The sequence below is a fragment of the Haemorhous mexicanus genome, chromosome 2 (assembly GCF_027477595.1).
Source record: "Haemorhous mexicanus isolate bHaeMex1 chromosome 2, bHaeMex1.pri, whole genome shotgun sequence".
Taxonomy (NCBI): domain Eukaryota; kingdom Metazoa; phylum Chordata; class Aves; order Passeriformes; family Fringillidae; genus Haemorhous; species Haemorhous mexicanus.
The window spans coordinates 49,583,076-49,871,433 of NC_082342.1; the positions used below are offsets into that span (position 1 = coordinate 49,583,076).

The 288,358-nt window shown below is 37.6% G+C and overlaps 2 protein-coding genes across 11 annotated transcripts; one reads left to right on the plus strand and one right to left on the minus strand.

Moving 5' to 3' along the window:
• Positions 1 to 93,746: 93,746 nt before the first annotated feature.
• SGCG (sarcoglycan gamma) lies at positions 93,747 to 199,827 on the plus strand. 10 transcript variants are annotated; one of them, XM_059838748.1, is made up of 11 exons: positions 93,747 to 93,944; positions 94,448 to 94,540; positions 124,501 to 124,592; positions 126,358 to 126,541; positions 145,692 to 145,889; positions 158,230 to 158,331; positions 161,922 to 162,009; positions 171,999 to 172,118; positions 177,426 to 177,498; positions 194,622 to 194,745; positions 196,266 to 199,827. In XM_059838748.1, the coding sequence occupies exons 5-11, from the start codon at positions 145,695 to 145,697 to the stop codon at positions 196,437 to 196,439; spliced, it is 876 nt and encodes a 291-aa protein (XP_059694731.1). In that variant the 5' UTR covers positions 93,747 to 93,944; positions 94,448 to 94,540; positions 124,501 to 124,592; positions 126,358 to 126,541; positions 145,692 to 145,694; the 3' UTR covers positions 196,440 to 199,827. The 10 variants fall into 10 exon arrangements, with proteins under 10 accessions (XP_059694731.1, XP_059694730.1, XP_059694728.1 ...); XM_059838747.1 differs by having other exon boundaries at positions 126,413 to 126,541; XM_059838745.1 differs by lacking the exon at positions 94,448 to 94,540 and adding an exon at positions 139,048 to 139,245 and having other exon boundaries at positions 126,413 to 126,541.
• A 2,196-nt stretch (positions 199,828 to 202,023) lies between these two features.
• SACS (sacsin molecular chaperone) lies at positions 202,024 to 234,827 on the minus strand. Its single transcript, XM_059838738.1, has 9 exons — positions 234,774 to 234,827; positions 234,419 to 234,569; positions 231,675 to 231,762; positions 228,588 to 228,673; positions 226,106 to 226,217; positions 224,860 to 225,006; positions 222,109 to 223,591; positions 219,081 to 219,172; positions 202,024 to 215,157 (listed from the first exon to the last, which is right to left on the minus strand). Coding segments are annotated over exons 1-9 (13,722 nt in total). The 5' UTR covers positions 234,776 to 234,827; the 3' UTR covers positions 202,024 to 203,596.
• Between the last annotated feature and the right edge of the window lie 53,531 nt (positions 234,828 to 288,358).

Here is a 288,358-nt window from a genome sequence, read left to right on the forward strand (position 1 = left end):
GTTGATTGATCAGAAATGTTTATAGTAGAGTCCAGCAGGATCTGTTATTGCACTAGTCACAGGACACAGCAGGCAATGCACTCGAGCAGTAAATACAACCCCAAAACCCTGCTGGGGAAATGAGCCTTTACCTGGAATGGCTCAGATTGTCCATTCTCAGTAGTGCAGTATTAGTTTTTATCATCTCTTTAGCTGTTTTTCCAGCAAAGTTTTTAGTCATTTAAAAAAATCAACACATATATATATATATATGTGCATAACATTTTGTTTTGTTTTAAATTTTTTATGCTGAAATTTATCTAGAAGTTTTCGCCCACATCTAAAGAATTCTGATCATAGTTGAAGAATTCTATAAGCTTGATTTAGAGTATAGTTATTTAGGCTATTGACTGAAATGATGTCCTTTGGTATTGCATTATGTGTCCTCGGATTACCTGTTTATAAACATAGTAAACAGGTAATCCGAGACACCAGAGACCAGAAAAGAAGTCACCAGTGGTTAGAACATGGGAAGTGCCACACCAATTTTTAGAAAGGGTAAAAAGGAGGCCTCTGGGAGCTAGCAACCAGTCAGCCTCACCACCATGCCCAGTAAGACCATGGAAGAAATCCCCTTGGAAGATAGGCGGAAAGACATTGAAGACGGGAAGGTAACTAGACAGCCAACAGGGCTTTGCTAAGGGCAAATTGTTCCCAAACAAACTTATGGCCTCCTGTGACAGAGTGACTGCATCAGTGGACAGAGAAGAGCTGTGGATGTTACCTACCTGGACTTCTGTAAGGCCTTTGATACAGTCCCTCCCAGCATTCTTGCCAATAAATTGGAGATATAAGGGTTTGGTGGATGGACTGTTAGATGGATAACAAATTGGCTGGATGGCCACATCCAAAGATTTACAGTCGATGGTTCAACATCCAAGTGGAAACCACTAACAAGTGGTGCCCTTTAAAAGTGCCCACTGTGACAAATATCATTAAAAATGTTCATCAGTGACATAGTAGGATGGAGTGCCCCTTCAGAAAGGCTGCACATGACACCAAGCAAAGAGGTGCAGGTGATTCACATGATGAAAGGGAGCCTGTTCCAACAGCATTTCCCACGGAGTCACTGCTTCCTTCAGGCACTCACCTGTGCTGGTGTGGAGTCCTTCAGAGACTGCAGGTGGATAACTGGTCCACCATGGCTCTCCATGGGCTGTAAGGGGACATCCTACCTCACCATGGTCTTCACCATGTGCTGCAGAGGAATCTTTGCTCTGGCACCCAAAGCACATCCTCCTCTTTCTTTGCTGGCCTTGGTGTTAAGGCTGATTGCTGATTGTGATTGCTAAATGATTCAGTGCTGAAGCAGGGCAGCTTCTCTCACACATTCTCTCTCCTCTCCGTGTACATTCTCCCTCACCCCTGTCCTCTTCTTAAATCTGTGATTCCAGTGGTGTTACCAGCATCACTTAATGACTTGGCCTTGGCCAGGGGCTTGGTTTGTCCTGGAGCCACCTGGTGTTAGCTCTGTCTGACACAGGGGAAGCTCCTGGCAGCTTCTTTGGTCCCCTGCAACCAAAACCATGTCATGCAAACTGAATAAGCTACTGTCCAAACATCTTCAAATATCAAAGTGTGCTATGCTGAACTCATTGGAATATGACACATTTTTACAAGCTTAAAATAAATATGCAACATCCACAGAAAGAAATGCTTTTTTTTTTAGAAAAAATATATTTTTAAGCATTAGAAGATATTTTCAGTGTAAAAGTCTCATATCCTGGCTGAAAGCAAGAGCTTGGGCTGACGCATAAGTTAGGGAGAAATAATTTCTCAACAACACTGCTACTGAATTTCTTCCTTAGGTTTTCCTGGGAACATGAAGACAAAATTTCACTGTATGTATTCCAGGGAGATGTGTACCTATTGCCCACTCAAGTCCCTGTACTTTTGCAGGGGATTGATGCCATATGACCTGATTTACAGGACTAGTGGACAAGAACTACTGCTGCCAATAAGCTTGATCATGTGAAGGTTACCTCATTTCACAGCTTTATCTTGGAAACAATTTAAGAAAGAAGCAAAACTGGTGAGCTAGAGCAAGGGGCAGTGGAGGAAAGAGAGCTCTGTTCATCCTCTCAGTGGTGAGTTCAGGCTGCAGGCTGTACTTGCTGGGGTCTCCAGACTAGAAAGCAATCTGATTATTTCAGTGCTAAAGGCAAAAGAGGGAGTCAGCTCACTTCATGGCTGAAGAACTCCACAGATCCAGCCCCCAGTCCAAAAAATTGTGTCTCTGCCAGTGCCACAAAGTGAGGAAGCTTGCTAATAGCAAAAGGTTTGAGAGACTTCTAAAGGTGATCTTTGTCTGCAAATACTTAGGTGAATATCCATAGGTCCCTTGAATGGCCATAGGGCCTGCAAAACCTGTATCCAAATGTGTATCACCTTCAGTGGGCACTGAAACTAATATCACAAGCCCCTCTACAGAATCTTCAGGCCCCTTCCTGTGGGTCCATAGTGTTTAAGGGATCTACTGGCCCATAAATCCAGTTAATCTTTCTGGGTCCTCTGGGATAGGTTTTGACAGGTGGGAGCAGGAGGACAGGTTCAGCGAGTTCCCTCTTACTTGAGTGAATTCTCAAAAGGGGGGCATGGGGCACCTTCCAACCTGCTTGCCACCCCGTGCAGCCCAAGAGCAGAGTTTAGCCACACTTGGTGGCCTCCTGCCTTCTCATGGTCTCACGTGGGCCAGGTTGTCCTCAGGTGGGTTGCTTCCACAGCTGCCTGACATGACAAATATGCACAGTTTGAGGAAGTGGCATTTAGTGCCTCTTCTCAGTGCACACCGTAAGTGCATGGTAAGGGTCATCCCACCAGGGAGAATGTTCTCAGCCTTGGTGAGCTGAGTTCTCCTCTGTGCCCACAGTGCCACTCACTGCTTGTTTTGGAGTCAGAAGACTTTTCCCAGTACTGGGTGGAGAGGTGTCTGTTGCCTTCCCTCCAACCCCTTGGACCTGGAGCAGGTGTTTGATGGGATGAATCTTGGCTAACTCTTGTATAATGTTTCTGACCTCTGCCCTCTTCCAAGAAATCCCTTCAGGCTCCTGTCCCTGATGCAGAAATCCCAGTAGGGCTCAGCCAGACCATGCCTAAACCTTTGCAGGGCATTAGACCTCTTCTTAGGCCCTTCTACTGCTATCAGGTTCCTCCAGGCTTCATCCAAGCTTCTAACCACATTTTTCTTCTACCTTTCTTCTCTCTGCTCTCCATGTGGGGCTCAGAAATACTGATTTGTGTCCGTTTGGATCTCCTCAAGCTCATTCCACTAGTCTTTTATCAGTAAGTATCTTCAGTGTGAAATAATCCTTTCACAATTTCCTCGTTTTTAATCTGCTCTTTCAATCTATTTCTTTTTTTACTGGTTCATTCTAAGAACCATTTTGATTCATCATTTTATGCTATGTTCTAGGTCTGCTCCTCAGCTCCCAAAATCAAGGACAGCCTTTTGCTTCAACCTATCATCTCTATGAGGAAATCAAGAATGGCAATGTCTAGCTTAGAGAGAAGAAATCTCTGGCAGGTCTATAGAGGACAAAGCTTGCATTAGAAACCTTTGTAGCTTTTGTCAATCAGTGCTCCAGAGTACTGCAGACAATTATTTCCTCTACCTGGTTGTGTTTCACACCCACTTACAAAAGCATTCTGCATAAATTTGTCTGCTCTCTTTGTGAATCTATTTAATTTTGGGCTGGCCACTGTTCTTTGACAACAATCTTTGTAAGTTAGCAACATGTTCTACAAAAACACTTTTGGTTTCAGCCTCATATCGCTGCGGTTCACTGAGTTCCTCTGCTGGGACATCACCTATTCACCCTTTCCATAACATAAAAGATTTTATAGACTTCCAAGCTACAATGGACTCTCTGCTCTCCTACAGAAACCATTCCATATATTTTTATTGTACTGGGCTCAATCCAACACTTTCTCTCTTATCACTTATGGATCTTAGGATGCATGAAATCTGAGTAAATGTAGCACATACTATGCAGGACCAGAAAGAACCTCCCTCCTATGGGAACCAGACGTTTCATGAATCTTCATTTGCCCAGAAAGGGTGTCCTTCTTCACTCCTTCTTACATTTCAGCAGTGCCCGTCTGCTGTCATTAATTTGGGTTCTATTTTTCCCTCTCGTTTTTTTTTTTTTTCCCCAGTTAGAGATTTTCTTTAATTTTCTAATTCCCTTTGTACATTTTCTGAGTAACACATGGAAGATAAAATTTAAAAAAATTTTTTTCTGTTCAGTGGCTTAGGGAAGGAGTTATGCATAAATGGCCTGGCAACCCTAGTAATTATTATGAGACCATCTGCTGGTAAGCACATGTATGGAATCATCCTAGACAACTGGCCAGTAGTAAAGAGATATGGATAGTCTTTCCAAGTAGTGGACAGGCTGACACCAAATTGATAACAAAGGGGAGGGGGGAGTGGACATTTTAACTACTTGACAAGAGATGTGATTCCTCACCATCTTGCGTTTCATTAGAATAATTCATTATTTGATTACCTGTTGGAAGCTCTGAGCAAAGCTTATCATATTTATTACCAGACTTTACTTTTCCAGGTTAGGATTGCTTTAGCCTAAAATGATTATTTATTATAGCAATAATGTTATTGCCCAGGTCTGAGGGAACTGTTCAGTTTCTTCAGACAAGAGGCCCAGAGTTTAAAATTTCCACTCTAAGGTTAGTATCATGTTCCAGAAATCATACAAAGGAGAACACTTCACAAATCAATTTTTACATAGATGACAAAATAAGCTGTGTGACAATTTTTAAAAGGCATCCTTTAGTCTATGAACTCTTCTAAAACAGAAAGTAATTTTTTTCAGAAATTAAAACTACAAGTATGTTAGTGAAAGAGCAAAATGCTTGAATTCTCATACCAGTTTTCCATTAGCATTCGATGTCCTATAGAAGTGCTTAATGGCCTCTTGAACACTGTACTAATTTGAGTCCATTAGTGTAATAGGCAGGGATTAAGAGCAGAAACAAAGAGATCATTAACCATGAAAGTTAAACACATCTGTTCATATTCCATCATTAAAATGACAAATATTTAATCAAAAAGAAACACAGATCTTTGTATAGGAAGATTCAGTATAAAATCAACTCAACATAGTGTTCTGCCAAACTTGCACGTTGCTCCGAGGAGGAATTTTATATCACCTTCCATCTTAGATGCCAAGCAAAAGTCCTAGTACAGTTTCACCTAGTGGGTGCCACAAAGGAGCCACAGAAGTCTGCAAAGCTTTGGAAATGAAACCACGAGTTCAGAAGAGTCTGTTCAGCCAATGCATCTTATTGCTGTGTTGACTGAGTAAGAAAAAACTGATGTCCTGTTTACAGTCCCTGAAGCCACAAGCTGCTGGTTTGCAATATAAGACATTGATGTGCTCATGATGTGGAGGAGCCTATTGCACTGACCTAACCTCTGGGATCAGCAGCTCCTAAACTGATTCTTTCAGCCGGGGAGAAACAGCCCATCCCAGGCTCTGTGAACCACCAAAACTTTCACAGCAATGAAACACCAAAAAATGCTCTTAATTTTGCTATTCCTCAAGGATTGTGTACTCCATGCTCATCCTTTCACCTTGGAACTATATGTAAAAGGATGAGGTTGTAGAAAACAATAAATGTAGGCTTCTGTAGAAAACTGAAGGTTTGTGCAATCAATGCTACCAAATGGGAAAAAAATAATACAATGCCTTATCAGGTCATCTCTAAAGCTAGTGCATAGTTCTTTTTTGTTTCAGCATGTGTCACAGCAACTTTTACTGCGAGTCCAAGCAACATCTTAGCATCACTTCCCAGAACCAGTTCTTCTATGGTTTAGTTTCTCAGTCATTAGTTAGTCAGTCCCATGTCTTAACTGTTTCCTTTCCCCTTCAGTCTTCCCCAGAAAACTATTTATAAAACTTTTTTAACACTCTTCCTCCATATTTCCTGTTATCTAGCAGGAATCTGTATTTAATACAATAAATCACTTATTAATTAATTACTGATCAACTAATATATAGACAATTACTAAATCCTAGAAATTTATATTTCTATTTATTTTCCCTGTAAACTTTGGAGCTGAATTCCATAAATCTCCAACTTCTTGGTAGCTTTAGTGAATTTAATCTTTTATTGTAAATAGAGAAGACCAGCAGGTTGGAAGGGCTGCATTAATTAAGAATACATTGTCAAGGCTGTAAAAATCACGGGTTAAGCAAACACTTAACATAAATTTTAATCCATGACCACATTAGCAGGACACCAGCCTTGTGACACAGACTTAAAAAAAGATTCTGAAAGTCTGCAACTCTCTTGTATTTCATTTCTTTACCTTTACATGCCAGCAATATTAGGGGACTCTATTATTATAGAATGGGAGAGTCATATTCATTAAAATTAGTCTGAACACTAAATTTATTCACTCTAATTTAAATTCTGAAGGACTTTTCCCATTGCATCAAATGCTTTGCAAATATTTAAGAGTGCAATAGAATAAAACCTGTTTACTCTTCTTGGCTTAAAGCAATCACTTAATTCCTATCATGTGACTAGCTGTACCTTTCAAGCCTGAGCACATGAAACACAGCTCGTCATGTAGCTGGGCAACAAAGTTCAAAGCTGGAAACCTTCTGGCATTGTCCTCTTGGGTGAAGTGTCATCCACTGCATGGGAATTCATCTGTCCATAGTGGAGAGTAATCCTCACTTTTAAAGTGATGCCTCTCCCTTCATGAAGTAGATATCAGAATAAGCGCCCTTTTGTCTTCACTGAATGTATAAGGAGCTCACAGTCTCTGGCTGAGGTGTGGGAATCTTTCCATTAGATGTCAGAAGCTTCATTTCCAGCTGAGTGGTGACAGTTGTCCTCACCACCCTTCCTTGGGCAGCATCCCTTTGGAAAGAGGTAATTACCTGACATTGGTATGCCAGTTGATTAAAGCTGCTAGGACAGAAGGACCATCCGTGTTAAACAACCTTGTCATTCTGTTAGCTGATGGAATGAGTGATGAGGATTACCAAAATGCTATTAAAAAAGTTGATGTACTTCCATTTTAAAACACATTGTGACTAAGGATTGTGTTAGATAAACAATGAAAATTTCAACCTTAACAAAGCTCACAAGGAATAGCAGTCCCTTGTTCACTTTTGTCACCACTCTTCTGGCTATCTCTGGTCACCCTTGCTCCCAGATAAACTTTCTACATGGAATATCTTGTTTCTGGAAACAAAAAGCAGCTGAAATCTTATTAGATTATGTTTACATGAATTTTCCAGTCCAGTAATGCATATCCAAGTACCTTGGATAATTCAGATAAGTGTCTGTACTAAAATCTAAATTAAAACAAAGTTAAAATTGCTTTGAAGAATTATCTATTATTAGACAGTTATATAGCCAAAGGAAATAACATAGAAAGCCATAATAAATGCAAATATCCACTGTTCTTTTTATTGTATTTGTGTTCCTTTTAGCCAGATAACTCTGGAGTAGTCTGATGTGCAACATCTGTATTATTTTCTATCATCTCTCCTTAAAGAATATCAATAACACAAAAAGGCTAACAGCTGAAACTGCAGAAGGGGAACTCCTTTTGAGAACAGGTTTACAGGCTTTTTTTCTTCTTCTTTAAAGTATAAGTCCACCAGGCCCTCTCTCAACATTGAGGAAGGTTTGATTTATGATTTTAAAAGACCTGTCCCTTTAGAAACAAAACTATACACTGATACAGAGGCTAGGACCCAAAAGAATCTTGTGGTACAATCCCAGTTACCATAAAAACATAGAATCATAGAAAGGGCTAATTTGGAAAGGGCCTTTAAGTTAATCTAGATCCAACTTCTTGGCCATGGCCAGGGACACCTTCCACTAGACCAGGTTGCTCAGCGTCCCATCCAGCCTGGTCTTGAACACTTCCAGAGATGGGGCATGACAGCTTCTCTGGGCAACCTGTCCCAGAGTCTCACCACCCTCAATGAAGGATTTCTTTGTTATAGCTAAACCTGCCTTCCTTCAGTTTAAAGACATTCGCTCTTGTCCTATCTCTCCATAACCTTACAAAACTCTTCAGCTCATTCGTAGGCCCCCTTCAGGTACTGGCAGGTTGCTCTAAGGTCACCTTGAAGCCTTCTCTCCCGACTGAATAGCTCTGGCTCTCTCAGACTGTCTTCATAAGAAGGGTGCTCCAGCCCTCTGATCCTCTGGACCTAACCCAACAGGTCCACGTTCTTTCTTTGCTGAGGGCCCCAGAACAGAACACCACCCAGACATCTCTCAAAAGAGCCTCTCCCAAGCTCCTCAGATGATAACTTGAAAGTAACTCCGCTGCTGATCTCCAATCCTTTCCACCCTGACCATATTTATGACCAGTTACTTTTTACACCAGTCCTGTTCTTTAACCTCAGGGGACACTTCTTTTCTACACGTATTTTCCAATGTATTTAAAGACCACATTCCAGTTTGCCTTGCCACTAAATCCATGCTCTTTCTCTCTCCTGGCTTCCTAAAGTTTTCCACTCCACCTTTTGTCACAGTATATCTTTACTGTACTAATTCAAATGTGAATTGAACTTTTGGGAAGGAACTGGGAATTTATCTAGGAGTCTCCAGATGGTGATTTGCAATTAGTATACCTTTTAGTCTTTGGCTTCCTCAGTCACTTCTAAATAAGGACCTAATTGTTAATTTTCTTGTTATTAATCCTCAGATACTTGTCCTTAAAACTATTTTTTCTTTGATCCCTCTTCTGGCATTCCTGCAAATACAGCAGGAGTCTATTCATTTGACATCTCAATCTTCCTTTTGTGTTTATGATACTCCAATTTTATTCATGAACTACTTGGTTTTAAGTCAAGGTCAATAAAAAATTTGTCCAAAAATTAATCCTTGAGAAAGTCCAATAGCAGCTGCCCTTCAATCTGGAGTCTGATTTTTGACACTGTCATCTACTGTCTCCCTTTAGTCATGGTGATACATTTATATTTTTATTATAAACAGGGTACTTCCTTATAATCTAGATATTGAAATACAAAAAATATGGAACTTCCCAGTGTTTCTTCTCAAGAAAAGTGATTGTCTTTTCAAAGAGAGTTTCTCGGTCTGGTCTCATCTATATTTGGTGGGTAATGCTCCCTTCTAGGGAGCTCAAATCTGGTGGTATGATTATGGTGGAAACTTTGTCTTTTAGGAAAGTCAGAAAAACTTGTGCATGTGGGTAGAGGTACACCTACCATAATGATGAAGGGAATGGTACTTCTGTAGGTGTTTTCCTCATTGAATTCCAGCTGAATGCATTCAGTGTTGACTCTATTTATCTGCAGGGTGTGTTGAGCACTACCACGTCTGAAGATTTTTAAAAGTGTTTCCTTTCTTACTTCAATTGACACAAGAAAATCAAGGCAAGTTACGGAAAATTAAAATGTTGGTGATGTGTATGAAGACTTCAGCAATCAAACTGAAATGTTGTGGCATCTGTAATAATTCTGCTGCAGAAAAAAATCAGTATTTGGGTTAAAATTTAAGTCCTTTTAGTCATGTTGTCTTCAACCCTTCTCAGACGGTGATTTGTTACTAAGGAGACATCCTTCAGAAAACAGTGTTTTCTTTTGCTGTAGAAATGGCATCTTCCCAGACTATTTGTTAAATCTTTGGCCTTCATTTGTCTAACTCAAGGATACAGAGAATGCCTCCTTGGAAATCATTATTCTTTATCCATTTATCATCATGCAAATACTTTACAGAATAAAACAAAATGGACAATTTAAATGCAGTCTGCTTAAATAGGACATTGTGTTTCTCTCCAAATGAACATTACATTGCAATAACATGAGCAATAAAACTGTAATTTCTAACTAATTCCTAAATGTCAACTGTCCTTTGGAAAACTAATGAGAAATTTAATTTTTCAAGGCCAACTTAGACAAAACTTGAGGGAAAAAAATGTCTCTGTGGGCTGTAAGTTATGAATTTTATTTAAATCAATTATTTTATATACTAAAATACATTAAAATTTTTAGGCAGATGGCAAAACACCTGAGTTTTACTCAGAGTTTGAAATAGACTTTTTTGTCTGCTTCTGAAACTACTTAAAGGATCCAAAATTCAAGAAATGAACTTAACCTTTTACAACATTCATTTCAGTTATCTTGCTCATTTACCTTTCGACTCTCTTTTCTGTCTTCCTCGCATCCCTAGATTTTTCCCCAGCACTCCCACACTCAAGAACAGAGGGCTCCATGGTTTTGCAATGGCAGCATGAATGAGATAATTCATAATATCACATGGTAATGTCTGCCTGCAGCTGGAATTCATTAGTGTCACTGGGACTCCTGTAATATATTTTTTTCTTATAATCAGTTAATTCTCTAAAAGACTAGCAAATACTATAAAGTAGGATATGCAGACCTGAACTAGAACTCAGGCATGCCTGACATGTGAGTTTTGCCCTTTATATCAGTTTGACTATAACCAATTCTTATTATAGTAAGAACATGCAGGTTTTATTCTAATATCTTATATCTTTGCTGAGGTCCTCCAGCTTCTAATGAATATGCTCAGGTACTTGAAATTCTGTGGTGATAATACAGAGTGCACCTTTTCCACTCAAGTACCCTTTTCCCTGTGACAAGATGTGAAAAAATCCTCTTGACCTATACAAAGAAAATTGAGCCACTAAATGTTAAATGGAAGTATATTGAAAGTTCATGAGGAAATAAGCATTCTTCAGCTGTTAGAAATTACTACTTTGAAATTTCTATGAAGTTTATAATGCATGAGACGGTTAAAAATAAGATAAATGATTGGCATATGCATTTATTACTTTTTCCTATTTCAGCCTTCTCCCTAAGCCCATGCAAATTTAGTATGGCTCTGTTTTTTTGTACAAGCCATAAAAGAACACAGACATTATGTAAATAGTTTCAGTGGAGAAATGAAGTGGAAAAACTCATTTTGCCATAAAAAGAATAAGTGGTATTACTTATCATTCCATGGGGCTTAAAACTACTGAGCTTTAGAAATGTCTGGTATTTTCCCTAGGCTTTTAGGTAAAATAAGGAGCAATGAATTTTAGCCAGTCCCTTCCTGGTCACAGCATCTCACCCTAAAGGAAGAGAAAACAGATGGTGAAAGTTGGCTCCAACTCCTGGTACACAAGAGTTGGCTCCAACATGTAACACACCTGTAATACATAATGAAGACAAAGAAAATAATCCTCTTCAGCAGAACTTGTCTAGGTTTTCACCATAGCAATTGGAATGAAAATTAGAATAGAATAGAATAGAATAGAATAGAATAGAATAGAATAGAATAGAATAGAATAGAATAGAATAGACCCACAGCAATCATCCAGTTCAACTGTCTGACTGCTCTAGGGCTGAAGAAAAATTAAAGCATGTTGCTAAGTGCATTGTCCAAATGCTTCTTAAATATTGTCAGGGTTGGGATATCCACTACCTCTTTAGGAAGCCTGTTGCTGTCTTTGACCCTCTCTCCTGGTAAAGAAATGCTTGCTAATGTTCAATCTGAACCTATCCTGGTGCAGCTTTGAGCTATTCCCACACATCCTGTCACTGGACATTAGGGAGAAGAGCTCAGAACTTCTCTCTCCCTACCCCCATCTCAGGAAGCTGTAATTGAGAATAAAAATCTGATTCCAGTACTATTTTAAGTTTATGTGTGCCAAGTGCTGAATTTTTAGAGAATTTTTCATACAAATTTGTACTGATTTGAAATAAGGTCACTATTTCAATTCAGGAATTTAGGACCTCTTTTCTTTTTTGCCTCTGGAATGTCAACATTCACAGGAATTATCAATAAACAATTAAGAATTTGCACACATTTAGATTTTTTCACAGTCTGGTAGGGTCCTCATAAGTAGTCTGGGGTGATTTTCATTGACAATATTGGATGTTGGACTAAATCTGAGTGAAAATACTGGTGGAATTTATTACTGACAGTACAAGTATTGAAAAACACAGCTGGTACCATGTGATAGAACTGTTCTATTCCCATCAAAACTACAGGAAAGTTAAAGAATCCTAGCTAGGATGCAAAGCTGGCTTGAGGTTCTGGCAGAGGTACCAGCACCAGTTATAACATCAGTGCCTCTTGGCCACTTCTGACTTCAGCTCAAAGAGGTTTGTGTCCACTGGGGATTTCTATTCTGTGAATATGTGGCCAATTGTACCCTTGATAAAAATTTCTTGTTATAACACTGACACTTAATTGGATTTGTATGCAACATTGGAAGGGAAATACCCATGTAAAAAATGTAATCTGAAAGATGTCTTCATGCAGAAGGTTGTTCCAACAGTTTTAACAAAATCTAGGATTGCAGTTACTATGATTCAATAATTTAGTCTCTACTCGTTTTACTCATTGTACTGATATTTTTTAACATTTCTCAATTATTGTTAAAAACAGTAGGAAAATTCATTCCACACAGGCAAAAAAATAATTCATACAGCAGGGTGATTATTTTTATTGTGTTTCCACTTCTAAGGTGCGATGATGTTTCATATTATTTTCCATGTACAGCTAATTTTAAAACCCAGTACTTACAAATATTCCAGAAACCAGTGTTAAAGTTGCATCAATCAAAAATCAGACATCAACAAAGCTAAGGAAAACCAAATGGAGTATGGAAGGGGTTATGAGAGGTAAAAAAGATGGAAGGAAATAAAATTAGAGCACAAGCCTTTTCTGCCATTTTAGCTTGCAATAAAGAATTGCTAAGATAATTAGAAGCTCTGCCTGAAATCACTTCTACTCTGAATTATACAAATCAAATCAATTCTTCAATTGAAAACTGAGGAAAATAAAGAATAACATAAGAAAAGTCACCTGACTTTTCACTGATAACGTCCCCAAAAGCACTTAAATTTTATTTCTTTTCAATATCTATTCTTGCTCACACAAACATAACCACTTTCTGTCAGAGGACTGATTTTTTAGTGACAGAACTAAAGACCAACATGGCCAGTTGCTGTTAGAAAGAAGAAGTGCCTATTTTAATTTAAAATCAAGGGAACTTGCAAAATAGTTAACATATAATAAAAATTAATGTTAGAAAGACCTGCTCCACTAACCTTTCAGAGTCTCTTTAATTACACTGAAAATTTTCATATGCTCCATGCAAAGGACAGGGAATTTGGGTATAAGTTCTCCTGACCTGTATTTGCCCTTGGTTTGCTTATCAGAAAGGAGTCAAGAAGGAGGGACTCATAATAAGGAGCATTGTCAGGGTATGAATTGCTAAAAAAAACACAAGCTGTTCTGTTTCTCAAAAGGGATTGAAAATTTTCTGAGTTATCCAAGAAATTAGGAAATAATAATAAAAATTTTACCATCACTTGTAAGACAATTTAGACAATTCAGTGGTTGAAAATAGGATTTAGCAATACAAAAATCTATGAAGGGGAAAGTACATGTTTGTACTGGTTTCTCTTGTTTATCTATCACCCAAAGATCCTTTGCCTCTTAGAAAGAATAAAAATAGAGCTGATAAAATACAGCATAGCTTGAATCATTATGCCTCACAGTTGTGACCCATCAGGAAAAGAATGTTCTAGGGATTTTTGAGTCTCCTGGGAGTATTCATGGTATCAAATCAACAAATCACTTTTAGTAACCCAGCCCTATTTTATACCTACATGGAAATGATACTTACCCAAACTAGATTTGAATGGGAAGGTTCCAGATTCCCTCATACCACCTTGGCAGTGTAAAAGGGTTCAAAGCTGGTTTAACGTGCTCTGTGTCCATGTGAAAACCCCTAAGGAATAGCAGTGATAGGTGAAATATCTCCAGTGCAAATCAGACTTTGTGCTGGGATGCTGCACTCTCTGTCCCATTCCCTAAGGAGTTAAGCATTTCCTCAGAGCACTGGGAGTTGAACATACCCAATATTTTACAGGATCACACTTCACCTTGGGTGAATTCCAGCGGGTTCACATCAATTTTGCAGACAATTCAATAATGCAGGATTCAGTGATGCCCAGAGATAATCAGGTATGCGAAAATTAAAATACTCAGAGCTAACTTCCAATTCTATTCCTTGGGGATGGTGTCTAATATATGTTAAATCCAATCAGTGCCTTTTAGCTTTCTTCCCTGTCACAGGGTTTCAGTTTACTAATTATAAATGTTCAGCTGCAATTCCTTTACATCACTTTCTCACAGGGTAGAATTCAGCATCCTCTGAGAATCAAAAAAGATTACACCACCATTTGTCAAGGTCACAGCAAGAAAGGTTTTTCATTAATTTTAGATTGGCAAAGAATAAGAAATACTGTAATTGCTGCATTTAAACCATTCATTGCACCGACTCTCTTTCTACTTCACAGCCAGCCAATTAGGGACTTTATTTAAAATGTATGAATTGCAAAACTGTCATTAAAGCTATAATCTGAAGAGCTTATTTGCTTTCTTTGGTGAAAGTATTACAGAAGTGCAATCATTTTCAGGACAGTGATTCAATCATTCAGCATTTGGTAAATAAAAATGGCTCTCAATAGATTTGACCACAGGTGGAGCCTCCATGAAAATGAGTGCTTTGAAGGTCCATTTCTACAAGGCTCTGGCTGGCTACTGTGCCAACACTGACCATCTGCCTCCTCAGCTTGACCTGGAGAACTCCCCAGAATGTTATACATTTTTGGAAGCAAAAAAAACCCAAAACCACAATCAAATGCTATTTGTTTGTGAAAAGTGCATCTCCAAGGAATGTTGCTGCTTAGTGCAGCAAAACTGTGACTCACTTTCAACCAAGCCAGAGCCAGAGCAGTGAGAAGACCACTGGGCTTCCCCAAAGATGGTTTCAGGCTGTCTCTAGTATCATGTATGATTTCTTCAATTAATGTCCTTCTCACAGCAAAGAGCTACACTTCACATCTTTCAGACATCTATTGAAAATTAGAGGCATTGTTTTATTTGTTGCATTCCTTTCCTTTCTGTGAACCTTGTCTCAAAAACTAAGTGTTGGAGTCTGGGTGGCGTGATGCTGCCTTCAGTAGCGTTTTTTCATGGTTGTTCGTCAGTAAATGCATCTCTCAGATGGGAATGCTGCTGTGGACTGTAAGAGAACAAGAAGTTATCTTCCTGAGGACTGTGGGACTTTGCACTGGAAACAAAATTTTCTGTCCTGATTTTGTCAAGAAAGATTTGCTTTCTCGTGCGATAATATGCTGATCCTCAAGCTTTCCTTAGGATACATAAAGTCATCCATCATTTTATTTCCTCATTGAAAATATTTTTGTTTATGTCTTGGGTTTTTTTTTTGAGAACAAACCCCCACCTTGTTCTACTTGTACTGCTAGGCATATATTAATCACACCACATGGACACCTGCTCTCATAACATAGTAAATGTGGTTTTCCTGAATCCCAAAACCAGGTGTGTAAATGAGAAGCTTTCTTACCACCTCATCTTTCTCCTCTTCTCTGGTCATTAGGACTACAGAATGAGATATTCAAAACACAAAAGACTACATGGGAAAGATAAGCTGTTCCTTTCTCCCTCCACCTGTTTCATTTGAGTTTTATTTTCCAATGTAAGCATGTAGAAAAGACAGATACTCAAAAATCTTGTGTGAAAAAAAGAAGTTCTCACAAATGCATCAATTGAAATTTTTTATTGCAATTCACTATTGTGCCTCTTTGGTTATTGGGTATAGAAAAAGGTTCATTGCCAGAACATTGTGGCCTTTTTGGATTAGCATCTGATACTGCATACAAAGCAACTATGTAAATCATATTTCTGATTTCCCAGGTCCATGTTCATCAGTCCATATCCAAATTCCACATTGAGCAGAAGTTCAGATGTAACAGAATGTATCACTGGCTGCATTGCCTCTGGTGTCACTTCTCAGGGATTTAAACTGGATAGTCAGAGGGACCTGTGCAATCCAGCAACAGCCAGCAACAGACTGGCATGGACAGAAGGGAACTCATGCCCAAACAACCTGATAACCTTCTCTCATGAATTGCCTGGCTTGATGAATGTGGGGAGAGCAGTGGATACTGACTGTCAGGACTTGAGAGTTTACTGAAAACAGGCCAGTAAAGACTATAGACCAGATAATGAACACTGATTAGGCTAATTATGAATGCTGATGACTGCTGTAAGATCCTCACAGAGAGGCTGATAAAGAGGTTGTGACCCTTGGCACAAAGTTTGTTTGGAGGTCAGTAACTAGCAGTGCGCCCCAGGGCTCATTACTGGGTCCAGTCCCGTTTAACATCTTCAAGATGACAGGACAAGATGACCTTCAAAGGTCCTTTGCAATTTTTACCATTCTGTGAACAGCATAGGATCCCAGTGCAACCCAGGATCCAGCAGGAAAAGGGAATCCTACTGTACTTTAAAGGACATGGAACAAAATTACCAATATAGAACTTTAATATAAGTAGAATTCCATTAAACTCTTCATTCACTACTGTGTGGTCTGTCAAGAATTGCATATGCTCCTCAGAAGGCATGCTGAAGAAAAATTTAAACTCTCTTAGACTAAAAATCAAAATTCAGAACCATAAAATATAAAAATATTGCCCAAATTTGTTTATTTTAATCTCATAGCTTTAGGCTGTGATGGAAGGACAGACTCGCGGTTTTGAACATTTGAGCTAACAAGACTGATACAGGAAGTCTTTTTCTGACAAGCTTCAGCACGCCTAACAAAATCACCCCTCAGTGTCCCCTGTCTGCACTGTTATACAATTAAACTGATAATCAGTATTATAATTGTCAGATATTGGGAAACAAATGATCCCTAAGTCAGTTAATGGAGTGCATAGCATGAAAATTAAGACAATTTTAATAACTTTTGCCTTTCAGAGCCTTGGTGACTACAACTTTGCTAAAAGAAGGTGAAAGTACAGGGTGGTTGTCCTAGGTGTGACCTTGGGGAAGACTGTCCTACTGTTTACCACCAAGATCCTGACAACCCTGTCATAAGCAAGAGAAGACTGAATCATAGAGGCAGCAGCACTGAGAAAAGAAGCTGTGATTCCTCTCTCTGAGGAGGCAAGAGAAACCAAAGGTGGTCATGGATGGAAAGCTCACACTGCTGTCCGGGGGCAGAGGGGTTTCATGCCCCCAGTTCTGAAGACAACAGAAGGGAAAATAAGTACTTGCAAGGAAGATAGGAAATTTTATCCATTGCCCAAGATTAGGCTAATTATGGATGCTGATGACCATAGCACTGACTGCCAGGGACATCTATTTCTAAAGTAAGAGCAAAGAAATGTGTCTCAGAGAGAGACTATGTTCCTTCTCAACCCAGGAATTCCTATTTTCGATGACTGCTTTTGACGATGAAATCTCACCCATGCTACTCAAATTGCAACCCATTTTGAGTAGCTTTTAGAAACACCACTTGTCTCATTTTGGTTTTCCTAAACATAGTTACTCACTTGATTAGGCTATTCTTGCAAGAGCAGTAGTGGCAAAGTAAAAGATACATACATGCAAGTTTTCTTCCAGGATGTGACTGACATCAGCAAAGTCAGGGTCAGATGGAAGGGGATTGCCAATAACACAGAGGGTGTAGCCTCTCTCTGGAACATTGTGCAAATCCAACTAGCTAAAATAATTTTCCCCTTTTTCAAACAGGAATCAACTGGATTTACAAATAGTATTTTAGGTATGAACAATAAGGTAGAAAAACAGAGCAATTTCAATAGGTAATTTTAAAGATAATGAATAGAATAGAATAGAATAGAATAGAATAGAATAGAATAGAATAGAATAGAATAGAATAATTTTACTTGGAAGGGACCTTCAGGGATTTTCTAGACCACTTCAAATCTGACCAAAAGTTAAAACATGTTGTTAAGTGCATTGCCCAAATGCATTTTAAACATTGAGTCTTGGAGCATCCATCACCTTTCTAGGACTCTCTCAGCGTCTGGCCATCCTCTCAGTAAATAAGTACTCCCTAATGTCCAGGTTGTACCTACTCTGGTGCAGGTTTAAACTATTCCCACATGTTCTGCCACGGAGTCCCAGGAGGAGAGCTCAGCGCTTCCCTTTCCACTTCCCCTCCTCAGGAAGCTGAACAACGAAGTTGCCTCTCAGCCTCATTTACTCCAAATAAGACAAGCTCAAAGTCACAGGACAGTCCTTCCAGCCTTGTTGCCCTCCTCTGGATGCGTTCAAAGGCCTTCTTCAACTGCAGGGCCCAGAAATGCACAGAGTTTCTTGAGGTGACACCACACCAACACTGAATACTGCAGAACAATCCCCTCCTTTGCCCAGGTGGTGATGCACCTCAGGATAGGATTTGGCCTCTGGGCTGCCAGGGCTTGCTTCTGACTCACACTGAGTGACTCCCCACCAGCACCTCCAGATTCCTCTGTGCAGGTCTGCTCTCTAGCCATTTCTCTTGAAGTGTATGCTTGTGCCTGGTGCTACTCTGCCCTAGGAGCAGAATCCAACACTTGGACTTGTTAAATTCCATTCCAGTAATCACTGCCCAAGGCACAGCTGTAAGAATTGCATGGTAGTGCTCTGTGCTCACAGACAAATGTCACTACCTGCCATGTAGGACGGCTCATTTCTCCTTGCTTTGGTCCTGCTTTGCCTTTTTTTGGTACATTCTGCTCTCCTAGCTCCTGGGTTGACTGTTCCTGTGATTTCAGCGCTTGGCAAGCATGCTTATGTCACTGAGGGCTTGTGTGGGGCTTGCATAAAGATTCTGAAACTGCTTCATCTTTTTTGAAGATGGCAGATGACCCCTGCTTTAGTTTCAGGCTATAGTTCTTGTACCTAAGTGCTGGTGGCTGTGATCACCTATGGCAGATTCATTTAAGCAAACGTCGCTGATGTGAATTTCCTTGTGCTGCTGCAATAAGAAACCTTTCTACACTTCTTTTATGTTTCCTTTAACAGAAATGTCTCTCAGGTAACAAAGCTGAACATGTTTTATGTCTAGCAGGATTCCCTTTCATTTGTTCCCCATTCTCCTACAATTTTTTCTGGGCAGCCCAGCCATCCATGAACAGAGTGGAAATGTTTCACTCTTGCTTTAGGCCAAGGCAAGTACACTTAACATAAAGATCTGAAAAGCAGTAAAAAAATTTAGCAGCCCGGTAAGGAATCAAGACTTCAGCTATTTCTGAGTAACACCATTTTCTTAGATGCCTGAATGACACAGGTTCCTTTGGTTTTTCAGCTAACAAAGACACTGTGGGTCAATGCTGTGAGCCAAATAATTGTGCTTTAGTGGATAAAGGTATCTATTCATTGCACCTGCAAAAGAAATAGGCAGAAAGAAGCAACTGGTTTGGCCTTTGGTCAAATTAAAGTACCAAATAGAAGCTTTTGGTTTCTATCTTCTATATTTTAAAAATAAATTTGACAAAGAAAAGACACTAAAATATGGAATCTCAGTGAGGTGTATTTCTGCTCTAAGCTACTTTCTTGTAAATGATGAGTAATCATTAACACTGCTTGAGTAAATGGCATCATTTACATCAGAATCAGATCTCAGTTATTTCAATACATTCCCAGTAATATATCTTTGAAGTTCAAATAAGTCCAGTGAACTGAATAATATTCTGTTCAACTTCTATAATAATGCACACACTGCTTCTGCTTGCTATCAAAACCTGAAGGATACAAGTATTTGACTTTAGAGGTTGTTGTTATGAAAAATTGTGTAATGAATTTCTGAGTCTTCCAGGTGGAACACCTTATCTTCTCTACTGCTTATTTTAAAGGTTTGCTAAATATGGCAGATGGCTCTGAGAGTAGCTAACAAATTCTTATGCTACCAACAAGTATTAGGGATTATTGCCTTGTATTATAAAATATTTCTATGAAACTTTTCTTACCTTCTCTACAAGGAGCTATTAAGAAATAAAATATCTAATTAGTTAAGAAGATTTTAGTTTTGAGAGGTGCCTCCACTGACTTGGTCTTTGACATTGGTTGCATTTTTTTAGAATTAAAAATATGTATTTAAATATTATATCTAGTACACATTATATATATACACCAAAAAAACCTTCAATTTTTCAATATATATTCACTTCTCATGCTCAATACACCAAAAATATACCTCTCAGTTTGCTTTCACACACTGTTTGTTGCTCAGGTAGAAAAGGGAGAGACAACAGTATGGATGAAAGTATTCTTTAAATCCATATGCATTACTCTTATCTTCAGGTAGGTTATTAGTATGACTACAGATTTTGAAATAACCTCTTTTTCCTTATGAACATATGGCATTTCATTCCTTCTAAAAATCTCTGAGATACTCAGCTGAGTAGTCTTAAATACTCTTAAGGCAGGCTCTTTGACATGGTGTTGCAAATTTTTAGGACATGAACATTTGGCTACCACTTCCCCATAGGCTCATTTTGAAAGATTTTTCATGTGGGAGTCTTAAAAGATGTTTTATGTTTGCTTGGATTCTGTACAACCTTAAAACCCAAGATTTATAAATGTATGTGATACAGAAATGTGTTTATGATGTCAACACACTCATAAAAATCCTTTCTGCTTTTATTTTTTCTGTGAGAAAAAAAAGGAAAAAAGTGTACTTAAAATACCTCTTTCCTTTCTTTATAAGAGAACAATTTAAAAAAGGCTCAGATGTTTCAGTCTGAACAGGATGAGCACGTACTCCTAAAAATGTGGATCATGCTTATCTCACCAATGATGGTACCATTTCCTCCAACCTGTATGTAATTTATGATCATTGCTGCTCGTGCCCAGGAGCAATATGCTATTTAAAACCATAGTGTGTGATTCCATGACAACTGGCAGGTGTCTTACAAAGCCTTTCTTTGTTCAAAATGTGCAGGTGAGTTATTATACTTTAAAATAGGAGAAACAGAGCTCTGGTGAATTTTACTCAGTGCATATGCAACCTGCAAATAAAATCAAATATTATTTTTATACCAATCTATAGGCTTCAAATTGCAACAGCTGCAATGGAAAGTCAAATAAAATACACTGCCCCACATGCTGCTGTATAAATATAACAAGCTCAAATTTTTAGCCAAACTGCTTTCTTATTTTAGATGTTGCTGACTACAGCAGAATCATGAGTCTGTGTACTGTCCTTTTCTCTTTGCTAACAAGTCAGGGAAATGTTTTTTGAAAAACAAAAGAAAACTAACTTGCAGGCTCTTTTCGCTCCTTTTCCATTTAGTTAGTTCATTTGCTTTAAATTGTCTCATTTGATTAATAGTGAAGAATCGCTTGGTATTATTGGAGATTTGAATGCATATGGTATCTAATTTTCCAATTAGCAGGAAGAACTCAGAGGCTGTCTTGTGTGTGTCTAACTCCTGGGATAGCTGGTACAAATCGATGTCCCTGCTGCCTTTGCCCTCTCAGGAACACAAAAACCAGGGGCAATATCTCCAATTAGCATCTATTTCAGCTTCTGAAGCACAGCATTTGTTTCCACCCGAACAGCTGAAAATGTAGCCCACACCGAGATTGGATTCTACATATGCAGAAATCCTAATTTCTGTAGGTCTAAAAAAGAATCTGCGATCTTTTACAACCTGGAGTATCAGATCTGAATATAGCACCATCATCCTTGGCTGTAAGAATTTAAAGCTTGATCTAGTGTTTCCTGAAGCCAATGGGAAGACTCTTATTGTCTTTGGCTTCCTTTGGATCACCCTAGAAACTCACAGTCTGATTCTGCAAGCCACAAAATTTAAAGCACTCCAGCAGCACCTTTTGCTCCCTTTGAAGGCTGGTCAAGCTTGGGGAGTAAGAGAGAAATGACAAATTGGCCAGATAATTAAAAAAAAAAAAAAGTAGAAACAACTTCTTTTAATGTCTCAGTTTAAATTTTGCAGCAAAAAAGAAAGTTTATTTTTGCCATTGAAATGTTGATGTATTTTTTAGAAAGACTTCACCTGTCTGGAGTTGAAAAGACACCATGATTTTAAGTGAGCAGTTCAAAAGTTTCTCAGCAAAAATCAGAAGAATGGAAGAGCTTGATCTCTTCAGTATATTGATAAGGGCTGTCATAAATGGGAGCAGTTTCTTAGCTCCTGCTTGTGCCTGATAAGGATAGTCTCATCACCTGCTAGCAATAACCTGAGTTTTCATAAGCTGTATTAGCACTGATTCTGTGTTTGTTCACTGTGTGACTCCACAAGGATGCCACTACCTTGGAAAATACATGTTGACATTGGGAACATTTCTGTACTTGTGTTTTCAGATCTTTCTGTCAGTGTCTTACCTACATCCTGCTGAGAAGGGTTCAGCCATCTGGTACAAAATAGCTTAAGTCATTACTGGATACCAGTGTCTCTGTGCAGGAAAGCACACAGGTTAATCATGGGCAGAGACCCCCCTGCTTGGAATGAGAAATCCATAGCAGCTCCTCTTATATGAGCAGAGAAAGCCATCAGAGGTCAGGCCTTCAGCTTATCTATCATGAAACATGCAGGGGTGTTTTGCCTCCTTGCAACAGCAGGAAGCCTTAGATTTAACTCAGGTTGAGAAGGGAGGGCCTCAGCTTCAGTACCACTTCGTAAGCACTGTGCTTCTTTCCTTTTTTTTAGGGAAATTTTGCACAATCCTATTCTAGCTCTGCCTGTCCTCCCAAATAACTTATCTCCCCCAAAGCCACTGGCCAGTGGCACCCAAACAACAGGAAGTTTTCTGGTTTCTAATGCAATCTGCTTCTTACTAGTGCCAAGCAAAAAAATAAAAAAGGCACCTGAGGCAGCCTGTTAAGGACCTGCACTGATGAATTTGGAGGTTTAACCTTGATTAGACATCAGAGGATCCACGTAGCGTGAGCCATTATTAACATTGTCAAGAAGTGAAAAGCTTCATTCATAGATCTTGCCTGCTTAGACATCAAAGTGAACCAACCTCAAAAGAAATCTGTGGGGAACCAGGCATCCTTAGTTCTCATATTGATCACACTACTTGTTCTGAAAGTTTCACCCAAGCTCTGGCAGTGCTTGACCTTGCAGAGGGAACATCATGTACAAACAGTGCAAAAGCCTGTGCCTGCTTTTTGTTCTTAAAGTTAGCACCAGGTGAATAATTGATAACAAATCATATATTCTGTAAATAATCTAGTTTTCTGCAAATAACATCCCTAAACAAATACATTGGAGAAAATTATATTATTTTTTCTAATATGAGTCACAAAATCTCGGATTAATAATTTCTGTGTCTTGCAAAATGTTTCGTGTCTGCTGTTCATATATCAGAATAAAAGCTTTTTAGCTGGACACAAGGTATAAATTTGTTCATTATAGAAAACAAATATATGGATCCAACCAAAATAAATTTTTAAATTCAAATGAATCTTCCAGGCAGTTTCTAGGCAATATATTCCCAGACCTTATCACAGTCTAAAAAAAGAGAGTGCCTTGATGATACCACCTTTCTCTTCAAGGTACACTCTGTCTCAGAAAGCATCTGTCAGACAAGGCATTTATTTTGTTTGTGGAATTCCTATGGCTACCACTGGGGATTCTTGCAAAGGGAGGGACAGCAAATCATGCAAGGAAACTATCCATTGCAGTCCTTTAACTATATCAGATAATTTGAAAATTATATTATACATTCATAAAGGTTGAGATAGGGTCTTCCATCAACTATTTTTAGGGTTTCAAAGAACAAACTCTAGCTGGAAGAAGGACAAAAAGCCGCTCAGGGAAATATCGTGTGAAATGTGGACTTCTATTTTTTAAAAGTCTACCCAAAGTTTTGATCCTAAATGCAAAGCTGAGAACTACTGATAGCATGGGAAAAATAAATAGAAAATATATTGAAAATATTTTTTGTATTCAGAAGTCTTTTATACAGGTTAAATTTTAAAAATGATCATGAGGAAATCTTTACATTGTTTTAAAATACTGACGTAAAGAAATAAAATTACCTGCAAGAAAAATTATTTTCTTTTAAACTAGGCAAAAGAAAGTAAGTAGGGGAAATGACAAAGAGGCCTGCAGATGAGGGGAAATGGCTATGTAAAGAAGTAATCCAGAGTGTGGGAGGAGACACATTTGGGACCCCAGGTGACCAAAGGGATATTCCATACCATACACAGTCATGCTCTGCATATAAAGCTGGGGGAAGAAGGAGGAAGGAGAAGGAGTGGAATAGTAGGTGTTTGTCTCCCCAAGTCCCCATTATGCATGGTGGAGCCCCACTCTCCCTGGCATGGCTGAATACAATTGCCTGGCCATGGGAAGGGGTGAACAAAATCCACGTTTTGCTTTGCTCGCATGAGTGGCTTTTGGTTTCCCTATTCCAGTGTCTTTATCTCAGCTTCTGAGTTTTCTCCCTTTTACCCTTTCTATTCTCTCCCCCTCCCACCGTGGCTGGGTAAGTGAATGGCTGTCTGGGTCTTGATTGCCAGCTGGGGTGAAACCACAACACCATTTCATTCTGTCTAATCTGAAACGCTTGAAGAAGAGATCAGGACTTGTATGATAAAAGACAATCTAGTAATGGGATTTTATTCAGTAAATGCATATAGTTTTCTAAAACTTACGAAAGTGGGAAGTGAAGAACCAAGGTGAGCCCACCCAGCTCCCTCAGGCAGGGTGAAAAGAGCCATTGCAGCTCTCCCCAGCCCCATGGGGCACCCACACCCATGGGGAGCCACTGGAGACCCCAGACCCGGGGGGCTGGAGCCACAGTAGAGCATGGTGGGACACCAAACTACAGACAGCTTCTCCACCTCAGGAGGCAAGACAGCTGCTCCAGCCAGGAGTCTTTTGACCAGCAGATTTGTGCTTAGATGCTGGTCAGGCAGTGACTCATTTCTTTCAGAGGACACTGACCTTTCTCACACAGAGCACTGGGCATGTGCATCCTGCCCCAGAACAGGAACAGTGCGTTGTGCATTTGGCTTTAAGTCACAAAAAATAGAGGTGGAAAGTTTATAGAAGCACAGGGCTGTGACATTATCCATTTGTGCTTTTATTGGGCACCTAACTTGGTATTTACAAGATGGTAATTATATTATTTTAATGTTGATGGCTAATGTTTACAAGAATGCAGCTATTTGATTAATATAAAGTGAGATATTAAATAGCCCGTTTACTGTAACTTAAATACCTAATTAAATAGCAAGAGAATATTCTTTGGATATTATGGTTTAACAAATATGTGAGCATTATATATTAATACTTTAAAATACACTATTTATGTTGTACCTCATTAGTTAAACAGTCCCTCTGTTAATATGGTTTAACAAATATGTGAGCATTATATATTAATACTTTAAAGTACACTATTGACGTTGTACCTCATTAGTTAAACCATCCCTCTGTTAGTAGCACTTTAGAAGTACTTACACTGTCAACAGTCCTGATTCCTAATTTATATTACCTCAGCGCTGGTTCATTTTACCTTGTTTACAGATCCCCAGACATTTACTCAAAAACCCAACACAATATAACATTCAGTTCCCAGCTGTCTAACTTTGTGGAAATAAAATGCAAAATCATTCATTTTATGGGCTTTTGAAGTTACAGTCCAAGATACAAAAGCTGACCTTGAAGTTATCTGAAATTTTCCAATGAGAATAAATATGGAATTCCAGAATCTAATTGAAATCTAATAAAATCACTTCCTTGGGATAGACATTTTTCTAAAACAAGTTCTTCTTTCCTAGTCAAGGTGCTGTAGTTAATAATATTTCTTCATTAAAACCCTTTAAAAATATATTTTACTCTTTGTTCTCTAATATTACTGGAAAAAAAGGAAGAAATGCTTGATGCTTTTATTTTTATATAGGATGCCTTGGCATGAGTTAGGCAATTGCAACATTCATATACTCCATACATCATGCTTGTATCTTTGGAATAAATGAGAGCCTCAGATATGATATGTCCTTACCTCCCTACATCATCACACTTTTAAGTAATACTTGAGGTCTCAAAAAAAAAAAAAATCTCTTTCTTAATACCTTGACTAATATGTGTTAATAAACCTTTAGCATTTTTTGCTAAAGATGTTGTGAAAAGAGAAGGTAGTAGTTACAAATGTGAAATATAAGGCATTTAAGTATTTCAATAGTATTTTTTACTTTCCTATTAACTATAAGTTGATTTTATGAGTTGGGATTTCCTTTTGTGCCCTGTTACAGATTTCCAAGATGATGATTCCTGCTCAGATTATTTTCATATGAGGACACAATTTTGCAGATAATCTTTCTCAGTAGAAGAAGAAAAGCAAATAAGCTTTGCTGGTGGTTTCATACAAGTCCACTTTGTATGAGACTTCTTGACCTTCTCTGATTGACCTTTTTTTTAAGAACTATGGCACTAGGCCTTTACATCTTCTCATGTCCACCATACTTTTACTCCTGACATTCAGTTTATGATCAGAATATTTACTCCTGAGAATCAGTTACTGATAATATAACAATGACAAGTATTTGTATCTGTCAAAGTGTTCAGCCCATGTGCTGAAAATGGTACCATAGTTCTTTTGCTTTAATAAATATTCAATATTAAAATTCCCAAAGATGTTATTGAAAGCATTATCACTCTAAGGCATTTCTATCTTGTTTGCATTTGAACAAATCCTACCTTTCCAGATCTTTTCAGGTTTAGTAAGTTCTAATACCACCAGGGAAAATTTCACATCCAACTTCTTTCTCAGATTTTCCTTTTTTCTTAATGTTACACTGAAGCATTTCCCTCTTGTCACTTGTGGTCTAAACTTCTTAGTATCAAGATTTCCTTCTGTTTTATCTTGTCTGTCTCAACAGCCAGGCTATGCAAACATTGCTGATATTCCTGCTTATTTCAGTGCTGTTAAATTATCAGTATAGCACTGCCTACAAGCCAGAGGTTGCAGAACTTTCCACCTGCCACTAATGCTGTGCTTACCAAACACTGTATTTCATACAACATGATGTTGTTACCTCAACACCAGGTAATTGGCCTGATATTCCTCTTTTATCTTCGTTCTTTGTGGGAACCAATCATCCAGTTAATTGCAATTTCAGTCTTGTCATGAATTTTCACTCTTCTTTCCCTGGAGGATGTACCTGCTGTAGAGAGAAGTGCAAGTTCTGTCATCTCTTCCACCAGAAAAAAAAACCCAAAGCAACAAACCCAATAAAAACCAACCCTGATAATTTAATCTATTCATGAGCAAATATACCCTGTCTGGTGAGTGACTAAGTTAATGATATAGTATATTTGCACTGATAAAAGTTTCCCGGTGTCTTAGGTCACAAAAACTTACGACATCAACAACTCACCAACTCCCCCTGGGAAAGCCATGAGAAAAGAGGGGGGTTGATTGAGCCTGAGAGTTTTTGTCACAATCATAAAGACCAATAAACCATGCAATAAATCAGAAATCCTTGGGTAGAGTGGGAGATTCCCACACCAATTCCATAAGCTAATTGTATTGACAGATGACAGCACCTGAATCCCACACTTATCAGCTATCAGAAGGGTGGCCATGTGTCACCTCCACTCCGCAGAGGCAAGGTTTTTTCTTTCTCTACCCTCTCCTATAATCTTGAGTTTATACTTGAGATTTGGCCTTAGTATCCATGTTTACCCAATACTATACTAAAAATAAAGCTTAATTGGGATAATTCATTTACTCAGTGCCTGCTCATTTTTCTTGTCTAAGAAATAAACCAGCCACTTACCAAGTCCAAGTCTACCCAGCTGCTCAAAGTTACTCCCAATCAGAGGAGAACCTTCACATTAAGCAGTACAGCCATATGTTCAATGTGCATTAGTCCTTGTTTGCCTGCTTAAGCCCAACAGGGTAAGCTCCAGAGGAGTCTGCTGCCCTAGGCACACTGCCCAGCCAACCTTGCCAGCTCATGGAAACAGTACCTGTGCGATTGTGTTGCCCCTGGAAACTGGCTGCCCAAAGCAGCCCCCGTTCCCTCCCTGTGGAGAATGCTTGCTCCCAGATCAAATGTAATTTGGAAGTATTGTGAAAGTCTCTGGGTGAAAAAAAAAATGCATCTTCTCAGGGCTCATTAACTATTTTGCAAATGGGAAATACAACAAAAAAAGACCAGCAAGCAATCACTGTATAACTCGTTTGTCCCAATGAATGTTTCCAGATAAAATTATTTCTTACCAGATTCTCAAAATGTCAATGCAGATGCACACCAACACTAATTATATGACAAGCTGTGGAAAGGATTAGTCCTACAAAACATTTCATGCTGGGAAACTAAAGGACCACAAAGAACAGTAATTTTTATCTAACCACAGAAATTTATGTGGGCTAATGAGCCTCGTATCAAAAAAACAAAACAAATCAAAATTAACTTCTATGTGAAGTTATAGAAGAACTTTCTGCGCAGCCCACAATATTTTTAATTAGTTTTTGCTTTTCTTCTGTTACATAAACTGTTCTGTTTCATCATCCTGATGTTACCATTTAAATTACATTTCTTATTCATTTAAAGTACTTTCAGTGCTACAATTGTGCTACTTACCAGACTTCTGTGTCCAACATAATTAGATGCTGTTGTCCTACAAATTATTTCTAAATATGTTTGAAGCGCTCCAATTATGCTCAGTGTGCTGCATTGCAAGGGAAACCATTGCTGCTTTAGTGTCTAGGGTACTGTCCATGGATAAAATCACCTGCACTGAAGGTGTTTAACAGCAGATTCAAGAAAGTGACTGCACAATAAACTCTCCTAAACTAAAACAGAGAAAATGTACTTTTTTTGAAAAATTCGAAGTTATTATTTACCAAGATAAAGAATTCAAACAAATGTGTAGTGACTACCTGACTGACTGGCTAAATAACTCTGGCCATCTTCTTATGTGTGTTTTGTTCTAGACATTTTCAGGAGAAATGCCAAATTAGACCACTGCTCCATTAAAGTTTATAAAGGTGGTGTCACATCTCTCTGCCTCTCCTCTATTTGCACTGGAAAAGAGAAATATCATGTTAATATCAAGCTGCTTAAAAATTGGTTGTGCATTTCCCATCATTGGAAGTGTTCAAGGTCGGGCTGCACAGACATTTGAGCAACCTGTTCTAGTTGAAGATGCTCCTGCCTGTGGCAGGGGAGTGAACTAGATGACCATAGAATTGCAGAGTGGCTTGGGCTGGAAGGGACCTTAAAGATCATCTTGTTCCAATCTCCCTGCCATGAGCAGGGACACCTCCCACTAGACCAGGTTGCTCAGAGCTTCATCCAACCTGGCCTTGAATATTGTAGGGATAGATCAACCACAGCTCCTCAGGGCAACTTGTTCCAGGCCCTCACTGCCATCATAGTAAAGAATTTCTTCCTAATATCTAATCTACACCTGCATTCTTTCAGTTTGAAGCCATTCCCCTTTGTTCTACCACTACAAGCTCTCTCTGTAAATAGTCTCTCTTCAGCTTTCTTGAGGGCTCCCTTCAGGTACCAGAAGGATCCAATCCTAAACCCATTCTCTGTTTGTATCAAATTCAAGCCTCGCCAGTTTTTCCCCATTTAGAAAAATATTGCCCATAAATCAGTCAGCATCTCAGGTCCCATCTCCTCATATATCTCCCAAACTTCTCTGACTATTCTACAAGTGAACAGTTCCATTTTTATCCCATCTCTCATGCTGGTTGTCATGAATGGACAATAACAAAATTTCAGATACTTCAGATGTCCTCACTTAGTGACAAAGTAGTTGATACCATCTATTTTAATTCTTTTTACTCTCTCTGGGTGGGATTCTCATTTCTGTGTCCAAAGAGTAGCTGTCTGGATTCAAACTAAACATCCTTTTAATAGCCAGCCAAAAGAAAGAGGTACTTTCAGGGTGGCCTGTATCTGACCTATTATAAAGGCCTTTTTGAGGAAGAAGTGTTCCGTGCCACAGAACTGTCTGTTTCTTGCTCAGGTAAATTGTACTTTTTGCATCTAATCAAGTCCTTACTGCCGCCAGTGACCTTGTTTTTCTAATGCTTCTAACATTTATCTCCAAAGTAACAAGACTAGAAGTCCTGGAACAGATTGCTCAAATTTGTTCAAAGTAAATCTATGCAAAAGATCTTCAAAACTAGACCCAGGACTATCAGGTTGAGCTTTCCACCCTGCGAGGTTTTGAAAATTTTATCTCTAATGAAATAGAACAAAAAGTTGAAATGTTGACATTTTACCTGACTCAACTATATTAAAAGAAAAGTAAAGCTCAGCTACAAAAAAGTTGTTCTTAATATATCTGAAAAATTCTTTCTCGCTTTCCCTCTACTTAAAAAAAATCCTTCAAATCTTCAGGAAAGTATTATATAAAATTTGGAAATGTATTGAAATTTTTATTTTAAAAGCTGAAAGGGCTTTCAACCATGCCAGTGTGACATCAGAAGGCTTCAAAGCCCACTCCGCTCTCCTACTGAGTTTTGCTTTTGACAGATAATTATTTTCTGACCTCAGAGTCTCGCCTGAAAATTCCTGATGGATTGCAGGTAAAGCAAATTTAAATTGAAAAAAAAAGTCTTAACATAGATCAAGGTAGGTAAGGCCCACATTTCATATTAGTCCTAGCATGTCTGTATTTATTTCATACTCATTTTTACTTAATGCAGTAAAACTGAGCAACTCAGCTTGGTTAGCAGTTATCACAGATGTTTCCTGATTGAGGTGTTATGAGCTTGGTTCAAAGCCAAAGCTCACTTCAAAGGCATGCTGGAGTAAAGCCATCTGTCTTTCCAAGGCCAGCACCTGTTCCAGACAGCTTTCTAAACTTCACAAGATTGCCTAAATAAATGTGGCCCTCAGAGGCCCCTGATGGCACAGGAACAGTGGGCAGGACAAACATTGTCTTTGTGGTGTCCTGGTGGCTGGATGTCCACAGACACCACACATCTTGGAAGTGTCATGGAGCATCTAGGAAAAACCTACCTAGTAGGTAACGTGATCTTGTTGCTGCAGCATTCAGCAGTGTTGGGACCTAATCTGATTTTATTCTGCACTGTCTAAAATGAGTTTAGAAATATTAAAGTAATTACTTCCCATTTCAGTTTGGCAAGAGTTGAATTTTTGATAACTTCAACAGGACTCACCTGGCCATCTGTATCTTCCCCAGCTTTCATTCTGAGAAATGGCTGGCTCTGAGCACAGACCCTGCTAAATCTAATTCATACTGGACTACAAAAGATCAAACAGGAGGCACTAGCAGGCCAACAACTTCAGTTATTCTAGAAACTACAGCTCTTAAATTATTATGGAAAGACTTCACTACCAGAAAATTAGGTCATCTGCTTCCTACCATATCAGCTTTTTTTTCACTGCTTTTAAGTGCAAGAGTATATTTTCAGTGATTCAAAAAGACCAATGTGGCCAATTTGAGTAAATGTCTTTGTTCAATCTGTGCTATAACTTTTCATTATTGAACTAATTTCCTGGTCCCATCAACTACAGGGTGGCCTTGAGCTTCTAGAGATGCCTTTCTTGCAGTGCCACTATTTCGAACTAAAAATTCCTTCCTGAATCAAAGTATCTTTTGGTTGAAGTTTCTCATGTTTTCATTTGGCTCAAATAACATGTTTGGAAATATTAGTCAATTCCATTTGTCTGCTTGAAATGGAGAATTAAAAAAAAAAAAATCTCATATTTTAAGAACTTTCAGATGCTGTATTTATATGTGGATAATTGAAAGCTAGCATCTGTAGAAGCACATATACAATTCTCTGTAACTGTGGACTTAAGCTTGTTACATTTGATTACAGTTTGTTACTAAAAAGAAGAATAAAAGTATAAATTCCAAAATTGTAAAGGCTTTGGTGTACATATGCAACTACATATGTACATATGTACATATGAAAAATAAGTATTCTGTGTTCTTTATGGTGCAGTAGAAGAAGCTATTGATTGCCTTCTGGTATTGTCATTCAAGAGTAAACAACTCTATCACTTCTAGATTCAGAAGAGGTTCACCTGAGAACTCCTTGCTGACATTTAGATCAAAGCAAAGCCACAATTGCTGGTAAAAGCTGGGACCTACCTGCAGGATGCTGTGTCACGATAAACTGGAAGAGTTCCTCCCCTAGCCCAGGGATTTGGCAGCCCAGCACAGGGCTGAAAGCTGTGGGTGTGCTGGGGGTAACTGCTCTGTGCACCCCAAACTGCTCTAGGTGTGATAGTCTTCTGGTCAGGGTCACTACAATGGGGCAGGACAAAGCCTTGTTTTGTCACTTACCTGCAGTTTCCGCAGATGCTTCTCTATTTCAAAGGGCAGAGAAATGACAGAAGAAATTCACTCTCCTTTAAGATGATATGTAACGCAGTTGGGATGAATCACACTAAGGAGATATCTCCTGCAAACAGGACGGAGACAACCAGTTTATATTAACATCCCGTGTCTAGACAGGGAGAGATAGGCATGATGAATGTCATGTCACGTGTCAAACACTTGAACTTAAATTAGAGTAAAGCTGTGGAAAAACCTGTAGAAATTTTGATTTAATGATGGCATGGCAGTGCTGCAATAATGCTGTTTGCTCTTCCCAAAACCTTACAGGTTTTGAGTGATTGTCAAACACTACCAATTGCATGCTAACTGTGACTTCATACATCCTTACAGCTGTTTAAACAGGTCTCTGTGTGTTAAAACAGAGAAAAGACAGGCTAAAAAGAAAGATCCAGCATGAGCTCCAGTATGAGAGTAGAGAAAAAAAAGAGGGCAAATTGCCCAGCACAATTTGGAGGTACTTTGTCCCTAATGCAGGTGACACCATAGGTAGGAAATTTACCTCTTCTATAATGCAAAATAAATAGTTCACACATCCAGGCATAATGGCTGGAAAGTTATAGCTCTTCATCCATTTAGGATTCATTTAGATAGTTTCTTATTTTCTTTTTTTTTTTTTTTTTTTTTTTCCTTGAAGAGGCTGCAGAAGAGGCAGGGATTGGAACAAAGTGAGAAATCAGTATTTAATGTTTCAGTCAAGCCATATTCATGCATACTCTGTATGTATGTACACACAAAAATCCTCAATCCCTTTGCCAATAAGAGCTAATTGTATTAAACATCCAAAGGCTTTCCAGGCTTTTTGATAAAATGAATGTATCTCTTCTTTTAACAGAATGGCTTCTAATTAGCAATATCAAAGGGAAGAAAACACTGGAAGCACTAAAATATCCTTACTTAAATTATTTCACCCTTTTTCAAAGGATATGAATGAGACTTTTCAGTGGACATTTATTGCTTTAGGGGGAAAAAAAGAAACACTTGTCAAATGTATATTTTAAAAGCAATATGTTTAAGAAAAAGATATAATTTGACTTATTAATAGGAATGTTTGTCGGTTATTAGCAACAATAAAGTACACTCCAGGTTAAAAAGAAAGTCCTATATTAGGTGTTTCATTGAATTACTGCAATATTCTGGAAAAAGCATGTCTTTAGAAGGACTTCAGTTGTGAATCATTTTATTATGAAAAGACAGGAAATAAAAATATATAGATAATGAAGCATTTAACATTTTCATTTTCATAGTTTGATCAATTGTTCCTACTAGAGAAATAAGAATATTTAATTTATTCACACTATACATTTATTCTATACTAGCTTCTGAATTTGTAAATGAAGTGGTAAAGATCCTGCTATTTTAGCATTCTTGTATCACATTGGAAGTGAAATCTCGTATTTAGGAAGCTCCATCTTCTCCAGGATTGAGATTCGCTTGCAAAAAAAATAGAGGACATTTCTTCCAAATAAATCATAAGAAGAAGAGAAAGAAGAGAAGATCTTCTAAAGGATGTCGTAAAACAGGCTTTGACAGTCAGCTGATAAACAGAGCTGAAGACAAGTGAAAACTAGGACAAAAGATAAAATGTACAAGGGGTTCACAGGAATACTGATGTGAAACAATATATTGAGAAGTCACTAAAACTGGAAGGAAACAGCATATGATGACAAAAACCATTAGAAAACCCCTTAGGCATACAAAACACTTTCTGAAAAAGGAAATTAAATTTGCAAGTTATTGATGGTAAAGCCTAAAACTACTCAGGAGCTATCTCTGATTTTATATACAAAACCAACTGCTAAGGGTTATTTATAATCTTTAACAGAGTATATGCTACTTTTGTAACTTTTTATGAAGAAAATTCTGTATATCATTACTCTAAGAAATGAGAAGAAAATTCTAGAAATAACAAAGTTGCTAAAGCAATGTGAAACTTTGAAAAGAGTAACAAAAAAGAAGCTTTCCTGAATAAGACTAAGTATTCCTCTAGCCCAGTTTCTTGTCCCTGGCAATGACTAATGGTGAATGCCTAGGAAAGAGCAAAAAAGAGGACAAGTAAATAGTGATATCTCCTGTATATATTCTTCTCACATCCAAAAATAATGGATTAAAGGTTTCCTGAGCCAAAGCTTTGATGTATTTTATTGCTGTTTTTATTTAATAGTCCTGTGTAACTTTTTCTTCTGTGCATTTGTCTCACTTTTTTTTTTTTACTCAGTGTAAGCCTCTGCAAGTTGTGTTCCACTCTTTCTTGCACTAAAGGAATTTCACAGCTCTACCACTGCTGTGCGAACACTTCTCTCTTGCAATAATCACCTTCTGGTTTCACTTCACTTTTCTTCAAAAATGTAGCAAATTTTTTTTTCTCCTATTTTTTCATCTTTGCCACTCGTTATTTGAAAGAACCTAACTGTATTTTAACTTGGCCAAACCTTTTACAAGGGTAGAGTCTTAGTTGGTGTTGTTCCCTCTGTAGATGCTTCTCTATAACTTTGATCATCCTTGTTTCCTCCTCTATGCTTTCACTAACAGCAATTATTAACTTGAATCAAAGATGTCTTCAATATTGCTGAGCAATGAGCTAACCAAAGAAACCTTGAGGGAGGATTCAGAACAAAGCCTGGCAAAACTCCAGAAACCTGTTTGTTTTCCAAGTGCATTTTAAAGTATTCTAAGTAAAATTTAGTCCATAAATGGGTTTAATGGTATTATTATACCACAGTGAAAAGCAATTCTTATGAGAACCCACTGTTTTGGACCCCTCATGCTGCTGGAAAAAGCCTGACACACTACTTGAAAAGGTTCTTCAATCTCTCTGTTCAAAGACAAGGTAACATAATTTAGAATAAAAGATTTTAGTATAATCAATCATACCAGGTATACCAAGCCATCTCATCTGGTCCTATTGTGGTTTGATTGCAGAAGAAAGGTTCCTGTAAACCAAATGGTTAGTCTGGAATTTCTCTAACCTGACCTAAATCATATTCTCAGAGTGCAGAAACCATGACTGAATCAAAATCATGAGGGACAGAAAACGTAAGATCACATTGAATGATTATTAGAAACTTGCAGAATAACAGACCAAACAGAAATAATATTTTGTTTAATACATGGAGAAGCTATTTTAAAAAGAGAGTTTTCTCAAGGACATTTTTTGCATTTATAGTCTCTTCAAAATTATTCCAGATAAAGCAAAGGATGCCATTGGGCTACTTAAAGGAAGACTGACACTGACTGAATAGAGAAGAGGATTTAAATACTATCTGACATTATCAAATCAACCACTTTAAAGCAATAGTGAATTGAAAGTACTTTAATCCATCTCTTAAATTTACAAGAAGAGAAAGTTTATGTAAAACTTGCAATACGAATTTTATTTTTTAAAAATAGAGTCTTCAAATGTATCAACACTTTATTAGGCAAAAGTTATCTTTTCAATGTCAGTAAGAAATAGAGAGAAGAGGTATTATTCCAAGTGGTTTACCTCAAGCTATAATCCCAGTACTTAAAAATGAGACCAGGACATTGAATAGCATGAGTTTGTGAGCAGTTCCAGGAGAAATATTGGGAGCAAAACAATTAATTCTCTTGTTGTAGAGAGGAGTCATTTTGCTAACATTAGACATTTTTTGCTATTCCCTATCTTTGTCTGAGTTTTTGAGGTCAGTCTCAGTAGTCCAGCTTCTCTTGGCACGGCCAAAATAAGGAAAAGATAACTCTTTTCTTGCCATCAACTGATGCAGGACACCCAGGCATTCCCCTTCAGTCTCACCCTTTATGATCAGGCAATTTTGCAATTAATGCAGCTGTACCTGTAGAACTGAGTCTGTGCCTGGCCACAGCACTTTCTCCTGGGGTGACAGAGGCCCAACAGTGTTTGCTGGGGCCACGGGGAAACGCTGGCCTTCCAGTTTACATCTGCTTCTTTTCAGTGTGTCACTGTCACCCAGCTTGGGGCTTGGGGTTTGACGGCGCCAGGTCTGTACCTGGCTGCTCTTGGTGGCCTGCCCCACACCAAGGTCATCATTTCACTGCCTGCTTGGTTCTTCAGAAGCCTCTTTTTGTATAACGCCAAAGCAACTAGTTCAACAGGAAGAGAAACAAGCCATAGAAATAATGCAGGCATTTCTCACCTGTTATGAGGCAAAATAATACAGTCTATTCATATAATTTAATCACTACTCTTCTTGAGGTTGAGGTCAACAATTTGCTGGGGCAGATAAGCACATCATCAATGAAAGGAGATGCACCCATCTGTGTCAGCAAAGAATTTTGCTCTCAGTCTAGGAAGACAAAAGTGGATCCAGCAAATAACTGATAAGAAATGAAGAAAAAAGCTATCTATTACCAGAACAACCCAGAAATTAGTATAGAGAAGTTACATTATACTGCGCCCTCTATTCAGCCTGAGCCTTTATTATGCTGGGGCTCTCAATTACTATCCACTTCAATAGGAATCTTGTAGCACATTCACAGCTCACAAAATCAGGATTGTGATAATGTGACTGGTATGCAAATTGGTAATATGTGACTATATTAAATATAAATTAAACCGTAAGGGGTTTAATCTTTGATTTGGAAGTGCAATGAGTGGGAGCACCTATTAATAGAGGTATTATTCTTATCAGATACATACGTGTATGCAAATGTCTTCTTTTTTTTTCTTGCCTCGAGCCAATATAAGATTAAAAAAATTCTATTAACCATTTTGTTTCCCAGAAGAGAGCTGGAGGAACTCAATCTTCTCATCATCAAGTTTCCAAAGTGTTTCAGTAGGATTAAATGCTGGACAATGGGTAATGCTTGTCTTGGAGTGATGTTGCTATTCCCCACATGCCTTGTGAGGCTGTAATGCCCAGCCTTTTCAGTCAACGTTATTGCAACATTTCCAGACAAGAAGAAAACCTATGAATAATACTTTGGAATTAGGATAGATTTCAGAAAGATTTTTTATGGTTAATGTAATTCAGAATACAAAGTGTTCAGAAAATTAAAGTCTACTGGTCTTGTGAGCTTCAGTGGACCTGACATTTCAAGCTCTGAGATGAAGAAGAACTTTCTTGCTAGTTTTCAGTTTATTGAGCATAATGTGCTTTATTCCCTGGTATAGCCATGTGGGTAGGCACTAAAGTGGGCTTGCTAGAACAAATTCTGATAGAATGGAGATGACATTCATTCAGATTCCAGTGAGATCAGGATGGAAAGTCCTGAACCAGCTGAACATCTGAGAGTGTTCTTGTCTTTAAGGCTTACAAACATGGACATAGGTGACTCTTTCTGGTCATGTGAGTGCCCTGGATTTGGAATTCTCTAAGAAAATCCTGAAGAAGGACTCGTCTCAAGGCCAGACCACCTTTCTATTCTTTCTTAGACACCTGGTCTACTGATGTAAGTATCAATGCTGTACTAAGACCACACCACTTAATGAGTCTTACACATTTAACTGCAGTCACCCTCAGTTTTACATCTCTCTGCTGCACAAAAACGGTCACCTTTGTCTGTTCATTTATCTTGGTGTAAATGTGAACTTTATAGTATTACAGTTGTGAATATGGAAATAAATACACACATCACCCAGAGCCTTGAATTTTCTAGACCTTCAGCCACCAGCCAGAAAGGCTGCTCCTTAGGTTTACAGTGAAATTATAGAGTAATACCAGGCTGTTCTACTGAGAAAGGGAAATATTGGAAAATACTTAAAACCAGCCATTTCTCTGAGTCATCTTAAATATGCTACTGGTTTGCCATAAATATATTCAGTATTTAATTTCTACTGTATATTGCATCAGTGTTTTAACTGTAAAGCAAGTCTTTGAGGAATGATGTTTATATTACCTCTGTATCCATATGTGCAAGAAGAATTATCTTGACCCTAAGTTCCTTCAGCATTCCTACAGGCAAAAAGCAGAGTTACAATCACTACAAAATTATTTACAAGGTAGTATCCATTTTTGTTCTGGTATCTTTCAAAAGTCACTAACAACCAAATACCCTCACTTAGTATTGAGAGAAAATTAGCAAGGCCATAGAGCAAGGAAGTAGCAGCAGCAGGTGTACTTCTCTCTCTCCTTAATTCCTGTCCTTTGGCTTTTAAAGCCAACATGCCTGAATCACTTCCACTGCCTTTCCAAGCCAGGTCTGCCTACAGCCCCTGGCATCAGAGCCTAGGGTGGCATTTGATCCTGTTTGTACTCAAGCCACTACACTGTGCACTCACAGACTTTCACAGCACCTCCCACCACTGAAGACACACAACTGCACAGAAACACAGCCCAGACCTGGCACTAGCAAAAAATGCACCAAAGTGCTCTTTCTTTAAAGAAAAAAAAACATATAGCTACTGCCCTGGTAACATGGCTGTGCTGAAATAAAAGGGAAATGCAAGACAAAAGAAGTTTAATGTGATGCCCCCAAAAAAGCACCTGTATCCTCCAAAGTGACACAAAAAAACCCCAGAGATGTTGCCAGAGGAAGCAGTTCCACCCACCTGGGAATGATTTTTCAATATTGAGAAGAGATGGAGACAAAGAAGTCAAAAGAGGAAATAAAGAAATATGCAGAGGGACTTTCTGAAAATCATTTAAAAGGGGAAAAAAAAAACTTTAGGAATTGACTTAGCTTTATCTTAAGGAAATGTGGAGGCTGTAAATACATTGACTGGAAAAATACTCTGAATAAATCTACTTTTTCTGCTATTCTGGCTTGCTGAAAGTGACAAATTGCTTGATATAACCCTTATTCAATTTAATACACCTTGAAGAGCCTAATAATGTCATTTAAGCAGAGGAGAAGCTTTGAAACCTTTTCTGCAATTAGAGGGGGAGGATGCCCCTATTATGCTTAGAGATGAGCTGGACAAGTTTATTTCCCTTTATGATTAAGAAAAATACATGGATATGTTGCTGCATTGAGAGACCTAAAGTCTGCTGTATATCACAATGGCGTATTTATGAGTAACACAATAAGATGCTCTCATTTGCTCACAAGGAGAATGACATATTCAAGCCAACAGCAATCCCAAACCTCAGAAGACTCACACACTGCTTCAGCTTCCAGTTTGGTGAAAATAAATAATTTTAATCTAAAAAGTGCAACAAAAATTTAAGTAAGTGAACAATAAATACATAATATTTGGACTAATTATTCTTTTTCTCTGCCAAGATTCTCAGTTATGATAGAACTCAATGAAGCTTTTAAAATAAAACTATACTAAATACTTACTACCATAAATTTCCCTGAAAAAACTAAAAAATAAAGAGGAGTAAAGTCCATAGTGAAAATAAAAGGGCCAGATAATATCTTTGATTCCAACCCTTTACACAATACTGTCAGTGTATAAGGCTTGCCACCTGTGGAGTCCTTGTTCCCACATGATCTGGGATGCACAATCCACACAATCTGCTCTAGAGGATTTCTTCAAACATCCCTTTCTTTAAACACCTCCATCCCCTGAGCTATATGCCCTATTCTCTCACTCTCATGAGAAGCAGCAGAGAATTTAATTCAATGTTTCTTTGCCCCGTAACTCCTGATGAGAATAGGACTGATGACCCAATCAGGATTTTCCCTGCTTTCCCCTACTATCAACAATTCAATAAGTTACACTCAGAAGGAAGGTTGGAATGGGCAAAGTTCCCATCCTACAGCCCAGCCCAGCCAAGCCTTGGCTGTCTGGCCTGCTGGGGCTTGCTGATGTGCAGCTCACAGGGCTCTGTCACCCCTGTGCTCCTGTCCTCAGACAAGTACAGCCCATACCTTGGGTCATTTACTGTGGTTTCAGCTCCCATATCACAATTTAAATTCCCTTATATACCATACATCCTCAAAGTGATAGATTTTACAATGGAAATGGCACTTGTAGACATCCTAACAGAATGCTTTATTTTTCGCTATGATTGCTTTGGAGGACACCAGTGGATATGGGAAATGGAATGAAACACGGCTCTCAAAAAAGCAGTGAACTTCTGAAATCTGTTACCTTCCCTTTGGAAATAAATTTCTTTGGAAAACTTGTCAATGCCACTGCTTTTTAAAACTCATTTTCCACTTCTGTATCCTTGAAACACTTTAAAAATGTTTACTTGATTAAAAACTGACCACTCAAGCTTGTCAAATGCTTTTCCTGCATGCAAAGACAAAGGAATGCATTGAGCTAGTAAATTATAATAATCCCATAATCCTAAGAGCATGTTTACAGAGTTTTCATATTGCTAATTGCCAAGGGAGTTGGCATTTAATTACTTTCCACAATCTTCACACAATATTTCTCTTTTGTCCTAGCTTTTTAGAATACGCAGTTACTCTTTTTCTCAAATTACCTGAACGACCCTAAATAACAAAAGAATTTTTTTGGTCCATTGTGGTGAAAGGTTTTATTTATCTGTCATATCTGAAATTTAAATACAGTTTTAATTTCTTTTACATGTTGAGATTTCATACAAGTTTGCTCTTTGACAATCTTGTTATTTATTTTGTATTTGTTTTGTTTTCCTTCAAATTTATGCAAGATTAATAAATATATCTCTCACAGTATCGGCAGCTTTCCAGATAATTTTATTAATTTTCATTCTTACACTCCATTTAAGCAGAAAGTTCACCTTTTCTTTCCTCCTCCTTGGACCCTTTCCCAAATTTATAGCCAATCAAAACTCACATTAAAGCTAAGAAAGAATTGCTGGAATATGATTTTAAAGATAAAGTCAAAACTCTTCAAAGTCATAAATAAGCTGCCTGCACCGATATTGCTTCTCTGTTTACACATTTATTTCAAAAATAATGCTATGAAATATCTTTTCACATAAAATATGACAAATAGGAGAAACTGTTTAAATGGCTGAAAGGGAAAATGAAGCCACAACACTACATGAAAAGGTGTTTCCTGCACCATTTTGGAACATTTTCTTCTGAAAAGCTGGAATTTAAAATAAGCAAAGTAACTTTGCTGATGAAGAAGTAGAGCATTTTATTTTCCTAATTAATGCTTGTGATATTTAATGAAAACACACAAACAAACAAATAAAAACACCAAACCACCTTTCAGTGTAGGGTCATACCAAGGAAAAAAATCTGATTTGGAACTAATTCCTTACAATCCTGTGCTCTGTGTAAAGATTTTTATGATTTTACAAATTGTTCAACAGATCTCAGCAAAATATCAGTTTGAAGTACACAAGTAATAATTGTGTACAATTATACAAAGAGTAACTAAAACTCCTAATGATACAAACAGTACTTACTCAATATTTTCAGATTAAAAAAAAAAAAGAATCAGATACTTTAAAAATCTTAGCTTTTTTTTTTTTTTTTTTATAATGTTTATAATTTTGGCACCCACCTAAGAAATTCTTTAAAGACAAGAATTTCAGGCTAAAGAATTTTTACTTCAACTCCTAACACAAGATATTTTTTATCTTATTTTTGTTGTCTGTTAATTTGTTTGTTCCTTTGGAGGGGGTTGTTCTTTTGTTATTTTTTTGTTGTTTTGTTTGGTCACAGAGTTGCAAATTCTGTGGTCTGCACAGCTCAACTGGCCACATGTTGCCTAAAGCAGTAGGGAAGCTGCAAGGAAAGCCAGCAGCGTCTCCAATTCAGAATACTTTTGGTTTGATCTGAAATGGATAGGGCAATCTTTGATTAAAAACCTTCATGGCAGCAGTTAGTAAGATTCAATCACCAGGGAATATACACTATTCTCTTCAGAGAGTCTCCAAAAACTGTAGAAGTTAAATGAAAATGAGATATTACCTTTTTGTTCCGTAACTTAACCCTCAATTAATTTCAATAATCTTTAATGCATTCATGGTTTTGGGGGGTGAATGTTAACAATTAGCTATCTAATCTAATTGTGGGGTGTACATGTATAAACAGTTAACCCCAATTTTTGAACAGATCTTCTTTAAAGTATTTTTTCCAAATGACACTGAATAAAAATTGATAATCAAAATAGTATCCCTTCTTGCTATGATGTCATTTGAAAAAAAATATTTGTGCAACTGCCTCATCACTGAACACTGCAATGAACAATTCTCAGGCAAATTAGAATTAAAATTCCTTTTAAACTTTTCTCCCCTTCTTTAGTAACAGCCTTCTCAGCGTGTTGAGCTTCAGCTGGCCAGTTCCTCACTCCCGTGCAGTCCCTGTCACCTTTCCCTTGGAGCCAAGCAGAGCCATCGTGTACAATGGCAGTACTGTGGCACTGATGTGACTTGGTCTCCAGACATCAGGGATGAGGGCCACCTTTATGAGCTGATAAGTTTTGAGTGATACATACCATTTTCAAGAAGAGGAGGTGAGGGTTCAAGGGCTTCTTCTCCTGTGCATCTCTCCAGGGATGAGATGCTGCTGGGGCAGCCCCCGCGCTCACTGCATCGCTCCTCACTGCAAGGATGCAAGAGAGATGAAGCCATCATCTTCCAGTATTTCCTTAGAAGTCTGATTTATTGATCTGTAATGATTTCCTGCTTCACAGGAACAGGGAGCTGACAGCTATAACAGCTGTTGTTGTAGCAGATCACCAGAGATTTACAGAGTTCCTCATTTCCAAGGAGTGTTGGTGCAGTGTGGAGGTCACGGGCCTGGCAGAGAGCCGGCGCACAATGTTATACAACTTTCACTGCTGTAAAACTTCAAATCTAAACAAATAAATGTGTCCAATGCAATTTAGTTCTCTTTTATGTCCTGGGCAGGACTGCAGTTTCCATGGTTACCAAGGGGCAGCCTAGTAGAGAAACAATCCACATCTTCTTTCAACAGAAATTTTTGGGACTATCCTTTTGAAAAGTTGTACAGAATAAATCAGTTGTAACACATATCCACGTCTCTTGGATATGCTGCTTATTTAGAAATTTATGCAAAAATCAATTGCACAATTTTAAAACATATTAGACAGGACAACTTTGAATATTCCTTATTCAAAACCATCATGTCTTATAATGTGCATAGTCTTTATTTACATCATTTACTGTGTCATTCATAGAGCTTTTAAAAAATTACTGCTGGTTATTTCACATTATTTTTACACTATTTAAATAAATCAAAACTATACTTCTAGAAATATTTCTGTCCACCAGAACCTGTCTTCATCTGGACAACAAATGTAATTACAAGTGCCTCCCACTCCCTTTTTTCTTGGTTTTTTATTAGTGGGCAAATGCCATAAGTGGTGTAACATACCTAAGTACTTTGAGTCCTAAGACTTTGGGCTCACTATCCCATGTCTGTTTAACAATCATGTTGAATCACAATCTTACTATACCAATACCAAAAATAATGGTAATAGTGATGATCCAGGATGTTCATTTTACCAACACCAGGTACTGACATTAAATGTTGGCCTCAAAGATTACCAACAGCATTCAAATATATAAATTCAAAGTGGCAACATTTTCGTTGTTGTATCTGATCTCTCCAGATTGTTTGGAAACCTCAGACTGGGTTTTGGTTGCATGTAGGTCCCAGTTTTGACTTCCCAACATATATTTTCATTTTCATATGTATTACTTTCTTTTTCTCTCAGATGCCCATTTGAAAAAACCTTCGCCATCCTTGGAGAGCCCAGAGTGCTTCCCAATGTTCAGAGGGTTGCTGAGGGGTTTTCCACCAGGGTGGAAAACCTCAGATTCTACCTCAGCCCCATCCTAGTTCTTGCAAATCAGAGCAGGAGTAGTGCCCCCCATCAAATGAGAGCTGGTCTCACTAGATTAAGCAGTTTGTAGCAAGGCATCCCAGACCCCTGGGCCAACCAATTAAATTTCACAGAGTCTTTGGCACCTTCTTTAACTCTCCCTAGTGGAGAGGTGCTGGGCCCTGCCCTCTGCAACACCATGTGCCACATTCAGATGTGCAGCTTGGGGAAACTATTAGCTGGGTCAGGTGTGGGGAACTGGAAAAGGAATTAATATTTGCAGGAACCTAAACTTTCCATATGCAGCTGTCTGGAGCCCTTAAAAAGCCTCATGCACAGATTGACGTGTCTTACAGTGACCACGTGTGGCTTTACTCTGCTGAGCCAGGACCTAACAGAGCACTGCAGACCCTGCCTCAGCAACCACCTGGCCAGAAACAGCATGGTGAGCTCTTCCAGCAGCTCCTGTGAGTCTTTCCTCACAGTTGTTTCTGAATTCTCTTTTTTTTTTTTTTTTTTTTTACTTTATTCGCTTAAAGAAAGCCTTAAAAATAAAGGCAGAACTTGAGGAACTGCTCTGATAGAGCTGTGTAGCATGAGGCCATCACCAGATTGCTGCAGGCTTAATGCAGCTGCACAAAAAGTCTTCATCCATTTTCTTGCTGTATTGTGTTACAAATTAACATATCATTTGATGCCCTCTACTTCCTCTGCTTTTCATGTTTCTCTCATATTAACTATCACAGACAATTTTCCAGCAGATCTGTTAGCTCACATTTCTCTAATAAGAATTCTAGATTTTCATTTACTGAATATATTAGTACTTCTGTATTCTCATGTCATTTTTGCTTTCTTCTCTAAAAGTAAGAAAAGCCCTGAGATTGGTATCATCTTCACATTTAATTAATGAGATTTCTTTTCCCTGAATAAAGTTCCCTGGCTTATGTGCAGTTCATGCAGGCTGTATTCACATTGAGCAGACATTATTCATAATGTACAAAGTGAACATATACTATTTTAATAATAGTACTAATAATTATTACACTGTTTGCTGCCTACACAAACATGGGTATACAGAATATATTCAGTATTCCCAATTCCTTAATACTGCCCAAAATATGTCTTCTTCTTTGCTTCTGAGAATTATTAGCTTTGGCTGTTTAATCTTCATTATAGTTGTCACTATTAGCTCAGCCAAGAACCCTTTCACTCAAAAGCTCTGATAGCTACTTTCAAACCGTGAATCCAATTAGGTGGAGAATATGAAGTTTGATTTTAAGGAAATCAAACTACTATTAAGTATTTATTTGGAAGGATCTTATTCCCACTGTTTACTTCATGGAAGTAAAACATTGATTTTAAAACTATAATGAACACCTAATAACGCAGTGAAAAATAAAACCAACCAATTTGATCACAGATTTAAATGCCAAAATTTCTATTATATCATTACGAGTGCTCAGGTAGGAGAAATTGCTCTGAATATTTTTTCAGCCACTTTGAGATATCACCAATTCCTTCTTCCTGCCAGGAAAGCAGCTGAATAAACTGCCAGGTAAACTCTCCAACCAAAGGGTATTTCCAGCATGCCTGGCAATGTAAGACATACTGCTTCCTATTTTCATCAGGATGTTCACTTCTTTTTCATTCTCGTGAAAACCCAGAATGTACACAGCACTGAGATCTGCAGAAAATCAGTTACTTTCTGATCAGGGAAGAAAGCTACTCTTCTTCCTTTTTTTCTGGAGTTTGTCATTTTTCAAATCAAGACTAATTTCAAGAGATAATGAACTCATTAAAAGTTTTTAAAAGGGCCCTAACTGGGTGTCTTTTGTTGTTGTCCAAGGCACCTCCAAAATTATATAAGGGTTCAGAGGTTTTGTGTCACCTTTTTGGACATGATCCCCACACAAAATTTTGAAGTAGAGGACACTTGACTGTACTTTGTTTATGAGTGGGGTCAGCTGCAGGGGGATCCTAGGGATGCTGGACCCTCTGGAGAGCAGCTGTGCCTGTGGACAGCCTCAACTCCCTCATTTCTCCCATGAACTAGGAGCTGGCTCAGCTCAGCCTTCCACAAGGGAAATGTCCATAGGGATCCAAGACATCTGCAAGGCTTGAAATTAGTTGCACATGTCACTTTCCAAGCAGTTATTTGAGGACATAAATGTAAGAGTTTAGCTGTGGTACAACTCTCAGTCTGTGATCACAGAACAAAAGGTAAATTGAACCTTCAAGTTATACAGGACAGCATCTATTTTTTACTGACAACAATTAATATTTAATATAACTGGTGGGAATATAATTAAAGGCCAAGCTAAGACTCCTCTGGTATATTAGCTTATCAATTCATTTATGTATTTTGATCTGTGTAAGGATTTCAGGGTAAAATGTTTCTCTGCTGATAGGCACAGCACTAAAAAGAGACACTTTTTGGGATCCTCCCTTCAGCAAATGAAACCAACTCTTTTGAAGTTAACTATGTTCACAGCTTTTCATTAGCAATTTATTACAATTAAAAAGCCAAGAGCAGAGAGTCTCTCAAAGATTTCTCAAAATGCCCTGTAAAATCTGAGATGGGACAAACTCCTGCAATTCCACTTGGTTTAAATATCTAGAGCAGTGGGAGCACACTTTCCAAGTATTTTAACTCTGAAAAATTTTGTGAGATTTACCCAATATCCTTCTGAATTAAAAACCAATATTTTATGCTGCTGAGTTTTAGAGGAAACCTGGAGAAAGGAAACCTAGGGGTGATCTTACCAATGTGTACTGATACCTGTTGGGAGGGAATTAAGATAAGGGAGCTGGAATCTGCTCAGTAGTGCCCAGTGTCATTTCCCTCTGTATTCAAAACCCAACAAAGCGCAGTCCTGGCACCTTAATTTAGCTGACTCTGCTTGAGCAGGTGGGGAGAGGTTAGACAATCTCAGGAGGTCCCTTCCAACCTCTATCATTTTGTGAATTTTTGAAAACAATCTTTGGAATAAGCATCTTCTCCTTATTCTGTTCTAAACACTGTGCAGGTTTTGAAGTGAACCCTAAAACCATAAAAGAAAAACATGGGAGCTTTAAGTAATTTAGGGAATTTCATTATCAGATTTTAAAACTTCTTTTTTGGCAGCTTATGATAACATCTTTATATCTAAAAATATTCTGTATTAGAGAGAACACTTTATTAGCCCAATACCAATTTCAATATCTGCATCTGACTATCAAATATATCTTTGCTTTAATGCTTCTTTGATTTATGTCTTTTAATGATGAGTTTATTTGATCTGCAAGCTCACATTTCATTATACTCATAATGAAACTGTGAATTATAATTTTTTAAAATGATTCCACTGTTTTACAGGAAGATGGATTCCACAACTATTTCTCATTTTATGACTAAAAGCTACTTATTCAATGAGAATTTTCTTTTGTAGCTCCTAGTCATTAACAAAATGTGTATTTACGTTTTCTCTAAGGTTTCATTTTTAAACCTCTAACTGTACAAAAGAGAAAATTTCTTTAATCTTCAGCCTTAAAAGCTTTGTATACCTGTCCATTTCCCAGTTGTCCTCTTTACTTGTCCAGCTGATGCTGATGGATGTGCTGTCCTGGGTCAGGCTGTTGTTTCTGTTGCAATGATCTCTCTCTGTCTTTTCTACTGACAGTTGTAAAGTGCTTCCATATTATAACTTACTATACTGCTAATGCAATTACTAATGTAACTTTAATGTTCCAAGATTTTGATTTATGACTCCACATTGCATTATCCTTGCCTCTCCTCATGACTGATATTTTTTGATCCTAAGATAACAGATGTTCATAGATAAATATATTTATTTGATTGCTTTAGTAAGTATAATTTTTACCAGCATATTCAATGGTAATAGGATAAGCATGTACCAGAACTGGCCTTAGCCTGGCTGAAGTGTTATTAATCAGGTCCACATAAAATAACTGTTTTTAAAGACCAGTCATCTGAAGCTGCCCATAGCCTTGAATCAGTCCCTCAAGGATAAGTTCTTGAATTGTTGCTCCTTGGGGTCATATATTAGTGATGCTGATTTGATCTTTTTCAACTCAGGTCCCAAGTGTCATCTATCTGTAGAAGAAACTGTTATTTATGGGTTCATGAATACCTTTAAATGCCTTTGATCTTTTCCTCTCAGTATTGTTTTCAGAACTTTCGAGATTAGCTTAAAATTAATCTGGTAGCTATAATGCCACAAAAATGCAGAGACTCAGATGATCTCTGAAGAGCAATGTTTGGGTGCAGTGGCAGATAGCACTTGTTTTGAAGGGCCTTGCCCCGAGGCTGCTCTGTATCTTGAGTGCTAAGAGGATGTGTCTAAATGAAATCAATCTTTGACACTTGAACTTGGGTCTTGTGCTCCTTTATGGCAGAAGTACTCTGCAGCACTCAGATCTCCCTCTGTTTTACTTTCTGACTCTGCAGTACTCTACAATAGCTCATTGCAAAGCCCAGCAACCCGGTGGGAGAATTTTATTTATCCACAGGAGGAGCCTGGGTAGCACATCCCACTGTGGAGCACGCAGGAGGCTGAGTACCCCAGTAGTGATCACACTTCGCCTGCCAAGAGCACTCTGTCCTCATTAGTACAGAGGCTTTCAAGTGTTTCCAAAAGCTTCTGTGATTTGAGACAGAGATGTCCTGACATTGATGGTATTTTCCAGATTTGAATGCTACTTGCTGATACCACATAAGAAAAAAATTGGTCAGTGCTTCTTTTAATGAATCACGTAGATCAAATTCTCACTGTACTCATCTAATGGGAGATGTCCAGAGTTTGTTTAAAGCTGGTTGCTGTAGTGGATAAAAATAAACAGAGAAAAAATCTCTGCTGGTGAACTTGATACAATTTGCATTAGGTTTTGAATTCATTATTTTCCAGGAATGCCTACAAGCAAACTGGCAGTCTGTCTATAGTTGACTGATTGATTGATTGATTGATAACAACAGCATGAATGATAATAGTCCAATGGCAGTTGCAGATTGTATTTTTTTATTATTTAGAAACATTATGTACATATTCACATTTCATATTTTTAAATGAGAAGCAGGTCTAGCAGAAATTTATTGTGGTAAAGAGGAGTTGAACTGTTAACACTGGAGTTTCAAATGCACACAGAAACACACACCCTTCCCCTTCGAATTGGCTTTGTCTGTGATTAGAAGTAAAATTTACATGCAGTTCTGTGATACTTGCTCCATGCGTGCAGAGAGCCTGAAATAACTACCTAGAGATATGTCCAGGTAGACAGAGACTAAGACTCAGCTGAGCTCAACTCAATGTTCAAGGTAGTGTGAACACTTGGAGTAAATGAGTTGTGTTGACTTCAATGGACAGGCCCACAGCTAAAGCACCGTGCTGTACTTTGTAACCCTGAAGTTTCAAATTGCTTTATCTTTCACTGCACAATCGTATCATTTTTCATCATATTTCTGTGCTTTCCTTTCATGAGAATTATTACATTATCAAGCAGAGCAGAAAAATGAGACATAGGAGCTACAGTTTCCTGCAAAAGAAGTGCCAGATATAATAGTTTTCTCTTTATCACATTCCCTTTCTTAGGCAGCCTGCCAGCAATTGTCTTTGAATGAACAAAGCCCTGGAAAGGTTTCAGAACCTGAATACATCTTTTCCAAGCAAGTTTGTTCATTTAAACTCTTTCTGAACATTATCTATTGCATCAACAATAATGCACTTTCAGATATTCTTCTGAGCATCTCATTAGGCTAATAACTAGATGCTTGGTAAATTATCTAATTTTCCCCATATTCATAAGGCTACTAGTCCTTTGAGCATGATGCAAGACTTATATCACAGCTCCCCAGTGAAAAAAGTAATTTAACACAGACTTCTTCTTCTCATTGGCTGTTTTAATCTGCTTGGTTAAGGGAAATTATTGCATCCACACACAACAGGCTGCTTTTGTACACTAGAATATTTTTAGGAGGTGAGGTTCTCATTGCTAGCTCTCTGCATGGACTTGTTCTTACTTATTAGATGTAGCAATGAATAAACTATCTCTATTTCCTTAATAGGATCAGTTTTTCATTTATCTATTTAATGGGAGGAAACAAAGGCCCTAGTAACACAGGAAAGCATCCTGTTAGAGATTTGGTTACCTGGCTGCAGCAAAGCACAGAATGCACTGGGCAGGATGTTTTCTGGATCGGTTACACTACAGATGACTAGCAAAATATTCCCAAACAGCATCAAAATCCTTGGTTTCCCCACTTTTTGCTTTTCTCTGAGGCATCTGAGTCTGTTCTTTGTCCACACAAAGCAGTTCTGAATGCAGCAACACATTTGCTATGAGTTGAAAGCACCCCAGACCTTCAGCATCTGGAGCACTGGTGTGAATGACAACGGGAATGCGTGGCTCTCCACACCAGGCGCAAAGCTTTCCTGGTAAAACAGCTGTATCGATCCTTCCCTCGGTTGTGGAGCTAAAGAGATCGCTGAAGTTCCTGTGCTGACAGGCAGCCCAAGAGGGAGAGGATTGTGAGGGGGGAAAAAAGGTCTTTTTTTATGTTTTTTTCCAGATGATCGAGCAGCTTTAGCTGAATCTGATAAAGCTGCATACATTCACAGCTGTTTAGGAACACTCCACTGTGGAGTCTGAAAGATCCCTTAGATGAGGCTGGTCTGAAACTTATATAGATTTTCCAGCCTGGATTATCAGATTCTTCTAAATTTTGGTTGGTCTGTAGAAGACAATGTCACTTCCAAACTGTGTCTTGAATTGTGAAAATTTTTCTATGCAGAAGAATTCTTAAGAATATGTAAAGCAAAATTCAGGAATTATTGGAAACAAGTCTTTACATAATAGCTTACACTGAATCATCTATTTCAAAACTGTGGTGTGTTTTAATTTATAGCAATTGCTAGAGATCATTTGCAGCAACAAGAAAATACTTATTTCTTGTTTTGGAACATAAGAGATGTTACTTAAAACACTTGTTCTGAGAAAATATTTCTTGGTGAGTTGGATTTAAACAAGAACACTGAGAAAAGAAATGCTCAGTATTAGTAAGGAATTTCTTATCAGGCAGATTTTCAGAACCAGTAGGCACAACCAGTTCCTTTGTGAATGCTTTTTATGTGTCAAGGTTTTGGTAGTGAGTGGTTATAGGGGCGACTTTTGTGAGAAGCTGCCAGAAGCTTCCCCCATATCCTACAGAGAAAATGCCAGCTGGCTCTGAGACAGAACTGTCACAGATCAAGGCCAAAGCCATCAGTGATGGTGGTAGCACCTCTGGGATAACAGACGTAAGAAACAGGGGAGAAGTAGCAGCAGAAGCTGGAGAGGAGCGTGAGAATATGTGAGAGAAACAGCCCTGCAGACATCAAGATCATGAATAAAGAGGGGCAGGAGGTGCTCCAGGCACCAGAGCTGAGATTCCCCTGCAGCCCTTGGTGCAGAACCATGGTGAGGCAGCTGCCACTGCAGCCCATGGAAGACCATGGTGGAGAAGAGATCCCTCTGCAGCCCATGGAGGATCCCATGCTGGAGAAGAGATCCCCCTGCAGCCCATGGAGGATCCCATGCTGGAACAAGTGGATGTTTGAAGAAGCTCTGTCCCCACGGAAAGCCCACAATGGAGCAGGCTCCTGGCAGATCTTGTTAGCCTGTGGAAGGATCCACACTGGAGCAGCCTGTTCCTGAAGAACCCACATTGGAGCAGTCAGTGAAGATCTGCCTCCTGTGGGAAGGACTCAAGTGGGAGAAGTTCATGGAGTTCACAGTCTCCTATGGGAGGGACCCCAGGCTGGAGCAGAGGAGTGTGAGTAGTTCTTCCCTGAGGAGGAAGGAGCAGCAGAGACAGCATGTGATGAACTGACTGCAGCCACCATTCCCTACACCCCCATTTCCCCTGCACCACTGCTGGGAGGAGGTAGAGAAGTCAGGAGTGAAGTCTGTGAATAAGGAAGGGGTGATGGAAAGATATCATAACATTTGGTTTTGTTTCTCATTATCTTACTCTGACTTGATTGGCAATAAATCAAATTGATTTCCCCAGTTCTGTCCATCATGGTAATTGGTGAGTGATCTCTTCCTGCCCTTATCTCAACCCATGAGATTTTTCTTTTATTTTCCCTCTCCTATCCATTGAGGAGGGCAATGACAGAGTGGCTTTGGTCAGCACCAGACACCCAGCCAGGATCATCCAGTGCAGTGATTTAAACAAAACGGATGTTTTATAGCCAGCATTGTGAAAGATCTTTAACTGAATTTGGGGCCCTAACACCCTACTTTTTTAATTTCAGAGATATATTGGTTTCTTGCATATTTGCATTTGAAAGTACTGTTTTTAATTAGTCAGGGAAACAAAAAATTAGATCACATAGGAAAAAGTAATATTAATATTTAAACCCTTTAAGCGGAAACTTTATTCCATGTATATTATACTTGAGCCAAGTTTTTTTTACAAGGAAAAAGCTTTTTCTGTCAACATTTATTTTAATCTAAGCTATTTCATTATTATAAACCATATTAAGTTCTTTTTATTTTTGTGTTGTTCTTCTGCTTTTGAGAAATCCTTTTATTTTCTCTACATCACCCCTGGTTTTGGAACCTTAGGCTGATACTTACCTTCAAAGTATGCTGATGCTGCCACTGAGTGACATAATACTTGAGTATGTTGTAATTATTTTCTCTTAACATGTTTACAAGCTTCACTACCAATTTTTTATCCTCTTAGTTGATGTTTCTTAGCACAAAGAAGACTCAAGTGTCATGAAATATTTCCAGAAATTCAGGCTAAAAAGAACAAGACTTCAGGTATTCTGGTCTGAATAGCAAAAAGTATAATTTTCTTCACATATCGACTTCATATGGAGCAAAACAATATACCTGGGCAGCGAGAGATGAGGCATCAATAGGAAGCAATTTCACTACAAGAAGCACAGATAAAAGACAGTTGCTTTTTTAAGCATTATAATGTACACAGGGTAACCGAAATTCATCTTTACCAAAGTAGGTCAGGATTAAGAAGAGCACAGGACTATGTTTTTAATCCTAAATACTTACTAGTATTTTTAAAGAGTATTTTAGAGTGCATCCTAAAAGTGCATTGGACATGTTCAACTGGCCAGCAGAATAACGTGCCTGTGATCACCTCAGAAGAAAACACTATCCAGTAATCCACCTGAAAGAATTGTTTGCTTTTGTGTAGTATTTACCTGAAAACTAGATCCATTAATGTGGAGGTCATTCAATGTTATTACATTTCTCTTCAGTGGTTGGTAGTTACGAGGCCATTTCTAGTAATTTCTTGCAGGTAGAGGCTGCCTCTATTAAGCAGGACTGCTAGTCAGCAAGATGCTGGGCTGTGCTCTCAGGAAAAGCAATGTCTCAATGTGTGACCTTGGAGGGTTACTCAATTGCCACCCATTCGTCATCAATCAGTCCCCTGGAAAATGGATTGAATAACAGTCTCATGGAAAATCACATTTTGTAAGCACTGAATTTTCATGGACAAAATTACAGTATTTTTAGGAAGTAGAAAAATATGTAATTTCAATTTTGTTGATTGTCCCTGTGTACAATCAGTATTTTATTTTTGTACATATATAAATACATATGCGATGGCTCCTCCATGAAGAGAGGAATTCAGCTCTAAGACCCAGGGTATGTCTATGCAAGTGCCTAATTTTGCTAGAGGGGTGGATTAATAGACCAAAAGAGGCAGTACTGAGCCCCCTAATCCCACACAACCCATGGATCATGGATATTACCTGGTTAGATATAGTCTGGTCTCCTGGAAAGAACATGGCTATGAAACATGCAGCTTGAAGCTATTTGAAGAGCTGTTTGAAGAGTTTGAAACTTCTTGGTTTCATATGCCTGTGTGCATTTGTGGCTGCAGTGCATGTGATGTGCCCTGGATGGGAGATTCCCACTGAGTTTCCACCAAAAGACATCCAGTTCCCACTCCCAGAACTTCTTTGTGAGTTCTGAGCGGCAAGAAATGAGGATATTCAGGACTTCCCTACAAGCTCACACTGTAGTTCCAACCTGAAGCCCTAATGGAGATGAAGCCACATCATCTGAGTGGGATGAAGGCCACTGGAAGTATCTCCCTTAGGTTTGAAAATAAAAGAGACACACTTTTTTGAGTTATTACTCTGTGTGACAATATTATGTTTTGCATAACTGTAAATCTTGAAAGTGTGAAAGATGCCATAATCAAGAAATATGCCAGCACTACCAGTGAGTCAAAGGTGAAAGGGAAGAATCAATCTGACCACCGAAAAAGATTTCACAGACTGAACTATTTTTGCTAAAATGCTTTCCAATTTCTTGCATACAGACAGCTATAGAGGAGGAATGCTGGGCTCCAAGGGCAGGGAATGGATTCTGGTAAGAAAACATTTCACAGTTAACTCCTAGAGCCCTCTTTCTTTCTTGTGATAGCAGAAAAGCACATACATGGACCCTTCCACCCCTCCTCTGGTCCTCCATCCTTCCTTCCACCACTTCTCAGCAAACACATGAAGGAGCCTAAGGCTGACTCTCTGCTGAGACAGATACTGAGACGTTCAATTACCACCACAGCTATTCCTCACCCATGGCTAAAAACATGAGACAGTATTTAGGACTCCATTTCTTTTGAATAGAGACTGAAAGGTTTGTTAAAAGGAATCAATTATTTCCTGCTTTTTAAGATTGATTTTAAAAGTAAAATTTATGTTTACCGCTGTTACGGTCCCCACATAAGACTGCCAGGACAGTCATGATAACAAACAGTATGATAAAATCTTGATGAAAATAGAGTTGCCAAAGGAAAAGGAGATTGGAGTTGAAGTTTCAGGGGCAGTTTTCTTCATGTGTTTACCGAGCAGGATTGATTGCATACCTTATTTTTTTTCCCCAAGTCTACTATGCTTAAGGAAAATTACATATATTTGCATTGTAAATTACTATTCAGTGAGGTGAGACAGTATAGCATTTTCCAGTGCAAAATACCAGAAGGAATTAAATACTTACTCTGTTGTTGGTTTTCTGTCTTTTCATGGTTATTTCACTAAAAAAAGAAGTGATAGTCACATTCTTAAAGAGTGAAATAATTAGTCTAGAATTTTAGATCACAAAAGAAAGAATGAGATCAAGGTAAACTGGTACCAAACTTTTTGTTCCTGTGCAGACATAAGAAAGGGAGGGACGCTACTTGAATTTAATGGTGATCATGAGGCTACTTGTAGGTGTCAGAATTTAAATTTTCAACCAGGATAAATCATCAGATCTTACTTATGTCAGAGGCATTAGAGATAATCTCAAATTTGTCACTCTGAGTGTTTGAGTATCTTCTTTACAGAGCTTTTTCTTGTGCTTAAAAATAGAGGTAATAATTACCATTATGTACTGTTTTGTTGGCAAAAGAAGATCAGTTACCTCTGAGGAGATTTTTTATTCAATCCTGAAGTACCCCACTGGACTTGGACCATCTTTCTGTACTGTCAGTAGCCAAATGTGATTCAGTGACTGGACAGTAATACTCACCCAGGTTTGTTGAGCATCCCAGCTCGGAAGCCACTGAGGCACACAACATCACACCCCACACGCCTGAGGCAAACGATCAAGCCACCAGAAATAACTTTCCATTTAAAGCTGCTTTGCTATCAAGTTTCCCTGTCAAGGTATGTTGTGTCATTTGGAACTGCTGAGTCTAGAATTGTGCTTATTTGAGTGGATGACAAGTTATCAAACTTACCCTGTCTATCAGACATTAGTGGCTTGGCATGCCTGGGCATTTGAAGGTCAGATGAGCCACCCAGAGCTGACCTCTCCAATACAGAAGATACACAGGGCAGTGCTGTATTTTTCTTGCCATCCCCCCTTCTCTGCAATAGTTGCTACAGACTACTAGACTCAGCATAACACTAGAATTAGTTTTAAGAGAGAGTTTTGGGTTTGTACTTTGGTTATATTCAAGCAAATGAGAGTTTTCCTCATCTTAATCTGAGGAAGTGAACCAATGAGAGTGGCTGTGCAGAGCAGCACCATAGTGACCTTCTTGACAAAGGAAGTATGGCCTCAGAGGTTGTTCTGGTGCTGCTGGGCAATTGCTGAATATTTGCATGGATCTGGGAATGTGGCTTCCTTACAGTGAAGAAGGTAAATTTTAATAAGAGGATATGTCCAGTTGCCCTATACTTATGGAATAGTCCCTTGCAGCCCTCTGCCAAAGCTTCATCTGTGTGTGGGTAAAATGGAGTAGGAACACAGCCACGGCCTTGACTGACATCTGGGACTTTGGGGAGGGTGAAGAGGAGCACTCAGGTGGGACCCCCACACCTTATTTGTGGCAGCAGGATGAGATCCCTGACTCCAGGCTTGGGGCAGAAGCACAGTGCCTAGCTCTCCCACTTGCTGTGAAAAGCAGAAGCTCCAAACAGCCCTGGTCTGCACCTTCAGGTGCAGCTGGAGGCAGAAGGACATCAGTGAGGGATGAGGGACTGATTGTGCCAGGCTCACTCAGCCATGTGTGGAACATGCCAGTGCCACCATAGAGTGTGATGCAGACCTCTCAGGGGAGGGTTTGTTGAAAGGAATCAGAGTTGCCATGGCACAAGCATTACAGGACGGGCAAAGCAGAGACACCCACTCCTGTCATGTGTCACAGAAGCAGGCTGTACTTTCACCAAGCAGACTGAGGGTGTCAGAAGTGTACACAGAGAACACATCCAATGGCTTGTGAACGACAGGACATCTCCCAAAGGCAGCAGAGGGCAGTTTTCCCATATCTTGTATTTACATAATGCCAAAAAAACCCAGAACTACACATGAAACTTATATCTCTGCTTATGCATAAATGATTAGCTTTTAATAAAATAACAATTTCAGTCCTGAATTTGAGTCCCAGACAAGATGGAAGTTGTTGAACCAATGTCTTCTTTTCTGTGTCACTCTTATTCTATGCCAATGGAATGAAGGATCAGTAACACAAACTGCAGAGATTTGCTCCTGCCATAAGGGCAATACTTTAGCATCTCCCACATGTGTGTTGGTACTGGCAAAATAGTAATCTGTGCTCTTCCTCCCAGTGTATGCAGAGACAGTAACTCTTCCCTTAATGTATACAGTCTTGGTAGTTAATCATTTTGTCTTTATATAACCTAGAGAGTATGTCAGGTTCTCACTTTCTAATTTCTATACAGATATTGCATTTTAGGAAAAGTCTATTTAGTGTTTATCCAGCTGTCAGAACCATCAAGTTATATATACTCAATGAGAAATACTGAGAAGCTTCTTAAAAATAATTTTAAACATTCAGTTTACTACCAGTGTTTAAAAAAAAGAAGTAAAAAAATATTGCCAGTATTAAAAGAGACAGGACATTTGCAGCTGGTTCCCCAGGAATAATCCAGAATGTGGAATCATGAAGCAGTATCTCATTTTACAAGATGCCTCAAAATAGTTTGATGGAATAGTCTTATAATTGTTAGTACAAACCCCCAAAAGATTAAGTAGACAGCTTTGATATTTTCATTTCTTGATCCTAAAATATGACAATTTTTACTACTTTGTAATAAAAAAAAAAAAAGAATTTTAGATAAACCAGCATGTGAAAAGGTTACAAGCTGATACATTGCAAATTTTCTATTAAACAAAACAAAAGTGTGAAAATGGTAAACAGGGAACATGTGCAGTGAACTTACACTGATCATAACTACATATGGAAAGCTGCTTCTGAAAAGAATTGACTTTTCTACACTTGAAAATGCAGAAGGTATAAATTAGTAGTTCTTCATTGTATACAAAATGAGCCAACTACAAAAGATTTGTATTATGTGACTGACACTTTTTATACCCTTGAAAAGAATTTCAAAAATATCTAAATGACTTACATGAAGTCACTGGTAATTAACCTTCATCATTTCTTGCATGCTTTTGAAAATACTTAAGGATTCAGGCTAGAATTTTTATGAGCTTAGAACTCATTCCTGGAGCTAGATTTTCTGAAGAGGTCAACATTCAACTCCCACTGAAATGCTAGAATAAACAACCATATATCAGGAGTTCAAGAGGACAGCAAGTCAGGCTCTGCTAGAGCTTTCAAAGGTTATTTAAAACAGTGGCAAATATTTCTCAAACATTTTAATTAAAATAAAGCAAGGAAAAAGAAATTTGTTGAGAAGGTCAAGATTAAAGATAATCTTGAAAGGTCCGCAAAACTAAATGAACACTTGCTTCACTTGTCAACACAATTAATTATGTTGAATTTGGGGGCAAAGAGGGACCATAACGGAATGGAAATTATCTCAATCTAAGTGGAAACAAAACTCCAAGATACTAGTGAATTTTGTCCAAAGCTTTTTTAGAGCTGCCATATCAACTTGCAGATTCTGCAGTCAGATTTTTCTAACATTGTATTGCTCACCTTGTTTAACAAATGTTTACTATGTTCTAAAAAAAAAAAGAAAACCCAGAAAATTCATTGTTCACCTGATTTGTTTTGTTGCACTTGAAGAACACTAACTTTTTGCCTTTACTGCAGATCTTAACATTGTTATAGAGAATCATTCTGAGGAAGGGTACAGATGGCATGGCCCAAGTGGAGCAACTGTTCTTCACCTCCTTCTGAAACATCTCCCATGCTACTAACCAAAATTAGAAGTACTGATAGAGTTAGCCATGTAGCACAGTGTTTTATATCCATTGTCTGGAGAGCTGGAGAGCAATGTCCTAGATGTCTGGAGGTCAGTAAAGGTACTACCCATACTTAAGAGAGAATTGCTCTCTAAACATGCCCCTCTCTGTCTCCTTTTATTGGCTCTGGGCAACAGACTTCCTCAGAAACTGAAGTGAGGTGCCTGAGCTGAAGGTGATTAATACAGACCTGTGTCCATGGCACTCAGTTCATTCCCTGCGATCCTTATCACAGTATCACAGCATCAACTAGGTTGGAAAAGATTGCTGAGGTCATTGAGTCCAACATGTGGGTGAACACTGCCCTGTCAACCAGGCACTGAGTGCTATGTCCACCCTCCCTTAACCACCTCCAGGGACAATGACTTCCTCACCTCCCTGGGAAGTCATTCCAGTGTCTAATGACCCTTTGTGTGAAGAAATTCTTTCTGATGTCAAACCTAAACCTCCCCTGGAGCAGAGTGAGACTGTGACCTCTCCTCCTGTCACTTGTTACCTGGCAGAAGAGGCCAACCCCCACATGGCTACACCCTCCTTTCAGGCACTTGGAGAGAGCAGTGAGGTCCTCCCTGAGCCTCCTTTTTTCCAGGATAAACAGTTTGGAAAAGCTCTCTCAAGAGGAACTTATGCTATTAGTTAGAAGGTAATGAATGAAAATTATCATGAGGGGAGGTAAAAATAGTTCTATTTTATTTGTGAAACAACAAAATACAACACTGGGAAGCATTAGCTTCCTAGTACAGGTAGTGAAGCATCATTCCTGTTGTAGAAAGTGCTCATGACACTTCGTCTTTACTACGACACAAAACTTATCACCAATGCTCAAGAAGAGTGGCTTTGACTTGAAAAAGGTAAAGAATAGCATCATCCAGAGCACGAAAGCCTTTGCTTGCTTGGTTTGATGAAATACAGGCTAACAAAACTTATAGCTTCTAATAATATATATTGGGTTAAATGCTAAGAGGAAATAAAACTGTTTATGAACAAGAACCACTGGGAGATAAAAAAACTGAACACAAGTATCTTTTAACTCTGACCCTACAGAAATAAACCTACCCACTGACCTATCTGGAATAACTTTCCAGAAATGGTAACATGAACAAAATATTTTTTCATGTTTAGAATTGAATTAAAGGTCTTAATGAAGAGAATTTGTGCATCGTGTTTGCCTGCAAGGGCAGAGAACTCTCTACAATGACTAAGGAGATTACACCTTCGGTGCTAAGATCTTCTGAATGTCAGTGAACATGGCAATGAGGGTTGCTGGTTGCTGAAATATCTAGAAAATCTATTGCAGCTGAGTTGCTGAGCTGATTTTAAAAATCAGCCTGTGATTTAAAAATGAAAGCCTGTATGTCCTTTGATACTGAACTAAGATCAGACAAAAATGACAGTAAAAAGCATAAAACCTCCTGTGCACAAAGCTCAGGATTTCTGTCTGGATTTGCCATTCTAAGGACTGCCTCTCATTCAAACTTGGGAACAGAAACAGTTTATCATGCCATTGCTGTAATGTCACTATCAGATGGCTAACCTGTGATCTGCTTTTGCAGAAGTGCATATCAGGAGAAAACTTCTGATTTTTAGGTCTCTGGGAAATGAATCATATCATCTAGGGATAACAAAAAATCTCCATCATTATGGGCAGCCCCTCTCTGCTTCCCATACCTATTTTCCTCCAAAAAATCAATGCGTCCTTCATGGCATATGGCTACCATGTGAAGAAATCAGATTAATTTGAATTATTAGATGATAAAATATTTTCCATGTTCAGAATAAAAATTGGTGTTATGGTCTCTCTCTGATGGCATTTTCTGGTTTTGCTTTTTTTATTCAAAAGCCAGGACAATGTAGGGAAGGTAGGATTTAAGGGAGTTGGAAAGCTGGGGATACATCTTGGAGAATAAGTCTGTGCTAGAAGTAGAGGAGAGGTGCAGTCAAAATATTTAGGATACATAAGAAACCAGGAAAAACTGGGAATGAGTCATAGTGTTAATCACACAGAAATCTGCATGCTTTAATCCTCTTTGTAGTGTTCTACATTTTAGACCATAAACTCTTCAGGGCAGGACTTTGTCTTTCTAGTGCTGCAGACAGATTTTTTCAATCAGAGTATTTGAATGTATACAAAATGGAGAAAAATAGCAGGAAACTTCATACTTGCCAAATAAATAGCACAGACAACAGCTCTTTAATTTTGACTTCATGACGTATGAGATCTCTCAACACTATTAGGGGATATACACTAATAACATGTTTTTTCTAACATAACATTGTGTTCTAGGAGTTTGACAACAAATTTTATTCCAAAATTGATTTCATCTAGTAACTACAGCATCAGACAATTGAGAGCCTTTTTGCATGAGTGAACAATTTAAACAGAGTAAACAAAATAATGTCCTGAGATTTCTTTGAAATAAAAGAAAATAAATATCTGTGACTTGTAAATTTGATAACTTTATTGCTAAAGTTTTGGCATTGAAGACTTTGTATCTATATTATGTTGCTATTTCATATTAGCATCAAAACAAAAGCTCCTGTACTTATCTGGCCTTATGAGAAAACTTTGTGCTCTGCATATTGATGTTTTTCTGTATGAAATCCTGCCTAGGTCTGGTAGCTGAAGTGCTAAGCTAATCTCCCTTTTTCTGCAGAGATAATAACACTCTAATAGAAACTCCTGACAAGTGACTTGTATTATTTAGCAATTAGCAACTGCCACTGTAATAGAATTGAAACATCAGCAAGGACAAAATGTGAAAAATGGTGCTTTTTTTCTCCCTGGAACCATTGTTCTGCTGGAGTGTTGTGCTCCTGTGAAGTAAAACCTTTGCAAGGTTGATTTAGTGAAGACATTTTGAAATATACAAATGCATTAATTTTATCTTTTCCCATCAGTAGCTTCAGATAGTCCAGGAACATGACTGAATTTCCCCAAAATCTGTGCTGATTAGGAAATACAACAAAGAAGAACATAAATATAACTTTGAGGCATAGAAAGCACTGTTTAGTTGTAAATTGTCTTTGTTTTGCTCAGCATGGAAATTCAGCAGTTTTCTGCCTTTTGCCGGAATGCTATTTTAAATTAACCAGTACAAATGAATGGAGGCACAAGCACAGCACAAGAACAAAATTCAAATAATTAATTTCTCTCACAAGTTCATCTTGTTTTTTTGTTTGAGCATTTTGTTTGTGCTGAAAGAAACATGACAGACCAGCTGGGACTTCACAAGAAGAACAGAGACATCATGGAGAAGGCTTCTACTTCAGCCAGTCACACAAAGAGAAGCTGCTGCCTCCCAGCAGCTTTGTGCTGCTTTGGGACTGGGTGTGAAGCATCAGATGCAAATGGCACAGAGCAGTACCACTGCACCAGAGTGCACCAAGCCCAGCATGAACACTAGGTCAGCTCAACATAATGTGATAGAAGCCTTTCATCTCTTCTTTTTAAATTGTCCAGTTAAATACATACACCTTTTCTCAAACAACACTGCAGAATTTGGTCTCTATTCCTTATGTCAGCAGGTGGATCAGAACAAATGGGATCTTTTTCCCTATGGTAACTTAAATAATGACAGGTCAGTTCAACACTTCCCTTCAAAAAGATTTAGCCTTCTGATCAAGTAAAGAAAAAGTCCTGTTAGACTCTCAATGTGCTCTTATCCTGACCCATCTGATCTACATAGGTTTTTGCAAACTCCGCCACTATTTATGTATCTATTTATCTTAGACCTTACTTTAAATATTTCATAGTACCAGCAGATAAGCCTTTTGCTGACCAATGTGTTTTAAACTAGCTGCAGACTTTTGCAAGTTGAACACCTTGCTTTCTCCTATCTGGAAGGAGCTCCATGTAGAAAGCCACAAAATCATCTCCTTGTTCTCCAACAAATCCTCCCTTCAGTGCAATGTTTACACATTGAAAGTGCCAGACACAAGTTAGACTGCCAATGCATTTGATGCCTGCTAAGGTCTATGATGAAGCAAGAAAGCCTCAATGTTTCTGTACTATCCTTTTAATTGCACTCATCTGCTGCATTTCCTTCTATTCTCAGAGAAATCTGGGGGTGGAGAGGAGATTTTTATTTTAATTTGTGTTTGTAGAGAGCCTAATATATGCAGGTGTCTGCTTAGGGATACAGATACTAAGTGGTATAGAAATAGAAGTAATTTATGAGATTAAAAAGAATACTTGATATCAAACCATTTTTTTATCATTAATGAACAATTCTTATCCATAATTGCTGGTTTCACAAGCTAAAAAGGGAGCTCTGCTGGGAGGAACATAGATCCTCTGCTCTCTACTACATAATCTAAAGGAATTATCTTCAGAGGCACAGGTTTTCTGGTGCTTTCTGTACTGCCTTGGTTGGCAGAAAACACAGTGGTAACTGCTAAAATGAAGCAGGGCTCGAGTCACAGTGTCTCAAAGGATAGGGCTCATATATATATATATATATATATATACACACATAAATAACCCCAAGAAGAGGCATTCTATCAGGTTTCACTAGCACCAGCTGAAATGAGCCTCTCAAAATAAAGCTTGTAAAAAGGAAAGATGATGACAGGACCTACATGCACTGAGACATTGCTGCTTATGGGAGTACTTATAAAGAAAACTTCCAAACAAATAGACACTGGGGAAAACAAATTAAGGCTCTTCTCCTTTTCTTATCCAAGCAGAGACATTAAGAAAGGAACCCCTGTGTTCTAGTTTATGAGAAAGATCTTCCTAGTTACCAATAATTTAGTGCTGCCAGAGTAATGGCAAAAATGGAGATAAATGATGTGATATAAACTGACATGATATTAAAAACAGTCAATTACAAGTAGGCAAAAAATAAAGGACTAAAGAGATCTTAAAACAAGTAAATGTAATAGTTTGCAAAGAGATATAAAAGAGAAATAAATTTAACAGGTTTATTATGTTGGCTTTTTGATTTTAAAATCAGTTAAAATGCTTCTATAATATAACACATTTTTCTATCACTTCCCAATAATTTTAATATCAGTAATTTTTCCCAATGGTTGAAATTATGTGATGGTAAGGACACTAAAATTTTTCTTTACTAATAAGAGATAAAAAGATAATTGAAAATGCAACAAGAAAAGAAAATATGTTACATACAATGGTATATTTGGAATTTAAATTGCTCAGAATTAACTATGCCATAGACTACTCACTCATAAATAGAAAATAAATTTGCTAAGTACAAATCTTCTGTCTTGTGGATAACCAAGGGGGAAATCTTAATAGTTTCTTGAAATATTATATATTTATATGATTTCTATATTAGAAAACTATCAAATTTACAATGGACCTGCATCTAGATGATTTGAAGTGACCAAGAAGGAGACAAAACTGTATTGTATATAGAAGTTCTTGGGGAAAATACAGAGAATCTCTTAATTAGAAAATGCCTCATCTATCCCAATGAACATAGATTATTTTGATGACTAAGTTGTTTCAAAGGAGAAGGCTGTTAATTCTCTTATAACAACTATAAAAAGGGAAGGATTTAGAAGGACTGTGCTGTCACAGCAATAGCCATCAGATCAGAAAGTCTCAGATGTCCAGGTTTGTGGTAAGCAGGCTGGAATTTAATGTAGGTGGGACAGAATGAATGACATTCACATTGCTCAACTTTAAATTACTAACCCATACACACTTACTTCTGAATTATTTGCTTTCAGATCATTTAGAGTCATGAGGAAGAACTAAGGGCATTTAAATCACCCCAGATCAGCCAGGTCCATGTTTTGTCTTTGACAATGAAGAAGAACGTCTGTGGCCAGCTCAGCTAGAGCCATCTGCATTTTATCACAGGAATCTGTCCTGCTCTGTGTCTCTTTTACTTTGTTTTAAATCCATTTAAAACTCTGAGTCACATCCAAAATTTTGAGTCACATCCTTTGGCAAGTAAACTTTCTTCAGTTTTGAGAATTCAGGGTAGTGCTCCGTAGTTCCTAGGAACCCATGCAGATGCTGATGTTAAGATTGCTAGGTCTACAACCAAGAAGAGGAGCCCAAAGTTTTTGTCAGGTCAGATGGATTTCTGAATTTCTGTATCAACTGTAAGGGGTCCACTCAAGGCCTAGAGAGGATCTGGAGAAGGCAACTCCCTGTTAGGAGAAAAGCTCTGTTCCCCTATACAGCAGGAAAAGATGGCATAGATATCTCCCGGTGTATGAGTTTCCTTGCTAACAAAATTCCTGCCTTCCTCCTATATCTCCAGTGAGTCAAAGAGAGCCACTGGGTTGAATTAACAGCTTAGCTGCTGGTACAGATAGCAACTGCATAACTTTCAAGCAGAGATGTGAAAACAAGCAACAAGCACCAAACCATAACATTAAGTCAGTATTCCTTGCTAAGAATTCTGAGGCTGCCCCCCATGCAATGAGACTAAATCCAGCCATTTGTCTCTATATCCCATTTTAATATTCCATTATTATATTTGTATTTGCTTTTTTATTGTGTACATTAGTGTCCTATAGGTAGCATGACACATTGTTATCCTCTGAGAAGTTGTTTATATGAAGGTTTATGTTGCTTTTTGTTATTTTTGGACAGAAATACTAAAGTAGCGCAAGACACTTAACAGTCCAGTGACATAAAGAAGTTGATTTGTCACTGATCCAATTTCCAGGAGCAGACAGCAGCCTCCTCACAGCTCTTGAGCAACCAGGCTAATCATCAAAGCAAAGGAATGCAGAGATCACCCAACAGACCATTCCCCCACCCTATGCTGTCCATGCAAAACTTAATATCAGGGAAAAAAAAACCCACAAAGAATCATCCTTTAGAAGAAGCATCCTGTCTAGCAAATAGATCACAACACATAAAACTATTCTCTGCCACAGAGGAAACAGCAAGCTCGGCAGAGTCCCTCTGCTCCTGACTGTAATGTATCGTTCGCAGCTGAAGAGGCATTTTCACAGAATAGACCAGGAAATTAACATATTGCCTAGGGCTACTCATGTTTAACACTTCACTATCTTATTTCCCTACTGTAAATTAAGGATGGCAAACATACACTGCAGCAGGTTATCATGTGAACACGCTGTCATATGTTTATAAAAATTTTTAACTGTAGAAAGATCCTAATTATCTGTTTCAAATTCCAGTCAGTGTCACAGAAAGAGCACCGAGTCACAGGGCAGAGGACTCTGACACTCAGGTCACTTTCCTCCTCTCAAGAAAACTTACACTCTCTGGCACAGGTTCTTCATCTCAGTAAGACCAGAAAGAAACCAAACAATACAGGAGCAGCAGAGAAAAATCTCCCCTTGTAGAGGTAGAAATAATTCTGTGATTGCTAGTCTTTTTTTTTTTAAATCTTTTCCACATCAGTGTGAGAATATTATTTAGCAGAGATGAGCAATCCATGTTGAGTATAATCAGACCAACTTTCTCAGGTGGTTCTTCTTTTTTGGTCAACTTCTCTGATTCATTTTAGCCCCTCTTTACTTATCTTTGACAATTGCATTGATACTTTCTCCTTTGATTTTCCATTAAAAAGGCAATCTGCTTCCCTTTTGGACCCCATTGTAAGAATATAGAAGACATGAAAAACTTTGTGGTGTGATAGTAAAATAAGATGTTGTTCATTCACTTCAACATCAGAGTCTTTGAAAATAGCAATGATATCAAAGCACTGTAGTGTGGAATTATAATTGAGAACAATTGATGACAATTCCAAACTTTCTTTCTTCTTTCTAGAGGAAGGAGATTTATATAGAGGCATTGATATCTTAAAATAGTTCATTGTAAGAAGTTTCATTCATAGAAGAATGATTGTGATGATAAGATAGATAAAGTATCTATTTTTTGGCCATTAAAACATATATGCATTTTAAAATTTTATTTCTGATACCTGTAAATTTTTCTTTACTTGCCAATTTGTCTGCTTGTAATGCGAAATAATTTTCAGGTCTTCAGCTTTTCTTAATCTTTATGTGAAAGAAGAGGTATTATAATTGAGGTTTTGTGGTGGTTGCTGTTGCCAGTTAAACTGCTTGATAAACTAATTTAGAGACCCATCCTGCAATTAATAATGTGTGAACAGACTGGTGCACCCTTACAGAGCTCCACAGATGTCTGCAGGACTTCTTGATGCTTTATCATTCTACAGCATGCTGTTAGATCAAGACCTTGAAAGGTTAAGCTGGAGACCAACCCATGTTATTTTGATAATGTGGACTACTTTAAAAATTGTGTTGAAAACCTGAAAAATGCTGAGTTTGGATCAGTTGCTACATTTAATTGTCATTTGGAAGGGATAACATCAGTTTTGATTTCTTGGGGTTTTGGTTTGGTTTGGTTTGGTTTGGTTTGGTTTGGTTTGGTTTGGTTTGGTTTGGTTTGGTTTGGTGGAGGAGTTGTATGAATAACACCTTGAATATGAAAAAGACTAAACTAAGAATATAGAATGCTAAATGTTCATACATCCACAGGAACTTCCAAAAATGGAAAGGCTGCTACTAGAGCATTACAGTACTGCAAGAGGCAAGGCTAACAGATCCTTGAATGTTACCAAGATTCCCTGGGTTTTGAAGTGGTGGGAAAAGCTACATATGAAAAAAGGAACAGAATGTATTGTTTCACTGAAGTTATTAGTCATTACTGCATTTGAAATCAGCAGCAAACTATTTTTTTTGCTAGCAAAATCGACATATCTTTGATTTGTCTATGCTAAAGATCTGGAAACTTGATTCTTGTAAAGAGCTGTTAAAACTTTTGGTTTACTTCTGTTTAATTAAGACAGTAAGTTTGGATTCATGTCTGTTGCAAAAGTTAGAACAGAAGATGACAGATTTCTTTAGCAAAGGAAGAAAATTTAAAATCTATGATTAAAGAAATGTGAAGAAAATGGAGATGAGGCTAGCACTTTCTATTAGTATATCTTTTATAATTAATTAGTCCTATTTTGTTTACAAATATTTGGTATTTCTCACAGTATTTTCCTTGTCCAACTGGCATTCTTCTCTTTATTACTGAGCAACCCACCAGATCTTTAAAAAAAACACTTTCTCACTTCATGAAACTCTCATCTGCTAACTGTAAATATAAATTCACATTATATGTAGCTATAATATTAAAAGCTGGCATTATTCTCTGGAGACTGTTTTCCCATATCTTTAACTTTAGAACACATTTCCAATATCTGTAGTCCTACAGAAAGTCAAAATTACCTGAAGGGCAGAAAAAAATAACATTTTACCCTCATTTGGGTTTTGTTCATCACACATGACCAAAGCCTCAAATACTGACTGCAGACTTGCTTCCTATGTTATCAAACCTGAAGATAATTAACAAGTCTGAATAGGTGTTTTTAGGGATGGATCTCTGCTACTTGAATTTTGGAGATTGAGGCTGGTGATGTCTCTGAAAGGGATCTGTTTCCAATGAGAAATTATCAGTTTGAAGCAGGACTTCAGGTACAGCTTCAGAGCTATATGATGTGGGTTGGGCAGTCAGATCAGTGCAAAACATTGTCTCATTTGCCTTTGGAATCTGTGGGGGAAACTCCAAACTTTATTAAAAAATATTCAGATTGTATACTATCTATTTAGCTTACTAAATCAGACAATTTAAAACATTTGAAAATTCTCTATTAAACTATTATTAAATTTCTTATTATTTACACATCTCTTAATAAGTTGCTCTGCTTTCAGTATGTGGTATTATCACTATCAGAATGTTCTGTCTGAATGATGAACTTGGCCACACTGCTTTGTTTTGCAATGGTACAGAATTAGCATTATTTTCACAACTGGTTCTGTTCTGGTTCTGACTCAGGTTATTTCAAACGACATCAAGAAATTTAAGTCACAACTTCTCACAAAAAGAATTATCACTTTCTCCTTGAGAACAAGGACATGCAGTGTTTGATTTCTCCTGTCTTTATTCACACTCTATTTCTTAAGGAGAAGCAAAAGCTATTTATTCTTGTAACCCCTATGTAAGCAGCATGATGATTCAAGTGTGGCTTCAGCTCGAGAAAACCAAGGAGAAAGAGGGGTGACAGGCCAGGTCCAGGGAAATGTGCTGTTCTCTTGTATTTGTATTCTACTGATCCATCAGCAGACAACAATACCACATCTCTTTGTGTGGACTTGAGAAAGTACAGCTGGCATCAATAAATGCTGTACTTCTAACAGCAAACAGAGCAGGAGATAAGCATAGGTGAGAAAACACATTTCATCTGCAGAGGCAGAGCCAGAAACCCCTGGGAGATGCTACATGGAACACAATTTAAATTTTGAGGGATTCAAATAACTTCATATCACTTTCTCATGCTAAACCTGCAGTATCTGTTCTGTCCTATTCTGAGCAAGATTCCTGTGCTCGCTCTTGGTCCATAGGAAGATAAAGGCAGTACAAGGGCAAATCCTTATATTCTAGCCATGACAGCTGCCTTCCTACTCTACAGAAAGAGGCAGGACAACTATTTTTGGGTAGAATTGAGGGGCTAAAGAACTGGTCTCAGAATTCCCTGCACCTAAGCACAACAACATCTTGGAACGTAACTCTCTAGCTATGATTAATATAAACCTCACAGATGAAATGATAAAGAATCAGTAAGAACTGCAGTGAGAATAATTTAGCTATTTGAAAGCTTTGAAACAGTTTCACTTCATCTTTGAAGTCTAAGGAAGCAAGACTGTGTGAAGTCCTGCTTTTTAATTTAGTTTTCCTTTTGTTCAATGAGTCATCTTTTCACAAGCCTTTACCATCATTCTGTAGCAAAAATAGTGTATCAGACATCAACGCATGAGGTCAAAGATGAGCTTTGATGACATTTGAAATTTGAAAGCAGTCTTCAGTAATTACAGTTTCCATTTGGATTAGCAGTTTATTATATAATGCTTCATATTTCAGAAAAAACCCTACACTTTATGATTATTTAATTTATCGTATTTAGTGACAGCATATTTCAGAGAACTTTTAGCAAATTTTTCAAGCACATTTGTAACTTTCAAGTTTAAATCCCACAGAATATTTATAGCTCTTATGCTACTAAATTAGAGATACTTAGTTTGAATTCCTCATGTTTATTCCAATAGAAATTGAAAAACCCAGCTGGTTTTAGGTTTACCACAGATTTATTCACGTATAGGGTATTTTGGTAATTTATTGTTGGGCTAGATAACCTTTCTAAATGCAAAGGTGTTTTCTGTTGAAGGCCAGCTAAGACCTATGCACCATGTTAAAAAACTCAAATTAGCATTGCTTTGGTAAAAGTATGACTTTCACCCAGAAATATTTTAACATTTATTAGTTAGGATTTAAAATTAATGCAAGCAGCGTACAAAAGTAGGTCTAATCAAAAAGGAAAAAAATCCCAATTATAATCTATTATTTCTCTACAGTCACCTACATTAGGCGGTCTACAGACATACAGCATGAAACCAAAAGGCCAGTTCTGTCAGAAATGTGCTGGTAATTTGATAAATCAGACCATAAAAGGGAGTCAAAGCAACTTCACAGGGATTATGCTAGAGGCAGCTTTTTTGGGGGGTGAACCTTTCATTAGCTAAAACAAAAATCAACACTTAAGCTTCTTAATAGACTCCTCTAAATAAGTTTTCTAGGTAGACCTGTCAAGGATGATAGTCTGGAATAAGACTGGACTGGCCTCAGTTCAGTGGGTCTCTCCCACCTCCTAACTCAGCAATGTGCTAACAAAAATTCTTCCAGTTTTTTCTGTCAGGTCCTCAGAGTATCCCTGTTGGCAACACAGCCTCCCACTGCAGTTTTTTATGGTGATCCTGTGAAATACTGCTCCTTTGCTGCTAGAGACTACAGCTCAGGCACTCAAACCACCTTTTCTGACACGCTCAGAGGAAAATGCACTATTTTTACATCTGTTCAGTTACACAATGATATCACAATTACCTTTTCTGCCCCTTAGACCATTGTACCTAAAGCCTCCAAGCAACAGACCTATTAGAATGAACCCGTTTCTTTTTGATGTGTAGCTAGCACATATATGTAGACATTATGTAGAATTTGCTCTTAAAGTTGGACTCAAAATGGAACCAAAGCTGCATAATTGAGTTGATTTTCTCTTCAGAGAGTATTTTCAGACAAAGGTCTTCTTTTTCATTTAAAATTATACAGACTACAGTGAAATCATTATGTACAATTTCAGTGCACTGCACTAAGAAAAATAGTCTTTTTCAGGAAAGAAGAAAAGCCACGACATTGTTTTGATGATTTTAAATATTGCAGACAAAGCCTTTGTATAAATCTACAGTCAGATAGTTGGAAAATGATTGAATAAAATAATAAAAAACCACAAAAACTAAGTGGAGTATTGTAAGAAAGTTACTGATTAACATGTTTACAGGATTATCTTGTTCTTTGGAAACATTTGGGGCCTGAAGAACCTGACCAGCACATGTAGACAAGGTCAACAAGAAAGAAGCAGTATTTTTTCTGGTTCAGTTCTTTGTACAGACTTGGGAACTGCTCCTCTGAGAGAAAGAGAATTGCTTACCAACAGTGCCAAAGAGATCTGGATGACCACCCTATCTGACCTCCTGGCAGTAGAACCATGATTCTGGTGGGCAGAACCATGATTCATCAACAAAGGCAGAAATCATCCCCTGATTTCCCACCTCACCTCTGCTCCCACGACACTCAGGAACTACAACAGCCTCTATTTCTATGTGCTTCTTTTCCATTGCCAAATTAGCACTTTGTACTCAAATATTTACATAATGTTATGATTACACAATCATTTCTGAAGGAAAAAAGGATTTTTTTTCTTACCAACTTTTCTGGTTTGGACTCTATCCACAGAAAATCTTATTATAAACGAAAAAGCTGTGACTGCTTTCCTTGTGGAATGTTGGCCATTTAATGGCAGTGAACTAATTTTTAAGCAAGATCTACCTTACCCTTTTAATCTGTTAGATAAAAGGGTCATATCTAAAGTCATAGAGTCAGTTTCTACACTTTCTTACAACTGATGATAAACTACACAGTTGTATTGGGTTTGCATGGCCAAGCTTTAATAGTGGGGGTGGGCTTCAAGGGTGGCTTCTGTGAGAAGCTGCCAGAAGCTTCCCCCATGTCCAGAAGAGCCAATCCCTGTTAGTTCCAAAGACACATCCATTGCTGGTCAAGGCTGGGCTGATTAGAAATCATGGTAATGCCTCTGAGATAACATATTTAGGAGGAAGAAGAAGAATAAAAGTTACTGCACAGATGTAATTGTGGCCAGAGAAGAGCAGGGTGAGAACACATGAGAGGAACAGCCCGGCAGACACCGAGGGCAGTGCAGAAGGAGGGGCAGGAGGTGCTCCAGGCACTGGAGCTGAGATTCCCCTGCAGCCCTTGGTACAGACTGTGGTAAGGCAGCTGTGCCCCTGCATCCCTGGAGATCCACAGGGACGTAGAGATCCACCTGGAGCCCATCATGTTGGGGCAGGTGATGCCTGAGAGGAGGCAGTGACCCCATGGGAGGCCCCTGGGGAGAGGAGCCCACGCTGGAGCAGTCCTTGAAGGGCTGCACCCCGGGGAAGAGTGACCCACGCTGCAGCAGTTTGAGGGGGACTGTTGCTCATGAGATGGACTCACATTGGACAAGTTCATGGAGAACTGTCTCCTGTGGGAGGGACCCCATGGTGCAGCAGGGGAACAACTCCTCTCCCTGAGCAATGGCCAAAACAACAAGTGATGAACTGGCAATAACCCCATTCACTGAGCCATTGGGGGAAGAGGTAGGGCTCAGGAAGGAGGGAGGGTTCAGAGGAAGGCTTTATTTTTCATCTCATTATACTGCTTTGCTTTTGTTGGCAATAAACTAAATTAATATCTCTAATTCAAGCCTGTTTTGCCCATGACAGAATTTGGTGAGTGACCTCTCCTGATCCTTAGCTCATGAACCCTTTGTTATATTTTCTCCCCACTGTCCAGCTGTGGACAGGAGCATTAGAAAGGCTTTGGGGGTCAGCCATGGTCAAGCCACTACAGCAGTTTATAATTTCCTGTTACATATCCCTAGGACACTTAATAAATTGCTTGTGTTTGGACTTCTTCCAAAGTTTAGAAATCCCTTCCTCCAAAATGGACATTCTAGATGTTTTTAAAATATTCATTTAACTTTTCACTCTATTTGCCTCTTCCCAGAACTACACCTTTTGTTCCCTTTCAAAATCAAGATGAAGTACAACCTAAGTTTCATAGAAAGTTTTTCAGGTTTCCCAAGGATACCAATAAGAGAATTCTTAGCAATAAGATTAAATTTGAATTATCCAAGAAACTTCTGTATTACAATACTTGAATAGCCTATTTAATCCTACTTAGAAGCACATAAATAAAATAAAAACTTATTTGCAAATAGTTTTCCTGAAAAATATAGTATTTTATATCTGGGTTTATATACACACACATGTTATCTAAAAAGGCCATGAATTTTTGAAGGGTTTTTTCCTGAACTCTGAGTTTTAAATGGAAAACTGTACACTCTATAAGCATTTATTTTGAAGTGTGAGGCACTTTCTTTTTTTTCCTGCTAAAAAAACACTTAAATTTGAAGCATTGGTTAAAAAAAATCAAAAGAACCATATTCCAAATAGTCAAGGTATGAATGCAAAGTTTAGGAAGATATTGTAAGGTAGTTTATCTTTTTCTACCCTCTTTAAATCTCACCTCTTGCAAGAATAATATGGAACTTCATTTTTCACCCAAGGTGGTTTTCCATGTCTTTACCAATCAGAAGGTTGAAAACCTGGTCATCACACTAATTTCTAACACTGATTTCAGACAAAAGGGCACTGGGCCATTAATATCATCCTATTTGGAAACAGAAGTTTTCCATGACAAATACATACATTCCTAGGTTGTGTACCAATCAAGTGTGAGTCCATCTGTCAAAAGCATAGGCCAAGGCCAAACAGCCACAGGTAGATCAGAAACTACATGGAAAACATCATTATAATAATAAAAGAAATGGTTTTCCAAGTTCATACATTCTTACATTCTACTTTAATTACTTTTCTCCTTTAACTAGATAAAAACTGATGAAGAAAAAAGTGTTTCTTTGATTGGAGACTAAACAAAATTCATCAGAAACCCTTATTCTGAATTTCAGATTTGAACAAATTATATTTCATCTTCTCTTATACTGGAAAAATATGAAAATATTTTCTTTTCTCTTCCTTAGCCTGCACCACTGGTCTCATCCAGAACTGTGTTTCTTAGCCCTCCTGGGAGGTACCTGTGGGGTGGACAGGAGGACAACTGGAGAATGCACTCCAGCTCTGGTGTGGGCAAAACTGACCATGTAGGCACTCATGGAGTATTACATATATTTAGAAATCTGCTGCTTTTTGTATTTGCTTTGCATTTATGACACTTCAGCAGTAGTCAAGCTCCATCACCAGGTTGTAAATTACTTTATTACAATATTAACAAAGGCACTAGCATGTGGCAAATCCAGAGGTTTGTTTTCATTGTATGCTGTAATCAAATGAGAACTGCTTGCATACAGTTAACAAAGCAGACAAGAAAATTCTGAGACCTTGAACAACTATGTTAGGTGATTTTTATAATGCAGGTAGCAAACAATTTAAAACTCTTTGACTACAGTAAGGACTTAGGGATGGTTATTATTTCAATGTCTCAAATTGTAAAGATTTAACATCTTATTCTAGAGCAAGATAATGGCAGTGAAAACACTGAAAGGCAAAAAGGTATTTTTATCAATTACTTCTTCTCCTCTGAGTATGTAATCCTCATTTGAAAGAAACTCATAAGTAGAAAATAAATCCTTCAAAACAATTTTCATAGCTACTCTCACTAGAATAATTTAGACTAAATACCTCATTATATTAATGCAAATTAGTTTTTACTATACAATGGATACCTTTAAATAAATCCTTGTCATTTAAATAAATTCAGGAACTATCAGAACACTTCAGGAATGTACGAGTACCCTACACACAGGAAAGGAAAAATGAGCTTCATAAATCATTGGAACTGAGCAAAAATATATACACAAGTGTAGTTTACATTTTGAATGTAGGTTGTGTGCAGGTATCAATCCAGATAACATGGAAGTGGCTGTGGAGCTTCTGAGATTTTCCTCAGCTCATGCTTTAACATGGATGTTTACTAATAATTGCAAGTATAATTTTTAACTTCTATTTGACCATTAAAATATTCAAGGTCTGGTGTCACCTTAAATATATGTACAGTCCTGTTCTGAAGAGCTTTCTGTAGAAGAGGTCTTGTTTGTCACACATGCATTTTACCCCTAAATGAAATGCATTTGAAATGTTGATTCTTTGTTCCAAGGGATTCTCATTTGTCTTCTGTTAAGGGCTGATATCCATAAGAAACAAAATAACCTTCTATATCTTCCTTGAACCCCTCAGGAATTTTCTTCTTGTAGTGCACATGGGGATTATAGGAATAGCTTAAAGCCACTGCAATTATAATTTTTAATTCCAACACCATATCTATTCCCCTAGTTTATTACTTTTTTCAGTATTCCTGCTATATGATATAATCTCAAGTCTTTAATGAATTAGCCAAACTACAGTGTAAGTACTAAGTATACTAAGTATACTATTTTCTCTCTTCAAGAACAGTCATCTTCTAATACAGTTAACATTCTTCCAATACTTTACAAATAATTACAAGCATAATTGAACTTGAGGAGCCATATAATACAGTCCTTTAAAAACAGAAAAGTAGGCAAAGGAGCTATTTTATTATTGTTTCAGAGAGAGGATTCCTCCTGAGAAGAGGAAAATAGACAATTAAAAGACCACAGTCCTGGACTTCAGAAGAGCAGATTTTAATCTGTTCAGGAATTTGCTTGGAAGGATCCCCATGTGAGGCCATCCTGGAGACATGAGGGGTCCTGAAGAGATGATTGAATTTCAGGAATCACCTCTTCCATGCTCAGATGCAGTCCATCCACATGCACAAAACCTCACACAACTGTGGCAGAAGCAACTTGATCTCTTTGAAGAAGTCCCTGCTCACACCAGGGGCATTGGGCTAAAAGACCTTGAAAGGTTCCTTCCAACCCAAACTATTCTATGGTTCTATGGTTCTAAACTTCTTTGATTGTGAAGCCACTTGTGATCTTTGAATGGTGCTTACAGGAGGATCATGTAAGAAAGGAAAAGTCATTCCTGTCTTTGAGAGCGGCCTCAAATCCCTAGAAAAGTAGGGATAGAATCAAATACTCCTGGAAGCCAGTTACTGACATATAAGAGGCAAGATCATGACTGGGAGTAATCAGCAAGGATTTGTGAAGGAAAAACCTGGCTAACCAATGTAAGAGCATTCTATCATAAAATTCTATCATAAAACATACTGAATATATTTTACCTTGGTTTTAGCAAGCATTTTGTTGCTGTATGCTATCACATCCTCATGGATCATGAAGTAGAGGATAGGAAAGTAGACCATGAGGTGGACTGAAACCTGGCTCAACTGCCACTCTAAAAGCCTTGTGATCAGTGACAGAAAATTTATCTGGGTGCCAGCCACTTACAGAGTACCCCAGGGGTCAGTACTGAGCCAATGTTGTTTAACAATTTCATTATTGAGGTGGAGAACAGGACAGAGTGCACACTCAGGAATAAAACTGGGAGAAAATGTCGATAGTCCAGATGGCTGTGCTGTTCAGAGGGACATCAGCAGGCAGGAGAAATGGGCCATTGATGCTTCCTTCCATCAAAGCAGATCAGTGTCCTGGCTGCCACTAGGGAGAATGCTGCCAGCAATGTGACCACTGGTGAGGCCACCTCTGGAGTGCTGTGTCCACCTCTGAGTTCTCCATCAGAGGGAAGGCATGACCATACCGGAGTGAGACCCTTGATTCACCATGACGACAGTTGAAGGGATTTTTAGATTGAAGGATCTAACACACAAGTGACTGAGAAAGGGTGCTTAACTTCTAGAAGAGGGTGTTCATTGAGAATCTTACCCATGTTTATAAGGACTTGATGGAGAGTAGTAAAAAAGGCAGAGCCAGATTCTACTCAGTGACAGGACAAGAATCAATGGGTATAAATTAAATTCAGCAAAGTCCACTTGCATTTATGAAGAAGCTTTCTAATTATGAAAGTGGTCAAGTACTGCACAGGTTGTCCAGAAAGGTTTTGGAGTTTACATTCTTGTAGATACTAAAAACCTGACTGGAGATGGTCTTGCTCTTGCTGACCCCTGTTGGACTAGATGTTTTCCAGAGGTTCCTTCAACCTCAGCTGTTCTGTGACTTGGTTTACAAACACTGAGCCTCCTTTCAAAATCAATCATAAGTGTAAAAGAAAGCCAAACTACGTGGTCTATCTGAATATTTCACAGACTAAAACAAAGGGGAGTGAGTATTCCCCTTTGCGAAAAGGAATGAAGTTCATCTGAAGTAAACTTGCAGACAAAAGTTCACAATCTGTTCTTTTCTTCTTAGCCTTGTTCTGCCATTAAAAGGCAACAAAGCTGCCTGTTCGGATTTAAAATGTGGTGTTCCTTTTGAAGGCTATTCAAGAGCAGCAGCTGGTAAGGATGGTTTAAGGCTCAGTGAACATCACGCAATATATACCACAGCTGTGAACCCGGGAAAATTATTGATCCAGTAGCCTCTTCTAATTGTTAATGGAGGTATGGATATCCTAACTGACATGACACTAAAACTAACAGCTTCAGGCACCTGTAGAAACCTCAGAGATTTCCACTTTAACTGTACACTCAAAAATTTTATTGCAAGCATGGGAGCAAATCAAATCTGTCATAAAAGTACTTAAAACCAGAAAGTGGCACTTGATTAACATACATATTATTATTTGTGGGACTTGCAGGTGCCTTTGAGAACCTGGAGAGTGCTCTTCTTCAAGAATACTTTGCATTTTTCCATAATACTTTACAATCATAGACAATGGGGACATTTATGGATTAAAGAAAAATCAATTAGAAACTCAGTGCTTGGTTCTCCAGCTTTTCTCCCAAGGTCTTCATGCTACAATGGTTACTATGAGGATTAAAGATCAAGATTTCAAACTAATTTGGTTTGGGTTTCTTTTTGATAGGTGATTGATGGAAAACACTAAAATCTGGAGAGTTAATATATTGAGTCAACATTGTAAAGTACCCACGTTAATTGGAATACTAAGCCACGATTTTCTCAAAAGTGATTTAAGGCCAGATTTGCAAAGACATTTAGATAAAGACAGAGGCAGCCATAAGAGATTCATACATCAAATAATAAAATAGTAATAAATCCTAATATACCACCCATAAATATTTTAGGTAATTATACAACTATTAAAATATGCTCCTCAGACATTTTGAAACAGAGATTTGGTATGATATCCAGACACATGCAAGGGGTTCAAGAGACTGCTGTTGTTAACTCCAACAGCAGTCTCCAGGACTATGATTTTAAATCACTAAGTCCCCTTGTAAAAATGGGACAGGCTTCAAAGTTACTTACATGCTTTTGAAAAGGCCACCCTTTAAGAAAATGAGTTAACATTTACCCGGCCTGGTCACAATAGCCTGAAGAACATTAGATTTCAGAATCACAAGGATAGTAGGATCTTATATGAAAAATCTATTTAGATTTAAAAATTAATGATTGCATGTGGGGCTCAATCTGAACTCGATTATACAGTTTAAAAGCAATGCTAAAAAAATTAAAACATTAAGTCTGCAAAATTAACTATGCAGAGATTAGAAAATGTTAGATTTAAGATTTTGCTGTGTAACTTTACATTTGCTTTCAGGTGCTTGGGTGCCTTATTTAACTGTGTGGTCATAAAATACTTTTCTCTGAGGATCTACTTCATTCAGGGAATGACAGTGCCCACAAAACTAATCAAAGTACTGTACTTAATGAGTCTATAACATGATTGCATGCAAATTTATATGCAAATGGCCAGTTGTGAATCTAAGTGGCTACTTGTATATGTCATTATCTGATTTGCATGCATAATCATTGTAATTAGACACAGATTTAAAATGTGAAACCATGGAGTGTGCTGCTGAAAAATATGACTTAATTCATATATTAGTCATGTCTATTAATCAATCATTTACTTACAACATGTTTACATTAATCAGCTGCTCTTTGCATAACTTACATTGCCTCCTCGCCTACAAGATTTATCCTGCTCCTTTTACCTAATCACTGGGTCTGTCATTCAGCAGGCAGACACTACAGGCACCTCTGCCAAATAGCAACCTGCCTCTCTTATGGCTGCAGTCTGTGATCTATGGAATCCTTACTCAATTACCCCATATGAGCTGAGAACAATCTTAAACTAGGACAGATCTATGCATCAGAATTAGGTAATATTCCCCTTTCCAAGCAGTATGAGGTTCTATTCCTCCCATTAACATCTAAGGAAATTTTCAAGAACTCTGTATCAGTTCTGAATTTGCACCCCTAACTGGCCCTTTCCCAGTGCAGTCCAAGATTGAAACCACAAATTCTATAGGCCAGAAGCAGAAGAGTGCAAGGAAAGCATGAAGACATGTTACTCTTTATCAAGCAAACATGTTGCATTCAATTTGGATGACCTGCTAACCTCTTCTTATATTTTCCATTCCCTACATACTAAATTCTCAATATAGGCTAATCTATCTTCACTTTTATGTGACGTATTAATGGGAGGACTGGATGACCTCTATATTCTGCAGAGAACAGGCTGCTACTCTTTCGTGATCCATATGGCAGTCTGTTCTGCTATATTATGCCTGTATAAACCATTACCTGTATAAACACCCACGGATGAAGGAGAAGTTATCAGCAAGACATACCATGCACGTGATGTTCCTTAAGTCCAAGGAAGCGGATGAAGTCTGTCACATGGAGATCTTTGCCATAAGATAATTATTGCACATACATTCATCAGAGAAAAACTGAAATTGAATAAAGATGTCAGTGGCAATTGGCACAATTTAAGATCTCTAAAGGCACCGTGAAGCAGAAGAATGTTCAGTGTTCCATTAGGAGTCTTACAAAAGAAAAGCTGTGCATTAAAAGGGTTCCCTGAGGCCATGAAGCTCAGTAATCAGTCAGGTACTAATTTTCATAATAAATTAAAGTTAATTTTTAAATTAATCTAGGCTCATATCAACAGCCAGGTGGCAGCATGCTTCTTTGATGACCTTTGGTGAAACACATCAGTGATACCACCGGACTGAAACTAACACTAAGAGAAAGATAAGGTGCTCTGGGAAAACAGGAGGCAACTGCACTGAACACCACTGCTCCACAGTTCTCGTAATTAAGCTGAGCCAACTCCAAAAAGAAACTATGGAGATGAGAGAGTTACTACGTGACCATTTGACTGTGACTGCGCTTTTAGTGCACCTGTTTAATTACATTGTTACAGTTAATGGCATGCAGCATCTGTCAGCATAATCCTCATGACAAACCTTCTTCTGGATAACTGTATGAAGCTGAAAAAGAGTACTCTCCCTGTTGTTTTTAACCATTACTCAGAATGCCCAAATTAATGACAATGCATATGTGGAAAAAATTCATCTGACTGAGAGCTTTCCTGTTCAATCATGGGAAAATAAAATTAGTGGGGTTGCAATGGGTCCCTTGTGCTAATACTGTTAGTACCACTAACATGATAATGCTAGCAATCCTAACTCCCAAAAACTTTGTCTTGGTGGGACAAAGTGGACATGACAGAACAGCACAAAATAGTGTAATTTGGTTTACATTTTTATGACATCTATGTAGGCCTTACAACATCAATGTCTCACTGGCAGCAGTGCTGCAAGTAAGCAGGATTGTCATGGATTGAGGATTTGTCATGGATGTCTTGTGGAAACATATTTTAACATGCATGCAAACTTTTGCCTGCGTAAAAAGGTCTTGCTTTTTCATATATTACCAGTATAAATATTTTCTAAGAAAGCTTGACATGTTGCTTAGAATTCACATTTCCTTGTTTTATTCCCATTTATTAATCTATCTTTACTAAAAAACTTTATGTAATCCAGGTCCTCTCTCTAATCAATGGAGAGAGATATTAATTTACAAAGCAGCAACTAATTCTGCCAGTTCAAGAAAAATGAACTATTTTGTATTATTCCACTTGTGCTGAGTCATAGCAAAATTTCAAACTGAAACCACAGCAAAGCCTGCTATTTCTGATTGATGGCTGTTTGCTACTCACCCTGAAATTACTGACTACATTACGCACATCCACAGATTCTCTTGTATGCTGTTTTCTCCCCTTTTATAGTTATTTCCTTTCATCTAAGTCATAAAGGAAACATAAACATTGTCTTTCTTCTCCACTCAAATTAATTTCCATTCCCATTATTCTATCAGCAACCCGATAAAAACACTCCTTTACCTTGTGAAAAGATCTATGCAAAACAGGAAGAAATAATAAATCTATTCAAAATTTAAAGATAAACTGAAATATGCACATGGAAACCTCCAGGGCTGATTCATAAGGAACTGATGGAAGGCCTGCCTAGCTCTTAACATCTATTACGTGAAGCTAAATTAATTTTTTTATTCTTTACAAAGATATTCACAAATCCTGTAATGCAGAGAAACATCATGAACATACAGGTGAGCTGGGAGGCAGACAGATCAAGAATAGCTATGTGTGTGCGTGATACAGGGCTGCTGCCACCATTGAAAGGAGATAGGAAGTAAGGTGCAAGCATTGAAAGCAAGGTGTCTTTGCCTGTCTGAACACTAAGTGTTTTCCTCTAACCACTTTTTCTGTAATCATCTTTATTTGGATAAAGGCTTTTAAAATTTTTTTGCTAAACATTTCTTGAAAATGAGCACTTCTTTCCTCTCCCAAAGATTAGAAATTTCCCAAGGAATTTTGAAAACCAAGTTCTAAAATTCTACTGAATCCTGTCTTCTATATCTTCCAAAAACAGCCTCCCCAAAAATTATTAATAAATCTAGCTGATTTATTTTGCATAGATGTTTTATTAAGTTTATTATGTTTTTTATAGATGGTTTTTATCTTGTGAACACCTTGAGGTACCACTTGTATGCTTTACTTCTCCACCAAACCAGGCTCCCTAGACAGACCCTTCTTACAAGAAAGTTTGCATCTTCTATTTAATTATGCTCCTAAAATATTGATCATAAAGCAAAATTAAAGGTTCTTTTTCACTCTTTTAGAACATCTTTAAGTATGGCCTGATTTTTGAATACCCTAATGTTATTGAACACATCACCAGCTGAATGTTTTGCACTGAATGTTTTATAATTGTATGAATGTTTCCTCATGACAGTAAGAACTGTATTCATAATTATGCAGACTGAGGTGTGGCAGATTCAACTCCTTGCTGAAATGAAGAAATAAACCTGTAGATGTTATCCACAGGCAATCAAGTTACAGTCAATCAACTAATGAACACTTTTCTTGTGAGCCTATTAAGTGCATCCCTGCATGAATGAGTATGAATAATACTGTATCTGAAGCAGATGACAGTTGAAGCAAGAGGAAAAAGTGAAGACAATTTCCCAAAAAGGGTATTTTCAGCTTCACAGTGCATGCTTTTAAAATAAACCAAGTGTGGTAGACAAACCTTGGTGAATTAAAACACAAGGTTCTTTACTTTTCCACAAATCATGCAACAATGATAAGAATTTCACTTGGAGACTTTAAGTTATGCCAGCTGAAGAATTTTTATTTTAAATGAAGAATCACTGAAGTGCTTGATGGACTTACATGAAAGGAAAGGTTTTCCTTTCTGGTTTAAGGTTCTATGTCTAAAGTCTATGGCTCACATTCTGAGCAGTGTCACCTTCAATAAGAGGAAAATATCCATGCCAGTTTACGCCAAGTGATGATCTACTTCCTGCTCCTCCTCCCAAAATGGTATTGGATATTCAGAAACACTCACTCTATTTGCTTCTCCAAATAAAAGCATTGCACAGCAATTTTTATGCAATTGTAATGGTTTTAAATATCTCAATGTATATATTAAAAAAAATTGGTGGAGGTCAGACAAGGAATGAATTAGGTTACATCCCTTTACCTCATTGAAATACAATAAATTTATCTATTACTGTAGTGCTTAAAGAGTCAGCTTACCTTCCTTTAATAGTTAATATAAGTAACTAGATCCTAGAACTCAATGTTCAGTTTGCTAAAATTAGGTTGTTCTGTCACCAGGCTTTGATAAGACTGTCAGAATGTAATTTTTTACTATACTTGCCGTTGTTCACATCGGTCTTGGAGGTTTGCACTCTCACCCCACATACAGACCCCGATGAGAGCTGCATAAAACTTTAATGCTCAATTAATAAGTTGTTGCTAGTTGTAAACCACATTCTCAGATCAGGGAAGGGTCAAGAAGAGAGGCCTGCTTGCAGGACAAGCAAGAGACAAACTAAGTTAGGCAGCACAAACTACAAGTAGGTAAGAGAAACTGAGCTCAGCCTTTCAGAAAGAATTAGGTGCCTCTAAGTAAGCTGAAGGAGACTGGATGGGAAACAATTTCAGATCAGCTCCTCTCTGATTTAAGTCACATATTTTATCCTCGTTCTACCACTAAAGAAAACACCTTATCCATAGTTAAATTACAGGTTAGGATTGAGAGCCATTCATTCTTTGACTAAAAATGCCAGAATTTTTATGTTCTCCTGCCATATGAGATACAGAACTTTTCAATAACACTGTGTTGATAACAGCCAGAGAAACTACCAAAATTTGAGCTACCCTTGGGAAATGGAAAACAGGAAGGTTCAATCAAAAATGAAATCCCAATAATGAGCTTAATACAAGATCCCGACCTAGAGAGTGAACCCCATGCAGATAGTACTTGTTTTACTTGTATTCCTATTCTGCAATTATTCCCCTGCAAATTACGACATTTTGTGTGAAACCTCACATGCTCATTAGCACAGAAGCTGATAGGGAACACCACCAAACTTCAGGCAGTTGTGTGCATGCTGGAAGCACGCTGTGTACAGACTTCAGCTGGGCCTTTCGCTGCAAACTCAGACAGTGGTGGAGGAAAAAGGATTCTGTTAACACCACTTTTCCCCAAGTGTTTAAAGATAGCACTAAGGGCCTTCTTATATATGTAGCTTTTGCCTTTGTGGTTTTTACTCTGGAAATGCAGGTTCAGTAATGGCTGCATTCTCTTGTTCAGCATGGTGGCTGTTTTTCTCACATCACTGAAGGCTGGATGTGGAGTGCTTGAAGTGAGCAAGCTTAATGTCCCTTCTGCCAACAATTTTAAAATCCTCTATATTGTGGTTATTATACACTACATGCAAGTATGTATTGCTGCAAGCAAGTGGTTAGTTTTCATTGTCTCTTACTATGTTTTTATTGTTCATAATTGTCTTGCTAATTCATGATGCTGCCTAATTGTTTCAGTATAACTGGAATTATTATGTAAAATGCTCCAACATGCATGAAATTTCAATATTATAAAAATCTCACATAAAAAGCAAAACTCAGATGTTAATTCAAAACTCAATGTAGATTTCAGACATTTGCATTGTTTTTACTCCCTGAGCATATGGCCAAAACTTATTTTGATATACTCTGTTTGTCATACAAATTTTAAAAATTGAAAAACAGCTATGATTAATAAAAACAATTTTGAGTGAAATTACGATGCCTGCTGAATGTCTTCTTGGGCATGTAGGCAATGACAAATCAATTTCTAGTATACTTTGTGACAGCTGAAAGTAGCTGTGCAACCCTTAAGCTGAAGCAGTTTAATTAAACCTTGGCATTTTAACAGAATAAAAGAAAATTAGCTCTCCTATTTCATTTCCCTATAGTGTAAACAGAGTGTATGACAGGCATCTGTGTGATATATAATTAATCCCACCAGTCAAAAAATTCTTTCAAGGATAGTTATGAAGACTTCAGCTCATGTATACAATAACGTTTATATCCCAAAGTTGCTCATTAGGTATTCCTCAAATTACTTAATGAGATGATTTATTGTTGTACACACTGTGAAAGAGAAAATTATGCTTATATATAAAAGTAGATGCATTATACATTCATATTTGTAACTACAAAGAAAGATAACTAGAAGCAACTGCACCTAACAAAGCTAGAGAAAGGTCTGCAAAGTAAATTTCATGAGCTACAAAAGTTGTGTATAAACTAGAAGTACTTTTCATTACTTTTTAATAAAATATATAATTAAATATTTATTCATTGGTTTGAAATAAGCATCAATGAAGTATGAAAAAAGCATAGCATCTTTACTAATAACATTGAATGACATCAAAGTATATTATTGAACAGCAATTTATGTTTAAATTGATTTTAATAAGCATGCAATTCATAATCAAGCCAATTTTCAATTAAGTGATAATTGAACAGTGACAGCAGGGTGACATGCTGCTGCACAGTGGAGCAGAAGCAGCAGAAAGGGTACAAAAGTTTCCACCTATATCCTGAAGGGAAGAAAGAAAGAAGTACATAAATTCTCAGCTAGCCAGAAAAGGTTTACAGCAATTTCAGATTCTAACTGGCTGGTGTTCTAACTGGCCTCCAGCTGCTGCCCCAGAAGTACAGTTGTCTCCTACAAATCCCATCTCACACCGTTTTCATCCCATGGCTGCCTTGGATATGCCAGAGCACAGCATGCCCAGTTGGTTGTGTAAGCAGGTGAGTCAAGGCCCTGGTCTCCTCTGACAATAATGGGAGAGAAAACCTTTACTTTACAGTTAGATATAGGTGGGCAGTTGTGTGAAGGTTTCTAAATCTCAAACTGAATCCTATCCTCAGAGGAGGAGGCGAAAAACACACAATGGGGATAAGCATATATCCACATGCAAGTGTCTAACATCATTTGAGTTGTCTTACGTTGTCCAAGAAACCCATCTGGGACAAAGGACAAAGAGGGAAGGTGCACACTGCAGGGTGCCAAGTAGGATACCCCTAGGGCATATCAAAGAGCACTGTACCTTACAGATGACCACTTGACATATTTTATAACATTTACATTGCTGTAAGACAAACCTGTGGCTTGGTGGTGCACCTAATCTTACAGGGTTCCTGATTTGATGTAAAGCCCTCTATTCACAAGCAGTCCTGCACCTACACATACTCAGAGCAACCTGGCTTCCACAGCTCAGTGCCACGATCCCACCTGACCTGGAGTGACACAGATCAAACAGCACAAAGGACCCAGCATGCAAGCTCTGCACAAAGAACTACAAGTGCTTCTATTAGACACACACAGCAAAAGTGGTGGCTCTGTTTCTCCCAGTAGCCTATAGAAATAAAAGGACTTCTTTCTCCCTCATCACTTAGGAATATATCCACTAATGCAAGTCAAGTTGAACTCACCAGTAGATACCATAAAGAGGGAGACATACTTTTCTTGGAGGTGAACTGGGCTGGGAGGAGAGGAAACAGACACTGAGTGGAACACAGAAAATTCTGAGCAGATATTAAGGGGATAAAATTACCTTGAGGGTTATCCAAATTTTGAACAGAGTCTGTCTACAGACTCCGAGATGTTTAAGGCTCAGTTTGACATGACCCACACCAACCTGACCTAATTAGACCTGCTTTGAGCAAGGAATTAATGAAGATGACATTCAGAACTCCTGTTAGAACAGAACTACTCTATGAAGTAATAATTAATTAATTTAATTACTTCATTAAAAAATAATGAATGAAGTAATTACTCTGTGAAGTAATTTTAAGAATATGGCTTCAGATATACACATACTTCATTGGCCCTAGAATGCATCAGATTTCAGTTAATCTTCATAGCTAAAAGAGACTACATCTTGGTCTGAAATACAGGAACTTGCTTTAGGTTCCACAAGGCACACACCTTGCAATCAAAGATAGGATTCTCATAATAAAATCCAAAATTACACAGAGGTTAAGCAGAGAGCTAAGAAACACTGCCCACAGAAGGATATCTATCCTTTCATTCCTTCACTCTTCATAACTTCTAAAGAATTAAACCACCATGCTCACAAACTCAGCAGTGCTGATCCTAGAAATAAGAAGTTAGTCAGGTGTGGTATTGTTCACAAGGGTCCCAGGATGAGGGAAGAGATGAGAAAGTTGACTCCATGTATCAGCAAGCCTGATTTATAATTTTATGATAGATAATATATTAAAACTATGCTAAAAAGAATAGAGGAAAGGATTTCATTAGAAGGCTAAGCTAAGAATAGAAAAGGAATGAATAACAAAGGTTTGTCTCTGACCGAGACAGTCTGCACAGATAATCTGTGATTGGCCCTTAACTAGAAACAACCAGATGAGACCAATCACAGATTCCCCCTGGTGCATTCCACAGCAGCAGATAAGAATTGTTTACAGTTTGTTCCTGAGGCCTCTCAGCTTCTCAGGAGGGAAAAATCCTAAGGAAAGGATTTTTCATAAAACATGTTTGTGACAAGTCAGGAACTACATTTATGCCTATAATAACACTGAGGATTGAAAAATTGAACCAGAATTGGGAGTAGAGGGAGGTTATAAGAGATTTAAAAACACTTTTCCTACATTATGTCTGTATAAGCAACTCTCACCTCTATTACATTTATCCTAAATGAATTTATATTTTGCAAAAAAAATTTATATTCTGCACTAGTTACACAGAATCAGGATCTATTAGGTCATCCTTTTCAAAGCATGACTGTATTTTGTTTGAGAAAAAAAATTATGTTTAATACTAAAATAAAGCCTGAGATTTTTTTTTTTCTTTTTTTTAACTCAGAAATTACACTAAAGAATTCTATGATTTCATAGTGACTTTCTTCAATGCTATTTCATCTCAATTACTGTTCCTGAAAATTCTTGTATTTTCATGGAACTGGGCTTCAATTTTGCAAAGGTAGCCACAACTCTAAAGTAGCTATTTTATTCTGGTTGCTATTTGCTGTAATTCCCTCCTTTTCAGTGGAAAATTATCTGTGCCTCTTCATCATGTTTCAGAATTGCAGAAACACAGGACTGAGGGCTCTCAGAAAATCCTATATTCCTTTAGAAGTCCCACATGATCTGCCACACTGGAATCTAACTTCAGAATCCTTCTTAACTTCTGTAAGAAGATAGATTAGAAATTTTTCTATAAGCAGATAGGGGACAATTTGGGGTGCACTCTGTCACTAACATCTCATAGAAGAATAGAGTTCCAAATATCATTATAGCCTCAAGACTGAAGGGTGAAAGTTGCTTTAAACGAGAGCAAGCAATTCTGAAAGACTCTAAATTTTTGGGGGATTTCAAAACAGTCCAAATTTTTCTTTTTTGAGTTGGGACAGAAGCAATGGCACAGCAAATAAACAAAAAGGGAACATTACTATTCCACATGTGAGATTGTGGAATGAGACCTGAGCACTGATTCTCATGGACTGTTCTAAATGATTTTATCTCTAGGTACTATTAAAGGACTTCCCTATGCATTACTGTACACAAAGTAATGCTCCATACTGTAAATATTTAGCCACATATATAACTGAATATACCCAGTACATCAGCTGAAGAGAGTAGTACACATTCCTAACAGCCTACAAATAGGATAGAATTCATGGCCTGTTCATGATAGTACTATTATGTATTCATTTGTCTCTATATGGATAGTTGTAATTAGCAATATTTTATTTCTTTATTGTTATTTACTTTCCTTGTGCTCCCTGTTGGGACATGTGTTATCCATATTCTTAAAAGCAAAAAGTGAAACAAAGATACACATACTAACATAAACTAAACTTAAAATTTTATGATAGATACAAGATGTGACGGCTGAGGTAATTCCAGCACAACTACTGCACAGTAAAAGAATGATGTAAAATAACATTTCAGTGTAGTAACACAGCTGAAGCACCAGATTTATTACTACCATTACTTGATATGCTTAAAAGAAGTACAGTGAGCATGAATTCATCTAGATGAGACAAGAACTAGTGGCTCAACAAAATTTTTCCTCTTTAGGGCTGTATGGCATTCTTGCTAAAGTCTGAATTACAGCACAAAAGAAATTTCAAAAGTCCTGATTGCTACTACAAAGCCTCCAAGGAATTCACATTTCCATAGTGTCATGAAAGGACATTATTCAGCTGACAGTAAAGATTCGAAAATAAAATTGTTATGCCACATGCATGTTGATAGCAATTTAGCAAGAGATATAGTATAATTTAGATAGAAGAAGTAAAACCAGAACCAAAGCAAAGCAGAAAACCCTTGTTAACAATATTCTAAACCCTTCTTTTCAGGAGGATATTAAAGGGCTTGTTTATAACCACTGCTAGAATATCTACAGCAGAGATCCATCTTTATATGATGACAGAAAGAGATTCTAATAATACCAAGAAATAGCCCTATTTAAAAAAAAAAAGAAAAAAAGAAAAAGACAAGTCTTAGTTGTCATATTTGACCAGTTAAAATATAATACACTATTTTACCATGCATCATTGTGAGACAATTATGCTTATGAAACAAAGCTTCATGCTTATGAACCACCTTTACCATGACACTACCAAAACACTTATCCAGGTACATTGTATTACTGACTGATTTGGTTTAAGCTGGTAGAACTAAAAATAAATTTTAAAAAAATTGTTAAAAGATTTACTTAGGGACAATGCATGGCCTACAAGACATTTTGTGATAAAATGGGTCCTAATAAAAGGTTATTTTTAATGAGTAATACCTTATTTAGAACTGCAATATGGCATTTAAAATCTAATTAGTTTATCCCTTTCTCCACAGACAGAGGGGAAAAAAAGAGATAAACTAGCAACTGAGAAGAAAATAATACAATATAAATTGGTACAGAACTGGTAGAAATGAGTACTGTGTTCATTCTGCTAAGAGTGCATTCATATCGGTCATCTCTAAAGGGTACAAAAAGACAAGCGAAATGTGTAGTCTGAATTAATTATAGTAAAACTGCATTGAAAATGTGTAGTCTGAATTAATTACAGTGAAATTGCATTGAAGCAAGAAATCTTTGGAAGTGTACATTCAAATATAAGAGGAAAAAAATCTTAACAGGGGTGAAGGGGGAAAAAAAGAGGCACAGAAGGAATGCAAAAAATTGCCTGTCAAGAACAACCAAGGAATATCCTGTCTGTGTTTCCTCTTGGTTGGATCTAGAAGGTTCACATTGAAATGAGTCTTGGACTGAACCAATACCTACACTCTGGGGCCCCTCAATGGAGAAGGTGCCAGAAAAGGCTTCAGATCCCAGTTTACAAATGAATCCTGGTATTATTGCCTAAGTGGCTGTTGAGTTATTAGGGGTAGCCAGAAATCTTCAAAACCAGTCTTCAGAATGCTCAGGATGCTTTTTATTGGCTATATAAAGGGCACAAACAACTCTGAGACACAATCATGGATTCCAGATGCAGTATAAGGAATAAAATGGGCAACAGAAAAGCTGAAGAAGAACATTTATGAATTTCTCAGGAGCTCAGGGTTATAAGAGGCACAGAGTACTTCACAACTGAAGGTTGCCCATGGGCTCCAGTCCTCTAGACCTTATATCTAGGCTGGGCTCTTTTCATGGACACTGAGTCTGAATGTGAAGAAATGCCTTGTCACTCTATCCTTGGATTTCGAGGGAATCTGTTCCTGATACCTGACCATGGAACTCAGAAAAAGCCCTGGATTTCTTGAAGGGGCTAATATGCTGACAAGGGCTTGCTTTATGTTTTGTATAGGTGTTCACAGAAAAAACAGGTCATACAACACATATCCACAGAAAAGCTGTTGGATCCTTTAGCCCTGAGATAGACCACCTTCCATTTTTCAGACTTGAATTTACACAGTTGGATGGTGTCCAGGGAGATGGCCTCATAAAACAACCTAAGATTTTTCTTCTCAGAAGGAAGCTGATCACTCAGGCATAATCCCTGAAAAGATAAACAATTCTAGGGGTATTTTTTGTTTTGTTACTAGGGTTTATTTTTGGGGGGAGGGGGGTGTCATTGCTTTTTTTAAAGTGCTCAAAAAACAGTATCCGACTTGTAGCATGAAGCCACAGAGATTTCCCAGAGACAAATGGGCTGTTTCATAGTCCAGTATACAATTTTTGAAGGATAGGGCTGTGCTGGCAGGTTAACATTTACATGGCACATGTGAGAAGTCACAACGTAACCCAAAGGCTGCGTCTTTGGAGAACAATGGCTAAGCTGCTATGAGCCAGCTGAGTACAGATGGATCCATGCTGTCAGTATGAGCTATTCCCAACTCCAACCTTGAGTTTCTTTATCAGGAAAGCTATTTAGCTTCTGTCACAGCTGAGTAGGAATCCAAAAATAGACATAAGCCACATGGCCATGAAGGGTGGATGAGGGTGGGGACAGGTGAGGGAGGAGAAGGTGAACTCAACTGTCTACATGATGGTATAGGTGCCACAGACCTGAACTTATCAACATGCTAGCCAGTTCGCTACAAACCCAAATATCTTTACATTTATATCTCACCCACTGCTTATTCCACTGTACAAGCAATCTGTCTTCAAAAAGAAAACAATCACTCAAAATAAATGTGTTTTCTTCAGGGAGTTAATTGCTGGTATCCATAATACAATATTTCATTTTCTATGGAACAGATTCTTATGCACAAGTTATTAATACCATTGAATCTAGGTGATCAACATATCCAATTCTAATTCTGTCCCAGTGATTAAAGAATCACTGTTAGAATGTTACCCATACCAATAATTTTTAAACAATACTTTGGATTTACAAATCCATGTACATTATGGATTATGTTAACAAGTATAGAATTTCTTAAGAAGTACATACTTTTACAAAAATGACTGAATTTTCCACTGATTTTGATTAAATTTGCTTGTGTATCCAGGACAACAATTTGCAGTACATTATCTCAAATTCAGACACACAACAGTTCAAGGAATTATGAGAGATTTGTTACACACAATACAAACTGGTAGCAAACAACTACCAGTGGCCTTACACAAAAGATTTCCTGATTAGCTACAGATTTTCAGACTGACTACCCAAAAAAAAAAAAAAAAAAAAAACCAAAACAAAAACAGGGATGAAAAAGCTCAGAAATAACTTGAAAATGCTGATCTCATATATACAAGATTTTTACTAGTCCTGAGCAACAGCTCTACAGGTAACTTCCAGAGAACTTTCAACTCCTATGAAAAACCAACTAAACATTTTTTTTAACCATTGTTATTTTCTCCAATACTACAAGAGCACCTGGAAGTCCAGACTGGCACACCATTTTTATGCAAGAGATTGCTACAAAAGTATCATTTGCTAGATCTCTGGTAACAACTCCCATAAAAATTTCTACATACACAAAACACGTAAAATTAATTTTAGACATTAGTACAGTGGTTGGATTGATGAGCCACGAGAAGAAGGAAGATTCTGCACAATAAAGGGCTAGAAGAAAAATGAAGAGAGAAAAAGGGAAAGATATAGATTACATAGTCATACCCCAAAGCAGGCTAGGATACTTTTTTTTTTTTTTTAATCAATCTATACCCTGACTAGCCTGTGCTTACAATATTCAGTTTTTTGTAAATCACTCATACAACACAAGCCTTGTGCTGGACACAAATTTACTACAGTTCACTACAGTTGTCTCGCAATAGCTCAGATTCAAGGTGTTAAAATAGACGAGAATAAAAGTCTGACTTTAAAAAAAAAAACCAAAAAACTACTTCAAAGTGTTGTAGGTCAAGAAGTTGGAGGAGGTCAATGAAGGAAGGCATTATTCCAACAATAAATTACCCTCTGAATGAAGAGATTAATTTGATATTCAACATTTCTTCCTCTCATTTCTAAAGTAAATACTTCAATGACACATTTCAGTGTACACCCAGTAATTTCTACTCCAGTTTCACGTATCCCAGTTTGTATCCCATATCTCAAGTAATTTTCCACATGAGAGGCAGTAGACATTCCAGACACTAAAAGCAATGAATCTGCATGCCCACAGATTCTTCAGACTGGGTTGGATAAAAGCTAAAGCTCAATTCAGTTCTCCAAGGACTAGGATGATATCAAGTCTGTAGGGAATACTGCTTTTACTGCCGGTCCTGGCTGGTCAGGGTCCACTTTGCTACACTGGTTGTAAAGGTGAGTTTAGTTTGGAGAGCCTGAATCCAACTCTCTACTACCCATGTGGAATGGCATGATTTGCCAGAAAACGGTGAGATATACTGCACAATTCTTATGGAAGAAGTTTCTGGACAGGGTGATTTCTATCCCATATAGAAGCAATACTCCCAGTCCTTTCAACCACAAACTTTGTGCATTCTGCTCAGACGCACTAGCTGTTTCAGGCTGGGAATTGTTCTTTTGATCTCAGAGTTCCTTCCTACCCAGCAATTCCTGCAGTGCTTATTTCCTACTTTTCCAATGCTTTCACTTGAGAATATTTCCCCTAATTAAAATCCCTTCTAAGTTAAAACCACTTCCTCAGTAACTCATTTTTCTAACTTCTAGGATAAGGTTGCTAAACTTCTTCTCTGTACTCATCATCTAAGTTTCACATGTATTTCCTCCCAAGCCCAGTAAAATTTTGGCTTCCTCCGAATCCTTATCTCCTTAGTCTCTTCGCCTTCTCAAAACCTGCCTTTGACGACTTACAGAACACGTTTACTTCTTAGCTGCCCGACAATCCTTTCCTACTCCTTTCTACCCTTCAGTTATCCCATTGGTATTCACTCCTCCCTGCCTTTCTGAACACCCTCCCTGCAAAATTTATCAGGAAAAACTGCATTTATCATTCATCTTCCCTATCTGCATGCCACGCTTCTTCTTTGTCTCATTCAGTTTAGTTTCCCTCTTTTCCTCCCCAAACACTTTTTCTTCTCTTGAACTGCGGAGACCGTATTTCTCACGATCTCCCGTAGCATTCCCTCCGGCTCCCTCCACACATCCCGAAGCCTCCCTAGCCCGTCCGTCCCACCCTGAGGCCGGCCCGAACTCCATCCCCAGCAGCGGGCGAGTGCGGCGGTGCCAACCCAGCCCAGCCCAGCCACCGACCCTGGAGCCGGCTGGCTCCGATAGAGCGCAGAGCAGCTCTGGGGTCGGGGCGCCCTCCAGAGGCACCACCGAGGCCTGCCCTGCCCGCCAGAGCCGGGGACACCCTGCAGGGACGCGGTGCACTGAGGGCCAGCGCAGCCTTGGTGCTTCCCGCAGCCGGGGAGCGCGGCCCGCCCGCGGCAGCTCTATGTCCGCTCGGCGGTCGGGGCGGAGAGAGGGAGGGCACAGCTCGTCTCCCGCCCCCTGTTCGCCTTCTCCTTCTCCTTCTCCTCCTCCTCTTGACGCCCGCCCTCTGTTCCTCCTTCCCTCCCTGCAGCGCCGGCGAGACCGCGAGAGCGGCGCCCGCCCCGCCAGGGCGAGGGAAGGAGGCGCAGCCGCGGGCAGGAAGCTGGATGAGGACGTGTGCGCGGGCAAGGCAGCCCCTCGGGCATGAAGGGGACCGCGGGGACGCTGCCCTGCCCTGCAGCCGAGCGGGGACATCAGGTAAGCGCCCTACACTCCTGCCCGGCCCGAGCCCAGCCGAGCCATTTCCAGTGCCGGGAGAGAGCAAGCGTCCCCTGGAAAGTTGTCCTGCCGCCGCCGGCCGGGGGGCGGAGGGCAGGGAGGCAGCCCGCGGTGTAGGGTGGCACATGGGGGTGTCCGGCAGGACCCGCTGGGTGCTCCGGTACCCCGGCGCGGTGCCCGAGGCTGTGCCGCCCCGCCGGGGCGAGGCGCGCAGCGCTGCGAGTGCGGCCCCGGCGTCCCGCGGCGCCGGCGGCTCGGCGCTGGTGTCAGCGGCCGTGCCGCGCCCCGCGGAAAGTTTCCAGCGGCGTGAGGGCAGAGAGAAGCGGGAGAGGATCGCCGCGGGAGGGGAACGTGGCAAGGGAGAAGTAGCCTGTCTGTGTTGCCGCGGGCAGTGGGTGCTGCAGCTTTCCCCGGGTGGCAGGGGCGGTGCTGTCCGCACTTCGCTCAACTTGTTTCGTTGTTTTCACTCTGGTTTGTTGCAGAGGAGTAGGCTCAAGTATCCCTGCAGATCGACATCTTTGATGGCTACATCTTACTCTTCTGTGAAATTTACCTACCTGCTTTTGTCAGTTTAGGTATGTTCAGGAAAAACAAACTGCAGAGTCTTAGCAGAAAGGGACGCACAGCAGTACGCCTGAGACTTCAGTAGGTTTGTTATGTTGTGTGACGTAAGAGTAAATGCGACTGCTTCTCTTTTTGATTCACATTTCATTGGGGTTTTTTAACTGAACATTTGTGGATTAAGCAGAAACTTTGAGTAAAATGTGTGAACCATCATAAAGCTGTTGGAGATCAAATCCCAGTTTAAATGTTTTGCAATTATTTTCTTCCCCCTTTACTCATAATTCATATGAAGGACAGACTCAAGTAGTTTGCTTAGTTCTTCTGAAGTAACTTTAGGAATCAAAAGTGAGCAGAGTTCCACACAGAGGTTCTAGGTACCTTTGCTGCAAAGCAAAAAATCCAACATTGAACCACTTTAAGGAAAAATAACTAATCAAAAAATCTGTACCTTGGGAAGCCTCCTTTCCTCCCAGCCTGAACAAAGATGTGTGCATTGCAAACTGCACTGGAAGTGGAAGGATTCAGGCCATTTCAAATGAGGCAGTTTTCCCTTACAAAGGATGTTCTGCACTAACTTGGTTAATCAGAGACAGTCTCCCTTAACTATCAGATGCGGTTCTGTTTCACTTACACGTTTTCAGATATTTCAACAATACTTGTTGCAAAATCTATAAGAAAAACTTAAGTGCAATGAACCTCATTTCATTAGATCAAATAAATATGAGTAGCTTTTTCGTTTGGAGGTTTATTTTCTTGGTTTTGAGGGTTTTGTTGGTTGTTTGGTTTTTAATACAGCAAATTTGAAACCACATTTAGGGGAGCATTCAAAAGTAGCCTAGATTTCACAACATACATCTGTTGCTGCAGGTAATGCCTGATGGTTGAACATTAATAAGGCACAATACTTAAGGTGATTTTCGGGTTAGGACTTTTCTTAATAGGCACATGGATATATCTCTTAAGAAGGTCTGTCACAGTTAACGACCCAGTGCAGCTCTAAGACTTCGTTTCATGTGCTCAGGCTTTTATTAATGGACTTTTATATTGCATTAAGCTGAGAGAGGGCTGAGGAAATAGAAAAATAGACATGTATAAAATTTGAAATGCTTCCCACTTTTCTGCATTTTGTTCACTGGTTGTGTTTTTTGATTTTTTTTTTTTTCTTATTCATTGTCAGCTTCAAATACAACAACTCTGGGCTTTCATGCAAGCGGCAGGTTTTATTAAACATATGATACAATTTTCTATTGTAGAATGTTCTGTAGTTCTTACTTCCTTGGAAAGATAAGATAGGACTAGGGAATTATCATTTTTCTTGACAGCATGACAGTTTAAACTTAGTTTGCATTGGAGTGAGCATGTCTAGTGTATTAAGGGAGATGTCATTCTGAACTGTCTGACAAACTTTTCAACGTTTCTTTTTTTGTATGGAGGTGAATATATTGCTTGTAAAATCACTGCTAGGATGTAACTAAGATGTAAGGATGAATTGATATAGTGATCTGGGTCAAACTTAGGATTTTTAGTATAGTTTTAATATTTAGAAGCCTATGGATTTAGTGCTCAGGTCTGTAACCAGATATTTGAATTAATTTTATTCACATCAGTATCTTAGTTAAATTCACACAGAAGTACTGGTACTTAAGCTATGCAGAGGTAGAATATGCATAGAATATACTGAAGCAAAATGCTTTGATTGCTAATAAGATATCTGTTCTGATAACATGTCCAAATTGTACATAGGAATTGCTGTCAAAAGCTGAGCTCATGTTAGAAGTCAGAAGCTTAAATGTGGCTGGATGTCCAATAAATGACCCTCATTTCATTGCTTTTACTTAAGCAATAAAAATGACCAGGTGATGCAAGAGGAGGGCATATAAAGTGCCATTAAGGTATGGAAGTGTGGGAAGTTAGGTAAAGAGGGAAAAAAAAGAGGAGGAATTCAGGAATTGACGGGTTGGGGTTTTATTTGCTGTGATGGTTTCTTGTTTGTTGGGGGGGGTTGGTTGGTTGGTTTTTTAATATGAACATTTGCTCTAAAAAACAAAGTTACCTCTTTTGAAGGTAATACATACCTTGAGATGTGTTTTAAGAATACACACCTTGAGGTGTGTATCCTTAATACTTGAGGATTTTGGGTAAAGTTGTACATGAAGAAACAGGAGAGGTATTTGCTTTTATCTGAAAACTGTGGTTGCATATAAAGCTTATTTTCTTATAGTTCTGTTTGCAGATCTTGTACTGCTATATTTAAAGGCATCTCTTGAGCCATAATAGAAAACTTTTTACTTGGTTGTTAAACCCATCTGGTGTGCTTGGAGTAGATAATACCATTGTAAAACTAGTTAAATGTGTTTAGTGTTTTTACAGAAGCAAGAAACTGATAAAAAGTGGAATGTACTAGCTGAAGAAAATTGTGTCTTAGTTACAAGTTGAATTCCCAAGTGCTGAGAAGTACATATGATAAACCTGTAAAAAGACAGGGCTAGATTTAGGGAAAGGATTCCTTCTGGTCCATACAAACAAAGTAATATTCCTGCAGAATGTGCTTCTACTTTGCATGCACATTCTGGGTGTTGGTTTTCTCTCAGCTAAAAGACTCCTGATTCTTTAATTTTTGCTTTCTTTGTCACCTTTTTTAGTCCTCTGGTAGATAATATTTTCTGCTGAATTCCTCTAATTTCTTCCTTTATTCTATAGGTAGAGAATGTTCTGTATGGAAGTTACAGCTGTAGCCTTACCAACAAGTAAACTGCAAAGATTAGCTTCAGTTCAAGGTAGCATGTTGTCTTTTATGCAAGAATATGGTATTTCTGATGATTTTTACTCATGGTAACTGTAACCATAAAAATACCAGAGTAGCTATACACTCTGTGTCCTCACCCAGTATTTTCTCACTTAGTTATTTTTAGTTAACTATATACATTCTTTAGTTGCATCTTATTTTTCTCCTAGATCATGTTTGCAGTTTAACATCATTATTCTGAATTTTAGTCCTGTATACCAAGATTTCTAGTCCTGGCTTCTAGATCTCCTTGGCCTAATGTCATGCTTAGGTGTAAAAACTATACTCTGTTGCTTCTCCTATTAATAAAGTGATTAATATCTATCAAGAAAGACTGGGGGAACCTTCTCTTAATGTGGTAATGTAACCTGCTTCTTAATTACCCAGTATAATGGGTTTCAGTTTTTAGGTGTTATAATAGTGTATAAATATGGGTATTATTGTCTTTTAGAAACTATTATGAAGTCCAAAGCAGGAGTAGTATGTATTTGTTTAAGAAAGGTTTTGTTGCAAAACATCACAGCTTTAAAGGAAAGAAAATGCCTTTTAATTTAGAAATTCTTTTTAGTACAATAGTTTTAGTGAGCAACCAAATACCTTTTCCTGAATGTCAGGTCAGAATACTCCTGGGCAGTGTCCCTTGCAATTGTATCATGTATCCTATTTGTAATTAAAATGCTGTACACAAACCTCATGAAAATTAACAAGGTAACATAAGTGCTAGTTTTACTTTTTAGTTTTTGACAATTATATGTAGTAAGTAACTTTAGTCACCAAAAAATGGAGAATAACATGTCAAATTATTGAGTTGTTTGATTAACTACTATACTTTAGATAATTTCTAAAGGCATTCAAGTTTCACATTTGTACATATTTATGAAAACATTAGAGGAAAACTAAAATAGTGTTATGAAAACTGATTTTCTTTTAGAGGCATATGGCATTGAAAACCTTAACAGTCTTTCATGAAATTGCCATAATATGAAATTTGTTGTAATATTTTCCTGTTTTCTACAAATATGTAGAGTCTTAGGTTTAACAGAGTGATTCTGCACATCTTGTTATTTTTTATCCACTTCACTGAATTGACTCACTGTGATGTTCCAAATTAATATATTTGTCAATATAGCTGTCAAGTCACATTATGTGTATCAACCTCTGAAATCGAAGAATTACTTTTGGAAACTTCTATATATGTGAGTCATACAAAAGTACCTAAATAAATTCCTTGCTTGTGGTTGTGCATTAAGCATTCTATACTTCTGAAAATGTATTTATTATAAATAATTCTGAAAACTTCATAATGTTATGTCTGTATAAAACTGGAGAGATAACTTCTATTTGTTTTCTGAGAGTAGCACTCTGGAATTTGGATTTTGTGTATTGAACACCCTTGCTGTTACCAAAGATACTGTAAAAACATGTTTTTCTATGTTGCAGAAAAAGTAGATTGCTTTTCGAGTTTTGAGGAAAAAGTTCCAAGATTCAAGAAATTGCACAATGTACACCAAAAACCCTGTTCATTAATCTAAAAATGACATAATAACATATATATATTGATTCTAAACCATCAGTTTATTTGATTTCAGAAACAAGGAAATTTTGTCCATAACTATATGTCAGTTTCTGCAAATTATTTATTTGCTAATGAGGAATTGTAAACTAATGTGCAACATTATTTGAGAAAAATGTTGTATGTGAAAAATTATAACATGATACTGGTTCCCTGACTTGATTTTCTTGGAAGCAGCACTTCATCAGGGTATGAAGATTTTTGCTCAGAAATTTGAAGACAGAAATATTTTTTACATATAGCGGTGCATATGCACATAAATAAAAAGGACTCAGACTTTTCCTCATGCTGACTTCAAAATTTGGAAGGACTTAAACAACCAAGGAAGGAGAAACAAAATGGAAAGATCTGGCTGATTAAATAAATTTCACTGGAATCTCTTCATCCATTCTCAAAAACAAACTTCCCCAGATAATTTGAGAAAAAAAATTGTAACCTGTCTTAAAAAGACTGGAGTAGCAGGCATTGTGAAAGTCCAGAGACATCCTGCCTCCTCCTTGTTATCGAAGCCAAAACTGGGTTCTGAAGCCTTCTACTATTTAGGAAGAAGGTTCAGTTTTTAGTGAACCATTTACTGTGTCTTGGCAATGGTCAGAGTTACTTTTATGTCTGAAGTGCAAGGTCAAAGTACTTCTCTCAAGACATTTAGTTGTTGGATGAGTTATGTTCTTCATAGATCTAGAAGGAAGTCAAGAGGTCTTCTCTGGATCTTTTAAGGAATGTGATGAGCTACCAAGCCTTTAGGCCATGGGATCTTCTTCTTCCCTTAGTTCACTCACTGGCTAATGCGAGATCCCCCAGAAGTAATAGAATTATAGAATGGCTTGGGTTGGAAGGGACATTGAAGATCATCCAGTTCCAAACCCCCTGTCATGTGCAGGAGCGCCTCTTACTATACCAGATTGTAAAAAGCCCCATCCAAGTGGGCGCTAGAATGTCCCAAAGAGAGTTAGTGATCATACAGGAATCTCTATTATTGGAGGTAATCATACTCATAGTTAGGGATTGGGATCTGCATAGAGGAATGTGCAGATATATGCAGGAATCTGAGTTCCAGCAACTAATGTGGAAATGGCTATGACTGTGCTGCCAATATAATTACTAGATGCAGCAAGCACAGTGCTGTGGAAAGATGTGTGCACTCTATCTACTTATTGTTATTGACATAGTTTTAGTGAGTGACACCAGGACAGAGCCTTCAGAGAGCCTTTTACTGTTGTCTAATTAAATCATCTTGTCGATTATAGTGTTTTAATTCCAGAATGTTTAATACTTGCTTCTTGTTCAGTCTATGTAGAGAAAGTAACAGTATGGCCTGAATCACGTATTATGCCTTTGAACTTAAGCCATGTTAAGTTGTGATACTACTTGGTCTAAATAACACTTTAAAAGGGGAAAAAAAATAGTTGTGCTTTGAGGGATAAGTGCACTCACTCATCATGTCTTTTTCAAGGGTGGAATTATCATGAAATTTCAGTCAAGTTTTGCAACAATTGACCCAAGGTATCACTAAGGACTTTCTCTGTTCCAAAAGATTATTTCAGGTTAAGCATTGCAGACGTGCTGCAATTCTTGATGCACCTGAACATAGCTCTGAAAGCTACAGCAATATTACAGTGTTGCACAGGTCTTTATTGATTCTATTGCAAGGGAATACATTAAGAAATTGCAAATGCAGCTAAAAGTACTGCATTTTAAGGAGTACGGTTGGTTTCATGTTACATTTGAGCATTGCTTATTTAGGATACACTAGACTTGAGGAGACTGAAACTTTGAATTCTGACTTCTCAGTGGAAAGGCAAAGTCAACTTTACTTAGATCAGCAGAGAAAATTTGTGCCTGTCCTCCAACCAAATTAACAGGGCTTCAAGAAAACTTTATATGGGAAAAGGTATTTTTTATCTTCTTTAATAATATCCTTTTGTTTGCATATGCTGTCTTCTTAACAGCACATTTGACTGATAGCTTGGAGCAATATAGCAGTCTCATCAGGCCTGCCTTTTTAGGGGAACTCATTATTCTACTTCTGAAGTGTGTGCAGTAACCCATCAACATGGGTTATTGGGTTCTTAATACTGTATAATTAGGATATATGTATGATTCTGCTCTCTGTCCAGCTTGTATCTTGCCTTTCTAATCCTATTTAGAGATTTGCCAAGAATAGGAATTGCTTGTATTTTTTTTAAACAATAGCATTTGAGCAATAAAGGAAGTAAGGAAGATTGTAAGGAAATTTTCACTGTCATTGCTTTTGTTATTCCCATAGGTGAAGGTTAATCTTAAATCTGAAACAAATGAAATATCTGTGTTAAAAGGAAGCATCCCTCCATTTTTTAGTATGGTGCTGTGTATCTCTTTTATCTACTAGTTACTACTAGTAATGATTGGCAAACTCTTCTCAGTTTTGGGAGTGTTTTGTGGTCATCTCTCTAAGACACATCTTAATATTTTTTATTGGGATTTTTATTGTCATACAATGTCTCATACACTACACATACTGAATTTCTTGGAATATTTTGAAATTATGTGTTAATTATGGCAATTTTTGTCAGGAGCTGTATTCAGATATTTTGGGGGCTTTTTTGTTTGTTGTTTTTGTTGTTTTTTTGTTGTTTTTTGGGGGTTTTGGGGTTTTTTTTGTTTGTTTTTTTGGTTTTGGTTTTTTGTTTGGTTGGTTGGTTTTTTGGTGTTTAAATGATAGGTTAACTTGCAGCCAGTTGAATCAGTAACCCAAACGAAGCATCCATTGTTATTTTTTGCTCAGCTGAGTCCAAAAATATGCTAATAACAAATACATTCAGTCCTCCATTCCAACAAAAAATGCAAGTGGGCCTAAGCATGCCAGTGAATTCTTTTCTCAAGCAAGGTTGATTGTATGGTTGGCACCTATGTCTGCACATACGTCTTTGAGCATGGCAGACCTTTATCTGTGATGACTGATTGAAGACATTACACTGGCAGATAATAAATTCTGGACATTCATGCTGATTCATGTATTTTCTTTAGTCCTGTCATCAAACTGGCGAGCAAGTGCAGAAAATTTTGCCATTTTTCCAGCAGATATTTGCTGCATCCACTCTTGGCTGACAGGCTTACCTCAAGGACCATGCCTATCCAGAAATCAGCCCCTCATGCAAATATCCGTAAGTTGAGGCCATCTGTAAAATCTGCTTCTCATCTATGTATCATTAGGGTTTATTGATTGTACTGTCATTTTCAGGTATAATCTCTGATCAGGGTCAGTCTCTTTCCCATGACTACTGCAACTGTCAGCCCACTGTGCAAATGATGAGCATGGACTCAAGGAGTCTTTTTGCTGAGTGTGCAGAAAATCGTAATTAATTGCAGAAATGACTAGACTAAAATAATTTTTATGGCTGCATGTAAAATCCTGTATTTATTTTAATTGCAGCTCCATAAGGTTTTGGAAAATTTAGTTGAGCTATGGGAATACACTTTTGGTTGAGTTCACTACACACTTACCTAACATCTCTGTCTACAATTCACTTATTTTTCCAGGTAATTTTTTCCTTATTCATGTGGCAAAATATTGTTAAGAAGTTAGTATAGATTTACTAGTTAGCACAAGATTACTTCTTGGCACTTGAATTTATCTTGGCAGGTTGAACTACAATGTGATTTTTTTCATTTCTTACTAATGAGTTGTGGCAGTATTCTGCAAATACAATGCCTTCGTGAAAGTGGTAAGTTAAATAAAACCATCCCAATCATACTTTTTCTACTTTATTGGAAATTGTGAAAAAAGAAGAAAATGCATTCCTGACAATATGTAGCTTGACTGAAGTTGGTTGTAGTAGCAAACTGTCTCTGCAATCAGCTGCAACAGGCATCATCTAGAAGTAGCCCATTGCTGATACAAATCTCCTGATAGTTGACTTTGGAAAAGTCTGGAAAATTAATTCCTTCTTTCTGCTCATCCTTTTGAATAGCTTATTATTGCAGACATTATTCTAAAGGAGATGCTGGCATGTCTTTTCTTCTTATTAGTTTTAGATGTAAAATCATTTGGTATCAAGTACACGAATTACACTTTTTCACAATCTAGGTCTTTGATGGGGAAAAAAAATCATGAGATAAAATTGTCATCATCCAGGCCTTTGTCACAACAAAACCAATTGGTACTGCATGAGGAATAGGGACAACTGGTAATATCTTCAATTGTCGTAATAGACTGTGGAAACAGAGTGATTTGAATGGGAAGAAAATATTATCTCTTTTTTTTTCCCCTGTAAAACAGCCTTTCACTAGATCATTATTCTTTAGGATCACGTGACAGAAATAAATGAGAATCTTTAACTGAAACTGTATGTCATTGATAGCATGAAAATAAATATAAAGATGTCTGAAAGGTACTCAAAGCAAGTTCATTTATCTATTTATAATGGGTATTAAAATCATGACAATTTTCTGGTAACAGTTCTGGGAAATGGTATACTCTTACAGTATGTGAAGTAAGTCTCCTGCAACATGGAAGGAGGTCTTTATATCACAGAAGAGAATCATAAAATTGTTTGAGTTGGAAGGGATCTTAAAGATCATCCAGTTCCAACCCCCTGCCACAGGCAGGGACACCTTCCACTACATTATGCTTCTCAAAACACCATCCAGCCTGGCTTTGGACACCAGTACATCCCAAAAGAGTCAGATCATACAGTAGCCAATTGGAGATGATCATATTTGTAGGTAGGGATTACCATCTGCATAGGAGAATGTGCAGATATATGCAGTAATCTGAGTTCCAGTAACTAATGGGGAAATGGCTGTGACTGTGCTGCCAATATGATTGTTAGATGCAGCAAGCACAGTGCTCTGGGTGATGTGTGCAATGTCTTTACTTATTTTTCCTGAAAGTTTTAGTGAATGACACCAGGGCACTAAAACACATGACTTTATTTGAAGAGAAACCTTCAAAGGGTTTATGAAATCACAAGAACTAATTAAACAACTGGTACAAATTCTCTATTACTAAGCATATGTATTTGCCAATATACTTCAAACTTTCATCTGATATGTTCTCTATTCTGATAATTTATATTCAAGAACTTCCTTGGGCTGAGAAATACATGCATTGTTGTGAAAAGTTTAGTAAGTGGCTCTAAAACTAGATTTTGAATTGTTAGTAGAGCAGCTAAAAATTGAAAAGTTTAACTTTGTTTTTCCTGCATTGTTTAGTATTTCATTATAAGTAATGTTTAAAAATAATCTATGAGGATCAGATGTTTAATTGAGTTATTATGGTTCTGTATGAAAATTGCATTTACGGTACTTATGAATATTACAAAGTTCTCAGATGCTAATCCAACAGAAAATCTTGAAATGCTTTTGTGTCCAGGGAATAGCAGGATTCCATTTCCTGTAGGTGGACACAAGTGAGTTTACTGCTACAAACTTAACAAAATAATAACTTTTGTTTCACAATAGTTGAGTCATACAATACACACTGTTTGGTTGAGAAATTAAATAGTTTTGGTGATACTTCAGGTTAATGCTTAAGTGCTGACTCTGACTTGTTATAAGCAAGACAGTTTTCATTGCTTTCCAGTTTTGAGGTAGCTCTATTGAGTTTTGGTAAGCAGTGTTGAAATTTCAGCAGTTGTGTCTACTCAGTATAAAATCATGTAAATGAACTAGCTTCTATTCCAAACTCCTTCAGTTCTTAAGGAGAGTGGAAAAGTTCTCTAAGCTTACAACAATTGTTAGTAGCAAGTACTTTCCATCTATCCTATGAAATAGTGGACATCAGGCTGTTTTTTGATGGAACACACCTATTGCTCTCTGTTCTATGCTTTACTGCTGCAGATCTTTTTTGTTGTCTCCACCCTTTCTCAGTCCCTTTTACTTTGTTTGCTTCTCTCGTCGTATTTCTTGATTTCTTTTTTTGCATGTCGTCCCTATGTTTTCATGTCTCTTACCTCCTATAAAGCCATATTATCTCTTCTCCTTAGTATAGATGACTCTTCCTTTCTTCCTGAGCATAAGCCAACTGAATTTTGAAACTCCAGTGGAAAGCTGTCTGGCCTCATTGCATAGCAAAATTCCATAGTGAGCTCCGGGAACTGGAAGGAAAAGAAAAGAGGAAGTGTTGATTAATCTAGTGAAAGATTTGTCTATAAGCAGTTCCAGGAGATTGTGACAGATTAGTTTTAAGTAAAATACAGGGGAAACATTATTTATATGTTTTCTTCAGCTTCCTGAGGAGTCACTAGTGTTGTTAGTGTGCGTCGTATTTCTCATCACATTTGTCAGAAGAAACTATGTTTGTTTTCATGAGTTTGATAGTTCTAGTTTTATGTGTTCTCCATCATTATTATTGAATGATTGTCTCTCCTTCTAAGAAATCTTTAGATTTTTACCATTACGAGAAGTGTCTGAACAGACAAAGAGAACATTTTACTCACTTGTGCTTCTTCACAGAATTAAATAAATATAATTAAAGCGATGGTACTGGTGACTTACTGTTCTTGAATAGCTCAATTTTGTCTCTGGAAGTAACAACACCATTTTGTGCCATTAGGAATGCCTCAGGATATTTGCCTTACATTTTAAAAGCAAATTTAATACATATTTTATGTAGCTGGAGTAATGTGTTAGTGAGAAGTGGTACTCCACTAATTTGTCTAATTTTGTAATAAAATCATAATGTTCTAACCTCTGTAAATAACAGACTAAATAGGGCCCAACTTTCCAAGTGAGTAAATCCCGTAGCTTACTTAGTGACAGGTGACACATCCCATGCCAGATAACCTTTTGTTCAGTGGCAGAAGGTATAGCCTTACTTAGAGGTGTCACACTATACTGCAATCATGTAAGAATCCAATTATCTTTTTTTTTAACTGTTCCTACTTTTATTTTTTTTTATGACCAGCCATGCTGAAATTTTAATGAGAATTCTCAGGCTTACCTTAGCAGATAGATAGCAGAATGAACATTTTTATAACTGGAATAAAAGTTTTATCACAAGGCCTCCCTATTGTCTCGTTTCCCTTTTGTAAGATAAGTAAACATTACCTAAGAAGAAACTTCATGGAACACCCCTAATTTTGTTATGTGTATACATAAAAATCCCTACACATACACTTTTTTCAGTATTACATCTCCATATTTACTTCTCAGCTAGACTTACTGTTACGTTCTGATTATGTAATTTTTCCTGGCTACATAAATCACTTTTTCACATTTTCATTAAGCCTGAGTTCATAGTAACATTGAGGTCATCATGTTTTTGTAAGACAACCATGGGAGCACCTTATCAAAACTCCTTGTTGCTAAAGCAGCTTGACCTTGCATTTAATTTACTAATCAAAAGCAATCCTAGCAGGCAGTTCAAACAAAAATACCATATCTTTGTTTTCCTTTGTAAGTAACAAACAAGGTCACAGTAACTGGACAAGGGGAGAGCATTTACCAAACTTCTTGGGCCTGAATTTTCCCCTTACAATGCTGAAAATAAAATCTTAAAAGTAATTTTTAAAAACTCTTTTTTCCCCAAGCTGGAAATATTCGGCGTACTCTGTATTCACTGTAGACTTTCTGTGTGCTATTCCAGGTAGTTTGGAGTGAGCTGCTGCTCTCAGAAACAAGTGATTAGCCCTAGTCCTGAACTCTTCCTAAAGTTCTTTGTGGGCCAGCAGGGAAAGGCTGTGGATCATTCTGTTATGGCTGTCCAGTGCCAGTCAATATTTTTTTTGAAGATTTATGGATTCTGCTTTGGCATGAGATTGCTTTTGCCACTGTGACAGGAAGTAGGCTGTTTGGTCTTTTGGAAATCAGCTCACTGGAAATGTGCTACCATCAGAAGGGCTTCTCTTGTTCCTTGGTTTTTGTCTGAAGGATCCTGAAAAATAAAGTACCAGTAGTGGATTGGCCTGCTATTGCTGTTAAAGTTAGTTAATCCAATACCCTGGCACTGAAAATTCTCTGTAAAAGGGGGTAGCTGCAAGAAGGCTAAATCTGAAGTGAATTGTCATTGTGTGCTGCTAATGCACTCTACAAGAAATTGTAAAAGCAGATATTTAACACATGTTGCAAAGGCAGAAAGACAAATTTTGTTTTGGAGTTCATTGAAAGTCAATCTTACTATAAATGCTATGGATTTTGAAAGTATTGGATGTTTGGAACATTGCTGTTCTTAAATGTATCCCACCTGTTTAAAGCACGAGTACAGGAAACATACATAGGTAATAATGGAGATCATAAATATTAGCAGATGTCAAGGACAGGTTAAATGCTAAATCCAAAGAGAGCAATTTGTGATCTTTGCAAATACCTCACACGCCCAAGCTGTCATACTGAAAAATTATAGGTCACAACCAAATGAATGTAAGTTTCTTCATACTGATGTATTTTGACAGATTGCGTTCAGGATTTTGTGTTAAGAATTTTCATTGTATATATGGGCTGTGTTTCTTAAAGTTCTTGAAAAGAATTGCAATTTACCTGCTTCAGGCTGAGTACAAACAAGCTAAATATAATCTAATTATTTTTAGATTATAAAAGGAAAGGCTGTTTGTAACACTGAGCATTTTTTATACAAACTTAAAAAATGCACAAGACCAAATATAGTCTCATAAAGAGGGTTTACCTTTTCACAACAACTAGCAAGGATACTTCTTATTGGAAATATTTTGGAAGGCATTTGCATGTACTAAATATGACCTACTATGCAATAGGTCTTTAAAATAATTTATGATTTGGTGTATAGTGAACATACAGTTAATGTAAAATAGTGCAGCGGCTATAAATTTTACAAGTCTAAAGTTCTGTCTCTGGAGCAGAAGCAAAGCAGTTGCTTTACACAGGAGAGTCCTGAATTTTATTTAATGTAACTTGGAAAAAGCTGTAGATGACCTAGCCACATTTTTGATTATAGACTGAAAAAAGGGACACAAACAGGAATTTGGGAAGTGGGAAACCAAATTCAGAAAGTTACTATTTATGGAAGCATACTACTTTACCTTACAAGAGAATGCCTTAACAGCCAGACTGTAGATTAATATTGGATAGGTTCTGTCTCAAGCCAGTCTGTTTCATGTTGAACCATTGTGAAGCAAAGAATAATAGATTTAGATTTAAGAGAGAATAATAACAGGGGACATTGTAGAATAATCAGAAAAAGACTTCAGAGAAAAATGTGTGTACTGGCTACATCTGTTCCTTGAGATGATTAGTGGGTACTGGCTCATGTCCATTCTTCCCAAGCCTGAGACTCTTCAGAAAGATAAGTTGCATCCCTGCTGTATATAAGCAGGAGTGTCACTGGTGTAAGCAGCTACTTTAGAAGGCTTGGGATTTTCACAGCAAAGGCTTCCTTCTTCTTGAGCTGCTTTATCTCTTGCATGTGTAGTGCTATTTATACAAGCCATTGGTTTGTGGTAATTGCCTGTGTGTGGTGTTGCTGTAACTTCACCATTGGTGAAGCTGTGATCCCAGAGTGCTTATATAGCGTTATCCTGGTTTATGGAATACAACTTCATGAGCTAACATGAAATGTTGTAATCTGTGATCTTATTATACTATGAAGTTTGAAAGAAACTACTGTCTTGTGAAGGATGATTCTTTGTGTGTTTGCTTTCATCAAGTGATAGTCCTCACTATACAGAATGTTGGTTGAGAAAATTGAACTCAGTTGTCTTGAACCGAGATCAGGATTGGGACTCGAATTTTGCTGTCTAGAGCCTGGGATATCTGACATCTGCTCTTCTGTTTTCTGGGCACTTGTCCTTAGTGAGTAGGAGAATGATACTTTTCTTTAAAGTGAGCCAATCCCCTGCTTATACCTGAGGAATGACTTCAGCCTAAGTGAGTAAAATCTGAGTCTTTTCATGGTCAGTTGTAGAAAATATAACTGCCTATCATCCATATTGAGAACAATTCCAGGTTTATAGGGGATATGTTCAAGGGAAGTTCCCATTTGTCTTGGGGTAGTTGATGGGGTCTGTTTATGTGACTTTGTCTACAACTGGCAATTGCCTCACACGAGTGCCTACAGAGATTTGTGGATAACCAGAGAAGATTTGTGGATTCCTTGACTTGTTCTAACAGCTAAATGTACATTGTGTAGGTCAGACTTGTTCTAATGACGTGTATAGCATCCTTAACCTCTCCCAAGATGCCATCTTTATCAGTCTCAGAATACTGGTCAACATTTTGATGGTGCCACTCAAGCCCTGCTACCCCCTGCAAGTGGCAACTATTCTTTGATAATGGAAGCCAGTACAGAGACAACAGCTCAGTCTTGAGCTCTTGCAAGTAGAAATGAATTACGCCTTTGCTCCCCTTGACATAAAAAAGAAGACTTGAGAGGTGCTTGAGGTGCTGATATCTCCAATGCTGTATTTATGATAAATTTTGGAAATACCTCAGCTCCATCTTGCCCAAAAATCTGTCTTTGACAGTAGCTCACAGTAAATGCCTAGGAAAGAGTATAAGAACAGGAAATATCATCTTTTAGTGATATTTCCCAAAATATTCTCCTACCTTCTTTGAGTATTTCAAGATTTATATGAGCCTGTTGTTATGCCGTTGTATCTGAGTTTTAGACAGATTTCCAGGAATGTATCTACCTTACCTTTTCAATCTGGCAAAGTTCATAGCATGTGGGCTGTCTAGAGGCATCATTTCATTTGATCTGTTTACATTTTGCCTTGAAATAATTCTGTACTGTAAAATGTTTTCAGTAGTTTCATATTCTAGGAAGTCCCTATGAAAACATGGAAGGAAGTCATGCCCAGTCCTTTTCTCCCTCCTTGCTCTGGACCTGGAGTTCAGTCAAAGAATCCTTCTTAGGCCCAGTAAATTTCCTACCCTTCCTTGAAAGTCAAAGTGTAATTCAGTCTGAAGTCATTGGCCAACTATCTTCCTGTTAGATGGACTAGCACATGGACATTAGACACTGGCCAGCCAGGTCTGAAATGTGATCAGAGTCAGTGGAGGCAATAATATCAAACATTTTGGTAGCTTGACTCTCTTTCCCAGGCTTGACATCTCGAAGCTCACATGGTGAAAGAAAAATGCTGCAGTTTTCTGTGTGGATATTTAGGCTGGAATCATTCCATCTCAGATCACACATGTAAATAAGATAACTACATACTGGCTGGTGGTAAATGACAATCTGTATTCCTGATAGTGATGGCAGGAGCCATGTTTCAGTGGTTCCGAGGAAAGGGTTTGGGATTGGGTTTTTGTTTTCATTAGGTTTTTTTGTTGCTTTTTTTCTGAAACTCTGCATGTGAAGGAGGAAAAGAGATGGAAAGAGCTGATTTCTCTCTTCTGCCTGAGAGGTACTGGTCTAACAGGTTTCTGTGCTTTTGTAGTTTACCTTGAGTAAATCAGAAAGTTGTGTTGCTGTAGATGGTGGATCTAGAAGGTACCTAAAGGAAATTGAAAGAGCTCCTCTATATGCATGTATTCACTAGTCTTTTTTTGACCTCTCCTAAATAATTTCTTCTTATAGAAGATGTGGGTTTAGGAGGAATTGAGAATACATTGAAAATCACTGCTGCTTTTTCCCCCCTCTTTTTTTATTGTGCCTAGATCAATGTGCTTAGGTTGCCAAAACAGATTTCAGAATTCCTTGCACTGGTTCATTAAATAGGTAACTTAATCTTACCTCATTTAAGTAGAATGTTTCTTTACATTATAATTCTAATTGCATGTTTTTTTTAATTTATGGAATTTTGTTTGTAATGACAGTCTCTTCTGCCTTACTGTAAGATGCAAGCTGCTTTTTCTTAAAAACTTTTTTTCTTTGTAATTTAGTGTGCATCTATCCCATGTAAACCTGAACGTTTAAGCTATTAATGTGCTCTTATTTGACTTAAAAATATCTTACTATTTTCTAGCACTTTAAAAGTAATCTTTCTATCAAAAATTGACAGTTTTCAACCTTCATTTTGATACTGCTACCCCTTTGATAGTTGTACTTTAATTTTCAGGAAATTGAATCCTAACTAAAAGCTTCTTTCCATTCTGTCAGTCTTCAGCATTGTCGCTTGTAATTTTGGTTCTTTGATGCATCTGAAAGCTTTAGATGCAGCTTTTTGACATTGATTTTGTTGTTCTTGTATCCTGAAAAAAATTAAAAGTTAAAAAAATTAGATGAATTTTTAAGCTTCTGAAGTATGTGTCATGAAGGCAAAGCAGCTATGAAAAGAACCAGGTAAAGCAAATTACTTTGACTTGGGATGCGGCTAGATGTTTTTGCTTTCAAATTTTAGATCAGCCTTTTGAACAATTCCAGTTTTAAATTTCATTCTAGCTGTATGACATCATGTGTCCCTGCACATGGAGAATAACATCAGTAAAAATTCTCTTGTTGATTCCTCAGATTTTCTCAGGAAACTTTCAAGATATTCCCTCACCAGAAATTTAAGAAGCTAAGCAGCTGTGGCACAAGTAGTAGGGTTATGGAAGGATAAACAGATGCCTGAAACTTGGGAAACGGGGAATAAAAACGCATGCTGAATTTTTGCAGCAGAGAAACATTGTCTTTGTAGATATGCAACAGTTTGTGCTGAGACCTGTCCACGTAACGCAGATCTTGCACAATGCACATCGCATGTCTTTTCCATGATAGCACATATCAAAAGGGCTGTGTTGGGGTTTGGAGCCGTGATGTTTGAAAAGAAGTCAGAAAGAAGATCACTTGAAAAGCTTCAGAAGAACCTTCTGAGTGATGAGACAGAAGACTGGCAAATCCAGGTGATAGAAATGTAAGGTATGCTGGAATAGACTAGAACAGAATCCTTGAGTCGGACAGGACCTTCCGTCGGTCATCTATTCCAACTGTCAGCTTGTCCTTTTGAAAGACAGAAAATCCCTCAGTATGTTTCCTTGCTGCATCAAAATACTATTAAAGTTAATCTGGGGAGAGGCACCCCTTGGTGTTCTTCGTTGGCCTTAAGCTTCTGAAGCTAGCACTGTATTGTTACATGTTCAACATATAAAAAAGGATGTTCTTTCTTTACTTTTGCATGTGTAAGCCTTACAGAAAGTGTCCCTTACTCTTCATTCTCACAGTGGGAAGTGGGTTCTGTTGTTTCAGTATAGCAATTTGTCCTCATATATGTGATGATGTGTTTGGAACCAGTTCTGACATCAGCATATGGTACCAGCCCGTGGTGGGATCTAGATGATCTTTAAGGTCTTTCCAACCCAAACCAACCCATTGTAGGATTTTACTGGTACTTAGTGACTTCAGACCTGTGTTCTTTACCATCTCGCCACAGGCATCTTACTGTAAATCCATTTATCAAGCACAGCACCATTTTCAAAACCTACAGTTGTGTTTTCAATTCACCATTGTTTAATTGGAGGTTGGGTAGTGCCATGCCATCAGCTGTTGTTACAATACTTGTGTGAGCCCATCAAAGAAAGTGGGGTAGAAAAAGCAAGTTTTTCTGTGTATTCTCTGCATCTCAAGGAACTGATTGAAGTGGTACAAAAATGGCAGTGGGGATGTTCTGTCTTGTGCAATGTTAGTGGGGCAGGGATTAGTGCATTCCTCCCATGGACACTGCAAGGGGGAACTTCATTTTCTTGTGACTAGGATAAATTTGCTCTTTGTTAAAATGCACATGGGGATTATCCGAGGAAGGAACACTATTACTGGTCAAGATAATTTCCCCCCTTGGTTTTGAAAGCTGCATTCATGAGAAGGGGCTTCAAAACGCAGCTAACCAATAATATCAGAATAAAAGGAGGATTGGAGATATAACAGCCCTTTCAGTTGAGGAGCTGTGGGAGGTGTTGGATGGCATTAACAAAACCATCAGAGGCTTTGTTTCTCTTCCTAGCTATGTGTGGTGTTTATGAATGCTGATAGGAGAATTCCCATATGTAATGCTGAATTAGAGTTTCACAGACAGGAGCTTGATGAAAAGAGAGTTTATTTTTGTGGCTTGAATTAAGTCCTGTGGTAAAAAGCTGTACAGTCATCCACTTTAGTGACAGGTGCAGGGTAGATAGTGAATATTTTGGTTTAATGCTACACTTTTTCAATTTTTTTTTGTAAATTAGTTGAAGCAGCTGGAAAGTAAATATGATATGAGAAATTTTTATCTCAAATGGAGTTCAATAGCTGTTCATAAAATCAAATTCTGACATGGAAAGTATTTATAGACAGTGGAAGATAATTTCTTATTTACAATTTGGGAAATTTCAATTTTTTTTTAAAAAAAAAGCTTTTATAGGAAGTTAAATACCTTTCCAAAGGAACTGTTTGTTTTCTGGTTGTTAAAAAAATAATGTCATTTTGTAACTATGTATGGTCCTGCTGTTTCTTTAATTGTTCTTGTATTGGGACTTAGGTTCTAGCCCCATGCTGAGTGGCTATTAAGACAGTAAGAGAACTCTGGCAGGGAGATTGATGTGGTACACCAGGATGCCATTTTTTTCTCCTGTAAGCTTGTCTGTAGATACTTTTTTCTGCTTTATAGGCTGACTGCAGTTTCTTTGTCCAGGCGCATTCACAGTTTTCTCTGTTTGGGCCCTCTTTAAGTCTCTTGGTGTGAGATTCTATGATTGTCTCACAGCCATAAAATCCTTTTCTGCTTTCACCTTGATTTCATACTGCTAATAGAGAAAATGGGAAATAGCTGCTGAATTCTCTGCATTGTTATAGTTTGAGTCAATTACAAAAAATTTAGTTTCTGAAAACATTTCAAGGCATCTAAATTGTAAAACTTTCTTTTGGAAATTATTCTAGAGTACATTTTTAGTGCCTCCATAAACATCCTGCTTTATAAAATCAATAGCCTTCTTTTAAATATTATTTACGTTATTAGGTGAGATTTTCATGTATTTTATTCAAAAAAGGCTATTGTTCCTGATCATTTGCCCGGATTAACACAAATGCACCAGGCAGAATTTCATTCTCAAAATTATACTTTACATTTTCATTATTAGAGTTATTCTTGATAAGAAGTATCTCAACACTTCTGTAGAAATCAGGATTTTCTGATGACTGCAAGCATTGTTCCTTAAATTCTGTCTTTCCTCTTAAGACTGAATCTTTGTTTCACAGTGCCTAAAAAGAAGCAAGATAACAAAAGCATCCATCTTAAAGAAAAGTTACAGATGCCTCCAAAGGCACATCACTGGGTTTAGCTGAGGTGGACTCAACTCCCCAAAAAAGTCACACTCTTCATACTAAGGAAAGTGTTAATTTGTGGAGTTGTATGTTCTCTCACAAAGATGCTATTTATGGATTTTTCCTAAAGCAGGTGAAACCAAGAACTGTAATGAATTGCATGGGATTGGCTTAGGAATTGAGGAGTGAGAGTTGTTAGTGCTTGACATTTTTACAGATGCTGCATTGCAATCTACAGGAAATTGGGAAGCATCCTTCAGAGATAGCCAGTTATAAGTAGTGCTGCTTCTGCACCAGGCACATTAAATATGTATCTCAAAGTTTGAAATTGTTGGTGATTCTGAGAAAGTGATACAGAACCTTCTCTGCATTGTTAATTATAATTACTCTTTCAGTAGGAAAAAAAAAAAAATAAACCAAAGCTCATTTATGCTTAGTTACCTTTTGGGAATGAAAAATAAGTATAAGGTCATTTTAGTTCAGAAGAACTTGACACACTATTAGTTACCATGTGTCCATCTATTTGTCTTGTTATTTTTTACCTTATCTTGCTAATCAGGGCCTTTGCCGTCCGCTGGATCTGATCCCTGGGCCTACACAGAACAAGTAGTTGATTTTATATGGCATTTCCAGTAAAATATTTGAAAAAAAAGTATTTTAAGGTAGTTATATTTTTCACAGAGGAGTATAAGTAAGCATGTAAATTTTACTGTTTACTAAGCATGGAAGTTGGACTATGAATCTCTTTTCTTGTCATATTTAATTTTGAAGTTTCTGAATATGCCATTTAAAAATTTATGTAGCCCAAAATATTTTCTGTTATTTATGTTGTTTTTTTTTTAAATTATAAATGAGTGTATAACACTCATATAAATATGAATTAGGTTGATGTACTTTCTCCATTTTTTAACCATACTACCATTAACAAATGCAAATTACCTGATGATCTGTACTGCTATAAGAAGATTTTAAATGGAGTTATTTGACAATGTATAGACCATGTACAAATCATTGTTTCAAATGTTGATTGCTTGAAAACAAAGCAAGTGACCTAAGGTATAGACTTACTATAAGAATATGCTGCATGTAGAAATAATGGTATAAAACAAAGCCCAGTCTATTCTTTTGCAGTGAAAGACAAGTGAAGACTTCACTTGCAGTGAAGACAAGATCCTTGCAATGTATGAGGATATAAAATGCTACTTGAGCAAAGAGATACAATTTAATGTAGAAGAATCTCTTTGTCTTTTGACCTGTTCTGTAGAGGTTATATTGTATGATTCAAAGAGTATACTAATTTCCTGTGTCACTTCGTGGAAGTTGCTGCTGGAAAATGTTCAGTGTGTACAGTTTTGTTGCTCACAGAGGTAGTCTTTTACATCTTAAAGGCTGTTCTCTCCTTAACCTGTAACGTGCACATGAAGCATCAAGAGAAGAAGTGGTATCTTTCTATTGCAGATTTTTTACTTAACCAGCAGCCTCAAAATGCTCCTTCATTGTTCAGGTCTGTCTTCTGTGGGATTTCCTCTGTTAGTTTCTCTCAGAGTAAAGGTCAAACTTTCCTCCAGTACTTTACCAGCTGCTCATCCTGGTCTCTCAATGCATGGCCTTTACATGAAGCATTGTTACAATCTGCTCCAAGGATTAAACAACTTCCCTAGCAACAGTGCAAACACATTTTCATTCAACTCCTTCCAGTTCCTGAATGTGTAACCTGAATGTGAGTCACTGTCTTCACTTTTTCTCAGTCTCTTGGGTATCCATATCATTACAGGAAGATTATTCCTATGTGCTGTTGGATGCTAAATATCACAAATGCAACACTCAGTGTCTGTCTTCTCTGACTTTCCAGTCTTCAGCTAACAACATGCCCAGGAAAGCTGTCATGAAAATCACTATGGCTGGAGGCAACTTCTCTTCTAGCCTCAGGTGTCAAAGTGCCAATTCCTCCTTGATTCAGTCTTAAAAATGTAAGGAGAACACAAATATCCAAAAATATTGCTTCTCTTCCTATGCCATTCTCAGGAGAAAATCTGAATTTAGTCTTGACCAGACCTTTTTTCTCCAAACAATTTCAGTAGCAAACAAAACTGCTATCCTGTCCATTTGCTCAGTCCTGTGGCAAGCAGTAGAGAATTGTGGGGAAGTTTTGAGAGATACCTGAAAGTATTTTCACGTGCACCTTGAATGTATTAGGCTTTATATCTGTTTTTAAAATGCATCTTCATTGATTTTTTTATTCTTTTGGGAATATTATATTGAAGACAGACAAGGAGCAGTAAATTGTATAAGAAATAAGAACTGCTAGGTATTGACAGTAAAGCAAGATGCCCTTGACTTAAGGACAAGCTTAAAATCTAAGCACGTCAAGCAAAGTTAATGAGGAAAGAGAAGTACATCAAGTGTCTACACATTGTAGAGAAGTAGAAATTCCTTGGGAATATAAAAATGAAGTGCTCTGGTATTGATGGTTTTGCCAAGCTCAGAATCAGATTCTAAGCTTCCTATGAGGCAAGTAAAATAGTTAATTATAAAGTCTAACAATGGCAATTAAAGAGAAAGAGCCCCAAATATATGTACACATTCTGAAAATCTCTAAGGCTTCGCACTGACTACTAGTATATTTCTGGCTATCCTCTAAGACCTCTACCTGTCAATATTCTAGGAAATATCAAGGATACTTCCTTAGAAAGTGCTAGAAAAAGAAGAGATGATTCTAAGACATGGTTAAACTGAGTATGCTGCTAGTTATACTGTGCATGAAGGGGTCCATTCAGTTTTGTACAACAGCTGACTAGAACGATGTACTTTTAGACTGGTCTTGGTGCTTATCTGCTGGATTAATACGCCATAACAGAGTAGGTGTGACAGCCCACCCTCAAGGGGAATTGTCAGTCATCACAGTAGGTTGGAGATGATCAGACACCTTTATCTTAGGAAATGGACAGTGAATTTCTGGAAGTTGTTTTCTGCTGGAGGGGCTGATCTGTGCCTTGGCTTTGTGCTCATTTTCTAACAGTCGATGGATTGGGTATTTGACTGCACAGCTGAAAATGAAGCAGCCTGTTTGTGTAGTTATCCAGACAGTAAATGAGATGATCATACCAACTAGGATGCAGCTGTTGTCACTTCAGCTGATGCAAAGCCAGTGAAGTGTGAGAAGTAAAGATGTGACATTAAATGTTTTGAGTAAATAACAGGGGAAAAGACTTTTAACCATACATTCTGATTATGGTTAAAATGAATGTATTCCCTACTAGTCAATTACATTGACTAGTAATTGTGAAACTGTTATGTATCACAGGTTCACTAGAGGAGAAACTTGGGCATTTGGTAATAATGTTTCTAACTAAAATCAAACAAACTGCAGAACTAGAGCAGCCGAGTAGAACCTATTTCATTTTCTTGTCTATTTCCATACTAGTTTTTTCTCTATCATTTATTATTTTTCAAAACAGCCTGTTAGAATGGAATGCCATATTGTAATAAACATTGCTCCAGATAGCACTACTATATTTCTTATTTAAACTGATGCATCACTTTATTTTGTAAGTATATTGAAACTCTGCTCAATAAGTTGGGATGTCATATTCTTAAAGACTGCCAAAATTTATCAGTTTAAATCTGTCAATTTTAAGTCAACACTTCCACTATGGTTACTCTGCTTGCTGTGGTTGCCTGCAGCTCAGCCTCAAGGATAACCCTTCAAAATACTAGATAATTACACTATTCCCATAGTTAATTTAAGCATTTCAATCAAACAGGAAATAGCTTATAGTCTATTCCCTTGTTGATTATAGTTTCTTCATATTAAAAGGGCGCCACTTAACATTTGCTTGCTTATGCCAGATGGCAAGATCCTAATTAAATTCACTTCTCATGTGCCTAATTTTTCTGTTCACATTTTGGCAAAGCTAAAATCTCAGTAGGGCAAACAGATAGTTGGGTATACTAACGACATTATTATTGTTATTTTTATGGTATTTTTTATGAATGGTAGCTCAAAGAGATCAAGACCTGCGACTTAACCTTTGGTACTAAGGCTCTGCTTCAATACAAGTTCACAATGTCAAACCAGATTCTTAAAAATTATTTTGGCTTCCCTTCTACTTTTGCTCTTTAAGGGCTGTTCAATTTCTTTTTCCACAGAAAGCAGGAGTAGAAATTGCTATTTTGTTATGGTGGTTGATAAGAAGAATTGATTGTCCATTTTCTGCTTCCTTTGCATAGGGTTTCTTTTTGTCTTCTTAGAAACATTAGAAGAGGTAAAAACTCCTGAGCTAAGTGCTGAGCTTCCTTTGTCCGCCTGATGAAGACAATCATCTTGATCCAGAAAAGTGACTCTGAATTAAGTACTTTGGTCTTGCATTCTTAAATATGGCTCAGTACAGATTCTTCATGGAGTGATCTGGGGAAATCAGTTACGTTTCAATTTTTAATGTGTAGTGGGTTCACTCTGGCTGGATGCCCTGCACCCACCAAAGCTGCTCTATCTCTTCTCTTCCCATCTGGACTGGGGAGGAGAAAATATAATGAAGGTTTAATGGGTTGAGATAAGGACCAGGAAAGATCACTCACCAAATACCGTCATGGGGAAAACAGACTTGATTTGGGGATATTACTGAATTTATTACCAATAAAATCAGAGCAGGTTAATGAGAAAAAAATCCAAATTTTAAAAACACCTTCCCCTACCTCTCCCTCCTTCTCATCTCTACCTCCTCCTTCCTAGCAGTACAGGGAGATAGGAATGGAGGTTACAGTTAGTTCATCACATGTTGTTCCTGCCACTGCTTAGGGAGAACGGTCTCCCTTGTTCCAGTGCGGGGTCCCTCCCATCACAGGCGACAGTTCTCCATGCACTTCTCCAACGTGAGTCCATCCCAGGGGCAACAGTTCTTCACAAACTGTTGCAGTGTGGGTCACCCTTCCAAGGGGTGCAGTCCTTTCGGCCCAGCCTGCTCCAACACGGATCTCCCACAGGGTCACAAGTCCTACGAGGAAACCTGCTCCAGCATGGACGCTTCTCTCCACGGGTCTGCAGGTGCCTGCCAGGAGCCTGTTCCAACATGGGCTTCCCATGGGGTTACACAGCCTCCTCTCAGGCATCCATCCACCTGTTCCAGTGTGGTCTCCTCCATGGACTCCAGGTGGATCTCTGCATCCCTGTGTTGCAGGGGTACAGCTGCCTCACCACAGTCTGCACCAAGGGCTGCAGGGGAATCTCAGCTCCAGTGCCTGGAGCACCTCCTGCCCTCCTTCTGCACTGACCTTGGTGTCCACCGGGCTGTTCCTCTCCCATATATTCACTACACTACTCTTTGGTCACAGTTACATCTGCCCAATAACTGGTTTTTCCTTCATAAATATGTTATGCCAGAGGCATTACTGTTATTCCTGATTGGGCCAGCCTTGGCCAGCAGCGCATCTCTTTTGGAGCTGGCTGGCATTGGCTCTGTCGAACATGGGAGGAGGTTCTGTAAAGCTATGTAAAGCTGTTCATGCAAACCCAGTGCGTAACTGTGTTTTGTTAACCAACCATTGCCCAGGCCTTCCAGGTGTGAACTGTTTTGCTGGGTTGACTCTGTACCTCCCCGGTACATGTGTTAACTATTTCTTGGGAATTTAAAAGTGAGAGACTCAGTTTCGCAGTCAAAAATAGAAATGCTATAAAATACTGTATACTTCTAGTTTCCAGAATAATAGCCCTAATATATCTGGAGCTTAGGCTGTTTTACTCTGTAGCACGGAAAATGCTTTTTATTGTGCCTTTTCTCACCCTCCACCCCATTTCTGGCATTTTAGAATGCTAGGGCTTTTTTTCCCTGGCATTCTTTTAGTGAGTCATAGGGTGTAGCATGATTTTGATTGCAAAATTAATAGTAATCTACTTCAGAACAGCTTTACAATGGGAACTTGTAAAGGAAAAATCATTAATCATTCAGCATTTTATAGCATAGTTTTAAAGGAAAAGTAAAATGCTTTGGGAACATTGCTTTTTCTTGGCTACCAAAAAAAACCACAGGAGATAATCAGTATTGGATAAAAGCTTTTCCCACATTGACTGCAAGACATTGATTCCTTGGGGTTTTTTTTGCAATTACTTTTGATATTTTGTGAGCTGAACTTGTGCGACAAAAGAACTTAAAGACGTTCTCTTCAGGCCTCATAACAAATTGTTAAGAATGTGTTCATTTATTTATACTAAACAGCCAGTCTTACTTAGTCTCTTTCTTTGAGCATACATGCTGGTCTGTAGTATGATCATCCTAAAATAACTTTTCCCTCTTGTTTAACAAGGAAGAAGTGCTGTTTTAATACTGTATTTTTACAGTATTAAATAGATTTCAATCTTTTTATCATTTTTACTGAAGACTGAAGTTTTAAGAAAATTAAACTAATGCAGATTCCTTCCATAATTTAATAGTCAATTGCTCCAAATATAAAATTAGAATCCACTAAATTCTGAGCATTGGGTCTGTCAGGGCACAAGTTCTGGGACAATGGTTCCTGTTATAAGGTTCTGGCTAGAGCCAGAATTTCTGTGTAATTTCCATGGTTTCACTTGTCTTCTTCTAAATCTTTTGAAACTGGAGTCATTTTTCTTGTGTGCCTAAGCTGTCTTTTTTTTCTTTCTGGGAAGATGCATAGTGGTACTGAATGAGAATACTATTGTAACTAATAAGTAGACACTGAATAACTGTATTTAAACAGAGTTTTATGTCCTTTATGTGCTTTTGTTTCAAATGCAAATTAGATAAAAGCTTGCTTTCTCAGACTTAAATATATGCTATGTTACTGAAATATAACATTTAATAATAGAATGGCAGACTTTTATATCTCTTGATTACCAGTACTTCTGCTCTTTCTGTCAGTGAGTAGGGAAGGAAGCAAGAAAAATTCAAGAAGATAAAATAAATAGGAAGAAAGAAAAAGAGAATGTTAAAATCATTATATTCTTTAGGTTTTGTATCTGTACAAGCCATTATGTGATATGAGAATATGGGTACAGAGGCAGGGCTTCAAAGACCTAACAAACTCGTTCTACCATGGAGGGACAGTCACTCCATTTTCTGTTTCATACAGCCAGCTGTACTGAGTGATAGCCATGTGTTTCACTTGAATGCCTCAGAATTCAGATATCCCAAGGCAGACTAGACCATCCTGCTCTGGACATTTAGAGCATTTGGGGTTTTGGTTTTGTTTTTAGTAAAGACCAGATAATGTAAGAGGATGTTATGTTATGACCAGATATAATGTATATAATGTTATGACCAGAGAACATGAAATGTGGTTCTCTGTTGCTTGTCAGTGCTGCTGACGTCTGTTGTAGAAGTGATTTGACATACTGTATGGAATAGAATTGTAAATACACTATTCTGTCTGTCACAGAGTGCTTGCTGATGGAGCTGTGAGTAGGTGCGCAATGAATCATATCCTAAAATAAAAATCCCAGTGCACAAAATAGCACACCTATTAAAAAGTGCTTTGATCCACCCTCCTGTCCAGAATATTTGTGAGTTTCATATGAACCAAAGTATATGTTTCTGTATGCTTTGGTAAGTATACCAAAGAAAAAGCATTTCTGGTTTCTTTCTTGAGAAAAAGCTAACAATTAACTTCCTCAAGCTAACAGTATTTGCACTTTATGCTTAGGAGAATGCTTGAATTATACCAACAATGCAACGGGACAAAATCATTACAAATCTGCTTCGACATTTAGTGTTTGGTGGGGTTTTTCCTCCTGGATATACTTAGTTAGGCAACTTTTTCTGCTTTTAAGGTTGTGCTATAGCAAGGTCACTTAATTGTGTCTTCCAGTCTGCATAAGGTGTAGACTCCAAATTAATCTTTTCAGCTGGCTCTTTGGAAGGGTCTACAAATGTGAGCTTTCTTGTTTGCTCTTAAAAGATAAATTTATCCCTACTTACCTATACTCCAGGGCAGCTGGCAGGCTCATCTTTGCACAGAGTACAATGGTGAGCACAGAGTACACATGCAGCTCTTCACTTGTTGCTTCACTATGTAATCTCTTTAAAGGTTCGTGCAGAATTATACTCACAGAAATGAAATCTTTTTTAATCAGAGTGTGTGAAGATGCAATCCAAGTGAAAGATACCATTTAACACATCCTTCCCCCCACAAAAAAACCTTAACTAGCCCTCTGACAGTTTGAAACAGTTCTGTTTAAATCAATTTTGTGTATACGTGAATTTGAAAAGAAATTGAGTAGAGCCGGTGAACAATGAACAAAAAAGATTTTTCTTCTGAACCTACTGAGTGTACTGGGGAGGAAAGGTGACAGAACACATTAAAAAATGGGTTTGAAAAAAGACGTGTGGCAGCAAGGAACAGAAACCTAACAGCTGAAGCAGCGATTGAAACACTTTTGGGGTGATCAGACAACAGACCCACAGCCAGTTGGTGCTCACAGATGAAAAAAGTCCCTAGAAACCAGACCTGCCGTGCACTGACACACAGGGCAGTTGGATACTTAAAAGTTCTTTGATTTTCATATTGTCTTGCATACTTCTTTTCAGATTTTTCTCTTTTAGTTTATTGTTCATTCTCTAATGAAACATAGATATTCCAAGTTTCAAAGCTGTTTTGAACCTCCTTGTAAATATCATGTAATGGAATGGGCTAGGCAGATCTCCCTTAAAGCCTTATATCTTTGGTCATACGTTTATATTTTAGAAGGTTCCTACTGGAGTATTCTCCACTTTGTAACTCTTTAAAACAATTGCATTTTGTAGATTTAACTGATGTAAGAGTAGCTTTCAAGTGTTTCTCTCTCTTTATATGGGAAAGATATAAGGATCTTTTGGCTCACTCTTTTGCTCAGTTTTAGAAGATTACATCCCATTTTAAATATTCACCATAGCCCTGTCCTTAGGAGGAGGCAAGGTCTCAATCTGTCAGTAAATGAACAGCTGTCTTATCCCTTAAACATTTAAAAAGCACATTAAACATAGCCAATTCAAAATGCCTTGGAGGGAAACACTAGAAATTCTATCCAACACTTCTTGCTTGGTATCTTGCTTGGTACCATTGCAGTGGAGTTTCTAACATAGTGGGAAGTCAGGAGAACAGGAAGACATAGTTTTTGAAAAGGTCCTTTTTCTGTGGCATCATTATTCAAGCTCATGAGTAACTAAAATGCCCAAGAACGAGAATAGAGAATACTTGGGCATTTCTCCTCTGTTATTGGTAGTCCAGAGATTTCTGGTAAATAATTACTTATTAATATTTTCTGGGCATTATTACAGTTATCCCCCACTTTAGCTGTTTTGGAATTTGGTTAATTTTTGGTTTTGCATTCGTACTTTTTTTCCCAAGGTTTCTGCCATTTTATCTTTAAATTTGCTTTTGCTATACTACTTGACCTTTCTGAACCTTTACCAAGGTATCTTTTATGATTTCATATCTCAAAACTCCTGTTTCGTAAAATCTTTTAGGTTGAAAAAGATCTCAGCTATCATCTGGAGTTACACATTGGTACAACCTAATTTTAGTTATTTTTAGTGTTTTCCACATAATCACAGTATTTCAGATAAATTCCATTTCCTACACAGGCTAGAATAGTCTTGTTTCCTGAATACCCTTTGCTTACCAAATCCTTATCACCCTTAAATACCCTTTGCTTTCTACTGCTTATCACGGTCTTTAAACATCTCACAGACTTGAAAAATATCTGACAGGACCAAATGTCTTCTATGTCCTTTCTAGTTGGATGAATTACTTAAACTGATTCCTGATAGTGTCTTCTCCACCACCGTGTTGTTTTGTACTTTGAGAAATAAGCAGATGTTCTCGAAATCTTACAGTCATACATCAAATGTTTGTTAGGGGGGAAAAAAAAAAAAGAGAGAGGGAAAAAGTCGGTTAAAGTAACAGAATATTGAAACCATCATTTCTGTTGGATTTTTCTCCTGAGATGAGTTTGCAAGTGTTTCTAGTTAGTCAGGTGCTGGTATGGGTGGACTCTGACAATGTGGAAGATAAATATGTTAGTTCCCTTTCCAGGACTAAGTCATCAGCCATTGACTTTCAAAATCCAATTGAAAAGGAAGTTTTCAGTTTTGGAGTGAAGAATCATTCTTCAGCATTCTTGAACTATATAGAAAATTAGGGGGGAGGGGGAGAAAGATTTAGATTTTGTACAAATGCAATGTAACCCCATAACTGAATTTGTTGTTCATTATACTAATGGATTGGAATCTTATAGTTGAAAAAAAAAGTTATATATTAATTTGCCCATAGATTTTTGACTAATGTTTATTTTGCATTTACTGTAAACTCTGCTATCATGAACATTTGCAGTCCAAACAGCTCTTGGGTGTGCAGAGTTTCATTTGTTTGTGTCACAGTTTTAAGCTGAGTGAATTTTGGCCTATCATGCTTGTAAGATGTTGTCAGGAGGGCAGCTCATGAATATATCTTATTTTTTCTCCATACTCAAGCAAAATTTTGATTTCTCTTTCTCTTCTGTGCATTTAAATAGGAGGACAGCTGCCTTCAGATGGTACAGAACTCACTGACAGTTGCTCTTGCTTCAGTCCTACTTCATGAGAACTTCAGAAGTTACTAACTGAGGTATTTATTTGTTCTTTTCATTTTTTCAAGTTTTAACTTTGCAGAAATTAGTTATGTGGAAGAGCAGGACAAAGGAGACATCTAGACTAGTGAAGAGAAATCATATATGGAAAATAGCACAAAGTTCTGTCATAAAGAGAGCTACTGGGTGATAGGATCTAATCTTTCAATAGCTAGGCACTATGTTAGTCAATCTTTTTTATATGTTTAGAAATCAAATAATTGCAAATTACAAAAGAAAACATGCTATAAATGCAGTTAAAAGCATTGGGGTTTTGAGGGTCATGTACCCAGTTTTATCTGATCCTCTGATTTTGTCCAAGAATGTGCAAAAGATTTTGCAGAAAATCCCAAGACATGAATACCCAATTACCTAAAGAATGACTAAATAATGAACCTTTCAAAACTCTCCCATCATTTATAGGCTTCTTCCTCTACTACTTAAAAGGAATTTCAATTAAAGAAAAGCTTTGGTATTAACACAACGTACAAATGCTTTCCTCACACTTTCTTTCATACAGCCCTGAGATTAAATACAAATTCTGTTTTAAAACTATTGATGAATATTTTTATTGGAAATATTTGTCATTTTTGGCAGATACCAGTGAATTAATTTCTTTGCAGAGAAAAGAACACCATTTGTATATGTAAACAGAGTCTGATAACGGATTTATGGCCACAGACCTAATGAAAGGAAAAAAGTTTCTTGTAAGCCTGTGGTCAGCTGGATTTGTGTCTGTCCTAAATTTATGATCTGCAGCTGTTAAATGTGTGATAGCTTTGTCTTCTAAAGCGTGATGACAGTGTGAGCACAAGGCTGAGAAAAAGGAAACGTAGTGCTTTGAGAAATGAGACTGTCCGAACGTGGGTGATGATTGCAATGCTTCATGTAGCACAAGCCTTTTACTCTGTAAATCTTACATATGTATATTTTAATGCTTTCTAAATTGTGGAAAGCTACTGGCACAGATTCTAACATATCTGAGGTTGAACAAGAAGTCTGCTGGTCAATGTTTGTTTAGGTAGTGTAATGTAAGCAGTGCCAGACCAGAATTCTTTTTCTGCACTTGAGAGCTCAAAGCTTTAATGAGACTTGGGGGAAAAAAAAAAAAAAAAAAAAAAAAAAAAAAAAAAAAAAAAAAAAAGGATGTCTTAGAACTCCTATAATGTCGGAAATCTGAAAATATGTAATATAAGCATCTTTTTTTTATATAGCTCCTAGTATTTATGTGTGTGTCTATGCATATATATGCATCTGTGTTTTAGATACCAAGATAGGCTTAACTTCTTGGAAAGATTGGTAATTGTTAGTATGGTTCTTGTATAAAATTTATAAGTGCTATTATAGGTATATTACAATGCCTGTATTTCCTTTTTTATATGCCAGACAGTATATATTATAGCTAGAATGATGTTAACATTAAAATGAGAAGTTTTCAGAAAATGAACTCTTAAAATTCAGTTGGGATATTACATACAGTTTCATGAAAGAAAGCAGAAGTCTTTTTTGTTTCTAATTTTGCATTGAGTGCTGTTAGCAGCCAGCTCTGATAATGGTTTTTACATGCAGGTTCTATGGAGTGCTTACATTCTCAGATTTTAATAAAGAAGTTGGCGTTACATGACAGGCTGAGTGATTTCAGTGCACATTATGGATTGGTTATGTCTTACCATAAGTTCATTTCTGGAGTCAGTACACAACTGTTTTAGCAGGAGAATTAACCGCTTATGTCACAGATTATAATTAGCTGTGTCTGTGTGCCAGAGCAACAGGATGGAATGCAAAACGTAGCCAAACATGTGAACGAATTTTCTTCCAGTGATATTTGGCCAGACCTAAAATATCTTCCACTCCAGATCTGAAAGTAGTGGAAAAGTTAGACAATTCTCTCTTGGAAAGAGACCGCTTGTAGTTTTTTCACAAGTCCACATTGTTTCAAATCTCTAAGGTAAGTAACAATTTTTAAAATTTATTTTTATATCTGTTTTAAAACATTGGCATGTTAACAAATGAATTCTTTTTGTTTATCCTTTACTTGTTACATGGCTGTATTGAGTTTCTTCTCTAAGTTTCTGTGCAGTATTTCAGACTGGTTTTGTCCTTATTTAAGGACCATTTGATGCTTATATGATTTATTTTAGGGCCTAAATTATGTGTTCATTTTTAACTACAATTGCTATTTTCTATTCAGATAGTTTATTTATACTTGTTTTTACAATTAAAAGTTACATAGTTTAAACCTGCACTTTTTCAATATTAAGAAGCTAAATTAGAAATTTTAAGTTTAGTAACTTAAATCTTTTATGGTATCATGTTACTGTAAAAGTGCAGGACTGTACTTACATAAATATCTGATTTGCAGTAGTAAGCCTCTGACGCTTGTAGCTGTAGATTTCTCTCAGTTTATTTATCACATATCAAAAGTTAAATTTAGTCAAGAATGGATCCATGGTTCTGCTGAACACTTCTTTTTGGCTTGATCGTATAATAAAAATTCCTCCCACCTGAGGAATTGTTACCAAATTATTTCTAACTTCTGTGAAGCATACTTAAATTAATATAGGGCATATAATTATCTGTGTACTGAACTCGTTTTGCAAGTTTGTAATTTCTTTGAATTCAAATACATTTTCTTGTGGATAATTTCTCTTACTGAAAGAAAATTACCAACTAGTTATCAGTGGATTACTCACTCATTATCAAATGATTTACTGGATGATACTTGGTGTCTTGCCACCAACAGGTGCTTGCACTGCATACTTAATCATGAATCTGATTGAGCACGTAAGTTCCTAAAACAGGATATTGCCAAAGTGTAGGAATGTGATTTTAGTGCATCAACACCAGTCAGCTAGGCTGCTTTTACTGAGATATGGGTGTTTTTACTGTATCTGTCTGAAATCTCCTCCTACTTGAGGAGGACGTGAATCATGTCCAAGAAGTGTCTATCTCCATTTTCTGTGGATGGCACCTAGGTAAGTGTGACTGATGTTGTCTGTGTTTGGAGAGATGAATTTTGGTCTGCACAGCCACTTTCAAGTGAGTAGTCCATTTGAATGAACTGTAGGAACTTTGTACCAGGAAGTTCTGGAAGTTTGCCATGAGTAAAGATTTTGGAAGTTTTGTTTGTGATAGTCACAAATGATGCCACTTTGGCTGAGATGGATTTCTGTTTATCTTCTAAACAAATGTTCTGTTAGATATACCCTCCTTTCTACTATGTAATGAAGAAAAAATGCTCCTAGAATACCACCAAAGGACAGCAACAAGTGCATGGGGTTAAATTAAAAATAAAAGAGTCTAAATTAAGCCCAGCATTAGAGGGAACTACTTAAAATCTCTTTTCCAAACCTTCATGCTTTTTCTAACATCATGCAGCTCTTTCCTGGTTGAAAACTCGGTGGTTTAAAGCATGTTGTATTTTAAGTTTTTTTCATAATCATAAGGCAGATAAAGTTATGTGTACAAAGATCTTCTTGCTTGAATAGCCTCATGAGATTTTTTTCCTTCCTGTGGTAAGAAATGCCTTGTACGTGAAATACAAATCCCAGGTCCTAACCTCTTACTGTTTTTAATTATTTTCATGACTTGGAATTAAGTAAGCTGGATTTCCTGTGGACTTATTTCTCAGAGTTGATTCTCTTACATGTTTAACAAGCAGTGACTGAAGATTTTTTGTAACAGAGACGTTTACAAGGTCTTTTTCTCACATCAGTTTTCTGATATTTTAAAAGGTCTTCATGCCCGTTGCAGTCCCTCAGTAAAGACATAAACAGGGGTTCTTATTTTCTCTGTTATCTCATTTTCAGGCAGTTTGCAGGAAAGTAGTATTTGAGGCATCTGCTTGTCTGCTGAATTTTGTTGAAATTGGCCAAGAAACTCAAAGGCTATTGAAGGAGGAAGAGAAAATGAATGGGAGACAGATGGTTTAGACATTGATGTAGGGTTTGGTTGCTTTTTTATTTATTAAACCAGGCTAAAAGCATCATGGCAATTTTGATATCAGGTTAATTTAATATCCTGGTCAAATTTTCACCTTGGGTAATAGTATTCTCACTATTTAATTCATCTTAGCTTTAGCTACCTGGGCCAGTCTTCTCATTAAACCTTTCTGTATATCTGCCAAAAGCTGTTAAACAGCTGCTGCATTTCATGCCATGGTTGGTTATGTTTCTGTGGTGGATGAAGTCTGTATAAGACTGTGAAGAGAAATATAAACTAAAATACATAAATATTTTTTTAATGGAGTGTGGTATGTACTGAAGTGTTGGATAATGCTGGTGGCAGCCATAAAACACATGCTTTTCAATAAGGTGTATGTTTGTTTGTGGATATGTATATCCTGAAGGTTGCCTGTAAGAATCAGGTATATATGTACTTTCAGTAAAGGGATGTAGGGATGGAATCATCTTGCAGTAATGACTGTTAAACCTCTTCAGTTCCTCCCCTTTTATTTGCTGTGCTGTCAGTGCTCTGAGAAGTTTCAGTACCTTTGCTTCACCTTACCTTTCCCCAGTATTCCAAGTGCCAGATACTAAATTTTATACAGACTTTTTGCATCGTTGCTTTATTAGTTGTGGATACTAGTGGCTTTCAGAAAAGGCTGACTGTGTAGAGTACAACAGCCTGTACACATTAAAGTTTCACGTAGGTCCTACCTTGAATTTCCAAGCTGTTAGACCTTTCTGAGAGAATGCGGGCTCCTGATGGAAGTAGACATACCTGCAAAGTTCCACTGCACCCAATTTCCTCAATTTTGAGGAAAAGGATTTTAAGTGAGAGGCAGTAATAATTAAATAAAACACGTGTCCTGGTGACTTCAGACTGCTGAAAACAGAATAAAATAGAAGAGTTTCTTAAAAAATAAATGCTCTGAAATGAAGCTGAGTCAGTAGAGCAAAGCTATGGTAATGAACCCTAACCACAGATCAGGCTACATTAGCAACACTTTAGATATCAAACTCCTTCCAAAGTCCTCTTCCAGTCCAGCTTTGAACTGGAACAGATAATCTCCAGAGGTCCATTGCAGCCCATTTTTCTAGGATTGTCAGAATTTATTCAGATTTTCATGACTATTCGCTTTATTGTTATTATTAATTACCTACTGATTTTGTTTAGTCACCTGGCTGTATTACTAGCTGGTCCAATCAGCAGTGCTTCAGAGTTCTTAGAAGAGGGCATCACAGTTTAATAAATATGTGAGATTGGTAGCTGGCAGTATTCTCAGGCCATGTAAAGTTGCTGTAAATCAATGAGAATTAACTGTAATATTTTACTTTTACTTGGAAATACAAGAAAGGAAATAGATGGATTCAGAACTTAAAGCCAAAATAATGACAGTGAGTATTACTTTAATATGAGCATTCCCTATGAGCTGAAAAGCCACAGGAGGATATTTGTGTGCCTGGCAGAAAAGGTTGCTGTAATTGATTTCCTGAGTAAAAGCTTTCACTGTAGGATAATAAAATTATAAGACTGATTTCAGTATGTGAAGGAAGAAGAGGCTGATTTGAGTTTGGCCTGAGTGCCAAACAAGAAAGTGAACAATCCCAAAAGCCAGCACAGTTGAGGCTGAGAGGGTAGTGTCAGGTTTGTTCCCTCAACATTCATCTGACAGTGTCCTGATACACATTGTGCCTTTGCAGTACACCCCAAGACTTCCAGCACATATTTTGGTGCTACAAAAAGTCGTATTTGAGGGCTGAAGTGGTCCAAGTTTACCTAGAGGGTACTCAGAGCCAAGTTTATGTAGTATGGATGGGTGTGGCATAGAATTTTATGGAGGTGGGGCCAAACCCTTTGTAGGGTGGGCAACATGAGCAAGAAAAGACCTGGTAGTCCTGTGATGCCCATGCTACTTTTCAGGCTATTTTTCTAGTCTCAAATGCTCAAACAGACCTGATGTAGCCTGTACACCAAAAAGCTTGCCTTATTTTCAGCCCTTCTGTTTAGTATAAGAAAAGATTTTTTTTTCTAGCCCCAAAACTTTTCTTCCCTGTAACATTCTACTTCTAGTTTCGTTCTGTTATGGTAGGTATTTCCCACTTAATGAGAATACTGATGATGTCTGCTGAAAACTGTTATCTTGCTTAAACACAGAACTGCATTACAAAATAGTTTATTTCATTTTGAATGATTGCATGAGTCATTTGATAATTATGTTCAATGCATGTGTGAAGATAGTGCTTTCAAAATCAGAAATGTAGTTCATATATTGACAAAGTTGTGTAAGACTATTAATGTATTGTCATAACAGAGAAAAAAGCATTTCTAAGCTGTATTCAATAAAACCACTGTATTTATTTGAGTATCCTCCATTCTTTCTGAATTGAATATTTTGTTGAAATTCTGTTAGTAACAACTTTCACAATCTTCAAGAGTACTTACTTTTTAAATATATATTCTAATTTTATTGATTTTGCTTTTAGTTAAACATCTGCTGAACTAATAGTATTGTGATTCACACTTGGTGATTTGTTTTAACTGATTTTAGTCACATTTAGGGAAGAAAAAGCTGTATACATTAAGTCATATTGAAAACATCTAAAATACTATTTAAATTGAGAAAATTAATATGACTGTCTTCCTGTATCAGAAATCCTAAGACACCCAGTAACAAGTAGCTTTAACTCAAGTAAAAATTCAAAGCTAGCATTCAAAAAATATGTAAAAATAAGCTTTGATTTAGGATTGTTTGGTAAGTAAAGCATATAAATGGTTAGAATGCAAAATAAGTTAAAGGCAGCAGAGAGCAAAATTAATCTATATTCCTTTACATTATCAAAAGATTCCATCTTTTGGTACCTTTTTCTTCTTTACTTTTTTTACTTTCTTCAGCATCCCTAGGTACTTCCTCGTTCTCCCCATATTTTACAGTCTCCACTTAAACATCTTGTGTTCATTTCTTGAGTGTACTCACTACTTAACCTTTTTCTCTTATCCTCAAGTGTATATTCACAGTGTTTATTTTATTGTAATTAAAATATGGAGACATTTTTACATATCTGATCACATATTTTGTTAATTCACAGCTAAAAAGAAAAAAAAAAAAAACATTTTTAAGACTATTTTCCCGTACCAAAAGAGATCTCCAGTTTGTGGTAGATGATTTTAAATTTCAGCTGAATTTATCCAGCATTTTCTTTAAATTGAAATAATAGATTCTAAAGCTTTGAGGGCACTCTGCTTATGTACACCAGGGCCTGACAAAAATCTCTCAGTTGTCCTTGTGTTGAACTAAAGCTTTTCTGAAAAGTGATTACCTTCCAGAAGTGTGTGTGACAATGTTCTCCAGCTGCCAAGTAGGAAATCAAGATCTATCCTAGGCAGAGTTTAGTTACCCAGTTGGTAGAGAACAGTCCAAATAACTGCAAATCTGGACTAGGCGACCCTGCAGGCACTAAGATATAGTGTAGTTTATATTTATCTCGCCATCAGAAACTTGCATATTTTTCCAGCATTTGAGTTTAGGGAAGCCTGATTTGCAGCTCTTGGTTCTCTGATAATATCTCAGGCTACAAAAACTGATGGATGGGTCAAGCACTACTGTCCAAATCTGAGGAACAAACAATGTCTAACTGAAGTTTAAAAAGACAAGTTATATTCGTGCTCTGTTAGTGTCTTTTCTTATGTATGCCTAAAGAATAACTTTAGACACTTCAGACATACTTTCTGGAGTAGGTAATGTGCTTGTTATTTGGTCCAAATAGGAATTGTTTTCCAATTACTCAAATTAGAATCTTTAAAATGAAGAAATCGTCAAAATGAAGAAAAATAAATCCTACATTTCAGATTATACTACTTGATTTACATCAGTAAATCATCTCTCAACTAAAGTTAAGAATTTTAGTAATGCCTGCTGATTTCTGTTTTGGAGTAAATACTTTGTAAATGCTTTGAAATACGAGGAGTGTATATGTTATGTCAAATAACAGATCTTTCAGTTTATCTTGGAATGCCTACATACTTAACAGGTAATTTGGATTTTGCTGATGCTTCATTTGTTATTACAATTAACTGAAAGATCAGCTATGTCTTTCTTCTAGGTTTTAATCCAAGAACTGGTATACTGATCAGAAACAGTATTTATACACTCTCCATGTTCTTCATTTTCTGTTTCTTGCCTTGCATTATTGCTTTGTCACAGTTGCTTAGAAAGAAACTTAGAGATGGTTGCTGCCTAAACAGTTGGAGTCAACATAACCAAAAAAGGCTTCTGCAATACAAGTCTTTTGATGAGGTCCTTATGTGTCTAATAGATGTTTAATGGGTTTTCCCTTGTGTAAGTAAAAATGAGTAATAAAGTTGTTATGAGCAGGACTGCAAAGCAACAGGAACACATCATTTTGTAGTCATCAACATTTAAAATTCCTCAGAAAAGGGCAGAGGTTTAAAGTATGTAATGAGACACAGTATACATAGGATAGCATTTTGCTTCTCTTGCTACTGAAAAATGAATTTTGAATCTTTAGTTTAGCTACATGTGACTTATCAAAAAAGGTACAGTTGTTATTTTCCAGATGCAAGGTCAAATTTTTCTATTGTGTTTTTTAAAGTATGTGTGCGATGAATCACTTGAACTAGGGAGGGAAGACTTGAGGATTAATTTTCATCTCTAACCTCTACATCTAGTTTACATCTAGTTCTATTCCTCCTTTTGTCTATTTTTATTTCAATTTTCTAAAAAAAAAAAAAAAAAAAAAAAAAAGGCTTCACAGAATAGCAGTATAACTCCATTTACTACATGAAATCATTTAGCAAGGCTAAATAAACTGCTTTTTGAGGTCCACAACCAACACAGGAAAGCATCACCAAAGGGAGTTATTTTGTAATTGTGTTGAAGTCTACTAAATGAACTGGAAGTATACTTCTCAAGAGGTAACAGCATTCTGCCTGGAAGTAGTGCTTTCATAAAAGCAGCAGCAAGACAGGGAAGAGGAAAAAGTTATGTCAATGTGTATGTCTTTATATACTTAAATAGAGCTATTTGCTTTCACTCTCACCTCTTCCCAGCTCTGACAACGTGAAATACTTTTCCTGCAAACAACATTGAGGATAGTGTTAAAGAGCTTTTGCTAAAAGCTCTCTAAAACAGGACTTGCTTTAGGAACACTATTTCTATAAGATACATTTTGGCCTTGCTGCTGGTAATCATTGTGGTATGATAAGAAAGCTCTTCTATCACACACATTGAAAATAAAAATAATTTTTTTAAAGTACTTTTAAACAGAAAAATATGCAACTGCTTTTTTTAAAGGTATCTAAATTTATTCTTTGTCTGGTAAATATGCATGCAAGATTATGACACCAGAAATTCTTTCATGTTTTGCCTCCATCAGAGGGATTACTTTAATTTTATTCACATTTATTTGGAATTTTGGGTCTTTTGATGTGTTTTCAATGACCCAAACGAAGATTATTTTCCCATTCCTTCTCGAGTTAGCTTTGCAATTCTGGTCACTATGTCACACTTCTAAGTGCAACAAATAACCAGAAAAAGCATGACAAATGACAACAAATTTTTTTTTTAAAATGTATGCCTACAAGTGTTTTGAGATTTCTGGTGTTGTCTCCAGTGAAGGAAAATTGAAGGCCACAAAACAATTCTTGTTTGCATTTTAATGGTGCTTAAGAAGTGAAATTTTGTACACAGAATTTTCTGTTATTTGCAGCAACTCAAACTGAGTTGCTGCAAACTAGCTCCCAGATCCTCTCTGCAAAGTTTAACTTCAGTGTGTGTGAAAGTAAAACTTTGTGGTTCTCTCTTTTTTTATGAGACTGAACACTGATGATAAAGGAGGAATTAAAGGTAATTAAGAGCATCCAAGTCGTATAATAACAATACAGAGCAAAGAAACCTGATTTAGAGCAACAATTTAAATGGCAGTACAAAGAGCATGGGATGTATCCATTTTGTCAGATACTCAAGTAAACTTCTCCTAATTTCCATGACACCCAGAGACATGAAAGCCACTCTAAAGTAGCTGGAATTCTGTTTTAATCACCTAGGTTAAGAGTAGTACTGCTGACCTGCTATAATAAAAGTTTGAATATGGTGACTTAAGGGGAGTTCTTAGATGTTATTTCCAAATAAGTAGCATGCTAAATAAGTACTCCTATTTATCAAATGTTTCACACTTGCAAGAAAAGAAATTTTATTTTTAAATTTAATCTGTTTGTAAAAGCTATGTAAAGTATTACTCTACAAATGGTTGCTGTCTATTGATATTTCATTCTGGTTGAATTTTCTTCTTTGGTTTTTTTTTTGTTTTTTTTTTTAATTCATCTGACAGAATTCAGCTTACTGTTGTTCTCAACATTGCTGCCTATCCCAGTCTCCCCACTATCTTTTTGACTTTGCAGTCAATTTTGAGTATGATAAAATAGGCATAGAGGTAATTAAAAGTTTTTTCAGGTTTACTGAAGGTGTCTTGTGAGATAATGCCCTCATTAGAGGAAAAACTCTGTCTTGGTACATTCTGTTGGCATGTGAATAATATCTACTGGGTCAGAATACACAATCAAAGCTACTGAGTACTGATGTGTGTTATATCTGGCTCAGGACATTTTTTTAAAGCACATGGATAGAGCAAAAGTAATGAGATTACTGTATAGATGAGGGTGCTTGACCAAACATACAAATCTGAACAGAATTAGGCCTCATCACTACTTCTGGTTATAGTACAAATTATTAATTAAGCTTTCACTGTTTCTTTGCTGCTTTTAAAGGATTTTTTGACACAATTGAAAGCAACAGCAAACACACACAGGTCCTGTACCTAGTCTCTTTTTATTCCCTCTGTACTTTGCTACTAACTTTAGTTTCATCTTTGCTGCTGATTTAAGTGATGAGCACAAACTGGTCTTTGAGTTTGCCCTTTCTTAGCACTCTTCCCAGATGAAACAGTTGCCTCCCAGCACAAATCCTGAATTTGTTTCAGAATATTATTGCTATGTTCATAAAAGATGTCCTATATGTTCATGTACCATGTGTGACCTGCTTCATGATCAGAGGTAGTGAGGACCAGTCCCTCACATCTTGTGGCTTTTGGTAACATCTGGGATGCTCTGAGGTATCACAAGTCAGCTTTGGTAGGTGTTAAATTAGTGTTTAGACCACAGAGACAGAAACTCTGCTTTGTGGTACTTTCTGAATGACTTTGTATGTACCTAGACATATGTGAATCACTGTCTTGATAGTGATTTTTTTTTTTTTCCTCCATGGATTTTAGCAAAACAGCCAGAGAAAGTAGACTTGAATGTTGTCCTACACAGAAGATGTTCAGAGTTGGATAACGTCTAACAATCATTAACCATTGGTGTTAAAAATTATTAAAGACAGTGAATAATATTTTTCGTGATTGATGCTGCAGCTGTCTAACCTGATACTTTACAAAGAGTGTGTTAATGCAGTCAGAAGTATTTATTCAGTTCCTTTGTTGGCTAGAGTTTTTTTTTTAATTGATTTGTATTTGGTTTTGAATATCAATACTGTATATTTGAGTACTGGGTATACACTGAAGATTTGTATTTTGAGTGCCTGAACAAAGATATCAAAAATAAAATCCTAAAGGAGTTAACATCAGTGTTCCCCACTGAGGAGGTCTAGGAAATTTCTCTATATACCTTTTCATTCTGGAGGATGGCTCTGAAGAAATGTCCCAAATGAGAAAAAACTCATTAGGAGATATTTTGGGACAAATCAATACAATTGGTAATAATGAGTTTTCTGTCATCGGGACTGGATGTTATTCATTTTCAGAAGGCAAAAGTTTTACCTTTCTGGTAAAAGGAGCAAGATAGCACCAGACATGGCTTCATCTTAACTTTCAGCCCCAAGAACTTCTGGTATATTTAGGTATTGCTAACTGCATGGTTTTAGCTTTTCTACTACAATATATCCCCACTGTCCATTCTTCCAAGAGCTTGAGTACAGAGTAGAACAGTGGTGAGAAACACATATAAATCTTCAAATACTATGCAATTCCTAATAATTTTTATATTCAAACAGGAAGAATTTTGTCATTGTCAGAGAATACTCCTAGGCAGATTATCCCTATCTTCGTCTTTTGAATAAACAAAAGAGCAATAATGTCAGTTTTAGCCAAAATGTAACCTTTGTTGTGTTTAGAAATGGTTATAAAGGGATTGTAAAGGAAGAGTCACTTATAAGTAAAATGTAGAGTAAGCAAACAGAGACTATCAGATGTTTGCAAGCAACTGGGGACAAATGTTTTAAGTTACAGCCATTGAATAGAATCATTTCTGATAAGCTTAGAACTTCCAAAGGTATTGTGGGCATCTCCATAGTCCATTGTAATGCAATGTGAAAAACAGTTTTTGTTAAAGAGCAAAGGCGATGTCTTAAAAACGCGTGCTTTCTGTAGCTGTCTCTCAAGTGCTGTGATTTTCTGGACTTGCTGATGATATTGTAAATCTAAGTGAAAGTGTTTTTCTCTGAAGGACAGTAGAGAGTTTGATATACAATTGAGAATACAAGAATACTTCTGTAGAGCAGTCCTGGAAATGAACAGCAGACTCACATGTTATTTTCTGTCCAGCGCTTCCTAGCAAGTCTGGATGAATTGCTTTTGCAGGCACAAGAGCTTGTGGTGTAAAAATATGGTATCAAGAGTAAAAATTTGAATTTCATTAAGTGTCTTCATTTGCCAGTCTTCAAATTTCCAATACAAAACAGAAATATGTCTCTAAAGAGCACAATATGTTTTATCTTTGCTAGAAATTTCATATAATTTACCATTTGGAGTTGTTAATGAAAAGGCTATAGCAGGGAATTAAGAAATATTAATCTATAAATATCAGTGCACATTCCAGATGTTTTTTCAGTTATAATGACATCTTTTTTGCCCTTCATGTAAATCTAAGTAAAAACATACATTTTCCTTATATAGCCCTGTAGAGCTACTTCGTGATGTAAAACAGTTCCTCTGTACAAGCTGATAAAACATTTTATATTTCAAATGAGGAATTATCCCCTTTTATAAAAGCAGTAAGTTTTCTTTAAGAAGATTATTTGAAATTCTATAACACACGGCATTCTTGTTTTCCAAGAGGGATTTTATAGTCTTAGTATTCCTCAAGTATGGTTGACTTCCTTGGGTAGGTGGATACACAGCAAGATGTTGCTAAGTCTTGCTCTCAGTAAATACGTAGTTTTAATTATGATGTTTAATTTCTTATTTCAACTGAATTTTGTCTTGCCTGACTTAATTAAATTTTTTAGTAATAAGAAAATATTGGAAATGTGGGATAGATCACATAAGATAACACAATGTATGTACTGTAGTCTGTAGCCATCACTTCCTTGTTTGGTATTAGATTTTGTGTATATGAAATTTTGCAAAATTCTATAGTTTGATGTTTTATTCAGAATTTTGGTCACCACGTTACTTGCTAATGACCTTCAGAATTCAATGCCAGACTTTTACAGTAATTAACAAGGACTGAATGGAAAGGCTTTATCTGCATACAGCGTAATGTGCACATCTCTTCTGAATAAGGAAATCATTTAGCTGTCACTGAATGAAAGAACTAAAATGCTAGTGAACAAAAACTACCTGTGGTAGATTATAGCAAAATTTCTGTAAATTTGACAGCCACCTTCTCTTCATTTGTCTCCTTGAAGTGTCAGATTATCCATGGATTGCTTTGTAAACCTTTATTGTTTGCAAGGAATGACAACCCCAAAGGAAACCTTCCACTTTCACCTGAAGAAAAGCCCTTTGACACCTGGAAGGATCAAATGATCAGAATAAGAGAGGATGCAGTGTTAAGTAATTTTATAATTCATTCAAACTATCATTTTATAAATTAGAGTAGGAAAATTTATTAAATCCTCAAGACATCCCTGTGTGTTTCTTTTGTCCTTCTTAGTGAGAAAACCCTTTATAAGGAGATTAAATGCACATGGTTTTTATTTTTCATAAAGACAGGATTTTTATTTAACTGTAAGGAGACAAAGAAGGGTGATTCTCTTAGCCTTTCCATGAGAAGAAGATGGCTCTCAGCATTCCTTGCACATTGATATTTTCCTTTCTTCTACCTGACCTGGTGCTACAGAACTCATGCTACTTGTTTAAAGACTAGCCCATACAAACACAGGCAGGTAAAGTTCATACCTAGCCTAGTTGGAAACACTGTCTTAAATGCACAGTTAAAGAAAAAGAAGGATCTAGGGGAATTAATCAACTCTGGCTTGTGCTTCAGAAAGAGAAACCTCACAGCCAGAAGACTACAATGATTTCTCTTCTTATATTCATGGCAGTACATTATGTGTCTGGTGTACTTGTGGTCCTTCAAGGAAAAAATAAATCAGGTTGAAGAGTAGCTACTATAGGGGAAAAAGTGTGTTGGACTTTAGTGGGCAAAATTTATTTCACAATTAGGTTCATTAAAGCAAATTGTTCACTATTGCATTTTTATCCTCTACTCAAGGGCCATGAGATATTGTCTTCTCAAAGTGGTTGGAGAATAAAAACTGTACTAGTAAGAAGAGAATAATTACCTGTTGCAAGTTTGATGTTTTAAAATGTCTGTGGTAATAAACCCTGTTGGAAAACACAGAATGACATTCAACAGGACAAGACAGTGTTTTACATGCTGAAACTGTGAAAGTTCGTTACAAAAAGAACAGTAAGTAAGGAAACACATAAATGATCTTAACAACATTAATGGTTCTCAGTCTTTAATTGTTAAATGAAAACAATGGCTGTACAGACTGCTCTTATCTCTCTTCTTCTGTGTGGTCTTTTAATTCTGGTGGGAGTAACATGATTTTATTTTTTTTTCTTATTTGATTAATATTTTTTGAATTTTTAAAGGAGGAAAATAAATATAATTGAAAGATAGAAAACAAGGTTTAAAAAAATTACTGTAAATGAGATTCAAGAATAGACATATGACACAGAAAATATTTTATGTAGATATATTAATATGAGTATGTTCTAATAGCAATATGCATATATTTATATAATAATAATAATAATGCTATTAATGCTTATATAATCTTGTGCTGTCAGTGACTGCCTTTCAGCTCTACTTAAAAATGTGCAAAGCCATTAATTGTGACCATGTCATAGTTATTATGCAAATGTGCTTTGCAGGGTATGCAAACAGTTAACTAGGCCATATAAATTTCTTCACTGGTTTCCACAAATTATGCTGCAGGGATCCAGCTCTTTTCAGCTGATGACATTAGTTTACAATTCAAACTGTAATATGCTATATAACACAAAAATTTCAACAAAGCAGGGTTGGGCAAGATTAAATACAATATGATGGAATGTCTGACAGTAATTATAAAATTTTCACCTAATTATGGAGTTTGATTTTTCCCTGTCTTTCTGGTTTTGTCCTGAAAGCTTTCCCACATGGATTCCAAAGGTTTCTCATCTTTTTCTCTGAACAACAGGATTGCCTAAACTGTCTTTCACCTTTCAGGAAGCTCCAACAGCGCCTATTTGCTGTTGGTCTGCTTCTGTGCTCACAAAGACAAAAGTATGCATGCCTGAATGCACTAAAGTGGGAAGCCTTGGTTTACTTCTGATATTCATACCAAAATAATACCCACCTAGCCCAATACAACACACACAAAAAATGAACATGATATTCCATGAAGATACTGTATGCAGATCATAAAAGTAGTTTTCAGTTTCTTTAGCTGACAGGTTGTTTAATTTGTTTTCAGTTTGTATACAATGGCACAAGAATTTAAAGATATTGAAATGGTCTTTTCACTGTTCTGTTTTTGTGCAGCCCTGTCACCTCTTTCATGCCCACACCCACTGTGAATTTTCTTGCCTGTGAATGAATATACTTCATGTAAAGTGGTGTCATGGTTTAGGGATGGTGGGTGTTCTGCAATTCAGTATTCTTATCAAAACCATGCTACCACTGGCTCCCTCTCCCCTCCAATTGGAAGCACAAAAGGCAAGGATCATGGGCCGAGATAAGAACTGTTTGCTGGAAACAGCAATAAGATAAGAAAAGGAAGAGTAAAAGCAACAACATTAACAAGAGAAGGTATAGCACAAAGAAATTACTTGCATGGGAAGCCTACAACAATAAAAAAATACCCATCAGTTCTTCCAAACGTGTTTATCCACTGAAAGGAATGCCCTTTTCCTCAGAAGCCAGAGTCCCTTCTCCCCCACCCCTGGCAATGACCTGCTGGGCTACAGAAAAACATCAGGGTCCTGGACACACCACTTCAACAATGTCTTCTTCCAGCTGCTGCAAAAAATTAACCTTGTCCTGGCCAAAACCAGAATAAGAGGAAAGAGTACTGATGACTGTTTGTGAAGAAGAACTTGCATAGTACAAGCACCAGTGGTGCAAATTTCATCATGAAACCTCACCAGTTCTCCTGAACTCCAATTTGAAAAGGTTTTATTGAATGCTAAGCTTTTTGCTGAAAATATAAATGCTAATAATTACCTAATTATTAATGGAATTACCACTAGTTATGAGTATTAACCAACTAAGTAGTTCTGTATTTAAATTGTTTTCTAATTGTATGTTATTATTGGTTGTTTTATGACAACATGACAAAGTACTTGAGTAACACAGTTCAGAACTGTGTGTAAAGGGGAATTTCATTTACATGAAAATACCAGCCATTTATGAACAGAAGCAATGAAAATATATTTTTACAGTTGAAACATACTGAGATTACTTATTTTAATTGAATTTTTTCAATACTGTCTCCATTTTTTCCTACAGATAAGTCATTCCTGAAAATAGTACAAATATCATGCTTTTACTCAGGCTTGCTTTCCTAAGCAGGCTAAAGGATAAGTTTTCTAATTACTTTTTAAAAACTTAGCTGTCTTAAGTGAATATTTCAGAGCTGTCAGAATAGGTTTTGAACTTGATGCCCAAAATAACCTCAGTCCAACAGTAACGTTTGTGATAGACAGTCTTTCAATGTCTTTCATAATTAATATAAAAGTCTCCTGGACTTCAGAATTGCTCAAATGGCAGAGACCAGTTTCTAAGTCTTGCATCAAAAAAGGTGCATTAGAGCCAGGGAAATGTTCTATCATTATATATTTTTAGAGGACAGTTGTAAGTGTGAAGAGCATACAGGTCTTTCATGGGCAGCTCATATGTATTATCACAGGCATGAATTTCATGCCTTACATGCAACCCATACAATGTCTGAACACATGGGAAATCTCACGAGGTCAAAAATCTGCAGTGTTACTGGTTGTTCACAAGTTTTATCTATCATTTAAAATCTGTGAAAAATCTTTTGGCAGCTAATTAGCATTCAGAATCTGGTTTAAATCAGCGAATAGCCAAGAATTAATTGGATTTAAATGGATACCAGTAAAATAGATGTCAACAATTAGAAAATACTTCTAAATAACAAACTATTGTGATAGACCTCGATCCCATGAATTATGGCCAAATCTACAAAAATCCATAGGGAATGTGCTGATTGTGTTGGTTGTTGAGTAGAAACATCAAGAAATTCCACTTCCAAGTAAGTATTTTGTTTGTAGGAGCTTTTTTATTATGGTACTGCTGACCTGATGCAAATAAGACGTTTTCATGGCCCATTTGAAAGATGTAAGAATTTTCATTCTGAAATTCAATTGCCATTTTATCTGTACTATGGGTTGCCAGTATTTCTTACTCTTAGTCGCTGTGTGCTGCTTCCTCGTAAAATAGTTAACAGAAAAAAGATAACATTTACCAAAGTCATTGTGCATTCTGCAGGTTTCTTGCTTCTAACACAGCTAACTTGTGTACATCCAGGTGTCTAAGTCACCACTTCCTTCTTGGTGCCTGTTTAGAATGCTCCTACACAACCAGTTTCATGGTTATCCCACTTACAAATCATGTTTCTCATCATAGTACTAAATACTTGTTTTTCTTGTTCTGTAAGTCTATCTTGAATCTTGGCAGACTTCACAACACAACTATCAGGTCTGCCTATCTAAGGCTTTCCTTTCAGCCCACTTTTCTAAAACATCCCAGACTTAGAAAAAGATTTCTGTCTGACTTCTCCAGACAGGTCTGAGATTATTTTCCTATGTGATTTTAGCTTGTGAACATACAAGTCAGTAATATGGAAAGTTGATTCTCCCAAAAGAAACAGTCTAACAATATCAGTTCTGAAAGGATTTCTGCTGTAATTATGTGTTAGTAGGACACTAAATATCTTAAAAATCATGAAATATTATGTTAGGGAGAAAAATTTAATCCTTCTCAAAGCGTTCAGCTGTCTAGGCAAGCACTGCCTATTTACTATGACCAAAGCAATTTTTGACAGTATTAATCATGCTCAGAAACAACAGAACTGTTTTCTGTCAGGAAAAAATAATCCATGCAGGGAACAATGCTGTACTGGGAGATGTCCCCTGTGGAATTTCTGAAGGGCTGAAAACAATCAGAAAACTCATAGGCTTTCTGCTGAAATGCATAATGGATTTTGACCTCACCTCATTAAACAGCAGTACATAATACCTTATGTATAAAACACGCAACTCGCTAAATAAACATTTTACAACAGAGTACAAATGGAACAGAGAGGAATAGGAATCAGAAAAATCCGATCTTGTTGTTAAAATTACATGCTTTTGGAAATCATTCTGGTAGAAATGTCTACAACATATAGGCATACACACATGAGAAAGTCATCTCAGGCTCTCTTTCTCTTTTGATGGAGAGAAGTTATGCAGTCCATTCGATATCTAAAATTCACATCTAACATGAGTCAGATAAGTAATTCCCACCAGGGAGACCTATCTCCATTAACCATAAAGGGAGTCCAGGTTGACTCCCTAATTCAGGGCTAAATTGTTCATATCGAATATTGTGAGATGAATTCCAACCTCAGAGACCACTGTATGAGGCTGCATAAGACTGTGAAAATGTTACAATTAATTAACTCTTTGGCAAATGGTCTCTACTGCAAAATTTACCTTGCAGGTGTAGGGAACAGCGGCACAAGGAATAGGCAGAGCAGTCTGCCTAGTGAAGGGGGCGTAGAAGAGATGCAAACAAATTCATGTGTGAGTACTCACCACACAGAAACCAGCAATACCCCAACCATTCACCCGTGTCCAGCAGGACCAGGAGGGATCCCTTCTTCCCCACCACCCCCTGCACATGGCAGGAGGCTGTATAGGATAACATCAGAGTCCTAGCCATGCCTCTCCTGCCTACTGCAAGTGTTAACCATGTCCCAGCCAGAACCAGGACATAGTGGTGCTACTCATGGGTGAGAACTGCATAGCTTATTTCTCAGCGTTTGTCTCTGGTTGTTACCAGATAAGAGTTACTGCATCCTGTTCTGTAAGTTATGTGTTGAGAAGAAATCTGTGGGCAAGTAGGGGTGAACGTCTGTCTAATCATCTTACGGAACCCATTGTATGTATAAATGTCCTAGTATCTTATGGCAACACATGGTAACAAAAATTTCAAATAAGGGGTAACATCTGTATGGTTTACTATACAATAATTAGGTAGAAAACAGAAAAGACATATTATTAGCCTATATTTAAACAGCATTCTTTAATGAGTACTATGTGTTTGAGTAATACGCAGAACTAAAATACACAATCTGATATTTTTAAGCAAACAGTTCATCTGTTGAATATTAAGAAACCTCTCTTGTAAATCTTGTAAATGTTTTGCACTAAGATTAAACCAATTTATTTCAGAACCTATAATTCCTCAGTAATAAATTGCTATACTGTTTTTAGCAATGAAAATATTTATATACACAGTCTATCAGCAACTGAGACTGATAGCAGAAAAAAAAATATAATATTTTACCATAGTGTCTGTAAGCAAAATTATATTAAGAACTGCCAATTATTTGGTCTCATTTTTGAATATAAATAAACAAGAAATTAATTTCTTTTGGTGGAAGTGCAGAAATAAGATGACTGCTGCATACATACAAGGAGATAATGCAAAGGCTTCTGTTCAATTGTAATCTTATATAGCATTCTCTGTCTTGCTAGGAAGCTGAAGGAACAAAAGATGACATCTTTCTAAAGATAAGGGTTAGAATTGAGAGCCACAAGCATGTTACAGACACAGGATGGCTCTGCAAGTAACTTGAACAGAGGCAAGGATGTCTTTTGATCATGTTTGGAAAGTTGTGTGAGCAGAGCATGGTGATCTCATTGATAGGAGGAAATTCAGAATTGAGAGTAGACCCTGTGTAAAACCTTTCTGAAGACACTCTCATTTGGGAGCATTATATTATAGGAAAGTGGAACCAGTTTTTGGATATAAGAGGCCTGTGGACATACCTGGCTCATGGGAAGGGCCTGACTTTGCAATACCTATTTTGTTTCTGACATCCATGATTGGGTTAGAGTTTTTTGCTTCTTTTGCTCGGTGTAAATGAGACACATATTGCCCACTGTTCTTGATAAGCAGCTTCAGCTGCTGAGTTTTCATTTTTTTTGGCCAAAATTGTAAGCTTTAATGAATGGTTTGAATTGTTGGTGGTCTCTGTGCTGTAAATGTGGAAGTTAGTAGATATTCTCATGTTTTAAGGAAGTGCAACCTTGTAAGATTCCTTTAAATTCAAACAATGCTTCTTTAAGAACTATAGTATAAAGTGAAGTTGTTTAAACTGAGTAGGCAGTGTTTTTAATGTTGATCATTATTTCCTGTACATCATAAAGAATAATTTAATTTCTTTACATACATACTCTGAAGCCTAGTATGTATTGGTGTTCCAGCTGATACATACTTGTGAGCTGTAGATTATGATATGATCCCATGAAAGATTTTATGATGGGAAAATTAGAATATTATGACAAATGGGAGGAAAGTTTTTTCCATTCTTTAGAAGATGAAATAAAATTAAGCCTCCTGAAAACAGCAGTCAATGCAGTTAATATATTTAAACATCACCTTGATTGTATTAAAAACCAAGATGTAAGTTGAGAAGGGGAGGATGAAAATGCTTTCCAGGTAAAACTTCATAAGAGTTTCTAGTTCCTAGCTATTACAATTATATCTTTGTATTTTCCTTGGAGTTTTATATAACTATTGTCACTTAAATTAAGCAACTAAGCAGTTTACTTTCTTTTTTTTTCTTTACATAGCAGATGGTACGTGAACAATACATGACAACGACACCAGGCACGAGCCTAGAGAGGCCGAAGAATGAATATATCTACAAAATTGGAATCTATGGCTGGAGAAAGCGTTGTCTCTACCTGTTTGTTCTCCTCCTGCTTATCATCCTAGTTGTGAATTTTTCTTTGACAATTTGGATTCTTAAAGTGATGTGGTTTTCCCCAGTAAGTGTCCTCTTTAATTTTTCATTCTTGACTTCACTTCTCTGCCTCATGCCTTCACTTATTTTGTATGTAAACCAGCTTCTCTGTAGGTAATGGATGGTTCTTTTTTCTTTCTTCTCAACTGTGATTTCTACTTTGGCTGAAAGTATGTTAGAAAAATCTATCTTTGAATGTACTTCCTTATATGTCATTTCTGTATTAGTAATAATTTTTAAATACTGAGGTTGTTGATGCTTTAGATTGCAGTGAATTTAACCATTATATGAGAATGTATTTTACTGTTGTCTCATAATCTCTGTTTAGTTGGTAGTTTATAAATGTGTTTGCTGTAATTTTATCTCATACAGAATTCTTTAGTTAAAATATTGCTGACAGCTGCTGTGGTTTTTTAGCTTATTTCTCCTATTTATCAGCATCTAAAATTTAACAATTTATTTGCCCAATTAATTACAGCTTGGAGGTAATTATCACTACTTCATGCTTGAGGCTAAGCAGCTATATAATTCAGAAATAAACTTAATAACTTTCCACTGTCATATGTATTTTAATATTTATAATGGAATTTTGCATGTAGTAGATTAAAGGGTAAGTTTCAGAAGTCTGCAAGATACGACTTTAGTCAGAATGTAATAAAATGCATCAGTGAATATTGAAGCTAAGCTAATTTGCTCCTAACATGCAGTTGTGATACACAGATGATTTGAATAGACTTGTTACAAGAAAAAACATAAGAATAAATTTCTTCAGCTCTGCCCTGGCTATTGAAGAAAGTTTCTGTTATCTATTGTTATTACACCTCTGTCACTAAGTGAAGACCACTTTATCTTAATATAAATATTTTTATGCTCACTAAAAAGAAAGTATGTTAATTTTCCGTCCTACTTACTAGTACAGTTTTTAGTGCTTGAATTCCTGTGAAGGGTCTTCCCCTACATGAATTCTTTGCAGCACTGTTACTGCCATACAGATTACAGTGCAAAACATCTTAGATCACATATAATTTTTCTCTTATGCAGCTCACATGGAAGATATGCTTTTAGTGCCTGCATGTCATAAATCACAGAGAACGTGAAAAATTTATAATTGTTTTCTGTGTGGCTCAGGGTTCTATTTTTACAGAGTTTTAAAATTATTTTATGTTGATTTGATTTCTGCATATAAGCCTGGATATTTCTTCTCTGATACCAGTGAGGATTTAAAAAAAATAATATTAGAAAGTCTACTTATAGGAATGCCCATCTCCTGTGTTGAAGGTACCAAAAGCCTTGATCTGCTGAGGGACAGTGTCCTTCTGCTTTTGCAGTAAGAGCAGTGGAGTAACAGGTCTAGCAGTGCAGGTTTACATCCTTCCACAGAATGAAAGGGCTGTGAATGCCACAATTACAAGGAATTTCCTAATTCTGGGTTAAAGAATCTGTATGCCTGACATGCCCAGTTGGATAGTGACTTAACTGTAATGCCTTTATAAATTTGGAATAATTTTAGGGAAGTACTGAAATTCAGATAAATATCAGCTGTAAATACTGTTGTGCAAAATGCACATGTATGTGACAATCCTCAGCAAAAGTGAATGTGATGTTGTTAAGAGGAGAGAACTTCTTGTACTGAGTGTTGTTTTAATAGACTACATCTCTCAAGACAAAAAGTAACTATGAGGATACTAGAAATCTCACCCAGAGAATCGCTGAGAAGCACTGCTAGCCACTGAGTCTAAGAAGGATGTTTAGTGCATGTTCAAAGTCTGGAAGCATATAATTGAAGCATCATAGTTCTTTCCTGTGTCAAAGGAAACATCAATTAAGAAGAATTAGTGTAACAGTTATAAGAAATTACCAATGATATCATAAAACCCCTTTCGTGATGGAATTAAGCATTTATTTCTCCAAGTATTTTGTTGCTGTTTGAAAAGAGAAGTATCAGTATAGTGTCAGAATTATGATTCATGAGTTCCAAGCTTGAGAAGTATTTGCTGTTTAGGAAATGAGTTGATTGATGTATATTACACTTATCCAATTAAGAATTCCCATGTTTGGGAAGAGTTTAAAAGTAATTGTGAAATATTATCCTATATGCAATCATCAGTTATTTACCAAATATTAATCTGTCAACTGTGATAACACTTATATTTATTAAATGAATTCTAGGTATACTGTGTAGAGATTATAGGACTATGTTTAATATTCATAATAACTATTGTATTTTTAGCTCATACTTTAACAGCATTTGGTCCTAGTTTTAAAAAAAGTCTTTAAGATCACTCTTAAAAATATCACTTTTAACAATATTTAAATATTGATAGCTAATAAGTTATTAACAGCTTTTTTTCTCTGTAAAATAATACAACAAGTTGTATTCTCACTAAGGCTGATAAACATACTTAGAAAAAAATGTTGCGAACATTTTTAAATACATTTTTATAGTAGAGTCCTGAAGAGAGTTTATGCTGAAGTAAAACTTCAAGCATAATATGACTGCAGTATATAATTTTATAAGGAAAACAGTTTTTCAATAATAGGGGTGTTGGTGCTTTAGTGATTGATTGACATGATTCTATAGCACAGCCCTTTCATAAGCCCACTCAGAGCTGACAAACTGGTTATTTAGACATCAAAGTTTCTTTAGTTGTATAAAAAGTGTTCTCTTTTTCTATAAAGCATCCTTGACTCTTCCATTAAGTAATAACTTTCAGTATACAAAAATCACATGCTATGTCTATTCAAAGATCCAGATTAAAATAATAATGAAATTATGAACAGAGCTTGAAGCATTGAATTAATCTATGCACACATGTCCTGCCTTAACCCCCATAAAACCAGACAGTGTGATAAATACTGGCAAAAAAGCTAAGCTGATAAAGGAGAACATGAACCAGACATAAATATGCTGCAAGATGAATAGAGTTTGATCTCCTTTTATGAATTTGGAATGATGAAAGACAGAAACTTTTCTAAGTTCTATTGTTTGAGAGGGCTTTGGCATCAAATGTAGATGATTAAATGGAACAGGATTTCATTGTTTCATTTCATTTCACTTCATTTTAGTTCATAAAAGCTAGACTAAAAGAGAACAACCTGAACAGAAAATATATCCCTTTTCTCATGCTGCCCAATTAAAAAACATATGGGCATCTCCAAATTGTGCACATTCATTCAAAGGTATCAGCTGTGTGGGAATAAGCAAAGAAACCTGTGAATTCATTATATTCAGCAGTTTCAGAGAAGACATTCAAATAATTATGCCTTGAGTTTGGTGAATATGGTGAAATAGAGTAATTTTTAAAATACCATTATTTTTGCACAAAAATCAGTTTGAAAAAGGGTTGGGTTTTTCCCCCTGGACAACATATCACATTTTGCATGTAATGGAAATTTCAGATTCTGTTTTTAACATAATGAGATTTTCTGAGCACTAAAGGGGACTGCTAGTTTTAAGAGTTTAGAAAACTAAGAATCTTAAGGGGTTTAAGGCTGCAAGGATGTCAGAAGTCCAGTGGACAATTCTGAAGGATCTATTAGGTCTGAAAGAGAGGACCTTCCATGTTTGTGATATCTGCTATAAGACAAGTGTGGCAGGATGGAAGTAGTGAAGAGTTCTAGAGGGTGTCAGCAACAACTTCTGAAGAGGACAATTAAAGGTGGCACACAGCTGGATCTGCTACTCACAGGATCCCATGGGAACCAGATCTGAAGGGTAGAGTTACCCAGAAAAGCTTGATCAAGTTTAAGGACTGTATCCTCCAAATGTAGGAAAGATCAGTCCTGATACTTAATTAGATAAATATCCTGGCTTAGCTGGCCAGGTTACTTGTAATGGAGCTTCAGTGAAAAAGTAGTATAGAAGAGTTGGAAGCAGATAAATGCTACAAAGAAGAAATCTGTGAACAATGTCTGGTCCGGGAAATGTGTCAGGCTTTCTGCGTCAGGAATGGCAAAGCTCAGCTTCAGTTGAGAATTACAAAGTGCAAATGGCAAAAAGATGGTGTGCATCCATTGGTGCAGAGAGAACTGATTCTCCTGCAGAGTCACCCTCTACAGTGTTTGAAAGATTTTGGAGACTGGGGAGATCCTTGGTGGTTGGGGGAATGCAAGTGTTGCACTTGTCTTTAGAAAAAGGGGCCATGGGTTTACCAAGAGTGAATGATGCCTGAGCAATCTGATTGCCATTTTATGATAAAATGTCTGGAATTATAGCTGATGATAGGACACAAAATATCATTTACCTTAACTTCAGCAGGGCTTATGACTCTGTCCCACAATATTCCTGTACCCTAGTTAGGATATTACAGCCATGATGAGTGGACAAGCAGGTAAGTATAAAAAGTAAACTGCCTGGGTAGTTGGGCTCAGAAGGTAGATGCTAATGTGTTGTGGTCTGTATGGAGGGCAGTAATAAGCATTGTAGTTGTCTTTTCCTGGCTCTTGTCCTTTGCAAAAACTTAATCAAGGACTTGGAGGAGGTGACAGAATGCTTGCTCACTGAATTAGCAGGTTATATCAGTGTGGGGGTACCATTCAAAACTTCCAAGGCTCAGGCTGGAGGTCACACTAGCTCTAGGCCAGGATTGTCATGCGAGGTCTCTAAAACTCAGGTGTGAAAAATGCACCTGATCAGGTGATTACCATTCCTGATGTTCTAGCAAATCTTTTTCAGAAACCCTTCATTAATTTAGTTATTATATTATTTAGGTTTTGCCACATTATCATAACACCAGGAACAGTTGTGTGCCAAAGATTATTTCTAAATGTTTTTGGCCTCTGATGGAGACACCCATGTTTTCCATGGATTTTAGCAGATGCCCCAGCTATCATGATCTCCTGGACTAAGAAAGGAAATTGCACTGTATTTCGTTTTGATAAGGACAGATAGTAATGCAACTACAGTGTTTACCAGGATAACTAGTTGCCTTTCTTCAGTGTGGAGTTTCCTCTGACAAAAAATTTAAGCACAGTGTAAGAGAAGTAGACAGGTCTTTATAGCTTTAGATGCACTGCTAATCAAGCATAATTCAAATGCAAACTGAGAGCTCAATCTCAAGCCATCCATACCTGCCATCCATACCTTTCTTGGGTTTAGGTCTAACAAGAAGAAAGTCAAGTCCTAATATTAAGATTTATAATAACCCCCAGGTCACCTTATCATGACAGGGAGTAACTTGGTCTGTGGAGGGCCAAGTCAATCAGTGTCCAATGTCCAGTCCAACAAAGCATATCCTAAGCTTGGTTCTCCCTAAGAACAGGATAAATGTTTGGCCTGCTCTTGTGCCTGAACCTCAGCTGGACATAGAGACAAAGGCAATGAGAACTGGGAGGGTTTCTGCACATTTAAGATAGATTGTGGACTTTTACTTTCTCCGTTATGCACATAAATTTATGGCACTGGAATAAGTAGGGTAATTGCCACAGTTGTACAAAAACATACAGGGTTTTCTAGATATTATTGACAGGTGTTTTCTTCTTTTGGCCTGCTTTTAATTAGGGAGTACTCTACCCATGTAGCCATTCCCAGAAACTTTTATCACAGAAATAGCACCCTTCTGGGGTTCCCATTAAAAATTATTATAGGAAAAGCATTAAAATTTTTTTTATTATTATTTTTAAAAGTTTTCTGTAAGGCAATAGTAATTTGTTGATAGTTCATTTAATAAGACATGTTGAAAAGCAAACTATTTATAATCTTACTATATATACATATTAGTTGGCTGATGCTGGTGCTGCTCTAAATCTATAAATAGAATATGTACTTTGAAATAAAAAAACTGATTTTTTAATAAAAGACTTGTGTAAACAACTATTCAAGCACTTGGTAAACTCAGGCACTGAAAATGGAGGGAATTACTTAAGGAAATACAGAAACTAGGAATGTGATGAATTAAGAAAGCAAAATTTTAACTGAAAATCAGTTAATACTTTCTGACAGTGAGACTTAATAGACTGTGTCATAGCATACCTTGTTAAATTGGAGATGCTCAACCATTTGGAGCACCTAAAACCAGAGCAGACAGCAATGAAAAGGTACAGTAAAGAACACTTACAGCAAGTGATCTCCTTCACCAAAGACATACATTAGTGAACTTGTACAGCCTTTCCATGCATTTTGTGATTAACAGTGGATCCTCCATGGAATTCGTTGCCATTTTGAGAATGTTGCATTACCTTAATATTTCAATAAAATAAATTATTGAATTTTTCATAAATTTTCATCCAAGTTTTCATGTCGGAATATGATCAAGCCATAGTTTCTATTCTGAATAATCCTAAACACCTGTATTTTATAACCTTTCTGTTAAGTTAAATACAATTTGCCTCCAATCAGGCTAAAGTCATTCCCATTGTCTCTATCAGACAAATATTTAAATATTTTATGCAAAGAATAATAATTGAACAGAAAGATACTGAGATTCTTACTGCAGAAAGCTGTTGCCAAAGAAAGACTTTTCAGTAGTGATACATATGTTCGTTTAAATATATTTTCTTAAAGCATGTGATTATTCTGAATTATATTATGAATCAAATCACGGGTATGTAAACGGTTGTGGAGAAACACTTAAGTTTACTGCTGGAAAAATTTATAATATTAATAAAGAGTTACAAAAAATCTGAGTACAGTGAGATTGGAGTGTACATGCAAGTTTAAGAAGTGGATTTAAGAAAACCCTTTGACAACCTTTGCAAATCAAAGGAAAATATTTAATTCCATTTCTTAAGCTAAGTAGCATAATTACAAATGTTAATATAATAAAATTAATTACCTAATATATAGAAACCTAATTCCTGAATAAATACACGTAGCAGTGGGAGTAGAAGTCTATTTCTTCATAGTCAGTTTTTCTAACACAGTAGATGTAATGCCAGATATAATGACATTTTTTTAATATCTGTTCAGTACAGAACCAAAGAATTTGGTCTTTGCTGAAGAAGGAAATGAAACTAAAACTGAATCCGTTTGGAGAATATATTCTTTCCTCTTGAGTAACACCTGTTTTAATTAATACTTTAAGTAAGGAAATCTGTTATTCTGTATATCAGGACAAAGATAAAAGAGTACCTGAAAATATCTTGAAAATAGGCATCTTAAATATGAATCCTATTTTATAAAAGAAGTGTTATAAAGATAAGCAAACATTAGTGGTTTGATAATTTGTGCAATTCATAGCAGTTTTCATACAAATCTGTTGAATTCAAAGTGGCCATCTACTTTTCTAAATCTCTTAATATTAACTACCCACTTTTCACTCTTGTCCACAAATGCTGTTTTGGTTTGTATCCAGCCCTAAGCCAGGTGAGACTAACTTCTATACCAAGAGTGCTTGCTGTTGCCAAGGGCTCTGATTTGACCAATGTCTTTGAAATTACTCCACTGTCATCTAAGCAGATGAGTCAGATAACCTCTGTTTGAGCCCAGCAAATAGAGTCCTTGCAACTGAAAATGAGATGAGGCATCAGTAATGTTATTATACAAAGCACGTACTTAGCTCCAAAATTGATATTGTAAGTCAAACAGAGAGTTTCATCAGATTCATTACCAATCCTGTTTTGCTGATTGCTCTTTAACAATCTCTACCCACAGTCCTATTATCTCAATGAAACAGTACACTCTTGTTTGCAAAGCAAGTTCTCTAAATAGTAATTGCTGCAAGAAGTACTGTGGTGCAAGCTGGATCTATAAAGCCATTAATTTAACTAGCTTTGGGGCACAGCAAGTGATCTCTTGGTCTGAACTTGCCAAGGTCTTTCCCTGATCTGGCCTGGAAGGAGGATGTAAGGATCCTACAAGAAAGAAGAGGATTTAACTGAGTGGAAATGCTGAATCCTTTCTACTCTGAAGTTAATATCATTACTGATTTCATTCAGCCACCACAGCATGTGTGGACTCTTAATATATGAAAAAGTTGAATATTCAGGGAGCAGATACTGCAAATCAAACATGTTTTTAATTCCTGAGACAGAAGCTACTTGATATGAATTGAATACTGCTCAAACTAATGTTGGGAATTTTTTTGGTGTAACTGTGCTAACGTATGGGTCAGCCTGTCTTTCCGGTATTTGATCTCCCCTCAAAAGGAGAAAATACACATCTTGCCTTGCAGCTCTTAACTGATACACAGAGGAGATGTTCAATTCCTCTTATGCAGAGGAGCCTGAGGACTGCATTTGAGTCTAATGCTGAGAAGGTACAGAGACAGTGATGATATGATGTGATATGGTATGACATACGATATGGAGAGTGGTTGACCAAATACAGTGAGCCAGTGTGTATCAGTTTCAGTGTTGGTAGGAAAATAAAAACTATAGTTATTGATCAAATTTAAGTAAATAGAAATACTCATTTTTAAATTGAATGAATGTTCCCTGTGCCTCATGCTCATTTCTAAGGGCCACATGCCTACATATAAATCCCATATAAATGCCTGTCTATAAATCCCGCAGAAATCACTTGATGCTCTTTTGTTTCCATATGCCATAGGCAGCATGAGGCTCAGCTACCTGAGAGCAACTCACTGTGAATGCAAGAGCCCTAGAGCTGCATCTGCTTGTTTTCTACTCCCAGTAGTCTGGAGTCTGTATTTAGAGTCTAAGAGAATGATTACACTCCCAAGATGGTCCTCCTATCCAGATGTTCCACAACGCAGTGCATCTTACCTAGAATTGTGCCATGGTGGCAATTCATTTCAGCTGGTTTGGAGTATCCCTATGTGGATAATTCACTGAAAAGCTAGATGTCAAATGTCTTTTAGACTAGGACTTCTCAATCAAGTAGTCTTTTGATGAGCTTTTATGAGGATTCAGAGATCGAATTTTTGTGGTAGAAGGCTTTGTCTCTTTTTCTCCAAGCACTTACCTACCTGCTTGGGATCATTTCCAAATTATGAAAAATGTTTCAACTATAGTTGAAGACATCCTGTTGCTGCAGTTAGAATAAGTCAAGCAGTTCCAAAATGAAAACTGGTCACACCTGCGTGAACACTAATGCTAAGTTGCATCTTTGGTACACAAGAGTTTGGCAGCTGCCAGCAGTTTCCACGCTAGTCAACTCCTTGCAGCAATAAAACCTGATTGCTGTCTACAGAGATGCCATTACATCCTTCCCTGCTGTACAGCTGCGTCCCTGCCTCGCTGAGGGCTTTGAGTAATTACAAAATGTGAGTCTCAGCTATATCTGTATGTACAACAGCGTGTTACAGCTCAGGGCCAGCAAACTCAAGCAGTGACAGTCACCAGCACCAGGATAACCAGAATCCAGACTTGCCATACATTTCCTGTCTTTAATGAAGCAGGTTTCTTTCCCCCCACCCTAAGCAATATAGCTTGTTGCACAACTGCATCAAAGTCCACGTCTAACTAATAGGTATTGGGTCCCTTTCCTCAAATCAGTAGAAATAATTTTATTCAGTTATTTGAATAGGAGCAGAATCAAATCCTTGAAACAGAAGGCATCACGTTTGTTCATCACTGACGAAGGTGCAATACTCAGTAAAAAGCAATTGGTAATGTAAGAAGCAGAGTGGTTGTTGAGAGAACATTATGTGTAAATATTATGCTCTGCCTTTTCACAGAACTTAGCATTGGATCTCAGTGCATTGGGGTGGTTGTTTACTCTAAATCCCTCTATTTTATATTCCATGTAACTTCAATTTGCCAGTTATAAAAGGGATATAATAGAATTCTCCTATCTCGCTGTACTGCATAATTCAGTATTTTTACAATCTTAAGATGCTCAAATATCGTAGTGCTAAGAACATAATAATTGTTTGCAGTCACAAAGGTAATAGAAGTGAGGATCATTATATAAAATCCACAGTTTTATTGTTTGTATGCATGTTACAAAGTTTATGTTAACCCTCACAGATAGTCATTTATGCACATAACCCAAATCTAAATTTCCCTGGGTTTGCGCTTCCCAAGTGGTCAATGAGAATGGATAATAAGGCTGTTAGGCAAATATGTGAGGATGTGAGCTTTGTGTCAATGCTTAAATTAAATATCTGATATAAGAAAATATGGCATACTGGAGGACATACTTATACAAAGTAATCCTGAGGGATATGACTGGATTTACTGAAAAAATAGGAACTTCTAGATAAGTTGAAAGTGCTGAGTTTTGTCATGTGACATACTATTCTTTTTGTCAAAGACATTTCTTTGTCTATATAGCATTTTCACAATAATTATTGCTGGGAAACCTGAATCCATTAGAAAGAGTGTGCTGAGTAAATTGCATCATTTTTTTCCACATAATTTTTATTCTGTTTCTACTAAAAATTTTTTCCTGCCAAAGGCAAGACAGAGATTGCCACCTAGGAGTTTGTTAATTTTCTCCAGTCTGCTTCAGAGCAAGAATTAATTGCTAGTTCTTCCTCTGCCTTCTTAAATTTCAGATTTGTCAATGTCATTTTTTTGTACTTATTCTAAAATATACTTATTTAGTTCTTTTTAGTTATTCAGCTTCTTATTTAGTTTTTTATTTATTTTATTCCATAAAAATATAAAAACTGTTTAAACCTGATAGCTAACATAAACTGCTTTCACCTGATGGGAAAAGGTATGAGCTCAGAGCAAATCATCAGACCCTAAATTTGGTTAATAAAAGAGGAGATACTTTTTAGTGGTATATCTTTAGAATATCCTGATATTTCACATCAGATTTTTCAAGTGTTTTCCTTAAAACTTAAGTGTCTATAATGTTGGAGTGTTGCAAATTAAAAAAAACTGTCCATAGTCTTTGCTAGAAAAACATATTTTTAAATCAGTCAGTGCTAGCTAGGAATCGTCGTTATAAAAGCTCATGATAGATATTTTAGTTTTGCCTTATGGGATGTATCACTATATACTTTAAAAGCTTTGCAGTGGTGTAGAATTTGGAAACTGTATCTGTTTTCACTGAGAGAAGTCAGTGCATTATATATTTCAAAACAGTAAAATATTTGATCCTGAAAAACAGATTCCATAAATAGCTTTTCTAAAAGCCTCTTTCCTGAAGCAAATCTTGCTGAGGAGGAATTGTGGTTGTACTCTCCAGTGAAGTGAATGAACATTTCTTACCCTATGGAATTTAAGCAAAACTTGTTTCTCTCTTTGTCTCCATTCAGGCCTGCTAAAAAAATAGCTATGATTTTTCATTGAAGGTTGGTTTGATATGTTATTTTTATATATATGTATATATATATATATATATATACACATATATAATCTGAATAGTCAGAACATATATTTGAAAGCAATTACCATCTCTTCAATTATAACTTTTCTCAGTGGCAAGCATAATTCATTTGATGAACAATTTATTGATGTGTAATTGGTGGCCTGTTATCTCTTCTGCTTACATGGAAAACTACCTGAAAACTGTTTAAGAGTGAAAATACTTTTTTGAGTTTACTGTTTTTTATTTAGCCCTTCCTTCTGTTCCTTGTAGTTTGCAGCAGTTTTCTTGAAATATTCTCATGTGGCCTAACTGGACAGCTGGTTTTTTGGGTTTGTTGGGGTTTTTTTGGTAAATCTTCTGTCACTTTATGTCAGGGAATTGGTGAATCCTTTACAAATTAGCTGAATACCTGTGAAATACCTTGCAGCTGAAGCCTGCAAACCCTCAGATGTACTTACTTAATTCCTCACTCATTTTTCACATTATCAATTCTATGATAATGATGAAAGAAGGTAAAAAGAAAGAAAGAACAGAGATATCAGCTGGAAAGAATAATTGGGCTGAAAGCAGGAGGGACTGAGGAAGGAAGGATGAGAAAGCTGAGAAGCAGGTGAGAGAGAAAAAGGTGTATGATATTGAGATAGAGAGCCTTGACCAACAATTGAAGGAGAGAAAACTAAGCCGATGAATTAAAACGTAATTAAAAAGAAGTTATTGATGAAAATGAAAGCAAATAAAAATCCCTCTTTGTCTGTTCTGTAGGCTTACATTATTGATACAATGAACCCTGAGATGTTAATGTGAGTTTTTTTATGTGAGTACTCATATGTAAAAGTTTATTGTTCATTACATTTTTAGAAGGCAAGTACAAAAGCTGTTTCAGCGCAGCCAATACAAATGCACTTCTTTTTAATTTAATGACTATAAAACTGTATTTCCACTCCACACCCTCTTCCCCCCCCACAAAACGAACCAAACAACAAACCAAGTTTAATAACTTCATGAAACCTGCAATTTCTCACAGAAAATTGCTCCTGGGAAAAAAATAAGGTATTCTCAAAATTTTAAATGCATTACTCTTTGTATATTTATCAGTAGACTTGAGGCAGGCAGTTCTGAAAATGTTTAATTTATGAAAAGAACACAAAATAAATACAGCGACAAGAGTAAATTGTGCATAATTCTCACATCTTCTCCTCAGACTGGGATGGGACACCTGCGTGTTACGAAAGAAGGGCTTCGACTGGAAGGGGAATCGGAATTCTTATTCCCTCTTTATGCCAAAGAAATCCATTCGAGAGTGGTAAGTGGGTAATCTTGCAAAACTGCTGAATAAAATGAATGCACTTCTGAATAATTGAACTTTGCCTGATTTCATGCAAGAAAAAAACCAAACATATATATATGTATGTTCATGTATATCTGTACATACACATATTTTTGCATGCTTTACAAGGTCAGTGTTATAATGCTTTGTCTGAATTAACATTTATCTCTTAGGCATGTAATAAGCAGCTCAAACAGGAATTATAATTGTTATCGTATGTAAGTAATGCTAAAACTTGAGGAGTGTATAAAAAGGTTTTCAGTATTTTTACTGAGATTATTTTTTAATATAGGCTTCCCAAGGAAGCTGCTTGTTCTGTTTATTTATCCACTGCAGAATAGTTTCAATATCTCTAAAATTAGTGGATCCCAATGGAAAGGTTACGATTTCTCTAAAATATATAGCTTTTTTTCACTTCAAGGACAATGCTATGAAATGTCTGGTGTGTTTATATATTTATGCATATAAAATTTACGAGTCTAAATGGAAAGACTTAGTATTTAATATAGTTCACCTAGACTGTAAAGTTTGTTGTTGTTATTACTAGTGAGGTAAAATAGGAATACCAAACTTGTTCAAATATTTATCAAAATTGTTATCTTTAAAATGTCACTGAGAAAGGGAAAGGTGCGGAAGTTGTGGGTTTAGAAGAAGGAAAGAGAGCATCTGATTTGGATTTTAATTATCCAGGGGGACTCTGAAACTTATTCCAGTGAATTTTTTGTATGGAGATGTCTGCTTCTGGCCAATAAAATAAATATTTTTCAGAACTATTGTTCATAGTCCAACATCTCACGAAATAAAGTTTTATGCTTTGTAAATAATACCATCAACCAATGGGACATTTCATTGAATAACTATTCAGTGACAACAAAAGCCAATAAGGCTTTTTCATGTCTTCAAACATGTAATTGAGAAGAAACAGCCAGGCATGTGAGTCTTCTGAACCTAGGAAAAAGGTTTGTGTATATATATTGCTATAGCAAGAGAAAATGTAAAGAAATTTATCAGAATGAGGTTGTTAACATGCTTGATTACTAAAATTTAAGCAATGCCAACATATTTTACTTATACTGAGCTTTACTTTTCTCTAAGTATTTCCAGTTTCAGGAACAGCTCTTAATTAAGACAGTGAAATTCCATTACTGTATCTGTATTTCCATTCAGCTTCTTATGCTGTATACTTTTCTGCCTCTCAGACAGTGAGAAAACTATTTATGTGCTTTGGTGAATTTCCCTTGAGGATTTTTATCCAGTAAGACATGTAACTTTTTAAGACCACCACAGCTAATGTTTAAGAACTCCCTCTAGTTCCAAGGATTGTTATGCAATGTGAAGCTACCATTTGTGCTCTCTTAATATTCCTTTCAGCTCTTAATACATTTAGTACAATATAGGAAAAAGAGGTGTGGCAGCATCTAATATAAGCTTAGCTGCCCAATGATCCATCATCATCATTAGTAGCGTGCATTAATTAGAGCCTTCAGGCTGCTGCTTCTCTCTGCCTACTGATAATTCATCAGAGGTTTTTCTGTTTGTATCCTTGCATTTTTTAAATATTTGAACTCTCTAAAGGCTTAATTGCCTGCAGCTTGGTCTCCTGAGTTGCCATTTATGTGTTTATTCTCGTAACATTACTTATTTGTTAAGCTTTCTTTTTCTAAGTTTGTCTTGGAGAACTGGGCCCCTCTCAGCTTTCAATGCAGCTTTCTCCCTTGCCTTAATAGTTTTCTCCTTGCAGTCTCCTAACAGATTTTCTCACCTAATGAGGTCTCCAAAGTGCTAAGAAAACATGTAGCAGAAAATCTACTTTCTGTGCGTCGTCTCTGGAGCCTTTTACAAGTTTATGCCTTCATTATGAGTCCAATGCAGAGCTGTGGGCAAGACCATTGCACCGTTGCTAAAACATCTTCATGGAAAGATAAAAGATGAGCATATTTAAATATGTTACTAGATTTTAATTAGTCAAAACCACATGTGTGGCAGCAGCAGGTCTAGACTACACTTTATTCACACTTTTATGTGATGTCTCAAAATACTAAATTATTTCTTAAATCAAAGAGTGGCAATCAAATAAATGTAATAAAAGATGCCCAGCTTTGTGGGTCTTTTAGCAGACTTACTTAAATGTGCTATATTTACCCAATGCCCAATCTTTGTTGGCCCTCCTTTTCATACTAACTTACTACCATTAATGTTCATTCTAACACATGGCTTGCTTTTTTCCTTAGACTTTCCATTATTTGTGTTAATTCTGTGAGCTTTTCTGTTTTACCAATATAATTTATAAAGTGTGATTAATTTCTTTTTCTCAATAACTTATTTTGAAAGAGCCTTTCTACCTACTTGTAAGATAGTGTTTGTTTTCTTTAAAAAATGTATAAGTTTGAGTCCAAATTGTGTGTTACTTCTATCTCATTACTTTTTAATCAGGTTTGTGGTTTTGTTACTAAGTAATTGTAGTAAAATTCGTCACATAAAAAGTGTTTAAAACTCTCAGGTTGTCTCATACTCTAAGCATTAAATTGAGATGAAAACATGCCTTGGGGTTATTTTCAGGGGTTAGGCCTTCAAGGTACTACATAGTCTCTGGTGAGTCCAGAAAAATAACTAGAAGCCATATCTGGGAAAGAGGCTGATCTTTTAATAATATTCCAGTAGTTGGAAACTCATTTATTTAGGAATGGGTATCTCCATTGAGGTCACAAGCAGGCAGCTTGATGGTACTCTTTTCATATCATGTATTCCCTGATGCTTTGGGAGCTGAGATCTGCGTAGGCACTTCTTATCACTTACTGGGTTCTTGTCCTTCAGAGACAAAGTGTGCTTTAGTATGAAAGCCCCTGTAGTGCAGAAAACTTCCTCCCCTTTTTTTGAAGTCTACCAGTGTATTTACAGTTTGCTGATCCAAATGAGTGATAAGATTTGTGTACCCAGATAATTTTCTGATACTTAATGTCAAATAAAGACAGTGGCCACTATGATTACCCTGAAAATCACCTGTACTGTCATCTGTTAAAGTCAGCATTGATGTAGTGAGCCTGCTACTCTCTCCATCACTCACTGTTACAGCTTCCTTGCCTGGAGAGTCAGTGCCAGAGACCAAAATTAGGCCCCAGCCTACAGACTGCATGCACCGTTGAGGAAGCAGAATGCACATGCATGTTTCTCACCAAGTTAGTACAATGGTAGGAATTCTCAAAGTGGAGTGCTCACACTCAATTAAATGGCTGTCTTCTCGGAGTCTCAATTATGTACTGACAGGTACTAAAACTAGTACTAAAGCATTTTTTCCAAAAGATAAAATGTTAGCAGCCATGTTCATTGGTCCAGTAACGCAGGTTTTGTTCACCTGAAGTACTCCATTTAATTATTTTTCTCACTTTAAATCTGATGTAGTTGTAGTAATCAGAAATATCTGCCCACATTATTTGATGAGATCTGTTTTGTAGCTGCAAAAACCTTTCAGTGACTGAGTTGATACCAGCACTAGACTAAATCTTGAAAATGGTTCACAATTCTAATTGTACTGTCCAACATACTTTTTTTCTTTCTCTGTTCTTCAGGACTCATCACTGCTTCTCCAGTCTACTCACAATGTGACTGTGAATGCTCGCAATTCAAATGGGGAAGTCACAGGCAGATTAAATGTGGGTAAGTCTGAGTGATTATTCCTTGTCCACTGCTTTGGAAACATTGTAATGAATATTTGTGTGGGGATTGAGAGTATAAAGCACTAAACACATGATTATTTATTACTATCATGGTCATATTTGAATAGTCCACCTGCCACTTAGTAAAAAGCAGTAGTTTATTTTCAGTTTCTCAGTTAAGCAATAATTCTTTTAATATTTGAAGCAGTTCTTTATTGCAGAGTTATGCAAGAAAGGTCTCTGCAAAAGTTACCCTTTTTCCTTTTGTAAATATCTATTTATAGTTGCAAATCAGTTTCTGAGAAAATACGTTTAAGCAGGCATCCCAAAAAAAATTCAAGTTCAAAACTCAGGCATTTATATCTTTTACTGTCTATGGTAGCAGTAAAATACATCAGTTTACTGAATGAAATCAATAGATCTAGACAGATATAAGTGGGAGATCTTGGCAGCAAAAATAACCTGACTTTTCTCTTTAAATCATATTTTTAAGGCACTAATGGCAACAATAGGTGTGAGCTATGACAAAATTTTTCTTAGCTTTGTTACTATTTTCAACCTGTATTTGACATTGGAGAAAAATGTAGCAAGTTATTACGCATGTCTTACAAGGTCCTCAGGCAGCAAAGCATAAATTCCTGCTCATTTAACTGTAGCCTAACCTGATATGTTTAAGTAGTTTACTAAATTGGGATCCAGCAGAGCATTGATGAGCAAATTTCCAATGCTGTTGAGACTGTGTAACTTCTGCGACAACTCCTGTTTGAAGGATTACCATTTCAATTCATATAATGTTTTGCAAGCTTCACTGTTTTCAAACAAAAGGAAGAAAAATATATAGAGGAGCCTGTTATTCCCCTTAAAAATGTATAATTATACAATTAATCACACTTCAGTCTTTAAATGTTTTCACAGTCCCCTTTTTTAATTCTGTCAATCATAAAGATCTGCATGTCTTGTCTTAAGAAAGTGCTTCTAAATATTTATCAAAAGGAGTGTGATAAATAGGTGTGTGGCTTACTCACTTTATATGCACAAGCCTTTTCTAAACAGTTAATATCTTCCACAATTGCCAATATGCTGGAATTATGTCTTTAAACTCTAGTCCTCTTGTAAATAGGCTAGTTGCAATTGTGAAGGAGTCCTATAGATAAGCTTGGAATTGTTCCAGAGATGACAATATAATATAGCATCTCTCACAAGATTGTAACAAAAATACCTTTTAACTCATGGAATTTGTGATTCAAATGAACTGTTAAAAGAATTTAATAAGTTACTAAGAATAATTTAAATACTCAGTCTTCAACAGAAGTAATTCACACAAGAGATGTGAAACAAATCTTTACTTGAGTTTCTGTGAAATACCCCCTATGAAGATAATAGGCACATATTATGCATTCCTTCTTGAATCACAGATATACAAAAAAGACATAAAATGTGAGCAAATTCCAACATGACTGCTCTGGCTTTAAAGCTTCTACATGTCTCTCAGTTCATCTGCATGCAATACCTCTTGAAGGAGTTGTGAAAAAAACCCCAATTACGTTCTTTTCTCTTTTTTTTTTTACTTCAGTGGCTCCCTGGATGACAAAAACACCATTTTGTTTAATTACTTTTTACAAATAAATAACAGGAACTAAACAAGGCATAAAAAGAATTAAGATTTTATTTAAGGGAAGTGATTGCTTTGTTAATATTTCCAGGAGAAATGGTACTCAGAAGGATGTTGGCCAACAGACAGCAAGGAAGGAATCTAAGCAAAGCATAGTTCTGGGAATGTACAGGCTTGATAGTCATAGGGAATTAAAAAAATTGTGGAGAGAGTTGCTTATATGCAAGGCAACAATGTGTACAGAACAGATAGTAAATATTTTCATTAGAATAGCTCCTCTCCTTAAGATCATGAATATGATTCAAGTGCCATTGTTACGGCTTGCTTATCGACTTTCAAAACTGAAATATCTAGAACTTTCTTTGGTAATCCACAATGGTGCTAATTATGATTTCCAAGATTTCTGTTCTTAACCACTTCAAAGCCTTATTCAATCCTAGAATAAAAGAGCAGTGAAGCACTTTTGATTTTATATCCTGAGCAATAATAAATCAACTTAGTGCAAAAAACTTGTCAAACTTTTTCAATAATGATTGGTGATAAATGTTTTGTATAAAAGAAACATTTAGACTATATAGTCAATTATGAAATCATTAAGAGCAACGTTGGTATCAGACAGTAAATGATGTTTTACCCAAGTAAACATAAGCTTCTATGTACAGCTTATCAGCAGATGAAAATAATACAGTCAGCTTTTGCAGTTCTGTTCCAGTCATGGATAAAAAGTCAGTGAAGAGCAGCATGTTTACAACTGTCTCTGCTGAAAAGCAGGACCAGATTTTTAAGATATCTGTCTTTAAAGTATTATGTTAGGAGGTTTTAACGTACAGAAGATCCTAAATTCTCCTTGAAATATGTCTTTTTCAGGAGAAAATTTAAGAAAAAAAATTAAAACTTTTTAAAAAAAAAGAAAAAAGAGGGTTTCCAAAGTCATGAAAGGTTTGTGAGAGCAGATTCCAGTAGAATGGATTGCTGATCCTTGTCCTAGTTCAATTTTTTACGCCAAGGAATAGTAACATCAGTAGCTTAGGTCAGGGTTTCAGTTTAAAGAGTCTAAATCTTGTAGGAATTTATTTAGATAGTTGGATTATGAAGCTGTTCTGCATTGTTAAGCATGAAATCAGCTTCACTCAGAAAGCATGGGAATATGGTGAAAGTCAAAATAGCTTATGCAGTGTGAAAACAGAATTACAGTCAAAGTTCTGCTTACAGACTATTTTCATGTCTATAACATTAATCTGAACAGCTGTTACAATGAGAGTATTTGTGCTATCTCTTTCTTCAGACTGGAACAACATTCTGAGGAAACAGATCAGTGTCACTACCTCATACATTGCTTTAGCACTGGTAATTGCCATTTAGAAAACTACCGCTTCCCAAAGTCAAATCATGTAGGGGTTTCTTATCAGCATTTTAATATTTCTTTTCAAGTGATGGTATTTTTTCATAAGAGGCATAGGAGGAAGAAATCAGTGCTAAAGGAAGCATGACGACTCTAAGAAGAATTTGATCTTGTTTTCACAGGGAAAACCCTGAAGCCAGTTTCATAAACTTACTGACACTGTAAAATCATTTAGCTTTTCCTCATTTTTCCCAGAAGTCTTTCATTAAAAATCCCATTTTTGTCGAAATAAATTTTTTCTTATCTCTAAGATAAAAGGCAGAACGTATTCCTTGAAGATCTTTGTCTGCAAGATGATTATTTGCACAACTTTAATTGGTGTCCAGCTGGGCTATAAGAAAGAAAGATACAACATAGGAGCAATTAACAGAAGGATAAATCTGAAAATTCATTGAAGTATTTTTGAGGTGATTAAGTATTTTCTCTGATCAAGAATTTAGAGTATTTATTCAAAGAGGATTAAGGTAGGAATGTTTACTTCCTAAAGTATAAAAATTTTAGCTATCAGTGAATCTGATCATAAAAAGACATACATGCTAGATTATTTAAAAGTAAAAATTGGTTAGATGGATAAGATTTCGGGAATGCCAAGTGGCTGCTAAAACATTCTACAGACGTTTTGACCAATTCTTCTTTTTAAGAGAATATGCATTAAATGCACATGCTTTTTAATATGCATTAAATGCAAATGCTTTTAGTCTTTTGTGAGACCATTGAGTATTTGAATGTATATCATGTTGAAAAGAATTAAAACAAATAGCAGAAAACAGTGAGAAATATTCAAGATATGTTTAAATGAGAGCTAGTTAAGCAAATCAAACTGCAGTTTAATATTTAGACTCAAAGGAAAAGTATGTTCTTCTGAAAAAAAATACCATTGATGGTCTAAGCACCATGTAGAGTAAGATGCTTACCACAGCAAGATATGCACACCCTGTCCCCAAATATGATAATCTTTATGAAGAAATTCATGATGATGTTCACAGTCAGGCAGACTGACTTAAGCCAGAATTAAAACATCCTCTAGGAGTTAATCAGATAGTTAATGTGAGGGTAGAGAAGCGCTGGAACAGTGTGCCCAGAGAAACTGTAGCTGCCCCATCCCTGGAAGTGTTCAAGGCCAGGCTTGGATAGAGCATTGAGAAACCTGATCTAATGGAAGGTGCCCCTTCCCATTTCAGGGGATTAAAACTATGCATTCTTTAAAGTCCTTTCCAACCCAGACCATTCCATGATTCTATGATAACGTGCATTGCCGACTTGTTAAACATGACAGCATCACATTAGGGGAAAATTTAACCTGGCCCAGGGGACTTGAATCCTGTGCTGTCACTTTTCTTCTCACTTGGTCTAGAAGAGGACATAATTCTACAGAGTTTGGCTCTGAAAAAAACCCACTAATATTTGGGAAGCCAATTTTGTTTGGAAAATAACCATTTTGGGGATACTTGTCTCTCATCAGAGAGCAACCACTCTTCTGAGTAGCCTCATTGTCTCTTTATTCCAATGGGAGGAAATAATTCAAAATAAGTGAAAAAATGGAAATTATTAAAGATTTTATAACCTTCTCAATTTTAACAGTTTCATTAAATTTCCAATCCCAAATATATTTTGGTTTCAGTGGTACAGTAATCATTAGCATAAGTAATTGGTTAGTAATTGGAAGGTAATAGTTATTGCTAAAGGTGAGGATAGTTTCTGCGCCAAAAATAATTGAATTTTTGGCAATGTTTAATGAATTTGTAAAGTTTAGCTTAAAGTGGCTGAAATTTACTGAGACTATAATATAAGATAGAATTTGGATAATTAGGTGCATCTAAAATCCTAGTCGCTTCAAATGCAACAGCAGTTTTGAACCCTGATGGCAGCTACTGCCCAAAGGAGGAGCCACACCCCTATCTTTGTGCAGCAGGTGTGCAGAAGACAGCCCCAGTCCTGATGGACAGCTTGAACATGTCCCTGCAGTGTAGCCTTGTGGCAGTGAGCACTAGGAGCACACTGGGCTGCACCGTCCCTCATCTGGGAGCTGGAATACTGCAGACCCTCTCCAGTGGGATGGAGCTGCAAGCCAGCCAGGGAGCTGTTCAGATCGCCAGGGAGTGGAAGCACATGAAGTGTCTGAGTCTGAAGAGGTTGTGTTTGTTAAGGAGAGCTTCTAACTGGTGCCTGATACTAGGAGGGCTGGAGACAAAATAAATTATACAATAATTAAGGTTGAAAAAGACCTCCAAGGTCAAGTCCAACCTTTGACCAAATACCACCATGCCAACTACAGCATCCACATCTACTTATTTATTGAAGACTTTTGAACCCACTTCCCTGGGTAGCCTGTTCCAAGGTTTAACCACTCTTTAGTGGAGAAACTTTTTCCTAATATCAAACCTGAACCTCTCTTGGTTGAGGCCATTTGCTGCTGTGCAATTGCTAGCATGAATCCAGACTTGAGGTGCCCAGCAAGAGGGCAAAGGCAATGGTCACAAGTTGCAGAGAGGCAGAATGCAACTGCATAGAAGGGGTGTGGGAGAATCACCACTGTTCCATGGTTAACCATGGGAACAGATTGCTCAGGGAGGCTGATAAATCCCCTTCCTCAGAGGTATTAAAACTTCATCTGGACAAGACCCTGAGCACCTTTGTCTAACTTCCAGTCGAGCTGACCCTGCTGTAGTTAGGAGGTAGGACATAGAGAGGTGACTCTGGCTGGCATTCTTCTGCTATTCCATCTTGCCCAGTCTTCACCTGACACACTGGAAGGGCTCACGTTGCTTACACACTCCATGTCAGACTTTCTGATCTGATAGAGAAGTCCTAGACACTCTAGAACATCTGAAATAAGCTGAAGGCCAGGCAGAGAAAACAAAAGAATGTATCATGGTACTAGACAGCAATGTTGTGAAATGAATCATGCCCCGTCTGTTCAGCTGATCCTCTCACACTGTCCTCTGCCCAGATCCGGTAGGTATGCTTAGAATACTGCTGAAACCCAGTGCATGAGTTGACCTTATGAAAATACACTCATGGCTTTCTTTTTTTAAAAAAAGAGGAAAAGGGGAAGAAGAATATCCATTATACAGACGATAAAGTAAAGTACTCACTTAGGAATGAGAGACTCAGATTAGCTATCCTCTCTGCATACAGGGTTGCATATTATCATGCCTCATCTACTTTAGTATTTTCCTTTTCACCTTATCTGTCTGAGGACTGGGTGTTTCAGCTTTTCCTGTTGAAGTTCTTCATCATGCAACAAAATTTGGATTCATTAGGCCTGTGAGAAAAGGTGACCAATTTTTTAAGATCTCTAGACCTGTGTTCAATCACAGATCGCAACAAAGTATAAACAGTGGTGACAGTAAGGCACTCTAACTTTGATCTGAGAGGACATAATTGTTTCATCCATTGCATAAAAGGAGAACTGAGAGTAAAAGGGGAAACAGGAGCAGCAAGTGTTCTATTAATGTATTAGAGTTACTGTTCCAACCTATGAGAGATGTGTGTTACGGACATAAAATGTGTATGTGCAATGTGCACATTCCTTGTAGTAATACCTTTGTTCTAATGAAATACCATGCCGTTCCATATGAAAATATAACTAATTTTATGTTTCTGTTTATGTGTCTTACATTTATTGATATTGTATTTTATCATACATGGAACAAGAACTGAATCTGTAGGAGTATTACATTTTTAATACACTTATAATGAGATCTTATTTTAAGTAACGTGCTTTAGTTTAATAAAAATTAGCTAAAATAGGAAATTGCATAGGAATACCAAAGAGCACTCAGGATTTTGGTTTATACCCAATACTTCAATGATTCGAGGTGGTAGGAGAAGAGCAAAGCATACAGAGTAGCTGACAGACATAGGTTAATTAGAAATGGCAGATAAGAAAAGAGTAAGAAAATAAAAGGTATTAAATTACTTAATGATAGAAGTAAATCCAATGTTGGAAAGCCTTTTCTTCTGAAAGATCTAAAGACACACTAAAAATGCTTAGTGTTTGGCAGAACTAACTATTTGAAGAGTCTGACTGCTGCTAACATGTAGGCGGACTCTTCAAATTTCAGACTCCTCATATTTCATTGGCATTAAGCATTTGCAGATACTTATTTTATGGCTGGCCCTGTTTTTGACAGAAGACCCTTTTCTGCCTGGTACATCTATATTTGTATTGGCCTGGAATTCAAAGGTTGTGTAGCAGTAGAAGACAGTTTATTAAAATGCTTTTCAACTTAAATGGAATCCTAAAAGAGAGCTTTCTTCCCTGGAAAAGTGAAGTAAAGAGTGAGGACAAATGAAAATGAAGACTGTTTAGCAGCCAGTCAGTTTCTTTTTGGTAAAAAAAAGTTCACCATTCAAAGCAGCATCCTCAGTGTCAAGAGGTATGTGATGTGAAGATCACTTACAAGGTCTGCTTCGGGGCTGCACTTTAAAGGAGGAAACACACAGAAACAATAGGCAATAATCAGCCTGATTAGCAAGAATAACCCATTGACCTGGAAATTCATGTGACACACCTGACAGCAAGTCAAAAACAAGTATTGTCTATAACCTGCATTCAGTCAGGTTGCATTTTTAATTGTAGGATTTTATCAGCAAATATGATTATATAGTATTACTTGACTTATATGTGGTTAATACACTAGGGTGGTAAACAAAACACATTTAGGCATTAGGAGATTACACTTTCAGATACTGAGTTTGGCTGCTGTTTGTGAGTTGAAAATTAATATCACTGGGATTATGATGCAGTTAGTGTTACTGCAATATAGCTAGTTTATGTGTATTGTGGAATACCATTAAGAGAAATTAATGGCTACTTTTCATTACACAAACTTATTCCCATTTATGTAAAAGCTTATTCTTTCTTTTTGAAACCCTTAGATGTCTTATCTCTAGCATGAATAAAACATATGCTTGAATTTTATCCTAGCATTCCCTCTTAAGATTCAAAATACATCAGTTATTATTCATACCATTCTCTGATATTGAAGATAATCTATAGGACAGTTCTTGTCTCACATTAATGGGGCACTTGTGTTAAGAAAACTGTGGACTTAAAGATTCTTGTTAAAGATTTCTTCAAGTGGGCAAGGTCCAGGATCAAACAGTCTGAATGCAAATCCAGCATAGGCAAGGCCATGAGCTGGAGTTTCTCAGAGAGAAAAGTTTAAGTACCTTTGGAACACATAAAATGTTCAGTGAGTGCTCTCACAGTGCCTGCAAAGTTTTTCCTTAAATAAGCTAGCTTTTAAAATAATGGGGTTGGATGAATGAAGAGGATGAGGGACCAGCCCCTGCAGCACTGGTAAAGTTGATAATATCTATTTTTCTCAGGCCTTTGATTTGTTTGAAAACACAAGGATCTAGGTACACTACATAAAAGGCCAGTTTCATTATTGTTGCTGGGCACAAACAGGAACAATCAATCACTAAACCATAAAATGGCTCAGGTTGGAAGGGACCTAATAAAACCTTAACCAAGATTCTCTAGGAAACCGTTGACAGGGATCCATCCCTGCCCCAGTTACCCAGAACTGTTTCTTTTGCTGTAAAAATTTTTTAGAAAATACTGTTTAAGGCCTTTTCTCTTGACAAAGATATTTTCTGATCTCTTTTGCAACATGCTTCTCAGAAATAAAGTCGTGGGCTTCAGAACAGCTTTAGATAAGAGCCAAATTGGGGTCCATAAGGCTGTGCTTGGGGGCACATGTGCCGCAGAGCATAACATTATGCAGAGCTCAGCCCTCTGTCCTGACCATTTTCAGGTAGAATCAGTGTTGGGTTTTATGCCTTAAAATTGTTGCCCTAGTTTAGAACATTATGGCTTCTCTAATTCTGTGTTTGGTGGACAATTAAAATCAATGTTTTGCATCTGCTGAGTGAAGTGATAAGCAATTTGTATGGAGCGACAGAGTGTGGTTCTCTCATACCAGCTACCAACCAGATTTTGTGAAATACCTGTGTGTATTTAATGCCCCTTTAACATAAGAGTTAAAAAAAAAATCCTATTTTTTTTGAGAATTACTGCCTGGGATATATTTAACATTTATGGGAGCAGACATGGGAAAACAGGTTCTTAATGGGAAGGAAGCAGTTCAGTGCTTCTCGGTCCTGTGGATAGTCTGTGAAATACATTTATTAAAAATTGCTGAAAAGGAGTCTTAACTGCTTTGACCATTTTCTGTAATTTTAATTCTGAATATAGATTTATGATGACAACTCTATGTAATAGATATTCAGGCTTGATGTGGTGTGAATTTTAATTGATCAGGTTGTTAGAAGAGGGAATATTAAGGGTTTGATTTTTATCTGCTTACCAAGCCAATACTGTAGAATAGGATGTTTTAGTGAATTTAGGATCTGGAACTATGCACCGACTCTCTTGCTCTGAAGTACCAGAATAAATTGCAAACATTTTCTTGTTTCCTTGAAACCCTTAAGAGCATAATCAGTAGCATTTGTTACATACATGGAGCCAAACTAGCATCTGTTAGGAGGAGCTGAGGTCCTGCTCTTACATGGAATGTTTGTAATTTTAAAGCATTTGAGCCTCCCTAATGAAAAGGGATGATGCTGCAAAGATTTTGATAATTAGTTTCTGTTAAAAAAAAAAAAAAAAGAAAAAAAAAAGAAAAATAAAAGATAGATTCATTTGATCAAAGCAGTTTCAACACCAAGGACATGAATGTTAGTCTAGATCAATTTGTGTTGGATTTTCTAGATTCCCTGGAAACCCAACTACAAAGGAAGACTTCAGGGCATGGTTTTGAACAACAAATTATATCATGTAAATAGACTTAACCAATTTCAGGACTTAGAAGTTCACTATCCTTAAAATATCTGAGTGCTTCATGCCCTTCAGTGTACTTAAATGTGTCACTACATTGTTAACACACCAATTAAAATTATTAATTTATATATAAAATTGAAGAAAGATAATGAAATTATTCCATTATTCTACTGTGTTTTGCAGGTCCTAAAATGGTAGAATTCCACAGTCAGCAATTTCAGATCAACTCAAAGGATGGAAAGCCACTTTTTACAGTGGATGAAAATGAAGTTGTGATTGGCACAGATAAGCTTCGAGTCACAGGTTTGTAATGATTTAAAAAATTCTCAGATAACACTCATATGAAAGGCACAATAAAGAATGGCATTTTTAAATATGTTATTATGTGTGAATGCAAGTCCTTGTTTCACCTCATTAGGAAGCAGAAATATGAAGATAATATGACCTTTTTTAATAAATAATTAGTAAGAAATTTATATATATATTAAAAATGTGTAAAAATTTCATAAAATGTTCAGATATGTGTGTGTTTTATTTTAAAGCCATTAATAGCTGGAACTGTAGTGGTCCAGCTTTTTATGAATTATTTAATGTTTCCAGTGCATGCTGTATGAAGCTGAAAAAATTCTAGATATTCCATTCTGAGTAGTAATGAGTCTGATCTGTGAAAACTTTGTGGAGAGAAATATCTCTCTGATATTTTTATATGGTTTTATCTTTCAAAGTGAAAGCTACTGTATTTCTGTTCTGTGAATAGCATATGTCACAGAGAGATATTTGTAGTATATCTTAAATGTCACCTGTCAAGAGAAAAGTTTGTCTTAGGCTGTTTTTTCAAATCACTGAGGTACTCATTTACAAAGTAATATGTCAAAGTTATCGCATGAAAAGCTACTTCCTTTCATACAACCTGATAAAGTCAACCTTCATTTTCTAGGTGGCATTAAAATAGATTCATCAAGGTGTGATTTCTCTTTGAGCAGAAGAATCCATCACAGGAAATATTGAAATAATTCTGTAATTTCTTTTCAATTAATTTTTAAATTTTTTTTTTTTACCTGATTGCAACTGTCATGTTTGGCCTTCACTAATTACTGGTCCTCTGAAATCTTGAGGTCTTCATTTCAATGAATAGATTCATATTATTTCACTGTCAAAACTATAAATGTGGTAGTAACTATACAATTAGCGTTTCAAAGCCAAAGTTAAGTTATAATAATTGTGTTAATAAATTTTGTTTACGCCTAAGGGTCTTATCTTAAGGTTTTTTACTTTTTAACCTAATTGAAATTACAAGTTTGTTTAACCAGGAAACCATATCAAATAATTATTGTTTGCCCAAGGGATGCTAAACTTTAATAGAAAAGCGTGTTTAACAAAGATATGAAAAACTGCATAATTGTTAACTGATTTGGAAAAGGTCTGTCTCTGCTCAAAGTAAGTAAAAATCATTCATACACGAGTTGAAATTGTTATGCTAATAATAATGACTCACTCATCCAATATTAATCTTTACAGTGCATTGATAATTATTTACTTCAGCAGATATTGTACTAAGACACATTGCCTGTTTTATTTTTTTACACTGTAGTAAAATTCAAAAGCAAATACATTAAAGTCAGTGAGGTTATTTCAGTGTAAAATTAATGTAAGTGAGAGGAGATTCATGCCTACTTTGCTTCAAATTAATTTATTAAAATTGTGATTTAAATGATACTATTAGCATGAAGGAGAAATTATTGTGATTTTAATGATACTATTAGCATGAAGGATAAATTAGTAACACTAATATATACTGAGACTATTTTTAAACATCTTAGAGAATAAGATCAATGTGAAATAAATTTTGAAAAGTTCATACCATAAAAAACAGATAATCCTTGGCTTAAAATACACAAAGAATATTTTGCAGTTTTTAATATAGTGTAGTGAACTATTTGATTTTACTTCTCCTTATTTATGTGAATGATGAAAAGCTCAGTAATGATTTTTAGAAAACTTGACAGTTTTCAACTAAAATATAATATAGCAGAGAGCAAATGTGGATGATTTATGATATTTCAAGACAAAGGAAAATGTCTAAGAGTAATATAATCCAATCCAACACCTCAAGAATTGTCATTTTCCTACAATTAGTATGTTTCAACTCATACTATTTCAGTCAGACATTCTCTGGCCCCTATGTGGAATAGAACAGTGCAAATCAAAGAAGAGCAAATGCCTGGGGAAAGCCTCAACCAGGAGCATGCCTCCGATACCCCTGGCAGGTCTGGGTGATCTCACTTCCCTGGGGCGCAGAGAGATGCTGGTACCTGCCTTGGGCAGAGCTCTTGTGCCCACCAAATGCTCTTCTCTGCTTTGGGGAGGGCTCCAGGGCTTGTCATCTCCCCTGGGTATAGTGAATAGGGGCTGAGCTCACGTGCTCAAACATTAACATCCAGCTGTGTGTGAAACACCCTGGGCTGTGTGAGACACCACATGGTATCACTTTATCTCCAAGAGGTGCTTCCCGTGATTGTGGCAGCTGGATGCACAAGGGAGTCCCAGATGACAGTAAGGACATAGGAGGAGGTAAAGAAACACTTCCTCTGGCTCATCAATGACATCTACATCACAGACACATCTCAGTGTGTATGAAACTAAAGCTGGGTTTAACCCTTTGTGAAAAATTACTTCTCCTGAAGGAGCATGGACAAAAACTGCATCCTCTTCAATATTATTTCAGTAAGAACTTGTGTTTTGCAGGCATTTATTATGTTGCTGTGGCAGTACTCAACATCTGTGTCTTGTTCTGGGAAGTTTTGTACATTCAGCTGGCACTGGTGACAGTGAAAGCACCTTGTAACTGTATTGACTGGCTTTATAACTCCGTCATGGCAGACTCATAGAAACATAGAATTGTAAAGGTTAGAGAAGATCTGTAAGGCAGCATCCAACCATAAACCTAACACTGCTATGTTCACCTCTAAATCACATCCCCAAGTGCCATACCTACTTTTTTTTCCCCTTAAAGGAAAGCTAGCAGGGCAGAAAGGATCAGGGTTTTTTTAAGGAGAAGCATATTTATATCGCCCTTTCTCCAGTTTACTACTTGCCCTTCTGCTTGTTTGTCTTTTATAAAAATCCCCTGGAGTATTTGCTCTGTTCTGTGCAAAGGATTTCAGTTTGCATAGCTAATGCTGAAGTGCAATGTGACAGTGTGTGTTTAATTTAAACACTTCTGCTCAGAAGGTAAGTTAAGTAGGAGGCAATTTCAGGGTATGAGTAAACATTCTGTTAGGCTTTGAGGAGGCAAATGGTCCTTGCCTGATAGGGTGCGTGGGGTGTTAATGAATCTTGCTGACTTCAGTCCTGTCATTGAGAAAATTAGTATCTTGTTCTTGTGTATTTTAGGAATAAATTACAATATCTTATAAACAGTAGCCTATAAAATAGTAAATATAGTAATAGACATATCACAGTTAAACTAGGAAATTAATACAAGAAATCTATTTAGGACCATTTTCCAAAAAAGGTTGCTCTGAGATTTTTTTTCTTTTAGCCGCATACTGTTAGAACTTAATGCTGTTTGATGAAGAAGTTTTACTCACGTTAGAAGCAAGGTTTTATTCTAGCTTAGAGGTGACAGCTCTAGAATATGGAAATAAGCCTTTTCATTCCATTTTACATCATCTGCCCACCACCCAGAACATTAACACTTATGTTTCCTGTTGTCTTTCTTCCATTAGCCCCTATTTCCGTGAAATACTATCTCTGTAACCACCACTTGTCTTTATAGAATCATGTGATCATAGAATCATTTAGGTTGGAAAAGAATTCATAAGATCACCAAGCTGAACCATTTACCCAGCACTGCTGTCTACCACTAAATCTTGTCCCCAGGTGCCACATCTGCACTTTTAACGTATCCGAATATCCCTGCAAAATATCTTAGTTGTACCAAATTAGCATTTTCTGATAAATACTTTTAATTCCTTGAGCTGCAGAATATTCTTAATGTTAATGAACATGAAATGTTAATGAAGCAGGGTTAAAGCTCTGTCTGAATTAATAAATTTTATATTTTCCAGTATTATATTTATGCCACTTTGTAAGTTACAGAAAGATTAGTCTATTTAAATTTATGAGAAGAGTATCAACAGCAAAATAAAATTTAATTTCAAGCTTAGTAAATCAGTGATTTAATATGGTAATTCTTGTATCATGTGTACTTCCATCCAAGGAGATTTCATTCTAAGAAATCAGGATTTCAGCTTAAACTCTTCTCAAAAAGCAGCACATTTTATGCCTTCTCAGGACATCCTGGGTATTTTCCTGCAATCCTCATGAAGAGACAGTCTTCCTATCAGTTGTCTCAGCAATGTATTAATTTTAATGGTTTTTTTCCTTGATTTCACTTATTTTCTTTTACCATGCTCTCTGAGGCTGCCCCAACCAATTTTTAATTCTCTTTTCCCTTTATACCACATTTAATACAATCTAATACCACATTTATACAATCTACACCACACTTATTAATCATCCATTGCCATTCTCTGTCTAGACAGAGCCCAGATCCCTGACATAGGGATTTTTACACCCCAGAATTTTTTCCAGAGGCTAATGGCATAAAGAACAGACAGACAAGCCATCTTGACTAATATCCTAACTATTAAAATATATTGCCTTGCTGCATATTCACCTGGAAAGTGCTTAGGTATATGAGTCCTCAAAGCCAGAGAAGATCTCTCAACCTAAAACATCTCCAGTTTTTGATGAGTATGTTCACAAAGCCAAGGAACAGAAGTTGAGAGGCTCCACTCTTGCTAGAGGTGGTGGTGTTCAGCTGCTTTTTTGAGCTGTCTCTGTTGCTGAGGGGTTTTTATCCTATCAGCCGATTTCCTGATCCTAGTGGAGCTTAAGTGGAAGGTGGTAACCAGGCTGGTGATACTGAAATAATGCTAATTCTCAGGAGAGCAGAAATGGAGGTCCTTAGGAGATTTTTAGGTCCAACGGGGAGGCTCCTGGTGAGGCTGGGTGCCCACTGTTTCTTCCTCTTTAGAATGAAACTTCTCATATGTCAAGATGTAAACCATCTGATCCCGTAGTCATTAACATTTTGCATGCAGAAACACCATTTCATATTCAGCAAGTCTGCCTATAAATAGGGGGAAATCTTTGATAAAGCTATATGACAGAAATTGTGATATGCATGGAGCAGTCTAAAATAAATATGATTATTTAGGACTGTAGTATTTACAAGGGTTTTGTATGGTTTTAATTATCTCTATTAACTGTATTGAAAGTTACATTGTATAAATCTTATTTACTTATTGCCATAAGTAGTTTAAAATTTATCTGTCTTCAGACCATTTTAAGAATTCACAGCTGTATATTTACATTACTTCTATATTGTATTTGTCAACCAATACTGCAATGGTTATAACATAGCTATATTTCAATTCTTTTAATTGAAATACAGCTATGTTATAGCCTTTTAATTCTTAACATATGTTGTCTATATGTCCAACATCGAAAAGGCCATATTAAAAAACCCACTCCTGCTATTTTTGTGTTATATTTGAACTATTACATTACAATGTTTTTCATCTTTCGGGTTTTTTTTTGCAGGGCCTGAAGGGGCACTTTTTGAACATTCTGTAGAAACACCACTTGTGAAAGCAGAAGCTTTTAAACAGCTTAGGTAAGAATTTATACATAAATCTATTAAGTAAATGTTATTTTCTATAATAATCACATTTGTTTGAACACATGATTTTCAACACAGAATTGCTAATAACTTTTTTTCTGGTTTATGTGACAAGTTATTATTTTGAAGGAAAATCATCTATATTGTTCTGCAATTTTAAAATATACTATGAATTGTTTGTTGCTGATGGTGAATATATTTAAAAACCCTGTGGAAAGATTTCCTGTAAACTTCTATTTTGCAGTTTTGAAAGACTTTGAAATACAACTTTTTCTACTTCGTTACAATATAAGTTGCTTGTCTGCAGTAGGTCATCAACCTGTAATTAGTCAAGGTTTTTGAAAACTAGTATCTGAGGAAGCAGACTAAGAAGAAAAGTTTGGAAATGCATGAAGCTCTAATGGATGAAGAGAATTAAAAATTGGTTGGGGCAACCTCATAGAGGACAGTAAAAAGAAAAGAAGTGAAATAAAAAAAAAAAAAAACATTAAAATTACTAAAAAGCAGTTTGGGCTGAGAAAATCATTATTAAATACTTTGTATGTTTCAGAGGTCCTTAATTCAAGGATAGGCTTTTTTTGTGCATTATTCTATTTAATTTTGAGTATCCCAAATTAGTTTATAATATGCTGGTTATGATGAGGTAATAAAGTCAAATTATATTCTCTTCATGAACATGTTATCTTTCATTTTATATGCCAGTTCAAAGAAAGATTTGAAATTAAAGAGGAGGTGTTTAACAATTGTATTTCTGTCCTTTCATACCTTGGCAGTTTGCTGCTTTTTTGTTATAATTTCTCTTTTTAGTTTTCCTCTCCAATAGGGATAACTACTAGTGAGTAGTGGAGGCTGATGAAAGCTTTCAAAAACACTGTCTGTGTCTTGCTGATTGAATTTTCAAATTGAGAGTGACAAATGAGAGAGAGACTGTTAAGATAATTATTTTGACTATCTCATTTATATTTAATACTTACTTTACGTTTTGCCTGCATTTGAAGACAGTAGGAGCTCAAGGCATAATTTTTTACATATTGATGTCCACTTTCAAAAATGTCTTTCTTCTGTTATGGAAGAATTCTGATGTGAGAGCTTTGACCAATATTCTGCATTTTAAGTGTACATTGTCTGGTTTTGTAGGAAGTGGATTCATTATGTTGTAAATTTGACATTTTCTGTGATTACATCAACTTCAGTGAAGTAGGAAATCAAATTTCTTAATTGCAAAATCAAGAAGCTCTCTGCAAATTTTGATTGGATATGTATCTATTATTTTCCATGGTTGTTACATTGCTTCAAATTCATAATCAATCAATATTTTAACAGGGTGAATATAGTTTTATTCTATGTCTGTTATGCGCTGTTACATTTTGAGTTCTTATTTGCAGTTTTGTTTAACAACAGTTGCAATGTTCCTGACTATATACAACTATTGTTAGTATAATTTTTCTGCATCTTTTTGAAATAGGGTAACAGTAGGAAGGAAAACACTGAGCTTAATTCAAAGTGTTCCTAAAGTTCTCCTCCATAAATGAATTTACCTCACAGCTTACCTCTTTAGTGTTTTTTACCATGTCAACTACAAACAGCTATTTTGATGTAGAATGTTGCTATTTGTTAGCAGAACTCAAATGTAATACATAAAATCTCACTCAATTCTGTCTTTGATTCACTAAAAATAGTGGGAAGTACAGACTTCTCCCAAATTAACAGAAGTGTGCTAGTAATTACTGTGATGTCAGGGAACTAGTGACATGGCCACTGACACACTTGTGACTGTATTTGACATGAATCCAGAGCTGCTAAACACCTGTGCTAGAAACTGAGTTAGCTTAACCCTAAGAAAATTGATTTTGTGGGCATTAGGCTGCGCAATGTATACACCACTCACTCGTGCCAGCATAGAACAGCTTGGGCTGGAAGGGACCTTAAAGATCATCAGGGTCCAACCCTTCCTGTCATGGGCACCTCCCAGCAGACCAAGTTGTTCAGAGTCCCACCCAGCCTGGCCTTGGACACCTCCACCATGCACAGCTTCTCTGGGCATCCTATTCCAGTGCCCTACTGTCCTCACAGCAAAGAATTTTTTTCCCAATATCTAATCTAAATCTTTCCTTCTTGCTCTATCACTACATGCCCTTTGTAAAGCATCCCTCTTTTCTCTCCTGTCATGGTAGGCCATTACCCAGAGCAGTTCAGGATGCCTCAGTCCATTAATTTATTTTCTTTTTGTGTCATAATCAGTGTCAAGTTTGAAAGCAGAGATGGCAATGATTTCACTTGTTCATGAAGGGCTTCTGGGAAGGTTTGAGAAGGAAATGTACTGGTCTGCAGTGCAGATGGTAAATGAAGAGGTAGGCATAGAAGACCATTTTGTCAAGCTGGAAGAAGGTTACTTTCAAGGGTAGCCTTAAATGTCAGCAAAGGCAAAATTCATGCATTCTGTTGTGAAGGAGTTCAGACAAATTTTCCAAAAATTTTATATTTTGTAATGCTTCATAAATATTCTGTTTCATTCCACATGGTTAAATCCAGGTACCTACCCACTGAAAAGCACTTCAATATGAACATTTAAAATGCAATTTTAACTATGACTTTCCTATTTCAGATTTGAAAATGCTTCCTTTCCAGATTAGGGTAGTGAACACAGAGTTATAGTTAATATAACATATTTGCTTACCTTCAGCCTTATCTCCACCCTTTCACCATCTATTAATCTTCTGCTATTTTTCCTTTATTTTTCCCTCAGTGGTTGTGCTGTGCCATGTGGATGTGATATGCTGGATGAATGTGTTATAAAGTGCCATGGTCTGCAGCATTAAATGGGAATAGTGTTTTGAGAAACCCCATCCACTACAAATGGAGTTGCAGGTTTCAGGGAGCTGACTGGAAAGCTGTTAATGCTCATAATTTTTCAGCTCGTGTCATATGAACGGGGGCCACATTCTTTCTCTGTCATTCAGATTTAGAGTAGGATTTCAAACAAAGCTGACACAAATGGCCTCTGAATTACACATTCTGCTGCCTTTCTTGTCCAAATGCTGAATTTCAAGATGGACTGCTTTTTTGGAAACAAAGAGATGTGTGTGTTAGAATGTGTCTTTTTATAGCTAACTTATTGAGACAGAGCAGTGCAATTATACTGTGGTCAGTGACTGTCTTTTCATTTGCAATTTGAAGGAAAATTATAGAGTGCTTTTCAGTCTCTATAAAAAAGATAAAATTTTTGACTCTCCCATAAAGAAAAGGAGATGTGCTTGCACTCACTTCCAACTGGTAGGAAGAATTTAAACAATAAAACCTACATTTCAACATTGTAGCTTTCCTAAGTTTAAAATAGCATTGCCTACTTTTTATACCTTTAATGTACTTCCTATATCCAAATAAGATCCATAGTTTTCATTTACAAAATTTCTTCTTTAGGACCAGGTGGACACCTCAAAATGGGGCCTTGTGTGTAAGAAGTGTCCAACAGACATTTCAAAGAAGTGTTGAGGGTCACCAGGGAGATTCGGATATATCCAGGAAATATCCTTCCCAGACAAATACCATTGAGGAGGCACCTGGTTGAAATCAGCCAATTGTCATAGTGAGAACAGAAATATGTCAGTGATTGCTATGATCCAGCTCTTTATTCCTGCCAAGCTGTTTTGTAGCCTTTTCCATGGCTCTTCATGAGGCCTTGGACTTTGGTAGGTATTTGGCACCTTGAGAACTTGCCTCAGTCAGTTCTCCTGGTGCTTCCTAAGAATTTATTTAGCTGATGCCTATAACTGGATCACAGCAAAGATTTAATGGAAAACAGGTGTATTTGTTCCCAGAAAAACCTGAATTTAAACAGAATTAGGAAAGCTCATGTTCAGACACATACCTTGTGACCCAAAATGTGGGTCAAAAATCTATAACAGCAACTACTGGAACTAGATGATGTAGACAGAGACATTTATAACAGTTCCCTAAAAGCCATCTTTTCCCCAGGTTCCATGTTGAGCACTGGAAATAGCCTCTTCTGATTTTATCCCGATATAAAAAGGTATGTGTTCATGCCAGAACACATACCTTTTTATATACCCTGTTATCGAATAACATTCTCTGTGAAAACTGGTGTCTAAGTTTAGACATTTTTCCAGTCTGATGCTATCATATTTTTCTGATAACTTACAACAGCTTAGAATGTTATTTAGCCTATTCCTGTATTCCTCCTAAATTTTGTATCCTTGAATAACATGGAGTTCATACATAGTTTTGTCATTTTTTTACCGTTTGCTTCTTGTAGTCTACATGGCTTGTCGTTTTCTAAGGGAAAACTGTGGATCAGCAAAACTCTTTAAATCTCAAAACAATGTTTCTGAGCTGAGCATTTGCATTTCCCAAACTTAAAATATGTGCTTACAAATGTGGCATTTTTCCATTTATCTACTAACTGTATGCTATGAATAATGAATATAACGCTTACAAATTAGTACTATCTTTGTTCTCATATTTGCTGTGTATGGCTGTCTGACTGCCAACAACTTTGCCTTCTGAGCACAAATCCTGTGGGAAATCACTTTTAGTACACTCAGCTTGTGGTATTCAGACTGTCTTTTAACTGAGGGTTTACATCCAAGTTCAGAATGATCCACATCATTCCACTATTCTTGATTTTGGAAGACTCTATAGCAGAAATGGCATCACTGTTCCAGAGAGTGAAGTTCTGTCAAAGTATGATTATAAATTTATAGAGAAAGATATATGTTACCAGAATATGGGAATATTTAATGGTTTGTGGGTATATACTGAAAATATTTCAATATTCCCTAGGGAAACGGATGTATTCTAAACAAATGTTTAATATTGGTAGTAAATAAAACTTAAAATGTATAATTAAGGAAGCATTGTTTTATATTTAACTGAAATATCTGTCCAACACTTAAAAGCATAAAAATATATATGTACAGGTATGTGACTGACATGTTACAGAATATTGATAATTTGAAGGCCAATTGTATGGTTTTTAGGTATCTGGTTAGGGTAGATTACTGTACTAAGGGTAGACTTTTCCCTGTCTATGTATTCATAATTGACATACACCCTTTAATTTTACATCTGTTCTGTGGCATCCAATAACTCTACTGATGTAGTTACAGTTTCTACTTCTCTTAGATTCTTTCTGAAGTCTTATTTTTATCCTTTCCAGTCCCCATTGATATGTTTTTTTCCTTTTGCACTTAAATTATTTGCTATGGTTAAAATGTGTAATAAGAGAAAGCTGGAAACTGAATTTGTCAAGTTTTATGGCTCTATGAGTAAGAATTATGAAGGAAATGTAGAGAAATGTATAGAAGGCAACCAGGGGAAAAGCATTTGCCAAATAATTGCTTAATCATATTTGTAATACTAATGCTTGCATGTTAATTGCCTAAAAATACCATCTAACCTATTCAAGTAAAGTCATTTTGATTTGCATTCATTATGTAAAAGAAAAGCCCAGTCAGTCAGAAGAGAATGAATTACATAATGGAAAGTAGGAATAAGGTTATGATTCAGTGTTTGCAAGGCACCTCTGCTCCCTGACTACTGAGATATTTCTACTGCAGTGTGATTTTATGAGCCCTGGCCTTAATTTGATAGATAAAAATTTGCATTCGTATACTTTTCATAATCAGATTAACTAAGAACACCATAAAATATGTCTTTCGGAAGCTTTAAAGAATTTATTTCCATTCATCTGATGGACTCAAACTTGTAAAAAGGTGTCATTTAGAAGGACTGGGTAGTAGAGGGGAATCATGTTGATCAACTTTTCAGAAGCATTTCTGACTTGGATATTTTAAAAAAATTATTTTAGCAAAGTCTTGTGTATGACATCACATCTGGTTGTCTTGTAAGCAGTGATTTTATGTGTAAATGTTAGTCCTAAAGTAAAAAGGATTTTGCAAGCACTGTCATAAATGTCTTTCACTTGCTCCAGTCACATGGCTGATGTTTTTCCTAAAGCCTCAGTTTTTCAGAGACGTCACTAAACACATAAAAACCAATAAAAGTTGTTTCTGCTGCAGAAACAGAAACATGGGGCAGCCATTTAAGTATTTTCCATGGCTGTTTGTGTCAGTAGCACAAAGAGCAAAGCTGTAATGATAAATGTACCTGTCGAACTGGGTCCCTGACAATGTCAGACTGCTCAGTGAGTTTGCTAAAGTGAACTTGTCATCAGTGATTACAGCATATTCCACCAGAGCACAAGCCACTGTGAAAACTTGGCTAGTGATTGTCACCGTTTTAGACACCACCTTGCAGGTGACCACCTGGAGCCCTGTTTGTAAGCCTGATTGTGCTGTCACTGATCCAAGCTATAATACTGAGTTGAGCAGATCATGCCTTGCATTATCTTTCACCTACATACATATCTGCACATATATCAAGAGAACTGAGGAGGAGGCAGGAAACAGGAGACACCCACCATAAGGATGTGGGTGTGGGAAGCACTGGGGAAAGAAAAGGGAGCATTTCCTGCTAAGAGAAGCTTTTCCAAGATGTGTTGTACATGTACACCATCACTACCCACTCTTTCCCCTCTCCCTCGGACTGCGTGCACAGTTGTGATACTTCAGTTGTGAGGAATCTGATGACAGTGTGGCACATTCAGCCATTGTACTAACAATCACAAGAAGGAAAGGGTATGACCTGCTTTTCAGCAAAGCCTCTTCACTTGGGTGTTTGTTTTCATGGAGAACATGTGAACCCTATGAACAGCATTTACTGAAGAACTCCATATATACGTATTCCATTATATGTATCTCCAGCAATTTTTTATTTAAGATGCTGAAACATAGCAAGATTTACTGAAATCTTGCTATGTTTCAGCATCTTAAATAAAAAATTGCTTGAGATACGTATAAAAGAAAGGCATTGCAGATTTCAGCCTGGAAGGTAATTTTACGAAACTACTCATAAGGAAAATGCTAACCCCATTTTTTACAACAATGATGCAAGTGCTGTTATTATATGAGATTAAAATTTTATAATACAAGACGTTATTTTATAATATTATTAAAGTAATTTGAAAAAGATAGCTATGCTGGAAACATCTGTTATGTGCCAGATTTAATCACATTCACTGGGGCCTTGGTCATTTTTAATTACCTGGAGAGTCAGCACATCATAAAATTGAGGTCATCACAGAGACCTCTTTTGAATTAGCTCTTACCACTCTTCATCACAACTGTCAGTCTTGAAAGAGGCTTCTATTTTAGTCATGTCTTAGTCTTATCTTTAGTCTTCATTCCTTCAGCGACTCTGCATTGAGTGACAGTAGGCAAACAGGAAAAAACACCTCAATATTTAAAATGGATGGAGAACTAGTAAACAAATAAGTACATTGCGATAATCATATCTGCTGTGTTTTGGAATACATTATAAGTGTTGCTTTAAATTGCTTTTAGAGCCTTTTCAAAGTGCCATTAAAACTGGGAACTGTTTTATTCTTTTTTTAAGAGAACATGTAAATGCATTTGTCCTAGAACTTTGAGCACTTCTTTTATGTGGCTTACATTAAAAAAAATTCTGTTAACCAAAACCTTGGGAGCTGGAAACATCTGTTATTCAAATCTGGCTTTGTAATTGTGCTTGTGCACAGAGATCCCCCCTAAGCCATAAACAGTGTTAGTGCCTGCTGTGCTTATGCTGAACAATTCCCTTGAATCCAGAATCGCATAACTGAGCTTTACTGGAATCATCTGCTGCCACACATTTCAGATTTACAACGTAAATACAGAACTAACTTGGAACACAGGCTATTTCTAGAAATAAAACTATGCTAAGAAATTTTTATTTAAATTAAAGAAAAACATGCTGAAGAAAAGACCAGCTGACACCTTCAAGAGCAGCAGAAACTCCCAATATTTAAGAATGGCACCCCAGAAGAATGCAGTGCCTTGGGATTCTGCCCTTCATCATTATCCTTGATCATTTTTAGCATAATGCAAAATGAGCTTAAAAAAGTCCAGTAGATTTATTAATTTAAAAATCAACTGTGCTTCCTATGCTTATGGAGTAGGGCTGAAAAGTGAAAACATACAAAAACCCCTTCATCTGCATGTGCCTAATAGTTTAACTGATTCCAAATGATTTCTTCATTGTTCATGAGTGTGATTTAGCTGATGGTTCAGCACACACTCCTGGTTACCATTCATCTCTTACATATTTAGGCTGCATTCATGCAACTGAGTCCAAAGCTAGAGGATCTCTGTGTGCCCAGAGTAAGCAGATGCATTTCAGATGTCCATCCAGGTTTAGAATACTCCTGTCTCTGCAAGCAAAATCAATCATTCATTCATTCATTCATTCATTCATTCATTCATTCATTCATTCATTCATTTACTGAAGTGGAAAGGGATCCTCCCACAAGCCACCCACACAGAAACTACTATTCCTGGAGGATGGCCCCAGGGGTTTGCAAGTGTTTGGTTAGATGTTCAGGTGGAGTTGATTAAATTTATTTGGACATCTAGGTGCAGATACCTGTACTGCAGCTCATCACTTTTGGTGGAAGGCAACAGGTATTGTGAGGGCATTTTACAAAGAAATCTAAAACAGAGCAGATTATTTATGCTCTAGCACTAGTTCTTTCTATTAATTTTGAAGGATGAAAGGGGGATCAATGGCATTTCTTTAGGAATTGTACACTTGCCAACTACACTATGTTTGGTTAAGGTCTGAGGAAATGAAAATTCATCATAAGAAATGAGATACTGTGCTGGGAAATGTTCAAATTGCAGAATAAAGGCTTTCCACTTGGAACCTAGTATTTCATAAATTCATCTAAATTGCTAATAATGGTTTATATAACCATGTGACTAGGATTAGAAATGGCTGCCGGTTACTGGTTCTTGTTTGATAGCAGGCATGAGGTAAGAGTCCTTCCAAGCTAATCATAAGCTTGGAATGCTATGACTTTTTCTTTTCAGGAAATTCATGACACCATCATATTTACCTAAAAGAAGTATCCTTTCTTAGTTGGTAAAAATCCATGGTTGTCTTATACTCACTAAAGACTTGGAGAATTTCAAATACAGTCAGTGTTTTCCTTGCTATCAAGTTTCTTAATATCTTCTTCCTTCAAAAACCTCTCTATATCTTCTGCATCAAATTCAGATTTCTTTTTTATACCAGTCTTGAAAATTGTGCATCCCATGTATTTACATTTATATTTATTATCTCCTACAGTTCTTCCCTTGGCTCCTGTAATTCTTGTTTTGAACATTTTTCTGGTTTTCTATCCTACACTGCACACTCATCTCCAATGTCCTCCTTTAACTGACTTATTTCTTACAGCTTATGATTTTTCAAGTATGTATCAGAAAAATAGCACAATCTCTCTTTTCTTCTAACCTGAGGTCATCGGCCTGAAACACAACAGAGAATGAAAGCCCTATATTGTTAGTGCTTTTCTGTCATGCAGTCCTTAGTACAGACATCATTAGAGGAACTCAGTCCAGGTTGGTTTCCTGGGTTCTGCATCTCTAATGTTGGAATATATAAAAGTTTGACACCCTGATGCAGCACTGGGGCGCATAACAGACTTGACTCCAGATCCAAGATCTTGGAGCTATAAGCTTATAGTAAGTCCATGGATAAAATTATTTAAATAGAGGCATAAATAAGGATAAATGGATTAATTTATCTACAGAAAATTAAACTACAATAGAATCTGATTAATTATGATTTTATTTTCTTATAATGATTGTCTTAACATAAAAAGCATCAAGAGTCTAAGATCCATCACTGCTGTGGCTCGATATTCCAAAAGGTCATTACAAGATTGTTTTAGCTTTAGAAAATGCATTCCCTATAGGTTACTTATTTGAGCTTAATGAGTATTTGTGATCTGATTTCTTTGTTTCTCCATTACATGATTTTATAATTTCACTGTGAGTCCCCTTCACCCCTGCCAAGCTCAGTAAGCCCAGCTGTGTTGTGTATGATGAAAACTCCTTCCCAAGAGTTAGAAGAGAGGGAAATATGAAAGTGGTTCAGTGAGGTTTTTTTACCCTCCAGATATGAGAGTTCAGCCCTGAAATGGTTGAGTAATGAAGTGCTCCTAGGCCTTACCAAGAGAGGCCTCTGGGAGAGGAGTCTAATAAACATGAAAAGAAAGGATCCTGCAGCAGTATTATCCATGCCATACAGAAGGCCTGTACTGCAGTTAGTAATGTCTTGCTTGTGTTTCATGACTGTCTTTGTGCATGAATGTGATTGTCTGGAGAAAGAAGACTACCAAGAAAAGCAGAGCCTACTACATCATTGTGTAGTTATTTCAGGGTAGTTCTGCTGTTATGAAAGTATTTGAGATGTTTCAGAAAATAGACATTTCTGTCTATTGTCAGAGGTGTTACAAGCTGTCAGCAAAGCACAGCACATATTGAGCCTTCCCCAAGTGATTGGAGGCAAAATGATGAACCTTCCAAAAGGACATTTTCGTTAATGCATTTAAGCAATAAGCAGAAGAATCAAGAAAAAAGTTACTTTTAAAATCAAATTAAAAAGACTGCTCTATCATTTTATCGTCTTTAACTTGCAACATAGGGTCACTGAAGATTATTTTTTTTAAGCTTCAGAATTCCTGGAAAAATGAGTGCTTTATGAACAGCTGCTTATATTCCAGCCAAAAAATTCTTCTCTAAGGGAGTTGCTGTGTACATACACTTCCCTCTAAACAGATATTTTCATAGTATGTTTCCCTATGTGTTTTCTTACAATGTTATCAGACAACTTTCCTCTATTTTTTCAAGAGACTGGTGATTTTTTTTTTTATTACAGGCATAAAACCTTATTTGAGTTAATAATTTTGGCATAGTTAAGTTGAAAGCACAGTTTTAATATTAAGCTGTATCTCATGCTACTCTTAAGTTTTGCTGTAGATTTTTCTGCAATGGAAGAGCCAGATTCACTTGATAGAACATTATTAAATGTTCTTTATTTTAAATTTTGAGATAATTGCTGTTAAATTTTAATTCATTAAAAATATACTAGTTTGAATATTACATTTTAATTTATAAATAAAAAATAAACTTAGTTTTCACTGTATAGGAGCTGTAGATATTGACATTGGTCTTACTAAAACAGAATATGCGTCCTAGTTCAGGCAAGCCCCCGAGGCAATAGTCCTTGGAAAATGATTTTTTTTAACTAAGCTACAAAAATTGGGAGATAGATTATAACTATTGATCAACTAATGGGCTTGACAAGGAAAAATGGATGCAGTTTTTCAGTCAGTTTTTCTCATTATGTTTCATTTAGTTTAAGTCAGTGAAGTTCAGTCTTAGAAAATCAAAGTGAACAAAGGCAACATGGAAGACAATATCATCCAGGTAGGAAGCGATTATTTCACCTTTTAATGAAGGAATTCAATAGGTGTGATGCAGAATGGGACATTTCAGAAAGAAAAATCAGTCAGCATTTGAAAGATTTATAGAAGTTATGTCAAATCAGAATTTTGTGCTAAAGCTTGACTAAGTAACTGCTATATTTTCATTATGCAGAAACTTACTGGGGAAGAAGATTTAATGAGTCATTAGTATTTTCTATTCTTTGACATTCAGTAAGAGCTATCACAGTTTACTGTTGAATACTGATACTTCCATGTCCTCAAGATAGACACAGTTGATGGAATATGCTGTGAAACTCATTTTTCCTCTTTGCAAGGAGATGTAATTTTAGGAGCCGTTCCAAAGAAAATGCTTTTACAAAATACAGAAATGAGACTTATATCGAGACTGAGATCTGTCCTGTTGTTTTGTCCTTCTTTGCCTTTGGACCATCTGGCAAGCAGCCGAAAGCCACAAGGCAGAACACCAAGATGTTCAAGTTTGGGTGATCATATTCTTGCAACATCCTGATTTCCATCCTCACTCACCTGATGTCAAAACAGCAAGCTGCTGGGAGATAAGTGAATATGGGTGGGATTGGCAGTAGGCATTATTCCATGCCTGCTGCTCACTCTCCACCTCTAGAACTCCAGCCCAGTTTTGCTCAGCTCATGTCAACAGGAATCCAGATTCCTCATAAAGAACGGATATGGTTTGAAATCATGTGTACTGCACCAAAAATAAATGCTGACAATCTCTTTTTGCTGTGTGACTAGTGCATGCTCTGCCTATGGTTTACTCTCTTACAATGTCTAGCTGCATGGCTGGGGAATTAGACTGCTTTCACACTAATCAAAAAGTCAATATACTCCTATTGCCTTTTAAAGGTTAACGTGCATTCAAAAAGCAGGGATCAAAGCAGACATCTACAGAGAACCAAGGCCACAGAATCCCACACAATCCTCTAGGTAGCTTTTTTTCCTTTCAAAACAGTAGTTCCTTGACAGGTTTAAGATTTTCCTTTTTCCCCTTTTTCCCTCATGAGTTTTTTTTTCCTCATCATTTCTTGCCTTTTCTATTCATCCTTTGCTCCATAACCTCTAGTCATTTTTTAATAAAAATATTGCTATCATTTATTTTTTAATCATCATAATTTAATTTGTGTTGCCCTTAAATCTTTACAAAGTCAAATGAATTCTGGGGCTGGTGTTCATGGCAGGATTTCTTTTTGCACACCAAAGGTATATGAGGGTCTCTTCCTTACCTTATGATGTGAGAAAGATGTTTTGATTATAGAATCATAGAATGGTTTAGGTTGCAAGGGTCCTTAAAGGTCATCTAGTTCCAGCCCCCTGTCATGAGCAGGTACACCTTCCACTGGACCAGGTTGCTCAAGGCTCTGTCTAACCTGACCTTGGACACTTCCAGGGATGCACAGTTGTTGGGTTCACTACAATATTAGAGCTAGTGTTGATTCTGGATCTGTTCAGTCCAGTTACAGTAATCCTGATCTTCCTTAGACAGGTGCAACTTCTGTCTGAGGTCATACCATGGAATTCTCTTCCCATTAAATTCAGGAGAGATGATGACTCCTGAGCTGGAAAGGTCAAAAAGGGGTCAGAATGAAAGGATAAACAATTACCCAAGAGCAACCTGGTTCCTCTGTCCTGCTCTAAGGGTCAAGCAACTCCGAAGTGCAGTAGGAAACTTGTGGTACTCTTTCTTCAGTGCTGGAACTAGCTTTCTAATACCTTGTGGTACTTAAAAGATCTGTAAGGTATCCTTCTGACTCCTGCCAGACCAGGATGAAAAAAGACATCGATATTCCGGCAGCATGCACAGGCAGTGTCATCTGCTTCTTTACCAGAACCGCTGCAGGCTGTCCCTGCCCTCACATCCTCCCTAACAGCCAACTGAGCAATTTCAGGTGATCTGACACCTCCACAAGTTAGCAACATGCTTACAGGAAAAAGGAAATCTCCAAGCCTTTCAGTTTTATGGGATGGTTTCAGATCCAGAGCCTGGATGCTGTCGAGGTTCCCTCAGAATATTTTTTCACACAGACCTTCATGAATTATTTAGCACAGTTCAGCACCAAATTTCTTTGGCTGCCAGACAAGACAGTATAGTTGACTGCTGGAACTCTTACCAACAAGTAAATATTACCTTTGCTGTAATCAATTGCAATGGACTATGGAGAACCAATATACACCAAATGACAGCTGTAAAATATTACCAGGGACCACCTATTCCCTTACCCTTCCCTGGCTTTCAAAGCTGACATGGTGCAGTTTCTCAGGCTGCAGGGATAAGGGTGAAGGCAAAGTAACTATTCTGCAAGTGGGCCCAGGTGTGGCTTGCTTTGCCTTACAGTCTGTGGGTATGTGAACTTGAGTGTCCAAATTCAAATTAGAAACATGCTTGGGAGAGAAATCTCCCAATGGTCTGAGCTCTCCACATCTTGATTTTTATTGTGGAACTGTTTGGGGGACATGGACAGGGTGACATTTGTGTTAAACTAATCTGAAAGCTGTGATCTTGTGGAGAGCACCTAATGTGCTCCAACCTTTCTGGGCATCCAGTTGGCAACACCTAGTCCAGAGTTCTCCTCAGGACACATATAATGGGCTGTCAGGTCCTTGGCATCAAATGTTGTGCTGCCCAGATCAATTTCTCTTGCACCACACCCCTTGCTAATTGACCCTGGCAGCTACTGCAGTCCGTAGGAGCTACTCATAAGTACAGAATCCATCTTCCCAAGTGAGATAGAGGCTGTGACAGATGTCACATTTAGGACAGCACATTACATAGATTAATTCCCCTGGATGGTAAAGATCATTCACTTCATCCTCTTAAATGTAATTCATGTGTCTGTAAGTTTAAAAAAAAATATAAAGTGACTGGTAACAATATATTCCCTCATCATTCTAATGCACAAATTCAGACATTATAAAGTGACCAAAAACTCTTAAGACAATTAATTTCTTCCCTCTTACTCTCCAAGCACCCTCCATCATTTGCAAACAAACTGAATTCTTGTTTTGCCAGGACCCCTGAGAGATGCACATCAATGTGGGGACTGAGAAGGGACATTCAAAGTCAAGGTTCAACTTGGGCTGTTTCTACTCTAGGTGCCCATTTCCCTTTGAGTGCATCTGGACTCCAGACACTGAACCTTTGAATACTGTACAAAGAAATGCATCATTAGTGTCATTGACTCTTGTCTTTGCTAGAATCTCACCTATTACAGTTCACATCACTGATTCACAACAGTTTGCATTGCCAGGAAGCTTCAATGACGTGCTTAATTAGGCAAATCCAGGCTGAGTTAATCTAGAAATAGGACCTGTATAAACAGCAGAAATTTAGGTTTGTGATTAATATAGCAAATGTAATTCTGCCATGTAATTTAAATTATGTGTGTGTCATATCATAAATCTAAGTGCTTCCGAAGTCTGTAGGCTTCGTGCCAGCATTAATTTTTGTAGAAAGTAAGAAATATTTCTCTTGTGTTTGATTGCTTTTTAAACTCCAGGCCTGATATACTCTCAGAAGTTTGTCCCAGTCTCCTGTCTTGTGATATTTAATGGAGTTTAAAAATAAAAATTTATGCCTACATATAGTTTGCTTATGTAGGTGAAATGCATTACAAAAGAACATGAGGTATTTCAGACTTTAAAGCTTTTTGTTAAGACAAACTATGACAAAGTTATATTTAACTACTTTGACATTAATTTATGAAAATACATTGCATTTTAAAGATTGAAAATAGAAACTTTTTTTAATTTTTCAGTATATAATGCATACAAATGTGCACTGAAAAATATTCCCATGAAGCAGACCTCCCACATTAATCACTCAGGGAAGAACTGATTTTCTATTTCATAGAGGTATAAATTTAGAGATCTAAAGCAAAAATTCATACAAAAGTTGTTAAATTCCAAACACTGCTTAGTAAAGATTACTAATACTGTATTGGTTGTGTGATTCAGACCTCATTCTCCTGACTTGGTACACAGCATGATCATGAGAGAAGTTTGTGCTATCTCAGGTTCATGGAGTGAGGCATCAAATTATTTTGTGGGTATGGTCTCAATATGGGGCCATGATGCATTTACCCATTGTCAGTATTTTATTTATTTATCAGTCTGGAGTTTAAACTAATTGAAAGTGTTGAACCCAGGAGGTGTCAGGGAGAAGCAGGTCATAGAAGTGTAAAGTCATAGAATGGTTTGGGTTGGAAGGGACCTTTCAAGATCAGAGAAGATAGAATCTTCTGCTAACTCTGGCCAGCAGTGATAAGCCAATATTGCTTGAGCTATTTTCAGATTTAAGGATAAAAAATTAGGTTTCAGTGACTGTGCTTAGATATCATGGATTTAGGTTTTAAGTTATCAGCTGGATTTAGCTTCTTCAGAACTCAAAAATACAACTGAACTTTCTCACAAGCACAAACTGCCTTCTTTTATATTCTGGTTTTAATGAAGTAACAAGAAAACAAAAATAAAATGAAGACTTGAGTCTCAGTAAATTAGACAGCTAATTTCTGCCAATAATTGGCAGTCAGAGTCTGGGCTCACTACACAATGCATTCCCAGTAAAGGACCTGCTTGGGCACAGCTTCCACTCGCCCGGACTGCAGCTGTGGAGCACCCGTGGAGCCAGCACAACATCTGCTGGGAGTGCAAGCACACACACACACCACACACACACACACACCCCCTCTGCATTTCTAGAAAACACAGTGGATGAGAACATGCAGGCTTGGGAACAAGTGTGTCTGTGTTCTGCAGTGTGGATGCAACCCACATTCTTTGGTATGTGCCCAGAGAATAGGAAAGCCAGCACATGTAAACAGGGACCACAGTTGTCTCACTTTCTCTAGCCTTCATATTCACCTGTTTAGTGTTGGCTGGTGTCATCAGGAAGGGTGAGTGAATATTCATGAGCAAAATCTAATAGGTATCAATTCTGATCCTGCAGTGCTTCCAGATGAGGCAGTTCTAGGTAATGGTCAAAAGAAGCAACATAATCACTAGCTTTTTGCTAGGATTGGGCTTTTTCTTTCCTTCTCATCATTTTAATTAGTACTTCTGTCCCTTCTACTTAGCATGGAAATGATATCAAAATTCTGAAGAAACAAAGCCTTATCTCTTTGAAAATAAAAAAATCATTATTCCTGCACAGCTGATCAGACGAGGTGATTACTCAGATAATACAGTGCCTTCCTGCCATCTTGTGGCACTGCAGGGTTTGCAGCTCCCTGTTTGTTATACTGTATAATTTTTATTTCAAATTAACAGTTTTTAAGTTTCAGATGTCATCTAGTTAAACAACACACCTACACACAAGTAGTGAAATCTCAGTCTAGCTAATTGCAGTGTCAAAATCTCATTGATTTTAAAAAGTTCCAGACTGTATTAATTGTATTTATTTCAATGTCTTACTATGTCAAAAATGAAAACAAATTGAAACTAATGTAAAACTGGGTTTCAGGTAACTAGATTAGGTTACTGCTATACTGAAATAATCTGCAGTTATGTATTAAATAATACCTTGCATTTGTATTATGAATTAATCTAAATTTTTCATTTGGGATGCTTTGTTGGTTTTCAAAATAGCTGCCTCCTTTTTCAAGTCTGCCTGAAGGAAAAATACATCTTTTATATGACTTCAGAGCCTGCAAGAGCTTGTTCAATGTTTACTTATTTTTCTAAAATAAAGGAATGTATGAGATTGTGCTACTGTCCAATTTCCTGCTCCTGCTTTTAGGCTGGAATCACCAACTCGATCTTTGAGCATGGATGCACCACGAGGAATTAATATCAAAGCACAAGCTGGGAATATTGAAGCTCTTTCCCAGATGGATATCAAGCTACACAGCAGTGATGGCGTGGTGAGTACAAGCCCTTCTTTTCCATAACTGTGGTTGATCTTCTGCATGACTATAACTTCAAGTCTTTTTTTCAAGTTCTGTTAATTTAATTCCTCAGGTTTTAGGTGGCAGGATATAAAAAAAAATAGTGCCAATAATAAAACTTTTATTTATGTAAATAATACTACCAACAGACATAATGTTGTATTAGCTTAGAGAGATGCTTTCTAATTAAACTTGGATACTGCTTAGCTCCCTTCTAGCAGAGTGATTCCCAGGCACCTCAGTGGGGAACCTTGGCTCAGAAGCAGATGCAGCCCCAGAGTGGTAGTATTAAGGAGTGAAGCTCTGCAGACATCATTGCCAGCAGGCAACATGCAGCAGCCTATTTATCCCCTGTGCCAGGCTGTACTGTGCCAGTTCTTCCACACAGGAACTACAGACCAACCCACGGCCATCCTTAACCAGCTGGCTTCATGGTGAGGCCTCAGCACTCAGCCCAGGACAGACCCAGGTCCAGCAGCAGTGCTTGTGTCCTGATCTTCTGTGCACGGGCAGGGACCCTGTCACTTACCTTAGAATCACAGAGGGAATTGTGCTGGAAGGGACCTTAAACATCATCCAGGTCCAACTTCCCCTGCCACGGACAGGGACACATTGAGCTAGACCAGGCTGCTCAGAGCTCAATCCAATCTGGCCTTGAACACTTCCAGGGATGGGTCATCCACAGTTTCTCTGGGCATCCTGTTCTGTGCCTCACCACTGAAAGAAATTCTTTTTTATAGCTAATCTAAATCTATCTTCTTTCAGTTTAAAACCAGCATCCCTGATAAAGGGACCCTCCCCAGCTTTCTTGTAGGCCCCTTTCAAGTACTGGAAGGCTGCAATGAGCCTTCTCCTTCCCCAGAGCCTTCACTCTGAGCTTCACTCAGAGCTTCTTCCCCAGAGCCTTCTCCTCTCCATGCTGAACCCCAATTCTCTCAGCCTTTCCTCACAGGAGGGGTGCTCCATCCATCCATGTCTTTCTTATTTTGGGGGCCCCAGAGCTGATGCAGCACTGCAGGTGAGCTCTCACCAGAGCAGAGCAGAGGGGCAGAATCCCCTCCCTTGCCTCTGCCAATGCTGCTCATGTTGCAGCCCAGGGTGTGGTTGATTTTCTGGCTGTGAGCACACATTGCTGGCTCTTATATAGGTTTTCATTTGTCAGTGCCCCCACATCTTTCTCCTCAGGGCTTCTCTCAATCCATTCATCACCCTGCTTGTATCCACTTTGGGGATTGCCCCAACGAAGGTTCAGGACATTGCACTTGGCCTTGCTGAACTTCACGAGTTCTCTGCTAAGAAGAGGGTGGGCACCAGCTTATTCCTGTCCTGTGTTTGTGTCTGCCAAGAGCCTAGGGCTCAGAGAAACTTTGTGTATAACAAGTCCCCTGTAAAAGGCTGTTCTTAAGCCTCTGCCTAGCCAAATTCAACTTGTCTCATGGCACGTTATTGCTGTACCATCTCTAACAACCCTGTTTCTCCTGCTTTTTCCCACACAGCTTTTGCTCGATGCTGAAACCGTGCGACTGCCCAAGCTGCCTGAGGGTACAAGGGGTGGATCTGGGATTTCTCAGGGGCTCTATGAAATCTGTGTGTGTCCAGATGGAAAGCTCTACTTGTCAGTGGCCGGCGTAGGCTCCACTTGCCAGGAATACAGCAGAGTCTGCCAGTGAGGCACCCAAAAGGCCACACACCCCTTGGGCATCTGAGTTTTGTATTACTCCTAAAGAGCATTACTGAAAGCATATTTTTCAGCATTTTAGAAACAAAGTACTTACAATTTAGGAAACAAATCTGCATCTACAGTTCTGGAATACAGGGTGTAAGGGGAAGAAGAGCACAAATGACATTTCCACTTCAGAAGAATGACTTGAATCAAATTACATGTTTTGTCAGCAACATTTGGAAAACAGCCTTACAGAGAGTATAAAAAATAAAACAAATATGTTTCCTTGCTGAACTATTATTCAGTCAGATGATTATGTCGTTGTTCATATTTTTGAGATCCGTGGGTTTTTCCTCTCACTACATGTAAACACTTACTGTATTAGTGGGTGAAATAAAATTGAGGGAACTACTTGAATTATTTGTTATTTGGAAAATTCAGAAAGTGCCAGCAAATGGTCTATGCAATTTTGTTCTTGCAATAACACAAGATAGAAAGATGTGGTATTTGTATGAGTTCTGTGTAAGAGATGTTAATTTGCGGATAGCTTTCTGTTTTAATTCGGCAACACATATGCTGATTTGCTTCTTACTGAGATTCATATAAAAATAACTAATGCAAAAAGCTCCAGAAGTCATGAAGGCCTCTCTGTGTCTCAGATCCATTCACTATAAAACAGAGAAGGATGTTAATATATTTTATAATAGCATTGTTTGTTCTACTGCCTGTACCATCATATTCATTCAAATCCTTTTTTATTTTAGGACATGCTAATTCAACAAGGCAATCTGTTGTGCCAGCTGGGCTAGTAAACAAAAAAAAATGTGTCTTCAGATTGTCTGACATGAGGAACTCTTTGGGCAGTGGGAAAAAAATCCTTTTATGCAGCCCACAGATTTCGATTAAGAGGAATATTTCATTCCCATCTGCACCTGTTCACTGGTATTTCTGATCCTGTCAGAGTGGGACTCCATCACAAACAGAGAGAGTAAAACTGTTATTATTTTTTACATTAGGATTTTGGATACAAAATAAATGCTCACCAGAGCTGACAAACCGGGTATTGGCCTTGTAAAGAAACACAACTGCAGACCCATTTCCCTGTACAGTGTTGCACTGAACACAAATAAATTGTTTGCACACCTCTGGGTAGCAAGACGTGTATTTAATAGTCTATTGTTTAAACCACATGGGTTTTTAATTCCTTTGATGCTGTTTTGTATATACTTTATGATCTTATTATCCAGGAAGGAGCTATCACATAGTGCCTTGGTGTCTGTTTACAAAAGGATTTTAACCCATAGTGTTAGTAAACCACAAATGTCCACCTTTTGGAGAAAAAAAAAAAATCACCATCCTTAAAACAAAAGAATCAGGACAAAATAACTACTAATAAACTTACTACTTCAGCTCTGGTGAACAAGGGAAGAAAACCAAGACTTGGATGAGATCCCCAGGTATGCACAAAAGCCTGAGCTGAGAAAGAGTCCCCCGTTAATATTTTCCACTATTCTTGTGGTAAAGCCCAGGGCAGTTCCCGCTTCAAGGGCTGTCTTTGCAATTTCTCCAAGAGTCTGATGTACAGAACTGAAACTGCCCTTCAGCAGCAGGGTGGAGCCCTCAGCAATGAATGCAAACTCCAAGAACTTCAGTAGAGCAAGTAGGAAACACTTAAGGTGAGCTTAGGCGAGTGAAGCAAGGGTTCCCATGTTATCTGGAGAGTGTTCCAACTGCTGTTACGCTGCCTAAAGGAGAAGTAGGAAGCCACATATCTTCCATATCTGAAATTGCCTTTTCTTGGACTTAGACTCATTCACTTACTCCTGTCTTCAGGAGTGAGTCCAAGGCTGTTGGCCATAAGGAGAGACATGTTTATCTCCACAATTGTATCTCTTGACTGTATCTGTCTCTAAGGCTGTGTGTTAAAGCGTGCCTCCCTCAGCTGAGACACACTTTAGCAGAAACCTGTCTTCGGTTTCTTTAAATTCCTTTAAAGTCAGTTTAGGTGGTTCCAGCTCAATGCACAAGCTTTTACAAACCAAAATACAAGCAGGCTTCATTGCATAGAAATTTTGAGTACTAAAATAAAGGTCAGCAAATACCCTTGCATGTGCCAGATACCTAAAAACTGCTGCTACGAGTAACTTGGAGAACTGTAACGTCAGCAATCTCTTACAGGTGTATTAACAGCAAAACTGGGACTTGAGTACTTAGAAATTTCAGCCATTGTTCTGACATCAAGGAACATTTGCCCGTTTCCATGGAGTATCAAACAAATAATTCACTAATGTAACCTGTAAATGTTAGCCAGATACTGCAAAATAGTTAAAATCTCCTTGTTCTGCTGGCAGTAGAAGCACAGCACTTCAAGTTATACATTTTAACTTTTTGTTTTGGAGGCACATTTTCAAATGTGATTTGCCAGTTCATTCACAGCAAGGGACTGAACTGAGGCTTTCCGGGCAAGAATAACCTGACCCCTAAAGAGCTAGGAAAATCAGGGTGCAGTTCCCTGGCTGGTAACACTATTAAGCAGGATGGCACTTCATTTAGACACTGTGATAACTACCACCTTTCTTGTGGAGATAAATCTTCTGGACTTGCTCCATTTCACAGGTGGATTCTAAGTAGTACCAAAACCTAAAGAGGTCTGCTGTACCTTCAGCACTGCCATCACACAAATCACCGTGATCCTTTTCATTGCTTAAATTTGATTCTTCTTTTCATTATGCTACAACACTGACATCAGAAGTATTGTTCCAATACAGAAGTTGTGCACATAAAGCATGTCTGGCAACATCTTGTCACTGACTATTTTTTTTCTTTTAGGTGTGATTAGTAGAGAAACAAAATTTCTGCTAACGTTACCAGAGTATAATCAGCTGATGCTACAATCTGAATTGCATGTTAATCTCAACATAGGCCATACATCACTAAATTATAATTTCTGTTATCTCCATGTGGATATCTATTCCCCTTCTTTTTAATACTTCAAAATTACTGTTTCTACTTGAATCAAACTTCAGTAATTAGTTAGAGTAACAGAAAATTATGGCACAGGGGAGTGAGAGCATGCAGTTCTCTAGTTTATTTCCAAAAGTATTATCCAAATGGAGAAGAGAAAAAAAAATCACTACCAGCATAGTGAACTCATTTGTTTGCATATTTACTCCCTCAAAAAGAATTATTTACAGCTGTTCTTGCAACTGGTTGAAATTGTTACACAGTGGAAAAATGATAGAAAAACTTCACTGGTGATTGCAAAAACAGGAGCTTTTTTTTTCCATTTCACAGTCCTTTAGTATTTGCAGTTGTCTGTCTTTATATAGCTTTATGCAAAAGGAAATTGCAAGAATTGGAAACCAAGTTCTTGAATAAACTTTATACATTTTGAACAGTCTGCTTCTGCTTTTGTATTCAAATGAAACACAGCTTAAATGAATGTTTTCATTTTTAAAACAAAATCGTTTTTACAAGACTAAGAATGTGAAATGTACTTTATTTAAAAATATGAACACAATTCTTGGTCCCAGCTAAAAATGTACTTTAGCAGAATTTAGAAAATGCTTCACAATTAGGTTTCATTGGACATCTAGAATTCCTTTGTCTTAATCAGTAGCAGGTGAAAGTAAAGAAAGAAATTATGGCAGTACTACTGAATTAATAATCCAGAAAACAAACCAAAGAAAAGATAAACAGTTTTGATCAAAAATTCATTGACAAAATCCTTCATGAGACAAAAAAATGTGTGTCTTCCTCAAATGAAAACATTTACTTTGGCTGCCAGGTTTAGTTATTTTTGAACTATTAGTTGTGCCTTTGTTCCCCAGGACCAATCCAGCTTTTCTCAAAGAGTTTAGATCCAGCAATAGAAAATCTCAAAGGTGGTACTACATTCCTCTACTTTAACTGGAGAAATTACAATAGATTTAATTACAGCTTTGTTTAATGCAACCCAAGTATACCTGTACCAAGTGAATGCAATCCTTTTAAATCCTATTTCACAAATCATTACAGTAACTTTACTGATAATGATTCAAGTACAAATATTGTAAAACTGCATTTTTTACACAATAGACCATTTATTCTTCTGGTAGTTAGCTACACAAAAATCTATGTCCTTAACAAAAAACAACAACAAAAACAAAACAGAACAAAACCACAAACAAACAAAAAGTATTTTTTCTTGTCACTAATTGCTGAGGCAAGTGTCCTGTGCTTTTTAGAATAGCTGTGTAACACTTCATTGTTTGAGAGGAAAGCTTTTAAAGCACAAGACAGTAACAAGCCTATCAAGGCTTGCTCCAACTGTAGTTCCTTAGATTTAAGCTGCTCTATGTATAGTTGAATCAGCTTCCTAGACCACTGACTTTTTATTAAACTTCCTCATCTGTAATTTTGGGAGACAAGAACTGAAGCTGCTTCTCCTAGATAAACTGCTGGTACCTGTGGAAGGCAATGAGAACTCATTTAATGTGCAGAATTACTTTCTAAATGTATTTTTGTGGAACCTATATGCTAACATTTACTTCTACAGACCCTTACTACAGAATCGTCACATCCTAACTGTTCTAAGCCTCCATACCTGACTTAGACACATTGTCAAGTTTCCCAGCTGAGCCAAAAGGAAGAATCAATTAAGCATTTTATTTATTTGTTTTTCTTTTTAATCATGAATTAAATGGCACTTACAAAATCATGTTCTGTCAGAATATGGTTTCCCGGTCTCACAAAGCCTCTTTATTTATGTTAGCTGTTACAGTGAGTTAAGCAAATAAGAAACTAAGAGACTTCCAGCTGAGACACCTCTCTTGCCTGTCCCTCTGCAGCCATCTGTAAATTTTATTGTTTGTTTCAATTCAGGAATAACAGAATTAATTAGTTTCTCTGTGTCGTTCCAGTTTTCTTTCTCAAGTTCTCAGACTTTAAAATTGTTTCAGACCATTAGCTTCTTAAGAACTGGGACCATTTTCTTTCTCAGTGTCAGCGCTCAACAGAATATACAAACGACACAAAATTAAAATTAGAACAGTTTAGTGATTCTGCACAGCCATTTTCATCAGTTGCTTATAAAACACAGTTATACACTGAGAAGATTTTCTTCCTCAAGAGCTCACGTAAAAACAGGAAAGTGTTCATGGTGCTCCTGTTACACTTTTGCATGCTTCCATGAGACCTTATGTTTTAGCTCCATTTAAAATAAAAAGCATGAGAACTGTTTCAAGTATTTTACTTACCCTGAAGACTATTCATCTGACTTAATGCACAAAGCAAGAACCACAAAGGAATCTATTTTAAAAACATATGGAATTACCTAAACTGATTTATTTCATGGCACACCAGGATTTGTGTTTTACTTACATGCTATTTATTGCAAAAAAAACCAGCAAAATGTACAATTTGTTTGAGAAAACTGCAAACATTTGTCATTGGAAAAAAAAAAAGCAAATTTCCTTGTCAATAGTATTTTAATATTTGTACAATTAATTAGAATTAATCAAAAAAAGATTGTGTATTTACCTATATAAAAGCTTCAAATAATAGGTAAAGTTAGCTTACATTATAAAACCAAAACACATCGGACTGAAATATATGTTTGCATTTTTCTTTATTAAATTTATGGCACTTAATTTAATAGCAGAAATAATAATAATAGGGCTCCACAATCAGAAGCAGTATCATTTTCTAACTGTCACATTTCTTCGAGAACAAGGCCTTTATAATTTACTCAAAACTGAGGCAGACCTCATTGTGATTTTTTGTTTTTGTTACAACACTATCACAGCTATATCAGCTGTATCAGCAAGCTGGCTGTTATTTTCCTTTGTATTCTCTAAGTTAAATTGCAGTTTCATTGTGCTGTCAAGTAGACAAGTGTAACAGCATGCCACTGGAAAATGTTTGAATTTATGTTTAATGTGGCTGATCCAGCAAAAAAAAAAAAATCCTTTCATTTAGCATTATCCTTCCATTTTTTATTTTTTAAAATTTTTTTACAAAAAGCTAATGTTGAACATACTGCATGACATTACCAAAAGTATTACAAACTATAAAAGAAAGAGTGTGAACTAATAATCAGATTTCTCAAGGGCAGTAGTGAATAACAAAATAAAACCAGCATTACATTGCAGCACCTTTAAACATGTAACAAAAAACAGTGCTCTGTGTACACCAAAAATGAGTTACAGAATTGAACTATTACCAATGTTTGTGGAAAAATATATATATATGTACACACACAAAGGCACACACGCAGGGGAGAAAAAGGAACTCAGGCATTTAGGCATCTGAAAACGGAGTTTTGGTGTTCCAAAAAAAAAATCATAAAACACCATATAATAATGTTCACAGATTTTATATCATCCACATGCTTTTTCATTAAACAAAAGATGACAGGCTCTAAAAAAAAAAGTAAATTAAATACTTAATTATTTTATAATAAAGTAAATGCAATCAATGCATGACATGATGTGGCATGTTAAATCAAGTATCATTATTCAGCATTAAAATAACTACCAATTTACATGTACTAAACTATCCTTGAAATGTTTACAGTGTGATGCTGCAGCAAATTTATAATCAGATCCAGCTGATAAGAGTATTACTATGAGTGACATGAATGTCCACAAAACGCAAAAGAATACAGATATGCTTTGGAGCAATATCTCCAAAGTTATTTTAACTTCCATCCCATTTCCCATTTCACTGTATGTCCAGTCTTAAGATTAGTACATTGAAAACTGACATTACCCTTTCAGAAACATTACATTAAATGAAATAAATCTAATAAGGAGTTATAATTACAGGCTTTATCTAACAGAAAGCTAAGCTTTGGTTATATAAAGTGCAGTTCAATAATATGCCAATTAATCACAATGTTGTGCATACATCTAATTTTTGCAGCTCAATTTCCTTGCAAATTCTAAAAAATATTCAGGTTTTACAGTTTGCTTAACAGCAGGCTCAGTTAAGAAAAAAAATCCCATTTAAATAAATTTCAGTTCTAGGTACCTCGGTACAATCCACCTTTGTGCACAACACTTCTAAACTGCTTGGCACCATGCAACCTCTTGGACGTTCCACAATCTGCACAATTGCATTTGTATCCCACCACTTGAAACACCTAATTCTTGATAAAACAGTCCCCTAACCTCTTCAAATAATTTATACTTTTTGTTGTATGAAGTTTTCAAGTTTTATTATGATGCAAGCAGTACATTCCATCACTCTCATAGCAACTTCTGAAGTAAACCTATCATTGGGAATCTGTGGAAAAGGAAGTAAGTCAGGATACCTAGTTTTTAAGCTATCTACTCCATAAGCCTCCAATGTCTGAACGTCATTTGAAAGTCCTTCAAGTTGCTGACTGTACTCCTCTATTTTTTGTGCAAGGGCTGCTGGTTTTATGTCTTTGTCTGACTTGCCCTTCACAGCGTAGTCAGCTGCAATCAAGGCTAGTTTAGTAGAAAGGTAGCACTTAAAGCACACCCATTCATTGGCATTTTTATGAAGGTCATTTCTTGCAGCTGAAAAGTTGGCTCGAGCCTGCCTAAGCCATCGACGTGCCTCCACAGGATTGCCAACGGACCTGAATGTAGGTGGGACGAAAAAGCGCTGGGAGTAAGAGGGCCCTGTGGAGGAGGGACACTTTTCTTTATACTGTTGCCTTTCGGATTTGTGGCTTGTTGCCTCCTGATTCCATGAAGTGTAAAATCTCTGAAATGAAAATTTATCTGACTGAAATCGAGAAGCAGAAGATGAAAATGGTCTCCTTGATGCTCTGTCCATGTTTTGATCCATAAAGGCCTGTTTTTCCATCCTGTTAATCTCATTCTGCAAATGTTTGAAAACCTCATTAGCTATATCAAGATTCTCTGCATTTTTATCTGGGTGCCATTTAAGATACAGCCTCCTAATAATCTTTTTTCTTTCAGATTCTGGAAGCTTCCAAGCCTGTTCAATCACAGATGTCACTTCTCTTAATATTTCTGGCAACGAGTTTGACTTTATCTTTTTTGGAGAGTGGTGTTTTGAGGACATTGTTTTGTGGCTCTCTCTGCCAGTGAAGATAGGTGGAATTGCCCTCGGTCCATGTGCTGGAAATTCTGTAGGACTGGTTGGGGTAGAAGGTGTGCTATCCCTGCCTTGAGAGCTTTCCTCTGGTCTGGAAAATTTGTACAAGTCAAGGGAGCTCACTATTTTATATTCACTATATCCAATATCAATCTGGTAAATCTTCCCTAGAAAACTGGGGCTTTCATCATCTTCTCTTTCTACTTCTTGCACTATGATTGCATAGGTATAAGTAGGCTGATATGATCCATATATATCACCACCTTCAGAATCAACAAGGTAACCAACATATTCTCCAGGATAAAATACATTCATTGGATCCATCAGAAGTGTATAGTGAATTTCAGCTGGTATGGGAGTGCCAGGTGTTGGTAGTTCAAGTTTTGATGGCTCAGAAGAGTCATACTTCACTCCTAAGCTGTCAAGCTTCTCACTGATCCGATAAATATCGTTACAACCCAGCATGGCAATTAAATACGAGGTATCAGAAATCAGGTTGTCAGTTGCAGATTTTAATGTCATGGCTAATGCTAAGAGGAAATTTATGTCCTTGCTGTCAGAATGCTGTATGTAAAGCAGTATTACTGCATTTCCATATCTCTTCAAGAAAGCAAATGTTTCACTTTTGCTGTGGGGAATAGGAGCAAACCCTTTCACTCTTAATGTTGTTTGCAGCTTCTCGAAACAGGAAACTTTCAAACCTTCTCGCAAAGCTTTGCAAAGTCTTATGGCTTTTTCTTCATTAGCCAGGAAAGCATTGTCATTTTCATGCTTCATAATCCTAATGAGTCCTGTGATGAACTGCTCTGAAGACAACAGTAACTGTAACCTTCCCTGCAAAGAACATAACGCTCCAAACTGACAAATTTTGGGTGACTCCTCATCTAACTGTTCTTCAAGTATACTGCTAAGTAAGCGAGGCCTCAGCTTCTGAGGGAATAACATTATCAGTTTAGTGTGAAAGCCATGGTCTTTGCCTAAGTAACACTGGCTGAGATCAACAAGCATTTGCACACCAATGTTACCTTGGATTCTGCTTTTGTAGTGGGGTGCATCGTCAAAAACTAAGATACTAGACTTTACCAACCTACCATCTTGACTGGGAAGGTAAAGGGCAAAATCTCTCATATTCTCAAGGTCATTCCTCACCTTTACAGAATCATTCTGAAGACTTTTGAACAGGCCTGAAACTACTCTTTTAACTGTGCGCATTTCATTAGGATCCAATTGCTTTCCTTCCGAGCTCTTATATATGCGACCTAGAACTTCCACATACTGCTTTGTTGAAATAATGTCTTCAGTGCCCAAATGTTTAAATAACTGATGGAAAGTACCAAGTTCTAAAGGAAGTTTGTAGAGATAAGGTTTAAAATCAGATTCATACTCAAGGTTTATTACCACCTCCTCAGGCTTAAGGAGCTTCCAACCTTCTTCCACCATTACAAAAGAAACTCCTCGAAGCTGAAAGCGGAATTCCCTCTTCTCTGTACTAAGAAACTCATAAATGCTTCTTAGGACCTTGGCCCTAGTTTTCACCATGTCCTCATCCAAAGTTGTTATATTGCATATGTTCCTGCAGTTATTGATAACTTTGTCCAGAGGAGGGTCCAAATTAACATTCAGCATGGCTAAAACTTGCTCAAGCTGTTCTTGCGCACCAAGACTACTCCCCTCTTGCTCTTTGATGCTTAAAGGTGTTGCTTTCTCAGGAAGAATAGGACATGATGTCCACAGCAACTGCAACACATCAGTCTGCTTGAATTTAGGGTTCACCTGTGCCCCATTGAACCGTATAAGAGGAAGAGTTCCATTAACTTCTTGATACTGAGGATGAAATCTCACAAATTCTGCTGGAGCTCGCTCAGGGCACAGAAAAGGAATTAAAGACAATTCTTTCAGAAAATTTCCTGAAAAAAGGTCAGCTCTTTCTTGAAATATATGATGGAGGAGAACGTCAACAGTATTCTGTAGTGTTTCTTTAGACCAGTTTTCTGTATTTGCTCGCATGCTGATTTCCTTAGCAAACTGCAGTAACTGCTGCTGTGAAATGATGAATTTCAATCCAATATGTCGCAGAAAAGTTACCCACGATGGAAGGAACGCCGCTTGATTTTTTGGTTTTGTAAGTTGCTCTAGCTTCTTAAAAAAGTCTTGAGGTATAAAGAATTTTTCAGGCAGCATAACTTCAAAGACTTTTACAGTCCTGTCATAAAAGTACTTTGCAGGTTTTAACCTATTGCTTGCATCATGAATGATCAAAATGCTTTCAAGCTTTTCAAACAGCTGTTCTTTCATTTCTGAAGTTTCTTCAATGCTAGTTAGCCTATTCTTTAAGTAGATCAAATGTTCTAATTTTGCATCGTAAGACAGACTTTCAATTTTTGGCAAAAGATGTTTCAAGTACACTTCAAGATCATCCACAGAGACACAGCCAAGCATGGTATACAAATCTTTCAAATGAACCTTCTCCTCAAGAAAAGCCGATGAAGTTGACTGTGTCCATCTGTCTACTTCTACTGATGGGATGCTTTTTGTGAGGACATAGCATGTCCCATATTTTGCAATGCTGATGTATCGGCCACTGATTGATTTGTAACACGGAAGAGACTTTAAAATTTTAATGTCATCCTGAGATGTCAAATGACATAGGTTGCAATTGAAGTACATTAGGAGAGCCTCAAAGTCACTTTCTGCTAACTTTTCAGTCTTAAAAGTTGATGTCTGTACCATATATTGTATGGCTTTCAGAATGCTGGAGGGATTATCTATGTTTGCTGTACGTCCCGACAACAAAGGCACTAAAGCACTGTCTTTGGAGCAGATTTTGTTCAATGCCAGCTGAATGCAGCCTGTTTTCATTAAAGCATGGAAGACTTTATCGCTCTGAGCATTTGGAAAGACGGCTATATGCATGATGCTGAGTGGCAGCAAGACATCACACTCTGGCACAACCAGATGATTAGCTGAGACAGTAAACTTTACACCTGGGAGCAAAGTCCAGTCCTTCAAAGTTTCAATAACGCCATCGAATTTTGCTTGTGTATCTTCTTGCTCTTCCTTAATATTTAGAGACTCACTGATAAAATGCCAAGCACTTTTAAGCCAAGATTCACTTGCAAAGTTTTCCTTCCATTTCATACAATTTCTAGTTTTATACTCTCTAGGCAGCACAGATGATAACAATTCAGCAAAACTTCTGATATCAAAGACTTTTGCTACTTCACTGCTGAGCAGAATATTGTTGTATCTCAAATACAATGTGTTCATAAAGAGATCCTTCCGTGACGGAATCAGTTCATGGTATGTTGTCAAGAACTTTGGTCTCTTTGAATCAAAAACTTGCAACACATTGTCAAGAGTAATGAGGAGTGGCAAGCCCTCAATTTGGATTTCGTTTTCTTCTGCATCTTTAAAACAGTAGTCAACCAGGAGTTTGAGGCTATGGAACAGTTTCAAATTTGTCTGCTGAAGACGACAGGGTAACTTTCCAATGTGGCAATTAGAGTCTGGAAAAGAAAATGTCATCAAAAACAATCGGACATCAGCAGGTGTCACATAGGTGACAGGAATATCTGCATCTACCAAACAGTGGTAGAGATTTGCAGTCTCATCACAGTTGTATACCAAATTAAATCCAATTTCTAAGAGCAAATGCTTTAGTCTGTAAACATTTTCAGCCACTGTCTTCCGTGTTGTGATGTTGTATTCTGTGTTTTTGAGGTGCTGCAATTCATCTTGCAGCAAATTGTCAAAGAATGGTCTGCCTTTGTTCACCGTAGACATGTTAACCCACGTGATGATAACAGCAGAATGCAAATCAGAACCATCAACATTTGGAGCTCTCATAACAGGTAAAAGACGCTTCAAATCTTCATAAATGCAACTGTAAACTGCTTTCACTAAGCAATACCAGTCTGGTTGAATATCAAGTCTATTGACTGGAAAAAAGGATAAAAACTTTTTTAAAGTGTCTTTCACAGCATGAATAGGTGTGTTTTGCAGCACTGATACTGCGGGGTCAGTGCCTGGAAAATACCTCTTCTTCAGCTGAATCAGCAGTTCAACATAGGCTGGTGCTATCAGCGCTGTCATTAGACTACTATTCCAGTCACTTCTTACTCCAACACCGTTATCATCACGCCACAGATTTCTTCTTGCAGAGTCCAGAGCAAAGTGTCCATTCACATGGAAAGGTAATCCAGTTTCTAATGATAAGGGTAAGAAACAGAATGCTCTGTGGGGTTTTTTGTAATTGTGAGTAATGCAAGCCGCTACTCCACCACGAGGGAAAAGCGTAATGTCCTCATTCTTGTGGGCTGAGACCACACTTTTGGATACCTTTTCCATGGCAGAAAAGCCTGACCTGTTACAAATTAACCATGTGGTGAGATTTCCTTCAGAGTCTTCAGTATCCATTGTGTAAGTAATCTGCTGTACGGGTATTTCACTTAGCTGCTTCTTTTTAGTTACACTGTCGATCACAGATGCATGGAATTGCTTTCGTTTCAGTCTGTCTCCATCAGTGATTTTGCCTTGTACAGAATACAGGACATTCAGTGCTCCTGATGTTTTTTCTATCTCACAAATAGAAATTTTTTCCATATGGTTCAAAAACATTAGGAGTTCTGCTCCATCTGTACGCAGCTTATCCAAAAGATTTTGGACCATTCTATCTGAGCATGGAACCGATGAAATTTCTGATACTTTTGCCATTTCTCCATTTCGAAGAGGAAACCTAAACATTGTACAATTGTCCAGTTTAAAGTGATTTCCTAAGTAGAGATCCAGTACATCTGAGAACTGTGTTCTGAAATCTGCATCTAAATCTCTAAACATGCGGCCAGGACTTGTTGATGTCGAACCTGGTGCATATCTCGCATGAGGATCAAAGATGCAAAGTATATCATTGCCAGACAGGAAAGAAGGGCAATCTGTAATGTGATAAACAGAATTGAAACCTATACCATATTGTCCAGTTTTACAGGGATTTCCTACTTTTGTACCTTTTCCAAGGTTCTGGATTCCCCGAATATCATCTTCTGTAAAAGGCTGATTGTTGTAAACACACAGTGCTGGTCCTTGAAGTGGTGCCCATTTCTCATCAAATATTCTATCAGCTGGATGCTGTCTAGGATCAAACACAAAACAGATCTCTGTAGCTTTTGCATCATCTGCATTCTGAAGGAGCTCTTTCAGCATTTCTTTTTCTGAAGGGTAAGCGTTCAGAATGCTTTTAATTCTACTAGTCAATTTTTCTTTCTGGCCAAATTCTGTTCCAAGGGTAGTAAAACAGATATTTGATGCGTATCTTTCTAAAGCTTTATGGCGTTTTGGTATTGCTCCAAGCTTCACTGCAACTTCTCTTGGAATATCGCCATGACAATATTTAACAGTTGTGTCTTTAACTTTTATCCACGGACAATCATTGTAACACAAAGATTTTGCAGGCAGAAGTGCAAGACGAGTATCTGGCAACAATATCTCACCATACTTTTTCTCACAAAATTCCTGCTTCTTCTCTCTAATGAGGCCCCATATTCCTTCACTAATTATTCTCCTGCAGAGCTGAAAGTTGTCTTCTGTTAGTTGTTTGGTCCCTCTCTCCTGATTTATTAATTCCAGAACTACAGCAAAGTCTTCAACTGTGAAAGCCTGTCTTACACCCACACTTTCAAACAGCTCACGGAAACTATTTTTGTATTTGTTAGGCAATTGATAGAGATAGGGTGCTGCCTCAAAATTCAAATGAAAAGACACTTTTGATGGATCAGCATACACATTCTCAACCAAAATAAAACTACAGTTTGTTAGCTGTTCAATTATCATGGCTTTTGTTGATTCACTCTCTAACATTGCTTCATGCAGATATTTGTAACAAGCATTAGTGATGTTTTCTTGATACAACGTGATTCCATCAAACGACTTTGCAACTTCTTCTAACTGATTTATGACTAAATTAACAGCTGGTTTCTTAAGTAAACCCAAAAATTCTTTGACAGCCAATGACAAAGTACCACAACCTTTAAAAGAGTGGGAATTTTCATTAAGAATTGGTTGTATGAGGCAAACTATATCTTGATGATCAGCAGTGAAAAGATCATTTGCCGAAAACATCGCTTCAGGCTGAAAATCACTGCCTTTCCAGTGCAGTGAGAAGCCTGCTGGTTTGCTGAGGAAAGGAAGGAAAGGAATGTTTTGACATTTTGCAGCAAATTCTTTAGCTCTAGGATCTCTAGATTTTAATTTTTCATCAATAAGACTCAATATAATGCTGCTCCTGAGACAAGCTGCAGCATGATCAGTCTTGTTAATTTCAGCTACTGACTCTGCACGTTCTATCAGATCTTCCCATAAAATATCATCTTTAGCCATTCCCAACTGCACAAGTTTAACCAAAATAACAGGGTTAAGATAATCCTGAGTGGTACCATAAGGAAATCTTCCATCCTCAGCATCATACAACTTTGCAACTCTTCCTTCAGGATGGATCAGTCTTGATGGTGTAACTAATGAATGTCCGACCAATGAACAGGGAATACATGGAGTAGCACGAAGAATTCCTGAGAACTCCTCAAGTTTTTCATTGAGAACATAACGCATCAGAGGATCACGTAGCTCTGGATCAATCTCCTGAATGTTAGGGAAAAATACCTCAGAAAAGAACTGTTTCTCAGAGAAAGTGTTCTCCAGTAATATGTATTTGCATCCCGCTTCTTCAAATCCTGTCTTTACCCAGGATGGAAGATCTACAGCACACAGATTTTTGGAACCAGTTTTTTTAAGGTACTTCAGAAAGATCTTGAAGGCTGACGGCCCAACGTCTGGCCGTTTCAGTATGGAGTCATCTAAAAATCTTACATTCTTCATGGAAACCCAAGACGAACCATCAGAAAACACTTTGATCCCTTCTTTGCTTTTCATATGAGCTATGTCCTCATAAAACCCTTGACAAATAACAGAAAAATCATCGTGAACTGAATCAGGATCTGGCCACACTGCACAGTAACTGTAGTCAACTAGGTCACCATTGATTGCCATGTCACGTAACACACAAAGGGCTTCTATGTAGGCTTTTACAATAACATGCCTCATGAATACTGTATTCCATCTTCCTTTTGTGTCTGTTTTCCAGATCTCTTTCCGATTTGAAGTAACTGCAAAGCAGCCATTTATGTGGAGAGGTAGGCCTGTTTTTATTCGCAGAGGTAAATAGCAGAATACTTCACCCATGTTGTTGCAATTAGGTTTCACAATCCATTTTTGATCCTGGGTTTCAGACAGCAACACTCCTACACCACCACAAGGAACTAGGCCTAGTCTCCGTCCACTTTCATGCAAAGAAAATTTCAAAGCATCTCCAACATCCATGCAAGAACATAAAAGCCATGTTGTTGAATCTACTGTTTTCTGTGGCAATTCATCACCTGATCTTTTCGTCTGTCCTGATTTAGCCATTTCAAAGAAAGCAGCTGGATCATCTTCAGTACCTCTGAAAAGTGGAGACTGTAAATCAGCAATCCGCCTGAATACATGGTGAAATTCCTCTACCACTATCTGCAGGATACATGATGACTTTGGTGTTTCAGTGGGAAGCTTTTTTGTACTGCTGCTGCACACCTTCATGAGTTTAGCTGCTTCCTTTAAAACACTTACATTTGGTGCACTCAAGGCTTTGGAAGAACACAGATTTTTTCTGATAGTGACAACATCTTGTGCCACGCTGGGATCATCTGCTTCAATTTTCAAGTATTTCAAAACCATTGAATTTACACTCTGAGCAAATATTATCAGTCGGTGACCACAAATGCTAAATTCATCCACAAGAGAGTAAATGTCTGCTGTATTGTACGATGCACTGCTGACTTCACTCACTTTAGCTTCCTGCTGAGTCCTAAAGGACAGCCTGAAAAGTGTTCCTTTGTAGCTATAGGGAGATTCTACTGTCAGTGGTAGCTGGCAACCAAAAACTCCTATAAATGGCTTAAACTGATTTGGAAATTTTCGCAGTCTCTTCTGTTGCTTACTCCAGTTGATTTTGATGCCAGGGTTAGATTTATCTCTGATATGCTTACTTATGTGGTTGACATTTGGATCAAACATAATCATGAATTCCCGGCTCAAAATAATAGGAACATCGGTGATATGATAAACAGAATTGAATCCCAGTCCAAATTTTCCTACTTTGTCAACTTCACTCCTTTTTAGAGACTCTCCTAATCGAGTTATATTTAGGAAATCAGAGTCGGAAAACTCAGAATTATTGAATGACCACAAAGCTGGACCATGACACGCTGCCATTCCTGGATCCAGAAGGTTCTCTCTTATATCCATATTTCTTCTCATGTCAATCAGGAAATTACATTCCGTTGCATTAGCATCGTCAGCATTTTGAAGAAGCTCCTTAAAGATATCTGAAATGGAAGGGTATTCTTCCAATATGTTTTTAATTCTCACAGTCAGAGGCTCTCTTTGCCCAGATTGCTCAAACCCCATATTTTCTGGATTAATCAGTCTTGTGCTAAGGCATGGGACATTTAACCACTCAGCAGTTTTCATTGGTATGTCTTCGTGCACCAAAATTATGGGTTCAACAGAATCCTCAAGCAGATCGTTTAAGTCATCGACTTTGATGTCACAGTAGCAGCACTCATGAATTGGCTTCATTGCAAGTTTATAAGGAAGTTTGCCACTGTACAGCGGCATGGGCGTATGCAGACTCGCGGGGATCTGATTGCTGTACAGCCATCTTATGATGCTCAACATAATGTGAAGGCTTTGCTTACTCTCTTGTTCCGAGAGAGATTGCTCACTCTTCAGATATATTTTCTGAATGACCATAGAAACGTGGTCTGGTGTTAACTCTTCAATTGAACCACAAGATTTAAACAACTGGTGAAACTTCGCCATAGTTTTTGGAACATAATGTAGATAAGGCTGGAGATCAAGATCAGGAACTGATTTTATAACTGCTTGTGTGAGGGAACAAAATGTTTTACCTGTCCAAACCCAGGGAAATTTCAGGGCTTTAAAAGCTTCTTTCCCTTCTTCTAGATGATCATGCATAAATCCATAAATCTCAAGCAAGATATGCTGAAACTGATAGTAGTCCTCATCACTGAAGGTTTTAGAACTATGCCAATCAACTACCACCTTGAAATGTTTCAAGACTGCCTTTATGCTGGGCTTGGTGGGGATGCCAAGTGCTTTCTCTATATCCAACAGTACATTTTCCACAAGAGGAACTGAGGAACCAACTAAAATTGCGTGTGATATATCACACATTTCTGGTGGTGAACACAGATCACAGTGATCTCCTTTCCAAACCAAGGACCCTGGATAATTTGGAGGCCTTTCCTTACTTGTAGGAATCCATTTTATCTTTTTCATTGCAGCTTTTGTTTCAGATGATTGAAGCAGCATATGGTTTTTGTTCAATATTGTTAAGACAGTTCTAGCTTTTCTTACCAGCAAATCATGATTGGTGTTAGAGTCGGCATGCAAACTTTCAATTTTTTTTGCCACTCTCAAGATATCATTTTCGTCAAGATTGGCTTCATTTTTTAAGCCTATTTGTCTCAGTGAATGAAGAATATCTGAGGATGTAAAAATAACAGGGGGGAAGCAACTTTCCTCCTCAGCATAAAACAAATGTTGCAGAAGTTCTACCTCAGGATCAAAGAGTTCATTTGCTGACATTATCTTTTCTGGTGAGATCTGAATAAACTTCAGTGGTGTCAGCCAATCTATCACATCTGTATTCTCATTTTTCAGAAAAGTCAGATTTTCAAGAACCCATTGCATTATCTGTGCTGTTTCATCATATGAATAAAAATCACTTCTTATGTCTTCTATAACAAACTTCAAGCAGTCTGTGCTCTTTAGCTGTTCTGTTTTCAACAAATTAGCTAAGCGAATAGTTGCTTCATCGCTGCTGTCAATTATTGGAACAGAAAACCTTAGACCAGGAGGAATTTTGGCAGTGTGGTGTAAAACCTTACTGCCTTTTAGCCCAGTAAAAACAGGGACACTTTCATCAGATGATTTTTCAATTTTTTTAAATATTAGCAATTCCTGAATAATTCTCTTCTCTTTTTCATTTGCATCTGTTAAACTAGCTAAGAATGCCCTAAGAGCATCTTTATGTGTCGGTGGGAATGATGCAACCTGATTGCATAGTTTCTGTAAGGACATTTTTTCCATTATTTGTAAAACAGCACTTGGCAATGGTGGATGCACATATTTTTTTATAAGTGGATGTTGAATAGAAATATCCAGTTTCTTAAGTACAACTCCACCAATTTTCTGAATAATATCAGCTAAATATTCTGGGAGCTGGGTCTCAGATTCGTCTTCCAGAATGATGGGTGATGGATTCCTAAGTCTAACCAGTTCCACCGATGTTTGATTTTCATCCAGCAGCGTCTTGGGGATGAGTGGCATTTCATCAAACACACTCAAGTCATCAGAAAAATGTATGTAGAGATTCTTCCAGACCATCTTCAGCCAGGAAACTGATGGGTGCTTTTTTTCTTCCAAGCCTGGATACCACTGTACAACCACATCTCTCCCAGGCCACACGCTGTTCATAATTTCTTTAATGAGCCGGGCAAACTTTTCTGGGTTCAGGAGCTGCAGCTGAGTGCATGGCCTCCCTGAAAATACAGCAAAAGGGAAAAGCTGTGAAAATCACAGACCAGAGTTACCTAGCAAATGGCTTCAGGGGACAAAGGAAAAAGAAAAGAAGGAAAAAAAAGTCTAATCTGTGCCCTGTTGTTTTGTAGAAAAAAAATGTTTGTTAACCAGGACTGCAGATACCAGCTTGCTTTACTTTCAGGAGTTAATTAAAAGAAAATACATTCCGTATTAGTATGAAAATATAAACAAATTGAAAATTATCAGTATGTTATTATATTTGTTAGTTTAACACAAAAGTTCTCAGGCGTACATAGCAACTAGAGATTTAGAATTGAACTACAAACTTTTTTTTTGTTTAGTTAATTCTTTACCCAACTTATTTGCCTAGTGGTAAATAAAAATCTAATCCTTTATTTGTCTATAATTGGAAATGTTCAAATAGATTTGAAAGATTATTTATTAGATATAGCAAAGTGGTTCAGGTGCAGCTGCTCTTACAACTAAAACTGACAATAAACTAGACTCAGGTAGGAAGTCCTGACACTAAGTCTATATGGTTTTATTCTTATTATTGAAGTTCTCACTAAAAGAAATATGTCTTTACACTCATGTCTTAATTATCATTAGGAAAGTTTATACTTAAAAACTACAGAACTTCTGGGAGTAAAACAGAACAGAATAAAAAAATACCACTACCTCCCATTGCATCAGAAATTGACAGAAGTGAAATAATGACAGAAGTGAAAGCAAGACATCTATTTGAATTTCAGATCTTTCATCACACATCTAGATAACATTGCCATTTTCTTGAAGGCAACAGTCCAAATAAAGATTGAGACAGTTATAGACATCCTTCAGAAAAAAAAATTCTTTCTTCTTTCACTTCATGCCTACAGACTCTGATAGCTCTACTGAACAAAAAAACAGGTAAACACATCAGCCCTGTAAAAGTGAGGAAAACTTGCAGAAAGGGCCCATGGAAGATAATAATCTACTTAAAAGCTCATCTTAAACCCCATTTTTTTAATTTGAGAAGTTAAAAATACTGTTTTTTAAAACTACAGGTAAAGTACTAGAAATCTTCCTGCATGTAAAATTATTAAATATATATAAATAAACCAACAAAAATGTTGATAATTTCCATGTAACAATTACAAGGTTTTCTTCATCAATATGCATTTTCCCCTCAGCTGTATTTAGAAATCTTTTTATAATTATGTTAGGTTGTTATCTCTTGACAGCACTATTTGGCAAGTTTTTATCAAGAAAGCTGGGGCAATGAGAAAAGCTAATCACCAAATTCACACAAATATCAAGCTTCAGTCCAAACCAGTACATCTTCAATTAATAACCATACCTGAAAATCCCCAGAGAAGCTGTTGGGCTAGAATATAATCAAATTCATTTTTAGAAAATATCCTGTGAACTACATCTTAATACACCAAGTACATAAACAGTTACTAACTAGACAAATACAGTTCACATTTTAGGAGAGTAAAAGTCAGATCTGTTTGTCTTTGAACAACACAATAAAAACAATTGCATCCCATCTCAAAGAAATAATATAAAAAGTTTCTGTTTCAGCAATTGTAGCAGAAATCTCTATGATGTAATTTCTACAGCTATGTAAATAAAATCTTTGACAGATCAAGATTTCTAAACCTGCCAAAACCCCTTCTAATACTTATTATTTATAGTAACATACAAATTTTATGATAGTGCAGTTGTGCAATTATGCAGAATCATTGAGTGAAGAATAGTTTAGGAAGAGGGAGAATGAAAAGTAGGACACCTGAATCTTGAAAAGGATTATCTAATAGTATTTAATAATTCTGAGAACATTTAGAAGAATATTTGCCATATTTATTTACAAAAATATGTTCTCCTAATGAATGGGAGGCGTACTACCAAGAACAAGTCCCTAGACAAATATCATCCAAATTGCCAGAATAAAAGAGAGACTTAAATGCAATAAAAAGCAAGACTTAAATGTGACCTAAAATTTCCCCAGTAACTAAAAGGAGTAGAAATACTTCATTGCAGTTCTGAGACTAAGCCTGCAAGGGAAGGAATGTCCTAGAACTCAGCAAGGGACTGGTTTAATAACATACAGGGGTTTTTCTGTTTCTGTCACCTCAGTGTTTTCTGTTTAAGATGTATTCAAGCATATCTGTATTTTGTTTTGGTTGTTTTGCTGTTTTTTAATTTAAGCCTGCTTTTAGACTGCTTTGTGACATTCACTCAGAGGAAATTGTCTAGGAAAGTACATTTCAAAAATCAGCTCAAGGTTTCATCACACAGAACAGGCATTTTTCAATACTAATATTGCTGTCTTACATGAAACCTTCATCCATCTAACCTCACTGTGGTTGTCTTGATACCTATATATATCCATTCCTTAAAAGGTACTATTAAACAGTAGCTCCTTTTGGTTCTATACTAGATCACGAATATTCCCTGTCTGGAAACACAATTTAAAGTAATCATTACTTTCAACTTTACATCCTGTTTAAAAATAGTAAAGAGGGAAATTAACAGTAGAGAAAAAAAAAATTAAGCATATTCTAATGCATTAACAGACACAGCATCCGTCATCTGATATGCTGATAGGACTTTGAAAATTCTACTTTTTTAAATAAGGTTTTTCTTTGTAATAATTTCAAACTTGATGGCCTTCATATTAAATTAAAGTCACAGATTTAATATATTCAATACATTTTACATTAAATATTTACATGTTTTACTCTATACAAAAAGTTACTCAATTGTTTTAATTTTTTCATAGGTTGCTATAGTTTAAAAATTTATCATCTTGCCTCAGGATTATCTTATTTTTCTTTTGTGTTTGATAAAGAAGGAATGATCAAAACATGGAAAAAGGAGGAGCTTTAGAACTCAACAAAGAGAATAATAAAGAGGAAAGATTTAAATTATTGAAGGGGGAAAAAAGGTCAAAACATAGAAGAAACAGAGACTAAATGACTGAAGATCATAATAAAGGATATAAAGAAAAGCAAATAAAGGCTGTGAATAACGATATTCTACATCTCGTTCTAACATCTTCAGTCTAAGAAAGAATTCTGATGAATCAAGTAATTAAAAAAAAAAAAAGACTCTTTTCCTGAAAAGTACATTTTCTAGACATTGAAGAACCACTTACATTTGAATAGTATTAGTATATGGTGAACTAACAAGTGGCTTGATTTGTGAATTGTGTTTACATGAAAATATTTCTGAGATTTAGGCTTCAAATTTATCAATCAAATGGTAAACACAAGGGTGGAAAGGTAAGTGCAGACAAACTCTGACAAGAATAGATATCAGAAAAAAAATTTATTGTGAAGACAGTTAGACATATCTTATCTATAGATAAAACAAACTCCTTCACCACATCTTTTGCTCATGATTGGGCGTATTTCAGTAGGTCCACACTGACATAACCATAAATCATGAATTAAGAATCAGGAAACACATGATGCAATTATTTGATCTACAGTATGCTTGAGGCTAGATACTTAAACTGATTTAACCTGGTTTAAAACAAATGTACTGATCACCTGCAGTTGTGAGTTAAAAGATGATCCACAGTACTAAAACCACGACACAGCTACTGCATATGCAAATACTATAAATATAAAACAGAATTAGGACTGTCTTAGGTGGAAGAATATTATTTGAATAAAATTCTTCATCCTTGAATACATTTTACTAAATTTTATCACAAATTTTCATCCTTCTTCCTTTGCCTTGTTCATTTATAATTTTCATTTGTGTCATTTCAATTCAAAGAAGTCTATCATATCTTAATGGGGTTTTTTTTTTAGATGACTGTCTTATTTATGGGAACTCAACTTCAAGAGACATTACTTTAAACTTGGGGTTAGAGCTAGTCTGTTTGAACCATTAAAAGTTCTGTAAGAAAATATAAATGACAAATTACCTCGGCTTTTGGCGGCTTCTTTCAAAGCAGCAAGGACCTCAGGCTTCAGGTCATCAGAGAGTAACCTTCCCTCCAGGCCAGGAAAGAGTGATCTAGCACACCATGAAAAAAGAGAAAAATAATTTTAAAAAAGTCTCCACACTTAAGCAAAGCCTCATTTATTTGTGTTACTTTATGGACATCACCAGCATGGTAATCATCATGGTAGAACAGAGTAGCATGCAAAGCAATCATGTGCATATGCAGACTAGGGCTTTCAGTGGCTATTTTCTGACAAATTAAAAAGTTATACATGTAGAAGCAGAGAGTAGTAAGAAAGTAATTTTTCCAACTACTTTTCAAAGCAGGTCAAATGAAGTTTTCTTTGATAGCAAATTGGGATTAAAAAACCACTTTCACCTATTTGTTCTCTAACAAAAAAAAAGAAGAGTTAAAATAGCAGCTACCATTCTATGTCTTTTAGAATTCTGCTTGAAAAGTTTACATAAAATACAACACATAATTCTGGAATGTCACACAGACCTGTGGATTTGAAAAGATCTACAGATTTTGGAAGACCTGCAGTCAATGCTTAAAATTATTTTGCCAAGGGTCAGTCTCATCCTCCCCTTTTCTTACTTCGGCATTAAAACTAAATTGGCTTTCACGGCTTTGGTCTTTGTGAAATCAAAAATAAATATCCAGTTTAATTCTGATTGCGGGTGTGTTCATTAGACATAAACAAACACAAAATCTCGTTCTTCCACAGTTAGTAGAAAGAAAATTTCAAAGAGCTTATTTTACCTTCTTAGCAGGCTCCAAATTTGAATAAGAACCAATCTCCTGAACTGAAAGGGTTCTGAAACATCTAACATACATAATTTATCATACTTAAAACATTAGAATTAAAGATACTTGATGTAGAAAAGAATAGAGGCAAAGAAAGCACTACTATTTGAAATTCCTGTTTCATCACCACTAGCAAGGAGATTTATACCTGTTATAATATGCTTTTGTATCAGTTTTACAAGACTAATCAAACCAGGTCCATTACCAATGGAGCATGAACTGAATAAGAAATACTGGTATCCTTAAGTTTCAAAAAAAGTATCTTATGACTAGTCTGAAGCAGGGCACTAATTTGTTATTCTCATTATGGGAATGTTTTCTGTATTGGTATACTGGCTGAACTTCTGGAAGGATTAACAAAATGAAAGAACAACAAAAGATAAATCATCTCACAGTAGATGCTAAAAAACTTTTTTTTTTTTTTTAGAAAAAGACACTAGAATCATAGGCTCCAAGTAGCTTTAATCCCCTGATAAATAACTTTAATTGTTTAGAACAAGAAAAGATTATGGGTCTTTGATTATGGGTTTAAACTTATGGAGATCCTGGAGTGGGTCCAGCAGAGGGCTACAAAGATGATGAAGGCATTGGAGTATCTCTTATGAGGAAAGGCTGAGGGAGCTGGGCCTCATCAGCCTTGAGAGAAGACAGCTGAAAGTGGACTTCATCCATGTCCACATGTATCTGAAGAGAGGGTGTCATGAGGGTGGAGCCAGGCTCTTTTTTGTGGTGCCAAGGATTCAGGCAATAGGACAAGAGGCAATGGGCAGAAACTGATGCACAGGAAGTTCCAGCTGAGTATGAGGAAGAACTTCATTGTGCAATGACCAACTACAGGAATAAGTACTGATTGCCCAGAGAGGCTGTGGAGCCTTCCTCACTAGAGAGACACAAGAACCATCTAGACACAACCCTGTGCCATGTGCTCTGGGATGGCCCTACTTGAGCAGGAAGGTTGGACCAGATAACCCCCTGTGGTCCCATCCAACCTGACCCATTCTGTGATTCTGTTTAGAATACAGCAGAAAAAGAACAGCAGCAGGCTTGAAGATATGTAAATTGTTTTCAAGAAACATGGGGAAAAAAATTACTTGCATCCAACTGCTTTTCTTTAAGACTGGCTGTCTATATGTATAATCAAAACACAATTTACATAAGGACCTCACTTGAAGCACTGCTTACCTTAATAATTCCTATATGGGCACACTCCAACCCACCTCTTCCTCCCTTTTAAACAGTCCACAGAGCAGTAAAAGCAAAAAAAACATATGCCAAAACATACCCTCTCAAGCTGAGGGTCTGGAAATTAGTGGAATTCTGAGACAAAGGAGAAGGGCTCATTGTAATCATGCATAGGAGTAGCACTTTGTAAGAGGAAACATTGGGTGTGTCTGAGACACTTCAAGCCTTATGTCTTTAAGCATTGTGTGCAGAATGGTCCAGATTTAACAAGTATTTAATACATGCCTAATGCAGTGCAGACATAAAAAGCAGGAGTCATGCTTTCTCCCCAGTGACCCCAAGCTCATTCATTCCAGCTAGCCTGCCCTTTGCTATCCCCTCCCCACTGTCAGTGCAAGCTCTATTGGCTGATGAAATGAGAACCAAACTGGAGCACTGATGCAGCTGGGAAATAAGCAAGGGAATAAAACTAATTGGAGAGGGACTGGAGAGAACAAAGGGAAAGCAGATGCAAAAGACAGCTCATCATAGTATCGGCTTATTTCCTGAGACCAGTTTTTAGAACTACCTCACTGAAATTAAGTGTTGTGATAAAAAATAAAAGCCAGACATAATCTCAAGGCTTAAGTTTAATAAAAGCCCTTAGCATTACCTAATTTAATGAACTTCCTAGTATGCATATTGCTAATCTCCTCATATTTGTAATTCCAAAAAGAAAATTAACTGGAAATGTACCCTGAGGTATTCTCTTAAAGCATATATCACACAATTTTTTATAAAGGGTTAATGACAAATGGGTGTCAAACTTTTCAAATGAGGCATATGCACACAGACATATACTTATCTACAGAAAATTGAGTTCTATCTATGCCTTATTTCATCACAATACAGGCTGCTGCATACCTTGTTTGTTGATAAGCAAAGGAGTCTGAAGCTCTGTTTTAACACATAAATTTAAAAAAAAAAGAAAAAAACCTGACAAACCCCCTCCCCACAGTATTACAAATATTAAGCATACCTGGGATATTCTTCTGAGGTTATGTAAACTACATCCTGTTCTGACACAGATGAGGAAAAAGGAATAAAATTCCCATTCTGTAAAGGCAAAAGCTCCAATCCAATCAGTTCACTGTAAACTCCATCAGAAAGCACAAATTCTAAAAGATGAAGCTTTTCTTCAGCAGGTCCACTGTGGCCAGATTTCCTTAGGGCTTGCCGCACTACAGCAGGAGTCACTTTTTTCACAGCTTTATCAGTAGAAAGAGTTAGATGCACTGCACTAGCAATATTTGCTGGTACCGTAGCAATCTGCTTCCCTGAATTCTGGAGGTAGTTGAGAACAGACTGCGTGTAATCCAAACTCTCATCCATTTCAGAAAAGTGCACCTGTTCCACTTTTATCCACTGATTACTCACTGAGTAAATAACTGTATGCTGGAGCAGGTCTTTAAAGAGAGGTACTACTATTGGTTTCCAGGGTACCCTGATTTTATTCTCATCAGGCCATAACCTATAAATTCTTTCAGGTGACAATGGAAAATCTGAATTCTTCTCAGTCTCCATCCGTTTGATAGCTTCCAAAATAAGGGTGGTATATGCCTTAGGCACTATATTTACCACAAGAAGGTCATTCCACAAAGCTGCTGGATCTCTCCACTGATCCAGCTCTCGCCATTTGATACTCCTCCTGTTGTCTGTGAGACCAAAAAAACCACTAACATGAACTGGAAGTCCAGTTTTGCTTTCTTCGCCGGGAGGCAAAGGCAGAAAACAAAATGCTCTCCCTGAAAAGTCTGCTACAGCTCCATTTTCCTCCTCGTTAGTTGCTAAAGACATGGCTATTCCAATAGTAGGAACAAATTTCAAGTCATCAGCTAAACAATCCAGTTCTGTGCACATTCCTCGACCACCCACACAATTACACACTAACCAAGATGTTTTCTGTGCATCCTTAACACTCTCATCTTCTACAACTATATTTACATGGTATGTCACACATGTTATGCTATTGCTTGGAACTCCCTTACAATACTGATTTATTGCAGTTCCCAGGATTTTGATAGAATTGGGTCTTTCGTGTTTCAAGGCCTTGTTCTCACTGGCAGTTACTCTAAAAACCAGCCTCTCCGTTCCATCAGCTTCCCGTACGTGCAATGAAACATCCTGAACACTCTTCAGGAAAAGCAATACCGTGTCAGCATCTGCTCTGAAGGATTCAAACAGCTCCAAGACCTTCTGTTTGTCATAAACATTGCTGCTCAGTTGGGAAGGCTGCAGACGAAGTGGGAAACGAAAAAATGTACCAGGAAAGTTTCCATTCTTAAAGGTTTCCTTAGTGCTGCCAAATACACCAATGAAAGGTGCAAATTGGTCCGTAAGTTCATTTATTTCCTTGCTATCTTCTTTTAGATTCCAACACTGGCCTGACTCATGAGGTCCAAAGAGGGTTTGATGGGGATCAAGCATTCCAATCTGGTCACCACTGAAGATGCTAGGGACATCTGTAACCGTAAAAAGCAACAACTACTATTAATCCTAAAACAACATACTTTAAAAATACGGTGCTAAGGACCAATTTTTTAAAAGGCAAGAATACAATATTCTAAAACTGTGATAAACTGAGTACAATCCCCAGGGAAATGGCTGAGTCACCATCCCTGGAGGTACTGAAAAGACATGAAGACATGACCCTTAGAGACATGACTTAGTGGACTTGGTACCATTAGGCTTATGGTTGGATTCAGTGTCCTTAAAGGTCTTTTCCAACCAACATGATTCTGTGATTCTGATAACACAATTCAGTGCTTACTAACAGGGAAGAAACAAGCATACACCTATTCTGCAGCTGAATATATAAATACTCATTCAACCATTTGAATTCTAGCTGACAGTGAGCAATAGGAAGTTGCTTTCAACTTCCTTCAACTACATACTTTTATATTTCCACTATTTTCAAGAAAAAAATCCCAACTAATTAATTTACTATATGTGTATTCTACTAGAGTCATACTTAGCAGATCTTGAAGACTGGCAGACAGTAATTCTATACATTTAAAAGCAAAAATTTGCAGAATTATCAAACGACAGAATGTATTAATTTTATTCATGCTCAGCTAGGTAAGACATTTTTTAAAATACCATGTGTCTTACAAATTCACTTGACAAGGTAAAAATTTTTATCTTTTTTTTTTCCCTGCACTGTTATAACTGTGGAGACTGTGAGCATTACTTATGCTTCTTCTGTACCACAATAAAACATTCTGAGAGAATAACAGATTTAAAGACTGAATATTAAGAGCTTGCAAAACAGTATGTACTATCTCTTTCAAGTGTAAATGTGCATATACCTCTATTATATATCTTTTCTAGCAATAAATAAAAATCACTACTATGCAAAGAACCTGCAGAAGAGTTTCAGCAGTCTAGTGAAAAGAACTTTCGCACTTCTACTTGGATACCTACCCTATATTATGAGCCTCTATAAAATGAGAACCAGTGTATATCTGAAACAGCAGTGCAAAGGAATGTTCATTTCAATGTAAAGGACTAAGAACATAATGACGTTAATAGAAATATCGTCAAAAACCTTCAAAATCAAACTGATACCTTATAGGATTAGAGAAAAACAGGAATGCTTCATAAGAAAATCTAGCCATGAAGTCATTTTAAAACACACTATAGAGAAAATATTAAATATTTATGAATATCTAAAGTAATTTAACTATATAAAACTTCCACGTTTTCTTTTTAAAACAACTACTAAGATTACCTGTTATATGATAAACTGAATTAAAGCCAATTCCAAATCTTCCAACTTTCAGGGGATCATCCTTCTTCCTGCTTCTTGCTATTTCCTGTATACCATGCCAGTCCTCAGGGGTGAAAATTGCATCATTATATGCATAAAATGCTGGCCCTATAATAAAGAGGCAAGAGTTAAAAAGATGACAGAAGAAGAAAACTATTTAATGTTTAAAATTTCTAGGAAATGAACTCACAGACCTGAGAAAGCATTTCTTTGAAGTATATGCATGTGCAAATTTAATGGGGAAGCTCTGACTCTAAGCTGACATCAAATTATGCCTGGTAATAAAAAAAAACGCAAAATGCAAAAGCAAAAGCAATAAGATTAATTTACCTCTGTAAGTGGTACTTAGATTTATATTCTGATACGTTTTTTAATTCTTACATTCTCATTTTAAAAGAATGATTCTGAAAAACTGAACAAAAAGCAGAAAACAACAAAACTTCTGAAAGAAGTGTCATGTGGCACAAGGCTTAAACTCAATCTGTTCAGACTATCAAAAAGATGTTTGGGAAATGTACTAGTCACTGTCTGAAGATACCGCCACTGGAAGGGAATATAAGGCAAGATAAAACAATAACCTGTGTCTAGAAATTAAGACAGATAAATTCATATTAGAAGACATAATAAGGCTGATTAACAACTGAAAAAAAGCTGGAAGAAAGAAGTAGTGGATCATCCATCACTGAAACTTCAAATCACAACTGAATGCCTTCTGGGATGACTATGCAAACTAATTTTAAAAGTAATACTAATAATAATTATTAAATACATAGCCATAGTAGATGATGTAAAAAACTAAAGTTTCGAGAAGCTGGATTTGCTGTATACAGACAACATGGAGCAAAGTTGTGTGTACAGTCAAGGGAAAAATGGGATGGGGAAGAAAACTGAACTGTCTGGAGAATGCTGAAATGTAAAGGGCACAGGTAATTTTTACTTTAAAAATTGGTGTGCTGGCTTGGGCTTCATGGTAGCTGGGGGCTGTATTTTGGATTTGTGCTGGAGACAGTGACAATAACACAGCTGTTTTAGTTATCAATGAGCAGGGCTTATGCAGAGCCAAGGCCTTTTCTGCTTCTCATGTGGCCCAAACAGTGAGTGGGCTGGGGCTGTTAAGGAGCTCAGAGGGAACATAGCCAGGACAGCTAACCCCAAACAACATGCATATTGAAAAGTAATGGCCAAATTTATTAAAACTAATACTGACCCTGATATTGTGCCATGTCCTTTGACCATAACGTTTCTGTTCCATACTGAGTTTCATCATATAGAAACCTAACCTCTGTGGCACCAGCATCTTCTGCATTCTGTATCAGTTCCTGAGGCAGAAAAAAAAAATCAAAACAAAGTATAATTAATGCAGTAATACATATTCTAGCAATGGCTTTTGAACTTAAACAGTAGAAAATAACAAACAAGCAAATTTCTCATGTATAACTGTTTTCATATGTATGGTTTTATCCAGTTTACCTGCATGAGAATAAACATCCTTATAAACAAATATTCAGACAAATACTATAAACATGATTTGAATTTGGAGCTCAAATATCATACAAAAGCAGTCACAAATTTGAGAAATTAGATACTAAACTATTACTACTATATTATCCTAAGAATCAGAGCTGTAAAAGTCTCAAAACCAGGCAAATGTGAGAAGAGGAAAAAAGAATTTTATATTTATCAAAGTGTATTGGGTAAGTCCTTACAAACAGTTGTCCAACAGCAGTGAGGCACAAAGGGGTAATGCACAGCACTCTTCTTTACATCACCTGGATAAGGTTCAAGTTTACATTTCACAGTATGAACCAACCATTCCTGGGCCATGGTGCTCGTGCTTCTAACACTCCTGCAGCAAAGGCCTGCAATCAGTATTTCCCTAAGTCATGAACCAACAGAGCAGCAACCCCGTTGAATGAAACCCACAGACTGGAAAGAGGCTTATATTAAGACTGAGTATTTGTTAAATAGTAGTATCAGTGGTGAGAGCTACGGAAAGCTCAAATGTCAGTAAAGCAGTTCTGTAAACATGACTGTTAATAAAATATGCCTATCCAGTCCTGCTTTCATCAACAGTAGACACGTAAGCGTGATTACAAATACCTAGGGGATTACAGCCTCACACAATGGTCTGTTTACACTGAATCATCACAGTGTATCAGGGCTCCAGACACATAAACACGTGTGTATGCTTATGTGGGTGTGCATAAGCAAGTATTGCAGCTGAATTGAAAAGCAATGTAGACACATCACATGCAATGTATTCACATACTTTAATTTCATTCAGTTATACATAAAAGACTTGATAGCAAGATGAACTTCCACTTAAAAAATGCATCAACTAGCAGCCAGTATTTCAGATTAGGTTGCATTCAAGTATACAGTGGAGACTAAAATAAGCTCACTGTTATCTAACATCTGGTTCCAAAATTATAATCCTTTTATTTTGCAGGTTTTGACAGCATGTTTTGTCTATAATGCATATTATATTGTCACTTCTACATTGTTTTGAAGTATTATGAGATAGCAAGAAATACACCTACAGTTAAGCATAAATAACAAATGTTTAAAGAATCTTTACAAGATATTTATATGTAGTTCTTCTTCTAAAAGAACAAGCATGACAGTCTTTCATGAAGACATAGTAAGATAGCCCAAAGTTTCCAGAAATATTAAATACTAAGTATGGCAATCACCATGAAGTCAGACTTGCATTCATGCTGTGGCACAAGGGGGTAACTGCTACATTCAGATGTAACAGCATTGTATCTGAAGAATCAAAACACTGAAATAAATTTTAAGGTATCAGCAAAATTCCTGGTAGCAATCTCTCTCTAACAATCTCTAACAATCTGTTAACCCTAAATTGTAAATATGAAAATAGCATAATTTCTCCTTTTAGATTTACCTATCTGATTTCTAAGAACTTTTCCTTATTTCTTCATGTTGGAATGAAAGTTTGGGTTTAAAATATTGAGGAAATTTTACCCTTCTTAATTCAAATGCATTTTACAGATGCAACTAGTACTGAGAAATAATAAAAATGTAAGCACCCCTCCTACATACAGACACTGCTCAGAACATACCCAGGAGGCAATTTGCCAAAACAGTTGAAGATATGCTTATCTTGGGCATTCCCACTAAGCATAATCAGCTTCTAGTTCCATGGTTGCAAACAAGACAACAGACATAAGGAACTGTCATCATCTGTCAACATTTGTATTTGGGTGTTTTGTATGTATGCATGTTTAGATAGATAAGATATATCTGTATCAAATCCCATCAGTTAGAACCTAGTATTCCCACACACAAATAAAATTAAGTTCCTACCACCCATGTGATGAAGCATGCTGTATGAGAAGTTTAACATCCCACTAATCACCCCAGATGCTCTTAAAAAAAAAAAAAAAATCAAACAGCCGTTTTCATACATTAGCATAGGAAGCTATGATAAATCACACAATTTATCTTCTACAGAGCAAAGTCAGAAATGTTTATAGAAAAAAAAACACAAAAACCCACACAAAGCACAAAGCATACAGCTCACTTTACCACATCCACAGAAATGGAAACATCTTCTGTAGTACAGTGAATATAAGATTAAACAACCACAAGATTTGCTGGGAAGTGTTAAACTTTGGCATTATATCATGCATATTAAATAACTGTTAAAAATACTATTTATTGTCTACCTTAAGAATCTGTCCTCCCTCTGGATATCTTCTTAATATATCCTTTAGAAAATCAACAAGTGGAGGAGTTGTTTGTCCAAAACGACCTAAAAACAAACAAGTAAATAAAAAAAAAATAATGCTGCTGTGCACTTAATTTCAGATTTAAAAAAAATACTACACAATTACTGGAAACAATAATTTTTTAAAATTAACTCAGGGCATATTATTCTAAAATCTTGTCTTTCCAGAATCAGCTGTGAAAATCCTACATTATAAATCTTTTCATAAAAAAAGGCGAAATAGCAGTCTTGATGTTGAAGTCAATGAGCTGTTTCATATCTAGATGAAATAAATTTGGGGGCTAAGTCTTTTCAACAGTTATGCCACAATTCCAGCTACTTGATGCTCAAAAGTAGCAACTTCTAAAGGACTACTGATTTTTGAGTAGCAGGACAGTATTCCAGGGCAGCAGTGGCTCTAACTCTTTTACAGCCAGTAATGATCCCTACTGACAGCTACACATACAGGCAAAGTTTTTGGTTCTAGTGTACATTTCCTGTTCTGACATACTCTGGGCATGGACCTGGTGCCAGCCTTGGCGTTGCCAGGACCTAATGCTGGAGGGAAAAGAGTCCCAGCATTATGAACATTTGCTCCAAGAGAAAAAGTCTATCACAAAATGAAAGGTTCAATATTCTCCATTTCAAACTCCCGTCTGAGACTAAAGGGCAGCTCCCTAAACCAAACCTCTAAAACATGTGCTTCAAACAAACAGCAATGATACAATCCTCACAAGGAAAACAGACCCTAATGATGCCCCATCCAAAGTTTCCTTTTAAAATTGTTAGCAAGCAATTATTCTCTCCCTCTCTTCTGCATATACATGCAGAAGCACACAGATTCAAACCCACAAATTATGTATATTCTGGAATAAAACACTAAGATAAAAAAGCAAAGTGGAAAAAAGGGGACAAATAAATTCTATTTGCTAAGAAAACATCAAGAAAAAACATCAAGTATTTTGCTTTTAAAATTTTCTTGGGTCACTTTACTTAAGGTAACAACAGCATCAATGAAAAAATAAGAAAGTAATTGCAATGGACAGCTGAATGTGCGAAGTATTTCATAACTTCTGTTATATTTGCAGTATACAGAAGTATATGAAAGTCAATATGCCATATGCATACCTCCAAAATAAGGTGAACTGATCAACAGACATTACCTAAAATGAAGAAACTGATCTTCTCTAAGTTGGACAGGCAGGTGGAAGTGTTTGAACAACACATGTCATTCACCATGGGAACCATGACAAAAACAGACAACTTTTAAGTGATAGGAATGAAGATAGACTTTATTCTCAGAGCAGAGCTCTGTGTACGTCATAACAATTAACTCTGGCTAGAGGGCATTATTTACTGCATCCTGTAAAAGGCTAAACTGATTTTTCTTCAGTATTAGACCTGGTCATATTTAACACAAAACTGGTACCATGAACTTAAAGGAGAAACTCATTCTACTATAAGAGCAGTCAAGCACTTAGGAGCAAGAAAGTCTATGAAGTCTCCCTCCTCTTTCCAAGCTCAACCAGATCAACCCTCAAGTGACCCAGACTGACCTCAGAGCTGCCCACACTCTGAGCAGCAGGCTGGAGTAAAAACCTCCTCATGTCCCTTCCAACATGAATTATTTTGTGATCATATGAAAAGATCATGCCTTATTTGATAGACCCCAGCAATGAATGAACACAAAGGGAACATGGATAATCCTCAGAGTACTTCAGCAACCCATGTGCTTGGTTGTGCAGCAACCCTACTGACCATGCACTTCCAAGTTAGAAATTCAGGGCATTTCTTGATTTACCTGCTGTAAGGAATAATCTCTGAACTGGAAGACTCCAGAATGAACACAGAAGGCTGATACTGAACCCTTCAGATGTTTTAAATTGACTTACCTCAGAACTGTGGGCCTGGAAAATTTAAGCACTTTAGACATAGATTGCTTACAGTGACATCTCTAAGAAAATCTCCAATCCTAGGCAAAAAAATACAGCAACAGTTTCTCTTTCCCATGAAAGATTTCTTAGGGCCACTACACTTTATTCTCTATATAGTTGCATGGTGGAAAAAAAGATTCTCTTTATTTAGTCTACCACAGCCTACACACAGCAAAATATTAGAGCAAGCAGTCAAGAATGACAGAAAGAAAAATGTTTGATGTCAGAACCAGAGGTCATAGAAATGAGGCCCATTTTCATAGGTGTTTTCTAATCACTTCAGGTTCTAGGGAATGTGAATATGAACTTCTGGCTAATATACAAACTTGCCTCTGTCACTAAAAATCCATAAACCAGTACATACATGCCTTGAACAGGCTAAGAAATACAATATTTTGTGAGACCAAATAAAATATCTGCATGAAAAGAAGGGTTTTCTTCTTCATCATGCCATCTGATTAGCATTTATTTCATTGCCTTGCAATAAATTTCTTGTGAGAAGAATATTAATGCTAGCAGCCAAATAAAATAATTATGACAGATTTTAATTAGAGCATTTCTGAAGATATTCAGTTATCAAGATACAATATGAAAAGACAGACCTTCAGTTTTTTTTAATAAAAACGTAAACAACAGACAGAATCAAAAGAAAACCAAGGTGTTAAAGAAAAAAAACTAAAAACAACAGAAGAAATCCAGAAATTTTTACCAGTGTTTTACAATTTTACAATTGTAAAAATTTTACAATTTTTTACATGGTGCTAACTGAAAAGATATCCTTTCAGTATCTGAATTGTTTTCAAGTATCCAGCTTATTTTATATAAGACAAGGCAGCTACAACACTACTGGAAGGCAAGTCTTATTGACTCCAAAGAATAGCAATAACCTAAATTCTCCACATTATATCACAGGAAAAAAATAAACACCGAAGCACTTAAAACGGGAAGTTTAATTTTTCTAGAGCAGAATGAAAAGAACAAGTGACAAACCCAGGACTTACATGAAAAATAATCTCTTCCCATTTAAAGATAAAAAATTTAACTAACTCCATATTGCATCAGAAAATGCTTTGAGCTTCCAGTTTATAAACAGAGACAAATATTTTCCATACCTCCTCCTTTCAACCCTTTTGACTGAAGCTCTAGAAAAACTTGATTTTGAGACTTCTGAAGATCCACAATCTTGATACCATCAGATAACTGAAGGAAAAAAATTAGACAAATCTTGGTCAGAAGTTTCAGTTTAATAATAACAGGACAAAACAAATCAGGTGGAAAAAATGCCTATAGAAGCATTCTAAGAGCAAGCCATGGCCTCTTGTTTCTACAATTGAAAAAGTTTTGTATTCAGAGAAGTTCTGGAAGCATAAAACTAAAGCAGTTATTGTTCTGAGGTGCATACCCACAAAAAAAACTTAACATATAAAGGAAGTACATAGTCTGTACACTCCACAAGTACATCTGGGTATGCAATTTCACAGGGGGCTTAAATTAAGCAATAGCAGCTCAAAGCAGCTGGCAAGACATTGTGTAGAGACAAAAGTCCGTCAGAGAAGCACCCCTGAAGAATCTGATGGCCTCATCCCCCATTACCTCTACATGCAGACCCATCACAGTATGATCAAGGTTGAAAGGACCACTGAAAGTCACCTAATCCAACCTCCAGTGCCTCACTAGGAACATCACAGAGAAACTGAGGCAAACTAAGCAACACATTCCTTAGCAGCCAATGGGAAAACTATTAGGTATTCATAGCACATAAAGATTTTGTTGCAATGCTAGTTTCATGTGATGTGTCTCATTCATACACCAAGTGCTGCTAGAAGACTCATATATGACCGATGTTATCCTGCACACAACAACACATGCAGATTTAGAAGGCCACTGTACTAATTAGAAACTAGATTAAAATATTATTACATGAAATGATATTATTATATTAGTCTCAGTTTGTAGTAGATTTTGGGACTACTTCCTCACTTTGATGGGTAAAAAAAAATCACTAAAAAGCAGTTGGTGTTTACACAGACATAGATGCTTACAATCGAACTACATTTAACAAAAGACAGCCCTAGTCCAGAGTATGTAATCATTATTTAACATCACTAGTAAGAAAAAAACTTACATTCTTTTTTACTTTTATCAGTTTTAAATAGTGATTAAAAGCAACAAAAATACTGTACTTGAGTTGAACTTTCTCAAGACGTAAAATTGGGTTATAAGTATTCTGAAACCACTAAAATATAAAGAAATCCAGAATGCTGAAAGCCATCACCAAGCATTAAAGGGATAGAGTAACCAAATATTCTAAGGTAGGATTTTTGTATCAAGACACCACTAGAAACTTAGACATTGAATAGATCCAAATCAATAGCTTAATACAGTAAGGAACTATGAGAGAAAAAGATACTGGACTTTACTTAACATCTATCAATTGCACATAACAGTTCTAATAGAAAAAAATTATTCACATATTAATACTCTACTACTCAAAAAAATTTAAAATCATTTGATCCCAATAAACAGGAGTTCAAAAGTTTATAAAGGATTTTCAAATTTGCTACAGTACAGAATAATTATTCCCATATATATTCCAGTGTATTATATTAAAAAAAAACCCAAACAGAACAGCAATTACAGTCTGCTTACTGACTGTTCCCTGCAAAAGATAAGTTTTCTGTGGCAGTCAGATCTTCGCTTCCAGGCAAATTTTAGAAAGTGATACAGAGTTTGTCCTCCAAAAATGGAAGGCCTGGTGAGAACAAACTCAAGGGCACACAAAAAAAGATAAACTACACAGGCAGTTTGCCTCAAACCCGAGCCCTCAAAGCCAACTTGTGCTGCCCAGGTTCTTAAAAGCTTCCTAAGCAATACAAGCAACACGTCTGTCTTTCCTTGTCTCATAGAATGGTTTGGGTTGGAATGGGACATTTGAAGACCATGCAGCTCAACTCCCCCTCCTACCATCGCCATGAACAGGAACTAGATCAGGTCTCTCAAAGCTCCATCCAACCTGATTATCAACATTTCCAGTCATGGGGAATCCACAGCTTCTCTTGGCAACTTGTTTCAGTATCTTATCACCCTCATCCTAAAAAATGTCTTCCTTGTGCCTAATCTAAACTTATCTTTTTTTGTTTAAAGCCATTGTCCCTTGTCCTGTCACTTCAGGCCTTGACAGAAAGTATCCTTCCATCTTTCTTATAAGCCCCCATTATATTTAGAAAGGCCACAATAAGGTTTCCCTGGAGCCCTCTCTTCTCTACACCTTTGCAAATCCCCTTGCCCTATTTAACACTAACTTCCAACCTCCTCTCTCTCCCCTTCTTGCCTCTATTCATCCCATCCCACCAGGTCTCCAGGTTCCCATATCCCAAGAGCACAGCTAGAAGCACAGGAAGCAGTACTGAAAGACTGACACCAGGCTGATGCCTTCAACAGAGCAAGGTCATTCATTCATTCGAATCTCTCCTGTTCCCAACCTCAATTTTCAACTTGTCACTTTCATCTCACTGTGATGTCAACTCTGCTCTTGAAACTGACCAGAAAGGCAGGAGGGCAGAACAAACACATCAGCACTCTCCGGAGAATTTCTGCTCTCCCCAACAACTCCCCAAAGAAATTAGGCTAAAACACACGGAGAACTTCAGGGAAAGAAAGAAAGAAACAAACAAAAAAAGACACAAAAACTCGGATGATAAAAGTTGACACCATCAAGAGCGGTATGGGGGTCGCCCAAACGACCTCCGTGCTTCCCACGGGAGGAACACCTAAGGACACGCACACACCGCGCTGCCCACGCACGACACAGAGCATCCGGGTGGGGACTTCCCGCGGAGGTTCCGCCGGCCCTCACCTCTCTGCCGCGGTGCCACAGGCGCTGCTGGGCGGGGGGCGGCCCGGCCTCCGCCTCGATCCGCCTCTTCACGTCCCGCACGGCCGCGGACGGCGGCAGCTCGAAGGTCCTGCAGCCCAGGCAGTCATGGAGGACGGTCACCCGGGCCAGCCTGCGGCAACACGACAGACACCAGATGAGAAAAGGCTCGCCGCGCCGCCGCTGCCCGCTCGCTTCCCCCTCGGGCACCGCGGAGGCCCGAGGCAGGCGCCGGAGCCCGCAGCGAGCAGCGATGGGCGGGCGCCCGTCCCGCTCTCCGAGGGGAAGGAGCGAAGCCGGTCCCGCAGCCTCCCCGCCCGGTCCGGCCCGCACTCACATCCCGCCGCCGGCGCGCACAAAGGACCGCTACTCGCCCCGCCGGCGGCGCTCCCCGCTCGGGGAAGGGGTGGGGCAGGGCCGCGCCGCCCGGAGGCTCGCGGAGGAGGAGGCGGAGGAGGAGGCGGGAGAGATGGAAGTGCCGCCCTAAGAGCGCCTGCCGTGGCTGCGGAGGTGCGGCGGGGCCGGGGCGGCTTCTCAGCCTCGGCGCACGGAGGCGTTTCCCGGCTCCCCGCGGCCCGGTGTCCCTGGGCCCTCGGGAGAGAGCCCGCTCTCCTGGGGCGAGGCAGAGGCTGCAGCTTCGCATGTACGACCTGAGCCGTGACTGAGGGTGAGATCTAGAGATGGTACCGCAGGCGCAGCCCTCCTTCGGCAGGGAGGCACGCTGGTGTTCCACATAATTCACAGTATTCAGGCACCACCGTATGGAGCACACATAGTTACAGCTGATAAACTTCATTCTTTCTCAAGGATGCACATCACAGACGGAAATATGCTTTTTCTGCTCTCTGTCGGGGAGCCTGCCAAAGGTCATACATCCTGCCCTATCTCAAAAGGGTGTATGCTAAGTCCTTATATTATTCAAGACTTAAGGAAAGTGCTCTTGCTCCTGAAAGGTTGAGCCTTAGCCTGCCTGTGATCCCAATAAGTTGAGGGGGCGCTTGGAGAACCTAATGGAGGAGGCCAGCAGAAAGGCCACAGATCGTGTACAAAGTTCTGCACCTGGGACCATGAGCTGTGCATCAATGAGGGGCTGGACAGCAGCCCTGCTTCAAAGGAGCTGAGGGATACCGGGATACCAGGCTTTCCAGATTAAGGAAAGTCTACTCAGTGCAGATGAAGGTACTGTGACCAGAACACAGTGGTGATTTGGGCTTGCTTTGTTCCCCAGCAGAGGATTACTGACATGGTCGGGGGCTCAAAGCACATGACCTACAAGGAGTATATGAGGGGAGTTGAGCTGTTTAGTCTGAGGATGAGGAGACTATAGGGTGCAGTATGGTAACATCCTGCATATCCCTGAAGGGCAGTTTCAAAGGCCAGGAGCTGAGCTCTTAGTAGTGCAAGACTTAAAAGGGGCAATGGCAACAAACTGGCTTGGGAGGTTCGTGTGAAACAGCAGGAAAAACCCTGTCACTAGGAGGAGTTGTCTAGAGGTACATGATTGACCTGAACCAATACTGATCCTCCTGCTTTGAGCAAAAATATGGACTACAGGCCTCCAGCCAACAGTCCCACTTCATTGCAACAAGTTCTCAATTCCAATCCATGACCAAACTAAAAACACTTAAGACCTTACTCAGCAACAGGGAGCTAAAACTGGTGCTTGACAGCCAAAGGCAACAGAGTTTCTGTGGAAGGCAAAAAAGACACAACAAACCTTTGCAGAAAGAATTTCAAGCTAAGAAAAAAAAAAAAAAAAATAAGCCCGCTAAAATTGATAGAAGGCTAAAAAAACTGCAAAGATCGGGTGGATGAGGATCCAGCCTACTATCTAAGTAGGTACAACAACTGATTTTATTCATCACTAATATTTGTATATTGAATTCTACAGGATTATAAGAAACTGTTGGAAATAATGTGGATCTGATCATGCTTTCGCCAGAAATAATTCAAAGCAAGAAATAATAACATAAACAAGATGTCTCTGTTGGCTTTGGTTTAGGACTTTGTTCATTTTTCTATCATTTTCTATCATTTTGTCCTTTTAACTTCCCATTTTGTTAAATCCCCTTCAGAGTTCTTCATAACAGAATTTTTCCTACTATGTCCAAAAGAATGAGAAGGCTGCTTTCTAATCTCTTAATGTTTATCTTGTTATGTCTTAATACCTGCAGAAGGGACACAAATGAGGGTGGCTGGGCAAAATGGAAGGAGTTGATACCCAATGCAGTTCCATCCATATTAGCTACTATATTACGCTCCAGACCTTGGTGAACCACTAAGCCACATTGGCAAAATCAAATTCTTCTTCTTTTCTAGGGATCACAGGAGTGATTTAGCATCTTATGAAGCATACACAAGTGTTTGAATGGGACCCTGGAGAGGAACAAAGCTATCTCAAGTAACAGCCATCTCTCCTTGTGAAACTTCTCAAGTGATGGGACACATACAGGGCCATGGACCATCCTGCTATCAGTGCCAGGCTGAAGTTCTCCAACCTATGCCACATCACGTGACAATACTCACAAATTATGTCCTGTGATGATTTAACATTAATGTTAGAGGAAAAACACTTTAAGTACCACAGACTCTGTCTAGTGTGTAACCTCTTAGTAATAGGGCAGAGTTGGGAAGAACTGTTAATACAGAAATGGAACCTTTCAAGGTTCTGGACAAAGGAGTTGGACTCTTGAGCTATTGGAAGTTAGCCATGCCTGTTCTCAAAAATCTGATCCCCTTACTTTTGCTTCATGTCTAAATAAAAATATCCTAGAAAATGATGAGACAGAAATCACAGTGACTGACTAAAAAAAAAATTAAAGAGTACATGTTCCAACTTGCAGATCTTTGCAACAACAAAAATAAATATTAAAATCTCATCCATTTGAAAAGAGAACTTGGAACATGGGTAATCCTAGAAAATTTCAAGGTATCATGTACAAATTTGTTATGCAGAACTACAAAAAATTATTTTACATGACAATGTTAAAAAAAAACCATATGACATTAACAGCAAGGAATTTTTTGATTACCCATGGTAATTAAAAAAAACTTTTAGATATAAAAGGCTTGTGTCTGATTTGAGAGTTTTAAAATAGTATATATAGAATTTCATATGCTAAAAATTTTATAGCCACTTTTCCAAGTAGAACAGCACTTAGATTTAAAGAAACATATGGAAAATTCTCCTGTGGCTATAAATAAATTCTATTTGGTTCAGAATGAAGTCATTTAAGCCTTAGAAGAAGGGACATGCAATTAAAAATATTTTTTAAAAATGTAACCATCTCTGCAACATTAAATTATTTTTATAAAATAAAGCCATTTTCACAGCAACATTTCCTTGAAGACAGAAAATTCTACATTGCAGAACCACCTCATATTTCCAATTATTTAAAATAAGACTGCAGTAGCAGAAAAAAGATGGGTGCAAGTCCCTTCCATCCTGTCAGTGTGATTAGAAAGATGGAATGGAGTCTACAAAGGGATGTATGGTGTGATAAGAAACAGACATGACTAGGTCACTCCTGCCAGAGGAAAACCGCTGCTGCAGAACAGCAGCTTCCAGCAGAGCAAGTAATATTCTACAGTGCTGGCAGGCAAGGAGCAGTGACTCAACAACTTCATCTGGGTTTGAGACAGTGCACACCAAACTTACAGCAAAGCTTTCTTTGACACAGCAAGCACTGACCTTCATTATTAAATCAATGCGTTAAATGTTATCAACAGATGTTTTAAACATTGAGCTGTATGTATTTCCCAGCAGTCAGAGATTACAGATTGCATTGGTCCATAGTCACTGCCAGGAGCTTGCTATACCCTTGCTTACTAATGCCTTTTCAAGAAGTTTGAAAATAAGCTTACCATTTGTTGATGACACATGTGCTAGTCATTGGCAAGCCACCCCTTACTGTACAGTTTCTGTTTCATTTGAATAGCTCCACTATCAGAAAACATCTAATTTTTCTCTAGCTAGAGTTCTATCTAGTACAAATGGCCAAAAAAAAAAACCACCCCAACCGATGGCATGTGAAGTGTTTGATTCAAACAAATATCTCATTTTTCCTCAGATCTATTACACAAATTGGATATTTTGATGAAACTATTTATTTTAGATTGGTGTAGTGGGTTTAAAGAGATACTCCTACTTTGCACCCCTCATATGAACCCATTATTAGCAGTTTCTAAGCAAAATATCTACATGACCATAGTTTAGTCAAACATTGAAGAACTGAAGTATTATCTTATTCCTTTTTCAAGCTGACATGTTTCTAAAAGTCAAATATCAACAGAACAGGATACTTTTGAATAGTACTAGAAATGAGCAAAGCCTTTAAGGGCACAGAGACCAGGAACAGATATTTATTTTCATCTAATGATTTTGATCTCTCTGTGATTTGCTTTAAAGTGAGCTTCCTCATTTCACTAATCAAATTCCAATGGAAAATAGTTTTAAAACTTATAAAAGTTGTTTCAGTTTATTCTTTGCAAATAAGGAGCAAAGCAAGAAGGCAAAAATAAATTACAAGATTTCAAAATCTCAGATGCTGAAGTAAAATTTCCTCTTTGACTCACCTTTAAGAAAATACCACTTTAAGCTAAGTCCTTGAGGAGACAACTCAACTATAGAGCAGTAACCATTACTCCACAAACTTGAATTGCTGAGAATTACAGTTTTCGATTCCAGACGGTACAAATAACAAAATACCAGTACAAAATGTTTGACATTTCAAATTATGCAAAAGATTAAACCAACTGATAAAAATAGACTCCTCAATTACTCTTCAGGGATGCAATAAGAGGGACAACAGTATTGCAAGAGCTGCTCTTGGCATACAATTTTTAATAAGCAATATGTTAAATTACTGGTGGTATTTTCTTTTGGCCTTTGGTGCCAATAAAAGGGCCAGATTTAGAGCATACTCTTTAACCTTGAAACATCAAAAAGCAAAGCCTAAATTTGCAAATAGGTTCCAGGACCTAATGTAGGGTCCTAAACACCTTCATTAATGCAGGCCTAGGGGTTTTCCTCTGTTTAGGACACAGATTCATCAGGTTATCAAAGCTGGGGTTTTTCCATACTACCTTAAGACATTTTTCCTATTTTAATTTCAGAGTTAATGAAGCTACTATCTTTCCACTAAGGAAAATCAACTCATTAACTAAAATGGTTCAGAATACACATGCATTAAAGTTTTTAAGTAGTATTTACTGATCTCTATTTTGGCTGAATACTACATCTAATAATGCTTCAAAGTTTCATAACATCTTCTAGGCATTAGTAAACAGAGTCCTTTGTATTTAGAGAAAACTAGAATGCAAAATAGAAGGAAATACAAGACAAGTAGTTTTAATAATTGTGAAAAACCACAACTTCAAGCACTTCTGCAACTGTCTCTTCATCAGATAGTGAATGATATCCAGCAATATCTTTCCAGATAATCCTAGCTCTTTTCCACCTCTGTATCAGCTCTGTCTCACTCATAACAGAATTCCATAGAGAAATACAAACTACAATTTATGCTTCAGAAAACAGGACAGGTGGCACAGAAGAAGAAACATGAGTCACTTGTAAGGCTAGTAAGAGGAAGAGAGGAAAAGGGGAAGAAAGCACACAGGTCATCCTCTTCTGGGTAAATACAGAGAAGTGAAAAAATCCTCAGAGATGCCCAGATGTAGAAGATTTGCATTAGAAGGGCCTAGTTAACTAACCTACAAAAAAAAGAGAGATTCAAACCCCCAAATTTTCTATCCCACAGTCACCTGGAAATGGAAATATATAAATTCCATGAGTTTTCACAGAATTACCCAGGGAGCCAGTGGAACACACCCTGAAAGAGTAAACACCCTGAAACAGTCCGCTGTTGCTTACAACCACTGTCTAACACAATGCAAAACCTTCTTAACACACAGGATAAAAGCAGAGGTTGTACATTAAAGAACTGCACTTCAAGGGGGATTCTGCAGATTGCAAGGCTGAGGGTGGAAGCTGTCTTCTTCCTGCAGGCCCACTGAAAGCAAATAAGAACACTTCTAATTACAACTTTATGTTTTGTAACTTGCAACAAGTAAACATTTATCTCATTAACTTTGTTTAGACACTTGCTTTGCATTTAGCTGTTGGCAAGATTATGCATTCACCCCAGTGAAACAATCTGTTGAATTCAGTGTTAGGCAAGCACAGGAAGGAAAATTTCACTTGTTTACAAAAAGTGCTATAGTGAATGGAGACTTTAAATGGAAAGTTATACTATGAACCCTTTAATCACAGGAGGTTTTCAAGCGGTTCTCATTAATTTCATGGAGACAATTCATAAGCAAATGCAGCAGAACCTGGCACCTATAGAATATTTCGTAATTTAAGAAAATAATTTCACCTTTAAAAATAGCAATTTTGTACAAACACCAGCCAAGCTTCAGACTTCTTTAAGTTACTGACCATGGATGTTTGAACAAGAACATGCCAGCCTAACAGTAAATATTTTCAGAAGATTCTTTTGCTTGGTTGGTGTTTTTTTACCTGTTCTTATCCTTGATCTCCATTGTCTTTTTTTCTTTGATATCTTCTTGATAGGAACATGAAGCAGATATTGGATTTATAAATTATAAAGTTATTTTTTAATCCTTTTTGCTTATCATCTCTTCAGTGGACACCAGAAAGCCCAAGCATATGAAAGTCAATTCAGTATTCACTCCATCCCTTTTCTGCCCAAGATGTCTCTGTGCATCGCCATTTGCTGCTTCTCCAGTTTTCTTTCAAAGCCACTTGCTTAATTGTTCACAGAAGTTCATTCTCTTATAATCAAGAACAGATCTCAGAAAGCAAGGAGGTCTTGTTCAGTTTCTTTAATATAGCCTGAATTCAGGATATATTCTTGTGCAATTGATTTCTATTTATCTTCTAGAAAAGGCATGGAATTCTGGAAGCTGCTGTTTCTGCTTTGTCTTCCCTTTTTTCTGGAAGCAGGCACAGTTGGAACAGTATTAGTGAAGTCCAAAGTCTGACATGTCTTTTCTGTCACACCTGATAGAAGATATTTCTTAACATCAGCTCAGGAGTTCTGGAAGAAAGGACACAAGGGAAAAAGGGGAGGGTCATTAATGCAGTAAGAGTTGAACTGAAGGGTATGAAAAAGCCATTTCCTTTGAGGGCATAGTTGCAGTTACCAGTATGGAGTGAGTCATGATACTAATTATAAACTGCCTTGTGCACTGCTTGTAGGCACTCGGAGGGAGAGCTGACACAGAGCAGTGAGCTTTCCTGCTTCTCCTCCAATTTAATACCATACAGTTAGCTCAGTAACAAACACACAGAGCTGCAAGTATGCTGACTGGATGGGTGTCATGGCTTAATGCCAGCTGGCAACTAAGCACTCAGCAGCTGCAGTCTCTCCCCGGTGGGATGGGGAGCAGAACCAGGGAAAAAGGTAAAATCTGTGGGTTGAGATAAGAACAGCTTAATAATTGAAAATATTATCATTAATACTAATAAGAATGAAGCAATTGCAATGCAAAAAAAAAAAAAAAAAAAAAAATACAACCAAAAGAGAGCCAGAAATAATACCCAAGAAAGAAAAGTGATGCACAAAACAATTGCTTACTGACCAATGCCCAGCTCATCCCTGAGCAGAGATCCATCCCTCATGGCCAATACATCCCAGTTTATATAGTCAGCCTGACATTCTAAGGTCTTCAGCCCCTTTGGGCTTAGCTGTCCTAGCTCTGTTCCCTCCCAGTTTCTTGTGCAGCTCCTTGCTGTCAAAGCAGAGAAAACTGAAAAACATTGATCTAGAGTAAACACTACTGGGCAGCAATGGCAACATCAGCAAGTTATCAACATTATTCTCATACTGAATTCAAAACCACGGTGCTGTACCAGCTACTAGGAAGAAAATTAACTCTGTCCCAGCCAAAACCAGTACAACTGGCAGTTGTTCTAGGATATATATTCCTCTACGCTAGATATTACAGTCTGGATATAAAACTATGCCATCAAGGAAAATAACAGGCTGAGCAGAGTAGTCATGGAGAAGGATTTTGCTCTTCTATTCAAATGGCTTGCAGCTAGGGGAAGAGGTTAACTAGCATGCAATGACTTTCCACTGGGAGGATTCAAACTCCTTCCAGCTAATCCCCAGTCCCAAGCTACATAGGTCAACATCTACCCTATGCTACATTTGGGAACTATTTCCACTGAATTTCTGTAGAACCAGAACAGTGTACAAGTGAGGCAAGGTGTGTGCTCTCAAGCTGCAGAAAGCAACATACTTCAATATTAAGGTATTCCCAAGGAAGATGAGTTTTGGAGAGCTGGGAGTACTGACAGTGGTGTCCAATTATTGTTCTGCATCTGCAAGCGTAAATCCTTCTCTGAGCCTCTGACAGTGTTGGCAAGTCTTTTCATAATGTGCAGTTGCATATGTCCCTCTTCAAACAGCAATGCACAGACATTCCTTCCTGACCCAGAAAGAAAAACAGCTGTGGCTAAATTGCAAAAGATTAATTAGATGTAAGCATGATACTGAAATACAAAGGGTGTGAAAGAAAGGGAAATAGAATCTGTGACTTGAATACTGTGGTTTTTTTAATACTTAAGGATTTTACCTACTCAGTAAAAAAAATGTTGAAATGTATGACTCCTGAATGCATATTTACTGTGATAAGCATTATGAAGAATTCAAGTTACCATAATATGTTAATAAGTGGCCTCAATATAAATTTTTCTTTCTGTGAATACAGATGCTGAAATGTATATCTACCTTATAAAGAAAAGTCCACCCTTAAGTTATACTTAAAAAATAAAAACCAAAGCAAAGGGCCTTACAAATCCAGCCCCATTTTCCCAGATGTGAGTGATTTCAAAGAGAGCAAAACTTTTGCAGCCCATCTGCATAATGGGTTGCAGTTGGGGGGGAATGCTAAGGGAAGGCTTTTTGGCTGCAGTGGAAAGCCAAGTTCAAGAGGCCCAGGCACTGGGTGTGCACCTATGGCTGGAAGATAAGGGTAGCTTATACCAGTTCCCCTAAAATGTCATTAGAAAAATCACACATGAAAAGTATTTCAAGTATTTTGAGTAGCTTCAATTGCCTTGAGGAATGATAAAGGAAAAATATGTTATAATAGAAAGTAATAGAAAGCTAATTATGACTTTAGGAGACAGCCTCTCCATAATTAGTGAGTGACACACTTTCTCAGACTCCATTCTATTTCTAGACTTGGTCTCTCAAAGATTGTCCTTTATTATGTTGCCCCCTTGATATGTTACTTTCCTTGGTACTGGCACATGCTAGGAAAACAAAAATATCTTCTAGGATTTTTGACAATGACAATTTGTTCAGAAAATTCAGAGGTCCAAATTACCTAAAGACATAAAATTATTGATACAATAAATAGTTTGCTTAGCAGAAAAGCACGTTCTAGCGCAGTGTGAAATGATGTCTCTACACCAGCAAATAATTCCAATTGTCCTCAAAGGTGCTTAGTCTTGCCAGCATAGATGTGACCAAAAGTTTGGTACCAGATCACATTACAATCCTAGAAATATTTCAACACAGTCATGTCTATGTTGTCTCCCATGGAAGGAAAGAGAGCCAGCTTGGCTGCCAGATACCAGATACAGATTTATCCTGGCACACTTAACTTAGTGACCTTACACTTCCCCACTGCCTGAGCTGGTCATACAGGTTACCTTATACTTTTATATGATACTGAGCTGCAGCATCTGAGAACATTCTCTAATTGAATTTATTGCTATAGCAAACCATAAATCTCTCCTGGAAGAGAAAAAAGCCAGTTACAATCAATGCCTATGCCAATTTTCTGCTCTGAAATTTATTACCTTTTAGGATAAAACACTCTTGCTGGGGGATTTTATGTGTGTCTTTAATTAAATTTTGGTGGAGGAGGTTTAGGAGTCAAAGTGCAAAATCAATCTTCAACTTTGTGGATGCCTGTGATTAGTTGTAGGTAGGAACCACAGGTATAGCTACACAAATACCTAATTTTGCATGCAAATGAGGTAAGTAGATATATATATGTACTGCTACAGAAATTTTAGTTTTAAAAACCATTCATGGTTGTCTGATTATCTATCTGTTCACTCTTCCTCCATCCTAATTAATATTAGGATCAGTCTTAATGAAATACACTGAGTTTCTTTCTGCAATGATAATGCGTTAATCAAAATTGTTATTTCCTTCCAGCAGCATGGGAAAAAAATACAGAACCATCAGAAATAATGAACACGATCCAAAGTTTTGAGTAGGAAATCTGTGGACAAAGTACTGCAGTAGCTAATGCTTAATTTATGTTTTAGACAGTCTAAAAGCACAAATTATTCCTGTGAACACGCAATTCATACTAGCTGAGCTCAAAATGATTTCCTATCAAATCAAATCCAAGACCATCACACAACTGCAGGTACTGCACAAATGTAAAGACTTGCTTCTCAGAGATACCTTTTCTGCAGAAATTTGAGACAGACCTGATATAGTGAAATACAATAACGTGACAGCAAGCTATAAAAGCTGGAAATTAAGTAGATATGTCCTTAGTATGTTAATTGTCTACACAGTTTTGGTGTATCCATTTTAACTGCAATGAATAGTCGGCACCATCAGCAGCTAGAAATCGGTGCCATCTGCAAAATATATGGTTCTGCATTTATATTTGAATTATGAATTATATATGAATTACAGGAGCTTTCATGCTTTATCACATATAATTTTAAGATTAAAAATATACTGAAAACATTCCAAAATGCCAATACTTTAATAATAATTATAGAGTTGATAATATTAATGGTACAAATGCTATTCTTAATAAAATCAATAAAAATGCTGTACCCTTGTTGATTTTTATATAGAGAAGAGAGTGCTTGCAGCTGTAGAAAGTGATTCTTTTTCTAGAATGTGATGAATTCGATGCATTTGCACAGTAGGCATTGTTGCTTTTTGATGAAGCACCACAAACATACATACAAGGATAAAAATATTTAACAGATAAAAATCAGGATAAATGTTGCAGACAGTTTTTGAAGCAAGTATTACTTGTACCTACCCTTTCCAAGGGAAGGAAGAGGAAGCAGTTATTCCTCTTAGGACCAGCACCAGTTATTCCTCTTAGGATGGTTACGAGCTGTCTATGTGCACTCACAGCCCAGAAAGCCAGTGGTGTCCTGAGCTGCATCCAGTGGTTGGCAGCAGGGCCAGGGAGGGGATTCTGCCCCTCTGCTCTGTTCAGACCCCACCTGCAGGGCTGCATCAGCTCTGGGGTCCCAGCACAGGGAGGACAGGGACCTGCTGGAGTGAGTACAGTGGAGACCATCAAGATGATTAGAGGGATGGTACACCTCCCTACAAGGAAAGGCTGAGAGAATTGGGATCATTCAGCCTGGAAGAGGAAAGACTTCATGGTGTCCTAATCATGGCCTGAAGGAAGCCTACAAGAAAGGTGGAGAGGGGCTTTTCCAAGAGCCTGTAGAGACAGGATAGATTCAAACTGAAGAGGAGCTTTAGATAAGAACTTCTGAAGAGATATCTTTACTGTGAGGGTGGTGAGGCACAGAAACAGGCTGCCCAGGGAAACTGTGGATGCTCCATTTCTGGATGCCTTCAAGGCAAAATTGGATAGGGATCTGAGCAACCTAGTCTAGTGGAAAGTGTCTCTGACCATGGCAGGAGGCTGGAACTGGATTATCTTAAAGGTCCCTTCCAACCCAGAACATTCTGTGTTTCTATGAGCTACAGCAAGGTTTTGTAGTTCCCTCAAGATGAGTGAAGGCCTTGTCCTGCTCTTTGCCTCACAGCATGGCAATCATCTGATCATCACTGAAATGTATTCTTTGTGAAAACTTCTTTATTATTAAAGGAAAGAAGCCAGCCTCCAGCAGCATTCAGTGAAGGCACAATGGTAAATAGTAGTTCTGATGTGGATGCATTTGTAGCACGTACTGAAAAAGATTTCAGAGTTGCCTGAGCAAATAGAGCAGCCAATAGCTCCAAAACCAGAAGCAGCCTGGTGCTGGCAATCCAGCACTGCCACAAACAGAGCTGACAGCCCTGTTGTTCTCAAGATTATTCCAGTATCTCTTCACAGCTCAATGCTGCATGGATACATTAGCTGACCATTATCTTAAACCATGGAGTTGAGGAAATTTGTCTCAGACATAAAAGAACAAGTTAACTGAATCAAAAAATAGGTCTCATACCAACTTTATCTGTTTCTTCCTTAGAGGAACAAAGCTGACACAATTCTTAAAATGTAATTGTGTTTAACACAAGACCTGCCATACCTCACTTTTGGAAAAGACCACTCAAGAAGTATGATTATATGCAACATCAGGAAAATTCTAAAAATTACTTGGAATAGTACAAATAAGTTTGATTCTGTGGTATTCAAATGACCTCACAGTAACCATCTAGGACTGTGTGGTTGAATTATGCATAAAGAATACTTTCATCAAATTCTGATGAAGTAAACTCAGATACTATATGACAATATCTCAAAGTGATTTCTCAACAATGCATAGCAGCTGAAGGAAAAGTCTTAAAAAACCCCACAAAACTAGGAGAAAGAGCCATGTGGTTAAGACCTCACTGCTGTTCTCCAGAAATATGAGGATTTTAAGACCTTTTCCCTGAAATGATTGCCATAAAAAAGGACAAGCAGAAGGAGAACTATTTCTGCTTATGTTGGTTCTGAATCTTTTAATGGGCTTTCCAATGAAATGGGAATCCGACACTGCCTATGAACCATAATACAGAAGCCTAAAGAGCACTGCAGTCACAAAGATATAAACAATGGGCTATTGAGCTGAGGAAAAAATAGCATATGAATTATGACTGAAGAATAAGATGCCTTTGGAGATACACAGCTTAATAGATAAGCTTTTCTTGCTCTAAAGCAGGGTACACTGAGTCTGAGCTGAACACTAATTTCTAGTGTCTGAACCAACCACCATAGCAACACACTGGTCTGTGCAGACTGGCCAAGGAGTTTATGAATTTTCCGACAGCAGGGTGTCAGTCTCACCAATCCTTGATGAGAAACCAGATGAATGACAAGATAGGAACTAAGCCCTTATACAGAAAATACTAAAATTTCAGAATAATTACATAATTTTTGTTGAACTCAGTCTCTGTAAGTGATACAGAGATGGAAGGAAAAGTAGTTGGTCAAGGGCTTTGAAAATACAATTCCACAGGAAGGAAGGAAACTGAGTATTTTTGCCAATTTCCTTCTCTCTCTCTTTTTTTTTTTTTTTTAATTTAGATTTTGTTTGGCTTTAGCTAAAATAAATCTCCTTCAAGCACTTTTCTTCAAGTGTAACCTGGAAAATTCATACTTTGATTATTGTTTTGCAACATTACTACTGGCTGAAATATCAGGAAAACCAAACACCATTCTTGGTTGCTTAAGGGCACTGTACTGTGCTGTACACAGAAAACCATATATATAACAGATACATGAAGTCTCAGAGGGCATCTGAAGTACACTTTGCAGATAAGCACTTATTGAAACAATAACTGAACTTATTCCAAAGATGAACTTAGAATAGTTATTTACTGTAAGGTCAGTTATTCCCTAAATGCTGAATACCTAATCTTGGTATCTAAATTCCTTATGCATTTCCTCCTGCACTGTAAGCTAACAGGCAGGTATACTGAACTGTACCAAATAAGAATACTTTATTTACTTGGTTTAGATGTACACAAATAACTCTTTGTTTACATTCAAGTGTTTAAAGCAGAAAAAAATACACTTGAGAAATTTTATTACTTACTAAGTAAATCAAACTCCAAGTAATACACATATATGGAAAGTTATCCTTTCACACATTGTGTCTAAAATTATTTTTGTTTTTACCCTTAAGTGAAGGGTTTAGCTACGTCCAAACATTGTTACTGATCTAACTTCAAGATTTCAAGGAGAGGTAGATGGGTTCAAATCTTGAAAAAAATTATCTTCAATGAGGGAAATGAATTGAAGTTTGACTTTGGCATTACTTTTCCCTGAATGCTATCAATATGATATGTGGCCTCACTGCTTTCTCTGGTCTCTTCCCCTTTGGTCACTTTGCAGCACAGATGGCCAGGAAGTAAGTATGGCTGATGAGAGTAGTTGTGTTTTCAGTTGGACATTCTGTCTTCTAAGGACAGTTCAGTGTCTATTTTTTCATTTTTGGGGGGTTTTTTTGGTTTTTTTTTTTTTTTTTCTTTCATCAAATGAGTATCTATTATTATATGGAAGTTCCTCCTTTTGTTTACAGTTATATGAATTCAGGAAAGATTGATAGCCACAAAGCACTAAGCTGTATCAGTTAGATGTAAATGTGACTGATTGATTTATCGATAGATTGTATGAATGTGTTTTGCAATATCTCATTCGTTAAATTTTGAGTTAGATGGAAATTCTTTGACTGCAACTCAGAAATCTGCATTTGACTGACAAAAGCCTGATGAGAGAATTTTGACTCTATGGTTACAGTATATTCCCAATACTTTCATGAAGGGGAAAATATTAACAATCCTCAAAGGAGCATTTATGAAGGCAAACCTTCTCCTAATACTTCTCCTGGCCTCAATTATTCTTGTGAAGAACCTTTCTTCACAATGGGTTACTGGAAAGTTAATGATGAGGTAATCTTGATGACATCATGAGCCTGCCAAGCCAGTCTGTCCTTTGGGAGGGATGAGATTTGCAGACAGCCCCAGTTTGAGGGATTCCAGGTGAGACAAATATGTATTGCTGACAGAAATACATCTGACAAAACTGAGCTCTGATTCATCTTGTCAGGACTGCAGTTTTGGACTGCAAGCTGTGTGCAGTGCACTTGTTCACTGAATGATGCATCTCCTACTCTGCAGTAGCTTCCAAATGATTTCTGGGTACAATTTGAGATATGGCCTTTTTACTAAGAAAGCCTCATTCACAAACTACTATAGAGCAAGGTAGCAAAGGCAAATAGCATTCCCTGATACTTTTAGCATTCAACATGGGAACCAAGGTCATATGGCTAGCAGGAAAAAAAGGTGCAGAAACTGAAATTCCCTAACCGGGGTAGGAATTAAAGTTAATTTACTCTAATTGGAAGTAATTAGATCATTTCTGAAATTGCCATTTTTGCAGGAAATATTTTTAATGAATCAGAGATTAGTACTTTATACTGGGAAAAAGTGTTCTGGGCAGTTACAGATCCTTTGTGCATCATGAGTAGTGCACTCATGCATCCCAGATCTGCTAAATGTAGGCTATAAACAAAAAATTAATAGATACATTAAGGAGAAATGCCTTAGTGTGCTCTCCTGAAACAGAAACTCACTGTTGTTCAGCCAGCTGGCAGAGAATTTCAGTGTTGATGTTGGTGATTTTGTTCTGTTTGCTTGCACCCCAGCATACCACAAGACTCTTCAGCTAAAGGTAGAAAAGCAAATCACATCAGTTTTGCCTTGCACCCAGACTTACCACAGGATTCTCTGACTTAGGCCAGGGAGCAAAATATTTTGTAACAACTGTTTGTTTGATACAGTAGCACTGTAGTATCAAATCTAGCATAAAGGCCCCCAATCTGCAGCTATTAGAAGGAATCACATAATTCAGAACCTACATCACAGCCACCTGAACAAATAGACCAGACCTGTGCAGAGAGGAGGGAAAACAAAACATTGCTTTGGATCAGGCTGGTCCTGACCTATGGAAGTGAGTATCAATGCTCCCTTTTTTGCCCAGCTGGTGGTGCTGTTTGATGCACCCTGGGTTGGGATTTGCCCTCCTGGCTGCCCAGGCTCACTGCTGACTCCCGCTGAGCTGCCCCTCACCATGAACCTCAGATCCCTCTCTGCTGGGCTGCTCTCCGGCCCAGGTTTGTACATGCACATCTCTTGTGGTTTGTGCATGTGCCTGTCATTTCCTGGGTGCAGAAACTGGCATATCAGATACACACCATGCCCAAGGTCAGAACCAGGCTGGATCTGGGCCATGCGTCTGGTGGATAGCCCTGCTCCCGGGGCTCTGAGCCCCCTATGACATCCCAATGATCTTGAGAGATTTGTGGGAACTTTGAAGAAACAGGGTTTGTTTTAGGTCAAAAGACCTGAAATTATGACAGCTACGTTGTGTAAAAATGGTGCTGCTTTAGCACAAAGTTCCTAGCACAGACTTCACCCTGCCTGTATCCATGACTGTGTTAAGGAGAGAGGCAGGTCCATGAGTAAGAAGTGGGAATATTTTGCAGGCTATAGTCTTTCTCCAAAACAATTCCACATAGTAACCAGCCAAATTTCCCTGCAAAGGACAGGGAGCTGTGTCAGACACAGACACAAGAGTGAGATCAGCTCTGATGAGTTCTGTTTATATACCTGGCAAAGGATATTCAGATCAGCCAACAAATACTTCTGAAGTGTTTGTTGCATATGTAATTTTTTATTTTTTGTTCAGCTACTGATGTTAACAAAAAATTCTTTTTGTCTTCATTCCCTCCATTTTTTTAAACAAAAAAAATCAGGAAGATATTTTTATGATTGCTACGCACTTGTACAAGTATGGATAGAATTTGGCAGACATGACCAGAAGTGTTTTTTCTCTCTGTCATTTGTCAGCCACAATTGATAACAAATGGTATGACATATTCTATCTATGACTAGTATGCTTTTAAGCAGGGAATCCATCTGCATTAATTTCTACTTTGTAAGTGGGGGGAGCTTGTCTCTAAACTGGGACACATTATGGTGAAAACTTTCAGCTAGGAATGCCAAATGTTGCAGAAGCAAGGAGATGAAACACAGCTCTGGCTTGATACAGCATACCAAGACAGTGCAGAGGAAGTATTTCAAGAGCTGAGACTACCCAAATCCTTTACAGATGCTTCCAATTGTGAAAAGCACTGAAATGTCACCTGTTCATGTAGCAGGCGCCATTCATGACAGCAACTGTTGTTGTAAAACATCTTTAAAACACTGCCAAGATTTGCTGTGCCCATGATTTAACACCACATCTTTCTCTTCTGTTGCTTCACAACATACACAATTCTACATAGTACTTTCTAGAGGGACATTTTAATGCCCTTTTTTCTTCCCCCCAATCAAAAATGCTAAAAAGGTGGCCTAATACTGAGAGAAAATGAGAGAAAAGGTCTCAACATGGACTTTTCAACACATCAAACAGCCGTAACATTATTTATAGAGAGCTATATTAAGCATCAGGTGTTGCATAAATAAATAAAGCTGCATTCATGAGTGTATGAAGAGTGTTTTGAACTACTTGATTAAACTGCACCTTATTAGTGAAAATTATGATTACTGATGAGCTTATAACAACAAAGCTCTCTCTGCAAGCACTACAATAAAAAGAAAGAAATGAGAAGCACACTTTAGATTGCAGTTGCTATGCTAATAATTAATAAATGAAGCCAGGCTGAAAGGGCATGTGGAAGATTTTTATACTATAGAGTTTAGGTTGACCAAAACACCACTGCAATTTGTCCTATTATTTTTGGCATTTTTTAGAAAACAGTAAGACTTCATTGTTACTTGGATTTTACAACATGATGAGAGAGATGCCAAAGATCAAGATAAAGAGTCAAGCAGGAGGCCCTGTAATAAAGACACTTAAGGGAGTCTAAGCAATTTTGTTGCTCCATTATGTTCCACAAATTAAGCTGGTGGCTTTTCCATCCAACTATAACATTAATCCATTAGTTGAAGAGGAGACAGGGTCCTTCTCATTTATTATTTATAAGACAAGGCATGCACAACTTATCTGACATCATCCTTGTGACAGCTAATGAGAAACTGCAATAAATCCATCTTTATGGATCTCTCACAAAAGATACAAAAAAAATCTCATACATAATGATCCATTTTTGTGTGGTAGGGAAGGTCTTGCTAACCTACACAACTAAATAGATTATTGTATATGATTGTGTATGTCCCAAAGGGATGAGCTTTCCACACCACTGCTGCTGTTCGAGGGATGTCCCTGTGTCCATTAACATACATTGCATAAACATCAAACAACAAGCATGAGTCAAAGAGATGTTTTTACCATTGAGAGGAGTAACCAAAACAAACAAGAAATCAATTTAAACAATTTAAGTTCTTCAGCCCTTAAATCTACTTTACTGTGGTGGGTCAACAGCATTAGGCTGAGATCCTGACTGGCACAGGGTGGGGAAACACAAGCCAATGCCAAGACCCAGGGAAACATTTCCAACACCAGTCTAATATAAGCATGAAGGTACTGAGCTGAAAAATGTTGGCACCTGGAATGAGGCTCTACATCACTCTATAGTGCAAAAATCATCCTCCAGTGCACATCTTGCTCTCTCTCTCACCCATGGAGAGACAGAGAGACTAGACAGAGAGCTGGCTCAGAACATGCAGGCAGGAGCTTGGCTGCACCTCTGAGCACAGAGAGCTAAGGACTTGAGCAGTATTTATCTCCCTACCTCTTATTTAGCAGTACATCTGTGGCCTGGAGAGTAGGAGAAATGCAAGGTGCTGCCATAGGACTGGGGCAGGCTGGGGACACTGCTGTTACAAAAAAACCTCATGGGAGTTGGTCAGAAGTGCTGGTTTGTGTAGGAATTGTTCTGGTGTGGAGACAAACAATAATATGGAGGGAGAAGTTTGAGAAGGAAGGGGAAGGTTTACAGAAGGCATTTCATGGGGAAAGTACAGGTAGCACAAACAAGGATAGAGGGCACAATCCTGAAATTCCCCTTCTCTCCCAGCAGGTCTCCAGACACCTGACATTAGCAATTTCTTTCTTAGTGTGAATGATTTTGTGGCAGGATTTGGCAACAGCTGGTGTTTTCTTGTAAAGGACATGGGAGCACTCTGAAGCAACTATCACATTCCCCGGGATCTCAGTTTACATCATTTAAAATCTGACAGTAATTTTGCTTACCTCTGCAGAGGCCCAAATTGCACCATATATGACTAACAAAGAGATAGGTAAATTATGCTGTCCTAAAATGAGAAAAAGTACAGGCTGTTCCTTTTGCTTCACTGAAGTTTAACTAAAACTCTGTTGTGATTTAATCCCAGACAGCAACTCAGTACCTCACAGATGCTTTGCTCACCCATCTTCCCCCAGTGGGATGAGGAGGAGAATCAGAAAGAAGGTGAAACCCATTGGTTGAGATGAAAATAGGTTTAAAAATGTAATTAAACAACAATAACAATAGCACTAACAATAATAATAATTTTCATGCAAAGGAATGCAACAAAAAGAGAGACAGAAACAAAACCCAAGTGAAACAAGTGATGCACAACACAGTTGCTGACAACTGCCCAGCCCATCCCTGGGCAGCAGCAACCAGCACCTCCCACCAGCTTATATCCTGCACATGACATTCAATGGTATGGAATATCCTTTTGGCTCGTTTGGCTCAGCTGTCCTTGCTCTGTGCTGCCTCCCAGCTTCTGGTGCACCTCCTTGTTGGCAGAGCAAGGGAAACTGAAATGTCCTTGATTTAGAGCAGGCACTACTTAGCAACAACTACTTCAGTGTGTTATCAATATTATTCTCATACTAAATCCAAAACACAGCGCTGTGCCAGCTACCAGGAAGAAAATTAACCCTATCCCAGACAAAACAGCAATTTAAATACTAGCATTGTTGTTTCCTTCCTCTTGGGAGACCAGAGTGCTAAAGCTTTGACCTTTGCTATTTTCCACCAGCTGTCATATCTGAAATAGGTGGTGATTGGTATATGCAGCCAGCTGTAACATTCTCCTGTAAGAAAAAAGAAACCAAACCTCACCCCTGAGAGGGGCCTGAGGCACATTCATGCCCTCCTGTGAGGTCACCAGAGGAGATCAAAATACCCGCCCCATCCTCTCATGAGTGTTTTCATCACCCATCAGAAGCAATGCCTTTTTTTTTTTCACCTGGGTGGAGAAAGCTTCTACAGGTAATTTTAGGGAAGACAATTAAGCCTCATTTATTTCTAATCTGACCTTTATGGCTGCACATTTTTTTGCACATGAACACGTGTAGGTCTTCACAGACACTGTGAAAACTTCCTTTCTCACAGCTCTGGTGTACTTCCATCACAACCAACAACTTGCTAAAAGTTTCAAACAATGACCATCCTCTGCTAAACTGATCAAAAAGAAGACAAAGAATGCTAATGAACTAGATAATCTCATTTAAAGATTTAGCTCAAGACTGCTAAAGTGCAAATATATCCATTAAATACACATTTAGAAGAAAAATGCCAACCTACTGTACCAAATAATTGTATGAGTTGTTATATTTTTAGCTGAGGCAGAAATAATTGCTGAATAATTGTGTGTATAACAAAAAATATTGCTGAGTGGATTAACACTTTTTTCACAAAAGACTAAATCTTCCAAAAAATCAAATATTTCCAATTCTGACATGCATGTTTTCAATTCTGTGTGTTATTCCAAGGATTGATACATACTGAGCAACTAGACATTATTTAAACTCTTCAATAAAATGCTCTTTTGCCTCTACAAAGCCTACACTTTAGTGTATTTTAACATAAAAACTAATACAGTATTTTAGAAACCCGGCTTTTGAGAGTAGGATCCAAGGGCCCCCAAAAATTTGAAGTCAGTGACCATGGGCTCATTTTAGATATGTGATATATCAGTTTTTTCTGGAAGTGCTGCTGTGCTTTCATGAACAGAAAGAAAATACAGTCTAAGCCTGACCATCTTAGGTCCTCAGTATTATACTTTATAAATCTATGCCTGTTGCCTTGAAGGTCATAAAAAAAATACATCTAAGAAACAGGAAAACAGCCAAGAAAGAAGGACAGAGAAACAAAAGGTTTTTTACTGGGCCCCAGAAACACCACATTCACCCCATTCTGCTGAAAACAATGGAAGTACACAGGAGCTGAATTTTTCCCACTGTCTTTACACAACAGTTAGCAGCCTGTAAAACTATTTTATCCGATAGTCCTGCACATTTTCAGTAGGTGAACAGAACTTTTCTATGCAGGACTGAGGGTTTTTTAAATATTTTTGTATTCTTGCAAATGATTCCTTTCTTAATCTTTGGAAATCCTGTTTCCAACCAGAAATTCTGCTTGGTGTTGAGAGGGTGGCAATCCTGACAGAGGGGAGGAAGGACAACGATGAGCACTGACAATACCAAGCCTCAGCATTCACAATCACTGCCAGAGCACTCCCTAGGTAAGAGTAATTTGCAATAAGCTCATTAAGGGATCAACTTGGTTTCTGATAACAAGCAATAAGAAGTTGTTTTGCAAATAGACAGCTGATGGAGCTCTTTTACCTCTGGGAATACAAGGTGAGGGCAACTTCCAAAGCAATGATGGTAAAACTTCCCTGTGGGTTTCTTGGTGTGGGGGAAGCTCTGCCTTACATCCCTGCCGAGAGGATCAGTGTGATGGGGCAGAAGCGCATTACCTTGCAGCCCTCAGCATCAGGAGCTGCAGCTCCCAAAAGAGATGCACAAAAGAAGGCTCCTCCTCGCAACAACTGCCCACCCTCCCTAACAGGCCCACACAGGCTGGTGACTCGTCACCATTACCCTGCTGTCACCTCCCCGACACCGGAGGGAGATCTCCCGGCGGTTTCTGCAGGAGCTGCATTAAGCACCACGGTGCAGCCACAGAGGACATCAAAGAGATAGATGATATTCTCTGGCTTAGAGCAAATCACCACAGCTTTATGTATTACTTAGACAGATGAAAGCAAAATTAATATTCTCATGAAATAACAAGGAAATACTCACTACTTGCATTTTTTTTCATTCTGCTGATAAGTGTAGTTTTAGCTACAATAAAAATTTTGTCTGATTACCAAAAAAAATTGCTGTGAAATGCAGCATGGTAAACTTGCCCTAGCTCTGCTTTTTCTCTTATTTTTAAAGCTAGACCATTAGGCCATATGCAGAATAAAAAGCAGCAAATCATTTGCCAAAGAAAAAGACATTGGATTTCTGTAAGAAAAAGTCTTATGTTTAAAAATATATACATCTGCTTCAGCTAGCAACAGCCCAAAGATAGGAAAGTGTACATTCCTTTGAGTAATAAATCATACTTGGCAGTCTCTTTGGGAGAGCTATGTTAAGATCTTAGTCTCCTGATAGTAACACACAGAGCCATTGACATTTCATAAGTTTTCTTACAACTGCATGCATGAGAAAAAATTAAAGTAAAGCACTTGGCATGAAGTAAGTTTGTATAGCAAATAATTCCAGGGGATGTGAAAAAATGCATTGTGCATCCCTGTGCTTGAAGGCAGAGCTGAAATACAGCAAGAGGCCTCTGCACAGGGAGGGTGGTGCTGCAGCAGTCTGCCAGCACATCTATAGAGCAGAGCCCAGATAAGCCATCAGGAAAGGAGAATAAGCTCATGTACTTTCACCCACCCTACCAACACACTGCAGCCTCTGAGTCACTCAAAAATCCCGTAGAGACAGAGACAACACAGTTATTTGCTTAAATACACTATGAAACGAGTCACAGTCAATGCTTTCTTCAGCAGAAATCAGGATACCCATGAAACATCTCCCACAAACAACTGCAGTGACCACGGGATCTGCTGTCCAGCTCGTACTTACATCACGGCATCAGTCGGGACAAAGCTCGGCGTTTAACTATTTCTTCGTAAGCTGCTTCCACGTGCTTGTCTGCTCATTGTGCCATTCCTTCCATTGATTGCTTGTGTTTGGCAGCATCTGGACTGCAAAATGATCCTTTGCCCCCTCTTTTGCAAAATCAGCAGGCTGCGGAGGCATGCGTGACTGCTGCTGCAGCCGATGTATCCAAACAGCCCAATGCAGCAGAGGCTTTAGCTCCCCCTTCCCAGCCTGGGTTTTTTCTTTCTTTGTCTGTGTGGGGTTTTTTTTAAAGAGATATGGTCCTGACTAGCCTCAGGTTTCAGGAGCACAATACAAGCTCCAGGCATGGGCCGGTCAAACAGTTGTGGAAGGATACCAAGGCAGAAGGCCTAAGTAATACAATTTTAAGAGACGTAACTCAAGATGTAACATATATTTGAACTGTTTCCTGAAACAGATCAAGCTCTGTGATTGGTTCTGTTTAATTCATATTTTTTCTTGACATTTTGTTGCTTTATTTCTTCATTTTTTCTCATTTTTTCAGCTTATACAATAGAAATAATAGGTTTTATGCTTATTTATTTCACTCATAACTCTCCTTCTACATCAAAGAATGTTTACATTTAAATGTTCACAATTTGAAGAAATCCTCTGTTAAAACTTCTGTCTGTATAGCAGTTTTAGCAAATATCTTTACGGTTCTGCCTCTGTTTTGCTAACATGGTAAGCTCACACTCTTTAGGACTTCCTTAAATTAATTTTGCCAGTGCTGATTACATCAAAAGTCAGAAGTCTGTGGGCTACCAGTAGCATCCCAAGCTTGGTTTCATTTTTTAAGCTGGCACAGGTAGCTTTTAGCACTTCCACATTTTTAAACTCATCTCCTTATTAATTTTACATTCATATTCCTATTCATGTGATCAACTGCATGAAGCAGACCTCAGCATTTGAGGCGTTTCTAAGATTTTTCACTCTCTCCCCTTGGTCACTCATGTTAACTTGTCAGGTTGTCCTCCAGGAAAACCAAGAAACCTTTCCTTTGAGAGCCCTTCTAATCTCACCAGTTGTATTTTTCTGAATTCCACATGCAAGTGTAGAATGCTGTCCCTCCCCTTGATCCAGTAGCCTATTCCCAGAAACACATCATTCCAACCTGTCAGTCTTCATTTAGAGTTCTGGACTAACACAGAACTTCACAAGAGCTTCAAGACTGGCTGAAATGATGAGATTAGGGATTTCTCCTGAGTCTGGAGCTCTCTTTTTCCTCTGCAGTCCCTTGCTGTACAGGTGATGGACTAGAAATAGCTGCTGTACAGGGTAATGTCAGCAGAGGCAGAAAAAAACAAACACAGAGTGCTAATTCAGCTTTGCATAGACAGAGGTCTCCTTCTTAGACAACTCCTGAACTTTACTACACCTCTGCTGCTTTTGGTTAGAAAAAGCCTGTTTTCCTGCCAATGAGCTGAGGCTGTCTTATGCCATGTTGAAGGTTAAAATAACATTTCAAATACTAAGAGGCTATTGCTGCATTGTATAAAAGAAAATGTTACTACTCCAAGGAAAAGAAGTCTGTTCTATTTTAAAGCACATCTGATAGTAAGTGAAATTATTTGCATTATCAGAAGCAATTTACCAGAAGAGGACAACATCCTTATATTTGGAATCCTGATCATGAAAGGTCAAGAGGAACCGAGAACGTAAACAATGCTGTCCCTACAATACTGCTTTTTGTTGCATAGAGATCTAGGAAAACACATATTTCTGGTCATCACATCTCAGCTTTAACCACAGAAACAGTAAGAAATCCTGTCTGAGTTCAAGTAAACAAAAGGACATTGTAACCAGGCAGAGCAGACTGTTTAGCCAGGAAAACATGCAGTGCCAGTCTCCAAAACATTGCCCCACTGGATAAGCTCCTGCAGCACAATGATCCCACACAGCTGTCGTGTTGCTTCTAGGTTTCACTGCCGAAAGGATTGGCCCCAAAGCAGTGGCACTCTGAGGAGGACCTTTCAGAGCAGGGCACGCGAGTCAGCTGCAACTGCCCGTGGCCATGCTGGCCACATGGGTCAGTAGCATGGCACCAGCCCTGTTTATCAATGTCACATTCTGAATGCAGGAAAAAATCCATATAGGGGGGTGGGAATGAAGCCACAGATGACACAGGAAACATCGCAAGGATAAGAGGCAATGGGGGAGAGGACGTCGAAATAAAAGTGCTCTAAAAGCACTCTCTCCCAAAGTGCTCAAAACCTTTTTAAGCAGCAGGCATAGAGAGCCCTCCTTTGAAATTCCATTCCTAGAGTGAAAATAGATTATGAACTACTAGCATTATTAGCAATCTTCTTATAGAAGAATGTCAGCTGAGGGCAGCCCTGCGTCTGAAAACTGAGCCTGAAAAAGCAGCTGGGCTTCCCACGCGGGAAGCAGGTGAAGGGCAAATTTCCCCTCCAGGGCCATTTTAAAACAAAGGCAAAAATAAGTATTTGATTGTTGCATTCAGCATCCCAGCTGTGAAAATCAAGTAAAATTAGAAGGTTCATTTCTGCTGCTGCCGAGTTTGGTATGACTTTTATTGGTGCTGACATGGGTGAAATACGGCCAGCCAGCTACTCAAATTAGTGGCCTGTGAAGCTGATACCTTGTGAAGTTCAGCTGCCTCCTCTTTCAGTCAAAAACATTTTTCTCATTTCTCTTCCTCTTTAATTTCACTTCTCTCCTCCTCTCATGCAGCACCCTCAGCATCAGCAGCTTCTCTATGTTGTCCATGAAGGGAGAGGCACAAAGTCACATCCCCTGATGCCTCTTGCATCACTGTGGCAGTGGCAGAATGGGGAGAGCTGGGTTCCTACTGGGCAGCACTGGGCTGGAGCAGCCAAAGCTGCCTCACTCCCCCTGCCACATACAGGGCCACTGTCACCTTCCAGTACAAGCAAATGGTTTCATCATCCAGATACATCCCACAGCCATCCCTGCAATGGGAGGAGCTGAAGCCTTCCTCAAGGGGCATCTAGGTAACAGACCCAGTTCAGAAGGTACAAGAGTGCTCTGACTGATTTAACTGTGGAAAATCTCATAAGAGCTGACCCAATCACTCTGAGAAATAAAAAACAAAATGAAAAATCTTAATCAATTTTTTTTTAATAGTGAGCTCTATTTTCTCCACAATTTTATTGGATTTTCCCAGGCACTGCAAGATCACACTCCTCAGCTGCATGAGGAAGACGGGCAATTTTCTGTTTAATTCTTCTCTCTAGCCCCAGCATAGCCAGCCTCCAATTAAAGGGAATAAAAAAGAATTTTAGCCAAAAAACCTTCCTACAAAATCCATGTATAAGAGACCTGCTCAATGTAACAGCAAAGATTAAGTGGAGTCTTTGAAGCTGGTGAATGTATAGCAAATAACTAATCAGTGACATTTTAAGATAATCTGAATTGTTGACAATCTGAAATAATTTTTTTAAATGTCAACAATAGTGACAGGGTTTTAATCATCTAAGGTTAAATATCCGGAACTGCATTAGCTGGATCTTGTAGTAAGATCACTGTAATATTTGAAACATCAACTCTTCAGCACAACCTGCTTCAGCTGTCTTAAATGACTCAGATGTGGTTTAAAGCTGCTGCAAGGAAAAAGTTTTAAAAAGAGACAAAATACGAGGAAGAGGTGACCTAACTGAAAATTCTCCAGTATTGTAGTGCTGAGACACCTGATTTTCTTCTGTTTTCAGTTGAAATTTTGATTTCTGCATTTTATAACCAATCATATCTGTGGTAGACCTCTTGTTAACCTAGATAAAAAGACAAAAATGTTATAAATTAGCATTTCTAGGCTGTGATCCAGGATGATTAAAATACCATCTTGTCCAGGCTATTAGTGCCATAACAATTTTAATGCCAGCAGGGCCAGGCAATTAGTGTTTGTGTGATTAAAATACCAGCCTGGTCTTCTAGAGCCATTAGTATGTTGCCAGTCCTAGCTATTAGTGTTAGCACCACCAACAGTGTGGAATTTTATAGTCCTTTGAAATTAATTTAGGCTCATATTAGCTTGACATGATGCTTTTTCTTTACTTAGATTTTACCTCATTGAAATACACATATACATACTTCAAATATTTACATAATAATAAGAAAAAAATATTTTTGTTTGTTTGTACCACTGTGATAATGGAACATTTAACATATTGTCTGTGTAGAAGGAGTCGTGAAAAGACTGGATTATCAAGTAGGAAGTCCAAGCAGGGAAATTAAAACAATGATGAAATTTTTTCACCCTCTGACTAAAACTTAAATGCCAGCTCAGTCAGTCAGTCCATGGCACGCAGCCAGAGCTGTGCAGCCTGACTGACCCCATTTGCCCAGGGCAGTGGATGCATTAACCACTGCAGTGCAGTGCAGCCCTCTCTGCATCCCAAGGTGAGTGCAGAAAATGTGGATGGGTCCGTGGAGGGAGTTGGCTTTGACATCAAGTGTTCAAATTCAGGAGATGGGCTTTTTCTATGATAAATACTAGGAACAATAATGAGAGGCAAAATTCAACATTAGGGGCAAAAATGTCATGGCAGAGACCTTGGCTTAGGCTGTCCAGGAAAAGTGAGGCCATGAAGAATCACCTTTGTAGAAGCAGATTCCTGCAGAAGGCTAAAGCCATGTCACAGCAGATTGTTGGGCTGTAGCACTCAGGCCATCAGTGTTCAGCTCAGAAGTGCACCTGCTCTGCATCTTGGGACCTGTGTAGCATTTGTATAGATGTATATCTATATACACTCTCTGTACTCTCTATATAATCATACATACATGCTTATTGGCCATTTACTGCAACTCTGAATTTTCTCTTATTTAATCAACTCTCCAGATAGCCATGCAGTCTTATTCTGTGGCCACTTTGAATTCCTAAAAAACCTTCAGCAGTGGACTCAAATGCCTTTGGAACTCTAGGTAGACAGGTTTTCCTGTATCTTTTTATGCTGCTCCTCTCAGTTAAAGTAGGTATGCGAGATATGATTTGCACTCACAAAATTCATGTTGACTTTCTCACAGTCTCGTAGTTATTCATGTGTTCTCTAATTGTATTCTTATAAATCTTGTGGAAGTGTCCTGTAGAGATAATGAACAAACCAGTCTATAGTTCCTCAGATCCCTGTTGGAGCCCTTTTTGAAAAATGGTCCCATCCGTTTCTTTCCAGCACTGTGAGAAACAAAGGGTTTTGAAGGAGCAGTTGCAAGCATGGACAGCCATTCAGGTATTTCCTTTACGAGTTGTTAAATTAACTGATTTTTGAAAATCTCTAGACCCTGGCAATTTGTTATTCTTCATTTTCTCTACTGTTCTATGTATATTTCACTCCAAGGCAGCAACTCTGTGCAGTTTCCGTCTGGAAGGATGCCAGCATGGAGATTTTCCTGTGCTTTATTGTGGTGAGCAAAGATGCAAATAACTGAATCAGCTTTTCCCATGATGGGCTTATGTGTTTTGTTTACCATGGAAGAGTTTGAAAAACTAGGTAGAATTCGTTTTGCACTTTTGCAGGTTGTTCATCAGCAATCAGCTCAGAGCTGTGTCACTTCCAGTCTCTGTTTATTTATTAATTCATCTCTCCTAAATGAGAAGATGTTTCACATAAGCACTGGCAGCTAATACCTCCTTCAACACGATATCGCAGGGAGTGTAAGGCAGGCCTGAGCTAGCATGAGCCACTGTGTTCATCCATGCTTAACACATTATTTTCTACAATTTAAATACCAAAGAAATTTACTCAGGAGGGAAAGATGAAGACTCATATATAACCATTTGCAGACCCCCAGTGGATGTCAGTAAAGCTTTTGGAAAACATTTTGGGGATCTCTCATTTTTCTCTCTTGTACTGCTCACTGGATGTCATGACAGGACAGAAGAGTAGGCTGTGTGAAATCAGGGATAGCATGAGTCAGATTGCAGTGTCAACACTCTGCACTCTGACTCCATCCAACAGTCAGAGAAAATATTATTTATTATTTTAGTAAGTAATTGAAAAAATACTATACAAAATACTGATATGTTATATTTTATGTGTTTATTCAGTAGGTAAATAAATATGAAGGAATTTTTATGTATTTATTTATAAATATGTTTCTTTCCGAAAACTACAAACCAATTTGATAATCTTAATAATTATTATAAAAGTTGTTGTAACCATTATCTTCTGGCATAGTGCACCCATGAAGAAGGCAAGTGTGATCTACAGGGGATAGAAAATGGTTAGTTAATAATGAGTGAGAGCTAATTACAAGATTCTGTCTAGTTCTGATTAGTCCAGTTAAGCAGGATGCCAAGAAGACGTGGAGAACAGATTCAGAGAAGCCCTAGCAAAACAGTTAGAGAAACAATATTCACCTTAAAAGAAAGAGATTAAACCTCCTTAATTTGTTTATCAAAAGAAGGTGAAAAAAAATATGACTGATCACCAGCAAAAGCCATGGCTAGCCAGGAAGCAGAATGTTTTTCTAACCTCCTGAGCAGTATTAATTTCTTATTCACAAACACTCTTCTCATTTTTTCATGCATCATTTTCCCTTTTTTTGTGTCTGACAATTTTTTTAAGCAGAACTTATCCTTGAGTGCCAAGTTAAGAAGTATTTCCCTCCCAAACAACCTTCCTAAATCAGCTTTCACAAACTTGTTGATAACCAGCTCTGCATTCTACCTTCCTAGGGCATGTAATGACAGAAGAAGGGCCAGTGACTAAACTGAAAGAGGGCAGGTTTAGGTTAGGTATTGGGAAGAATATCTGCCATGGCAGTGGTGTTCACTGGAACAGGCTGCCCAGAGAAGTTGTGGATGTCCTGTCCTCTGAAGTGTTCTTCAAGACCAGGTTGGATAGGGGCTTGCGAGCAAGCTGGTCTAGTGGAAGGTGGTGACCTCTGACACAGCAGAGGTGTCAGAACTGAATGATCTTTAGGATCCCTTCCAACCCAAACCATTCTGTGATTCTATGAGAATTGTCCCAGTGAGTCATACCAACCTCATGGAGCACAAGATCAGCACTGTCAGTGCAGGGACTTTTGGTCAGAGCTCTAGGTTACACACCTGGATCTCTCAGGTGCAGTTTCTGAAAGCCTTGGCACCTCTGTGATGAGCCTAGAGAAAATAAATCCTCTGCACCATTCAGGGGTAGTGACATCAAGTGTCTGCTGGCAAGAGAGACTGAGCTGCTTCAACAGTGCTGATACTCACAAGGCTGTTAGTCACCTGCTAACTGGGGGAATGGGGCCCCTCCCTGAGCCACCTTGAGTCCGTGAACTCAGGAAACCTGCCTACAGTTCTGAACACAAGAGTTCAGATATTTTTTTCCTGGTATCTTTGTCAAAACGAATTTTGTTTGCTTTTTTGTGCATTCTGTGAGAATTGTTTGGCAATGACAGCTGGCTAGCAAGTCTTTAAATGGTGTGTAGGATCTTAGGGGGCAAAACTGGAGACTATAGCAAATGAACCCCATCACTGCATCCACCAATTCAGAGCCTTCACAGTGGAGTTATGGCTTGTGAGAATCCAGGACACTAAAACTGAGCAAATACTGACTATTTAGCTGTGATTAGCATAATCTTGACCTCAATCTATTAAACTCTGCTGAGAGGCAATGTATATTAGGTTAGGCAGGATGCCACATAAACACTTGGAGCAGGAAAGGAGTGAGCAGATGCTGGTCTACCAAAAATCATGTAGCCATATCATTTACCTACATGCATGGATCTGCTTCTAATCAAATTTTGCAGATGACACCAATTTGGGGGGAAATTAGTGAATACACTTGAGTTCAAGTCATTCAGAAGGATGTAGACAGGATGGAAGAATGGTCCAGACTTATGAAATTTAAGGACAAGTGCAAAGCCTTGCTCCTGGAAAGGAAGAGCCTCTGGCACCTGGCTGATCCTGCCTGGCTAGTGGCAGCTCTGTGGAGAAGCAAGATGAGCATGAGCCAGCAGTGCCCTGGCACCAAAGAAGGCCAAGATATTGTGCTGGTGCAGAGCCAGAGACCAAAGGATGAAATTATTCCCCTCTACTCTGCACTTACTGTAGGACTGCCAGGCCCCAAATACAGGAGAAGCATTGACTAGAAGTGGATCAAGTTTAGCAGAGGCACCCCTTTGGTGGTGGATGGAGCATTGGCCCTATAAGGAAATGCTGGAGGAATGGGATTGCTCAGCCTGACCCAAGATGACTTGAGGAAACCTAACAGCTCCTGGTGCCAACAGGGATGTCACTGAGGGGGGGCCAGGTTCTTCACAGCAATGAAGGACAGGAAGATGGGAACCAGCAGGCATATTTTGAAAGAATAAAAGTTTAAAATAGAGTGCTGGTTTGGGCTGGAATAGAGTTAATTTTCTTCACAGTAGCTGGTAGGAGCTGTGTTTTCGACTTGTGCTAATAAACAGTGTTGATACCACAGAGATGCTTTCCTTGCTGCTGAGCAGGGCTTGCACAGGGTCAAGGCCTTTTCTTCCTCTCACCCCATGACACCACCAAGGAGGCTGAGGGTGCACGAGGAGTTGGGAAGGGACACAGCCAGGATATCTGACTTCAACTGGCCAAAGGAATATTCCAGACCATATGGCATCATGCTCAGCCATAAAACAGTGAATGGAGGCTGGCAGGGAGGAAGCTACTCAGGAACTTAACTGTGCATTGATTGGTGGGTGATGAGCATCTCTTTTCATATTCATACATAATTTTTTGTGTATGGGTTTTATTTTGCTTTCTCTTTGACATTTTGGTGTCCAAAGAGGTGATGCACTCTCCGTCTTTGAGATTTTTCAAGCCCTGACTGAATAAAGCCCTTATCAGCCTGGTCTGCCCCCAGACCTGACTCTGCTGGGAGAGAAAGTTGGACCAGAGGCCACCTGTTGCCCCCCTGTTTATATTAAAGTCTTGTGATCCCATGATCCTTCAAATCCATCCTCTTGAAAATGTGTCCTTCCAGTGCATTAAAATACTGGGCAGACATGACAGCAACAGCTCCATTTCTATCCTGGAAGCACATGCAGAGCCACCTCTTGCTGTACCTTACCTTGTACCTGCCTGAGATCCAATCTCAGCACTGCAGCTGCCCTTCAGCCAGTTGGCTGAAACAGATTTCTTGGGTTGCTGAGTGGGAGAAGCTTATTCATCCCTCCTTATGGTAGTACTTGGTTAAAAAAATCCTGAACAAATAAAGAAATAAGAAAACACTGCACCTTTATCTTACTTTCATACATGCAAACAGGTAAAAAATTATTGATGAGAGCCCCTTTATCTCTCCATTAAGAAGCTTAAATGGGAATTTGGGCTCTCTGCCTTGAAGACACACATGTAGGTATATTTACATTAGATACTCCAGAAGGTAATAAAAATCCCACTGGTGAGCAGAATGAGAGTTTGTATTTGTATCTCATTCTGTCCTCAGTTTATCTCATCTCATGCATAGTTCGGGTCATGGCTAAAGAGTTTTATTCCCGGACCAAATGCATTGTTCATCATTTTTTATGAAACTAGAATCTTCAAGTTTCTTCAAACATATAATTTAGGTATTTTGATTGAAAAAAATCCAGAATGCATTAAAAAAAAATAGAAATATTGAATTATATAAGTGTACACTGACATTTCTTTTATTCCACAAAACTAATGCTACAGGAACAGATAAAAATCTGCAACATTACTGCTAGAGGAAGGATGAAAGCATGTCTCTCAAACTGGGATGATAAAACTCTTGTGTTGGGACTGTGTATCACTGAAAGAACTGAAAATTACATCTGCACAATTAGTATAGGCACTAATTATTCATAAAACTGTGACCTATCATGCTATAAGCTTTAAAATATAGGCAAATGCTCACATTTGCACCTGCCCTGGCATTGGTAATAGTAATAGAATCACAGTCAAAGAAAGGCAACCATTCCCTGGGCTGCATCAGAAGTGTGGCCAGCAGTTCAAGGGAGATGATTCTGCCCCTCTGCTCCTCTCTCATAAAGCCCCACCTTAAGTGCTGTGTCCAGGTCTGTGGCTCCCAATATGAGAAGGACATGGACCTGTTGGAGCAAGTCCAGAGGAGGGCCTTGAAGATGCTTAAAGGGCTGGAGCACCTCTCCTGTGGAGACAGGCTGAGAGAGCTGGGGTTGTTCAGTCTACAGAAGAGAAGCCTGAGACCTCAGACCTTAGCCTAGACCTTAGCAGCCTTCAAGGAAAGGAGGAGCCTACAGGAAAGACAGGGAGGGACTGTTTATCAAGGAGTGTAGTGATAGAATAAGAGCAAATTGTTTTAAACTGAAATAGAGCTGTTCTACATTAGAGTTAAGGAGAAATTCCTCCACTGGTGAGGCAGTGGAACAGGTTTCACAGAGAAGTTGTTACCCATCCCTGGGTATGTTCAAGGCCAGGCTGGATGAGGCTTTGACCAGCATGTCTCTCCTCATGACAGAGGGTCTGGAATGCCATGAATATTAAGGTACCTTCCAACCCAAACCATTCTATGCTTCTGTGATAATCATAGAATCATATAGAATCATAAAATTGTAAGATCGGAAAAGATGATTATGTCCAAACTTTAGCCAAGTACTGCCAAGTCCAAAAAAAAAAAAAAAAAAAACCAAAAAACGTGTTCTTAAATGCCACATCCACAAATTTTTGGAACACTTCTAGGGAAGGTGATTTCACCACATTTCTGGCCAGTCTCTTCCAACGCACAATCAACCTTTCAGTGAAGAAATTTTTCCTAACATCCAGCCTAAACCTTCCCTGATGCACCTTGAGGCCATTTCCTCTCATCCTGTCGCTTGTTACTTCGGAGAAGAGATCAACCCCCACCTGGCTAGAACCTCCTTTCAGGCAGCTGTAGAGAGGGCCAAGGCTCCCCCATGAGCCTTCCTTTCTCCAGGCTAAGGTACCCAGTTCCCTCAGCTGCTCCTCACGGGAACTATGTCCCGGACACTGCACCAGTTTTGCTGCTTTGCTTTGGACACGCTCCAGCACCTCAACGTCTTGCGGTCACAGCGTTAATTTCTTCTCATTAATTTCCGTCTGTATTCCCTTTTTCACTTCCAGTCGGCTTCCCTGGCGAGCGCAGCTTTGCTGCGGGCGTCAGGGAGCGGAGGAGCCGAGGGATGCTCCCTCCTCTGGCACCACGAGAGGTCCCCCCAGCCCCGCCAGCCGGGGCTGCCGGCCGGGCTGCGCTGGAGCCGGGCGCGGCATCGCTCACACAGCTGCTGGCGCCTTGAGAAAGCCGCTTCGATAAACTTGGGGTCATCAAATGAAGCACCTGGCTACGAATTTTTTTTTTTTTTTTTTCCCCCGCAATGGATGTATCTGTATTGGGAATAAGAACAGGAATAGTAAGATCCGGCAGAGAGCAGAGTCTGCTCCTAGCTTATCCACCCAAGTGTGTAATAGTGGATTTATGGTTCTTTTACCTAAGAAGGTGTTTATAGTAATGGTATTCACAAATTCCTGCCTCGTAGTCTCATCTTTGGACTTATATGTGCCTGTGTTTGAAAGACTGGAGTTACATGTGTTGGTCTTTTAATATGGTTAGAAAAAAAGAACAAAACAAAATAATTAGAACTAGGAGGGGGGAAAAGACATTGACTAAATACATGGAATAATTAAAAAAAAAATTCTGTCTCTGGTAAACCCTCAAATAAACGCAATTATTGTCTCTTCTCTCCAAAGCTACTTTTAAAATTATAATGGATGTGCAAACATTTTGCTGCCAAGTGGAGGCCCCTGGCAAAATGATGTGCGTTAAACTTTTTCACACAGCACTTGCCACTGAATCATATTTGGACCTGCATTTTGGTAGGCATCGAGATGACTTCAGGCAGGGTGTGCTCCAGCAGAATTGTGAATATGAATAAAGGTCCGTGGTAGTGAAAGTGACACATCTGCAATATTCATCAACATCAAGGGCAGGTGCAGGCAGCAGCAAATTAGCCATTCTCTTGGGTTTGGTCAATGCTTCATCTCAATGGTTGTCACTAATTTTTTTTAAATTAATTTAAAATTATGTGAGAGACCAGCTTGTTGTGAATTAGCTGCTATTGCAAAAGGTAATGGTAGAGGAACAGATTGGCCTAGTTGTACAATTAGAAAGAACCAGGGGCTAAATTTGGTGAGATTGTGCACTAGCCTTAATCCAACAAAGCATGCATTTAATTTTAAGTTTGTAAGCAATTCATTGACATCAGTATGACTGTTCTCATGTTTGAAATTATGCACCTGTAAAAACGCCGTACAGGATGGGACCTCTCCCTTCAATACCCTGAGAGTGTTCACACAATAATGCTCTTTGTAGTGTCTGAAAATCTGGTTCTTCAGCTTCCTTTGCCTACAGTGATACAGCCTCATATGAGAAACAGGTCATTTTGGGCCCAGTCCTGCCGTGAGCTCCCCTTAGGCAGATATCAGAACCATGAAAAGTTTCTGTAGCCCAAACCTTTTAAAGCCTGTTTGCACTAACTGCAGTGATGAATCCATGTGCCTGTTGCACTCTTTCCCCATCAAACTGAGTTTGGAAATATGGCAAAATGACTTCAGGTAATTCAAGATCATTGCTGCATCGGGGGAACAGCTTTAGCTTGTGTAAAAATTATCCAGTGCCTTGTCTTGAAAAAATGCCCTGTTCACTTACAGCCTCAAATTCTGTAATTGACTTGTGATTAGGACACTGTAAGAATGCAGTCCAGAAGACTTAAATGTTTGTTTACCTAAGCTCCCTAAAACCCTTGCTCAATTCCCAGATAAAAAATGTTCAGTAAGTGTACAGCACTGTTAGCAAGCGAAGCTGGGAAGTGAGGCTGTGCCAGAATGCACAGAACACCTCAGGTGCCTCAGGACCAAACCTCAGAGAGGCTCTGCAACACACAAAGCACAGCGTGTGTGTTTGCATGCACCGGTCATAAACGCTTCAGCTTAAGCACTGGATGACCCAGGGGAAATGAAATAACCTTGTAAGCGGCTGTTTAGAAGGGGAAAATGTTATCCTGTCATTAAAGAGTGACGAAGGAGAGGAATAAATTTCCAATCCGAAGACATGAGCTGAAAGAATTTGAATTCCTTTCTGATGCTAAGTGTATCAGGCTTTTGAACGGTGGCCATTGCTGCAAAGCTCCTGTGTGGTGAGCCAGGAGTCAAGTTCACCACAGAACTGTCACCATGGAGGAGTCCATGAGGACTGTCCTTCCCAAAAGGCGCTGGCACACTGGTGGCATGAACCTGTGTTGGAGTTTAGCCGCACAGTGAGTTAGAAGCTTTATGAAGTGCCAGGTTGATGCCTTACTGCAGTGCCTTCAGCCACGGCATCAGCCTTCTATTTGGGTATATCAGAGAGACAGGAAAAATGTTTGTGTGCAATGTGTATTCCTACAGGCATTATATTCCATTCAGAGAAAATAGAATCTGACCCTTAAAACAAGCTGCTGCAGACATTAGAGCACAAATTTCAGAAGCAGTTTCCTTCAGTCTACCAGCTTTGTACTTAAACAATGTAAAGTTCTGAAATTTGTGTTTAGTGGATATTCCTGACATAAATGGAAACTGAAAGAGAGAGTTTATGATGCCTTAAGTTTTAGCTTTCATATTTTTCAGATTCCGTGCTGCGTTGTGTAATTCTGAGCTTCATATTAATTGTTAGCAAGTTCTCTTCACAGGGAAGGTAGACAAAACAGTCCTTTTCCAACTTGAGACCAAAGACAAATGTTACGAGCTCCAGGCCAAAAAAGTATAAATGGCGAATTGAAGAGACAAAGAGGATGGAACTTCATAACCTAAATCTGTAATTGGACAATTAATTAACTCCAATATGCACATGGACCAAAACTTATAAAAGTGTGAGACCTTTTGACCAGGCATCCATTTTGTGACCATTTTGGGTTCATCTTGGGTGTAGCCCTGGCCAGACTCTTGTACTGCCCAAGGTGTATCCCTTGAGGCCTTTTAAGAAATACCTACTTTATTCTTAAACTCTGTCTAGCCTCTGTTCTATGTCAGCCTTCTCAAGGTGTCAACTTCTATACAAACATATATACAAACACAGATTGGGGTTTTTGAAGCCAAGTGTCTTCTAAAAGTCTTAGCAATTGTGTAGAAAGAACTTGAATAAACCCATATGGTTGCATCAGCTTTGAAGAATGAAAACATATGAAATGCTTCCTCTTAGGGCACACATTTCTGTGTGTTATTAAACTATTTATGATCACACATATTTCTATAGGAGGGCTTTTTCATATTTTTTTTCATGTTGCAGTGTCTTACTTTGCAAGGGTTGGCACCAGAATTACAATAGAAATGGGGAAACTATACCATATAAAGTGTATATATCAGCGAAAATTCATGCATGGAAGCACATGGAATATATAAATACATATAGAGGGAATGAGTAAAGTCTCATGTAGCAGTATGCTACACAGCACTGCTCTTGGGTGTCATGTTTTCCCCCCATCACTTCATATCCTCTTTTTTCCTTATCTTCTTTCCATGACATGGAAACAGTGGTTCCAAGATGCAGTCGCTGCCATGGGGTACAGAAGGTGCCTTCTGTCCTTTCTCTTCACCTTCTGCACAACTTTGACTTCACATTAGGGAATCACCCTCCTGCTGCTTTATGGACTGACTTCTCCAAAACAAACGTTTCTGGAAATGCCCCATTATCTGCAAAAACCCCCAGGCCCCTGAATATGTTTTTTCATGTCATTGATATTAATTCAAATCCCATCACTGCAGTACAAATTACAGCTGAATTTGGCGTTTGCTGGCTTTGAAGCAGTAAGGGAAAACATGTGTGTAATCATTAACATCTGCGAATTTGCACATTTTGAGGCGCATTTTTAAATTAAACAAATGTGCTCTCTGAAGATCTTATTAGTTGAGCAGGAATAAATCCTACAGCTATATTGAAGTCTGAGGTGCAAATAACAGTAAAGCTCTGTCTTCAGATGCTCAGAAGAGTTTTCATAAAATATTCTACCATAAAAACTTTCAGAAAAGCCTACAGACCATTGTGCTGAGAGTAGGGCAGATACATAAAGACTGTGTTTTTAGGAAGAGGTAATAAAAACCATACCTGGATAATAAAGACCACATTACCTCTATTCATATAGTTCATCTTGCTTATGTCCTTACATGGTCACTGCTACTGTAGCACTAAACACTGTCCAGAGGCAGGATTCTCAGTTTGAAGTGCCCCTTCATTTTTTTTTTTTTCTTTAATACATTCAAGAAGTTTTGACACATCTAGGAGTTCACCAGCAACCCACCGGTGACGTAGCAGACATTATATTTTTTAAATAATCATCACATGTTTGAAAATGCCTAATCAATCTGCTCTCTGCCTCTGCTCATTGAAACGTGGTGCTGCCCAGAAGTGTTGTTCCCAGAATCCAGCAAATGGTTCCCAACAATAGTGGAAATATTCCAACCATTTCCCCATGACTCTATTTAAAACTGTACCCACACACTGAGAAACATTTAAACATTTTAATCCTATTAAATATTTGGACCCATAGAGGATAAATTTATACCCAAGCACTGGAGTTACCTTTGTAAAGTTTAGAGGGTTTTCTTTTTATTTTTTGTGGCTCTGCCTGAAGCACAACTTGCTGCCAAGGTACTTCATTATCTACATCCAGCTCCCTGACTGGCCAGGCCAGGCATCTCTTGGAGCTCACTGTAGCTTTTGCCTGGCTCACATCCCCACATATCCTTCCCATAAAATCCAGGTATCCAAGGTCAGGTGACTGGCATGCACATGGGTTCACCCCAAAATGTGATCCAGACATGGCCTTTGTGCACATTCTAAGTCAGAAACTCAGATGTTTCCCAGGTTATGGTGTCTAGACATAGGCTTAGTGCTTCTGGGACAATAATTTACATTTTCCTGCACATAGGTTTCTCATCTGCATAGTGGAGGTGAAATGGTGCTGTCCACGTTTCTTGCTGTCAGGGGTAAGAACGGTCTCCTGAGTTCTTGTTGAGAGTTGAGACATGCACAGCCTAATTTCTGTTTAGATCTCTAGCCAGTATTATAATTAACACATGCACAATAATTTGTTGCAAAGCGTTAGGGCATCTACATAGAGCATATCATACTTCATACTATGAGAAATCAAAAGGGCCAATTAGATTGTAGTTTGATCTCTCAAGGATATGTAATGTGTGCTTCTCTGCTACAACCTGACTGTGGTGATGCCACATACCACATAAATTCAGAATGCTTACAAAAAAAAAAGAATGTCACACCACCTGTTCTCATCCAGCTTTTCTTTTTTTAACTAAAGCAACTGCGAGTGAAGCGCAGACTTTCCAGCCAAAGAATCCCTTCAGCCAGCATCCAATTTCAAAGGGTTCCTATTAAAACTGTATGAAGAGAAATCCAACAGGAATAACTCTGGGAATGCAAAAGCACAAAACCTGCTAGTTTCAAATTCCATTCTGGAAGATGACCTATTTTTAGAGACAAATGAAAAGTTCTGCTTCACTTTAAAACTGTTCTATTTCTGGAGCTCCAGCAGCTGCCTTCTCAATAAAAATGAGTAATAATAATAACTACAACATGTGAACACTGGCCTTCTCACAAGGGCTTGCAACTTTTAAAAAACATTGTTGACAGTCACTGCAGCAATTGCATCCATAGCCACACTCACCATAAGTGAAAGTAACTTAAACTTTTGGCAGCAAATTTTGTCAGGAATTCTGCTAGGTAAATAATTTCAGTGCAAGCTGTCAGGAAAAGTGTGTGTCTGGACACCTGTTTTTCATTTATAACATTGGATTAAGTTCGTCTCATCCTGAAGGCAGGAAAAGCATCATTGGAATCCATCTGTGAAAAACTGAGTAAGTGATAACTTATGCAAGAATGCAGAAATTCCCTTTCAACTAGAAGTAAACAAAATGGGTCACTGGTAATTAAATTATTGATTAACTTGGCCTGCCACCCATTCCACAGTGCTAACTGATGTTTATACATTTAGACAACACAGCTCACATTTGAATAAAGGAGTCCTGACCATTTGAATGGATAGTTACCTCCCAGTTAATATATGAATATTGTTTTTAAAGATCAGTGCTTTCTGGGCCAGAAGGAGAAAGAACAAAAAATGTGGAGTTTAAGTTCTGTAAACAGGGGGACTCTGTGACCATCTAAAGTCTTTTCTACCAGCAGATTTTCTAACCAAACTCCTTTGGGTCCCCATTAAGAAGGGCTTTATTACAGCTGAATCAATGATATAGATATAAAACAAGATGCTAGTGTGGGGGCCAGGCTGCCACACTCACCTGTGCATCACACATTCATATAAACGCACGAAGCTGTGTGACAATGTTTCATCCTTCTCTGTGTGAGTGTGCCACAGCTATTGCCTTCAGCTAGCATGCAGCATCCATATTATGCTAATGGCCTTAATTCACAGCTGATGAATTTGCCTTTAACCAGTAAGTGTGGCAAAATAGGTAAATGCACATCTAAATGGTTCCATATTAGTATCAGTTTTGCCCAGAAGTGAATGAATTACATTCTTACACAGTGAAAAAATAAAATATCACAATTTCTACATCACTCAAATTATTTTTTTCAACAAAGAATTACAACCCTCAAGTAAAAAGTCATTGTTGTAAAGATGACACAAATGTCTCAAAAAAAAAAAATTAAGGCAAATCCATCATTGTGCAATTAAATATGTATTTCCTTATACAGTTGCACTTGTGAAGAAGATATTAATTTTGTTTGAGGACAGAACAGCCTCAAATATACAAAAAGGATTGAATCTGAAATTAACTCTATCTCAGCCAAAATCAAGACAGCCTCTGTTTTATCATGTTTGCACCTAAACTAGTCCTTTTTTCCCTCACTAGTTCCTGTATTGTTAGTTGCCAGTACAGCAACTCATTTTCATTACAGAAATCTAAACTGTGAAACAAGTGCAACATAATAGTTAATCAAATACTATACAAATAGAAGCATTTGTATCATGGCCTTAAGGGCATTGGCTGATTTTAGATTGGAGTTTTATCTTGCACATCATATCATCTAGTCTAAAATGTGAATATAAATATGAGCAAAGACATTTAGGTAAGCAATGTCTAAGCAACTTCAGCACTGTCTTGGTTTTGCAAAACAGCTGCATATAAGGCCTCTTTCTTTCTTTCTTTCTTTCTTTCTTTCTTTCTTTCTTTCTTTCTTTCTTTCTTTCTTTCTTTCTTTCTTTCTTTCTTCATTATACCCTGATGTTACATAGACTTACCCATTTTGAGGTGTTGGTTCCAATTCCTCTTTTGGGAATAGGTCAAGGTGAGAAGCCAAATACAGCTTCTGACAAGAATAATTCAGCAAGACTGTTCTCAGAGAGACACCCTTAGATGGGTTCATTATTTCATCCTAAGCAAAATTTGCAGCTGTTAGGTGCTGACTGAAGACCTTCCAAATTTTTCCTTTTTGTTGTGGATCTTTAGATATCATTAATTTTGTATATGTCTGCCCAACATGTCTTGACAGCGACTTCATCTCATATTATCTGATAAGAAAATGTAGAATAATTTACTGTTATTAATTATAAACTCTTTAAGTGCTACTTTGCAAACACAGGAGAAGCAAAGTGTACTTACATAAAATGAGCAACCTATGAGTATGCCCTGACAAGTTTTGCCTTTATTCCCAGCAAAACCTCTTTTCCTTATGACTTCACTCCAGCTGGTTCTGGGGAAGGAAAGATAAAAGGGTGCTGGGCTCTGCTGCACATGCTCTGCTCAGCCATAGGCACCTCTCTGAGCTCCCTCAAACCATGCAGGCAACCCAGCTGCCTCCTGGTGTCACGCTTCCCAGCACCCACAGGGCTGGGAGCATCCTGGTCTAGGAATACAGCTGTAATAATAAAAGGGGTGGAATTAAATTTAAAATAAAAGTAGCTATGTAAAAAAAATCAAAAGAAAGCCAAGTTTGCCACTCGTTCTACAGCTGTGCAGAGGCTTATGGGCATGTCTCTGTGCTTTGCTACCAGTGGTTGCACATCTGCCAAACCCATCTCCCAAGCCTGGCAGACCTTCAAGGCATCTGTATAAACAGAGTCCTGAGTTTAAGGGAAAAAATTTTTCTGAGAAAAATTAAGTATCTAGTATCTCATGCTACACTAGCATGTTTGCATGGATGTCAGTCCTGAGCTGGCCCTTGTCTGGCAGGTTCAAAATGCAAGTGCCCACACCTGCCCATGCAAACACAGCACAAAGGTCTGTATTTTTCTGCTCTCCATATATATTTTTTTCTGCTCTCCATATGTACATATATATGCAGATACATTCCTTCCCAGTCCCTCAGAACTATTTTTCCAATTAATTTAACATCACTAGCTGCAAGATAAAGCCTTCTCTTTTTTCTTTTTCATTAAACCAAATTCTCTCATGATGAATATGGATATAAACCTGCAAACCATTATTTCCTTTTCTAGTCTTTAAGGGAGAAATTCAGCTCTGGCACAGATGGTTGTATATATCATCTTGTCCTAGATGAAAAGATTGCAGAAAAAGGGACTGCAGGATTATCCAAAGTAGCTCAAACTCTTAGGAGAAAACTCTCAACTCCACTGTTTAGTTGCTGCATAGTGCTACAGCCTCCAGCAGAGAGTTTTGGGGGTGTGTTGCCATGAAGTCAGGGATCCCCACAGCCATGCAGTGTGCCTGGCAGCAAGACATGAAGGTCTAAGTTTGCAAATGCTAAACTGCAGGCTGCTCTCTCCTAAACTCTCTGTGCTGTACCTCTAATACTGCTGCAGGAATATTTGGATCCATCTACTCCTTGCTCGTTGATCCTTAGAATTCAGTAACAAGAGCCTGTGAGCCCACAAAGCAAAACAAAAAAAACCCCAATTATCAAGAGCTTTCATGATCTGATATTTCAATCTCTTCATGGATTAACCTAACTAAATGGAAGTAAGTGTCTTTGCTGCAATGCCAGTTCAGCTATGAGGTTCCTGCAATTCAGCATGAAGGAGGTTTATCAAATACTCTGTTAATACATTACAGTACTGAGTCCCAAGCTAAGACTGATGGAATGAGATAGCTTTTGATTATGGAGCAGACTTTCAAATGAAGCCATAAGTGCCTAATTCTTTGCATTTGAGATTGTATCTGAACATTTTTTTTACAGATCTCAATCCCTCTGAACTTTAAAACTTTACAATAGCGTAATTGATTTTAATATTTCCTAAGCACTTATCTGATATATGAAACTAGATACTTTATATTGTGATTCAGCCCTCAGGCCTTAAAATTTGTAGATACAGTTACTGTGAAAAATGAAATGTAAAATCAAAAATTGTATCTCTAATGACAGTGTTAGATTTCTCAGTTTATTGTGTTAATGCTGTGATTAATATACAGCCCCTGTGTTTGATGTAAAAGGAGCCCACAATTGTGAGAATTTTTGTCCAGTGTTTTGTACTATATTAATAATTGACTTCACTGAAACATATTGTTAAAGACACTAACTCAGCTATGCAGCAATGTTTATAGCAGGATTTACAGGATAATGTTTAGGATCTCTAGCACTTCTGCCATGACTATGTCATTTTAATGTCCACCAATGTCAAAGTCCACAGACAAGTTAGATGCTTGGAGCACTGCTGTGCAGTGAGGCCACATGAACATCTAAGTGATGGGGCAAAAATCAAATTCATAACCAAAATTAAATATTGAAGTGTCCACACTACCTGCTGGAGTCTGAAGCATCTGCAAATGGGGTATTTACAGGTGAGCATGCTGACTGTGTAGCCAAATACGTGAACCAGTAGAAAATGGGGAGAGAAGGGTAAGTCCCAGTGCCAGCATCCTGCTGCCAGATCTGCTTGCAGCCAGCTCCAACCAAAAACATGTATGGATGCCTTCTGATTAAAAAATGGTTGCTCAAATTGCATAGGAATTTTGGATCTGATCATCCCATCTTTCAAGCAAATGGATTAAAAGGTGGATTGGTTGTCTTCACCCAGACTCACTGTTTCATCTACCATCAGTGAAGCAGAGCAGAACACTTTGGGAAACTTCTTGCAGCTTTTGGATTGTCTACCTAAATTTAGCCTGCTTAGACTTGTTCTCACCAGAGAACAACCATTGTTCATGAGATCCTCTACAACGTCAGGACTGGCTATGACAAGAGCAGAAGTGGGGTGGCTGGAAAACAAGGCTGGAAAGCAAGAAACTTAGCCCTTTCATCAGTCTTCATGCAGAGGAGGAATATTAAGGAGCTTTCACCAAATACAGCTGCTCCACTCATCCAGAAGCTGGGAAGGCAGTTGGGGCAGTCAGGTGAATCCCTCCAGGGCTCACTTGGCCAATGCTGGCACAAGTAGCTGTGATTTCAATATCACAGGTCAGCAGAGGTGAAGTGGTGAATGGATGTCTCTCCTGCTTTCAGGGCAGGAAAATCATAAATTATAAACTAAATGTAACATCTACAAAAGGATAGCTCAGGTATCTTCACATGATTTACATGTTGCTGACCTTAAAATTGTGCCTTAATACAAATTGAAAATGGGGATGATGCATGCTTCATAAGAAAGCAAGGGGAGCCAAACCTAGAAAGCACACCAAAACATTTATTTGTTTGTTTTCTCTGTGTTTTTCTTTTTTCTTAGATCACTCACTTTATGGCTACACCGCCAGGTGCCAGTCAAGAGTGGGATGAAAAGATACAAAAATAAAGCTGCAATTTGTGCATTTGAGGACCCAGGTGCCACTTGAACATGAGATGTTGTATTCTGATTACAAAGCATCTCACAGGAGAAAATAAACAGGACCAAGCACAAATACAATGAGGACTAATTTTAGCCCTTAGCCTCCTGTTTCACTGTCTTGAACTGGAACAGAAACTGCAGAAAAAAAAAATCCTGTAAGCTGAACCTCCATCTTGGACACATGGATATTTCTCTATGTTATTTGACACTCTCCAACCTGTCAAGTTCTGCTATCACTCAAAACCATTTATAACTTGTTAACATGGTGGTGAAAGGGAGCTGAATATTTTCCCAGAATGGCATTTACACATTTTAATAAAGATAAATATCTTGATCATTTTAAGGCCACATAAAATAGTGCAGAAAAATAGCCTTTTTTGACAACTGGAAACAAGTTCATTTGCTAGAAGGTGCTAGAATTTCATGCAGAAATTAACCAAAATTATGCTGACCATTGGCAGGAGCAAAACATATGCCACAGATTTCTTGATCATTTCATAGCTATATTAATCTATTAGAAATAATATTGTAGGAAAAATTCTGTGAAAGCTAAAGAAAACTCAGGCTGGGGAAGAAAAACTACTGTGGCCTTGAAGTCGATTTCTCTAATAACCATGCATTGCTTAAATCCTGAAGGGAAATCAATTTATGATTTTTACAAAACTCACATATTTTCATCATGTTTTTGGGAAACTGCCCCAAATTATGTATTCAATTATTAGATATATATAATGTGAATGAGTGAAGAAGGTAAATTCGGTATGTCTTGGTGAATTAATGCAGATCTAAGTCCTGTCACCATGTATAGAAACCTAAGAAAGATGTAATTAATAAAAAAGCTGTGAAATAAAGTGAGAAAAATACAAGGTTTAATGAAAAATAAAAATAATGTTAACTTCATCTCTGCAGTCCAGGTATGAAAATAAAATCCTCCTTAAGAGCTTAGCAATGCATCTATAACAGGCTAAGTCCTGAAGCCCTGAATTAGAAGAAACTTTGCATCTGAGCCAGCATTTGCTGAATCAAAGTTCACATTGAAATGAGGTTTCCCTCTTTGAAATGTTCAGTTTTCTTTGTTTCTTTCAGCCCTCCTTCCCCCTGCACCCACCACCACACAGCCTCTTTTTTCCCTGTTCGTTGCCAGAACACAGAAAAGTACTTTAAGCATTTTTCCCAGCCCCATCTGAGGAAAAACATCTAACTAAGTGAGATGCAAATAAAAATACCATCTGTTTTCACATCTTTTAAAGTGTCTTTTTTGTTTATAATTTTAAAAAATTACCTAATTTTAAAACCTCAGACTTTAAATTATATCTTCATTATGCCATGAAAACTAGCAAAAGAGCAAAGAATTAAGAAAACAGGTTTTAAATTAATATTTTCTCTTTCCCTGACAAGCTTTAACAGAAGCAGCTTCAAGAGTGAAAGAGTTAGCTGGCAGAATGATATTTAACCCTTTTGATCCCAACTTTGATCTACATTTTTAAAAGGAATCAGCATGTTTTGTATGCTTGCCCAACTTACCTCCCCAGTTAAGCTTTTGAGATAAGTGCATTCTCCTCTCCTCAGCTGACCACCAAAATGAAAGCTTCATGCTCCACTTTTACATGTCTTTTGCTACGAGTTACACTGCTGTCCCAGAATAGTTACTGAGAGAAGTTAAGACCGCTGAGTCACTGGCACTCCTGGGCCCAAAAATGAAATCTTTGTGAGAAAATAAATTGCTGAGATACTACCTGCAGGCACAACTGGGCACTATGAGAAATAAATAAAGAAAAAACAACAAGCAAACCAACTAAAAAAATCCCAAGGTTTTGTGGGTTGTGTCTGTAACATTTCCTGAAGTCCAATCTTGAGGATGTGTAACTGTAAGTGTATAAAACTAGGCTGTACAACAATCATATTTGGTGGAGAGGAGATACTGGTATAGAAAGTGAGTATCAGCCACTTTTCCAGTCCCTTTATCCCAGGATTCTTGATGGCCAAATTAATCCCCAGTACTGTTATTCTAATACAGTACCTCATATGAGTAAGTCTAATTCTACAGAATTAGAGCAAAACCACAATGGGAGGTGCCATCAGGCTGTTCCCTGTCCTTGGGATCCCTGTCCCAATGGGCACACCTTTCTTCATGCTATGGAGGTCCCCAGAGGGTTTTATTTGGAGCAGCACACGCAGCCTGCTAGCACACAAAGGCTGAAGTAACAACCAAAGGAATTGACCTGATTTGGGTGAACATCACTCAAGCTCCCATCTGACTTCTTTGGGAGAAGGAAACTGCAGGTGCCTTGAGGCAGAGCAGGGCTGGGGCACAAAGAAGAAAGCAGCAGTGACAAGCAGCCACAAGCCTCCCCAGGTGCCACCTCCTTGCAGAGATGCCCCAGCTGCAGGAGCCACAGGCTGCTCTCAGAGCTCCAGCCACTGCTGCTGCATGGGACTCTCACGGCACAAAAAGAAAAGCCACCCACCCCTAGTTAAGAGGCATCCTGGTCATCTCCTGGGGCTATGCTTCCTGCTGCAGTGCGGTGCAACCTGCAGGGCTGCCTGTCATGTGAGGCATAATTTGCTCTTCTTTGCAAAGCAGAAGTGCCTTTGACCCACAGCCTGGATTCAAATTCAACTTTCAAGGTTTTCTAAGTGGTGCTACATTCAAAACTTTCCTATAAATTAATTTCAAGACCCAACAATTATCTTAGACAAAAGACTTGCAAGCTCCACTGCTGTGTTGCTGTGACCTTCTCTCGCAGAAGCTTGGGTTGGAGTAGGATATCCTTTCCAAATATAGCATCCCCCAATCCACATTTTACCTTGGGAACCTCAGGTAGGCCTCAACATACAAGCTGAAAATTATTTCCCCAAGTGAATCCACCCCCCTCAGAAGCGGGGTCAGATGGAAACACGGATGGCATCCGTGAGTTCCAGCATACAAGCCTGATGCCAGTGATTTGGGCTAATCCCACTTCTCCATGAGCGTCACATATTGCCCAGGGTCCTACTCAGCTCTTTTACACAACAAGGAATAAGCCAGTTGTATAAGAAATTTCATCCTTTGCACTACTTTGGAGTACTATTTATTTGGGCTGGTTTTGGCAGTCTGTTTGGTTAAAGACACTAAAACCAGATCAGGCTGCCTGATTTCATTACTGTGCTAGCACTGTATATCCTTGCTGGCGGAAAACTGTTACATTGACGGCAATCACTGGGAAGCAACCTGCCAAATTACAAAAAGGTCATTGCAATTTACACCCAATAAAGAAGAAAATGTATTAAAATACATTCCCAGGAAAACACATCATTAAATGGATGGCACACAAGATAATTCAAGGGTTGCATAACCTTACAATCCAGCCAAATATATATACACTAAAAAAAATATTTGCTGATCGTCTAAGGAACCATTCGGGAATTTTAGTAGCTTTTTAAAGCATGTTACTGTTATCTCTTAGTCGTCAGTAAACAACATTTGCAACACTTTATACACGTCAGTGACTTGTTCCAAGCAAATGATCGCTGCTGCTTCAATATGTATCATTTAATACTTTATGTGTTTCAACACCAGTGCAACTAATTTTCACTTCATTCTGAGAGGAACTGTGACTCAGATTTATATGCTGATTTCTTCCCCACTGCCACATGCCATAAACAATCTCTGACCATGCTATCTTTCTGTGTCTTCTATTTATCCTCTTCCTTCCACTCATTTCATATAAGCATGTGGGAAAACATGTTGAGTGGTTTGGGAGTTTATTGTTTGTTTGTCTGTTTGGGGCGGTCTTGGGTTTTTGTTTGCTTGAAGGGGGGGTGTTTATTTTGTTTGTTTGTTGGTTGGGGTTTGTGGGTTTGTTTGCTTATTTATTTTTGTTTTGTTGTTATTTTCTTTTTCCAGAAGATAAACACTTTTTATTGTTTTCTATTTTCTTTTTTTTTTTTTTTTTTTGGCTTTTTTTACTACCCTGGTTCCTTTTACATCTTTAAGTGTTTGTCTTCTGAGATCCCTATCCACCTGCCCAGCTCATGCTCCATCTCTTTTTTCTGAAATAGTCTGTGATGATCTATTTGTTTCAGATTATAGCTGATTCTCCTCATTCTATGCAGACAAAGTGGGGTTTGTTAGATCAATATTTAACCAGGCCAGTAACGACTGGGATCATCTAAGCTAACTCTCTGAATAGTACTGGCCACAGGACTGCCTTGAATTAACTTCCCTCTCAACTGGAAGAGACCTCTAGAAACACTTATGAACTTGATTTAAATGATTCCAGTGATGGTAAATCCACCACAACCCATGATAAACTCTTCCAGGGTTTAATTAACATCTCTATTAAAAATGTGTGCTTTATTTGCAGTTTGTATTTATCTGCTTCATCTTGCACCAACTGGAGGCTATTAAAGCCTAGTTCATTTTAGAGTTCAAAAAGCCTTTTCATAGTGAGTTTCTGGTTTTGATATAGGTACTTAAGCATTCACTGAGTCTCACCCTGAGGCAAGTTTTTGAAGACTCTGGTCATTACTACAGCCCTTCACCTTCTTGACATGTAGACATGAGACCCCAGGACTCTCCTTTCTCTAAGTAAGATATTTTTTCTCTAAGTTCTGTGACCATCTAAAGCCACCAATAATATTTCAGGTTGAGTTTTCAGTCTATACTTCACTGCTTGCACATCCAAGGATAGAAAGTTTCGTTTTCAACAAAGCACCACGTTCTGATGAAAATTGTCTTGAAAATTTCCTGCGCAGGAGACTGAGACAGGGAGACAAATATCACAGCCAACACCTATCAGGACACCATTCATGAACTGAAGTATTACTACTGGTAGCATCAAGCTGTTCTTACTAATGGCAGGTGATGGTACACTCAAGTACCAAGACACAGATGATCCTGCATTTACAATCTGCCTTTTTCATCATTTACTTCTTCTCCAAGCATTTCAATATCAGAACAAAGTTTCATATAGGTGCACTGAGAATCATTTTGCATCATCTTTCACACAGATCATCCCAACAGGCTTATTAAAATATGTATGTATGTTTCAGTATTTAAAGAGAATTTTTTGATTTTAAATGTTCTTCCTCCCCCCAAAAGTACTTGAAGTGAGCTTTACATATTCTGAGTCCATTACAGGTATTTACTCACCATATATCTTCATCTGCTATGATAATCATGGGTAGAAAATAAATCACATTTTTCTACAGCTCCTAGAAACTTCTACAAACTTTGACATTTGAAATATATCAAAAGTGTCTTTAAATGGTATATCATGGGCTTCTGAACTGAAAAATGTCACTCACTCATAATGTGTTCTATAGAATATTTTCAATTTTATTCTTTCATAGCTGTGCATCAAAGCAAAATTGAATTTAGAAACACGAACATAAATATCCCAAGCAGTAACTTTCTGCTACTTCCATGACTTGTAAACATTTTAGACAGGAACAAGTTAAGACAAACCAGTTGCAGATCCTCAAAGTCTGCTGAAATCAGCAATAGAACTACCCCTGACTTCGGTGTCTGTGAGCCAGTCCCTTAACACTAGGACTGGAATGTTTCATTCACAGGTTTTGAAAAAAATTATTGAAAAAATAATTCACTGGTGTATAAAATAGATGATCTAAAGTTGTTCATTTTAAAAAATAAACAAGTAAACCAAAACAAAACCCAAAGCAGAGCAGCTGAGCTTGGGAAATAAAGAATTGACTCTACCAGTAAACCTCTACTGCTCACCTCAATACACCAAACTTTTCTTATATAACTTCTCCCATATGTGCACATGTTTGAAATCAAACTATTTACTTCACTGAGGTGGAAGAGAATTTAATAATATTTCTGGAGTTTAGTGATGCCAATATAATATAAATTCTACATCCTGAGGCACTCAAATTGAACAATGTTTCTTCTGATTGCCCCTGAAGGACTGAATCCCCTTTACCAAGAGATGTTCACCTGGGAGTGTTTGGGGGACCTAAGGTTCTTATAGAGAGCTGCAGCAGTTTGGGTTTGACAGTGTGTGTAGTTTTACCAGTAGGACAATCTTCCTAGCAAGGCCTCAAGCATGGTGTACAGCTTCTTTCAAGTTTTAGTGTGCCCTGCAGAAAGCTGGGTATTATTTCTTTCTCAGGAAAAATCCAAAATTTTGCAGTAAATGAGGGGAAATTGCCAGAAATCTGTGACCTCAAGGAGCCTTCAATTTTTTAACATTTTCAAGAATTTTCAAGTTTTAGTCTGATGAGGAAACATCCATTCTGTACCATTTGATAGTAAGTTGTTTTTATTTCATCTTTCTGTCTACATTTCATCTTTACTATGCTGTGGACTTGCCTTTTTAAGTCTAAACAAGCCTGGTACAAGGCAGATCCCATCTCTCAACTGTATTATTTCTGGCTTTCTCTGTGACCTCAGGAAGGCAATTCTATTTCCTTACAGCCATACAAATAAACTCACATAGTTTCTCAAACTTCAGGGCCAGAAATATTTTAAAACTAGGGCTGGGAGTTTTTCTGGAAATTTACCAACTTATTCTGAAGTAATTACTTCAATAAATTCCAGTAGCTTCACGACTGTGGGCACACCCTCGAAATGGAGACAACAATTCTGCAGCAAGGGATAAATTCCACAACAAATCCTCTCCATAAATTACTGCCTCGGCAATGATATAACAATTCCTCTACATCTACACATCTGGTCTTGTTTTTAATATCTGCCAAAAGATTTTGAATGGATATTTTTGATATGAGGTGATTTTGTCCTCCTTTGTTGTTGTTCTGGTAATAATTCTCACCTATTCCTTTTTAAAACTAATTGAGAATTTTCACCTAGAAGGGTTCCCCAACTTAAGACATTACTATCATAGTTACTCTTGTATTAATTGGACCTTTTATTTGCTGTTTTCATGGCAGTAAGAACAAACTGGCTCTCTTTGCTATTTTTAGATCAATTGTGTGCACTTGTTCTACAGTAATTATTTTATTTTTCAACACTTCTATTACTTTGGAAGTGGTTTAGCTGTCTTTTGTGTAACTGGTTGCATTCCATGCCCAGTATGCTCACCTGTCATAGCATTCATTCCTGGACTCCTTTTTGATGGTTTTCTAAGCTTTTTTAGCAGATAAATAATATTAAAATATATACCATTTTCTTTCTTCCTAGAATTGTCATAAGCATATTTAAACATAACAATGTGACAAGTATGCAGTGAAATAAATGAGAGCAAAATTTTGCCAAGTGGTATTTGTCCATAAGCACGCACATATCTTCATGTGCATGTGTATTTGCCAGTGTAAACACTGGCAATTATGACATTTTACCATCCCAAATATTAAAGGCAATTGCCTGCAGAATGTCTCAAGAACATTTTCCTTTGATCAAAGTTGATATTTCAGTCAACCATTGATCCAAATGAAAATAATTTACACAGGGGATAACTTAGAGCAGTGGAAAAAAATGCAAGGTGTTGTTATTAAAATATGATCAAAAGTGAGAAGCATTGGTAGTGCATTTAAAGACAAGGTGACACAGCTTTTAATTTCTTTCCCTAAAAGTACTTTAGAGGCTTGCTATTAGGGTGCCCATTCTTCTCCTGTAAGCACTCAGAATCTTCACAGGAGCAAAGGCCAAATGTCACATACTATATACCCTGAGATCTGAAGGACACAGGAAACTCCAGGCATATTTCAGAGGATGAAGGTGGTAGCAGTGCAGTGGGAATTCATCTATCCTGCAGTAATTTGGGGAAGTGCAGAGCACGGAGCTTGGTGTTACATTTCCTGCTGATGCTGGGGCCCCCCACCTCCTGCTTGCTCTCCTCCTCCTGCAGCCAGAAGCCACAGCACTGCTGGCAGCCTTGTGCTGAGGTCTTATCATGAGAACTGCATCTGAATCACATGCAAGTCACAGCTGAAAGGCTACAAGCTTCCTTACCCCGGGCTATGAGATGTATGGAAGTGTTTAAACAAAGCTGATTTCAAAGGCCAGAGTAATTTTTGGTCCTGATCCTTTTGGCCTTGGTGCAACTCCAGAGAGCTGAGTAGTCATAAAGCACAAGCAGCAGAATGCATTTTGTTTATCTTATCCAGTTTCACCACTTAAAGCAGTAGAATTAAAAAGCAATCAACCAAAAAGTAGTTCTTAATCACTACTCCTTGGTAGGGTGGGAAAGGGCAGGAGGAATGAAACCACTATGAATATCAAACTAGCCAAGATCTCATTAAGTGAATATGATCTCCTACAATGCTTAAACTACTGGCCAACCTCAGTGCCTTCAGGGAGCTCCTCACATGTGGCTCCCGTCACTCTGCCCCCAAATCTGCCTCCTCTGGAAAAAAAGACATTTGAGGGTTTGTCTGCCCCTAACCCCTCTCTCAGGCACCCCCAGGAGAACCTGTGACAGCGGGTAGAAGGCAGGGCTTGCACAGCAAAAGTCAGGACTAAGAATCACACAGGGCTTCCTCCACAGGCCGTGAAGCAATCCCCAGAAAAGAAGGAGTACAGCTGCAGGTCGTTCTCCTTTGCGCAGAGCTGGGACATCCTCAGAGAGCAGTGATCCACCAGGCTGCAGACTGGCATGGGAAAAGGAGATAGCCTGTCTTGCTTACAGAGAACTTCTTTGGGCACCAAATAGCAACTCAGCACAGTGCTAAGTCCAGGATAATTTGTTCTTCACCATGCTGTTCATTCAAACTGCTTCTCACCCTTGGCTTAGTCAAACATTTCTGCAGTTACCTTAGAACGAGCACTTGGCTGGATCCTGGAATTAACACAAGTGGTAGGGACTGACGTAATTCCCAATGAAGCAAGGGAGGATATGGGATATCTATCCAGCTTGAGAGGGACTCTCTGGGCTCACAGAATGGCAAACAAATTATTATTTCCCTTAAAAGACCTTGACAGGAGATTTTCACACACATTTCCCAACCAAGAGGATATCACATAAATTTTACCATGGGAAGGGGAAACCTGGGGAATTCTGATAACCCAGAAAAACCTGTTTAAAACTTCTGAGCTTAGGGCATGTGCATATAAAATATTCTTAAAAGGTGGGTGTATGCATGGAACAACTACATCAGATTATACACACTTCCACCTCCTACAAAATTACATATGCAAAAGAGGGAGGCTACATTTAAAAGAGAGAACTGCAATTGTCTGCATCAAGATAGACACAAGTTTCAGGAAATTACTTTGGCACGAGACCTGGAATACTAAATTGAGGTATAGTGATAAAGGATAGAACCATGACACATCTTCAGTTTAGATAAGGCTGCACAGCATCAAGCTGTAGAACGCTGGTTTTACACCATGGCAGGTGGCTACAGATTCCTGCCAGACAAATGACAGCTAAGAGGCAGCAGCACTTAGAGAACATAAATCACACTAACCAATTGTAATATTCAGAAATTCTAACTAGTAAGAGCTCAAGTTACTCTATGGGTGGGCAGAATGAAAAGGACTTTGAAATCCATCAGGAAGTACAAGACTTAAAATATGGGAACAGGGCTGATTTTTCATACTAATTGAAGGGCCCTCTAATTCTGCTCACGGTATCTTCTATCTCACCCTCCTACTGAAAGGAGCAGCTGCTTACTGGGAAACATGTGAAAACGTGCTTCAGCACACTGTACACATGAGACTTTGAAGTTAAA

Bases quoted from the DNA above. Each gene is read 5' to 3' on its own strand.
- SGCG (XM_059838748.1), top strand. From the start codon at position 145,695: ATGGTACGTGAACAATACATGACAACGACACCAGGCACGAGCCTAGAG. The intron at 162,010-171,998 runs GTAAGTCTGAGT...TGTGTTTTGCAG, and splicing joins CACAGGCAGATTAAATGTGG to GTCCTAAAATGGTAGAATTC. The intron at 194,746-196,265 runs GTGAGTACAAGC...TTTCCCACACAG, and splicing joins TACACAGCAGTGATGGCGTG to CTTTTGCTCGATGCTGAAAC.
- SACS (XM_059838738.1), bottom strand. The intron at 228,674-231,674 runs GTATGGAAAATA...GTTTGTTTTTAG, and splicing joins AAAAGGGTTGAAAGGAGGAG to GTCGTTTTGGACAAACAACT. The intron at 219,173-222,108 runs GTATGCTTAATA...ATGGTGTGCTAG, and splicing joins ACCTCAGAAGAATATCCCAG to ATCACTCTTTCCTGGCCTGG.